At 47.7% G+C, this 286,360-nt stretch overlaps 4 protein-coding genes and 2 long non-coding RNA genes across 10 annotated transcripts; 4 read left to right on the forward strand and 2 right to left on the reverse strand.

Moving 5' to 3' along the window:
- The first annotated feature begins 26,884 nt into the window (after positions 1-26,884).
- Positions 26,885-57,131, forward strand: LOC309633711. Its single transcript, XR_014247678.1, has 2 exons — positions 26,885-38,963; positions 39,376-57,131. It is a non-coding gene; the product is annotated as an uncharacterized lncRNA (long non-coding RNA).
- Positions 57,132-57,874: 743 nt separating this feature from the next.
- On the forward strand, positions 57,875-137,354 carry PINX1 (PIN2 (TERF1) interacting telomerase inhibitor 1). 3 transcript variants are annotated; one of them, XM_082402885.1, is made up of 7 exons: positions 57,875-58,034; positions 62,328-62,437; positions 64,015-64,107; positions 65,849-65,927; positions 76,128-76,220; positions 82,350-82,426; positions 136,653-137,354. In XM_082402885.1, exons 1-7 carry the CDS (start codon positions 58,016-58,018, stop codon positions 137,124-137,126), a joined length of 945 nt encoding a protein of 314 aa, XP_082259011.1. In that variant the 5' UTR covers positions 57,875-58,015; the 3' UTR covers positions 137,127-137,354. The 3 variants fall into 3 exon arrangements, with proteins under 3 accessions (XP_082259011.1, XP_082259012.1, XP_082259013.1); XM_082402887.1 differs by lacking the exon at positions 57,875-58,034 and adding an exon at positions 58,076-58,247; XM_082402886.1 differs by lacking the exon at positions 76,128-76,220.
- A 3,098-nt stretch (positions 137,355-140,452) lies between these two features.
- On the reverse strand, positions 140,453-161,015 carry LOC309633709. The gene is made up of 3 exons (XR_014247676.1): positions 159,352-161,015; positions 159,042-159,221; positions 140,453-157,985 (listed from the first exon to the last, which is right to left on the reverse strand). It is a non-coding gene; the product is annotated as an uncharacterized lncRNA (long non-coding RNA).
- A 1,985-nt stretch (positions 161,016-163,000) lies between these two features.
- SOX7 (SRY-box transcription factor 7) lies at positions 163,001-173,892 on the forward strand. 3 transcript variants are annotated; one of them, XR_014247661.1, is made up of 3 exons: positions 163,001-163,503; positions 166,848-168,183; positions 173,137-173,892. XR_014247661.1 is itself a non-coding variant. In XM_082402856.1 (2 exons), the coding sequence occupies exons 1-2, from the start codon at positions 163,266-163,268 to the stop codon at positions 167,780-167,782; spliced, it is 1,173 nt and encodes a 390-aa protein (XP_082258982.1). In that variant the 5' UTR covers positions 163,002-163,265; the 3' UTR covers positions 167,783-169,652. The 3 variants fall into 3 exon arrangements, 1 of the variants encoding a protein (XP_082258982.1); XR_014247662.1 differs by lacking the exon at positions 173,137-173,892 and adding an exon at positions 168,347-169,652; XM_082402856.1 differs by lacking the exon at positions 173,137-173,892 and having other exon boundaries at positions 163,002-163,503; positions 166,848-169,652.
- A 16,743-nt stretch (positions 173,893-190,635) lies between these two features.
- On the reverse strand, positions 190,636-217,384 carry LOC309633556 (uncharacterized protein C8orf74 homolog). Its single transcript, XM_082402490.1, has 3 exons — positions 215,441-217,384; positions 194,840-195,243; positions 190,636-192,463 (listed from the first exon to the last, which is right to left on the reverse strand). The coding sequence occupies exons 1-3, from the start codon at positions 215,781-215,783 to the stop codon at positions 192,224-192,226; spliced, it is 987 nt and encodes a 328-aa protein (XP_082258616.1). The 5' UTR covers positions 215,784-217,384; the 3' UTR covers positions 190,636-192,223.
- A 49,226-nt stretch (positions 217,385-266,610) lies between these two features.
- RP1L1 (RP1 like 1) lies at positions 266,611-277,084 on the forward strand. The gene is made up of 3 exons (XM_082401710.1): positions 266,611-267,808; positions 269,684-269,825; positions 271,384-277,084. Exons 1-3 carry the CDS (start codon positions 267,203-267,205, stop codon positions 276,540-276,542), a joined length of 5,907 nt encoding a protein of 1,968 aa, XP_082257836.1. The 5' UTR covers positions 266,611-267,202; the 3' UTR covers positions 276,543-277,084.
- Positions 277,085-286,360: the final 9,276 nt, after the last annotated feature.

Below are 286,360 nucleotides of genomic sequence, written 5' to 3' on the forward strand. Positions count from 1 at the left end.
CTGCGCTGGTCCATCCGGGTCATGGCCCTGCTTCTTCTTGCCAGACTGCAGCCTCCCTACCTCACCCTGATGACGGCCCTCCTGCCGCCCTGGTCCCTTCCACGGCATCACACCTTTCCTTCTGGTTCCTCCACTTCATCTGCTCCCCACCCCTCTCTGATTTTAGGGTCCCGACCTTCCCCCAGACACCCTGTCACTCTGCTTCTCACGTGGTGGCACATCCACACTCATTTTTTGCTTTGTTCCCCAACTGGCAACAATTCAACTGACAGTGACCCTTGGATATTGCAGGGACACCACCAAATTGGTGGTGATGGTGACTTCCCAGAGGACTGCCCCTCCTTGGTCAAGGGCCTCCAACTGCAGGCTGTGGCCCCTCATGCTCTGCTCCGTTGGTCATAAGGTGTGGACATCCTGTTTCTGGAAACCTTAGCCCCCGGGTCTGGTGATCAGAGCCCCAAGGCCCCTGTCCCAAGGCTTTCTCAGGGGGTGGCCTCCACGAGGCCCTGGCTTAGTGACTTCCCAGATGGTGGGGCTGAACTTGGGTCACCCATTGGGCCAGCTGCAATCCCCCCTTCCTGGTCTGCAGCAGGAAAAGTGAGCAAGCCGTGAAGGTCACTGCCCAGAACTCGTCACAGCCGAACGTGGAGTGTTTTACAATTTCCAGTCTGATCTTTGCAATGCAGAAAATGATGGAGCTGTAAGTGAGAGGAATCATAAACGTGCCCAGGCCTGTCTGAGAATTTCACTGGGGGCCGCGAGGCTGCTTCCACAGCCAGTTGCTGTGGTCTTGGGGTCTTGGCCAGGATAATGCATTGACTTTTGGGTTGACCTCGGGCCAGACAGAAATCTTCCAAGTGAGCCACTGCAGGAGGAAAACGCTGCCCTTCCTCCCTCTGTAATAATATACGCTGCAGGCCTTTGAAGATTAATCACTTAACAGAGGGAAAGTGATCTCAGTTAATTCTGCTGGAGTCATCTCTTTCTTTGTGGCTTGAATGTTACTTTCCTGAGGAAGGTGGAAGAGAATTCAAATTTGGTTTTTAGCTCCATAATCAGGGGCCTGTCTCAGATACCTGTAGGTACTACACCTCCCGTCCACTCTTGGCAAAAGATTCAAATCCTTTACCCCCAGAGTGCCCAGTCCTTTCTAAGGCCAAATCTGGAGGGTCCATTAGTACAGTGGCCACTTTCAAGGCCATGGAGTCTGAGTTTGAATTCCAGTTCTACTTCTTGATAGAAATACGATTTTTGAAAAATAACTTGTTCATCCAAAAAACGGAATTGGAATGCTGTATTAGTTTGCTAGGGCTGCTGTAATAAAATATCACAGACTAGGTGGCTAAAACAACAGAAATTTATTGTCTCACAGCTCTGGAGGCTGGAAGTCCAAGATCAAGTGTCGGCAGGGTTGATTTCTCCTGAGGCTTCTCTCCTTGACTTGCAAACGGCTGTCTTCTTGCTGTGTCCTCACGTGGTCTTTCCTCTGTGAGCACATCCCAGGCATCTCTGTGGGCCCAAATGATCTGTTCTCGTAAGGACAATAGTCATTAGGGTGGATTAGGGCCACCCTAATGATCTCATGTTACCTTAATTGCCTCTTTAAAGGCCCTATCTCCAAATGCAGTCACATAGTAAGGTCCTGGGGGTTAGGGCTTCAACATAAGAATTTGGGGGTGGGAGAGGTGGGGACATCGCCCGTAACAAGTGCCTACATCACAGAGTTCTTGTAAATAAGGTACATGCTCAGTGAATCATGGTGTATGGTTTCTCTGGGGTAGCCTCTGTTTCCTGTTGGATGAATGGGTTTGAAGTGGGTGGTCTGTGAAGCTCCAGAGGATATAATGTTTGGCGATCTACAACTTCACCATGTCGGGAACAGATGAGGCAGAGAGGTAAGACGGGGGCTGGACATCAGCCAGCCCATAGGCCCCTGGCCGAGTGTCAGCTCTCAGTCCTCCATGTGACTGTCTCCCGAGCCCCCCTTGTAATTTAGCAGTGATGTCTTATGACATTTGGGGAACATTCATACCACATCCTAGAGAGAACTTCCAGAAGCGCTGACCATGGACCGAGGCAGTGTGTGGGTCGGCTCAGAGGGGAGTGATTTCTGCAATACCCTGAAACCACAGGAACGGATCTGAAAGTGGCGTAGGTGACCCAGAAGATAGATTGATGATGAAGGATTGGATTTCGCTTCACCAATGCGGTCAGTGGACGTTTGAATTCCTGTTTGCTCATTTTGGGCATGGATGGGGCTACCATCACAGCACACCGAACAATGAAATCAGGACGGTGACAGCAGAGGGGCTGTCCTGCTTCTGCAGCCCAAGTTTGTTCAAGAGCACACTCAGAGTTAGACTGGATTAGACCACGCTTCAGCAAAAGCTAACTTCTTACTTCACAAGCTTGTGCTTTTCTGCAAACAGGGGAAGTAATACCTTTTGCTTTATTAGAAGAAACAGAAAAACCAAACCTTCTTTCCATTCAGCTGCTGTAGAGCTCCCCCTCATCACTGAGGGTCGGTAGCACCTCTGAGATGTATCACTTTTAGCCTCAGGAAATGGGTTCACCAGGAGAGGGGTAATGTCACAAGGAAGCTTTCCGAGGATGCTCCAGTGTTGGTAATAAGCCTGGCCCAGACGATCAGGATGACTGCACATTCCCTGCCGTCCAGAAACCCATAACCTACACCACGTGACTCCCAAGGGAACCCATGCCCCTCCCTGCCCCAGCCGCAAAAGAACACGAGTACAGGAGGCTCTGAAAGGTTAGCGTAGCCACTGTGACATGGTCGCAAGAGACCACGTGGCTTCAGCAGAGGCTGGTGGAAACGCCCTGTGTGTACAAAGGGCAAAGCAGGACACACGTAAGTATTGTGTTCCGAACTTTCCAGAAAAGTGAGAGGAAAATCATCAGGTGTTTTCAAGATTGGCTTCTATGGAGAAATTGGGATTGTTTCTTCCCTGTTTATTTTCCACATTGGCCGTGATTATTGCAAAAGCAACACATACTCATTGTCAAAGTTAACCTTCCAGGCTTTTTCTGTGCTCTGCCAACACACTGGTTTTTGGCATCAGACTCTGATGTTCTGCAAGCTGCAAACCGGTGCATCTCCCTGAAATGTTGGAAGGGAGGTGCCGCGTGGGATGGGTGGGGAAGGACAAATGCGTGGGGCGGGGAGGAGGGAGTGACAGAGGACTTTGATCCTTCACTGAGATTCAAGTGGAGACGTGAGGAGGGGCTGGGGAAAGACCAACGGAAGGCTGGAGCTCTGGGCCAGCTTCATGGGTCTCTTGATGAATGAGGCTCCTGGATCTGACCTTTGGGCTTAAGAGAGAAAACGACCAGGTCACTTTGATGTCAGCCTGGAAGAACGCCGTAGGGGAATCGTGCTCTGGGGTGAAGGTGGGGAGTTTGATTAGGAGATGGTGGCCCTTGGGGTAATATTCAGGACTCCAGCTGAATTTAGCCACATTTAATTCTGAAATTTTGGGAGAGAAGAAAAACAAAAGAGGCGCTAGATGGACTGAGTGGAGATAATGCTTGAAGGAGCAGAGGGGCAAGGGAGTCTTGCCCCAGAGGAGGTGGTATGACGATGCCTGACTCATGATTGCCTGCTCATGGGTGGATTTGGAGAGACTCCAGCCACTGTTTATTGTGTTTAGATTGACTGAGTTACAAATATCACATAGGCAGCGTCATAAATAAAATTGCTCTACCGTCCCTTGGGATCAGACACATTCACTTGCTCGTTGAGGAGACATGTAGGTAATGACGTGCAGAGGCCTTGGAAAGCTCACCAGGCTAGGGAGGGGAAAGGCATCCCCAAAGCCCAAGTTACACTGCTCATTGCAGGAGAGAAGCAGAGAAGGACAGGGCCTCACCAGTCAAGGCCTCAGGGAACCTTGAACAGTGGCTGATTGGAGAAGGCAACAAGGGCTGTGGGGAGACCACGAGAGACAAGAGTGAATGAGAAGGCAGTCAGAGAAACACAGGCTCTCCCCGGGTCCTTGATCAGGGTGGCCTTAGGGAGTGGATGGGGAAATGCCAGATAGAAGAAGATCCCCTTAAGGGCTCCTTGGCCTTGAGTGAGCTGACGAGAAGGTGAAGGGTGACTCCAAAGCCTTCTCAAAGTAGAACAGTTGTGCAGCTTGGGGCAGTTAGTAAGCTCTCGGTCTTCACAATCGGTGATGCCTTCTACTGGCTGCTCTGAGAGCACAGCCTGGTAGTGACAAGGACACCGACCCCGCCGTGAGCTTATGATCTCTTACAATAGAACACACGGGGTCCCTCCCACAGCAGAGGTGGTGAGCCAGCACAGAGGTCCTGGCTCTCCAGCCCCTTGGCAAAGCACGCCAACCTCAGCTTCACTCTTGAGCCGTGGATGTCCAGAAGTTCTGGACTGGGTCGTTGACACTGAAGCTAGATTTCACAAGCTGTCAGCTTAGGGGGCAGACATGGCCTCCAAGTTCAGGTCCTGATTTTGTGTTTCTTTCTCCCTCCTCCTTTAGATCGTGGTGTGTGTGGGCGTCTCCTCGGCTGGCAGCCCTGCTGTGAGGTCCACGGTTTTGACTGGGTTTGTGTCTTTCTGGCAGGTGTCTCCTCTGTGACTTCCCTGATGTCCCTGGCTTGGGTGCTAGCCTCCTATCACAAGCTGCTGCGGGACTCCAGGGACGACAAGAAGAGTATGAGCTACAGAGGGGCCGTCATCCACCTCTTCTGGCGCCTCTTCACCATCTCATCCAGAGTTCTCTCTTTTGCCCTCTTTGCTTCCATCTTCCAGCTCTACTTCGGGATCTTCGTGGTGGTTCACTGGTGCGCCATGGCCTTCTGGATCATCCATGGCGGAACAGACTTCTGCATGTCCAAGTGGGAGGAGATCCTCTTCAACATGGTGGTAGGGATTGTGTACATTTTCTGCTGGTTTAACGTCAAGGAAGGGCGGACTCGATATCGAATGTTTGCATATTATACGATAGTCTTGACCGAGAATGCTGCCTTGACGTTCCTTTGGTATTTTTACAGAGATCCGGAGACCACTGACTCCTTTGCGGTGCCAGCACTGTGTTGTGTCTTTATTAGCTTTGTGGCTGGGATTGCAGTGATGCTCTTATATTATGGTGTGCTGCATCCCACGGGGCCACGAGCTAAGATCTTGGTCAGCTCCTGTTGTGCCGAGCTGCTCTGGGGCATCCCTTTGCCCCCCGATGTTGAGCCCATGGCGCCTCAGACCCCTGGGTACCGGGGGACCCAGGTCACGCCTACCAGAGCCGTAACGGAACAACAGGAGGATCTCACGGCTGACACTTGCTTGCCCGTTTTCCAAGTGAGACCCATGGGGCCCTCTACCCCGTTGGGGCGTCCTTACCACCCAGAAGGGCCCCTCATTAAGATTGACATGCCAAGAAAGAGATACCCAGCTTGGGATGCTCATTTTGTAGACAGGAGGTTGAGAAGGACTATTAACATTCTGCAGTATGTCACCCCCGCCGCGGTAGGCATTCGGTATCGAGATGGACCGCTCCTTTACGAGTTGCTACAGTATGAGTCTTCACTCTAAGAGCATCTTGACCCAAGTTGAGAAGGGGACCTTAAGTTTGGTTTGCGGTAAACACCGCTTGCAAGAAATATAACTCCTCCCTTCCCCCAATACACAGAACTACCACCACCACTACCACCACCACCAATGCTACAAAAAAAAAAAAAGAAAATAAGTCACAACCCCTTCAGATAAGCTTTCTTTCCAGTCGCTGTATGTATACAAAGATATTCTCTATGTTTTGTAAGTAAAAACAAAAAGAAAACCTTTCTTTTGTTTTTTACACATAAGTAACAGTATTGAAAAAAATCCCACACTATGGTTCATAAGGTGGAGAAGGAGGAGTTCTCTCCACTCCAAAAGAAAAACAAAGTTTTATACCTTACACCAAGTGTAGATCATTTACGGGATTGGTGCTGATTGAAAGAACAAAACAAAACAAACACAAACAAACAAACAAAACCTTCAACTGCCTTATGCCCTTAGGTGCTGAGTTTCATTAAGTACTGTCACGTTTTCTCATGCAAAACTCTCTGGTGAATTTTGCACTGGGAGAGGGAAAATTAAACAATCAAATGAAACCAATCTAGAAACGAAACAAAAACCAACCAACAAATAAAACACAAAGCAATCATTCTTCCTATCTGATTATTTGTATTGAAGAAAACAAATTGACCAAAAGCAAAAGCATAGAAACCCCTCCCTCTTTTTGGTTTCTCTCCCCCTTCTCCTGTCCCTGCCTCCAACTTCTCAGCCCCTTCTTGGAGCCAAAGGGCCATTTGAAATTCAGATGGTTGGAAAAGCTCCTTGAAGGCTGACTAGGTGCCAGTTTAGCGTTCACCTATTAAGAATCACATTTGTTTCCTGGTGAAAAGCAAAACAGAACAAAACAAAAACCACCCTAATAATTGGATAAGAAAAGGAAATTCTAAAGCAAATTAAAGGAGATTTCCATATATGTAATCAAAGAGAATCAGTAATAATAAAACTCAGCATAGTAGCAAAAAGAATGACATCAATTTAAAGGCACAATACTTAATCAGTGACTGGCAAAAATGATTTGTTCTGTCATTTTAAGGCCGTGAAAGGTATACATTTATCCCATGTGATATTGTGTAAGGCCTCTTCTGTTTCCATTTGGTGGGAAGCCTTAAATTGATCTGGAAAGAATTCTTCATTTTTCGTTTGTGCTTTTTAAAAATAGTAACGCAAAGAGGAAAATTAGAACATAAAAAATAAGTTAAATTGTAATAAGTGACCCATTTCAAAGACTGTTTGGTGCTTCTGTCTTTCACCATTGTGGTTGGCTGAAAGTTATTCAGCTCACTTGGTGCATCTGGGTTGAGTGGGAAATTTTGTGTGTGTCGTGTGTGTGTGTGTGTGTGTGTGTGTGCGCGCCCATAGCACACGTGTGTGTGTGTGTGTGTGTGTGTGTGTGTGTGTGTGTCTGCTGCAAGGTCTTGCCAGAAATGTAGAAAAAACAATATAAGACAGACTCTGGGTATCGCTGAGGTGGAGTGTAAGGGGCTGGGAAGTGGGGAGCCGGGGGAGGGCATGTTGCTTTACCTTGAGCCCCTGTATGATGGCAAGAGTCACACCAGCAGCATACTCTGGGTCTTAGGGGCCGTGTCATTTGGGTGAAGATTTGATTCAATTATTTATTTCCTCATTGTACCAAGTTGAATTTCTGGAGGTGTTGCGAGCATGTTCAACCATTTTTTAAATGTTATTTTTCAAAGTATTGCTCTTGTAAGGAATATTCTGTTCTAGGGCATCGTTTCAATCCCATCTTATCTCTACTTGGGCACAAAAAAAAAAAAAAAAAAAGGAAAAGAAAAAAATCACAAAAAGAGAAAAAATCTCCACAAAAAAGATATATACATATAAGTCTCTCTATATATACACACAATATTTTTAAGTAAAAATACTGTTAGTCTTTGTTGTGTGTAGCTGCGATTTTTTTTCTTAATTCCAGATATAACTGTTTAGGGTGCAAGACCTCTAAACTGAACTACTCTTAAGAGAAGTTCAAAAACTGAGGAATTTTTTTTTTCTCTGTTTGTGGGGTTCTTTTAAAAATATATATTATTCAAAGAGGTTTCTCCTCTCCTCCCTTCATTGTTTATCTAAACCTGTAAAAAACAAACAAAGCAAAACAAAAAGCCCCACAAATTTTAAATTTCAGTTGGGTTGTAAAACTGGATTCTCCTTTCTTTGTTCAGACCCCTTTGATTTCCTTGATTATTACTAAATTTGCAGTGCCGTCCTGCCCCCTCCCTCCTCGACGTGGCTGTCCCCTCGGGTTCTCCCTGGCAGCGGGACGGAGGGCAGAGGAGGGGCAGGAGGGCACGTCCAGGAAGCATTCCGCATAGAGCACACCCACGCCTGGTGAGGACCAGCCCTGCCGGCCTGGCCTGTCCCCACCCATCTGAGGGCTGGGGCCCCTCGGCGATTAATTGGGAGTTCCAATCTGGTCAGAGGTGCTTTTCCGTTTTATTCTGCTTCCCTGCCAAGGGCTTAGCTCATGGCGTACTCTGCAGAGGCTGGAGGAGGCGAGGCCGTTAGAGTGGGGCTTGATGCTCTCCATCCTTTGCATCCCATCCTCCCCGCTTGCTGGGGTCCCAGCTCTTGTCTGCCTCAGCCCTTCGGACGTCTGTCGCCAGAGTGGTCCTTGATGCTGTCCCCTGTGCATCCCTCTGGGACCTCGGCCACTTGGACTTGTTTGTTCTTAGATTTAGTTCCTTTCTCTTTTTCATTTCGACGCAGTCACGGACTTTAATTTGCCACCTCTGTTTTACTAATACACATCCAACGTGCACGCGCGTGCGTGCGTGTGTTTACACGCAACTGAGAAAACGGCTGACGTCCATTGACCTGGAGCGCCAAAAGTCGGGGTGACTCAGGGAGGGCTCTCTGGAACCTTAGCCACTGGGAACAGAGTTGAAGACCACAGGATGTTTCAGGAAGCCTTTCTTTCCACCTGCATTGGACTGGGCTCCGCAGGACTCAGGCAGGGGGTGCCCTGCTCCCCTGACATGCTATTCCCCACTCCCTTCACCGTGCCACAGCCTTTCCTAAGGATGAAAGTACGCATCTATGAGCAGCAGCGGGGAAGTCCAGTTCTGCAAAGAGACAGGAAAAGGAACAAAAGTCAGGAAAGAAGTAAAGAACATGGGAGGGTGGGAGGGAGAGGGAAACATAAAGAAAGTTTTCATCTGTCCTCTTACCCCATGAGAGGTGGTGGCCTCAGTCCACCCCAGGAATCGCATGTTAATCAGCATGTGTCTGACGCCTGACAAACCCTTAAGGGCATTGAGGCACCAGCTGCTCCCCAAGGGAATGCTTAAGAGGTTTAAAAAATCTCTGGGCCCACTTCTTGCCCAGAAATTCCTGATGAAAACTAATTAACAAGCTCCAATATTTAGTTCTGGTAGGAGACAAGCACACTGTACCAGGAGCTAGAGAATAAAATAGGAGACTATCTTTCCTTATTGCATCCCCATCAGATATGCCCACAATCCCCCACAGAAAATCTGGCCCTTCTTTTCATTCTCAGAAAAGAATGAAGAATGAAGATGGTGGCATCTCTAAAATCAGGCTGATTTTGTTAGCGTCATTTCTGTAAGCTCTGTTTCTCCCTTGCTCAGTAGGTCTGCCTCTTCTCTGGACCCCTGCCTGAAACCTCAGTCCCCTCAGATAGCATCAAGGCAGTGTCCCCTGAGCTCACTGTCACAGGCCTGTGACATCCCAAATGAGAGCTAAGAGGGTTTAAATTCATCAGATGAGCCCCAATGACCTTACCCACCCCCAGAGTTTCTCATTTCTCCAACACATTCCTCCACTCTGTCTCCAGAAGGTTCCCCTTGTTCTGCGGGGTCAGACTTGTCCCAACAGGCAGGGGGCCGGGAGTGCTGTGGAGGACAGGCTGCATCTCTCTTGGTGGCACATGCTGCCGGCATGTCCCTCTTCAGTCAAGAAAGACAATACTTTCTTACGGCCCAGGGGCCCCTTCATCCCTCCCAGATCCCCCAAACTCCACCTCCCCAGGCACAAAGTCACCCCAGACACCCAGAGGCCTAACCCATCCCCTCAATAGCCACAGCCCCTTTGAGTGCCAGGGTGGCTTAAAAGAGTACAAACACCTGTTTGGACCGTGGTCCTGAGGGTGGACCACAGGCATCCGACCCTGTCCCAGTAGGAGCCTTATTCTCAGGAAGAAAAATCTATGGGTTCTTAAAAAGCACCGAATGACATCATTTTCCCCATTCTCCCTCTACTTTTATCCCCTCCCATACGGTCACAGGGGCCGAAGAAGAGGTTTCCGGTGCTGATCTTGTCCAGAGGCCCTCTGAACGGGCTTGGCCTCACTGTATGCGCCGAGACTCCCCTCACGGCGTTGACAGGCCCTCTGCGGGAGGCATACTTCCTCTTTCCCTTTCTGTTCTGCTCCTTGCTCCTGGGGGCTGGGAGAGCTCTAACGAGCCCCAGGCCCTGATGCCCCCAGACCGTAGCAAAATTTTATTTCTCCATTACCTAGGCTCAGAGGGAAGAAGAGGGCAACACAGTGCAGGCTCAGAGCCTTTGGGCTGGAGGAAAGGGGGTCAGGTCCTACACTGAAGGGGGCTGGGGCGTGTTCTACACACAGCCTCCACACCCTCCTGCCCCTGGCTCTCAGATGGGGGGGGGGTCGGTTCCCTAGCATTCGCTTGGCCCACAGGATGGCATTGTCTTTGCCAAGGAAAGTGGCTTCTCACTCAAAGTGAGCCCTTCTGAGGCCTCTGATGTGTGATGACGGCAGCTCGGGGTGGTGGTCTTCATGAAGGGTACACTCCTTGTGCACATTCATTTGATTTTCTCATCCAAAAACTAAACTCTGTTATTTCTTTACCAAACTGAAAAATATTAAAATAACACTACCAGATTTGGCATGGGGAAGGGGGGTCTATATCTGGAGAGCGGGAAGAGAAGATGGCTTATTGCAGTGACTTTCCCCTGATTCCAGTGATTTTCCCCAGTATAGACCAGAAAATGGCCAGGGAAATCTCGAAGAGCTCAGGGGAGACAGGGACGAGCCTCTGCATGAGGGGAAAGGGGAAGACACAGAGGGCAGACTCATGCCCAGGGCCTGCATCTGCCTTAGACATAGCGGTTCTGCTCATTTCGTTCTCAAACATTGATCGAGTACCAGATTCTGTCTGGCAGCCTTCCTCATGAAGCACACACAGGTGTCCTGTAGGAAGTGAATCTAAATCAACATCAGCCCCTCTTATTAAAGCCCAGACGTGCATGAAATCTCTTCATCCAACACTGGCCACTGTTGTACAAACATTACAGTCACACACACGGCACAGAAACAAACATTCCATCCAGATAAGCCACATTCCGTTCTCATCCACAGCTTGACCTCCTGGACATGGAAATTGCGGTGGTCAGCCTGTCGCAGGCTACAAAACCATAAGGTCGTAAGAGGACTGTCCCAGAGGATCTTAAATCAGTGTGTCCCTGTCCCAGTTGCAAAGCCTGCCCTCTCAGAGATTTTTTTCGAAGCCTCTCCCTGGGGGAGAAAGATGATGCGTAGTCTCATTTCCTGCAGTGGCAACCTAAGCCTCTTTCTCACCTATCCTGAGCTATTTTAAAGGTTTCATTTCTTGCTTGAAACACTGCATCTTACGCTATTGGCCAAATATCAAAAGACAAGGGCACTGCCTTGATCTGCCTGCAGCTTTATTCCTCGGCCTGCCTCACTCTGTCCGCCTTACTTGACTCTCCCGGGTACCATCTGCTTTGCCTCCTCCTGGGAAGGAGCTGTGCCTTCTTATTCCCTGTACCTTTCCGTGTAGTGGCTGGCAGGACAAGGCTGGTATGTGTTGGAGCCAAAGGTCGGGAGTCCTATTCATGGCAGCTCCTGAGGGCAGCAGACGGACGCCGTGGGAGTTCCCCCTGCACACAGCCAACACTTTGTGTCAAGGGCTAAGAATAGACCAAATCGGAAATGAGCAGGCAGGACCTCAGGGGCTCCTGCCCTGGTGTGCCCCATCCCATGCAGAACAGTATGCATGCCCCAATGGGAGCTGCCCGCCCTTGCCAATCCCTAACACAAATCGCTAGACTCCACACCAGAAACTGAAGTCAGTCAGCTCACTCATGCTCGTCCAGGAGGGTCTACTCCTAAAATACATCCTCAGACCAAGGAGAACAAAGGAATAATTTCCTTTGGATATAGTGCCAAGTGGTCACCCAGCAAACATCTCTCTAGAAGCGGCCTTTGGCCATTTGACATGGTGGATACAGACACCTGGTCACCTAGTAGATGAACTCCCTTGGTCGGTTTCTCCATCCTCACCATAGCTCTGGGGTCCTCGGGCTAGAGTGGGGCTGGGAGATTTGTGTCAGCTGTAGGCCTCCTAGAAGCTCGTCTTTAGACCCAGAAAGATCAGGAAATATCACAGGCTGATTCAGGGTCCCCACTGTGATCGTGGATAACTCACTTCACCTCTCGGTGCCTTGGTTTCTCCATCTGTAAAGTGGAGAGAAAGAAGGCCAGCTTCTTTCTCTCCTGCTCAGGGGTGCTGTGAGGATTCAGACATTATTGCCTGTAGCGGAGGCTTCATATAAGGAACAGTGGTGGCCTCGTTACTTGGGAAGTGGAGCCACAGAAAGGTAGCGTGTTTTCTGGGTGCAGGGGCACCTGGAAGCTCCCAGGACAAGCAGCACGGCTGGACGGGGTAAAGTCTCACAGACCCGTACTTCTTAGATACTTCACAGCACTGCGAACCCAGCACAGTGGGACGCCGGTTAGGCAACCGGCAGTCCCCTGGCTCAAGCCGGCCCCTCGTAATTCTGAAACCAAACGTCCTGATGTTAATTTTTCCTAAAGTATTGGAGAATATAGGGACGGATCAATTTGAAAACTGATATTCATCAAGCTTTGGGCAGACAAGAGAATGGGTGAATTTGGAGAGTATTTGGGGATTGTTTTTAAGGTGGTTGAAAGCTCTTTAGGAAATAGCTCTCACTTTTGTTCTTCCTTACAATCTTTTTCAACATTGAGGCTCCTCTCATCAAACGGACTGGCCTTCTCTTTGCCTCTCTGCAGAATACAGAAACAAAACTTTGTTGTTGTTGTTGTTTTAAATCCCTTCAGCCAAAATGTGGGTCCCAATGTTGGGTTTTAATCATTCCCTGGTGTGCTTTGAGTGGAGCCTCCAGGCAAAGATTCAGAGACAAACAGGGGTTGATGGATATATCACTAATGGTTTTTTATCCAAATCCAGGTCTTTTTTCCCTCATCATTTCAATTGGAAACGTTCAGTTGAGTTTTTCTTTCCTTTTTTTCTTTTTTTTTTTTCCTTTTTACTATGGGGTGGCTATTATCAATCCAACTATTAAGATCCCCTTTGAGCAAGAAAACAGACCCATCCTAAGGACCTCCATGTATGATACTTCTTAGGGTCTAAACCAGAGTGAGGGCAGGTGGGAGCAGTGGAGAACGACACCAGCACTCTGGGAGGGCCAGCTGTAACACTGATTTTCTGTTGGCTCTGAGAACCTTCTTGGAGAGGAAAATTCTAGAAGCTTCACCAGTTGTAGCTCAGTCAACCTGGCTCTGGCTCTGGTCCTTTCCTGGGAGTTCAGGTGTATTCTCATGTAAAAATTCTCACCAAAAAAAAAAAAAAAAAAAAAAAAGGCATCTCCTGAGCCTGTCCTAAAGGTCCAGGTACTGCTCCAAATTCTCCTGCTCTCTGTGCAGCTCTGACGAGAGCTCCTTTCCCACCTGCTCTGACTCTGCTCTCTAAAATTAATATTATTGTTTTGACAGCACAAGGGACCAGATCATAGTTTGGAATTCAGTAATGACTTCTGTTTGATTTTGTATCTGATCGTTCTGTGGATAGGCCAAATCGTGCTGGGATTCTTTCTTTCCACAAGTATTTCTGATGGTAACCAGAGGGAAGGAATAAATGAGACGTCCTTTCTCCTCGGCACTCCTCTTTCGACCGGGATGGATGGCGGACGAACTGTATGGCATTTATGAACGAGGACTTCGAAGATGGCCACGTGGAGCCACAGAGAACAAAATGACTCAGTAGATGTGCAGGAAGAGTGATAAAGAAGAGGAGGGTTCCCAGAAGTACGTGGAAAGAAAATAGCGGCCACCATCTAATCGCTACTTCCTGCGCACTCTGGGGCAGAAATATCAAGGCATGTTCTTTTCAAAAGGAGGAAATTGATTTTATGGAGTGACGTATTTAAGCGTTATTGTTTCAGTAAAGGGTCAGAGAAAGCATCTATGGGAAGGAAAGGCATGCTCTCATGAACAGATCATGTCATTGGAAGTAAAAACCCAGGACTCTATCCTTCTGCAGACCTAAGTGAAGTCACTCTTGGGGCCAAATTCTCTTTCTGTAAAATGAGAAGAGTATTACTTACTTACCTCACAGGGGTGTTGTGAGGATAAAGTCATTACTGTCTGGGAAAGCACTCTGAGGATAAAAGTACTACTATTGTCAAGTTTGCTTCCTATTTAAAATCCTTTCAAACATTCATTTGAGCACCTGTTGTGTGCAAGGCGCCATCTGGGTGCCGTGGAGAAAGGGGAAGACGATCTAGCTCCTTTTCTCTTTTTTGATTAACGAATATTTTAAAACAATACAAGAGAACAGAATTAACAGAGTTTTCTCAATGTGGGTCAGGAAAGATGTTCTCTGTCTTTCTGCCCCAAAAAGGCTACTCTCCTTTTTTTCCCAAGTATTTGGGCAAGAAGGGAGAGCTATAAATCTTCCATCAGAGAATGCTCTTCTGAGAAGCAAACAAATGTTGGTTACTCTTCTCCCTTTGGGGGAAAATGAAGGCAAATCTCAGTGAGCGTGTCCTGTGACCAGCAGATGAGGTTCCATTGTTTCTGTCATTCCTCCGGGCTCAGCTTCAGTTTACCATAGCCTTCATCTTCTCTCTCCAGACCCAGAGGACGGTTGCTTACGCTGTGCTGGAATAGCTGGGTGCTTTTTGGTCGGTTTGTGTCCTTGGAGAGTCTGGTACACTGTTGTTTGCTGGAAAGTCTTGGCTTCCAAAGACAAGGGTCTTCGCTAGAAAACAAATCAAAACATGTGACTGCCTTTTTTCTTTGGTGGTGGCAGCAGTGTGGGGGAATTTTGAGTTCCTTAGCTGCCTCTCATAAGATGAAACCTTTTTAAATTTCACATTTGTTTTTCCATGTGCAAAGTTCTTCCCTTCCAAAACACACTCAAGGAATCAAGTCTGGATTCTGAAATAATCTAAAACATAGCACATCTCAATTTATTTCTCCAGTGCTGTGCCCAAGGTTCACTAGTTTCTACAAAGAGCCAAAACCACCGACTGAGCTAAGCAGGTTGGAAATCTAGCCCCAAATCGAAGCTTCTGGAAGTGCCCCCAGTCCCCTATAGTTTTAGGAATGCTCTTTCAATATTACTAGGGCTGTCTCCCTGAATCCTCAGAAATCTTCGTGCCCCAGAAAGAACATTTTCAGAGCTTAGCGGGGCTTCCTCTGTGTCTTAGAACCAGAGTGAAACCACTTGTTATTCTGAAAAGTATGATATGATGCCAGTCTTTAGGGAAAGAAGAGAATGACTTTCTCTGACTTTCAGAGGGAAGAGGGAACAAAGAGAAAGGGAAGGTTATTAGGTTTGAAAAGTGGCTCTTTTGTGGCTGAGAAAAGATGTGGGACTCAGTGGTCCACAGCGGTCCCCTCTACCTTGGATGCGGGAGTGGGGGCGCCCCGTGTGAGTTCCTTCAGGAACCCAAGGTAGTACGGGGGCTCTGGGTCCTTTCCTTCCAGCCCAGGACCTGAGGAAAGGATGTCTTCGGCTTCGGCGCTGCCTGGCCCCAGATCATCTTGCGCTCCTCGGCCGCCTCTCGGCCCTTCTCTAGCCTGTGCTCCTGACAGCTCCCAGCCCCGGCGTTGATTCCAAAAGGGCTTCTTTCCACGAGGCCAGTCCGTACACACACACAGCTTCCGGGTGGGGCCGCTTGTCCAGACTCAGCCCCTTCAGCCTCTCCCTGGCCTGGACGCCCCCACCGATGCGTGCTTCCGCTAACCGCGCAGGACTCCGAGCTGTGGCCCCAGCCTCTCCACTGGTCAGCCTGCCTGAGGTCAAGGACAGCCTCCCTCTCTTCCTTCATTTAAATACATACGCCTTTAAAAGGCACGGCCCTGGGTCCCAGCAGAGACACGAGCTGGAGGGTGGGAGAGAGGGGCTGATTTTGTTACTTGAACAGCCTGGGACACTCTCCAATAACTTAGGAGGCCAACTGGGGCCTCCAAGTGAAAATACAGGTTTTCTCAGTCCCTGAGCTATCTTGGGCATCCTCTCATCAAAATAACAAAAAGCCTTTGTGCCAGTGATTGCTCACAGCTCGGTAGGGTCCCCTCCAACATCACAGGGGCGGCTGTCTTCCTCCTTACCAAGGGCTTCATTTTTATTTGTTTGGAATTATAGTGATTATGAAATGCTTGAGAGAGAGAGAGAGAGTGGACACATAAGCTAGGAGGTGATCTGAGATTTTGAGATTATGGTGAATTGTGCAGAAGTGAGGAGCCTGATTGAAGTCCATGATCATATAACTGCATTGTAAGCGTGTTAATCACATCGAGATACATAAATATGCCAATCTTGGGCATGTATACGTATATATATACACAGACACGTGTGTGTCTGTGTATATATATGCACACACACACATGCACACACACACATATATATTTGTATATGTCATTTTCTTAAAGGGCTTAAAAAGTTGCTCTAACAGAGTATTTTGATATTAGGGCTCTTGCCGGACTTGAAATAGACCTAGCCTAGGAGGGCTCTTCTTTCTCGCTGGCCGGGGCCATGAAGGCTCCCCTGGGCTGGGGCGTGCCTGCCTCTGCGCCACCTGGGACGGGAAGCAGGTCTCCAGAGCAACCCGGAGACTCTGGGCTGCAGCTCACTGAAGAGCTCCCCACTTCTGAGAATTCAGATCACACCTAGGAACTCTGACCGTTAGCACGGTGGTCATCAGAGCGGAAGGAGAGGGAGGCACAGGTGGTCAAGGAAGGTGGGAACTTACTGCTTGGAGCCCGGGCAGCGTTAGATGTCCTTCGGCCACCAGCGTCTCTGGCCACTGAAACTCGCGCCTGACGGGTGTGGTCGTGCAGTATGAGTATCTGCAGATGGTGTGAGGCTGCCTAGTGAAGCCCCCAGCGACTCGGGGAACGTGACCCCCTTTCTGGCGACTCTAACAGAGACATTTCAGAGCAATCGCCCTTAGGAGGCAGAACCGGCTTCAGAACCGGGCCACACCCCTCCCCAACCCAATGCAGTGACAGTCACAAGTCTGGGGACAGACCTGGGAAGAAACAGGTGTACACGGAGTGGAAAAGTCACTCGAATTCCCTTCCTCTCAGGTGACAGGATGCATGTGACCCAAAGTGCCAGGGGATGTGGCGATGCTGGAAGGGTCCTTCCACAGAGGGGAAAAGAGCTTTGGGGGTTAGCGGGAGGGAAAAGGTGCTGAACTTGTGCTTTGCGTCACACGACTCTCTTGACCTGCGTCCTCTTCTGAGGTTTCTCCTCTGACTCGAAGAGTGAGGGAAGCCAGGGGTGGAGCCGTGTCCTAAGAATGTTTGGGGTCCAGACAGGAGCTGCCACCCAAAACACCTGTGTCAGGTGGGAGAAAAACCACAGGGTCTGAACAAGACCCCTGGAAACCTTCTCAAGCCCACTCCAGAGGAGCAGCTTTTGGGGTCCCCTCCCCTGACCTGTCACATGTGCACGTCTGTGCCTCCCGACCCCCAGTGGTGTGGCACGCGGCTAGCTGCTGCAGACCACCACACCAGGAGCGTGCGTGGCACCTCCTCCCCCAGTTTTTTGTCCCTTTATCCCCAGCACCAGTCCCCAGTGTATAATAGTTCCATTATCTTTTTCCCTGCACGGACTCTTGTGACAAGACGTGTTTCCAAGAAGCCTATTTTCTATTGGTGTTACAGGGAGGGAAATGCGGAGGTGGGACCCAGGAACATGGGAGTACCGCCCTGGAGGAACTAATGTGGCTTTTTTCTTTTACTTAAAAAAAAAATGTGCACATTCAAAGAAAATACATGAGCAGGAAAGGAAAGGGAGGGAGGGAGCGAAGGAAGGAGGGAGGGAAGAGAAGGAAGGAAGGAAGGAAGGAGGGAGGGAGAGAGGAGGAGAGAGGGCAAAGACAGAAAGAGAAAAAAGAGGAAGAAAGAGAAATAGACTCGCATCAAGTCCCTGCCATCTCTCAGCATCTGCAGGTCGTCACTGTGGTTTGGCAGCTGTTGGAGCTTCTCAGCGTTCCGATTCCGTGTATGCCTGGGAGACAGGCCACAGAATCGTGGCTCTGGCCTTGCTGAGCTCACCCTGCAGGGATGTTTGGGCACCTCTGGGCTCACCTGGTCACTGGCTCTCCCAACCCATCTGCCTGGTGAGGGGAGGCTGCCTGCAGGGTCAAAAGGCTGGAATCCAATCTCTCTTCCCCAGATAATGGTTAATTTTTAGGACGTTTTCTTACAGTTGCTTAGTTTTTCTTGGATACTTTTCTACCATTCTTCCAATTTTAACCCCAATGAAGCTGATGACTTGCTAACTGACTCTTTATAGAGCAAAGCTATTTGAAATTCTCAGGTAATTCAAAGCTTTGAGTGCATAATATTTGTAATTTTCCCTAAAGGGCTAACAAAATATTCTCTTTGCTACTCTTGAGTGTGAGCTGGGTCTGAGAAACTGGTTTGGATGTGTATTTGAGGGTTTGAAGGAAGCAGAGTCATAAACGCCATTCATTTTGAGATTCCACCTATTGCTGCCCCATCCCCCCACTGAACAAATGATCAGACACGCATCTATAAAAGGAACGTTCTAGAACTTGGCAATTCCGATCAGATGATAAGTGCCCTAGTCTCTTGTTTTGCCGAGGTGGGAGTTTGCTGCAGGAGCTTTAGTCATCCTTCTGAGACTCGCCCTTGCATCCCGCTGGGAATCTTTTCTTCCTCCCTTCTCCTGTATCTCATCTTCATCATGAAGCAGCTGGGTGACTAAATACAGCTTCCACCGCTCAGACTATGCCTTCCTTTACTCTTGAGTTTGCTGGTGTTAAAGATAACTTACAGTGAACTCTAGGCTGAAGATTAAGCCTATCAGCTGAACCTCCCAAATACAGCAGGTTTATGGCCACCTTGCTGTTGATAAAATTCTCAACCTAAGGGAATGTAAATGAGCCTATTTGTAGCCCCTTATCTCCAGAGCAGCTCTAAGTGGAAGTGGCCTAGTCAGAGGTGGGGGAACGGCTAAGGAGGTACCCTTGCCCTTTATCACACCTGACCTGTACAGGTACTGCTTATGGGAAGCCTGTGTTACAGGCCAAGGAGAATACTTATGCCTTTGGCTGATGACCTAGGCTGCCTAATTAATGGACCCCTTTGGATGGAAAAGGAAGCTCTTAAAACTTGATTTAATTTCATTGAACTGAGGACCTGTTGTATGCACGACACAGTCCTGGCCCATGGGTGATGCAGCAAGAGAGGAAAAACAGTGCCTGAAACTGTGGAAGGTGTAAAGGCTAAGAATGGCATTCCACCTGTCTTAACAGGATAATGTAAAAACTCCCAGTAGGAAATCAGTGTGATCTTGGACCAATGATTTAGCCTCTCCAGTCATCAATTTCTTTGTTTCCAGAAAGTTCCTTTTGGCTCTAACACACTCTGGCCACTATGACTCAGCTGGAAACTCAAAGCACTCTACCGGAAGGCAGGCTGATAAATACATAGAGATGCAGAGTGAATGCTGAGCCCCTCTGAGCCCCTCTAGCTGAGGCAGCACTTGACTCTGAGGGTAAGGGGAGACCTCTGAGCTGAGCCCATCAGTATTTCCCTTCTCCGGAGCTACAAACCAACGGATTGCGCCGGCCCTTGGTCTCGTTTAGGGACAGACGTGGGTTTCCCTTCTCTGCCATCTCTGCTGGCCGGCAGCGGCAGGAGGAGCTGGGGTTGCTGGGGGGCCGGTCCTCCCCGTCCTGGCAGCTCAGCACTGCACGTTTCCGTCCGGACTCTACCCGCTGTGGTTGCTGGGACTGAGGTCAGGACGCCAGTGACCTTGAGTCAATGGAGAGGCAGGGGCTTGGAGGTCAGCAGTGCATTTCCTGTCTAGAAGGAAGTTTGAGGAACCCCTGGAAGGAGCAGATGGGCAGAGACCATTCTCCTAAAGCCGTGGGCAGACAGACTCCCGAACACCCAAGTCTGTTGCTGCAGGAGGCATGTGGGTGGAAAATAGCTTGAAAGGAGACTTGGGGGCAGGGGCAGGTGGTGTGTCCAGGTGGCTTCTCTCTGTCCCAGGAAGGTGCTAGAAGAGGCCCTTTGCAAACAGAGGTCTCTTCTGGCAAAAGTCTTTTGGTTGTCCCTTGTTGTCTATGCCCCCAAAGTAGGTTTGGATAAATAATTCAAATTGCTGGAAGGTGGTAGGAATAATTCATTTTTCCTCATACTGAAATGGGAGTATCAATTTCAGTATAGACAAGCATCAGAATTTGAACACCAAATTAGGCAAAAAACCCCCATAAAAAACCCAATTCAAGAAACCAGAAGGAAAAGCAATAATTCAATTTAAGTAAGTATGCCACTGACACTGCTGTGTCAGACTCCCTCTGAGCAGCGTCCTGTGTCGTCACGTTGACTAGGGTTTGGGAAGAAGGGTCCCTGCAAGCCTTTTGATCCTGGTCTCAGGCGCCCCCATCCTGTCACCGTGGGCTTAGACAGCAAGTCCCGGGAGCCTTGCAGGTCACACCAGCATGGCCAGTCGGCTTCCCTTCTTCCAACCCAGACCAGGTGCGAGGGAAGGAAAGGGGCTGGCGAGGACGGCTCTGCCCCCCTCACCCCACGTCCAGACCTTCCTGCAGCAACCCCATGTGGAGTGTGGCCCTCGCCTGGAACGAGAAACATACGAAGCGCTATTTCAAGGCCGGCAAGTCACTAATAAAAATTAAGATGCCATTTACCATGCACTCTGCAGTCTGCCCCCTCTTCTCTTCTGGTTCGTCAGTGGCACACGTCATTCTCGGTGCTCCGAATGGCCAATGACTTCCTGTTTTCTTGGCCAGACTATAAGGATGGAGTAGTTCTAATGTTGATTCTAAGCCAACACTCATGGTTCTCAGCGATGTGGACAGGTGTGGACACCTCTCTGTCCTCATTAATCTAGAGCCGGTGCTATTTGTGGCTAACAGTGCCTACGGATGTAATTCCTTCATTTTCTCTCTTGTTGTTCCTAATGCATTGCCACCAAGGAATCATATTAGAAAGACAGATGTCCATGGAGGACTTTCCTTAGCACAAGATTTTGGTTCTTATTCTCACTTTTTTAGGAGGGCTTAGTTTCTAGTGTCTCAGTAACACCTCCCCCCCCACCACCCCGGCTTCTTTTAAAAAATGGAAATGTTTTCCTTTCCTATTAGCCAAAAAGAGATTTCACTAAAAAGAACCACATCAGGCTCTTTCTTCCCTCTCTCCCTGGTGAGTTGAAATGGACAGTTGTACCTGAGTTGGGATCGTTTCTGAATCACTTGCCCCAGGGTTCTTCTAAAGACGAAAGACTTTTCTGTTCCCCTACCATGGCGAGGTCAGTGCGGTGACAACAAACAATTTAACTTCTCGAAACCTTGTGGTGCCTTTTCTTGTGGTGCTTCTCTCATGTAACTCCAGACAAGGCAGCCACCTGCAGCAAACAGCAATGCCAGTGCTTTTCCTTGGTATCATGTGCCAGTGCAGTAAAAGACTTAATGTATACATATATAAATAGATATATAGCGATATCACTATAGTTATATAATTATATAATTGAGGTTCTGATGCAGCTTTGATGGGAGTTGATCATTCCTCTGCAAAAAAAATCGACACTACTCAACTGGAACTCACAGCTCTGGGGAGAGTTTTGACTTCCGGGAAGGGCACCAACAAATGAGATGGGTTACTCCTGTGACGAGTTTTCTTCTCCTTTCTTGTGAAAGTTGCTGTCTCCATAACATGGAATGTTTGCTAAGGGAGCAAAGAGCAGCTTCTTTTGAACTTCCTTTGGTGCTGATATTTTAAAAATTGTTTGTTTGTTTTGCTTCCTCATCAGTGGCCAAAAAGCTGCTTTTCCAAAATCTCAACTCACCAATCAAAGGTGACAGGGGACAGTCTGGGAATAAGAGGCTAGATGTTGGGGATCCCCGACTCTGTGACTTAATCCAGACGGTTTCCTCTGTGACCTGCATACGTCTCCCAGACTCAGTGCCCTCATCTGAAATAGACATCGTATTTCCTTACCTCATGGGGAAGGGTAACTTCAAAGGATGCATCTGTGGCACTCAAACACGAAAGCATTATTAATTTGGAGACAGCAACTTGACATGTTTTTAAGATTTTGTTTGTATGTTGCTGAGATTTTGATCCTGGGGTTTTGCTTTGTCCCCCTCCGGCTCCTCCATCGCCGCCACATTGCATGCCCTCCCTTTGGCAATACCTATGAAAATCGTGTAACTGATAGACCTCACCTAAAGGGGTGGGTAGTGCTAATTTCTCCCAAGGAAACAACGTCACTAACACTGTATAAGGTGCTAGAATCAAACCTCATTTTATAGACTTTGGTTCTTAGAGAAAAACAAAACATGCAGAATTCTTTCTGTGAAGCCTTACTATAGATTGTTATAGCCAATTGTTTATCCAAAAAGAGAGAGAGAATAGAAGATAAAGATAAGATGCAGTGATTCCGTATAAAATGTAACTAAAAGACCTTTGCTATTTCCTATATTAATGTAAACTATCATATATATATATATATATATATATATATATATATATATATGCTTGAGGCAGATAGAAAGAATGAAAAAGTGTAACGTATGTTCATCTTTATTCTAATTTTCAGTTGGTTCACAACTTTTAGGGCATGAGCAAGAGAGGTTTATGGTAGGATGAGATAAGGGATGCCCAGTATGATATAGGAAATTACTCTTATTTCTGTTCTGTTCTATATGTTATTAGAAGGAGTTTGGCTGCATGAGAGGACAGGGAAATCAATTAAAACACAGACGTGCTTTCTAAATGTTCTGAGAATTGACGTTATACTTTGGTGTTGTTTCCTCCTTATTCTAAGGCTTCTGATAGCACTGTAAAACATGTCTGCCGCCTAAGGTGTTAACAAATAATGTTTACCTCAAGAAAGCTTAAAAAAAGAGGCAGTTGTTTCCCCCCATCTCTTAGAAAGCAGTGAACCCCTAAGCAAAATGTGAGGCATTTCCACAGAAGTTCAATAAGAGAACAGAACCATTTCTGGTGCTTTCCTCAGTGCCCCCATTCTCACCCGCCCCTTCCTTTGCTAAAGAGAGAAATAACCCAAAAGATGAGTTTTGACAGGAAATGGGGTTAGCCTGTAGCAAAAGTGTATCGATGAATACAGACTTTGCCCGGAACAAGTGGTGTGGGGTCCTTTTAAGTACGGCTGTGTAATTCAGGTGTTTAGTGCTAGCATGTGTGTGTGTGTGTACTGTATATATGCTTCAGTGGATGAAATGTTTGATGGACAGAGAAAAATACCATAAACAGACATGAACAGAAAAAAAAAAATAATCAAATGCTATTTTATCAGACGACGCACTTGTTCACCTTGATGAGAAGCCACTGTTTCACAACTATGCAATCCCTCCCGCCTTCACCTCCGCTCTCCACCTCCTGCACAGATTTTCCTTTGTACCAGAACCACAATATTCCAACCCCTGGTTCAAGGTGAGCATGCTACAGTGATTCTTTTCCTAAATTTAAGAGCTCCCGAGAAAAATTTTCCTTTTCTTTCATTTTCAATGATTCAATGTAACCCTGTTTGGTTCTGTAAGTGAACTGATGTGTATTTTTATGTTTTGGTTACATGTTTACAAACTGGTTTCCATCCTCTTCTTGATACAAAATAATTATTTTCTTTATAAAGTCTAACTTTTATAGGAAGTTTGGGGGATGTGTTGACTTAACGTAAGAAAAAAATTTGGCTTAAGTGGAACAATGAGCATGTGACCTCGGGGGTTGGGGGTGGGGCGGGGAAATTTTGTGGACCTGCAGCTAAATTAGCACCTACACCTTGGTCCTGAGTAGAGATCCTGGCGGGGAGCTGGCTACTCTGGGCAGGATTTGACCCCGGGGATTTTTATTTCCTTATGTGTGGTCCTCTATATGGAGTAACCTATCCCAGAGGGTGAACTCATATTTCCTACCCAGCTTTATGCCAGCCTCATCCTTCCTGCCTACCATCCTTCCATACTTTACCCAGTGCCAAATCTCAGTTCCCTGCCTTTGCACTGCTTCCTGCTGACCCTTCTCCTCCTCTGGCAGCCACTGACTGGGGTTACTGCATCTGCTTTCAATGTAAAAGATAGACATAAAGAAAGTCTCCAAGAACCCGACCTCCAAAGCGCTGAGGAAGTCAGTCCTCAGTGGGCATGTCATTTGAGGGTATTTGCAGCACACTCTTAGCTACAGAGAAGAGCGGGTCCAGGTTCATTTACAAACTACCCAGCTTGGCCAAGCCCGTCTTCACGAGGTGTTAAAAAGGAGTCGCTGGGAAGAAGAGAGATCCCGAGGTTAGACAAAGCACAACTTAGGCAGGGGCAACCCTGCGCACAGAAGTCAGGTTCTCTACTTCTCTGGTTGTCTGCACAAGTTTGAGTTTTGCACACGGTTTACAAATCTTGCACAAGGTGGCCGAGCCATCCGAGACAGTTTTCAAAAGATAAATTCAGACACTGCCTAACTGCTCCAGCACAACCTGCTTCCACTCCACGGCTGGTGGGAGCTTGGATGGAGTTCCTCTGGAATGAAAAAGGTCGGTTCTTTGACAAGAGTGCATTTTCTCTGTCAGCCTCATTCCCTGCCTCCTCATCCTACACATACTCTTAGCGACTCAGGGGATCATACTTAAGTGCTGTGCATTTGCTTTCTGTCCTGTTCCATAGGTCACACCTGCTAAGACCCATCCCAGGAAGTTATCACTCACTATTTCTCATTTCCTCCTGAAAAGGAGTTCTCTTACCCTTGGAGGTACCATTCGAGAGACTTTTAGGCCTATCAGACACAGACCCAGGAGCCTTTACCAGAAGCCAGCTTGTCTTTACAGCTCAGAAAACATCAAGGGAATCAGCTCCAGGATACTAGGAGATTTCTCAACACCTGGCCTTGCTTAAAAAGTGGCTGGGGGGCTGGTGGGGCCCTGTCGATGTTGTGACCCCACTCTTCTCCTGCCTGCCCAACCGAGCTCAGTCCCTGGTACCAGCCTAGAGGACCCGGAGGCTCTGGGTCTTCCAAGAAGTTCAGAGTTCAGGGCAAACGAACAAAGGCAAAGGGTGAAGGGGTCTCCATCCCCCACTCCTCAACCAGGGCCGAGTCAGAGCGTCCAGCACCTCTTTTGGAGCTGTGACAACCTGCCTCTCTGGGAAGGGACATGCCCACCTCTGGGGGCTGTGGCATCACTGAGTTTCCACCAGAAATCTAGACCCGGGGATTGTGCCTGTCCGGAGGTGGCAATTCACCTGCAGCACGAACAGAACGTTTGCCGAGGAGAGCCCTCCCCCTCAGAGGGGATGAATCCCGCTGTGGGGTGGGGGCTGACCCCTGTCAGGTGGGCTCTGGCCATCGACTGGCACCTGAGACCCTGAGGGGCCCAGAGGTATAGAGTTCCGGATGCCACAACGCCAGAGAAGTCAGGCGCAGCCCAGAGCCCACCTGGCAGTGGAGGAGGAGTTCTGTCAGAGATGTTGTGTGTCCTCCTCTGGGGGAGGGGAGAGTTGCTTTAGAGGAAAGGAGTATTTAGGGTTCCTGGAGTCTCAGGAACATCGAGGGTGTCAGAGCAAGACCAGCGTGACCTGCACAGGTGACGTCAGCCCTTTGGGAGGATGGGAGAACTCAGATGCAGCTAACATTAACTGAGGCCGATGATAACGAAGGCTTTGTCCCAGTGCCTTCATACAATGTGTGTAGTAGTAGTAGCTACTACTACTCTCTATAGTAGCTCTCTATATTTTAGCTCTCACCTAAATCCTTCTGATACTCTGGCAAGGTGAGAAACCCCACCCATTTTACAAATGAGGAAACTGAGGCTTGGGGAGCTTCTGTGATTGCACAGGGTCCCGTGGTTATCCAGGGGTCCAGCTGGGGGTCAGACCTGGATCTTTGGTCCCACTAGTCTTCCAGGCTCCCCCTCATGCCATTTCCCAACAGTTCACAAAGGCCAGGTAGCTCAGAGTGCCCGGTAGGGACAGCTTGGGAGTAGGGCTGTCTTGACATTTTTGTTTCCTTGCAGATGGCCATAGAAGCTGGAGAAGTGTGGGGTTTTAGGGGATTAAAAGTTTAGTGACAATTTATGAAATAGGGTATCCCCATGGAAAAGGACGCCTGTTTTCCATGTGAGTTCTTGGAGAGCTCCTCCTGCGAATGCTGTGAGATGTCTATTTTGGTGTCCTGAGAACTTTTGTATCTCCTTTTTTAGGGTTTTGTAGTGGTGGTTTTTGTGTGTCTGATCTTGAAAGGTGAGGTGACTTCCGGACAAGTGGATTATTTCTCTAAGGCTCCCGTAGAAGAGTTGAACAGTTGGAATTAGGACAGAATCAGAAAATTAAGCTTCATGGGGTAAATTTTGAGAAGGTTTTTGAAGATACTGGCTATGACATGACAGAGAGAAGGAGAATTCTAGACAGGACACTCCCCATGCAAGGCTGGAGCAAGGAGCAGCCTGGGAACTTACATCGTCTTCCTGTCCCCACTTCCTGGGCCAGTCAGTTGCCTTCTGTGAGCCTTGCATTCCTCATCTCTGAAACACGGATGAGCTTGGTGACCTCCATGATGGGTCCCAACCAGAAAGGTAAGAAAATAGCGCGACAGGCAAATGCATTTGTGAACATCTTGACAACTGAACTGGTCCTGGGATTTGGGATGGTAAGTGTTGGGACCTACTGTAAGTTCTTAAGCCAGGGGATGAAATGACCAACGTGGAACTGCTAGGCTTAAGAAAGTGATTTTCACTGTCATGTGAACTGATTAAGGGAGGAAAACAAGGTAAATGAGAGAGGAAGGGAACCCGGGAGAGGAAAGGGGCAGGAAAGGGCAGAATAGAGAGAGTTGGAGGAGGGGAGAGAAGAACCCTACGTGCTGTTTCCCCACAAACGTAGGTCAGCCTCCTGCTTTATACGTTTGATTACAGTTATGTCAGCTTGATGCCTACTGGGTGCATGCACACACACACACACACACACACACTCACACACACCACACACACACACACACACACACACACACACACACACAAGCTTAATCCTGCTATAGTCACAGCAATTACCCACGAGAAAAATCCCTCAGTCCTCGGGCAGAGCTGGGGCTTCTTCAGAGCACAAAGGAACAATGGAATCTCAGGGTTTGAAGGAGACTCAGACGCCACCTAATTTTTGCTTGTCCACACAGTCATAGACAAAATGATATCAAATTTTTCTCAAGGCCTCCGAGGTAAAAACTCTTTGCCTTCAGTCCTTATTGAATGCCTGTAGTCAGACAGTCCTCCCTTGTAATGACTCCAATGCTGTCTGTTGCTCACCAGACTGATTCCTTTTGCTTTGGGTCTCCGAGGGGACAGGGATGTAGTCTCTGGATTACTGAGCCCTCGGCCTCCCCTTCCCAGGGAAGTCCTGGAGGGCAAGACTGGGAATCAATTGAGAGGGATGGTCATAAGCTCACCTTGTCTTTGCCTCCTGAAATTATGTGAAATTCAGAAAGATTGCACCGCTCCCTCACAACCTACTGGCCCAGCCGGGCTGGAGACAGCTGTCCACTTTGCTGTGACTCAGTTTTCACACATCCTCAGATAGATTGTTTTTAGTTCCTCTCCCACTGGGTCCTGCCACTGTATTATTCCTTCTCAGGATAATGTTTTATGTTCAAAATTCAAATGTGACTCTTGCCTTGAGATGTACCTAGGAAGACAGGAGGAGGCTCCCGGGTGTGGTCTGGGGGGGAAAATGTAAGGTCTTTAAAGTTCTTACAACACTGTGGACACCTTCCCTTCTTCCCCAAACCATTCTCTTGGTGCATTTTCTAAAAATGCAATCCAGCCTGGATGATGCCCTCCACGTGCCAGACGCTGTGCCAGGCGCTGGGGAGGTAGAGGGGAAAGATGGTCTCTTAGGGTATCCACAGCCCAGCAGGGGAGAAAGAAGACCCACAGACAAACGGGACAGTACAGTCAGCACTCTGATTCTGGAGAACAGGGCCTGGCCCTGCCTGGCATGGGTTGACTTCAAGCTTCCCTGGTGTGCACTTGCTCGGGTACCAGACTTCCCACCCAGTCCCCTCCCCCATCCTGCCATTCTCCCAAACTCACCAGGCGTTCCTCTTGGGCCCCTCTGTCTTCCCTCTTGCTTGAGCTGACCTGTTCCCAGCTATTTCCCGGTAGAGCAAATCCCAGCCGAAGCAGGATCACATCCAGAGTCAGAATAACTATTGAACAGTCTGAGGAAGCTTGATTCAATTCCACTTGTAGGCCCATCGGTGTCTCTGAGCCTCACTTCCTCTGCACTTTCTCTAGGGTCTCTGGGGCCTTTGACTCACTGGCAACAAACTCAAGTTTCTCCTTGGCTTGCTGGTTGGAGCCCCTTAGCTCTCCATCTGCACTTGTCTGAGGTGACCCTTCCTTGGTTCGTCATTTCACGGTTCTGTCCTCCCACCGGCTGCCTCAGCCAGCCAGGTGTCCGCTCCTGGTCCCTTTCCCTCACTCCATCCTCCTCCCAGTCAAGACATCAGACAAGGACGGAGGTGGTTTTTTCAGCAGCTACCACTGCCTGACAGTGCATTTTACAGTGAAAATGCATTTATAGTAAAAACTGAGGCTGAAGATGGCCTTCTTCATGGCCTTTTAAGCTCTCCATTGGAAAGGCTGTAAATGGAAATGACAAAGGGAAAGGGACAATCCCAGCAACCCAAACCAGTAGGTGCTTCTGACCTCACCCACTAGGAGAGCAGGTGATCCTAGGAAGGTAAAGTCATGTCAGAGACTTCACGGCTAAATTGATTTCCAGCTATTTCCAGGCATGTGTCAAGGGCCCTCAGAGGCTAGCGGTCCCTGGCACAGTGGCTGCAGAGGTGAGGGTGCCTCTAGAGACCCTTACTGTCATCCCCCAAGCGCTGAGCTCCCAAGGCTGCCGCAACCCCACCCGCAGGGATACAAAGGAGAGCCCTGTGGGACAGGTTACTCCAATTACATAGGTGAAAATTATATATATATATATATAAATATAATTATATATATTTTCCTGGGCACAAAAGCAAAAACAAAAACTTTATTACACCAGGGCTTTTAATTGAACACATCTGATTCCCTGACTTAAAAATAATTTTTTTTCTTTTCATTTTGAAGCAGGTGTTTTTTTAATGGGGCTTATTTTTGGGTTTGAGATCACTGGGCTTCTTGCCCTGTGAATCCATGCTTGCTGCTGTGTTGAAAATGCATACATTGGTGACCGCAGTATTAAGCCAAATTTAAACTCTTTAGTCTCCTCCATCTGTAAGTGTTATGTATCTACCTCATTATGATTTTTTTGGTTTCCTGTGCTTTCGTGTTGTGTACGATGTCAGAGGTGAAATGTAGATAAAAATATATATATAAAAAAATATATATTTTTTGCTTTGCAATAAAGTTCAAAGCTATAACACAGACTATTCATGAAATGTCATAGCCTTTTATTGTGCTCTATCCTCTTAGTTGTGAATTGTCCTGGGAGCCCTTTTGCCTATTCACTAGAGTCAATATTATTGTTTGTCATTTGATGAATCATTCTAATTATTTTAACTGTACTTTTTCGACACATTGAATAAGACACTAGGATTCTTGAACAACTCTTGGTTCCAAAGGTGCTTTATTTCTGTGGACTCATGTGATCAAATGGAAGGGAAGTGTCTCTGCAGACTTGAATCTTCCAGATAGAAGTATTGATCTCAATGCCATTGGGTTTAGAACAAAAGGTTTGTGCGTAGGGGGAAAAAGGAAACATTGGTTTGGCTTCGACTTCTTGACGCTTTCAATGTTGATTTATGTCCAACTTCGGTTTTTTAATTTCAAGCTCTTGGCATGGAATATGGTACCCACTGACTCGCTAGGATCCTCACCTGATTTGGCTGCTTTCAACTTTCTGACTTCGCCGTTCTCTCTAGGTTGATTTTCTGTGTTGTGCTGTTCGGTGGTAAAGTACCCTGTGCCCAGCCCTTACATATTCTCCAAACCTTGTGAAACCCTCTCTTCCATACCATGTGTTCAGAGGGATGGCGATCTGGAAACATTTGTAGTCTGCAAGCCAGCGATGCCATAAAGACCCAAGTTCTTCAGAAGAATCCTGACCAATTACAGTCCAGGGCGAAGGGATCTTGAATAGAAATCGCAAGGTGGATTGTCTGCAATTGATTCCCTTTTCCTGTAATTTGAACAGAATGACCTTCCTTTAACTAAGCAACTTAGGTCGTGAGCCCTAGATACTCTGTATGGTTCAGTTACCCTTGTTTTTCTGCATCTTTTGCCAAAATATGGAAGACATTTCTCAACTTCATTAAATATGTTTTAAACGGGACAAAGAAAGGTCTACACGTTAAAGATCCTTTAAAATGTTACTTGAGTGAACATGTTTTTTTAATCCCCCAGCTCCAGAGAGCTAGGGAAAAGTTGTAATCGAAGCGGGGGAGAATCATTTCTACATGTGCAGTGTTTTCCCTTAAAGTACTTACAATGACTACAAAAAAGAAAAATGCTTACAATTCAATTTCATAGTATGTTCCATTTTCCTCCTGTTTTGTTTTCTTCTGAAGATCATAAAGAATTGCTTGTGTGTATTAAGAAGAGACATTTTCATTTGTATTTGGGGAGGTTTGCTTTTCTCCTTAACAATGCTGAACCGGCATTTAAACAACTCTGGCTAGGTTATACTTTGCCTGTTCTCAGCTATTTCTCTCTTTTAATAGTATAATGGTCTGTGTATCAATCGAAATGCAGATAAAATATGTACTGAAGATGGAACACACTGGTGTTGACCTGAAGGGGGAAAAAATCTAATGATAAATATATATTTATCTATCTATCTATCTATCTATATCTGTACGTAGGTGAGTGGAAATATATGATATATTCACACACCCACACACAAAACACACACATAGGCACAATGACAATATACTTCCAAAGTTGGTTTTTGGTTCTGAGGAATTTGCCACCTCACTGAGCTTCCCAAGATTCCCAAATTTCTTTTGAAATAATTGTTTAAGAAAGGTTTTGCTTTGTTTTTTAGGTACTAGAAAGCACAGTTCTAACTATTCCCTGTTCTTCTGGGGACGTAACTATTGTAGATTCAGAGGAGCCTGATTTAGGTGAGTTTCTCTGGGACCCTCTCTTGTGCCACCACCTTCCTGCCCACCCGGTGCCAGAAGAAAGTTACCTGCAGAGCCGTCCGTACCCTCTATCTTTGCTCTGTCTTTCCACTCATCTCAGGCCCCCAGTTTTCCCACAGGGGAGGCCTTGTTTGCTGGAGACCCTTCTGAAGTTTGGATACCGGGCTGACTTCTCTCTCCATGTAGGTTCTGGGCATTTCCACACTTGGTGTCACCTTTCCTGGATGACCAGACCCGTTGTACCTCCAAATCTCTACAGGACACAGCTAACTAGGAGGTTCCAGGGTGAACAGAAGGAACTTCTTGCTGCAGCTGGGGTAGGTGTGTTTGTAGTCCTAAGCACCAGGTTTCGTCTGTTTCTTACAGAGGAAGGATCCAAATGGACCAGACGCTATAGGTGAGGGCGTGATGCGACTTCTGATCCAGACCAGCCAGTTTGGTCCACGTACTGTCCCACTGCTGGCTCCCAAGCAAAGCTCCCTTGGTTGAGAGGGAATTCCCAACATGACAGAGCGAGCCTGGGAACAGGGGAAAGGGCACTGAGCTTCACCTCATTGTGAAAAGGTATTTTCTTCTCTGCCCTTCGTTTTCTCTCCGGAGACCTTGTGTCTGCATGGCGGGTTGGTCTTTGGTCTTGACGTTGTTGTTGGGTCATTGTGGGAAGTTTCTGTACTGCCGTGAGGATGCTGTCCATTTTCTTTCATTGTGACTAGTCTGGATGCTTCTCCATCCCCGTGAAGGGAGAGGGCGCTGTCCCGGGATGTGATGGTTCTAGGTAGAGAAGCTTGCCGTCCTGCTCACCGTTGTTCGTTGCTCCTGAACCTCTGGGGTAATCTCCAACTTGGAATCCACTTCTGACTCTTTGGCTGCTTTCTAGGTGGCCTGTTGTGAGACAAGGACAACTTCTGTGCCTGAGATACTTTGAAATCACTTTGAAATTAGAGGTGGGAAGTGTATTTCAGTGGGATGTGGCAGATGATTTAAGAATTTCTCTTACCTTGAATTTGAAGTGTGGTACAGCAGTGGTAGAGACTTCTTGACCTTGGACCACTGGGTCTGCCACGCACTGACGCTCCTTGCGAGGACAAGGTGGTGGATGATGAACTGATTTCACCCCACTGGAGCTTTCCTGCCAGACAGCATTCCCACTTCAAATTCAGTCAGTCACCTGGCTCTCAAATATTTCTTAAACACCTACTATACCAAGTGCAGGGCTAGGGCAGAAGGGGCTCTAAAGAGAAAACAAACCTCAAGGGATTAAATATGAGAGGGAAGAAATGTGCATAAGTAAGTATAATACGGTGAAAAACAGAGCCCTAAGAGAGTGCAAGGTGCTAGGGGCATCCAAAGTGGGAAGCAGCGTTTCCAAGTAGTGATATAAGAGGAGACTTTAAAAAGACTGGTATTTGAGTTGGGTTTTGGAGGCTCCATAGGGTGCCTGAAGATGGGTGAGTTGAGTTGACTGTGCCTACAGTCATGTGACATCATTCATTCGAGGTGTTGCCTGCCTTCTGATGAGAAAGCAAGACAATTTCCAGCAATGTCACCGTCTGTTAACATTCACCCAACCTCGTTGAAAGAATAGTCCTTCAAGCTGCAACCGGTTTCTCTGCAATTGGTAATATGATTCAGAGAATGGCTTTCCCTTGTCGCTAAACCCTCTCCCTCCTCGAAGGCTTCACGGAGCTCCCAGAGCCGGGCTTGTGGGTGCTCATGTGTGTTCACGTGCACATCTTGGCTCAAAGTTTAGTTCCCTGCAGCTTTGGTATGTTTAAAACCCGTTCCTCTGGTCCTCCCAGTGCGGTGGAAGCCAGAAGGAATGAGGCCTTCACGTGGTGGTGATGTGCGTATCTCCGCAGGTGAGGGCAAACCAGAGGATTGGAAGGTGTCCATTGACCATTCCAGGTTTGAATTAAGGCCAAAGGGGAGGAAGGCTTGAACGATGAATGGGATTTCTTAAAGCCCAAAGCTGCCCATGAGACACAGAAGAGCCCAGTCTCTGTTTCTTAATGAGGTTTCAGTTCAGTCCTGCTCAGGCCAACCTTCCAGAATATTTGAGACCACTGCCGCCTCCCAGAGGGACTCAGGCCTGCAGACCTCAGCCAGCTCTGGGTGCTCCCTGTAGCAGCTGGTCACTATGGGCACAGCATATCCTAAGGGGGTGTGAGTCTTTGGGATCTGGGGAAGGGCCCAGTTTCTTCTATAATTAATGCAGTGGTTCTGGGCCTTTCCAGATACCATGAAAAGAGTATTGATGAAAAGGAGGCCAAGAAAAATTGGGGTTCATCTGACCCTTTCCCCAGTGGCGCCCAATTCCTTCAGGCTTACACACAGATTACCCCACAGTTTCTTTGGCTTAATTTCATGTTCTGAGAGTAAATAACAAAAGACATTCAGAAACTGGATGAGAGATGCAAGGCACAAAGAAGCAGGGCAAGCACGAGACCCTACCCACCGATGGGTCCCTTCCTGGAATTCATGTTTCCCATTCAGAGTGGCCTGGCCTTTGGTACAGACCTCAGATTCTCAGCATGTCTAAGTGGACATGCAGGGGTGGCTGTTCTGAACATTAGACCCTGTTAATAGAATAAATAGGCTTGGCCCTCTAATTGGAATCCCCTAATTTCCTTGGTCTGGTTCATTATAGTCATTCCCTCTTTAACCTCCATAAAATAAGTCTTTGTTGCCAGTCCATGGCCTGGAATCTTTTTAGAATGAGAGGGATGATGGCCACCTGCATCCCTGAGGCTGACAGACTAAACATATCAGCCTAGCATCCATTCAGAAAAGGTGGGCTGCTATTCTGCACAAGTTATTTTTAAGAATAAGTTAATAGTGACCTTATTATCTGGGGGAATCTAATGTAGAGCTTTATTTTACAGAGGAGGAAAGAGACATAGGGGTTTGAATGATTTGCCTAACTTCCCTTGATTAATGAAAGACAAACCACGATGTGGGCTCAGGTGTCTTGATTGAAAAGGCATGCACCCCCTACTTAAACTGGTGGGGTCATCTTACCTTTCTTTCCTTCTCGCTGCCTAATGGAACTCTGAGGGTCCACCCTACAGTGAGACGTTTATCTAAGCCTGTAACAACCCAAATGGCTTGACTTGTGTATAAACAACTCCTACTGAAATGGGCAAAGAGCAGGGCCCTTGCTACTGTGTCAGGGTACAAGGCCCCCTGATACTCAAGGTATCAGCTTGAGTCGACACATGGGAAAGAGACCCTTTCCCTGATTTCCAGTGATGCTCTGAAAAAAAAAAAAGGGCCTAAACAACATATGAGAAGTTACTTTTTAAGTCAATCGGTGTTCCTCTGATTTCTCCCGAGGGGCTTCTTGAGCAGGATCCACCCGTGTTGTAGAGAAGAAATCAGGGCATTGAGTGTCACCATTATCTTTCGGAGCCCAAACTGCTAAAAAACTAAAACAAAACCAAAAAATGCAGACAGCAAAGCTCTGCATTCAACAAGAGCTCCTGCCTCCAGAAGGACTGCCCCACAGACCCTGGCTCTAACTCTGCTTCAGGAAGCTTGTGAAGACCTGGCTTGGCCTCATCCCAGCTGTCAAAGCTGCAGCAGTCTTTCCTGATGTGAAGGAGAGCCCCTTCTTTGAGAACCAAGGGCTCAGGACTCTTGCCTCATGGCCAGTCTGTTCATTCTCTTCATAATTTAGTCTCCTTATTTACTCACTCATCCTTCAACCAGAAAATATCCCAGGCATTGGACTAGGCCCTGTCCTCAAGTAATTCACAGTCTGGGCAGGGAACTAAAACCTGTACATCAAGGGCTGAAGTGTAAGCCTGAAAGTGATGAGTCCAGATACAGCTCTCTGAGCTCTAAGGGGGAGGAGACGACATGGGTGTTGTCAGCTCTTTGCCGCCACCTGTCTTTCTGAAAGACTGCTGAGCATTCCTCGTGGGTGGCACACTTTGGATTTAGGACCTTAACACAGTGTGTCCCCTACTCTTCCTCTCCTTTCCCTTAAAGGTAACCCCCAGTGTGCACCAATATATTGGTTCCCTTGACCACCATTTTTAGCAGATACCTCTTGTAAGATCACCAGGAGCCCTGCTCAAAAGCAATGCTCTCTTTGGAAAAATGGTTTGACCAGAAAGAGGAGACAGAGAGAGGAGAGTAATGAGAAGATTCCCCTTTCCCGAAGATAGATTGCTCTAGAAAGAAAACAGGTTGCTTCATCCATACTCATGTTAGCCTTGATCTGGAGCTTTAAAAGGAATGCAGATCAGGAATTCAGGAAAGGACTCTGTCTTAGTTTGGGCTTCTATAATAATAAAATAACATAGACTGGGGCTGGGGGGTTGCTTAAACAACGAACATTTATTTCTCACCGTTCTGGGGGCTGGAAAGTCCGAGATCAATGTGTCATACGTTTGGTGTCCGGTGAGAGGTCTCTTCCTAGTTTGCAGATGGCTGCCTTCTTGCTGTGTCCTCACGTGGCAGAAAGAGAGAGCTCTGGTCTCTTCCTCCTCTTATAAGGGCACTAACCTCATCATGGAGGCTCTACCCTCATAACCTCATCTAAACCCAATGATCTCTCAAGGACTCCACCTCCAACTACCATCACATTAAGAATTAGGGCTTCAACATATGGAATTTGGGCAGGGACACAAACATTCAGTCCAGGAAACCTCTTTACTGCCTTGCCTCCAGGAGATGTGAAACTCACCGTTCCTACCCCATTCTAGCTATTGTTCTTAGCCATCATTTCTTCATGTCCATGAACACATACCTCCATCCTGAGTTTATGGGCTTACAAAGTGTAGGTTCAGCAATGTGCTATGAATGTGTACATGGGTTACAGAGAACAAGAGAGAAGGCTGTTCCCTTAGGAAGAGCCAAGAGAGAAATGAGGCGCAATAGCATGACTGTATCAGTCAGCTAACCTTCAAAGGTTCCCTGTGAAATACGAAGCCCTGGGCTGATCCCCACAAAACGCTCACGATGCCCCTTTAGGCCAACAAAGAATTGTCATGAATTCCTCTTAAGAATGCTTCTTTTGGGGGCACTGTTCTGTTCTCATGGTGAATGCTGAGATATGTCTTGAGATCAAGACATATCATGATAATGAGGTCTGCATTATCAAAAGAGTTTTTGAAGTCAAGACATATCAAACTTATTGCATCCATCACTAACCAGGTGCCCATCTCTAAAATATTACATATTAATCTCCAAGTAAGTTCATTTTAAAGCTACAGATTATTCAATAGGTGGTGGGTTTTTTTTAAAAGTCCTCGGTGTTTAACAGTGATGAGAAATAGTGGGCTTTTTAAAGTTATTGTTAATTCCTTAATCCCTAGTTCAGTTCAGCCAACTGGACCACTGTAAGCCTATCAGTAGTTTATCCAGCTGCTCTAATCATGGCTGGGTGAGAGCAGGGTAGAAGGACTTCTGTGGTAGAAACACAGATTGTTTAGGAAGCTGTGCTGTTACATCACAGGGCCAAGGAGAGCTGAGCTCCAGCCCCATCTCCCCTCCGAGCAGGGTCCTGCTTCCCTGCAATCCATATGCAGAAGCAGGGCCACTGGAGTCACCACCAACCCACTGAACCGGCTCAAGGACAGTTTCTCTCCTGCAAAATGAAGACGACACTCCCTAAGGTCCCTTCCGATCCTAAAATTCTCTTATCAATACACCCACTCACTCAACAAATATCTGTGAAGCTCTTAATTGTCTCCAGACTGTGAACTAAAATACCCCAGGGGAAAAAAGGTAGCTTTTCCTTTTAAACTCATCCTCATGTTTATAAGAACCTAGGAGATCTTCCTTAAATGGAACGTAAACATCTCCGAAATCAATTCAACTATATTTCTCTTGCTTTAAAAGAAAAGATGAAACCAACTTCTCACCGTCTTAATAAACATACTCAAAATATGTATCTTGGAGGTAAAAAACATTTTGTTCCCCTCAATCCCTCTTCTGTTGTTGTTGTCAAACAGTTTAAGTGTATTGGGGTAAAGACCAGAGCATCCGCTCGTCACGAGAGGAGAATCAGCCGGATTGGAGGTGCAGAGATTATTGACCACCCCACTTCTCCCACCATTGTCCCCGGGATGATGGTACCTATGCTCTGCAACACCATTCCTGGAAATCTCTTTCAGCCAGGGCAGCTCCACAATTAATGGTAAATAGTACGAAATAGTCCCAGGAACTGAAAACGGGGCATCACGGCCCAGTTCTGTACATTTTCACCAGGCTTCACGTTTGCCCGGGGACCGCAATAGGAGCTCAGCACAGAGGAGTCTTGGAGCATTTCTTTAGCCTTCAAGCCACACTACATATCATTTCATTCCCTGACTTCATCCCGTCCCTTCGCTCGTGTAAATACACCTGTGATCACAAATCCTCAAATGATAGTTCAGTGGCCAACTGCCAGATTAGAAACACACCACTTGGAGAGAGCAGATCTAGCTGGGCAGAGCTTCTGGGATTTATCTCAGGAAGGACGGAGGCGTTTGCTGAGGCCATTCGGGCAAAGCAGCTTGCACCTTTGAAAAGTCCTCCACTGGAGGGGAGACCCATGGTCAGCGGTCCCTGTAGACCTCAGCTGGCTTGGAGGTGACCAGCCCCTTGGTGGCACCCAGAGCTGTGAGCAGAGGGCTTGTTTGGGGTCCCACCACCTCTGTACACCAGGGGACCAGGCTGTGGGCTGTATTTCGAGTCAGAGCTGGGGGACGAGCACAGAGAATGTTTCTAGAGCAACTGCTTTGCTAGAACAGGTCGGGTTGGGTAGTGGACTCTGGGTAGGCTGGGTAAGAAACGGGATCGGGGAGCCTAGGAAGGCGCAGGGTCTCTTATGGCCAAAGGGATGAGGATGTGTGAGCATCTTGTGCTAAAAGCGATGGACACACACGCAGGTTCTGCCTGATTCCACAACCCCTAGGGTCAGAGCAAGCCAGGGAGGTGTGCTGGGGGAAGCCTCGCGCTTCGGCTGAGCATGACGGTCCCCTCCCCGCTGGGGAGCAGAGCCGGAGCGGTGTGGAGGCACTGGGCCTGCAGGGTCTGGCGGAGCTTTCTTTTCTTCTTGAGGAATGTAGCAAAATGTGCAGAGGAAGCCCACATTTCCTCCAGTGACCAGATCACAACCAAACAATTGAGTGCAGCACCTCACACTCTATTTCAAAGGTAGGAAGCTTTTCTACCAGGATGGAGGAATGTGTGTTTCTTCTCTTTCTCGGGGATGTGGGTGTGAGTAAAGGGGTCGCTCACCTACGCAGGTCACTCGTGTGAGGCAGGTAGATTCCGCCACCCGGGCCGCATCCCAGGGGGCTGGGAGACTGGGCTGCCCACCCCTTATGCAGGACTGGCGGATCCCCGGCCCTGAGTGACAGCCTTGGCTGTCGAAAACTGTCCCCTTTTAATTTCAACAAACCTGGCAAGAGTTTGCCCCACTGAGTTAGGAAGAATTCAGAGCGAGTTCTGCGTGGTTCTGGGCTCGAGGAGGAGGCTCGAGAGGGGCTGGGAGGAACAGGGGCTCTGCGTGGCCCCCGCAGGCTTCCGGCCTGACGTCTGTGCCCACGGCTGCCAACATCCGCCCGCTCCTCTTGGAACGGAGAGAAGGGCTCTTTGCGGCTTTCCAGGGTGTCTTGCCTCTCCTGACCCAGGCCGACTGTTGGTTCTAGAGAGGAAAAGCATGATTCCTCACTACCCTTCCTTCTTCTCCCGTCCCACAGCATGAACGTGAAGGCTGTCGCCTTGTCACTTCATTTAGCCAGGTGGCTCTCTTCTGGCCACTTGCCCATCTCCCAAAGGCAGGCTCTGGGGCAACGGTGGCTCTTCCTCTGAGATATGATTTGCAGTTCTTGACTCCTTCCTCCGCATCCTTTCCAGAACTGGCTCTGAGAGTGGCCTTGACAAGGGCCGTCCATTTGCCAGACGAAGGCTCCTCAGTCCCTGCCCACCCCGGCCCCCCAACCCTTGCTTAGCAGTTCCGTTGTCCTTTCCTGGGGGGCGATTCTTTTTTTTTTTTTTTTTTTTTTTATATAAGACCAACCCTCTTTTTTTTTTTTTTTTTTTTAAAGCACTTTTCTTTTTTATAGCTACTTTATTTATTTATTTTATTTTATTTTTGGCTGTGTTGGGTCTTCGGTTCATGCGAGGGCTTTCTCTAGTTGAGGCAAGTGGGGGCCACTCTTCATCGCGGTGCGGGGACCGCTCTTCATCGCGGTGCGCGGGCCTTTCACTATCGCGGCCCCTCCCGTCGCGGGGCACAGGCTCCAGACGCGCAGGCTCAGTAGTTGTGGCTCACGGGCCCAGCTGCTCCGTGGCATGTGGGATCTTCCCAGACCAGGGCTCGAACCCGTGTCCCCTGCATTAGCAGGCGGATTCTCAACCACTGCGCCACCAGGGAAGCCCCTGGGGGGCGATTCTTGATGGCACAAGGCCGTGACCTCCATCACGGTTTCCTTTGACCCCGTGAGGTGGTGCTGCTTCCTTTCCCAGCAGCCTGGGATGGGGGGCGGGGAGCGGGACTGAAGCACAAGGCAGCATTGCCCAAAGAGGCTGATGCTGAAACAATTCTTTTTATTTTCAAGTACAATGGGAAAGCTCAATGACGTGGGAAACTCCCTTCAGATGCTCCGCCCTTCAGCCCCAGATTTCCAGTCCTTTTCTTGTTGGAATTTTAATACCATCCATTTCTTTTTCTTTTTTTCAACGGAGGAAGAAACTCATGCTAATGGATTGTGCAAAGGGCACCACCTTTTGTTACAATTCGAAGGGGTGGAAGCCCTAGTGAAGTGTGTTTCTGTTGAGACATTCATTTCTTGTGCTGGGTTGATTTCAGACTGGTGCATCCTCACTTATCAGGGACCTCTGATTCCAGCAGAGCAAAATCAGCTACTTACTCTAGTTACTGTAAGCAGACACATAACTTTTACTGTAATTTGAAAAACCTTGCACTGTAACGGTTTAAAAACAAACAAACAAACAAAAAGCAAATCTTACCGAAACTGATTTTGTATTTTTGATTACATCTGAATTTTCACATTTTTGTATCTAACCGTGACCATGGTAGTGCTTCCATAGCTTGTGTTCAAGGTCTTGTTTCTTTCCAGGTTGAATTCTTAGGATCGTGTTGACGCCAAATGTTTCAGGGGCAGGACTGGGGCCTGGCTAGCAGGCCTGTCAGTGGGTTGTGTGCTCCCTCCACCAGATCACCGGCTGGCACGGGGAGCTTGGGGACCCAGTGAGCCGACGTCGCATTCCACTGCGTGAATCCCCACAGACAGCTCATATCTCCAACTAATCTAAGGCCAACGGTTTTGGCCAAACCTTTGCCAAGGACTCTCGAAACTCGGCTGCCCCGACCCCTGCACTACCCAGCTTCCTGGGTAAAGGAGGACATTTTTACAACAAAACTTGTGAAATTAATTTGTGATTATGGTTTTTTTTTTTTTCTTCTCGCTGGAAACGTGCTGGGAACCAGACAGCATGATGTTAATCGCTCTTTCTGCTTCTCCAAACCAATACACCTGTTGTGCTCTTTTGCTTCTTAGTGAAGAAAATTCTAGACACAGACCTAACTATGAACTCTTTTCCTCCTGTACTTCTGATTAGCAACTCTCCCTATGTATTCCTAACTTGTTGAAGTGTTTTCCTTCTTAGCATTGCTTCTCATATTTTTACTTTATTTTTTTTACTGAACAGCAACAAACCCACCAAGGAACAAATAATCTCTTTCTCTTTTTCTCTCTTTCTCTCTCTGACGTGTAATGTTGTGTTGTCCAGATTCTGTATAAAAATATGTATATGATGTATCTGATATTCGGCAGCCACTGGCTGTTACTTTAACCGATATAATTAACAAAAAAAAAATGCATATTGTTGGTGTTTGATTTTTTTACAAAAAAAAAAAAACAACCTAGTTAAGATGTTTGTGTATTTTTGCATGGTTAAAATGTACTTAGTGCATTGAGAAATGTCGTGGAGGTACTCAGTGAAAAGGCCGGTTTACTTTTTGATTCTAATGGTGATTGGTTGTTGACCAGACTATTCCCTATGATGTCCGTCTTTAATTTAGCATAATTCTATTTACAACTTGTTTTACGACTTGAGATTCAGCATAGTGTATCTATCTATCTCTATTGTATTTACTGTTCCTTAAAACCAGGTGGTGGAAGTTCACGTCGTCTGGCACAGATGTCTCCATTGCTGATTTCTGATGAGTTGTGTTCCATTTAATTTGCTGTACAGTCCAGATCTGAAGCACCCCCAGCCCAATAGACAAAGACTGTCATCTCTCCTTCCAGAGGTCTGTTCCTCTGAGCAGTACTGTGGTTTTCCCTCACCATGGAACATCTATTTTTTTTTTTTCCAAACCAAGTTATGTAAAGGAAGAGAAAAGGACAGGGAGTTAAGCAGAAATCTACAAATTATTTATATTTTATACCTAAGAGTACATATATTATAGATAAATAGACAGGCAGACAGACCTTAAATGCAAATGAAGCAGAAAGGCAATGGAAGATATCAAAAGAGAGAGAGAGAGAGAGAGAATGAGAGAAGGAGAGAGAGAGGGACCCTGGGTTTTCCTCCCAGGTGTGTCACTCGATCAGTATGAGAGCTGCAGAAAAACTGTTTGTCCTTGCTGTGCCTCAGTTTCCCCAGATGTAAGATGAGGAAGGGCAGTGTTTGGGGTGGGATGAGGGGAGGCAACTACAGTTTCCTGAATCTTTAGTGCACGTAGAGCAAGAGTGGTCTTTAACTGCCTAAGAGATGTGACTGCCGTGTGTCCGGAGACCATGCTGCTAGCGTCCTCTCTCCTCCTCAGGACGTCTAGGCCTGTTCAGGGGAAAGACGTGTCTTAAAAGGCATGAGCCACCCTGGTTTGGCATTACCCTGGCTTCCGAAGTCTTCTCTTCCGTGAGGTGGCGCCTGCCCAGCTTGGAAGGAGGTGGGATTGGTAGGCAATATCTCTGGTGAATGGAATTGACTTTCTGTCCCCTGGAATCCTATCTTTTCTCTAATCGAGTCGAAATCACAGGCTTGCTTTTCCCCGAGCACACAAGGAGATTGCTATTCTGTTTTTTCCCACCAAAAACTGATAGACTCTCCCTACCCTGACTGCTAGGAAACAACATGCACAGTCGGTATTAGAAGCCCCTGTATTTCCAGCATTTGTGGTTTTGCAGACGTTGGTCTTCTGGCAGAAAAAATCAGCTGTCTCCAAATAGGCCTTTCCTTCCACCTCAAATCTAGAGACACAGCCAGTTCTCTGAGGTCTTCAGACTTCTTGGCTTTGCAGTGAAACATCAGTCCTGACAGGCAACCAGGTGGAAACAAGCGCTTACTGCTGTTTTCACTCTTTGGAGTGGAGACCTCAAAGCTCAGTCACTTGTCATGGGCACTTCATCTTGTTGGAACGTACGTGACCATGAGCACCGAGCTCATTACTGACCATTGCCATGGACATCTTTCAGGATATATTGACGTTTTCATTAGGTTGAGTAGCACTTGCTACACACTTCCTCAGAGTCAAGGTTGACCGCATAGTGGCAAGATGAGGAAACTCCAGTCCAGAGAGAGGAAGTAATTTTCCCAAAGGAACACAGTTAGAAATTACATCAGATCCCCATGGTGACGCTCATTTGTCCCTCTCCTGACTTATAACCGGTAGCTCAGAGACCTTTTAATTTGTGAAATTCAGATGATATTTCCCAAACCGTCATGTTTTATATAAGTTTCTGGGGAAGAAAAGCGTCTATTTTCTCAGTTACTGTGGGCAATGTGAACACACACATAGACACACACCCTCTCCAAACCCAGCTCTCTGTAAACCAAGTTAAGAAGCTTAGGGTATTGAATAAGAAATGAGCTGATATCTTATTTAACCTATATTTGGAGGGACGAGGAAGAACAGTGAGAGTAAGAAATAGCAGAATTGGAATCTATAACTTACTAAGTCTCTTGCCAGAACAGATTTTTCTAAATAATCGGAAGGGTGTGTCCATCCACCCAGCCACCCCATCTCTCCTTCAGCCATTACAACTTTCCTGGACATCTTCCACGCCCAAGGCATCTCATCTCTCCACGAGAACATTCCACAGTTTCTTTTAGCTGTTTCGGGAAGCCCACACATTTAAAATCCAGGCTAGTGTTCATAATTCTTACTATAAATTCCTTCTGTATTTTGGGGTTTTTTTTCAATCTCACCTCTCTCTGCTAACTTTCATCTCAGCTGAGCCACCAGAACCCAAAGCGTGGTTTCCTTGTGCAGAATGATGGACCCGGAACTTTCCTGGGTGTCATTCTTCTAAAATTGGTGCAGGCCTTCTGACCTCACCTTCTCCCTGTTGGGAACTTGGAACTGCCTGGCTTTTATGGCCTGATTTCCTTTGGGAATACACCCTTTGAGGTGTGTCCTCATAAGCTTACAAGGATGTATCTGGAACATTTTTAATGTTCAAACTAAAGTCTACAACTTGCTACCGAGGCCCCTTGGTTCCCTACCCGTGTCATCACTGTGAGAAAAGCCCTGTCTCCTGTCTCCCTTTCCCAAGCCTCCAGTTCTTAAAAGTCTTTTTCGTATTAAATGGATTAATGTCTTTGATTCCAATTAGATTACAGTGCTCTTTCTCTAAAGAGATCCAGTAACCTGGGTGGAAGATTTTTAAAGGGATTTATTCCCTTCAATGGCTGCCATACCAGCCCTTTACACCCCTACACCCGTCATAAATGTGACACTCCCCTCCCCCTACCGGGCCCTCAATCAGGCTCCAGAGAAAACTGCACACGGCCAGGGGCTCAGGAAGGACATTCAGTGCCCTTCCTGGTGGTGGTTCCCGTGAGAAGCAGCTACAGTGACTGCTTTGTCCCAGGAAACCTTAGGGGACAGTGTCTCCCTTTGAAATGCTGGGACAAAAGAGCGCCTTCACAGAAAGTGCCACTGGTGGCTTTATGGGAGAAGGGTACTTGCCATTATTATTATGTTCTTAGGGCTAATTGGCAGGATTTAAAACAAAAAACAAAAAACAAAAACCCTGCTTTTCAGCGTGGTAAGAGCAGAGCTGAAGAACCTGACATTGATTTAAGGATGTCAATCCAACCCATCTATCTTAATCCCTGCAGAAAGAACGCTGGGGTCTAGTACCAGTACTGCATGAACTCCCCATGTGATTCTGGGTGCTTAACCACTGAGTTCTGTCTGGAAAATGAGGGATTAAGTTAGAGAACGTCCAAGGGGCCTTGTTTTGTATTGTGGATAATTTCAAAACATATATTTAAACACAAATGAAAATAGAATTGTACAGTGAAGTCCCACAGAACTACCAATAGGCCTCAACAGTGATCAACTCCTGACCAATCTTGTTTCATATGTACCCTCACAGCTTGATGATCACATTGACTTTATTATAGATGTGTTATTATAATCCTTGGATTCCTGGAAGAAATGTTACCCATTTTTCTTAGGACCAAAATAATATGGCTTCCACAAGAGAAAAGTCAGGCAGGGCACTGGCCCCCAGACGGCTGACCATTACAACTGGCATTTCTCCTTCTGCACATCTGGTCCCCGTGAATGCCCCCTTTTGAGGTGGTGCTGAGTAATCAGTAATCAGTGGCACAGCTGCCACTGTGTCCAAGCCATTGCATCCTCGGACCCCAGGCATCTCATGGAGAGCTCTGGCATTAGGCTGTAACCTAGTGCTACAGGATAGAGGGGATATTGCCTTGTTTACTGAGCTCACATTTGCTGGAGTGAGTAGCTGTACCTTTTAGCAACTGCCTGAGAGTCAGTTCTTCAATTCTAGGCCCCAGCAGTCAAATCACCCTGCATTTTGCCAGCAGCCTGCCCAGAATGGAGGCAACTGTTAAGGTTTATCCTTCCCATAGCATGTCAAGGTCTATTTCCTTCACTCCAGAACAAGGGCAAAGGAAAAGTTTCTTCCATCTGTTCTGTTCAGTCTTCTGTACATTTCCCTGTGAGTGGATTCAGGTCAAAGGAGCTTCTTTCACTCCCCTGAGGACCCAGACATGAGCTCACAAACCTTCCCAGGACCTCACATTCCCATGGACTTCGTAGCCATCATTCCATCTGATGTAGGGGGAACATTTCTGAACCCTGAAGGGCTAGTCCTGTTCTCCAGCTGAGCATAGGTCTCACTGGGGCATTTGAACATCAGGCCTTGCTTTCCAGGACACACAGTGTTCAAGGCCACTGGGATGGGCCAGATGGTCTGTGGCAAAGGACTTGCCCTAACTCTGCGTGAACCTTGGTGCTTCCACTTTTCATTCAACAGCTGGGTGACCACAGCTTGCCCTCCTGAGAGGACCTCAGGAAAGAGAGCCTGGAGAAAGGAAACTTGGGTCAAGTTGCCCCAAGCCAGGGATGAGCCTTCTTTTCCATGGAGCCTTCCAAAGGGCAAGCCATCTGCTACCGCATGCTGTAAATTGAGAGCTTTGTGAGCTGAGACCTCCTGTGCTTGGGGCGGGAAGGTAGCTGAGGAGAAAGGGACTCCTTCTCACCTTTTGTTTGCCTTCAATCTGGCTGAATTTAGCTGCCCTTAACGTCTAGTTTGCTAAAGTCCTTATTGCCTTAACAGCCACCTAACGACAGGAACGAGAGGAGGAAGCCCCTTCCGTGGCATTCATGCAAGCCCCACACCTGTCCCCGTCTCCCCCATGCTGCTGTGCCTGAAAAGAGTCCCAGCCCTGTCCCCAGAGCGCTGGGTTAGCCCCTTGCTGAGACGGAAACGTTCCCAGGCTGAGGGCAAACCCAGAACTGCTCAGGTGGGGAGACCACCCCGCCCCACTCTCACTACCAGCCACTGTTTCCATCCTGCCCACTTGCTTTGCTTCAGATCTGGACTCGTCACGCTCTCAGCGCCAACTCTTGCTCCAGAGACCCTCCACACCCCTCATTCTCAGAGGCGTTCCTGAAGACCGTCCAGACTTTCCGTTCTCCTGTACATCCTGCCCTCCTTCAGCTCAGCAAACTCCTTCAGCCTCTCCACCAAGCTCTTTAAAACGAAAGGCAGTTGCTGTCTTCCCGTGGACAATACTGAATGTATCTACTGTTAAGTGCAGACCATGCAGAGAAGTGGCCGGGTTCATCACAAAGAGGGTTTTTGTAAAGCCTGTTTATTTTTTTAAGTCGGTTTTGAGCATTTCTATTTTATCACCCTTCACATGGTTTTGGGGAACCCAAATTGTATCAAGGTCTCATGCCAAAACAAGCCAAAAGTTGTTTTCTTTACCTTTTTCCTCCATGCACCATGATTTAAATGATTGTTTCAGTGTCATTTTAAATGTTTTCTTGTGACATGTACTGACGATAAAAGTCATCTTGACAAAAAAAAAAAAAAAGATTTATACATGAATCAGAAAGTATTTATTTCAATTTTGTACCTTTCCATTTTAATACATTATAATGTATTGACTCAACTGAGATATATAAACAGTTCATTTTAATAACATGTGTGTACGTGTGCCTTTTCCTTTGTTCATGGTGGGGGAGGGACAGATGACTGTGGAGTGGAAAACTCTGGGTGCAGCAGTGTAAGCTGAGGTGGCCTCCAATTGGACCAAAGGCTTCTCGGAAGCAGCTGGCAACCCCCAGGAGAGGAAGAGACCTTACAGGGGGAGGGAGGAGGTAAGTGGGTGGGCCCTCCAGGCACTGGCCACCTCCTGATAGGCTGATACCGCCCCCCTCTCCAGGTAGGAAAAACCCTGGACCCCAAGCTACTGACTCTTGGAGTCTGAATGCAGGCTGGCAATCAAAGGTTAGGATAGGGGGCTATGTAGGGGAAAAAAATCCTTCCTAAAATTGAGTTTACCTGCTTTGCTAAGTGGTTTCATAAAAGGCAATATAGAAGACCCTTTTCAGCTACATGGAGAATATATGAGTCTAGAACGTCAGGGTCTTCCCCTGTGCCATATGGATTTGCATTTGGGGATTTGTGATTCTGGACCCTCTTTTCTGTGTTACTCGTAAAGAGAAGTTCGGCTGTCTTGGTCCCTAGCAGTTGGAGTTGGGTGAGGGGCTAACTGGGTGAACCACTGTCAAGTTCATACTTGCTGACGACACACACACACACACACACACACACACACACACACACACACACACGACACCCTACTGCCAACACACAACCCATCAGCCCCAGGCCCCCTAGCAAGTGCTGCTGAGGCCGGTTAGACTCACTTCTTCAGGCGGAAGTTGAGCCGTCCTCCCTCCGTGCCCTGCCCCGTCCCTCAGCTTTTCCACCTCGCTTTCTTCCTTCCAGCTCCTTCTTTAGCTTCCTCTGTGGTCTGGGCCTGGTCTGATCGCCTCTGTCCCCAGATTTCAGTCCATGCATTTGACTTGTGGTCCCATGAAGACCTTCAGTGCCACAGGAAGGGAGCGCCCAGCCCAGGACTGGGAGTGCCTTTCCTCATCCTCCCTGCCCCAGGCTCGGGGGAGCGGAGCGGAAATTCATCCATGTGGCCTGGGTCTCCCTGCAACACTTTGGCTTCCGGACCTCAGAGAGTAGAGCTGCGGCTGCTTCCTTGGCCCCCAGCACTCTCCATCCTTAGAAGAAGTTTTCTCTCTGGTGCAGAGTGGTGGGAGGGGACTCATTCACTCAAACTCACACTCCTCCCCTAGTGACTTTTTTTTTTTTTTTAAAGATTTTCTTTGATGTGGACCGTTTTTAAAGTCTTTATTGAATTTGTTACAGTATTGCTTCTGTTATATGTTTTGGTTTTTTGGCCGCAAGGCATGTGGTATCTTAGCTCTCAGACCAGGGATCGAACCCACACCCTCTGCATTAGAAGGCGAAGTCTTAACCACTGGACCGCCAGGGAAGTCCCCTCTAGTGACATCCTGAGGGGAACAGAGCCACATACCAGCCCCTTACCTGACATACGCCAAGCCCAGGGAGCACATGCACTGCTGTAGCACCTTCAGGAAAAGAACATCCCTCCCCTGTCCACAGCCCCATACACAGTGATGGCAGAAACGTGAGGCTCGCCTTGGGCATAGGAGAGACACACAGAGAGGAAGGGAGGCCCTAGAATCTTCAGTAAACATCGCCCTCGTCCTTCAAAGCTGCTTCTCAGATCTCCTCAACACCCACACCTCCTCGGATGTGGGACATGGAGCACTGATCTAACTCAGTGTTGAATTTTCAGATCAAGCTGCAGCCCGCAGGGCTAACAGCCAGTGGGAGCTGGTCTCAGGCACAGAGAGGCAAAGCCTTCAGAGGCTCCGTCTAAAGGACACACGATGCAAAGCTTAGGAAAAATGTAGAACACAAAGGAATAGTCAAGAATTTTCATGCATACGTTGAAAATCCCCCAGCTCTATTTGGATTGTACTCATCTTGTTAGGCAAACCCTCCCCATTTATCTGCTGAAGGGGAAGCGCCTTGGGCATTAGGGGAGGAATTTTAGAAGCTGCATTAGGAAGATGGAAAATGTGCTGTGTCTTGCCCTCTACCTGGAAATAACACGTAAACACGAACAGAGAAGGAAAGAAAACGTTTGGAAAATTTTTCACTTTCTGTTTGTTTTCTGGGAATAGCTGATCCTTTATAGACCTTGAACCAAGAGCCTAGAATCATAAAATGATGTTGGATAATATTTCTGCACCTCACTTTTCTCATCTGTAAAATGGGGACAATAGTATCACCCATCTCACACAATTTTGTGAAAATAAATGAGATAGTACCTGTAAAGAATTTAGAACCATGCCTGCTTCTGACAAAGACTCTCTTCTTGACCAAATTCTAGCCAGACCCCTCTGTGCCCTCTCATCTACTAGGCGTCAACACTGGCCTCAAAAACTTGAACAAAGTGTTAATGCAGTTTCTAACAGCTCAAGTCTGCATAGCCTGGGCTGACCCTAACCTCCTTAAAGTGCCTGCCTGAGAACACTCAAGGCTGCTAAAAGAATTTACTGTTTGTTCCAGCCGCCATCTGAAGACAGCGCGCTGTCTCCCAGCTTCTGTGGGAGGGGAGGGGCTTAACTTGAATCAGTCCCAGTTAGAAACCCAGATGGGTTTCACAGGGACCAACCCCCTCCTGCTTTTAGTAATTTTTCACGTCCCTGACTCTACTGAGCCTCCACTCACCCCTCACCCCCTCACTCTCCCATTAAAATGCCCAGTCACCTCCGTACAAAAGGATGCTAAACTCAGTTCGTGCTGGCCTCTTTTCCCCATTGCAATAGTATATTACTGATTAAGACCAGTGCTGACCACTTTAGCATCTGGCTTTGCTTGCCTTTGACACTGCATAGTAATACTCAATAAATGTCAGCCATTTGCTATCATCATTTAGCATTATATAACATAATATTTCCCTCTTTGCATGGCTGCTATAAGCTCAAAACCAAGTGGGCAGCTCACCTTTGACCTTTAGCTCATTTTTATGGTATGCATTTCCATATGCTAACTTTACCCTTGATCTGACTTATTTTTTCTAACCATATTCCCTTTGACCCAATTTCTTCCTATTTTTATAATATTTGTAGTCCAACTATTTTTGTATGTCGCCTCAAGTTTTCTTGATGAAGGAAGTTATACATTTTAAAAATAAAATTCAAATAATAAGAATTAAATAGCTACAATAATCAGGAAGATCAATGGCTCAAAGCTGGGCTTTCGTGGCTTTGAATATTTGCTTGTATTTTCTACAGATATATTATGGAAGTTGAGACCTAAAAAGAAACGTTGACCTTTGTCCCCTCCCCATCTCAGTAAAGAGTCAGAACCAACTAATAAGGATGAGAAGTCATGAGGTCTAACAGCCAGACACCATCTTCAGAGGCTACAAGTTCAAGAGCAATTTATGCATGTTTAGCCTTGGTCCTGCCTGTGAAGTCACTAAGTCATGCAGCAGTCACCACCTAACCTGTGCTCTACTCTTCCTACATCAGGATGTGATTGAGGTAGGTCCCCTGTCCCAAAGGAAACCTACTCAGCGGCACAACTGGAGAGACGTAATGGATGCCATAGAAACCAACCCCTAGATTATTCCGAATAAAGAGAGTTAATCCTTGCTCAATGCAGCACCTACGTCGGCTAGCATAGCTCTCTCTTGTACCGTGATTTCTTTCCCAACCCTCTTCCCTACAATTTAGTCCTCTTCCCTGCATTATTTGAGTGTAAAGATAAGTCAAGTTCAGCATTAGATCTTTGTTTCTACATATATTATCTCAGTTAATAATCCTTTAGCCAACCCCAAAGTAAATATTCTTAACCCCATTTAAGAGATGAGGAAATAGACTCAATAAGGTTAAATAACTGGTGATTTAGAAATACCAAGCCCATCAATTCCACTCCACCTAGGTTTCCTGATACCCCAGCACCCTCCCTGCCCACCCACTGGACATCCCCCCTTAGCCTTGACTCTCAAAAAAGCTGGAGACACTGCACGGGGCCACACCCAAGGCAGTTCTTTTCCAGAGAGAAAATTCCCACACGCCCTCTTGTTGTGAAGCTCAACAGGCATCTGGGCTTTGCTATATAGACAAGTAGCAGAACCATAGGACCTCCTGGCCCAGGGAAAAGGAAAGTTTAAGATGAAAAATACTCGGGTTGTGACCAAGGAGTCCTGGTCGATGACTTGGTTAAACACAGACTCACTATCACAACTATTATGACTGTTACCACTTCTTCATCGTTTATAATTCTCTTTCAAGCATATCATCCCATTTGGCTGGGTATTATTATCTTCTTTTTTTTTAAATTAATTAATTAATTAATTAATTTATGGCTGTGTTGGGTCTTCGTTTCTGTGCGAGGGCTTTCTCTAGTTGCGGCAAGCGGGGGCCACTCTTCATCGCGGTGCGCGGGCCTCTCACTGTCGTGGCCTCTCTTGTTGCAGAGCACAGGCTCCAGACACGCAGGCTCAGTAGTTGTGGCTCACGGGCCCAGTTGCTCCGCGGCATGTGGGATCTTCCCAGACCAGGGCTCGAACCCGTGTCCCCTGCATTGGCAGGCGGATTCTCAACCACTGCGCCACCAGGGAAGCCCTATTATCTTCTTAATTTCATAGACATGGGAACTAAGCCTCTGAGAGGCCAGTTGACCTCCCTGCCCTGGAAGTGGCAGAGCCACGCCTGATTTCTAGGACTGTCTATCCCCAAACCTGTGCTCTGCCCACCACCCTGTCACCATAACACTGCATATACACAAACACTCAATGCTAACAACACCGTCCCCAGCCACGAAGTTAAAAGGGGCTCGTGGACTGCACCAGGGGTCTAAATGGAATGATGTTAGATCTAGTTAACAATGGATTTGCCAGTTCTAGGAACAGGAAACCAGGAAGAACTGCTCCTGGAGCAGAAAGAGCAACGAAGGGCAGTCTTGACGGCAAAGCAAACAGCCGCCGAGGACTCGAAAGTAGCGCAGTCCAGATCCAGAAGTCCAGGAGGGAAGTCCTCTGGGGAGACATCTAAAGGAGGGCTGGTTGAAATCGTGAAAAAGAAGGAGCCCTAGAAAGGAGTGAGACTCTGAGGAGGAGAGGAGACCAAACAAGCAGCTTAGTGATAGCTAAAGTCAGACATCTGGAGGAGGAAGAAATGATAGCAAAGGGGAGAGAATAAAATGTAGGGAAAGCACTTAGTGGGTGTCAGGCAGCGACAGAGTGAGTGATGAGAGCTGCGCAAGGCCCTAGGCTTTGGAAGGAGGCCAGCGGTGACCTTGGAAAGTACCTGTATCACAGCATCCTCACTCTGCAAAGACTATGGAGTTAGGACTTACCCAGCCTACGGGGCAAAAGGGATAAGATTTTGCAAACCTCGGCCCCTATCTGGAGCCAAATCTTGGAGTCAGTAGACCCCCTTTATCACTGGCTTTTGTTTCCCCGTGTTGAGTTTGACTTCAAAGAATCATTAATTCCATGAAAAAGGCAGTGGCCCCAAGCAAGATCCTGATATCAATGAATGAAGCTCTTCTCCTGATTGCACTGCATTATTACCTTAGCACGTGGTGTATACCCAACGCACAGTGTCCGGTAAACTGGATTGGAGCTCACGCCTTAGGATCACAGCCTAAGTGAAGCTTCTTCTCTGCCTTAAGTCAGACTCCTTCCCCAGCTAGCTGAAGATCTCCAGCGCTGCCACGGGTACAGGAAGAGAGGGAGAGCGAGAGAAAGCAAGATGGGCAATCTCACCCTAAAGAGACAACCCTGGCTCAGCCCATTCCTTCTGCCACCAGCGAGAAAGCCACATCCAAGTGTGTGAACACATGGCTTTCACCACACACGGTGACCTTCAGCATTAGAAAATGTGGTCTGATTGGTATCTTGAAACCTGGACCCTGTCAGTTCAGTATATCTTTAACTGTCTTAGGGAGGACTAAGCTGGGGGGAGAGGTGGGCAGGACACAGCATATATTCCTTTTTTTTTTTAATTTTTAAATTTAATTTAATTTAATTTATTTATTTTATTTTTGGCTGCGTTGGGTCTTCGTTGCTGCGCATGGGCTTTCTCTAGTTGCAGCGAGCGGGGGCTACTCTTTGTTGTGGTGCGTGGGCTTCTCATTGTGGTGGCTTCTCCTGTTGCGGAGCACGGGCTCTAGGTGCACGGGCTTCAGTAGTTGTGGCATGTGGGCTCAGTAGTTGTGGTGCACGGGCTTAGTTGCTCCGCAGCATGTGGGATCTTCCCGGACCAGGGCTCGAACCCGTGTCCCCTGTATTGGCAGGCGGATTCTTAACCACTGCGCCACCAGGGAAGCCCCACACAGCATATATTCTTGACCCCGTGCCTAGTCCCCCACAAGCTGCTAACAAGTGTAAAATGGTGCTTCCAATGGCTTTGTAACTCATATGGCTGGATTTTCTACTGATAGAGGATTAACTTTAAAAAAGTGGTTAAATGTGGGCAAAAGACCTAAGCAGACATTTCCCTGAAGAGGATATACAGATGGCAAATACATGAAAAGATGTTCAACATCGTTAGCCATCAGGGAAATGCAAATTAAAACCACATGATATCACTATACAACGAAAACAGTGGCAACACCAAATGCTGGAGAGGCCGCAGAGAAACCAGATCACTCATACACCGTGGATGGGAAAGTGAATCGGGACAGCGACTCTGGAAGACATTCTGCCAGTTTCTGGGAAGTCCCCGGTGTCCAGTGGTTAGGACTCGGCACTTTCATGGCCGGGGCCCCGCGTTCAATCCCCGGTCGGGGAACTAAGATTCTGCAAGCCACGTGGCTGCGTGGCCAAAAAAAAAAAAAAAAAGTTTTGTCAGTTTCTTACAAATCTAAACATGGATTACCCGATGACTCAGCAATTGTACTCTTGCGCATTTATCGCAAGGCAATGGGTATTTATGCTCACACACGGGAATGTCTGTAATAATAGTTCAGAACTGGAAACAGCCCAGATATCCCACAAGAGGTGGATGATGAAACAGTGATACATCCATACCTGGGAATGCTGCTCAGCAATAAAGAAGGTACAGACTGTTACCCATGCGACAAGTTGGATGAATCTACAGAGACCAAGACCATAGATGGCTGGCCTGCCTGCAAATACTGAAGATGTCATTTTAATCAGAAGAGAGTTGCAAAGCCATATGATTGACGTCTTCACATTTGAAGCTTCCCTCTCAGATATCTAGAAATTTCCACAGAGTTGCGTCCCAGGCCAATGCCAGGCAGGGCTGCCCAAATGGAGTCAGACAGGTAGTCGTGGTGTCTGAGCACCTGGGGCAGGAGAGGTCCTCAAGAAATCAGGGACCAGAAAACCAAAGAAAGTCGAGCCAGGATCAAGAAGTGGGAGCCCGGAGGTCAAAGATCCCTCAAAGGGACAGATTCAGAAGTAGAACCTGGAAAGCCACAGAGAATCAAGGTTGAGGGGAGTCTGAAGTAACATGGACTCGTGGCAGAGTCCACGGGCCCACAGGGGCCACTGCTGTACAGCTGGACATCATTCCCAACAGTTCCCTCTTTGTCCATCTCTGCCTCAGGAACACGCTAAAAGTGTCCAGTGGTTTCCAAAATGTTGACAGATTACTGTCACCTGTGCCCGTGACAGGTTTCTAGTGTGCCTTGGATTGAGTGGATAAGATGGAATTAAATTTCCAGGCAAGATATTTATGTTTGTTCCACCAGACAACACTTCTATAGGGAGCATGCATATTAATACATAGAATATATATATTTAAACTATTCTGATATAATAAAGAAGTAACATGTTATTATGATTTAAAAGTTCTGATGATATACCAATATGTATTGCAGAAAATGAAAAGTCTTCTGTAATTCCTTTCCCCACTCCCCTGAAAATGCCAGTATTAACTGTTTGGAATATAGTCTCCCCCAGTTTTTCCATGCATATGCTAACTGTATATGTATGTATATGTAGACTATTATATTTACTTTTTATTTTTAAAAGTGGAATTAAAAAAAAAATGGGGCTCCTACAGTTTTGCGAATGGTATTATTTACTTAATGGTATCTCTCATAACAAAGTTTTTTAAAAGAGACCAAATGTGAACGAACTCTGTGTAAGTAAAAGATGACCCTAAAACACTTACAGAGATTTCCTTAAAATATCCCCTGATGTGAATATTTGTGCGCCACGATCATGGCCTCCTCTTTATAACCTCCTCAGTCAGCAGTGACCCTGGCTAGCGGCTTAACAGGTCTACAGTTCTGAGGGGTTCTATGCCCAAAGGCAAGATTCCACGCCCCCACCCCCGCCGCCAGGAATCTCTCTCATCTGTTACTTTCACTGGAGAGATTAAGATGATGGCCTTGGTGTGCAGTTAAAAAACAAAACTGTGTGCACTCAAATACAGACAGAGCCATTTCCCGACTTACTTCTCCATGCCAGACACTGTCCTCCACTACTTCAGAACTTCGTTTAAGACATTCATTAAATCACTTCATTTAATCAGCATCACAACCCTTTGAGGCAGGTACCAGCATTATCCTTATCAGATAGATGTGGAAAATGATGCACAGGACATTTAGTAAGCTGCCCAAGGTCAACAGCTGGTACTCGGTAGGAGATGAGAGAGGAACGTGAAGAATAAGGATGGGGCAGATTCGGCCCAAGACCTGCCCGTAATTCTCAGGGTAAACAGCCATGGCTGCCTACAGTATTATAGTGCTGTAGCCCACAAGGTGTCCTCATGTGCTTTCTACTTAATCCTCCCAGCAACCCCATGGGATAGCAGATGAGGAATCAGAGAGCAGACATAACTTGCAGGTGTCAGAGCCAGATCTGAACCCTGTAACTTTGGAGCTCATTCTGTTAATTACTGCACCAAGGAAAATCATGGTGGGGAAGACAGACCACGCGGACTTAGCTCCCTGGGCTGTGCACTGCTTACTCAGAGAGCAGCAGAAGCCAGAAGGAAGATGCCAGAGGGGTCAGGGAGAGCCACAGTGAGGCTCGGGGAACCTCCTAGGGGATCCCAGGGTGTCCATCATCACTGCCACGGTGCAGTCCCTGCCTGACATGATGCTTTCCCACACTCAGGACAGGGGTCCTCGGCCAGCAGCTCAGGGCTGGAAACCCTCTCACGTGGTGACCAAGTCAGCCCATCCTCCTACATCATCCAACTCCAACCCTGTGTCTACTCATTCCCTTTGCAGGCATCTCCCTGCCCCCATCCCCATCACCCTCCCCACTACCACCTATAGTCCTAGAACTATCTCAAGACAAAGAGACTAAAGTGTCACCACCTTGCTCCAAAACTAGAGAAGGTTAACCTAAGACAATAAAGAAAACGATCATAAGGCAGTCAGGAGATCAGATTTTTTTTCCCTTTGATGTCATTAGGTGATTTGATCTCTGGACACGATTTTCCATTGTTGAGCTTTACAGATTTTGTGGAGGCTAAAGCTTGAAGTCATAACATTTTGATAGGGAGGATCAACAGAGGAGGAATTGCAGGAAAGAACTGCTGCCGGGGAGCTGGAAGGTGTTTCTGGACCAGGATCAAGAGAGAGTCTTCCCTGCACAAAGCAGTTGGCTAGGGTTTGTCTTCCTAGTTGAGCTTCGACAACAGACAAAGACTGCAAGAGAGGACAAGATAAACTACTCGGGAGGCCTGGAAGATGAGAGTCCTGAGTTGGTATGCACTGGCTTGTCGACTTAAGAGAAACAGTATCACCGACACATTCCCCTACTCAGAGGCATAAGCAACAGAAATGGAGTGGAGTTTAAAGCAGGTGCAGGGGGAACAAACTGGCAAAACCAGACACCCTCCGCCCCCTCCCCCAGGATGGGTAAATAAATCTCAGCAAGACATCAAGCATCCATTTCTAGGGTACTGGATCTCAGGGTGGGTAGGTGCTTCTCAACTTGTGTTCCTCGTGGGGCCTGAGGAAGATTCCGTGAGGACCGCAGGAGAAATCCTCCAGGGAGAGATGAGCCTTCCACTCTCTGAGTACCAGCAACCGGATCGGATTAAAGTAATTCTCTGAAAGTCTTTTAGATTTGGAAATAATCTAAGATCATCTTTTTTTCATAGATTGAAACAGTGATATCAAAAGAGGTGAAATGACTTGGCCAAGGACTCACCCCAAGCTGGTAGCAGAATTTAGGCTCTGTCATGTTCTCTGACAGCTCCTCCCCACCCCACTCCGGCCCTGCATTGTATCACACTGGTGTCTCTTTAGGAATGAGCTAAATTAAACTGGCAAGATTCAGCTTTATTTCTTTTATAGATAAAATGTTAGTGATATATCTGGAATAGAATATAAAGATGTAATGCAACACATAAGAATTCCTTTCTGTGATTGTAAGAATGTGTAGCTAGCTTTTACAATTGTACGCATGTGAACGGTGTGGGGATGGGAGGGATGGACATGAGACTTACCAGAGCTATAGAAAAGAAGGAGGGCTTCCCCAGTGGCCCAGTGGTTAAGAATCCACCTGCTAATGCAGGGGACATGGGTTCGAGCCCTGGTCCGGGAAGATCCCACATACCGCGGAGCAACTAAGCCCGTGCGCCACAACTACTGAGCCTGAGCTCTAGAGCCCGCGAGCCACAACTACTGAAGCCCATGTGCCTAGAGCACGCGCTCCGCAACAGGAGAAGCCACCGCAATGAGAAGCCCGCGCACCGCAACGAAGAGTAGCCCCCGCTCGCCGCAACTAGACAAAGCCGGCCTGCAGCAACGAAGACCCAACGCAGCCAAAAATAAATAAATTTATAAAAAACAAAACAAAACAGCAGCAATCATCGGTCCCTGATATTGGTCTTTACTTGCCTGAAGGCAGGGGACTAGCACAGATGACTTACCTAAATACCTTCTTGGTTCAGTTCTTTGAAATATTTTGAAAGCGTTTATCACCATCACTTTATAAAGTGTTCTTCATAAAGCACTTTTCTTGAACAGGAAAAAAGAAAAGAGTATATTTTAACCTTGAGTTCACTCATACCTTTGGTTGTTTAATGGCCTGCTACACAAAGTAAGCCCATCATCATCCACGTCCTTGGAAGCTTGTTAGAAATGCAGAATCTCTGGCCCCATCCCAGACCTGCTGAACCAGAAACTGCATTTTTAACAAGATCCCCAGGTGATTCACCCAAACATTAAAGTTTGAGAAGTCCTGCTCTATGCGGGTCTGCCATGAGACTGAAGAATAAGACGGAATGTCTTACACTGAATCACCTTATTTTTAAAAGTGCAATATCTACTCCCAGCTGACAATTTTATCAAGATTCTGTAATTCAAGATTCTGTAATTAAAAAAAACCTCCAAACTTAATAACAGTTCTTTTTAGTGGATGATCCTTATAGATGTTTCATAGACACACGGAATGCTGGAGTTGGAACAAACCTTGGAAACCGCTAGTCTACCCAACATCCACCCAAATGCGGAGTCCCAGGCTTCCCGCGCCCCGCCCACTCGCCCGCCGCGCGGTCCAGGAGAGAGTCGCGCCTCACTGACGTCAGCAGCGCGCGCCCTCGCCGCTGCAATTCGCCGGGCGTGCGAGGCTAGTGCTTCTAGCTTCTCCGCGAGTCCGCCGGGCGGTAGCCACCGTTGCTCAGGTCCCGAGGCCCGCGGCGTCACAGGCTTGGCGACATGTCGATGCTGGCTGAGCGTGAGTGTTGGGCTCGGAGGCCCGACCGGGCGCGAGGGTGAAGGTTCCGGGTGACGCGGCGGCCGGACCGAGTGGCGGGGGGCACCAGTCGCCGGCGCACGGTGGGCCGGGGGATGCCGGGTCCCGGGGTCCCGGACGCCCTGCTCGGCTCGCCCTGGCTGCCGCGGAGATTTCCCAGCCCAGCCTTCCCCGAAAGTTAGCTGCGGTCTGCTGGTGAGAGACTGCAAGTGTCCATTTGGGACGCTTGTTCTCACGTTCAGACCCGAGCACGCGAGTGGTGGGTTCGAATGGGGGTTCGGACACCGGTTGTGGGAACCCGGCCTGGCTCTTTCACTTCCCCGGGCCTCAGCTTCCTCTGGTTAAAAAGAGGCGGTTGGGCCAGCAGAATCTCTTCAGTCAGTGAAATCCCGTTCTTGAAGGTGTATTGAATCAAGAAAAAGAAAAGCAAAGGGGTTAGAAGCATCAAACACAAGAAGTTAGCGTTTTTTAGGGGAGGCGGGGCTCATGAGTGATTCTAAGTAAGACAGTGGCGGTTTTGACTTTGGTAGTTGGAATTACTAACACTCTACTATGGAAGGAATGTTGGCCTCAACGCCCCACCCTGCCTCAGTTTACCTTTGACGTTTTCCATCACTTTGTGAAGTTCGTTAATTCCCTCCCTCTGGAGAGGCTGTTTAAACTTCTGAACGATACCTGTAGCTAAGGCTCCCGGCCACCAGATGGCAGTCGTGCCTTGGTCCTGAAAAGCCGGCCGGTATCTTTGAAAGTGTCTGGTGAGCGAGAAGCAGAAACAGCTGCTAAATTTTAACAGACCCAACAGACGCTACACAGGGATTCCATGAAATAAATGCTGTCGGCATCCTCTAATCTAAGAGGGTGGAGGAATGGGAACACAAAACGGAGTGGGTAAGGCACCATTCACATTTTACAGGGGCAGAAATTGAGGTTCAGAGGAAAGTAATTCACCCCAAGGTTACTGAGGTAGAAAGTGACAAAATTGATCTAGTTATCGCTATATCTTTACGTTCTTGTCACTAGGGTCAGCAGATTTCTATTGTTTTTTAAACAGGGACTTACAGAAAGGAGTATGTTTTACAGTGTGACCCTGTAGGCTCTATTTCTTCACCTGTATAACCAGTGTGGCTAAGATTTCTTGTGGTTTTAATATTCTTTGATGTATGCTTAGTTCAGCGTGCACTTGGGAACATTAGCCCTGGCTCTGCTATTCATTTATGTTTCTTTCCCTGATCAGTTTCTGTGGGGCTGTTAAAAACTTCTTTGATTATGTTCATTACTAGGTTGGCTTAAATCAATGAGATGGTGAACGTGAAAATAGTTCAAAGTATGAAATGATATACAGATGTGAAGTGCCATCTGTGGACATCAGCAACTCAAGCTGCATAATTTCATGAGAATATTTTCTGTTCTCTTCCCACCATGACTCCAAATTTTCAAATCTTTGACATTAGTAGTATATAATATTTTGTGTTTTTTAAAACAATTTACTAAATTAATGTCTATGGCATCCCTTATGATTAGATATTTGGGACTGGTGTTCTTATTTTAGAAATGAGAAAATAGAAGCATAGAAAAGTCCCAGTCTGCCATTTCACTACCTAGCAATTATTTTCTCTGATAGTTTATAAAATGGGGATAATTCTGTAGGTACAGTTTTATAACCTACTTTTTTCCCATAATTAACCTTAGTGAACATTTTCACTTCAGTAAGTATGCTAATTTCCTTTGTTTTCTCTTGCCATATGGACTATATTTTGTTTTCTTTCATCTTCTCCACAGTCACTTATCCCATTTTTGAAATCTAGTAGTTTTCTTTGTTTCTCAAAAACATTTTTTATCCTGCATTTCTCTAATTATCAAATATTATTTTATTGGTTCTCCCCTATGTCAGGTAAGGAATCTCGCTTACATAAACGTAAGAGAAGAATTTCATTTATCACTCTCACTTTTCAGTCCTTATTTAATTCAGAGTCTTAGACCCATATTTTATCAAGATACTACTTTTTTTCATAGACTCTTTTCAAGACCAGTTTTTGACAATTGCAGTTATTACATTTTCTAATCAAATGACAACACGATAGTTAATGGATTTCATTGCATTAAGATTTTATGCTGCAGTTTCTGTAACCTTGAATATGTCTTGAATAATATTTTAATAAGAATACATGGGTGATATATTTTTTGAGGTCTTGAATATGTGAAAGTGTCTTTGGGCAAAGAAAAAAAAAAATTTCTGTCCCTGGCTCTTGGAACTCAGCACACTTTCCAGAGTAAGCTGAATCCTGGCGTAAACCTTGTGGTATTAGGCCTGGCAGCTGTTGTGTGCAGGGCTGTTTATTGGGGTTACCCTGAAAGTATCCTATTAGATCTCCATGTAGGAGGAGTCCCTGCTAGAGGATGGTTACCCCCGCCCCCTGCCGTCATCCCAAAGAGTGATCGTGCAGATTCAGGGCACTCTACCCTGAGCGGAGCAGCCGCCCTACTCCGCTGGTTGAGGCTACCTGCCATTTCCCTGGGGAAGAGGAGCTGACCTCGCCGCCTCTCCAGTCTTGTGTCAGCACTAGCGTCCGCTGTATAGACATTTGTGACATAAACTGTATGCCGTCTTTGTTGCAGCGGGGGGGTGCAGTCATTCTCAAAAATGTGTCCTTCATACAAGCCCCAGTCAGAGTCCCTGGCAGACACTACGGTAGAGACATGAGCTCTGACACACACCGGGAAGCAGCCTTACAGAGATCCTTGGTTAACAAGTCCCAGCTCGTATGCTGTTCATTAGCTGAGTACTTACTAGATAAGTAAAGTGGTAACTTAGTCATGTGTAGCATTTTGAGGTCACCTTTTTTCTGCAAAGCACTGTAAATTTGAGCCCAGCTCGCTTTTCTTTGTAAGTAGTCTTTTTCTGCCTGTGTGCTAGTGAAGGTTTACTTATTTTTGCTAGGGGGTGGATAGTTACAGGTCTCTTTACTGATTTTACATGCAGTACACTGAGCCTCTCTGACTGGAGGCTGTGTTATTTTTTTACTTGTTAGGAGACTGCCAAGGCGTGAGCAGCTGTTGACAGTGAGATACTCTGCTTCCATTGGTGCAGTAGGTGAATGATGGTGACACTTGACCTCCAAATTCCCCGCTTGGCCACAGTTTACTTTTGGGTTTCATATGCTTGTTTAATAAACTTTTGGATTTCTTTCTCTCTGCCATAATTGTCCTTAAAACTATAGCGATAAACTTGAGTTTCTAATGGTCATTTATATACATTAAAAAAAAACCTTGTAGGGACTCAAAGCAGTTCCTTCAATTCAGTTATCTTCCTTTTTTTTTTTTCTTTCCCCTTTTCTTGTCTCCTTTCTTCAGCCTTCCCTCCTTTTTCCTTTCTCAATCATTCATACATTCATTCATGTTTTTCCTGAATGCTTGCTATGGGCAAAGTGTTTTTCACTTCTTGCAGTGAAGCATAAGAAAGAATAAGACATGGATGTGAGCCTTAAGGAGATTGTGGCGTAATAGCAAACATAAGAGATGGATATAAACAGCCATAATAACAGAAGAATGTTAATTAAATGCCAAAAAAAGCAGCAGGTAATTTACTGTGTGAGTTCAGAGAAGGGGTCATATGGCTTTAGGGCGTTTCTGTGAGAAGGGATGATTAGTACCTGTAGGTTGTGCAGAGGGTGACTCTCCCCAAGATCATGACTCGTATGCTGTGGATTAAAAATATAAGCTTTGGAGTTGGTAGGACCTTGGTTTGTATAAAGGCTCTGTTTTTTGCTTGGGGGCATTAGGAACATTCTTTCTGTAGGTCTCAGATTTTCTCATCTGAAAAATGCAGATCTCTCCTCATTGGGTTACTGTGAAAATTGAACCTGAGAATATATGGATGGCATTTGGCACTTAACGTATATGTCTGTAATGACTGTTGCTGGTGATAGTGACACTGGTGTCACAGGTGCCTTAGGTTGCTGCCAGTTGCTGAATTGGAAGGCCCAGCTGATGGTACATCATGTATTTCGATTTGTCACATTTGGGGGAATATTTTTATTTTAATCTTATAAGGTCAATTTGTATGTTCAGAATATACAGTTATTGGGGAAACCAGGATAAATGATCCAAGCTGATACTATCTCATTGGATGCCAAATCTGATATCTGTATCTAATAAAACATAATGTTTGCTGTATTTATGCAAGTATCGTGTGTATGCATTAGGTATGTGTGTATTTGTGAGGTATTCTCCAGGTTTGAAAGATAAGCTGCTAATGAGATAATTTGTCATTTACAGGTCGGCGGAAGCAGAAGTGGGCTGTGGATCCAAGAAACACTGCGTGGAGTAATGATGACTCCAAGTTTGGCCAGAGGATGCTAGAGAAGATGGGGTGGTCCAAAGGAAAGGTATCTTGGAGAAGAGCAGAGAAGTTGGAGCCATGCAGAGAGATTTCAGATCAGGAGAATACATCTTCCTTAGGAGACTGGGAGAAATTTATTTTGGATCAATAAGGGATTTTGGAGAAATAATTAAATTATAATGACCTTGTGATGATAGAGTTAGAACTGAACATAAACGTCAGCTGTCTTTGTTTATTGTTTAACCTGTGATTTTTATAAATGGTGCCTTTTAATTAGTTGCATTTGGAATCATACTTAACCATCAGAGTTTTATGTTGCTTAGAGTAAGATTTTATTCACCCTTAAAGCTAGACTACACATTTTCTCCTTTTTCTCACATTCCCTTTATTCCTGACTCAAGTAGGACTTCTGCTGATATCTCTGCACTTAAACGGTTCTTGTCAAGGTCTTTGAAGATCTTGCCAAATCCAATGGATCCTTTTTTGTTCTCACATTACTTTATCCCTTAGCAGCATTGGATGTAATTGACTTGAAGTACCTTGAAATACCACTGTCTTGGCTTCCACAACACTGCCCTCTCTCCCGGTTTTTCGTTCTACCTTACCAGCCACTGCTAAATTTTTGTTGCTGGCTCTTCCTCCTCTAGACTTTTGAGCTTTGGAATTCCTTGGGGTTCAGCCCTAGGCCCTTCTCTGTCCTCATCTCAAGTAGATCATTTTTATTATAAAACTCTTGATCCTCCCCACCCCACAAATCTTTTTCTTCTCAAGTTTTCCCCACTTTTGCAAATAGCACCCTATCAACTTACTCAAACCAGAAACCTGGGAGTCATGCTTGATTCCTTGACCTCTCTCACTTCCCGAATCCCCAGTCATTATTCCTCTCTATCCGGGGCCCCATCCTGGACCAACCACCACCGTTTTTTGCCCTGATCAACGCAGCAGCCTCTCAGCTGCCTCTCTGACTCCCTTCTTTTCCTCCTCTGGGCCATTTGCCATACAGCAGCCATAACGAGCTTTTAAAATACAGAAATTAGATCATGTCATTCCTTTGCTTACAAGTTCGGTGGTTTCCCATTGTTTTAAAAAATAATATCCAAATTCTCCCCATAACTTCCAAGGTCCTTAAGGTCTGGCCCCTTTGTATCATCTTATTTTGTCTCCATCCAGTGTGCTGGAGCCACCTTGGGTGCCATTTAGTACACCAGGTGCTCTGGGACTCTTTACAGATGAGTGTTAATGATGCGGGGGACTTGGAGTCCCCTTCCTCAGTGTTGTTTTGTAAAATTACTTAATGGAAAGCACCACAGACTCTAATGCCTCTGATGGGCTTCCGTTAGTTTGGCAGTAGCACTCCGCTTTTGAGCATCAGAGAAAGGCATGTTCTCCTTAGTGTTTCCGTGGTCCTTGAAGTGGGTCACAGGTTGAAGGATTGGCATTCATTATTGTAAGTGCATCCTTGGTATTACAGAATCTTGTAAGAATCCATTAGACTGTGTCCTCTTTGAGGACAAGGATAATGCCTCCTAGATGTTTAGTGATTAATCAAACAGTTGATGAAGGAAGAGAGGTATTTTTATACCTAATAAAAATGCTAACTCTCTTTGTGTTTAATCTCCACAGGGTTTAGGAGCTCAGGAGCAAGGAGCCACAGATCATATTAAAGTTCAAGTTAAAAATAACCACCTGGGACTAGGAGCTGCGATCAGTAACGAAGTGAGCGACAGCGTCTGCTGGGGGTTTTCCTTGCATAATGGATATTTTTGTCAGTGTACCAAATTTAATCCAGTCAAACTGATTGATCAGTTTTAAGCTGTTCAAGCGTGTATCCTACATGTTTTAGATAACTAAGGAGCCCGTAACTAAGCTGCTGGGCGTCTGTAACGTGTCATCGTTTTGCCTCATTGCCCTACGGGATTCTTTACTTGCTTATGCATAAGAGATCCAAAGTAGCTTTATTGCTGAACTTTGCAAAAAGTTTTTTTTTTTTAAAGAAATATTCATTTCAGGACAGCGAGGAATTTTCATCTTTACCTGTGTTGTAATATTAGCTTCTATTGTTAAAATTGGTGGCATTTCATTTTGGAAATACTGAAAGAAAGTGGTATTCTTTTCCTGTCCCGTTGTCTGTTTCTGACTGTTGGTGTATAGCACTTGAATTTATTCACATTTCCCCTTAAACACTGACACTTTGAAAATATGACCCTGTAATTAAAAGTTCATGGCTTACCCTGCCTTTCATTTTCAGTATCATTGCTCACTGTAGAAAGGATCTAAACCGAAAGCTTTGTTCTTACATTTTTGCAGCCAACAGAATCTGGTAGGAAATCTGGGGAATTACTTTAGGTAAACTGGGTTACATTGCTTAGTTCAATAGCTCAGAGTAGTGGACTGGAGCAGCTAAAATTGTTTGGGCTAACAGCTAAAATCTTAAACTACTAAAGGAAGAGTTTAACATATACATGTTGTCAAATCATCATGTTGTACATCTAAAACTAATATAATGTTTTATGTCAACTATATCTCAATAAACTGGAAAAAAGTGGCGGGGGAATGTTCTATTTCTGAGGACAAAATCCAAGACCAGTACTTCAAAATGTTTGAAATGTCACACAATTACTAGATGGAATGTTTAGCAATATCGTTTATGTTCATCAATTAATAAACACACCTTGGACAATTTTAAAAAAAGAGTTTATGTAAGGTTGATTTTGAAGGTAGTTTTTGAGAGGTGGATATACAGATATACTTAACTTTTTAGGAGAAGCATTGCCCGGTAAACCTATTCAATATACCTTAACCTTAAGCATTCTTTAAAAAGTACGCATGAGGCAAGTTCCCGAATTGAAACCCTGCTCCCCGCAGGCTGATATTGTTTTGGAGACGTTCATTCTCTTTTAAAGCCAGGTCGTCTTTGTTATTGATGAGCTTGTTAACTGAGCCCCTTGTAAATGGGTGCTGACGGATTCAGGGAAGCTGGGGTCCTTCTTGCTCCCGTCCCCACTGCTGTTTTCTGAAATTGGGGTGGAAGCAAGCAAGCAGAATTGGGCAAAAGATTTTCAGGTCAAATGAGCAAAGAAGGGAGCCCTCAAATCTGCTGTTTCCCTTTGACCTGCATAATTTCCCATAGTGAGAAAAAAAATATTTTATTTTGCTTTATTTTAACATTTAGCACACAGGTGGCCTGTTGTTTATTTGACTATAAGTTGACTTGATAAGTCATCTACATTTGAAATCAGGGCTTAAGCTTCCAAGATCCTCATTTTTAATAATGATATAGATAAATTACGTTTCAAATGTATACTATTTCTTTTTCATTCAAATTTATAAAATAATATTTTGGTGAAACATTTAAAAATTCACATTAACTACCAGATTTCCCTGATTCCAATATATATCTTATCTCAGCTTAGGTAAACTCCAGGCTTGTCTCTAATTGATTTTTTGCTGTTTTCAGGACAACTGGATTGCTCATCAAGATGATTTTAACCAGCTTCTGGCTGAACTGAACACTTGCCATGGGCAGGAAACAGCAGGTAAGGAAACTTTGCTTTTTATCCATTAGGCTTATAGAAGACATAATCTCAACCTAAGATATTTTTATCAACTCTTTTTACTGTAAGCATCCTATATCTGAAAGTTAATTGATTGTAGCTATCACAAATAGTCATTTCTGTTTATGTTTTAGGAGTATTCTCATTGAATTAACCTTAGTCATAAGCAAACACTTTTTTCCCCATTAAGAGTTTGAGAATGACAAGATAAAGCTTTTATTCAGTTTACATTTCTCTGTTGCCTTTCCCTTATCCCAGCCTGACAATGTCCAGGGTCTCGTAGTTCCGGCCTTGGCCCTCTCTCATCTTTCCTTGGCCCTGGCTCTCTTCTTACGCCCTCCGGTCTCACGGGGCGATGTGTGGTGACCACTGCCACACTTCCCTCTACTCCTTCACCCTCTCTCCTGAACGCCCTGCTCAGTGTCTTCATTCAGGGTGTCGTCGACTCCTGGCACCTAGCAGGTCCAGACTCCAGTTATGTACCTCCCCCACCTGCACCCTGCAAACTGTTTGACACCCATACCCCACAGCCTGTTTTCTCCACCATCTTCCCCATTTCAGTTGATGTCAACTTCATCTTTCCAGCTGTTCCAGCCAAAGAACAGCTGTGTCCACTAGGAAATTTTGTTGGTTCTACCTTTAAAATATATTCAGACCCTGACTGCTCCATGTCACCTGCACGGTAACCAGCATGGTCTGAGCAGCTGTTATCTCTTGTCTGGATTATTGCAGGTGCCTCTAAAGCCGGTTTTCTCTGCCATGGCACTGCTGACGTTTCGGGCTAGATAACTCTTTGCTGTGAGGCATGTCGTGTGCATTTTAGGATGATTGGCAGCATCCCTGACCTCTACCCCCAAGATGCCACTAGCACCCCCTCCCCCTAGTTGTCGCAACCGGACATATCTCCAGATCGTGCCAAGTGTCCCCTGGGCAGAATTCCCAGACAGGGAGCTGCCGCTCTGACTTGATGTTTCTCCGTCGCGCGTGCACTCCTCCAGTGCGTTCTCAGCCTCACAGCCAGAGGGACGCTTCTAAAGTGCTGCTCCTGCTCGGAGCCCGCTGTTGGCTCCTCCTTTCTGTTCAGAATAAGAGCCGGAGCCCCTGCAGCGGGCTTGCAGCCCCACACAATATGGACCCTCTCCCTTTCTGACTTTGTCTCCTACCCTCCCCCTTCTTACCAGTTCCATCCTGACCACACTGACTCCTGTACTGGGTTCTGAATACACCAAGCGTGCTCCTGCCTTGGGGTTTCGCACTAGCTCCTCCCTCTCTCTAGAACACTCTTCCCCCAGGTAGCTTCTGTGCACCTTCTCAACAAGGTCCATACTCAGTTGCCAATTTAAAACTGCATCCTGTTCCTCAGTTCAGTTTTTGGAAGTCAATTGAAAATTGGTAAGAAATAGCAGCATGAGAATATTATCAAGAAACGTGGAGTAAGGAAAATGAGAAGAACCAGCTGAGAGTGCGGGGTCAGGGGACGGGGCAGGGAGTCACTGCACTTTTTGTTAACAGCTTTGTTGAGGTGTAATTCACATGCCATTACCATTCACCCATTTACAGTGTGCAGTTCAATGGCTTTTAGTATATTCAGAGTTGTCACCAGAGCCAATTATGAAACATTTCATCACCCCCAAAAGAAACTCTGTACCGAGTAGTATTCATTCCCCACTTCCCCCAACCACCCTAGGCAACCATTGATTTACTTTCTGTCTCTAAAGATTTGCCTATTCTGAAATCAAAACTGCAATGAGGTATCACCTCACACAGGTCAGAATGGCCATCATCAAAAACTCTACAAACAGTAAATGCTGGAGAGGGTGTGGAGAAAAGGGAACCCTCTTGCACTGTCGGTGGGAATGTAAATGGATACAGCCACTATGGAGAACAGTATGGAGGTTCCTTAAAAAACTAAAAATGGAACTACCATACGACCCAGCAATCCCACTACTGGGCATATACCCTGAGAAAACCGTAATTCAAAAAGAGTCATGTACCACAATGTTCACTGCAGCTCTATTTACAATAGCCAGGACATGGAACCAACCTAAGTGTCCATTGACAGATGAATGGATAAAGAAGATGTGGCACATATATTCAGTGGAATATTACTCAGCCATAAAAAAGGAACGAAATTGAGTTATTTGTAGTGAGGTGGATGGACCTAGAGTCTGTCATACAGAGTGAAGTAAGTCAGAAAGAGAAAAACAAATACCGTATGCTAACACACGTATATGGAATCTAAAAAAAAAAAAAAAGTTTCTGAAGAAACTAGGGGCAGGACAGGAATAAAGATGCAGACATAGAGAATGGACTTGAGGACACGGGTAGGGGGAAGGGGAAGCTGGGACGAAGTGAGAGAGTGGCATGGACTTATATATACTACCAAATGTAAAATAGATAGCTAGTGGGAAGCAGCCGCATAGCACAGGGAGACCAGCTCTGTGCTTTGTGACCACCTAGAGGGGTGGGATAGGGAGGGTGGGAGGGAGATGCAAGAGGGAGGAGATATGGGGATATATGTATACGTATAGCTGATTCACTTTGTTATAAAGCAGAAACTAACACACCATTGTAAAGCAATTATACTCCAATAAAGATGTTAAAAAAAAAAGATTTGCCTATTCTGGGCATTTCATATAAATGGAATCATGCAACATGGGTCTTTCGTGACTGGTTTCTTTCACTTAGCGTAGCGTTTTCAAGGTTCATCCTTGTTATAGTATGTATCAGTACTTCACTCCTTTTTATTGCCACATAAGAGTCCACTGTATGGATATTCTACGGTTTATCGTTCATCAGTTGAAGGACATTGGGTTTTTTCCACTTTTTGTCTATCTTGAATAATGCAGCTTTGAACATTAGCATACAAGTTTTTGTGTGGACATATATTTTAATTTCTCTTGGGTTTATACTTAGAATGGAGTTGCTGGGTGATACCAGCAGTGTATGAGGGCTTTAATTTTTCTGTATCTCAGCCAACACTTTCTATTATCTGTCTTTTTGATTATAGCCATGCTAGTTGGTGGGAGTGGTATCTAAGTTTGGTTTTGATTTGCATTTCTATAATGGCTAATGATGCTGAACATCTTTTCACATGATTATTGACCATTTGTGTGTCTTCTTTGAAGAAGTATCTATTCAGATTTTTTGCCCATTTTTAAACTGTGCTATGTGTCTTTATGGTTGACTTGTAAGGATTTTTAATATATTCCAGGTACAAGTCTTTTATCAGACATATGATTTGCAAATATTTTCTCCAGTTCTGTGGGTTGTCTTTTCACTTTCTTGAGGGTGTCATTTGAAGACTAAGGATACAGAAATAGATAAAAAGACTCATTCCCCCTGTGAAGAAACTTCAAATCTAGTGTGAGAGAAAGAAATGAAGTAAATACCAAAATAACTAGATTCCCCAATTTTTCTCAGTTCCTGAGTAGTTGAGAGACAGTAGCAAAGATACGAGGGATTTATTTGAAAATTTATCCAAATCTCTTTGTTTCCTAAGCTTTTTCTTTCCCATCAGGTATTCATAAGTTTGCATTATTGATGACTTTAGGTGGCTTCTAATACACAGGTTTGGATACTGAATGTGCTGTTGGGTTTAATAAAGTAGACACGGCTGAAGAAAGTGTAGACCATAGATTAGAAGATAGTATCCATAATGCAGGTGTGAAAGACGAAACGATGGAAATATGGAATAGAAGTTTAGGTGGAGGATAAAGTGAGAAAATCTAATATCTAATAAAAGTTCAGCAGCACAAGAAGAGAGAGAATGGAACAGAGGCAAAATTTAAGGAGATAAGGGCTGAAGACTGCCTAGAACTGGTGATAAAGCAAATCCACAGATTCAGAAAATTGAGAGAATCCATGCAGATTACATTAAAAGTCTCTACTCGCAAATGTAATAACAGATGTGACAACATAGCATCATGGCAGAACAGCATACACACACACACAAAAGAGAAGATTCTTAATGCAGCCAGAGACAATATGCTTATTATCTTCAAAGAAGCAACAGTTATATATGAAAGCAGAGTTCTTAACAATGGGAGCCAAAGACATTGGAGTAATATATTGAGGGAAATATAACTGGCAACCTAGACCTTTACATTCAGCAAATATGTCTTTCAAGAATAAATTTTCAGACAAAAAGTTTACCACCAGTAGGCCGTAAATAAAGGAAATTTTCAAGGATGTACATCCTTCAGTCAGAAGGAAAGAATACTTAAAACACTATCTGTAGTATCCCCAAACTGGCAATAACCCAGATATCCGCCAACAATAGAATGGAAAAGTAGACTGCCACATTTGTAAATACAAAGAAATGAAGAATAAAGTACAGTTACATGTGAGAGTATAGAGCAGGGTTTGGCAGACTTTCCACAAAGGGCCGGATAGAGATATTCTGCAGACCGAAGCGTCTCTGTCACAACTACTTGGCTGTTGGAGTATGAAAGCAGCAAGAGATGATATATAAACAAATGGATGTGGCCATGTTCCCATAGAACTTTATTTACAAAAGTAGGTGGTGGGCCGGATTTGGTCCACAGGCTGTAGTTTGCTTCTGGTGTCGAAGACTCATTAACTCAATGTTGACTGAAAGAAGTGGGACACATAACATGCAGTGTGATTCCACTTACATAGAACTTCAAATGGAATGCAGAAATCTGATATTTAGGTACTAGACTTGGGTGGTAAAGTTATTTTGTTACTTTGTTATAACAAAGTTATTTTGTTATAACTTTGTTGTAAAGTTACTCGTGGTAGAAATGAGTACTCTACTATGAAAGTCACAATAGTGATTACCTTTGGGGAGGGGGAGGGGTTTGGGATTGAGAAGGGGCTCATGGGGAACTCCTGGGCTAATATTCTTGTTCTGTTTCTTGACCCAGTTGGTAGTTACACAGGTATGTGAGTACATTGTGCTTTATGCACTTTCTATGGCTATTACCCCCTCTCCCCCCAGAATGGTTAAAACCAGAACGAAAAGCAAGGGGAAGGGTGGTTATCCCAAAAATCATGGTAATGGTTACTGTTAGGACAGTGGTTCTCAACTGGGGATGATTTTGCCTCCCATGGGATATTTCACAATATCTGTGGACATTTTTGGTGATCACAACTCGGGGGATGTTCCTGACATCTGGTCGGGAGAGGCCAGAGATGCAGCTAAACATCCTATTGATACAATGCACAGCACAGCTGTGTCTCTCCTTCTTGCCCTGAACAAATAATCATTCAGCCCCAAATGCAGTAGTTCCGAGGCTGAGAACCCCTGTTATAGAAGGAAGAGGCACAGGGGTGCAGGATGCTTCTAGATGCAGGTAGTGTTCTGTTTCTAACCCTGGAGGTGGTTACGAGGGATTTGCTTTATAACTAATTGTACAGACTTCAAGTACTCCTATGTATGGTGATGTTTGTGGCGATGAGAGATTACTGAAAATTGCATGGGCCCTTTTCTGGAGGTAAAACATGGCAAGTGTAATTTATGTCATGTTAAACCTGTAATGAAGGTTAACTAAAGAGTACAGATGCAACAATTTGAACATCAGGAATCAACGTCTACCTTAATGAAAATCTGGTGTTGTATAAATGGCCATCACTTTTCGTAAACAGGTTCAATGACATGATTAAGGTGTCAGACTTGAGGTGGCCTTTACTGTGACATCGTCATGGAGGCAGAAGCTCTTGAGTCTGGGTTCTTTTACCTAGAGGCATTCACAGGTTCGTTCTTTTTTTTTTATAAATTTATTTTATTTTTATTTATTTATTATTTTTGGCTGTGTTGGGTCTTCGTTGCTGCACGCAGGCTTTCTCTAGTTGCGGCGAGCGGGGTCTCTTCGTTGCGGTGCACGGGCTTCTTAATGTGGTGGCTTCGCTTGTTGCGGAGCACAGGTTCTAGGCGCGCAGGCTTCAGTAGATGCAGCACGTGGGCTCAGTAGTTGTGGCTCACGGGCTCTAGAGCGCAGGCTCAGTAGTTGTGGTGCACGGGTTTAGTTGCTCTGCGGCATGTGGGATCTTCCCGGACCAGGGCTAGAACCTGTGTCCCCTGCATTGGCAGGTGGATTCTTAACCACTGTGCCACCAGGGAAGCCCCACATGTTCATTCTTGAACAGGGAAAATTCTCACCTTGTTTGGTATTATAACTTTCTCCTTTGATGTACTGAGTTAGAGAATACTTTGTAACTTTTCAGGTGATAGGGATGCCAGAAGTTGTCACACCAGGGTTCCATAAAGGAAGGAGCTACGAGATTCATTTTGGAGCTGTGGAAAAGAGAAAGCAGAGTTTTGAGCAGTTTGCTTTTGAGATTTGACAGTGATAGCTGGAAAGTTACTTTTTTCCAATTTGATAGTATCGTGATTACTGTTTGCTAACTGAGAAATGCCCTTGTGATAGCCATGAAAACCCTGGTTTGGGACAGGTCCCTTGGTGCTGATTGCCCAGGCTGAGCACAGTCACCGCAGCCGGGCCTTCCTGATGGATTCCCGCAAGGGCGGTCAGAGAAGTGTTGGAGTGCCTCGGCGAAGCCTGTGTTACTCGTCAGGAAGGTGGCGAGGGCACATCAGACCCCAGGTGGCGGTGCCTGTCCTGCAGCCCCATCCACAGGCTCACCTGTGCAGGCTGAGTCTTTTTCTGCGTGAGGCATAGAAGTATAGTAAATCATTAACTGAGTTATTCATCTATAGGTTAACTTCCACCTCAAGACCACTAGAGGGTGCTGCACCCCTGCGGTAGGGACAGTGCTGTTCGCTCTGCCTCCGTCTGGCTCAGTACAGTCCAGCCTTTAGAATAGTCCTTTAACGGAAAAGCTGGCCAGGGAATGGATCTGGAGAGCTGAGATTATCTTTCTGCCAAGTCATCTTTGGTAAATACAGTATCTTCATCCAAATGAATTTTTGGTCTTATTACTTAAATTAAAGCTGACAAGCAGATGACACGATAACCTAGTAACATATTTTTCTGGTATAATAATATTTTTAGTTCCTTAAGATTGCTTACCGAATCAACACAGTTTGCCTTTCAACTAAACAGAAATTCTATACTATCCTTTTCATAGAATCTTGCAAAGGTTCTAGAAATAACCCTTATTCCTTTGTGGAACACAAAAATCTCTATATTCTTTAAAATTTCATTTTTAAAAATTATCCTATCTCAATTAGTTACTCCCAGACTCAACTGAGCTTTTTGGTAGACTTATCTCATGGTTTTGAGAAATGCTTCTTACTTCTGTCAGGTATTTTGTCCCTTGTGATTTTAAATATTTTGGAAGTAACCTGGGATGCTGATAACCTGTCACCCACAGAGGTGTGGTTCAGGACAGGCGTCTTCAAGTAGCTTTGCTCCCAGGGCTCCTGAGGGGGTTTCGAGAAACAGTATAGCCTATCTCACAGTTTCAGATAACGTTTTTAATCACAGCTCTAAATAGTTACAAAGAATATAATATCTGGCCTATTGGGAAAAGTGGCATTTTAAAATAAAAGCATTCCATGAGTCCCAAATGTATCCAGTCGATGTTCAATACCAGAGCAATTTGATATCCATGGTCACCTCTTTAGAAATAGATAAGTAAGTCCTTTAATATTCAGAGATATTATGTTTCCTAGTTTCTTTTCCTCTGAAATATTTCCCTTGTATATATCCCATAATATGTTAATATATTTTTTTGCTTGAACTTTGAAAAATTCATTACCCTGTCATGTTTCTCTGCTACAAAACAAATACATATAAATTTTGGGTTTATGTCTAATAGCCCCAAGGCCTAAGGGTAAATACTTTCCCTTTGGATTAGGTTGTCTTTATTAATTAGTAGATTATAATGAACAAAACCAGGAAATATAAATTTTGATAATTATTAGAACAGTAAAACCTTTTTGGAAGTGCTGGGTTTGCGGCTTTCATTAAAAGACGCCTCCACGACGCCAGTACTGTGGCTCGTTCCTTATTGATCCTGGTGAGAGGAGAGCTGTGCTCCCCTTGTGTAAAGTGGGAGGAGGACGCAGGGGAGAAGCAAAGAAGAGGACCAGATGGATGCATCCACACGGAACAGAGCAGCTTTAGGAAAGCGTGTGTGTGGACAGCCAGGTAGAAACTGTCCCCCTAGGACGTGTCCGGTCTCGGGTTTGCTCTGGAAAGGCTGTGTGCTCGGAAGGTGGCAAAGCTCCCAGGGGGTTCTCACGTCCCCAGAAGTGTGAGCGCAGCTGCGCTGGCACACAGTGTGGAGGTTAAGGATGTGTGCTCTCATGCAAATCTGCCTGGGTTCCACTCCCGTCATAGCCACCGCCTTGATGGGCCTTATTTTACCCCTCTTGCTTCAGTGTCCTATGAAGTCGGTTTATTAATCATAGCAGCTACCTTCCAGGGTGGTTGCCAAGATGAAATACAGGATTGCATAGAAAGCTTATAGCCCAGCGCCTAGTACTTAGTAAGCCTTCAGTTGGTAAAAGCTACTTCAAGCTGATACTGTGCTTGGTAGTTTGTGTTTGGAACATCAAAATTGAGAATGCTATGTGCTATGTAAAGTGTTTGGCCACAAAAAAGAGCAGAAAGTTTCCTGGTGGGATGTTTTTGAAAAAGTCCTAAGCTGATCTTGGGAAGTGACCGTGGAGGAGAACGTTTCAGGCTGTTGATGTGATTAAGCTGCGCTAGGCATTGTCTGAAAGCTGAAAACATCTGCCTTTACATTGTTCAGAGCCTTGCTTGTAATTTACACTTTGCTTTCAAAATGACTAATTTCCTGGGAGGGATTACAGTTAGCTAATGTGTTTAATGGACATGTGCTTGTTTTGCTTCACTACTAAGGTGAAAATTTCCTTTTTTCTCCTTTCTCTAACCTCGTATTTGTATTTCCTTATGACATAACCATAGGAAAATTCAGTCTCTTTTCTACCTATGATGTGCTCTTTCTGCTACTTAAACGTGACAAATAGATAAAGATGAGGGAACACAGGCAGCTACTGAGAATCCTGCCCCTGACTCTCACCCCGGATCTAGGTGCTCTGACATTTCAGGCAAAGGACTAAGACTGCTTCCTGGCTCATGTTTTCCTGTTTTGTCAAAGGAGTAACCACCTGAGTTTATTCCTCAATGATTTGTTTTTGTTGTTGTTTTTGTCCTGAAAGGCGAGCCTCCAGTGAAATCTGGTGTTTGAGGCGGTGGCTCAGTGCCAGCTCTGCTCCTTCACGCTCTACCTGATTATCTTCTCTGATCTGTTTTTGATGATCATTAATCTGTCTTACCTTTATTCACTTTTTAAAAGAACTTTTTATTTGGAAACAATTGTAGACTTACAGGAAATTGCAAAAATAGTAGTAGAAAGAATCCTGAATACCATTCACCCAGTTTCCCCCAACGGTGACATCTAAGATAGCTGTAGCATAACATCAAAACTAGGAAATTGACACTCATGTCGACTATTAGCTAGAACGCAGACCTTATTCAGTTTTCACTATTTGTTTTTAGCCTTCATTCATTTGTGTGTGTGTATGTGTGTGTGTGTAGTTCTGTACAATTTTATCACATGTATAATTTCATGTAGCCACCACCACAATCAAGATATAGAATTGCTTCATCACCACAAAAGAGCTGCTTCATGATGCCTTTTTGTATTTACACCCACCTTCCACCCCTCCAACCTCCAAACTCCACTTTCATCTTTGTCCCTAGAAACCTTTCATCTGTTCTCCATCTCTGTAGTTTTGTCGTTTCAAGAATGTTATAGTCTAAGTGGATCACATAGTATGTAGATTGACCTTTTCATTTAAGCATAATGCCCTTGAAGTCCATCTAGATTGTTGCACAGTATCAACAGCTCCTTCCCCTTTATTGTGGAGTAGTGTTCCCATATAAGGGAGTATCAGAATTTGCTCAGCCATTCACCCATTGAAGGAATTTTGGGTTAATTCCAGTATTTTACTATCACAGATAAAGCTATCATGAACATTCGTGTGGAGGTCTTTTGTGTGAACACAAGTTTTCATTTCTCTTCCTCCAGGATGTTATAAACTTCTGGAGAATAGCCCTGCCAGATCCATAGTACACAGTTTAAGAATATTTCTAATCATTTTTAGAGTTCAGTGATAAATAATAGGGCTCGTAGGATTTTATTTAAATAAGACTGTGTCACTGTAAGAGAATGAGAATGGAATGCAGAGAGTTTAATGTAATGCTTTTCATGCTTTTTTAAAAGACTCCTCAGACAACAAGGAAAAGAAATCTTTCAGCCTTGAAGAGAAGTCCAAAATCTCCAAAAACCGTGTTCATTATATGAAATTCACAAAAGGTAAAATTAAGCGTTTCTTTACTTGTTTGAAATCTCTGTGTTCACACTGGATTTCTTAAAGCAGTTTTAGCTCTTCACCAGCATCACTTGTTTTACTTACAAGATTGGGGAAGGAGGGCCGCGCTGACTGGATTGATCTAAAGCAGCGCTGACGTTTCAGCTCTTGCTGTGAGTCACCGGGGGTCTTGTTAGGATGCAGATGCAGACTCATTCGTTCTGAGGTGGGCCCCAGATTCGGCTTTAGCCTATGTACAAGTCCTTTGGTAAAAAGCTGAGTGTGGAAGCTAACATGCTGTTTAGAGGAGAAAAGGGATTTTATGTGGCTAGATCAGAAAATTTTAATTTATCGCTCAACATTTTTAGTTACATTTTCCTGTTTTTCAAAGCTTAATGTTGGTGTTGAACAGCTCCTAAAATGTGCAAATTTAGAGAATTATGTGCCATGTTGAGATCTCCAGTATGAGAAATCTCACTCCCGAGTTGACTCCTCTATTATTCCACACCGTTTCTGTGTTTCATGTAGTGTTAACTTAGGTGTTCCATGGTCATTGCAAAAATAGTGTTAGAAAACATGTCTTCCTTCATCACCACCTCCCCACTCCCTTCCCAGTGCTGTACCTACACGGTCAGTCGTGGGTGCAGGTGTCCTCTTTAACCACTAGGTGGCAGTCTTGTATTGGAAAGAAACCATTTAACTTGAACTCATCAACTCTCCAGATGTTTTCCCATGGAACAGTGTTGTGTGCTGTGTACTTTTCAGGCACAAAACGTTATTTATTACATTAATATACTTAAAGTGTAAGTATGATAACTGTGTTATCTAGTCACCATTTGATGGTTCGTCTGTGGGAGAGTGGACGTATGTTTCTACCTCTGCATGCCAGGAAAAGCACGTGTCTTTGCTTTAGTCTCGTTGGCATGATTGGGAATTCCCTGACCCCTAGAACCCCGCTGCAGCAGTGGGCACTGGAATTCCCACTACTCTAAACTGTTGTTGGTGGCTCTCCTGTGGAGCCAGGACCCCAAAAGGTAGACTGGGTTCGGTTTGAGGGAGGGCTCATGGCAGAGCTGAAGGGAGGAGAGAGCCGATTAGCTTCGGGGACGCGTGCAGGGAGAGACTGGGCCCCCCTTCCCTGGCCCGGCAGGTGTGGCTTGTCTGGCTCATCGTGTTAGCCTCTCTTCTTTCTGTCAGGGTAGAACCTTCTTTGTCGTTCTCCTGTATGGCTTTTGAGCAGGGTTCCTATCCACCCCTGACCTGCTGCACAACAGAAAACAATCCTTGTTGGCCCCTCTGTCCTTGTCGGGAGAGGCTAAATGGTCACTTCATGCCCAACCCCTTAAATATCCCTCCTTCTCATTAGACCCTATAGGAAAAAAAAAAAAAAATAGATACAGCGGGGGGTTGCTGAGCAAACATGAAATTAAAAGTGCGCTGTGACTTTTGGGTAGTACGGCAGCCTTTTAAGCTTTGACTTTTGGGAATAGAATCTTCTCATTTTCCTTTAGTACCTGACTGCATGCATGATTTCATCTGAAGCATTTGCTGAAGCCGGGATAAACCTCTTTAATCTACTTTAATCTAATGGATGCTGGGAGTATCTCCTTTCTGTTTCTAGTTAAGCCACCCCCTTGCCAGGTGACCCTATCAACCTGCTTGGTGTGTTGTGCTTTCCTTTTCTCTCTTTTAAAATGAGGTTTGCTTATTTATTAGCCTTGTTTGGGGAGCAGGAGGCATTGGTATGCAGGGAAGGTAATTCAACATATATTGTCACAAAGGTAGCAGAGAAGATTGAGTGGAAAATAGAGGAATTGCAGATTGGGAATAAATAGAAAGGATAGAGGGAGGCAGAAATCCAGGTAGTGAGGAAAATAATCATTTACCGCCCATCTCAGCAATCCACAATGAAAGTTTATTTTTATTTACTTATTTATTTTTAATTTTATTTATTTATTTATTTGGCCATGCCGCTCGGCATGTGGGATCTTAGTTCCCTGACCAGGGATCGAACCCATGCCGCCTGCAGTGGAAGCGCCTCCGTGCTGGACCACTGGACCGCCAGGGAAGTCCCCCAAACGTTTATTTTAAAGTTCTTTAACTTACTGAAAGAAATCTTTCCTTGTAGAGCAGCTGTTGTCACTGGATGTGAATGATAAACTCTCAGTTTCCTCCAAGGAGGACTATCTTAGGCCACAGGAAACTGGATTCTGGCCATGACTGTCTCATACAAATCACTTAACCTCTTCCCTTCTTTTAGCCTCAGTTTCCATTTTTGTGAAGTGAAAGATTTTTAAGTCATTGTTGGGTTCTAAAATAGGTTGTGCTTTAGAACTTACCAGAAATGATGCCGTTGTGTGGACATTTTGATTGTTCAGCATAGTGGATGATAAGGATTTTTGCCCATGGGTATGCTCATAGTTACAGTAACTAACTCACTTATTTAATGAGGGTGATTCATACTGTAACTCCATCTATGGTCCAGGAAACTAAAACATGGAAAGACGGCATTTTATTTAGCTTGGTGTGAAGAGTGAAGATAAAAATTTCACTTCAGAGAGATGACAGTAGCAAATAGCATTGTAAAATTTGTTACTGCCTAAATATTGGCTGTAGCATTTTAGTTCTGATACGTAATTATTCCTTTCTCTAGTCCTAAGTTTATAATTTAAATTTGACATCATTTATTACATAATTTCAAAATGTTAATTTCATCCATATTTGTTTAAAAGCCTAACTTCAACAGTGGTTTGTTTTAATTTGAAAATGTTTGGCAAGGCCATATCTGCAGAGGAAAAAAAAATAGGGAAAATATACATTTCTCCAAAGCCGTTTTCGAGGTTTTTAATATTATACAGTGAGAAGTTGTCCAGAGAGCATTGCTTGTTGCTCCCAGTCATGCAGCGGGTGGGTGGACGGTTGTGTACCCTGTACTTGTGTGGCTTCACTGAGGTAATTTATCCAGGCTTCTTATTCCTGTGGCAATTTGTGATACTTCACTTCTTAGACAAGGGAACTACACTCGTAGCGCGTGTCCCCGCGGTCGGCGTCTGGCCTGGGCGCGGACTGTGGTGTCCTGGCCAGGCTGGCCCCCCGCCGTCAGGCTCGGGGATGTGTGTTCCCCTTCCTCTTCTGCCTCTGGCTCTTTTGACATTTACCTGTGAAGTAGCACCATTGCAGGCTTTTAAAAAGTTCCGGCTGTCTTATTATTGGTTGTGAGGGTCTCACTTATTTCACCCCCTGCTCTGATTCTCTCAGGTTTCCTGATTTTCTCACATTATTACCCTTTCAGTGAAGTTTCCTTAATCTCCTGTCCTAGGCTTATTATCAGTCCTATGTGTTTTCATTAAAAAACAAAAACAAAATATAATATCGTTTGTTTTATCCTTCTTGATTGGGGAATGCAAATACATTTTCTAAGCAAGTGAAGCTACCTACGTAACCCTTCAGTGTTTTTTATTTAACAAACATATTTCTCAAACCTGCATTTCCTTACCCTTGCCCCTTTACTCTGAGTAGAAAAACTCCGTTTTTTGAGTCCTGGATATAATACAGTGCTATAATACAGTTTTCGCCTTAGCACTTGTTGGGCTCTATGTGACTTTTGTCCTTAAACTAAGAGGTTCCAAATTTCCATGATTACTAAGTTCTTACGTTTATGTTTTATCATTTTATTTGCTTCCCATGTGGACTTCTTGGTGTTGTAAGGGTGTCTGGCTGCGGTCATGTTCCTCTCTTCCAATTTGCTGCACTGATAGACAGGAACACCTGATAATCCTCATGATTAGAAAAACAGCTAAAATGATCATAAATAAAGTGCTGTTCTCTGAAAGTATCAGATCATCCTTTCATGGACTTTGTTACATCAGCTTGGCTACTAGAACCTTTTTTCCTTGGTTCTTGAAATGTTACGGCCACCTGAAGACTGGTAGATAAATAAACCAAATCCAGGCAGATAACATATACTTCCTATTCTGTTCAATTTTTTGATTGTCATTTTCTCTAAGAGACAAGTTTATCAACAGTATTTGCTGTGATTTGACCGTCATTCAGAACTGAGGCCAGTAACTTTCAAACTCATTTTTAATATGTATATTTTATTCAAAACTGGCCATAATTTTATAACATTTATAAACTATTCAGCCAGGACCATTAACTAATAACTATTTCAACATCACTTCCATCTTCACAGTTTTATCAACCTTTAAGTTCCTTTCCATTGGTCTCTGTTAATTCTTCTCTGTGTTTTGTTTTCCAGATCAAATCCAGAGCAAGGCCTGTAACAGTCCTGGTTTCTACATTTACTTAAGTGAACTTTGCTAAAGGATAGACATTTCTGATATGAGAACCCATCACCAAAACTTTAGAAACACTTGCGCCTTCATTGGTACATTCTCTACTAGCTTGACAGCTTTCCCTTTGATTCTAGATTTGTTTTTCATCACTGCGTGTTCATGTTTTGACATCCTGTTTTAGAATTGTCATCTTGCATGTACCCTCCCTTCCTTAATCCCTCCAGCATTCCTTTTAGTTCAGTTGCTGTAAAAGAGATTGTCATTTGCATTTCTTTTAGGGTATCTGTTCCATTTCAGGAGCTAGCTTAGGGATGGGTGGCTGTGCCACGTATTTTGAACTCAGTACAACTCCTTTTTCTGAACTAGAAACTGCCACCCGAATGTGCTCTGCTGTGCAGAATGGGTTCTGCTGAGGGCAAAGCTTGGAATAGATCTCAGACCTCATGAACGTTGCCCACTTCTCCCCACCAGTTTTATTCCCCACTTTTCTGGTTCGTTTTCTGAGTTCCCATCTGGGATAGGCTTCATTTTGCTCTTGAGTAGCTTTCCTTTGGGGTCTTCTGTCTGGGTTCTACGTAATAACCAGGTAGAACCAGGAAGCTTCATTTATTTCCAGCTCAGGAAGAGAGGCGAGAGCAGCACAGAGCCACGCACGAGCCTGTCCTCCTGGCAGGAACAGGTTGCACTGACCGGACCCATGAGTCTGGTACTGCAGCCTAGGAAACTGGTTTTGGCGCCTGGTTTTGCATTAAATCGAAGGGTGTTTCTTTTTTTAATTTCATGGAGTCACTGAGCAATATCATATTTGAATGCCCCAGTGATAGTCAGTGAACTAGAACCCTTCTGGGTCATGACGGTACTTTGCCAAGTCAGTTTGCTGCAGGAAACCAAGAAGATAAGTGGGTCTGTGACAGTGGAACTCTCAGAACAAAGACTCTGGTGTCTAACCCAGAGCCTCACTCCCCCAGAGCCTCAAGACTTTATATGTAGTAGTTACATTTTAGAATACATTTACCATGAAGTTGACAAATGGGACTAGATTTGGTCCGCTGCTCACAGGGTATTATTGGTAGAAGTGGAAATTCCGTAGAAGTGAATTTTAAATTAGTTGGTTTGTGGGTTTGAAATTAAGTTAAAGAGTTTAGGGTTTTTAATAAGAATCAAGGATCCTTTGGGCGCTGTTTTTGCCAGAAGCCATTTAATTTCCGACTCCTATTATGTATCCTTTTATTTTAAAATGATATAGCTATTACAGTAAAAAAATTTAAAGAGAAAAATCTGAAACCCTTTCACCCCAATGCAACGAATTTTATTTGCATTTATTAAAAAGAATTTCATTCATTCAATTAATTATTGAGCTTCTATGTGTCAAATGCAGTATGTTCTCATTCCTGTGCTCATATGGGGTTTTGGAGCTATGTTTCTTAGCAGCATTTTTTTTATCCTGCATTTCATAATCCTAAGTATGTAGCTCATGTCTCCTTGAAGTAAACGGGATCTATTTTCTAAGTGGGGAGCCCAGAGGCCCAGAAATCATACCTTGAAGGCATACCAGTAGTAGAGCTGCTTTAGAATTGAGCTTTCCTCTCGATCTCCATGCTCAGGGCTGTTTCTAACATTAAGAGAAAGTCAAGGGTTCTGGTTCACTTATTTGATTTTTAAGTGATTTTTAAATTTATTTAATTGCAGTAATCTGTGAAGGGGAAACAGAAGGTCAGTAGTTTACAAAATTGTTTATTTCTTTTCCAAAACCCATCTTGCTTTCAGGAGTTTCATAGTTTATATTTGTATTCCTTATTTTAGAAAGAATGTATTACTGAAGGCATCATGTTTTTCTAGGGAAGGATCTCTCATCTCGGAGCCAAACAGATCTTGACTGCATTTTTGGGAAAAGACAGAATAAGAAGACTCCCGAGGTATTAAACCACATACGATTGATTTTTCAACGGTGTAGAGAACTATGTATATTTATTACTGATAGTACTTTCCAGACAAAGTTACCAAAAAAAACTTCTAGAGGCTTCATACAAAGGCTAAATGGTATCCTCTTAATAGTAATACTTGATAGATGATATGTATTATAAGGAACTTTAAAAAGAATGTGTGTTATCTGGGGTTTTTTCCTTCCTGGTGTGAGGACTAGACTACCTCCGGGAAGAATGCCTGTTGCTGATAGATTCCAAGGGGCCAGCGTCTCTCCCGTCTGCACGAGAGAGGGAGGCGTTGCAGGCAGCGATTTTGCCCGCTTTGCTCAGACTGCGTAGCTCTCTGGAGTATTGGCTGTGGGGAAGACTGTCAGACTCACGCTCAGTCCTGGGCTCTTCCACTTGAAAAGCATTTTGAGACAGTGTTGGATCGGAATGGAGAATCTGGAAGGGATTTAGATGTGGTATTTCCTCCATTGTACAATATTGTTTGTTTCAAAACTAGAAGACAAGAATCGAGTGACTAAACTGTACCCTGAATGGGGTGCATCCAGAATTCATGATTCTAACTATTAAATTGGGCTCTGTAATACAGCACAAAGTTCTTTGTGCCATTTCCAACTGTAAGAGACAGCCCTGGATGTCGTTTGGATATCAGAATATTAGGATTCTTAGAATATGCGTTTCTGGAGATAATGGGATAAAAATATTTAAAATTGATCTTACTGATATCTATGAAAATCTGAAATATATGGTTGCTCTCACTAGCTACGGTAACTATCACTCAACCAATCTGATGTGTCATACTCACGTTCCTTTATTGGTTCCTAGTCAAGGCCCTGATGACTACAGAGCAAAAAAGACGTGTTTCATTTATTTCTGACATTTCTCCAGACTGTCAGAAAATTTTCCAGGATGATAGCTATTTGTTACTTAATATAATTTTCAAAGACTTCAGAATTACCAGTTATTGGAAATTTTGTTTGGTGACTTCCTTTGTAGGTTAGGACCAAACTCCTAGTCTTTCAGCACTTTTCTGCCCCCGCATGTGTAGCCGTGAGGACAGAGGAGGCAGGCCTGGGCCCCGGGGCCTGCTGAGCGGCAGTGCCTGCAGCTCTGCTGAGTTACGTCCAGGCAGGTGGGTCATGAGGGAGGGGGCGTCCCGACTTGAGGCCGCGCTGGATGCTTCATTCACAGGAGGCTGTTCAGGGTCATCAGACAACCCAGCTTCTGGTCACAGCTCTGCTCCGCCCCTCCCTGGTTCCTGTGGGATGTGGGTTAGGCCCTCTGCCTGGCTCACAAGGACTTCACCCCTGGCTTATCTCAGTCTTCCCCTCCGTCCAGCGTCCTCAGTACCCTCAGGGATGCTCTCTGAGCCTCTGCTCTGCCCTAACAGCCCCACCTGGCCACACCCTGCTCCTTGACCTCAGCCCCACGCCCCTCCCTGGGCCCCCAGCGACTGTCTTTCTGTCCCAGCTCTCCCGGTCGTGTATTCCCACTGCACCTGCTTTCCCGAATCCTTGCCTTCTTGGATTACTTGATTCTCCCTGCTGCCAGCCTTCGTTGCCCCCCGCCCGCGTCCTCTCTCTCCAGCATCCTCTTTGAAATTGTACAGTTGAACAGATCGGGGAAGGAAATATTATTTATGGGCTTCTGGTAGAACTTTAAAAGAATTTATGTGGTAAGCACAGGAAAGCTTTTCGTTATAGGAGATGAGAGGTTTCTCATCCTCTGATCGCCATCTATTTGAGGGCTTACTGATGTTGGGTGCTATAAGGTTTTTCAACACTGCGCGGTACTTGACTTTTTGGTGGTATAGTCGTTTATGATCTTGTTAAAGTGAGCCGTTCGCCTGTATTTGAGGAGTTCCAGAAACAGCTCCCTAGTACTAGCCCAGGGAAAATCTATTTTGGTGCACTTGGTATGCGAAGACAAGCCTTGGTATAATTCTGTGTTTTGTGCAACAATGATATCCAGGCACATCTTAATCTCTCATTCTGCTCGTGCGTTTAAGATCCTGCTTGGTGGAGAGGCTGTGTTCTATCAAGGTGCAGCTCCTGCTCTAGAGCAGCGCTTCTCCACCACGGTTGCACGAGAATGGGCTGAGGAGCTTTAAAAAAACTGCTCTTGTCAGGGTCCCACCCCAGATCAATGAAATCCAAAGTCTGGGTTAGGGTTTGGGCATCAGCACGTAAAAAAAAGAGAGAGCCCTTTTGTTTTTGTTTTTGTTTTTTTTAATTAAAAGAAAAAATATCCTACCCAGATGATTCAGGTGTTTATTCTACCGTGTAATGAGGAGTAAGGATTGAGAACCACTAGTAGAGGCCCTGACGGGTAACTCTGCAGGTGGAGCCTCTGGCTGGAGTGTCAGGACTATTGCCTAGAGCAGGGCTTCTCAATCCTCATGTGTACACAAATCCTCTGGGACTTTTGTTAAGCTGTGGGTTCTGTTTCACAAGGGCTGGGTGGGACCTGAGATTCTGCATTTCTGAGGAGCTCCCGGGTGATGCCGCTGCCGCTGGTCGCACTGCCGCATGTGCCGCAGGGAGCGCGTGGGGCCTCTGCAGTGTTTTGTTTTGTTTTTTTAACATCTTTATTGGAGTGTAATTTCCTTACAATGGTGTGTTAGTTTCTGCTGTATAACAAAGTGAATCAGCTATATGTATACATATATCCCCATATCTCTTCCCTCTTGCGTCTCCCTCCCTCCCACCCTATCCCACCCGTCTAGGTGGTCGCAAAGCACCGAGCTGAGCTGATCTCCCTGTGCTATGCGGCTGCTTCCCACTAGCTATCTGTTTTACGTTTGGTAGTGTATATATGTCCATGCCACTTTCTCACTTTGTCCCAGCTTACTCTTCCCCCTCCCTGTGTCCTCAAGTCCATTCTCTAGTAGGTCTGTGTCTTTATTCCCGTCCTGCCCCTAGGTTCTTCGTGACCTTTTTTTTTTAGATTCCATATATATGTGTTAGCATACAGTATTTGTTTTTTCTTTCTGACTTACTTCACTCTGTATGACAGACTCTAGGTCCATCCACCTCACTACAAATAACTCAGTTTCGTTTCTTTTATCTCTGCAGTATTTTACATTTGACATACACATGCATGTGTATATGTACTTAAATCTAATCACATTTTTTAGGCACCAAATAAAACGCCTGTCTGTAAAGCAGTCACTTTTAAGTTTGTCTTTTACACACATATAGATTTTCATATATTGAGTTCGCTTTTATCGAGGCATACCTGTACCTTCCTTGTTGCTAAGTAAACCATTGCTAAGAAACCTTACCATGATAATTACAACAGCCCTTCTAGCTGAGGGCTGGAGTCCTTTGATCAGATCTGTTTGAAAACACAACCTCTTTTGGCTCCTGTGTTCAGCTGGAAGGAATATTGCTTTGTTTTACTCCCTTGACCCCCATAGCAACATTGGCCTCAAGTTAATCTTTGGCATTGCCAAGGCCAAGGCGCTGCTGGAGGTCAGATTCTGGAGTCTCAGAAACCATGGTGGTATGAAATGTTAAAGCGGTAGTACCTCTCTGGGTGCTTTGGATAAGGTGCTGGTATTGATCCTGTCTTTGCATCTAGGTTTAAAGAACCTTGGGCGTTGTCCACATCAGGCTTGGGGAGCATCATACCTCTCACGTTAAGCCCAGCCCGCTGATTTCTACAACCCCGGGCTGTTACGATAATAGAAGTTACAGCTTTATTAAGCATCTGTGTGCCAGGCACTGTACTAGACACTTATTTCTCTACTTAATCCTCATAACTATCTTATGAAGTAGGCATCATTATCGACCTTCTTGCAGAGAGGCTCAGAAAGGTTTGTTACCAAGCTCCGAAGTGGCACAGATGGGATTGAAATCCAGGTCCCTCTGACACCAAAGTCAGTGTTCTTTCCCCTATACCACACTACTACCAATGTTAATTAACTTTTGTTGTGTTTAAAAAAAAAAAAAAAAAAATCTGCATTTTTAATGATCTAGTTATGATGTAGCAATTTTATTTGAGATTTTGCCAGAGACATAAATAGTTAATACTTTATCAGAACTTTGTGGAAAAATGATTCTCATTTTGCTGAAAATAATAGTTTAAGTTTCAAAACGTCACTACCTTGCCTTCAATCAGAGTTGAACTGTTAGGGGTTCGGAAGCATATTACCAAATGCCTGGGCCAGCTTTGGGAACATTTTACTTTGTCATTGGAGCTGTAGGCAGGCTGAATTAAGAACAAGCCAGCTTGAGTTCCTGGAGCATAGATACCATGTTACTTGTGTGTTTTCTGGTCTCTCAAATGAACTGAATGATCTAAATACACACAGACACACACACACACACACACACATACATATCCCCAAAACATTAGCAGCCCTTAATTAATACCAGTCATGAGGTTTTTTTGGCTTTTTGTTTTTTTAAAACTTTTAATTTTGAAATAATTATAGATTCACAGGAAGTTGCAAAGATAGTACAGAGGGGTTGCATCTTATTAACTATCATACAAGATGAAAACTAGGAAACTGATGCTGGTGCGGTCTGTGTGTAGTTCTGTGCCATGTCATCATGTTTGTGGATCCTGTAACCACTGTCGAATTCAGACACAGAACTGTTCCCTCACCACGAACGTCTCCCTCACGCTGGCCCCACTTACAGCCACACTCCCTCCACCACAGTCCCTCCCCCCAGCAATCACTGCTGCCAATTGAATTGTCTGATCTGAAATAGAATGTCACGTATAGGGATCATTGGATCTCTCACAGTCTGATGCTCAGTCCGCTCATATCAGTAATGATCAATACCCAGGTTTTTAAGGGCTGATTGTAGTTTCAGTGACCTGCCTCCTGCACTTTTCCATGCTAGATTTTATGTCTTCTATCTCATGGGTCTTTCGAGAACGCCTTGTAGAATCAGGTCATTTGATGTCTCTAAAATCAATCCTGTTTGCCAGAAATTGGTTTTCCAACATTGCATTTCACTCTGGAATAGTTTTTCACAGGCTTGACTGTTTTTCACTGTGGTAGAAGTTAAAGCCTTCCTGTCTCTTCAGGGACTACACTCTGACTATATTCATGGGAAGACGGTAACTCTGGGTTGGAGTACGCCTAAACTGGAGATGTATGCACTTCCTACGGAGACAAAGAGATGATTGAATATGTTGAATTGAAATTACTAGGGCCCCATGAGACCCGCCGCGGGTACTTGTGCTGGCCAGTGCCTGCTGGGAGTTAGAGGCACAAGTATGTGTGTGTGTCTTTTCTCACTTGGTTGCAAGTTGAAGTTGGAGATACTGAAAAACAAATTCTGTTAGTTCCTATCTCGTTGAACTTCCTGATACTCCTTTTTTTTTTCCCTTCTCTCATTTTTTCCCTCCCCCACCTTCCCAGTTTCCTTCCTCTATCCAGCTTGTTTCCTGATTCAGCCTTATCACTAGAGAAAATACTCCTAAACCATAGCGAGGACTGAGAGTGTGTTACCAGCACTTGTACTTTGTTTCTCTAAACAACACGCTACTGGCATAGGCTTTGGGCCAAATAATTGTCATTTTCTTCACCCTTATAACCTGATTGAATTAGAAACCATGTATTTCTTATGTTCTCTCAGGATACCCAGCTAATAATGATCACTTGCCGTGCATTCCTCTGATAGCTTTTGCTTTTTGAACCAAAGCATGACTTCACTGTGGTTTGTGTCCCTTTCTCATTAATCATCACCAATCCCCTTTCCCATTTCTTGCTGATTGTCAAATCTGAAAACTAACTTCCAAGCAGACTCTTCTCTTTTGGGTGGTTGAATTCATGGGGTATTTTAGACCAGTCTTTCTTCTAGTTCTGTAGACTACCCTAAATAACTCAGAGGGAAGATCACTGGGGAAAGAAGTCTCTCTCTCTCTCTTTCTTTTTTTTTTTTTTTTTTTAATTTTTTACTTGAAACACCTTTGAAATGAAGGCTGTTTCTCACTAGTTCTGAATTTTCATGTTCATAATCCATATTTGTGAACTGGGTTGAGTTTTGTAAATGGCTCACCAGATGTGGGCTCTTAACTTTGAATGTCCCCACTTCCTGCAAACCTCTCTCACTCTGCCTCCTGCCTCACCCAGATCTGCATCACCATTCAAAAGGTGAGCAGCTTTCCAGCCTAGTGCTTGCTTAAGGTAATCTTATGATGAAGAACCTTTTAGTCAGAGATAAATTTAAACTAAACCCACAAACAAGCTAAATAATACATTTATATATACTACTATATAAATAGTACTAATAAATAACATTATTTTTAATAATGTAATTGTTATAATAATATAATGTATTTATTAACACTAATAAATGATATTAATACTATATAAATAATACATTTATATAGTTTGTTTTTTGCCAGCAATGATGACGTCAGTAATTCTTGTCAGCATGTGTTTTTTTTTGTTTTTTTTGTTTTTGGCTGCGCCGCATGGCACGCGGGATCTGATCGAACCCGTGCCCCCTGCAGTGGAAGCACGGGGTCTTAACCACTGGGAAGTCCCAAGTGTTTTGACCATTGATAACAGAATCAAGATTCAAAATAATCTCTCTAAGCTGGGACATTTGGCCGAAACTAAATAGATGAAATTTTGTGAAGATATGTAAAGTCTCATTTAATCCTTGGAAAAAATTAATCTGGTAGCAGTTGAATGAGAATTAACTTAGAGCCTGGGACATGTAACCTCACCACAAGTTTAACCTAAGCCAAAATATGCAGTGTGACAACTGTCCTGAATGCAGGCTTGGGCTGCTTTAGAAGCAGCTGAAAGCAGCAGGTGTTTGGGGTGTTTTCTGCACTGGTGACTGTATTTGAACTGTTCTGTTCAGGCCTGGGCCCCGTATTTTATAAGAATGTGTTCAGAGCATGGCAGTAGGGATAGAGGTGTCTGGAAAGCATGCTATACACAGGAACAATCAGATGAGCACTTAGGAAATTCTGCCTGGACTACAGAGAGATCCCGACTTCGAACTTTCAAACTTTTGAATGGTTTCAGTGGTCCCCTAGGAAAGGAACAGATTTGTTTGGTAAACTTCAGAGGAGGAACTAGTACTGATGGATGAAATTCACAGAAAGATTTCTACTCAGAGAAGGGAAGCAGCATGGGCCGTCAGAGCTGGCCAGCTGGATAGGATGTACCTCGTGGTTAATTTCCTGGAGGGATTCCTGTAATAGGTGAGAGTCTGAACTACGTGCATGTGAGCTCTTCCAAGTCTAAGGTTCTTTGATTCTGGAGGAAGGAGAACACATGAAATACTCACATTTGAAATGGTACTTGACTTGAAGTTTTACATTTTCCTAGACTACAAAGGAAAGAACATTACTTGATTCCTCTTCCTTATTCTCATGTACTTGGGCAGTTTTGACTTTATCTACTTATGGTCTTTATCCAGGAGATGAATGTGAAAAGTGTTTGATGTGTTCAAATACGAAATTAAATAATAGTGAGGTGAAATAGCAAGTTGTCCTAGAGATTCAAGACTTAAAAGAGTTATTAGGAATGGTGAGTGTCAAGGTGAAGGTATCCTGTCAAGATAGTTGTTGTGGATATCCCTATTTTATCTGTAAACTTCATGTTCTTATTTATAAAATGAGAGTGTTGAATTGTATGTTCTTGTAGTAGATTCTGTTTTCCAAAGATGGCCTCAGTGATGCCTCGCATTCCACATGCTCTTCTAGATTGACCCCTGCCGGTTTCTCGTCAGAAGATGGAGCCCAGTGCCCTCCGCTTCCAGGTGGGCGGGCTTGTGACTTGCGTGTAGCGGTGGGGATCTGTGTGACCTCTGAGGCTTCGTCAGCTAAAATTCTTGCTCTTGAAGCCTTCAGCCTTCATGTAAGCAGCCCAGCTGCCATGAGCCCCCAGATTGTCAGAAAGCCCAGAGCCCAAAGTAGCCTGCACGGAGAGACCGTGACACAGAGAATGACGCGGGTACCCAAGTCTACGCAAAGAGCAAGAAGTGCCTGGCCAGCCCCCTGCTATGCCAGCTCTAATCCCTTTTTGACAGTAGCCACGTTAGAGACCCCAGGCAGACCCAGCCAGCCAGGCTTTTCCTTGAATTCCTGGCCCAAAGAAATAGTGTGCTAATGAAATGGTTGTTCTTGTTTTAAGCCGTTCCTTTGGTGGGGGCAGGGCGTGGGGTTATCTAGATAACTGAAATGGCTCTTCTAGGACCTGTCATTCTACGGTTCTGTGATTATCCATTGATGGTAAGCCTGGTAGAATTATCTTAACCAAGAGACGGAGGAAGTGATGTCATCTAATGAAATGTTCTCTTTTCTCTGGTTTCTTCTAAAGGGAGGCTCATTAAGTGAAATATAGTATTGAGAATAGACACTTCAGAGTTTCATAAACCTGTATTTGAGCCCATGAGTAGTTTGAAGACTGTGTGGTTTGGGGTAAGTTATTTAACCTCTCTGAGTCTCAGCTTCTTCCTTCATAAAATGGGGATGATAACATATCCAGCAAGGATGAAATAACAAGCCATGTGGAGCTCTTAGCAGAGTCCCTCGCGTACGGTAAGTGCCCAGTGCATCTGAGCTGCCGCTGCTAAGCGCACTGTCATCACTGGAATTAACACTCACACAGTTACGATGGTGATTAGTAACTCCCACTGGACGTTTAGAAATGTGAACATTTTAATCCAGTGTACACAGTCACGTGCTGACTGACATTTAATATAAGTGTACTGACTAAACCCACTCATTGCCAATGAGTCCTCCCTTAAATTTCTCTAGCAGAGAGGCTTTTGTTGTCATTTTGCCATTACAGCCATTAGAGAGGACTTCTTAGCACATCAATTCTGTTTTAATTAACATTTAAGATAGGTAATGACTGAGGTGGTAATCTTCCTTCTAATATGATGTCCTGTACAATTTGGGGGAGAGGTATAGGCATTTGTTTAGAGTGTAAAGAACTCATTGCTTTAAAAAAATGAAAGAAAACTGAAATGGAAGCGTTTTATTGTCATCGTTTATTGAGTATCCATGGAGATGATGGTAGTGAAGTTAACAAAATGTTCAAAATGGATTTCGTGCTGTTGCTAGTCCCAAAAGATTTATAGTGTTTTAGTACCTTTAGAGTCTGTTTGTTCATATAAGGATAATGGATCCCAAGGACAGAAAGACCCTTAGGATCATCTAGTTTATGCCCCTGTACCCAGCAGGACTATTTCTGTCATCATCCTGGAAATCAGTCTGATTCCATTAGCACTAGAAAGGGAAAACATTTTTAATGTGAATTTCAGAGATTAAGTGAGATATAAAAAAATGTTCCCATTTAAAGAGGGTGTGGACAGTACAGATTATCTAGAGAGGTCCTAGAAAATTTAACTTTTGCAGACATTTACCAGTAGAATCAAATGCCTAAGAGAATTGAGGGACAGTCTATTTAAGAGGTATCAGGACGCCATTATCCTACCCCTTCTTTTCACTGAAATCCATCTAAGCAACATAACACCCTTGGAGAAATGAAAACTAAGACAGAATAGTAAATAGTTTACCAGGGATATTAAGTTTTGAACCAAGATGATTCTTTGTACCTAGTGTGACCTTTACTTCTAATGACACTCCGGAGGCCAGACACAAAAGGTACTCTCTTACAGCTTATGTATAGTTCTGTGTTCTTCTCTTCCGCAGAAAGTATAGTGTCTTGGTGCTTATCAATGGAAAAGCAGGAAAAACTTCAAAGTTATAAACATTTAACCGTTCTGTAATTGTTTGTTGAGTGCCTAGTGTGTCCCAGTCATTGCTCTAATTGCTGAAGCTACAGGGCAGTAGGACTCGGCTCCGTCCCAGAATGCATGGTCCTCTGCTGGAGGAGATGGCCATAAAAACACCTTGACCATGATGTAAAAAGTTATCTGTGAGAATCTAATGCGTAGAATCTTTTCTACAGAGTAATTTTCCCAGAGCAGCTTGAGTGAGCTTTTGAAAATGGGATTGAGATCATGTCGCTACTTTGTTCAGAACCCTCCGAAGTTTCCCTGTCACACTCAGAGTAAAAGGCCAGTCCTTACAGTGGCCTGGAGTCCCGCGTGACCACACCCACGCCTGCCCGGCTCTCACACGCGCTCTCACTGTCACTGCCATGCTCACCTCTGGTTCTCCCTGCCTGCTCTGCTCTTGTCACTCTGGCTTCCTTGCCGTTCCTCCAGTAGTTCAGGAGTGTTCCTGCCTTAAGTTTCAGTACTTGGCGGCTCCTCTGCGTGGAATGTTTGCCCCCTACCTCCTTCACGTTTTTGTGCAAATGTCATCTCACTTGGCCTTCCTTGATTTACCCTGTTTATAGCTGAAAACACAAACAATAACAACAAAAAACCCTGACACTCCTGTACCTTCTCCTTTGCTTTATTTTTCTCCATAGCAGGAATCCAAGATTCACAAAATAGTAACAGTGATGGCGGAGGTGGTAAATCCTCTTCAGGACAAATGAGACGTGTTTGTGATCTCATCTGACACAGACTGCTAGTTTGTGATCAAGTGGAATTGCACAGCAAAGACTGGCTGCTTGGACCTGTCTTGCTGAGTGTGCTCAGCGGTGTAGTAAGCATGGTTAAGATGTGCTTCCCGTCTCCTGCATATGTGAATACTCACATCTGTCCTCTGTCGGGGCTCATATTCCGCTGGTATTTGAACGTCTGCTTCTCCGTGCTTTGGTGCCTGTCAGGGGCGTGGAGAAGGGTGAGAAGCTTAGAGAACTTGGAGCACAGTGGGCAGCTGCCTGACTGTGGTGAGGTCGGTGTGTAAATAGTGCCTTCGATCAGGTTCCTTGCTAGCCTCGTCTAATGCAGAGTGCAGGCGAGATCGTTCCAAGTGAGGAAGAAGCATTGCAGAGCTAAGTTTTCTATTGAGCACAGCTTTTGATAAAAGCAAGAGGAGCTAGATATTGACTTTTTGGTGCCTGTTCTATCAGTGGTCTGTTAATCAACAGAGAATAAATTATTGCTCTTCAGAAACAGGAAAGGATCCCCCTTGGCTTGAACGCGTTTCCACCTTTCTTTTCTTTGTTTTTTTCTCTTTATTGGTAGAGGATCTTTCCTGCAGCCATTTGCTCCTTGGGGGTTTTGTTAAGGACTGAAGGGAAACTGAAGGGAGCTCTTTTGATTTATCTTCTATCCTTTCCTTTTGGTCACTCCACAGGGTAAAATAGCCGAGTTGGCTTTAATGTGTCGCCATTAGAGACCAAACATTAGCTGGAATAAACCATCATGCCTCACAATGAAAAATGTCCCCTGATTGGCTAATTAATCAGTCAAAGGGGAATGACATGGCTCTTGGCTTGAGGGACTCTGCTGGAGAGAAACAGGCTGTTGATAAATGGTTTTCCAACAAATTCATATATCAAGGAAACTTAGTCATTTTTTAACTATAGTTTGTGTGACTGCAATTTTTTCCAACTTTCCCTTTTCTGCTGCTCTTGCTGTTTAGGCTGCGATTTTTGTTGTTGTTGATAGAAAAATATAGGATTTTAGGTATGAGAAAATAAATGCTTTCTCCTTACTCATGTCTGTTAGTCTGATTGGTTTTGATTGTCTAGGTTTATCAGTAAGTGAAAGAAAATCAGATAGCTTTTTCCAAAATTATGGATTATAAATTTTCCTGGCTTACTTCAAAGTTAAGATCTTCAGATTTTAGTCCACACTGTCTAAATTTGAATCCTGGTTCCGTCAGTTGCTAGCGGTGAGACACTGGGCAGATTACTTAACCTCTCTGTGCTTTAATTTCCTCATCTTTAAAACGGGGATAATAATAGTATCACCTAATAGAATTGTGAAAATTAAGTGATATCATCTACAAAGCATTTGGAACAGTTCCAGCACAGAGTGATTACTCATTAAATATTTATTGTTATTTTTTAATCAAAGTAATATATGTACATAGATTTAAAAAATTAAGCTGCCCTAAACATCACGAAAAGCAGCATTCCTCATTCGTACCCCTCGCCTCCTTATCTCCTAAGCCTGCTTCCTACAGCACTTCATTTCTTACATGGTATCTTGTATGGTATTTATAGGGCGATTATCTTATGGTATTTATCTTCATATTTAAGGCACATATCTTGCATTGATTTTCTTGATGTGTTAGTCTAACATTACCTGGACTTTTATTTTGGTAGGTTAGGATTTAGGCCTTTTACCACTCAAAATACTGATGTATTATACTTATTAGTTATTTTAGTGTTTGGTGTTTATATTTTTATGACTATGTAAATATTGTTCCCTGCTAAGCCAAGTAGTGTACTGTAACTATATTTCCTTTTACAATTTTGTGCTGTTTTCTGGTGGGGAACGAAAGGTGTAACCATGTAATTTTCCCCGTACCCTCTACTAGCCACGTCATATAAAACTTTCTGCAGTGTCACACATGTCTGATAATCTGTCAGCTCAGTCTTTTCCCCGGGAGACCGCCCTCCTCGGACCCTTTCTGCGCGCTCACTCTGGACTGGTCGTTGGGTCTGCTCTGCGCTGTCTTGCTAGACATTCCCCTCCACTCTGCTCCTGTTACCTCCTCTGTCCTGCGTCCTGCGTCTGTCTCCTCACTCATCTTCCAGCAGCTTTCTGGGAAGGCATGCAGTTCTGAACATCTCTATCATAATGCCATGGCACATTGTGTGGGTATACAATTCTGGACTGAAAATCATTTTCTTTCAGAATTTTCAAGGCATTGCTCTAGTGTCTTCTGATATCCGTTGGCGCTGTTCTTATTTCTATCCATGACATATATCTGTTTTCTCTGTCTTGTCTTCAGGAGTTTTTAGGATCCTCTTATCCTGGGATTTATAAAAGCTTGTGGAAATGTGAGTTGTTGGATATTTTTATTCACCAGACACACTTGATAGGCCTCCCAATGTGCAGTTTCATGTTCTATCAGTTCTAGAAAATTACCTTTTATTGATTCTTTGATAATTTTTTCCCCTTTGTTTTTTCTGGAATCATTATTTGTGTGGTGGACATCTTGGATTATTCCTCAGATTTTTCTCATCTTTTGTCTCCTGTTTTTCTATATTTTTGTTCTACTTTTGGGGAGATTTTCTTAATTTTATCTTCCAACATTTCTATTAAAATTTTAAGTTTTGTGCTCATATTTTTAATTTCCCAGAGCTATTTTTCATCATCTGACTGTCCCTTTATTTTTAAATAGCATCTTGTTCTCGTTTCATGGATACAATATATTCCCTGGTCTCTGAATGCATTATGTTATGAGATTTACAGGTGGTTTTTCTTTTTCCCCCCGAGCTCCTCTTCTCTTTTGGTTTTGGTTTGTTTCTTTCGTGCTGGAGCATTTCCCCACGGCCTGATGTTCCTTTGCCGTCTGCGCTGATTTCAGAGTCAGTCAGCAGATGCTGAGAGCTGCTCAGGCAGCACCGCTCAGCTGGTGCGTTGCACTGTGGAGTGGTCACGGCAACTTGGCTTTTTCCTTGGGGAGCCCCCAGATGTCAGAATTTTTGCAGGTCTTTTCTTCAGTGGATTCAGTTTCTCTAGAAAGGCACTCTTGCTTGGGGAACACGGGGTGGAGGTCATTGCATATGTGCTCTGGCCTCCCTCTTCTTGGGCGGCCGTCTCACCCTGCCATCCAGCTGCAACCTAGCAGACCTTCTGTAGCAGAGCCTCTCAAGTTGAGTCTTACCAAAGATTAAACCTTTTGTCTCCTCACACATTTTTATTTTAGAGGGAAAAATCTCTATTCCCCATTCCGTAAGAGGATAGGGATATTCAGCTAATAGTTACTAAAGGAAAGAAGGTTAGAAACACTAAGATCCAAGCCTTTCACAACAAAAGGAAAATTTGTTCAAAATTTAACAACGTTTTTTCTCATCCATCAGTTCCAAATTATAAACTGTTCTGTCTCAAAAGACTTGGGCAGGGGTGTTGTTTTCAAATCCTGACCCTAGTTTTATTCCAATTTTAATACAAAAAACAAAAGCTTACCCTATTTGCTATTCAGATTTACTTCCTTATATGAGGTGTCTGGAAATAATCTAAATTTTAAATTGTCCCGGGCCTCTCCTGTGGACTTCCTCTCCCTCCTTCTCTTTCTCCACTTCCTCACCCTCATCCTCATCCTCATCCTCATCCTCATCCTCATCCGAGTGTCTCCTACTCAAACCTTTAGAACATGAGCCTGATGAGACTGCAGAAGCCCCCGCTTTGAAGTGAAGGAGGTTGTGTATTTGTCGTTACCCTCCTTTCCTTAAGCTCTAATATTCGTTCTTCCTGTGAATTTAAGTGCAAGTCATTCGCTGCATGCCTCAGTTGTCTACAGTGTGTCATGGAAGCATGCAGTTCCTAATTCAGCCCATAGAAATGTGTGAGTGGATTGCAGAAAGTACTCTGAGCCTCCAGAAGTGCACTGTTGTTGCTACAACCCGGCGTGGAAGCCATTTGGGCTGATTCCTGTAGGCAGCAGGAAGCCATAGGTCACGTGTCTGCCCCTGGCTCCCATTTTCCTCTCCCACAGAAAGAATGCAAGGTGTTCTACCAGGAGAGATGGGCCTCACCTGCTGCAGGTGTGCCTTTCTTAGAATTACAATTGCTTTATTGGGAAAGATGAGTAGAAACTAGTGTGATGTTGAAGTGGAAAGAGGCATGAACTGAGTGACAGGAGTATCTCCTCTGTAGTCTTAGATCTCTCTTGGCAGTCACACTTGCGACTCCGAGCCAAGCCTTTAACTTCTCTGGTCCTGAGTTTTAGATTGAGGCATCAGCGGGGTCACTCCAGGTGAGAATGACGATGAGTGAATGAAACACATACCCGAAGTTGCAGGGAAAAACGTAAGAGCGCGAAGCATCTTTTTCATCATTGTGTATCTTATTTACCCTGCATAGTTGAATAGTGGACTTGAGTATGATATTTGATTTCTTTCTTTCCTTTTACCTTCATATCCCTTCAGACCATCACCAACTCCTGTTGATTTTGTATGTTGAACATACCTACCGCATTCATCCTGCTTTTCCATGTTTGCCGATGTCCTGATCGTTATTACCCCTGAATTTCTCTCGGAACTGGTCTCCCTGACCCCAACTTTTCCTTTTTTCAGCGTGTCCTATTATCATCAGTTTCCTCAGAATCTCTCTCGTAGTGTTACTGTCCTGCTCAGTCATCGCCAACATCACACACACACACACACACACACACACACACACACACACACACACACACGCCCTTAAACACCCGCACCCCAGACCCTCCACCGCGTCGCCCTGCTCTGCCTTCCCAGTGCTAACGCCTGTTGCCCCGCGCTGCAGATCTCCCCCAGGACGGTCCCAGCCAGCCCCAGCAGCCTTTGTCCTACATCTGTGTTTCCCCACATCACTGCCTCTTCTTGCATTGCCCTCGCCGGGTCCGCTCTGCCTTCCGAGCCCTTCCAGCGCGGCTCAGGTCCTGCTTCCCACCGCTGCGGAAGGACGAGGCGGCGCACGCACTTGTTCTGCTGAGCAACCGCTGCAGTTCAGGTCCTGGCTCGTTGACGGCTTCGGCAGATTTTTACTAAATGCCTCTGTGCCAGGCACTGTTCTTGGCTCTAGGGATGCAGCAGTAACGAAGCAGACAGGAGTCCCTGCCCCCGGGGGGCCAGCGTCGTAGTTATACCTTCATGAAGGGGTTCCTCTCCGCAGCCTCTTGCTTCACCCACCTCTGCACTCGTCTGAATTTGCTCTCCGTGTGTGCTGCCTCAGTGTGCTACCTCTTCATTACCCTTCTAACGGTGTCTGTCTGACCCTTCTACCCATTAGATGGCGGCCGTGACTTGTGTCCATTCACAGGCCCTGGCCCAGTGTCTTTAATAGTTGCTCACTAAGAAACTAGGTAACTGTGAGTTAGATAGATCGAACTTTTTTAATACTCATGGGAATCCAAATGTATTGTTTTAATTGCAAGTTAATTTTCCCGCTTCTTAATTGAAAAGTACATATAAGCATTGTTAAGTTTCTGGTTACTGCTTTAAAATTACATTAGCAAAGAACCAAGGGATGATGTAATGATGTGGCAGAACCTTGTTAACTGTTGATAGGAATATTGAGAGTTCACCAATTTTGTATAGATCTGAAAGTTTTCGTAATACAAAATTTGTTGAGGAACCTACTAATTATAATATTCTTTAACATTTATTTAGCTCTGCTCAAAGAATGGTTCAGTTATTTCATGTGATACGTTCAGAATGTCATGGTCATTCTTCAAGTGCAAAGTTGTTAGTTCCTAGTTTTTGTCATAATGTGTCCTAGTTTGCTCCTCCCTTAAATCCTTTCAGTAAGTCTTCTTGTCATCTATGTTAATAGAAATCAAGGATGGAAGCTGGAGGTGAGAGGGAATAAAGGTGGATGAAAGATGCCTGCCACAAGAGAATAGATATTTTGATTCTTTTGTAGAATGTAATTCCCCTGTTCTGTGAGCACTTCCTCCCCCCCATACCTAGAGGGCTGCCATGTTCCTTACTTATGGTTCATCTTCTTGATTGTGTGGGACAGAGTTGAGGCGTGGAAACAGTAGAGTCCTTGGTTCCTCCTGGGCCCACTGTCCTGTGTCTACTCGTGCCTGCTTGGGAAATCTAGATCTGGGAGTAGCAAGCAGGAAGGAAGATTTAGGAATGTAGGGTAACTCATAGGTTTTTGTCATCATTTGGGTTCTGGCAAAGGGACTGCAGTCCCAGAATGGGAGCAAGTTCAAAAAATGGTGGTTTTATCATCGGACTTAGGAGTGGAATGCAAAGCTCTTCCAAGCCTGGAATATCCAAATTAGATTGGTGTTCCACGAGTGAAAGTTGTTTTCATAGTGAAGTTTACCCTTGTACGTGGAGCGAGAAGTTGTGAGGGAATTGTCTTTGGTGCATGAGGAACACGCTGCGTGAAGTCTCAGAGGTTTGTTTCACCAGCCCAGGTGACCCAGGCATTGTCAACTCCCTGAGCTTCTTCCTGAAGTGGTTCCTGTGTGCGCCTGGGGAGGGAGTTCCTTGGACCGTATGTGATGGGATTTATGACTTGTATGTCCTTTACTTCCCTTTCACGCTGGAGGGCCAGTGCTATAAGTCAGCTACGTTTCAGTGGCTCCCTGGCATGACACGATGTCTTCTTTACCACTTTCAGTCTGTGACCAGCAGGGTCTCTCCTGGGGCAATGGTGAAGTCCATGGTCAGTGATAGAAGTGCTTTTGTTTGGCTGGTAGTTAGGATTCTTGAGACACTGATCACAAGCTCAAAGCATCCAGGATTGGGTTGGAATGATAACAGTTGTTCTATTTATTAGAAGGGGCTTGGCACAGTTCAGTGAGTATTGACTGTTTTAAAAGCCGGAAATCTTAGGTGCAAGTCCCAGTTCTGTCACTTAACCCTCAGTGCGACTTTGAGCAAGTTGTAGGGTTTTAGAACTGAAAGGGACCGTCTAGGTCCTCCCTTGACTTGAGGTCCATAGAGGTTGATTGCAATCACAGGCGGGGTGAAAGGATTCCATTCTTCACTTCTGGTTGTGAAGAGGAACCATACTGCTATCTGGCCACTTACCTGCTCTGTGCTTCTGCTTCCTCACCTGGACAGTATGGATGAAATAGTGTGTGTGTGAACGCATTTTTGAGACTCATTAAGACGTAAAGCAAATGTAAAGAGTGTCATTATCTTTGAAATGGTAGGAAGTAAGTACAGGAAAATAACCTGGATCGTGTTTATTTTCTCCTGCTTTAGTATATGAGAAATTGAGTTTGAGGTGCAGTTTTGTAAGTCTTCAGTGGAAATCCATCCCGTTTCTTTATTTATCCCCACCTTCTCTCTCTGCAGGATGAGGCAGGATTAATCTGTGATATTAGGAAGAATTCGCCTAAGTTTTTATATGTTCTAGCATTCCATTTTTAGTAGCAGTATACATACATGAAACGTATTTGTCTCTGTCTTGCTGAGCTCGTGATAATAAAATGTAGAGCTGAAAAGACCTATGACAAGGATCCAGCAAGGTGGCGACTACCTAAACTTAGGGTCTGCTGTGCAGAAAGGAGAGTGGGGTGGATTTATTGTCCTGCTAAGCGAGCGCCTCAGTAAGTGCTGTGATGGGAGGCCGTGGGGAGGCGAGGCGAGAGAGTGGTGTAACCTTAGGAATTTGTACTTTATTCTCAACCAGCTTGTGTAGATAAACTCCATTCTATTGTTTTAGTTAACCGTGACTAAGAGAAACCCAATTTACTCGTAACAGCACTTGCAGTAAAAGAACCACAAAATAATTATTGTTGACATTGTGTAGAACCCTGTGGTGACATCCAAATGCATCAAGGTAGTTTAGCAACAGGGTCACCCTTAAATTGGCTGGTTCGTTCACACGTTTGCAGTGTCAAAGCAGTCATGAAACCCCAAGGCTCGTACCAAATAACAGATTCTTCCTAGGTAGTGTCCCTGTACCCAAGGTCTCACTTTGTGGAAGTGACCAGTGTAGATAGAAAAATGTAATTTAAACTAAAACTAAGAAGAACAAAAGTCTTAAAGAACAGAAGTAACGAATGGTAAACGGTGTAGGATAGTGGGCAGAGTGCAGGCTTGCTGCAGACCTGGGTCTCAGTCTTGACTCGGCCCTGTGAGTTCTACCACCTTAGACAGGAGTTTTACTAGCTTTCCAGGAGTCAGGTAGTGACAAATAGCCCAGCAAAGTTTTCCTAGACCCTAGTTGGGAGCAAGTTCCCTGTTCAGCTTTGTTGGAGGTCACCCTAACTTGGAAAAAACCTGCTTTTCCCGATAAAATTTCTAAGATCCGTGTTCCAGTCCGTAGGCCTTGAACATTGTACTCTGACCCCCTGTCCGCTGACTTCTTATCTCGTGGACCCTGGCTGCTTGCTCAGATGCCAGGCCCCTTCACTCAGACGCATGCAGGGACGCATGTTTTGTCCACTGCACCCAAACTGAGAGTGGCAGTGGGTGATATTAGACAGCTGTGGGCTTGTTTTGCCCACTTGGCTTTGGCCCAAGTATCTGTGCTTTTCCCTGCATACTTCCTCTAGGTTAGGCCCCTCACCTGTGCATTTCAGCCCCTATCAAAGACGGACTTTCATAAGCCAGGCAGATGCAGTGGGAATGAACTGGGATCTTTTATGGCAGCTACAGAACACAGAGTAAGGTGAATAACAGAGCCAGACTGGAGAAAAATGAAACAAGAGCAGACAGGTCCGTTCGTCTCCCCAGCAACTGTCAGGCCTCTGGGGCCCGAAGGGGACTGTTCATCCTGTAATGTAAAAGCAACAACACCGAAGTGCTTCAGGCATGAATACACATTTTGAAGTCTTGTCAGTTTTACTGAAACTGTCTTACATTGATAACGTAGTCAAATATAGTTAATAGTATAAAACATAAGTGCAGGTCTATCAGACATGTAACTGGGCCTACCATTTTCTGTAGTTTTTTCCTTCTGTCCAAATAGAATAGATTCCAACTGCACTGAAATTAAAAAGTGGACAAAAATAGAAAACCTTTCTCTAAATATTCTAGTCTATTCAAATACATTTTAAATATCATGCTGCACTTATCATTTTTCTAAGAAAATAGGAAGAGCCCTCATCTCTAATTTTCTGTAAAAGTGTGTTTAGGTGCGAGCTCTCACTTTCTTACAATTCATATGACGGAAGGAGCGAGTTTTCTTACAGAGAGAGAGCAGAAAGTGATGTGCTGGCAAAACATGTACCTCAGGCATCATAGATAATCCCTAACCAAATTAACAGGCAAGGAGAGGGGAGGGATTTTCCCCATTAGGGCAAGCCTTTTTTCTGACCACTGGTACTGAAGATTTGGGTGATGATTGTTCTCATATCAAATAATTGCTTCTCGTGCACAATTTGGGAAAACCGAGTATTTTCTGAAAAGCTGACACTAGGAGGCGCTACTAAGCAGTGATTTAGTCACTGCTTCCCATTCTCAACTCCAGGTCTTAACAGGCAGAAGAGTCACCTAGTGAGCTTGTTAAAAATGCATATTGTAGATTGGCTGGCCTCTAGAAATAGTTATTTTTTAACAGGCCCCTAGATAACTGCAATTTCAGAAACACTGACTAGGTCATTAGACTTCAAAGAATTCACCTTTCTGAAGTTAGGGTGGTCTTCCCCCTTTGAGAGAGTTGCAAAAGCAATTGATGAGGATATGGAAGGATTTCAGTTTCCAGCAGCTTGCTGCCAAAGGAGTTTTCCTGAATACCCACCAGTACAGCTTTTGAATCGCCTGGTTGACTTGTCATAATCAGGAGTCCTAGCTGCAAGCTTGAGTGATTCCAAGAAGTTGTATTTTTTCTCTTTTTTAGTAATTTCCATTTTATGTTTTCTTTTATGTATATATCAATTGAAAGTATACCTTCATATTGACTTTTCCTTTTTTAACCATGTGCTAGTTAAAAACTGATAAAAATAGTATGTAGCCACAATACCTCGTTCACCAGTTATGTTTAGGGCAAATGGATGTGGAGGGTATGGACGTCAACTTTCAGTAACTCCTTGGGGCTGACCATCGTGCTTCTCTCAGTATTTGAGCCGCACACACATGCACATACTTTAGTGGGCATTAAAACCTTTACCCAGATCACATGTACTCTGGGAGAAGTTAAGTTTTCCAAAAATTTGGCTGACCAATTTATTCAAAAAAAGCCTACCTACCTGTGTCTTATAGTCATCTCAGAAGCACATCCATTGCTAGGATAAATCCAGAGTGGACTCTGTCTCACCATCTATTCTTCATTTTTAGTATAGCTTTTACTCATGAGAAATCAAGGTAACTACTTCATATTTCCTCAGCTTAAAAATACTTGCTTTGGGTTCTGAATCAAGATGGCAAGTAGGAAGATCCTGAGCTCACCTCCTGCCATGGACACACCAATACTACAACTACATATAGAACAACTATCTCTGAGAACGACCTGAAGACTAGCAGAGCAGATTTCCTGCAACTAAAGATATAAAGAAAAGGCCACATTGAGATGGGTAGGAGGGACAGAGATGTGGTCTAGTGAGAATCCGCCCGCCTGACTTGTGGGTGTGATGACCCGTAAGCTGAAGGGATATCACAGCCGTGCAGGCCCCCACGAGGAGCAAGTGGTCCGAGCCCCACGGAGGGCTCCCCAGCCTGGGGAACCTGACATTGGGAAGACAAACCCCCGTAACATATGGCTTTGAAAATCAGTGGGGCTAATGTCCAGGAGAGCTGGAGGGCTGTAGGAAACCGAGACTCTGCTCTTAAAGGGCTCATGTATGATTCACTCACTCTGAATCCCAGCACAGAGGCAGTAGATTGAAAAGTGCCTGGCTCGTTGAAAAGTGCTCATACAGGAGGGAGATTCATTGATAATTTTAGGGCTCTGCTGGAGGGGCAGGGATCTGGTTGAATTTCCTCCAGGGACAGAAGTGCTAGTGCCTTTTTTTTTTTTTTTTTTTTTTTTTTTAATTCTTCTTCCACCCATCTGAGCTAGCACTGATGGGTGCCATTTCTGTCACTATCCATCAACCTAGCTAACACAGTATGCCCCACCCCGGCATTCCCTTGAATGCTGCCTGCCCCACCCCAGCCAGCCCCTCCAAAGCAGTTCCCGCCCTGCCTCACTTGGCAGGTCACCTCGGCTAGCACTGGCACCCCTCCAAAGCAGCTCCCACTTCGCAGGGCCAGCCTTGCACACCAGTACACCCACAGCAGTCCGCAGCCGGGCTTCGCAGACAGCCAGGCTGGGGGCCAGCCCCACCAATCGGTATGCCCATAGCAATTGTGGCCCAACTATGGCAGGAAGATTGCAGCCCACGTGGGATACACCCCTGGAGCACCTAGCTTTAGTGACCAGGGGCATTGCGCCACTGGGCCCCACAGGACACCTACACAAAGCCACTCTTTCAAGACCAGGAGACATGGCTGATATACCTAATACATAGAAACAGCACAGAGAGGTAAAATGAGGAGACTAAACAAAACAACAAGACAAAACCCCACAAAAAGAACAAAACGCAACAGAGATACAAAATTTACCAGATAGAGTTTAGGGTAATAGTCATAAAGATGCACTCTGAACTCAGGAGAAGAATGGATGAACTCAGTGAGAACTGCAACAAAGAGGTAAAAAATATAAAAAAGAACCAATTGGATCTGAAGACTATAACAACTGAAATGAAAAACACACTGGCAGGAATCAACAGCAGATTAGAGGATGCAGACGAATGGATCAGCAATCTGGAAGACAGGGTAGTAGAAGTCACCTGATAGGAACAGCAGAAAGAAAAGAGAATTTTAAAAACTGAGGATAGTTTAAGGGAACCCTGGGACAACATCAAGCACACTAGCATTTGCTCTACAGGAATCCCAGAAGGAGAAGAGAGAGAGGAAGGGACAGAAAACCTGTATGAAGAGATAATGGTTGAAAACTCTCCTCACCTGGCTAAGGAAATAGACATCCAAGTCCAGGAAGCACAGAGTTCCCAAAATTAGGTGAGCTCAAAGAGACCCACTGTCAGACACATTGTAATTAAAATGTCAAAAGTTAATGACAAAGAGAGACTCTTAAAAGCAGCAAGAGAAAAACAACTAGATAACATACAAGGGAACCCATATAAGACTGTCATCTGGTTTTACAGCCAAAACTTGACAGGCCAGAAGGGACTGGCATGGTATATTCAAAGTGCTGAAGGAAGAATACTTGCAACCAAGAATACTCTACCCAGCAAGGTTATCATTCAGAATTGAAGGGGAGATAAAGTTTCCCAGACAAACAAAAGCTGAACTTTAACTTTTAACTCCTTTAGTTCATCACCAATAAACTGGTCTTGCAAGAAATGTTAGAAGGATTTCTTTAAATGAAAAAGAAAAAGTCATAACTAGAAACAAGAAAATTATGAAAGAAAAAAAATCTCACTAGTAAAGGCAAACATATAGTAAAGGTAGCAGATCAACCACCTATAAGGCTAGTATGAAGGTTAAAAGACAGCAAAATCATCTATATCTAAAGTAAATGGTTAAGTTTTACACAAAATAAAAAGATGTAAAATATGACATGAAAAACATAAAATGTGGGGCAGGGGAGTAAAAATATAGTGCTTTTAGAATGTGCTCAAAATTAAGCAACCATCAACTTAAAATAGACTGCTGTATACATAGGTTGTTATGTATGAACATCATGGTAACCCCAAATCAAAAACCTGTAACACATACACAGAAAAATAAAGAGAAAGGAATACAAACATAACACTAAAAATAATCGTCAAAGCACAAGGAAAGAAGAGAAGAAAGGAATAAAAACTCCAAAAACAGAAAACAATGAACAAAATAGCAATAACTACATACCTATCCATAACTACTTTAAATGTAAATGGACTAAATGCTCCAATCAAAAGATATAGAGTGGCTGAATGGGTAAAACAAACAAACAAACAAAACACCAAGACCCATATATATGCTGCCTACAACAGACTCACTTTAGATCTAAAGACACACACAGGCTGAAAGTGAGGGGATGGAAAAAAGATACACCATGCAAATGGAATATATCACACAAAACAGATTTTAAAACAAAGACTGTAATGAGAGACAAAAGCATTACATAATGATAAAAGGATCAATCCAACAGAGGATATAACACTTTTAAAATATATACACACACCCAACATAGGAGCAGTTAAATACATAAAGCAAATATTTACAGACATAAAGGGAGAAATTGACAATAACACAATAATAGTATGGATTTTAACACTCTACTTACATCAGTGGATAGATCATCCAGACAAAATTAATGGAACACTGGCCTTAAACAAAACATTAGACCAGATGGACTTAATATATATATATATAATAATATATATACATACATATATATGTATGTATATATGTGTGTGTGTGTGTATACATATATATATATATATGAGAGGGAGAGAGAGAACATTCCATCTGAAAGCAGCAGAATACACATTCTTTTCAAGTGTATATGGAATATTCTTCAGAATAGATCACATGTTAGGTCACAAAACAAGTCTCAGTTAATTTAAGAAGATTGAAATAATATCAGGTATCTTTTTCAACCACAGTGATATGAAACTAGAAACCAATTACAGGGGAAAAAAAAACTGGAAAAAACACAAACACATGTAGTCTAAACAACATGCTTCTGAACAACCAATGAGTCAATGAAGACATTAAAGAGCAGATAAAAAAAACACCTTGAGACAAATAAAAATGGAAATACAACATTCCAAAATCTATGGGGTGCAGCAAAAGCAGCCCTAAGTGGGACGTTTCAAGTGATATAGGCGTGCCTCAGGGAACAAGAAAAATCTCAAATAAACCACCTAACCTTGCACCTAAAGGAACTAGAAATAGAAAAACAAGCAAAGCCCAAAGTTAGTAGAAGGAAGGAAATAATAAAGATCAGAGTGGACATAAATGAAATAGAGACTTAAAAAACAATAGAGGGCTTTCCTGGTGGTGCAGTGGTTGAGAATCTGCCTGCCAGTGCAGGGGACATGGGTTCGAGCCCTGGTCTGGGAAGATCCCACATGCCCAGAGCAACTAAGCCTGTGCACCACAACTACTGAGCCTGTGCTGTAGAGCCCGTGAGCCACAACTACTGAGCCCACGTGCTGCAACTACTGAAGCCTGCGCACCTAGAGCCCGTGCTCCGCAGCAAGAGAAGCCACCGCAATGAGAAGCCTGCGCACCGCAACCAAGAGTAGCCCCCACTCTCCACAACTAGAGAAAGCCTGCACGCAGCAACAAAGACCCTACACAGCCAAAAATAAATAAATAAAATAAATAAATTTTAAAAAACCAATAGAAAAGATCAATGAAACTAAAAAATTGAATCAATATTCAAAAGACTCCCAACAGACAAAAGTCTAGGACCAGACAGCTTCACAGGTGAATTCTACCAAACATTTAAAGAAGAGTTAATACCTATTCTGCCCAAAAAATTGAAGAGAAAGAAACGCTTCCAGACTCACTCTATGAGGCCAGCATTATCCTGATATCAACACGAGATAAAAGACATTACAAAAAAACATAATGATGAACATAGATGCAAAAATCCTCAACAAAATATTAGCAAACCAAATTCAATAGTACATTAAAGAATCCATACACCACGATCAAGTGAGATTTATCTCACGGATGCAAGGATGATTCAGTATCTGCAAATCAATCAATGTGATATACCACATTAACGCAATGAAGGATAAAAGCATATGATCATCTCACTGATGCAGAAAAATTATTTGATAAAATTCAACATCCTTTATGATACAACTTCAACAAAGTAGGTATAGAGGGAACATACCTCAACACAAAAAAGGCCATGTGTGACATACCCACAGCTAATGTAATACTCAGTGGTGAAAAGCTAAAAACTTTTCCTCTAAGATCAGGAATAAGACAAGGATACCCACTATCACCACTTTTATTCAACATAGTACTAGAAGTCCTAGCCACAGCACTTAGGCAAGAAAAAGGAATAAAAGGCATCCAGATTGGAAAGGAAGAAGTAAAACTGTCACTATTGCAGATGACGTGGTACTATATGTAGAACACCCTAATGACTCCACCAAAAGCTATTAGAAGTAATAAATTCAGTGAAGTTGCAGGATATAAAATCAATATACAGGAACCTGTTGCATTTCTTTTTTAAAAAATAATTAATTTATTTTTGGCTGCATTGGGTCTTCATTGCCGCACGCAGCCTTTCTCTAGCTCTGGTGAGTGGGGGCTACTCTCTGTTGAGGTGCACAGGCTTCTCATTGTCGTGGCTTCTCTTGTTGTGGAGCATGGGCTCTAGGCGCGTGGGCTTCAGTAGTTGTGGCACCCTGGCTTAGTTGCTCTGCGGCATGTGGGAATCTTCCCAGACTAGGGCTTGAACCCATGTCCCCTGCCTTGGCAAGCGGATTCTTAACCACTGCGCCACCAGGGAAGCCCACCTGTTGCATTTCTGTACACTAACAATGAACTATGAGGAAGAGAAATTAAGAAAACAGTCCTATTTATAATTGCACCAATAAGAATAAAATACCTAGGAATAAATTTAACCAAGGCGGCGAAAGATCTATAGATCTTTCCCAGTCTGCAGTAATATACATGACTCAGACTTTGTTTGTCTTTAGAAGGTTTTTGTTGTTGTTGTTGATTTTGGATAACAACTATATTGCCTCCTGTAACCATGTGTTCAAAACTTTCATAGAGGACAGTAGAACCACTGTTTACCAGTTCAAGCTCTCCCTGGAAGGTTTGAGCTAAATGCAGAAGGTCCATGCTGTTAAACTGGAGCCTATTTTTTTTTTTAATTAATTAATTTATTTATTTTAGCTGTGTTGGGTCTTCATTTCTGTGCGAGGGCTTTCTCTAGTTGCGGCAAGCGGGGGTCACTCTTCATCGCGGTGTGCGGGCCTCTCTTGTTGCGGAGCACAGGCTCCAGACGTGCAGGCTCAGTAGTTGTGGCTCACGGGCCCAGTTGCTCCGCGGCTTGTGGGATCTTCCCAGCCCAGGGCTCGAACCCGTGTCCCCTGCATTGGCAGGCAGATTCTCAACCACTGCGCCACCAGGGAAGCCCTGGAGCCTTTTTATTAGACAGGGAGTCGTTCAACAACAACAATAATAACAATGCCATACTTTTTATGGAGCTTTTGGTTTAGAGAGTACAGTCTCAACATAGTCTGATTCTACATCATTAGATACCAACCCTGAGAGGGAGGCAAGGCAGGTGTTCAATATGAGGAAGATTCAGAGGTTCAGTGACCTGGTTGAGGGTGCGCGCCAGCGTCAGGGCCTGTGCTGTACAGCAGGTGTCTTGATTTCAGCCCAGCAGCACCCTTGCTGCAGTTCTGCCGTCCTGTGCCATAGACTGACGCAGGGGAGCTGTGCTGAAGTCGGGTGCAGACACTGGATCGGCTTCAGTGCCAGCCTTGGTACTGGTTCTTCTCGTTGGTTCTTACTGTCAGCATTGCTGTAGGGCAGGGTTTCCCAAAAGGTATTCCCTGCAACACTAGATGCTGTTAATAGATGTTGAGGAGGGGAGGGAGGGCCGGGGGTTGATGATTGTCATGTCACATGTTTGAATACATTTGGGAAACACCCGATGAAACATATAATTATAAAGCACGTTTTTTTTTTTTTTTTTTTTTTTTTTTTACTGCATCCTTCTTAGAGTTTTTTTATGTGGTAACGGACATGGTATATCTTCAAAGCTTCTCTGACTTATTTGACTGTGGACGCCTCTTTTTGAAAAACCACCTATTTATGCCTCTTAAAACAAGCTGAGGAGCACTGCTCTAGTAGGCAGAGTAACAGATTTTTATAATCTATCTGAAGTTAACAAGTTAGTTTTCTAGGTCTTCCTATGTCCTAAACATTTTATGTTTTAAGGAAAATATATTACCAGAATAAAACTAAACGAATAGAACAGCAGTGTCCAAGCCATGCCTCACCAGCTGGGTCTTCAGTATAACAGAGAATTATTGTCATTTCTTTTCCCATTCTGTTCTCTGGAATGTGATTTGACGGGCAAGTGAATATTAGGATGGAGGCTAGAATATAAGGTAGAAAAGTTCTGACTCATCAGATTCTTACAGATTATCTCCACTCTGGTTGAAATTAACCAAATCAAAATTCCTGTCAGCTCCACTTGGCCCAGCTGACACCAGTGTCCCTCACCTGGCTAGGGTCTTTGACTTCAGATGGGCGCCCTCCTCCCCAGGCTGCCCTCTACCTGGTTTTTGTGCATAGTTTCGTAGAAGCCTTTCTTACCAGAGCCAACAAGCTGCTTCATGCATTCAGCAGTTATTGGATATGCTTTTCTCACCATTATTACCTGCAGCCCTAGACACCTTCCATCTCATTCTTACTTGAGCCCACTGTTTCTCCAAATCTCTGAGCTCTTTCACTACTTGGCATCCAAATTCATCAGCAAGTTCTCTTCATGAAATACCTTTACCTTTCTTCTGTGGGGATAATAGTTTTGCTTAAACCACGCCAGGCAGTTGAAGGAGGCACTTCATTTTATTCACCCTTACAAATTCTGTGTTCAGGGACTTCCCTGGTAGCGCAGTGGTGAAGAATCCACCTGCCAGTGCAGGGGACACAGGTTTGAGCCGTGCTCCGGGAAGATCCCACATGCCGCAGAGCAACTAAGCCACAACTTAGTAGCGCCACAACTACTGAGCCTGCGCTCTAGAGCCCGCGAGCCACAACAACTGAGCCTGCGCTCTAGAGCCCACGAGCCACAACTACTGAGCCTGCGCTCTAGAGCCTGTGAGCCACAACTACTGAGCCTGCATTCCTAGAGCCCGTGCTCCACAACAAGAGAAGCCACTGCAGTGAGAAGCCCGCACACCACAACAAAAAGTAGCCCCCGCTCACCGCAACTAGAGAAAGCGCAAGTGCAGCAACAAAGACCCAACGCAGCCAAAAATTCATTAATTAATTAAAAAAAAAAAAGCTGTCACAAGAATTAAAAATAGAAAATTATGTGTTCAGTTGAAAGGGAAGGACGCTAAGGCAGCATGAAAAGGATTCAAATGATTTTTGTGGGTAGGGGCCTTTTGGTTGTTTTTTTGTGACTATCATAATATTTGGAATTCCCTATCGTAGATTTTAATTTTTAAAAATGTGAGATCACTTTAACTTTACCTATTTAGGTAATATAGTATGCTTTGAGAGTCTTGGATTTTTTTTTTTATAAGTAGTGACTAAAGTATGTCATGAAGTTACAAGGTAAAGACTTTCTTTTACTTAAGGTGACATTGATTGTTGAAAATTTTTGTTGGCACCTTTAGAAAGGACCCTTTCTGACTCATTGATTATAGCAGCTAAGAAAGACTACATGGGAGTGAGCCAAGTCCTTTGTCTGTAACCAGGTCAGAGGAATTCTATGAACTTACTTGGCTGAGGTGGAGGTTTGATAACCCTTAGCCATGTAGGTCTGGTGATTTTTCTTTCTTTGATATTAGCACTTTACCCCGGTCCAGGTGATTTTCGCTGTTGTTGTTGTTGAGTGAATTAATCTTAGAATTTTTCACTTTTAAAATCAAGAAACTTCTGAATTTTCTGATTCTCTAAGTGAATACCCACTTTCTAAGTGGGCATAACATTGACCCTCTTTAAATATTTGGAAATGCGTGATGTGTTTATTTCTGACTTCCACCTCCTTTATCACTGTTTCGCTCCTTCAGTAATGTTAAATTTCGCATTCTGACATGGACAAGGAAGTTTGCCCTGAATAAATACAGTAAATAAATGGTCTTTCTCTTCCTGGCAAGAATTCAGAGCACTTTGTTTTTGATGTCACACACACAAAAAATGCCATCTTAAAAATATTGGTGCACTTGGATTTTAGTTTTAAATTCTAAAAGTCTAATTTGAATGCATATATTATTTTCCCACTCATTTAAAAGTAATAATAGGCAAAAGGTTTGATGCCTTTTACTTTGCAATATTGTTTCAGCCTTAAGCAAATATATAACAAAGCTACTTCTTGTGAGAAAACAAAAGTTCCTTTTCTTCTTGGTTAAAGGAGGTGCTTGTGTGAATGTTTACAGAATCTCTGTATTTTTAAATATATTTGTAATTGCACATTTTAATTGGTGATAAATTACCAATCAGTGAGCATTGGTAACTTTGGTTCTTATGAGTCCATTCCTAGAAATACCCCCTCATTGCCCTTCCATAGCATTCTCATTTTTGAAGAGAAAAGTCAATGAAGAGAGGTATTATATTACTTGACAAACAACTGCTAGGCAACGAGCAAATCCATTTTTTAACAGTTTACATTTGTTCAGATTCCTAAATATTTGAATGTAGTTTTCTTATATAAAAGCTATGCGGACAGCGTAGCTTTCCACACACCCGTTTGAATTATTTTGCTTCTTGTTTGAATCTGTTAATAGATATCCATTACAATGATGTTTGTTTTAAGTTTATCTTAAGTTAAATCTCCACAGGTAATAAGGAGTATACTAAAATGCTCTTAAGTGACTCATGTTACCATGATTTGTTATAACAACGTTCATTAACTATATTCATGTTGCTGCTTTGACAGAGATCCCTGAGGCTAAATGACTTGTAAACTCACGCTGCTTTTATTTTTGAAAATAGACTCCTTTTTGTTTGGTTATTGAGACTAATGACCTTTCGTAATAAAAATTAAAACAGGTGCCTACGTTCCACTGGACCCGTGTGTTCTTCTTTTAGCATTAGCCCATTAGAAGCTTTTGAGTGGGAAAATAGCGCAAGACATTTGAACAAACCGGGCTCAGGAACATAACTCTTGGCTCAGAAAACTCTTGTGTCATAAATAATAATTTGGTTTGAAACTTTTTGTAGACCAGCTAATAGAGGATTATATAGACAATATGCTCATTAAAATAGTTTAGGGAATGCAGACACTAGTAGATACGTATTTGAGGGCAGGAACTACCCAAGCTTATGCTTCTAGAAACTCCTCAAGGCAGATCTCTACCCCTAGCGAAGTCCTAGCACATAGTAGGCACTCAACGGATGTGACAAGGGTTGGAAGAGTGAGTGCACTAAGAGCCACAGCCAGGGGAGCATGATCTGGGAAGAAGGCAGTGTGGAATGGGGCTGAGAGTCCAAGGGGAGAGTCACCATCCACGTGGGCGTGGGAGGTGCCTACCTGGGGAGGAGGTTGAGTTGTGATGTATAATTACAACTAGAAGTAATACATGTTATGATGTAAGTCATATCACAGGTTATAACTATATCATATATATGTGTGATGTGTATACACACATGCACACACAACATAGAATGCCGTTTGTTGCTAACCAGAGTCATGTACACTATAGGCCATATGTCTCACATTAAAGCAATCCTATCCTGTCCCTTAATTCAGCAGTCCCCAACCTTTTTGGCACCAGGGACCGGTTTCGTGGAAGACAATTTTTCCATTGGTGGGGGGCACGGTTCAGGCGGTAATGTGAGCGATGGGGAGCGGCAGATGAAGCCTCGCTCACTTGCCCACTGCTCACCTCCTGCTGTGTGGCCTGGACCGCTACTGGTCCGCAGCCTGGGGGTTGGGGGCCCCTGCCTTAATTAGTGCCTTTTTTTCTACTACATTCACCTGTTGATAAACCATTAGTCTGAAGATCCTAAAATTATCATTAAACCTGCAAGAGTCCCTTGTCTGCATGTGGTGCGCCATTTGCAAATCTCTCATAAATTCAATCACTAAGATTATTTTACTGTGAATATGCTTTACTTCCTTCATTAATCATGAACAGTTCTTGAGTGTGTGCTCTGTGTCAGGCGCTCTTCAGTACAGTGGGCTGGAAGACAAGGCTTCCCAGACAGCCCTGTGCAGACACGTGCCAGGAACTTAGACCGTAGTGTCTGCGTGCATTTGGAAGCAACTGAGGGATTTGAGGCATAGAAGGGGCATGATTATTTTTGCAATTTAGAAAGATCCTTTGGCTGCAGGAAATATGGAAATAAGAATGAAGGCCGGAGGAGGAGGCAATAGGCAATTCAGTGAAGAGGCTGTTGTTCCAGAGAGGCATGGAAAGCCCGAGCCAAGGTTGTGGCAGAGAGCTGGAGCGACAGGAACAGATCTGAGTGATACCAGGGGGTGGGGTGGATGCCCCAGGACTCAGGGTCTGACTCGGCTTAGGCAGCTGCACGAGTGGATGGTAGCGTGGTCCCCTGGGCTGAGGAAAGCCGAGGGAGCAGCAGACCTGTGCGTACTGATCAGTTCAGCAGTGAAGTACCAGCTTGCAAAGTGTGCGTGTCGTCCTGGGCCCTTCCCTGCACTCACACTTTTTAACTTTGTTCCCACTCACTGTATATTCACTTGCCTCTCATTTCATTGCTGTTTCTATTAATTGGTCTTTTTCACGCTTCACCTGATGCTCTGAGGTCCTCTTTTTGTGGACCTATCCACATCTGCCAAAGCCTTTCTTCCCTGCCTTCCTGATAAGCCTCCTTCGTTGTAATTTGGCTACTTTCTCCTGTCCCTGCGTGTGATTGAAGGCTTTTTCCCTTGGGTCTCATTAGAATCCCTGTAGACACGAGCTGGTGGGTTTGGCGGGGAGGAAGCTTGAGAGAGGCATAGGGACCATCTGGAGGTGAAAGGGATGAAGGAAGGAGCTGGGCGAGTGGCAGAGGGAACTCAGAAAATGCCTCCTGGGATTGGTTCAGAGGCAAGGGCCACACCTGCCACTTGGAACCACGGCAGTCTGCCCTAAGTGCAATTATCCTGGAGGAAAGAGCACTCTGCCCTAAGCTTGTGGGGTTTTTTCTGTTTGTGTGTGTGTGTAAATTTCAAATGATTTTTTTATTATATAAGCAGTAAATATTCGCTGTAGAAAAACTATTGCCTATAGATATGCATTAAGAAGAAAAAAGCCATGATCCAAACACCCAGCGGTAACCGTAATTAAACCTTGGAGTGTGGAGGGCCGTGCGTGTGCTGGAGACGGTGTCCACCACTTCCTGGCCATCGCAAAAGCAGGATCACAGTGTACAGACTGTGGTGCACCGTTTTAAAGCTTCGCACATGGTGTCTCTTTAGGAGCTTGCGTGTTTAGCTCTGCCACTGAGCCCAAGGAGCGCGCTGCTCACGGCCCCAAGCTCCCTGGCGGCGTTCTGAAGGCGCCTCGCTGGACCACTGCTCTCTGGACAGCGGAGGGAGCGCCTCCGGCCTGCCCCCCACCTTGTTGGCCCTCTGTCCTTCTCTTTACCTAGCATCCCCTCCGGCCTGCTTGTCAGCTGTGGAGAAGATAGGCTTTTTCACTCCCCCAGCATGTTTTGATGCCCTAAAAGTTGCCTGGTGATCGAGGGAAAGAAGGAGCTGGCTGGAAGGGGTGAGGCTGGCAGGAAGCCGTCCTGGGCTGGGCCCCTTTAACGAGCCCACGAGCAGTTTCCATTCCCCGCCTCCACCTTCATCCTGTGCTCTTCTCTACCCCTCATCCTGCTTTTCCCAGTCTCCTCAGTTCCCTGGTATTACATAATATTCCTGTTAGGCTCAGTTCCTGTTTTGCTAGCAAGAGGAATTGTGACTCTTTCAGGGAAAAACCCTGTTCTAACATTAGCAGTGGCTCTTGGTGGCCAATCCATGATCTCATATGGGAAACACACCGCTTTGCTGGCTTCTGTGTTCCCGTCCGAGTCAGTGCACAGATGGGATTACCTTTCTGCCTCGGTTGGGTTCCCCTCTGCCTTGTCCCTTCTGTGGGAGTCCGAGGTGGTATCTCTTAGGATAATGGAACTGCCAGCTTCAGTCCGGCCAGTTAGTGATCACTTTCACTCACGAGTAGGTGCCTTGGGTTACTCACTACACTCCGGAGACAGTTCTCCTAATATACTGGCAGACAAGACGTACATTCACTTTTTAAAACATTTTATTATGGAAAACTTAAAATGCAAGAAAACTAGAGAGAACAGTAAGGGTCCCCACCTACCTGTTCCCAGCTCAACAATGATCAGTTCAAGGGCCAATATTATGTCAGCTGTACTCCACCCACTTTCTCTCCAATTATTGAAGCAATTCCTAGACATCATATCACACTTATCTTGTTATCTGATTTTAGCATTTCATTATACATCTCTAAAAGGTAAGGACTCTTAAACACACCATCCCAGTGCCATTATCGTACCTAAAGAATGAACCACAGTTCCTGAATGTCATCAAATCCAGGCAGTGTTCAAGTTTTCCCAGTTGCCTCATACTTTTTCAGTTTGTGTGTGTGTGTTTGAATCAGGATCCTAAGAAGATTTGTATAGTGCAATTAATTGATAATGTCTTTTAGACTCTTTTAACCTATAAGTTCCAATTACTCCTCTCTTTTTTCCTTGCAGTTTATTGTTGAAGAAACCTTGAATTCCTTGTCTTATAGGATTTTCCATACTCTGGATTTTGTTGATTTCATCTTCATACATCCTTTAATACATGTAATACATTCACTTTTTAAGCCCTACAATGAATCCTTTTATAACATAAATTACCATCCCTGCTGAGACCCCTCTTTTATCATTTAGGAACCCCTTGCCTGGCTCTTTACCAGGTAAATGGTTCCTGCTTTCATGTAACTCACAATGTATTCTGAAAGACAGTAGTTAATACTGTAAGCTCTTCCAAAGTATTAATGTCCAGTTACAAATATTATACAGCATAATGTCAAATACAGGCATCTCTGTTATAACACAATATATGTGTTCTTGAAAAATGTTACATTTTTCAAAATTCCATGTTAAAAATAATAGAGCTTGTGGGGAAAATCAGATAAGAGGTAAACTGCTAAAACCTATGCAGTTTTGTAACCAAGACCACACACGTTGCCTGCCTCGCCACACCACCTCTTTCTCTCTCTCTCTCTCTCTCTCTCTCTCTCACACACACACACAGACACACACACACACACACACACACACACACACACACACACACAAAGTTGCCTCATGAGATAATTCACTCGAACCAGGAAGACTCATTAGGGGGATCTTTAAAATGCTCAAAAACAGCAGAATGAACACATTGGCTTATAGGTGGTGAGTTACTAAGGATGGAAGTGGAGCTCTGAGCTGTGGGGATGCCATTAAGGTTGGTTCCCTGGGAAGCAGACTCTCAAATGGACATTAATTAGCATGAAGGAATTGTGTTGGGAGGTGCTTCTGGAGTCTTAGCTGGGAGGGGTGCCTGGGAGAGGGGAGGAATCAGGATCGGGCACGGGGAGAAGTTGGGCTGCCATGATGTAGTCACGAGTCTTCTGCTGACTCCACAGGGACCTCTTCAGAATCGCCCCAAATCTTTGCAGGATGCTGGGCCTTCATGGCCCTGCATTGACCACTAGTCACTAGGGCCAGGCCCCTGCCCGCCAGGAATGGGAGTGTGACCTTACGCCAGGTGGCTGCTCCCAGAGAGGACTGACCCAGGAGCAAACCCTTCAGTCCTGAAGGGCGGGTCTGGGGATACAGCACAGCAGTTGCTGCCAGAGCTAGTTTTAATTTTCTGAAAATAGAGCCGAAAGGGTCCTGCCTGAGCAACAGCCAAACTGACAGGTGTGGGCTTTTCTTCCTTTCCTTCAGGCAGTATGTTTCTACACACACTGCCCTGGCTCCCCTGGCCCAGGAAAAATCACACGACTCTCAGGTTTTCCTGTGACTTTTCCCCTGTTTACCTGTGGCAGATGAACCTCTTGGTGTTACAGAGAGAGATGCTGTCACACTACCAGCTATGCGAAAGAAGAGTAAAGGAATAATATCAGGGCCTCTTCACTTCTTCATTGACCTCAGAAAGTGTCGCCATTCACAGACGTGGCCTTGGCAGTTAATTGTCAGGCTTAATGGCCCTGAGAAATTCACCTAAAGTGTAAGACTCTTGCCATGGTGGCACATGATAAATTGTACCTAACTTAGGCATCCTCCCCCACCAGATGTCACATCACAGACTTACAATGGTTAGTTACTACAGAACAGCAGAGGAACTGAGAAAGTAGTCATTTCTCTGGCCATCAAAACACTCTGCTAATTCCTTTCAGTGACTCTTCAAATACATTGACAAGGAAACAAGTGATGAAGGATAGTTCTAAAGCATTACAAGGCATTTTGGGTTAATGAAAATGTGAAAAAATGACTAGGATCATGAACTCCAAATAGTTTTCTAACAAGTGCTCAGACTTATTTTATGTCTTTGACTGCAGTAACCTAGATTCGGTGAGGTTTCTGTTTCTATAAACAGGGAAGCTACTTTACTTAAGTATAATCTGAACATTTCAGGTCCTGTGGAATCTGTGCACCTTCAGTGATAAAATGGGTGGCCTCATCTTGCTGCTCACCGTGCCCTAGTTCTGACACGTTAACCATACAAAATCCCTTCATCTCCTAGCAGTAGACCCAGCCCAGAAGTTTTAGGCAACCAGTCCTACCATCTTCAATTTGATTTCCCTGGCAACAAATTGGAACACTTGTCTAGCTAAGGAGGAAAGAGCTATTCACAGTACATTGCTTGTTCTTCTTAGGATGCATTACTCCATCCTCACATGGCAAGTGTGTACCCACATATATAGAGAGATGTAGAGAGACATATACCACAACATGCACTCATAAATTGGGTACTTAAAAATTGATCTTCCAACACTGGTTTGTTCAGTGTTGTGAAGAGTATTTGCATTTAAGATTTTCTTTCATTTCTTATTTATGTGTGGGGTTTAAGAACCTTTGTTCCATAGGAAAAAAAAACAGCTTCAACCCCAGCTTATTGTTTAAACTGTTCCAGTGGGATTGCTTTGATAAGAACTAATTATAATTAGTACAGCAAATATTTATAAATGAGCATTCCTAAATTTCTTGAAGCCACCTGAAAGCGTTTCTTTTAAGAAATTTAAATAGGTATTTCTCTTAGCCTTAGGAGTTCTTTGTAATTTAGACTATTTTGTAATTAAGTCATCTGGTTAATTGATCACTGAAACACTACTGGATAGAGCTTAAGAATCTTGTCTTTTGTAGACTTTGGTTGTAAAGTAAAGTATTAAGGAGGATTCTGATTTGTTTATTTGCTAGGCCATAGAGATAATGTGAGAAGCTTAAATCCAGCCCTAAATTAGTAAGATTTCACTAGTAGCTCTAGGTGTAGTTTAATATAGTTCTCAATGTTTATCAGTCATTAAATTGTAATCCTAAGTAATTCCACTGGATCCACTTTATAACAGCCAAAAATTTCTGTTTAAAATTCAATCTTTAACCTAAAGGTTTACAGGAATTTTCCAGGTAATTTTTTTCCTCCATAAGATGTAAATGATAAATAAGTTCTCTGTGTTTATTGGGAGTCAGCGTGCTTGTAGGTCTTTCTGTTAGTCAGGGTTCTGTTCCTTCTTATCTGAAGCCCAGTGAGCCGCTAGTAGGAAGTTCACTCGGAGTTTGATTTCTTTGAATAGCACTCAGTCTCTGCAAACAGCACAAGGCCAAAGTGTTTGGGTTTTGTTTTGTCATCTGGTGTCCTTTGACAAGTTTATCTTTTCTGCATCAGAAGGAGTCGTTTTAAGCAACATAGTAGCAGTAGTGACAGCCAGCCTGCAGTCACCTGTGTCCCCTGACCTTTGTTTGTCCAGGACTCCTTTTATAATTCTCATCCCAACTCTTAAAATCATATGGAGGATCTCAGTTTTACTTGACTGGTTTTGAAGCATTTTGTGGGCCTGAACTTTAAATAGCTTTTTAAAAAATATATATATAAATTTATTTATTTTATTTTTGGCTGCTTTGGGTCTTCGTTGCTGCGGGCAGGCTTTCTCTATAGTGGCGGTGAGCCAGGGGCTGCTCTTCCGTTGCGGTGCGCGGGCTTTTCATTGCAGTGGCTTCTCTTGTTGCGGAGCACGGGCGCTAGGCGCGCAGGCTTTAGTAGTTGCAGTGCGTGGGCTCAGTAGTTGTGGCTCACAGGCTCTAGAGCATAGGCTCAGTAGTTGTGGCCCATGGGCTTAGTTGCTCCGCAGCATGTGGGATCTTCCCGGACCAGGGATCGAACCTGTGTCCCCTACATTGACAGGCAGATTCTTAACCACTGTGCCACCAGGGAAGTCCCTTACATAGCTTTTAACAAGTACTTAAATTTATTTTATGTCTTGATTTTAGACCTAGATTTGGTGGGGTTTCTATTTCTCAAACAGAAAAGCTGACCTGGGGAAGGTACTTTACCTAAGAACAATCTGAACAGTCATGTTAGTGCCCTTTCTAAAAGGAAGGTAGCCTTTTTTTTTTTTTTTTTCTTAACCCCACATTTGTTTATTTTATTTATTTTTGGCTGTGTTGGGTCTTCGTTTCTGTGCGAGGGCTCTCTCTAGTTGCGGCAAGCGGGGGCCACTCTTCATCGCGGTGCGCGGGCCTCTCACTATCGCGGCCTCTCTTGTTGCGGAGCACAGGCTCCAGACGCGCAGGCTCAGTAACTGTGGCTCACGGGCCCAGTTGCTCCGCGGCATGTGGGATCTTCCCAGACCAGGACTCGAACCCGTGTTCCCTGCATTAGCAGGCAGATTCTCAACCACTGCGCCACCAGGGAAGCCCCAGGAAGGTAGCTTTTATAGGAAATTGTTGAGTAGACTTTGGAAATCAGTACAGTTAATTTATTCCTATGTATCACTGAAACCTGTAAATAGAGTATCAGCTTTAGGTATTCATCTAATTCTTATTCCAAAGTTGTTAAAGTTTCAGATTGGAAATTGTTTACCTGCTTACTTTGTGATCCTAAGAAAATCTTTTTAAAAAATGTATGATGTACCTTTTAAACAGTGACGTTATTCATTTAGTTAAAGCAATTATTTAATTTTAAATTATCACCCTCATGCCCATCCCATCCCTTCCTCCCTGTTAAGATGATAATTACATTTTTAGGGAGGCGAAAGCATAGCATTTGTATTATTCTGTTTTTTAATGGACCCCAATTACTCGGAATTGGATTAATCATGATGCATGACACATTATCATTGGTCACAGTTTCTTTTAGACTCCCTTTTAGGGATCCTAATAAGGATCTAGAACTATTAGGCTGATACCTTGTGGGCACCTTCTTGAAATTAACGGATCAAATCAGCTGTCTTTGAGCTGAAGTTAAAAGTGAACTTCAGAACCTGCTCTCTAGTCATCTAGGCTCAGCCTAGATCCTGTAGTTTAGGCTGTAGAACAGGCTATATAACTATATAACAGGCTATAGATAAAGAGGTTCGGGGCTTGGTCACGACTCCCTGCAGTGTAGTCTATCATTATTTCATCATTCTTCTTCTGAGTAATATTATTTTAATTGCTTTCTTTGTTTCTAGTTCCCCTGATCCAGACCCTTCCAATTCCTTTCTCTTCTTAACTCAGATGTTTCTCCTTGCCATCCAAGAGCATTGTTGAATGACAAATGATTAAACGAATAAGACACAACCCATTTTCACAGTCTAGTTGGGAAGTCAGAGATGTGCAAAATCAACTGGAGCAAAGGCCTCGAGTGCTGTGCCAGAGGTCTGGGGACATACATGATGTAGTGATCAATTCAGCTTGCAGAGATTAAAGCAGGTAACATATGTGTGTCGTCTTAAAGGAGTAACAGTTGCCAGGTTGAAAGGCCTTGCAAGGAGAAAAGAAAACCATACCCACAAAGACACAGATCCTTGAAAATGCAAAGGGTCTTTGGGGAGCAACAAGCACATTTATAGGGCTAGACTGTAAAGGTGGGTAGAGACGGGCAAGCACCATACACTTATACACTTCTCCCCACCGTGTTACTATAAATAAATCCCAGAAATCATAACATTTCACCCACGAACACTTCAGTATTTCAGAACATATCTCTAAAAGGTACTTCAGGACATATCCCTAAAAGGTAAAGGACTTTTTAAAAATGTGTAACTCTAAGACAATTATTATACTCTGTAAAAATTGGTAAAAATTGCATACTATCATCAGTAAGTGTTCAGAGTTTCAATTTTCATAAATGTCATCAATTTTAGTTTTCTTTACAGCTTCTTTGTTTGAGTCAGGCTCTAAGTAAGGTTCACATATAATGATTGGTTGATGTATCTCTTTCAATTTCTTTCCATCTGTAGATTCCCTCTCCATATCTCTTTCTTTTCCTCTCTAATTTTTAGAATGAAATTTAGAATAAAGATTTTCACATATCTACTATTTGATTACCTAGGGGTAATAAATAAGTAATAAATATTTTGTTTATTTCCTCTATTTACCAGTTTTCAAATGGAAGAGCTTCTCTAGCATTCTCTGAAAGGGACCAGTGAGTTTTCCTTTTCTGTATCACTCATGGATTGAAATATATTTATGTTTCAATGTGTTGCATTTGTCATCTTTATTTTTTATGATGAAATTTTCCATCTGCCCAGTGAGAACCTCTTCAAGTTGGTTCCTAAATTCTTTTGACGTTACCCTAGATGGTATTTGATCACTCCTCCTACCTGGTACAAGATTTTCCAGACCCGCCTTGTGCATTTGCTGCCCCAGATTTGGAGTCATCCATTTCTCCCTGGTTCCTTTTTGTGGTAAATGATATTTAGAGACCAAATCTAGGCAGTAGGGTTGCTCACTGCTACTAAGTTGGTCTTTGTTCCTGGGCCTTAGAACACTGATAGAACTGTAATTTTTTTTAATGGTAAAGTATATTATGAGCCTATATTTGTATTGCTTATTCAAATTCAGGACCATAAGACTTAGCCTCATTAATCTTTTATCTTTATTTATCCACAGTAAGATTCTTGGAATCTATCAATTCTAGAAATAAAAAGCATTAAAATATCACATTACTCATTTGCTTATTTTCCATTGTATATATAGTAGTCACAGAATAACATCTATAATTTGATTATCAAAAAAAAAAAAAAGTACATTGAGGGGTTTTTAAAAAAAGGTTTTTTGGCCAATTCTTCTTGTCCTTAGGGTATATCCCATTAGGTTATGTACAGTCAAATTACAGTGTTTTAAAGTCATTTGGAATTTTGTTCTGTGAAAGGATTCAACCAACTGGTTGCAAAGTCAGGTTCATTTTTTTTTTTAAGAAATTGCCCTCTTAAATTTTAATTGTGCTATATGTCCATTGATTCCTGATTATGTTCTCCATTTTTATTCTCTTGATTATTCTGTAAATTATTCACTGCTGTAATTTGAACTTTGCACAGACTTTTACACGGAACCCGATTTCCAGATCTTTCTTCTTTACTTGGTTATCCCACTGGTCAGACCGTGCGGCTCTTACTGCTTGCACATAATCCCAAGAAGAAAATATGGTTATATTGTAGGCAGTCTTTAACCTTGTTACATACATACTTGGCATGATTTAGGACATATTATTTCTCTGCCACCGTCTATCCCAAGATGGAAGAATGATTTTTCTGACTAAGCCTGGGAACAGATATTCCCATTTCAATAATGGGATGGCTAGGGAAGAGCTAGCCTTTTCTCCCAAAGTCACCTAGCAGACTGGTTGTTCATAACGGGATGCTTGCCTGGTCCTCTTTTCACCTCCCTACCAGGTATCTGCCATTTTTGGTAAAAGCTCACCCCCTTAGACAGGCCAAGGTAGATCAAAGATTTAGGAGAACTACTCATTTTATCCAGATCGTGGCACTATCTGCGTGAGCAGACCGTCTCAAAGTAGGTTCAGCATAACTATGCTAATTCCATGGGATGGCCGTGATGTTATACCGCAAAGCGTTCCAGAGTGAAATAAGTCTGGGAAATTCTGAAATTTAACAACTGCCGATCTCTCAGATGATGGTGTGCATTATGAGCTGAAGGGAGCAATAGCACACGTTTGTTTCTCAGGCTCACTTAACTATGAATCCATCCCAGCGTGTCATCAGGTGACATGCTGTGCTGGAAAATAAGCCTCCTTCTAGATTTCCCTTTACAGGACATAGGCGGGACAGAGGAACATGTTAACTAACGCCTGTCACAGGGATCCACTCAGCAGAATTCAGGTTCTGAGAGAATTCTCTGGGACACACGGCTTGGTTCCATCAGCAAGAACTTGAAAAAACAAAAAAGACAAGCGGTGGGAACCTATAGTCTGAAAGAGACAGGAGACATATCAACCAATCACAATATATGAACCTTATTAGGAAACAGATTCAAATAAATTGTAATAAGAAATAACTTAAAAGACAATAAAGGCAATGTGAACACAGACTAGATATTTAGTGATGTTAAAGGATTTTTGTTAAGTTTTTTATGTGATAATAGTAATATAGTTGTGGATTTTTCTTAGAGCTGTTATCTTTTAGAGATACATACTGAAATACTTATAAAGTATATGATACTTTTGATTTGCTTTGAATTAATATGAGTAGAGATGGTTATAATGGTGATAGTTGGTTATTGTGGTGATAAATTTTGAAGCTGGGTAATGGGTATGTTGTGTTCATTATACTAGATTATCTGCTTTTCTGTATATTTGAAAATTTACATGATAAAAACATTTTAAAAAGAAGACTGCCAGGACTTCCCTGGTGGTCCTGTGGTTAAGAATCCACCTTCCAATGCAGGGGACGTGGGTTCGATCCCTGGTTGGGGAACTAAAATCCTGCGCACCACAACCTGCATGCCACAACAAAGATCCCACAGCTGCAACTAAGACCCAACACAGCCAAATAAATAAAATTTAAATACATTACTTAAAAAAAAAAAAAAAAAAAAGAAGACTGCCAAATCTGTATCACTTTCACATGAGTTCCTTAGAAATCACTGAGGCCATAACTGATTTAAATTTCCTTGCTTAGTTTAGCCCAGTTTAGCTGCTCCAGCAGCTTTGTTCCCCAAAGAGGTCATCAGTGACATCCTCCTATATTTGGAAGAGTATCTCAAAGCCTTGCTTGTTTCTTTGCGATGTGGAAATGGAGTGGTGAGTGGCCCCAGAAGACACTGGTTGTCTAAATGGAGGCACGTGTGCCTGTAGGAAGCATTCTCTCTGCAGCCTCTGGTTTATAGGCCCCTGGTTGGAACATAGACAAGCAGATCGGACTTGTGCTACGTGCCCGGGAGCCAGTAGCACAAAGCAGTTAGGGGCAGGGCTCAAAGCAAGGAAGGTGGTGGTGCATTCCAACCAGAAAGGAAGTTCTTGTAAAAACTTCTGTCCCTGTTGCTGCAGTTTTAGCAAAATAAGATGTAAAATTTGTGGTTTTTTTAAAAGACAGTTTTATTTGAGCCAAACCATTTTAAGGTACGTTAAAAACCTCACCTCTTTTCTTCATTCTACACCCCTTCCTACCTCACTCCCTCCGATCCCCAAGCTGCTCACCACCCAGCCCCCCTTAGGCTAGTTTGTTGCCAGTCATGGTGCTGTCCACTCTGGAAAGTAGCAGGAAGAGCTGATAAGGTGCTGAGGACAGAAATCTCTGGTCTTATCTGTCTCCAGCACGCGGTGCCGAGAGTGCATCCTTTTCCTGTCCTCGGACAGGAGACATAAACCGACCATCTCCTGGCAGCAGGGACTTCAAACAGGGCTTGGGGGCCTGCCTCTACTTTCTGTAAGGCCAGAAAGGAGAAAGTGGCTCATTGCTTTTTTGAAGGTTGTTTTACTACCAGTAAAAATGTATGTTGTCTTCTAGATCAACAAACATAACTTCATAATAAGACACGAATTAAAAGAGCAGAAGAAAAGAAAAAGAAGCAAGGGCTGAGGGCAAGGGCTACCAAAACGACCAGAGCTGTTAAGTCACTGGGCTGTTTTGTTTGGTTAGACTTTTTGTAGGTTTGGCCCGAAGGATTAGATTTGGCTTTTTGTTTGTTGACAGATCAAGCAAATGGTTTTAAGAGCTTTTGTGATAATAAAAAATTGATACCCAGATGGCCCAGTGTTGGAGGAGAAGAGTGAAATATTGGTTCATTTTTCCTTCTGTCCCTCTGTTGTGGCAGGAAAGCAGAAATAACATTCTCTCCCAGATTTTCATCCTGTGATGTAATGAAAATAAGATGAAGAGGAACCTTCCTTTGGGTTTTAGTGCAGCTGGTGGCTGGTGAGGTACTTTGCTTCTTATGCTATAGTCTGGAGTGACCATGATAGGGACACAGGTGACATGGGTGTAGGCGTTACCATCTCCCCTCTGGGTCCTCCTTGGAGCCTCACCAGGTAGACCCAGAAGAGTCAGTCAACCTCACTTCATCCTCAGTCATCTGGATCCTCCAGTTTGCAATGCAAAACTTTACAGTATAGAAGAGACCAGGCTTGATACTTTGTTACCATTTTTGGAAGACATTGGTCACTGGCCAATACTCACAAACAGCCAATTGTTGGAATTCCAAAAGTTAATGACACCTTAAGAATTGTGCTTATTATATAATAGTAAAGGTCCAGTTTTATTCTTGCAAGTTTCTTAGTCTCCTGTTACTGAGTGCTGTGAAATTATCTAGGCTACAATGAATGTTAGAATTATAATGGACCTTAACAACATAGCTGTTGCTTTTCAAACTGTATTCCGTAAAGCCCCGAGCGTTCGTCAAAGATGCCTCGGGGGCCTTACAAAGGGAGAGGAGGGTCAGGACATGAGCTTTGGGTTCCCCCAACGCCACCTCAACCACTGTTCCCCTGGTGTGTTACACATTGGCCTTCTGTTTAAGATTTCGTCTGGAGAAAGGCACGCACTGCTAAAACCATGTTTGAAAAAAGGCACTGAGTAGCCCTCCTTCCTTGTTTTGCAAACGATTTGCTTCGAGGCCCAGAAAGTACAGTGACTTGTCCAAGATCACACATTCTGTCAGATGTGAGTCAGATTTCTTGACACCCAGGTCATGGCCACTTCTACTACACTGAACTTAGCACCTTTCTTTCTTTCCTTTGAGTATTTTATACCAGTGCCACTCAAAGTATCGTCCACAGGCCGGCCCGTGACAGGACAGAAATTGAGAGTAAGCATTTAGAAACTTTTATAGTAGTGTGATTAATTTTTAGAAATTGGATCTTGTGTTTTATATGTCTTTTTGAAATTTTGTTTTCTAATTTTTTTTTTTTTTTAACAAAAATCTTGGCCCACAATAGATCGGAGATTTTAAAAAGAAAAATAATTGGCCCTTCACCCCTGGTAGTTTGGGAAGCACTGTGATGCAGGGCATTGAATCTCCACAGAGGTTGAGCCAGTTATGGGCTGCAAACAAGAGGCAGGTCTTGCTTTAAGGAACTTTTTTGGATTCTGAGCAGGTAAGGAGGCAATATTACTTGTTCTTTTTCCTTAATATGTTTCTTGCTTATAAAATAAAATTACAGCTTGCATGAAACTAAGAGATGATATATTTAAATATATATGATAATATATGAGAAGAATTATGTATTTAATAGCAGTAGTAATGTTTAATTTTTATGAACTGTTTGGAATTGTAATCTCAGTTTAATTGGTTAGCGGTTTTGTTGAATGGAGTTGTATTGTAGTTGGTTTTCTTGTTTAGTTTCTGTCTATTCTAAAAAATAAATTCTCCTGATGTATTTTTCTTTTTAATTTTATTGTGGCCAGAACACTTACATGAGATCTACCCAGACCTTTTTATAATTTTTTTTTTTTTTAAACTGTGTGTTTCCCCCAGATGGGTGCTCCTGTCTGGGCCCCGGCCCTGGTCAAGTAAACAGTAGCTGCTGTAGCTGCTCAGTGGATGTTTATGAAGGACTGGATGGCCACAGCTTTGGACCTCAGCCTCCTCAAGATCTTATTTTTTTTGTATAATTTACTTTTATTACACGACTCAGTGATTTCAGGATTTTATCTAATTACTCTTACTAACTTAAATATCCTTTAAACATAGAATTATTTTGCCCTACCAAATTTACTCCTAGAAGTATTTTTAAAGTATTTGTTACTTTAGTTTCTGGTCAATTAAAAAGAGGTCTATATAACGATTAATCCCATATAGTATACAGGAGCTGAGGGAGAGGACTTTATTAATAACTTCATTCACCTGAATTAATTTACCTTTCTCTTCTTAGTAATCTTGACTATTCCAAATAACTATTCATACTCTATTCCTTGTTTCAGAATAGTAGGTTCTCTAAAATCTTCAAAAGATGCTATGCTTTCTATAATAAGGAGCCTAAATTTGAGTTGTTAATGATTCCTAAGCGATTTTCAAGTCAGTGGAGTAAAGGTGGAAGAGACAGGCCCTTCGTCAGCCTCTGCTTCTGCTTTTGGAGGCTCAGGCATTAGCCTTCAACTACTTATAAAAGCTTTTTGTCCTGTCTCCAGAGAGCAGGGAACAGAACCAGTTGACCTAGAATCATAAACGATAGCCAGTTTGGATTATTTTTAGGCTTCAATCAAAGAAATTGGTACCTGTGTCACATTGATCATTTCTAGCTTTGGAGGAGGCTCGTTTATCTTGTAACGGCCAATGTGTTGTGAAATGTTGTCACATGGATCACTGCAACTTTCCAGGCCTTAAGACTGTTGAGGGAGGCAGGAAACCTGCTCCTTTTTTCTTTTCCCTCTCTTTCCGCAGAGGCTGTATGACTCTTGTCAGTAGCTCTGATGTCAGTTGCTTGAGAGAGGTTGTTGCCATGGAGAACCATCCTTTTAAAACATGTTTATGTTGGCTTTTCGTAATGAGTGGTAATTTGAGCAGCTGATGAGGCAAGTGGAAAAAAGAAAATGAACGGCTTTGTTAGCATTGGCCTTCCCACGAGGAATTTGGCATTATTTGTATTTCTTTGCTGTTGTCCAGGGAAAAACAAGCTATTCTGTCCCTTCCAGTTCCCCATTATCTTCTCTGAGATGTCCAGTTCATTTATCTGAGTCTGTAAATCCAGGCAGGGTTCTAACGCCTAACGTTAGGGAGGTATCTGCCTGCTTGCAGTGGGTTGGGAGTTCTCTTTGATGTCAGATCACTTCGTAAGCAAACTTCGTCCTTGTCTGCCAGAAGTCAAACGGCAGATGGCAGCCCTCTCTACCCCTCACTAGCATAATTCAGTAAATTAACAAGAGACTGAGATTGAGAACTTCATCAAAACCCAGAGCCCTCCAACCAACTCGGTGTGTGTGTGTGTGTGTGTGTGTGTGTGTGTGTGTGTGTGTGTGTGTGTACTTCACATGCATCTAACATTTCCAAAAAGCAGATTATATTTCATAATAAATTTATTCATTCAGCAAATATTTACATAGCATCTGTTTACTTATATACTAGAGAGAAAACAAATTGTTTTTACTGATGAAATTCAAAACTTTATTTATGGACACTGATATGTGAAATTCACATAGTTTTCATATGTCATGAAATAGTCTTCCTTTGATTCTCCCTCCCCTCCCTCCCCCCATTTAAAATGTAAAAACCATTCTTAGCTTGTGAGGTATACGAAGATTGGCAGCAGCCAGATTTGGCCCTTGGGGCATACTTTGCCAGCCATGTTCTAGAGAGAGCCCTCCTGGAACCCCTGCACAGGTCCTGGGTTCCTAGAACCTGTTTGCATGAGCATTCACACACTGTACACATGTACACACTCACATAAAGTTAAGAGTTGCCGTGTAATTCTAGTTCTGTTGTTGTATTTTTTATTTTTAACCCCTCTTCAAATCAAAACGTCCCGTCAGTCAGTGGAGTCTTGTATTTGTTTTTAACTCTTGTGATGCTTGCTAATCCTGCAAGTGATTGTGTTTCCCAGGCAGATTCCATGAGGCTGGTTATTTCTGAGACTTTGTGTGTTTATCCTAACTCCAGATGTGAGTGAGTGAATGATATCTTGAAAAAAACACCAGATTTTACCCCTGAGTAAACTTGTGAGTGCAAAAATAGCTCATTGTCAGTGAAACAGTGTTTTCAATCATGTGGAAACCAAAAAGGTGCCATAGAAAGCAAGAGAAGAAATGCTGACCTAGTCGCACCATCCCTGGTTTATGACCAGCATGTTGGTCACTCCTTGCTCAACCTCTGCAGGCAAACCATTCCGATGACTCCCGGGAAGGCACAGCTCCCCAGGTTGTGTGATCAGCTCGAGATAACACGTAGGCTGCACCCTAACAACCTGCTGCCGGGGGCTTCTCGTGGAACTGGATCCACCTGCTTTTCTTCTCAGAATGATCTCCTGACTTTGCCTCAGATGTACTCTAGAACTCTCTTGCTTTCCAGCCTCTTCTTTTGATGGCAAGAACAGTCAACCCATGCATGTTATTTTATTGCTGATGTTCAGCCCGCCCCACATCATGCATGTGATAGTTCCATAAAACACAGCACCTCATTTTTCCGACTTACCTAATCTTCCAGAAGGTGACATGGTAACGTGTGGAATAACAGACCAGAAGAGACATGTATGGATCGTTTGCTGAGCTGTGCATCGCTCAGGGCCACAGGGAGTGATGGGCTGGTCACACTAAAAGTCACTGGGGTGCACCTGCAGCAGTTAGCAAAGCGATTTGCACTGTGAGGCAAGGCGGCATCTGATTAGAAGGGAGTGGCTCCATCTGGGTGGGACGACTGTCCGCTGCAGAATGCTGCTTCTCTCTTCGCTTGCCACCCTTCCAAGCCCCTTCTAGTCATGAGCCCCGCCTGGCACGCCGGGGAACCTGTGCTGGCAAATACAAAGCTTCTGGTCCAGCGGGGAGGGCAGTGCTTCCCAGCCTGGGTCTGCCCGGCTTGCTGTCTTTGGTGCTTTCCTGGGGCGCTCACCGGGGGTTGGTTCTTCATGAGAGGCTGTGCTGAACACAAATGAAATAGGAATGATTTCTGCCCTCAAGGAACTTAAAAATTCCTGGGGAAGATGCTTAGAAAGCAAATTATACAAAACCAGAAAGTAGAAGTAACCAATTGCTAGTCGCAGTAGTAAACAAGAGTGGTTGTTCACGGGGGACCAGCTTCTTGAAGGAGGCAGCTCTGCACTTGATCTTTAAGGGAGTGACGCACACAGCTGTGTATGAAGGATCTGGAAGAGCGTCGCGGGTGACCGCGGCAGCGCCTTCGGCTCCCTCTGTTGGCGAAGGGTTTCGTGCTCACGTGTCCGGGCACCCCCTCACCTCAGCACTGCCCCCATCTTGACGGGTCATGAAATGGCTTCATACCTGAACTCATCACTGTCCTAAGTGGACGGGCGCAATTTCTGCCTCCCAGGAGACGTCAAGACATAACTTGTGTTTGTCAGAGCTGTCCTGCCGGAAAGTTTAGGAAAGATGCAAGTGTTCTTTCAAGCTACTCACTTGCCAAGCTTTCTTAACTCTTCACAGACTAATCCAGCACAAGCTGACGACACGGGCTGGGGTGGAAGCGTGCGTTTGTTCATCACAAGCAGTAGTTCTCAGAGCTAGTGACCCCGTTGCTAAGTCCATTACCCTTGAGCTCTGGGTGTCTGCTTTTTCTTTCCATGAGAAAGTTCATTGAAGGATTACTATTGCAGCCTGTATCTCAACGTGGAACTCAAAAGGCTTCAGTCATCTTGTCACTTAAGATCGGCAGTGACGTGAGAAAGGCTGGTGAGCTAAAGTGTGTGCCTTTGAAACCTCATCCTGGACTGTATGCTTATCATAACTGGTAGATTTTATGCTTATGGTGCACCTGCCCCAAACATCTCTCTAAATTCTCTGTCCAAGCTGCTGTGTTTCCCTGCCCCAAGAGTTACTAACAACATTCTTCTGAGAATAGTAAAGAGAATCCTCTGTATTTGGGCAGTTCACTGTTAATCCATCTCAGTAGACATGTTTGAATGACACCGAGGACTGGGAACCCAGAAGGGCTTGAGCAGCTAGCTCACTGAGCTGCAAAGCCTCTAGGCAGAGTACCTAAAAGAAGCGAAGAACAAACTCATGACATTCTGTAGCCATTTGAGAAAAGGCGACATGCATCTTTCAGGCACCTGAGATGACTGTTGTATATGATAGCTAATTTCTTAAGTGTCTCTCTCTGCAAGGTCTTGTGTCCTTTGCATCCAACTCTTCCCGCCCCCCGCCCCTACCCCATTTGTAATTCAGAATCGCCAGAGATAGGTTTAGGCCTTAAGATTTTCCAGCTCTAATTATAAAACTCTTAAGCCTGGTTTCAGGCTATTTTTTTTATTTATATGAATTGCAAACTAGATAATAGAGTATTTTTCTATTTGGAAAGTAGTATCTATTTCTTGTGGCCTTTTTTTCGACCTGAAGTTTTAGCATCAGTTAACTTCTACCTCATCAAGTTGAGCATGGACCAATTGATATATACTTCAGTGTTGGGATGATTTCTGAAGAGAGAAACGGTGACAGGTGGGTCTGTGTGATGCAGGCCGGAAGTCGGGATGCCGTCGTGGAGGGAGGATGGGCCCTGCGCCTGGCAACCTTGGGCCAAATCCTACTTCTGCCAGCTCCCACCGTCAGGCCTTCTGAATATTAGGTGCTTTGAGCTTCGGTTTCTACCCCTGTCAAGGTGGGGTGACATACGATAATAAGTGATTGCCACACTGAAGGCATCCAAGAAATGATAGCCGCTTTCTTCAGTGCACCGGGCTGCGGGCACTCTGGGTCAAGTCTCCACACATGATGGAGGGAGTAGTCCCGCCGGGCTCTTCTGGCTTTAAACCACTGACGTTCTGTGAGCTGGGGAACAGTCCTCCTGGGTTCTGACCCTCAGAGTGTTTATTGGTTGGGGTAGAAATTAAGGCCCTTGCTATCGCTTGGGAAAATCCATCGTCAAATGTTCTTTTAAACACATGCTGTACACTCATAGGTTCTGAAAGAAACGAGAACACTGCGGGGTTTTCTGAGACAGACAAGATTAACCCACGAAACAATGTTTTAGAACAACACAGACTATTTCATTTTATATTTTTAAAAGGGTGGCTTTTAAAATATATGGAAAATAATTCAAGATTCTCAATGTAGCTTTGGATCTTTCTTTTTAATTAACAAAAAGGGAGGTAGGGTAGTGGATATATTACAAATTTAGGGAGAAACCTTTTAAACTGTTTTGTTGATTCCCTTACCGTTTCCCCTCATTGACTGAACTGTGTCTTTGGAAAGCTTCTTCGTCTTAGTTGCACTGCATGCCCTCGGATATGCACAGCTACAGGCGACATGTCCCTTCCCCAGCTGAGTGAGGAGACCGGTGAACTGACGGGACGTCACGGCCAACAGAAAGGCTGGAGGTTCCACAGAGAGACCCCTACCTAGCTCCTACTATAGAGACTCTGTCCCTCCCTGTCCCCGGGGGAAAGCCTGACTTTGTCCTTGTGTATGCTGTGACTGGACAGCTATTTTATCTCTTGGCATTCAAGCAGGACTTAAGGAATCTTAGACTGTAGAGGCATGAAGCTGAGGGAGAGATTGCCAGGTCATTCGTTCCAGAAACCCATCACATTTCTGCTTCCATCCGGATAGCTTCATTGGTATTTTCCTGACTCTCTGCCTCTTGAGAACACAAATTTAGGGTATGTAAAGGATCAGTGGAGACTTTCAAGCCAAGGTATATAAAAAGAGAACCTTCAAAACCTTAAGCACAAAATGGGAATTTATTATCATTTTAAAAGTTCCAACTTCTTACTACCTTTCTTAGAAATATTGGGATGATTTCCAGGACTTAGGTTTAAAATAGATTCATATTCCAGTTAGTAGTCACCCCAGTTTTTTGCTTTTATTGATTTTAGCTTCTAATATATAGTGTCAATTCTTTTAAATGAATGCTTGCCAATTATTCGTTGCAAAATAGTGTTTGGCCCTTCCTGTTCTCCTAAGTGGTATTACTAGATCTGCTGCCCAGCTGTGTGCTCTCTTACAGGTGCTGTAAAATATTCTCCGTGGATGGGCTTGTAGGTGCATTGCCATCACTCCTGCATCTTGGCCTGACAGTTGGGGTGATAGTCGTCTGCGAGCCGAGCTCATCTGCTACCCGCTTATACAGCCTCACTATCCCTCCTCTGCTGTCTGGTGTCACAGAGGAATGGTCAGCCCAAATGTCATTTCAGAGTTCAGTAAATTTTAGACTTTAAAGTCTAATTTAATCTATTATTTGACTTGATTAGTAACTGAGACCCAGAGAGGTTATGGGATTTATCTAAGGCCCTCCATTAGTTAATAGCAGGAATTAGAATTTTAAAAGAAAAGGTTTCCTAAATCCCTAAGCTTAAATCAAATGTTCGGTAAGATCATTAGTTAACCATACCTCCCTTGCTGGTATTTTGTATGGAACAGGAAGTTTTCAAGTTATTTGTAAATTTATTTTACTAGTTTTTAGAACACTGTTAGCAAATTGGGATTCTCAAAGTTTATGAAGCAGTGAAAGTCACATTTGGTATTACAGATTTTTTTGTGTGTGTGTGGTTGCATTATACGTTTAGTGGAAATGTGGGAAGAAGCGAGTTTGTTGCTATTTCAGAGTACTAAAAAGTTGCCGGTGCTTTTCGCAGTACTTGTTCACTTTGAAGAAGAGACCAGATATGAAAAGTATTCGTTTTCTTAAAAAGGTGTACATTGTTCACATTCATGCATTCATGGCTGAGAATATAGAAACAGGAATTGTGATCACTGTAGTAAAACTGGGTTTATGATTTATAAAGTCATGAAATATGAGACCTGGGCTTTGCTTCTACAGCAGTCACGTCTGCAACCTATTCCTCCTTTGTTTCCATGGTTTTCAAAACAGGTACATTCCTGGAGTGTGGGAGGCTGTCCGCCACTCTCCCCTGCAAGGCATTGTTTTGCCTCCACTTCCCTTGGGTGCCGGCACCTCTCTGGCTTGTCTCCACGCCCCGCTGAGCTTGATGTGCAGTGGCCCATGATTATTAAAACCCTTATCACCAGAGGACCTGATTACGAGCAGAGTTATCTTCTAGGATTAGAAAGGCCCGCAGAGTTCAACAAGTGACTCAAAAATGATCTTGTATTTTCTAGTAATTAAAAGTGTGATTAATACCAGTAATTAGTTCCTGTGATTTAACTGTTAAAAGCAGGAATTCAGAAGGTAATAAACAGGTGAACGAGGTAAGGAGCCATAGAATATGACTCGGATTTGAGTTCCTAAGACACAGATACGCTCCAGAGGAGTTGGCCCATATAAGACAAACTCCTTTCATACTGTGAAGCTAAGTGAGACCTATTTTATGTAAACAGGCCTCCTTCATGGAGACTTGCCGTGTGTGGCCGTGCGCCGTTACTAAATGGAAGGCAAGACCTTTCTTGTCCATCAGGCGGGGATTGGCTGGGATCAGGAGAGCCTTGAGAAGATTTTTCATCCTGCTGTGCAAAATTTCAGCTCTTTTTCAACATTTGAGGAACAAAAAGACAAAGTGACCTTGTTTTTTTGGCTCCTGTGGCAGCTATTTTTAAATTTTTCTCAAAATTACCTCATGGGATTCCAGCCAAAATTGAATATTGATAGATAACATTTAAAAAGCTCATTTGGTTTATTCCACATGTTCTGCATTTTACCTTTTGAAATTTAAGAAACTGACTACGTGATTTTGTGTTTTTAGCCCTGAGTAAAATAAGGTTTGTGCTGATTGGATAAGCTGTGATGTTGTTGGTGAGGTACCCTTTGGGGAGAGCTCTCTGGGTCAGCGGCCATTCAGAGCCCAATTGCCCACTGATATAATATTGATTCACCCGAAATTTCAGACGGGAGGCTACTTTGATCCCACTGAGCTGGGTTTCGAGTGCTGCAGTAACAAGAAAATACATGGTCCAGTTATATGTGTGGTTGTAATAAAGCTAGCTGCACAAGCAGAGCTTTGCCCACCCAGTTCAGAATAATTTTCAGACTCCTAATTTGGAAACTGATTTATTCAGAAAACTGTTTTCCCACCCCATGAAAGGGTCGGACCACCCATCTCGTCCTGTGCGAGTAAGTGAATGTGAAGGGGGAAGCCAGGTAATTATGAAAACCTAAGTTTTAGTGTACTTGTTTAAGGGCTTGATTATTTTAAAAGACTGTGGGCAGAATTATTCCAGACACTGACCTTACTTAAAGCACAGTCCTTACATGTTTCCATTTGAAGGTGCTTCCTTTTTCACGCACACGTTTTCATCTCCTTACTGCCAGCCTGCCACAACCTATACGGTGTGATACCAGCATTTGATTTTTTATCCCAGCCTGTTAAGTTAGGATTCTTTTTCTCTTCTCAAGCCTTACAACTGAGTGTATTTATGTAAAATTAAAATGTAAACCACACTTAATCCCGGTGGTTATGAGTGAGTAATTCCTCCATTTAGAAGCAGACGGACACAGCCATGGATGTCTAGTTCACGGCAGTGTAGGGGGGGGGGCGTCTCATGTCTCCCACCCCCAGCTGAGGGCAGAGGGCACCCCAGCTCTCCTGTTCCTTCCGGGAGGAGGGGGGCACACGGGCCCTTCCAGCCCTGGTGCCTCCTCTCTCGAGCGGCTGCCAGAGGGCCACGCTCTGGACACACCAGGGTCGAGGCTGGCACGTGGCTCCTGGTTTAGCAGGGGCTCCCATATACGCATGGCGTCTGAGCTTGTGGGTCAGGGCGCAAAGGTCTGTGTATCCACAGCGAGACCAAGTAGGTGTCTGACGACACCCCAGAGCTCCGGGCTTTTAGGGTCCTTGTTTCTGATGGTGACTCTAGGAACTTCGTTGCCATGTATAAGGTTGTTGCCAAGGAGCCGTTCTGTCAGAATGGCGTCCAGGTGACTCACCATCTACCTTGTGAAGTTAGCCTCCGACTCCCTGGCCTCCCACCCCATACGGCCCTCAGCTGGTGCGCGTGGCCATCTCATTCCACACCTTGCAGCTCAGCTCTACCCGACGGCCGGCGAGGAGTCCAGGAGAAGCCCGGCCCCCCAGCCACGTGGTCTCCGGGCTGCCGAGGGCGCGGGGCTCCGGGTGGTGGTGAGTAATTAGCTGATGCATAACCGGTGTTACTCTTTTCCCCACCTCAGGACCACCCCAGTCCTGACGCTGCAGAGGGGACTGACATCTCCCCCATGACCACCAGTGCCTTCACCATCCGCGAGTACTTTGCCAGGCGCATGGCGGAGCGCAAGAGTAAGGCGCAGGGCACGGCCGTGGGGCCAGAGGCTTCAGAGACCCCAGTGGAAAGGAAAGCAGGGAAGAAAAGAAAGAAAGAGTCGAAAGATAAAAATGTGGAAAATTGCACCCACCCCAAGGCCAAGAAGAAGGGAGACCAAGTTGAGTGGCAGCTGGGAGACCCCCGTTGGGATGAGAATTCTGGTGCTGCTTCTGAGGCTGGAGAGGGTTGCGTGGGGCCACTCGATGACCGGGACTCTCCCTCGAAGCCCAGAAAAAGGAAAGAAAAGAAAAGGGGACAGAAGCAAGCTGAGACAGCAGAGGATGGTACGCTAGATGAAACACCAGTGAAAAAGAGGAGGAAGAAGAAGAAAGGTTCCAAATAAATTCTCTGGAGCCAGGGCCTCCCGGCTCCTCAGCTGTCAGGGCGCTGCTGGGGCAAACTCCCTGGCCCGAAGTCGGAGCCGGTTCACCCCGGGAGCCGTGCACAGCCTCTGACACGCCCGGCCCTGCTGCGTCTCGCCCTCGCGCCTTCCCAAATCAGATTCCCAGAACTTCTTAGTGTCCCAAATCATGGCTCTCAGAAACAAATAAATTTCTTTTTTAGACTCTGAGTCCACCGTATTTATTCCCCTTCATGTGACTACATCATTATGTGCACGCGCATGTGTGTGTAGGTCTCTCACAGTCTGTATTTGCTCTTGGTTTCTTTCAGTAACAGTGAACTGTGCTTCCTTCTGAAGGAGTCAGTCTAATTAAAGGATTAAGAGGCAATAGTTTGCATTCAGATAGCTCTTTTTGTTCTATAGCCAACCATATGTTTCTGCCAAGTTGGTTTTATATCATTACATTCCCAAATCAGAGAGTTGTTTTGGTCTGGTTTGGTTTGCTTTTGATGGGGAAATTGTTTTAATGCCGTCCTTTCCACTAAGCAGTGGCAGCCGTGTATTTTGAGGAGTTTAAGAGGTGAGCTGACGGTGGGGGCAGTTTAACTTCCCAGCTCTCACAGGAGCCCTCTTGCGGTTCCTCAGCGAGAGTCGGTGGTCGGATATGTTTCCATTAGGTGTCCTCAAGGACAGCTGCCCTAGAGTGGACTCCTCCTTAACGGTAACCATCAGGAGATCCTCAGGAAGTTAAAAAAAACCCGAGACTCTAAGGTTATGAAATTCATTTCATCTAGATTGGGACTGCCTTGTGAAAGTTCCTAAAAGTATAAATATCACATAAAGAGTAAAAGATACCTTCAGTCCTGCTCACGGCAAATGGTGCCACCTCCTGTGTTGATACTGCCTCTGCCACACCCCGGCGTGTCTCCCTGTGTGCAGGTTAAACTCTCCCCGTGCGGGTTTCCCCGGAAAACTGCAGACACCTTCACACCCTCTTTGGGACACAGAATGCAGAAGAGAGCGCATGTTTAAGATTTAGAGGTCCGGCACTGTGGTTTCCTCTCTTCTGCTGTCTTTGTTCTCTTGACCTCTCCCTTCTTTTCTTTTTCATCCTTTCCCCCTTTTACCCCCTCTTCCTTGCTCCCCCTGCAAATTTTCAGTTCCCAGTTTTCTCTTACCCCTTGCTGGCTGCCTGCTCCCGGTCCTGCAGACCTTTCGGGAACTCGGAGGATGTGGTACAAGGGCGGGTCGTGTGCTGCCTTCCACCTGATTTATAGATGCTCCTGGGTAACAGTAACGAAAACTCACTACAACCTGATGAGCTTTTGCCCTGGATTTTAACCCTTGTAGTCACACATTAGATATGAAGCATGGCCCCAAGTTTCTTAAAACTGAGAAAATATATGAAGAATGTTTGATTTTAGTCTCCTAAGAATTCTGAATGGTGCTAATTGTTTACAAGGATACACACGCACACACCTCACAGAGAAAATTCTTATGAATTCAGAGCCTGAGTTCTAGTTTCTGAGTTTATTGTGGCCCTCAGAGTTTAGAATCCCAGGCAAGGTCCAGTCTAATAAAGCACCAAAGATTTTTAAAGTCACTTTTCTTCACAGAGGGCACATGCCCAAGTTATCTGTGCTTGTTCTATCTTGTATATGAAACTAGAGTTCCAAAAGAACTAGAGTTCCAGAAGGGAGTTCCGGAAAGAAACTAGAGTTCCAGAAGGAAGTGGGTATGTATGAAACCTAAAGAGAATTATCTCTCTCTCTCTCTCTCTCTCTCTCTCTCTATATATATATATATATATGGATATATATTAGACTTGGGTAGGTTTTTTTGCCTTTTCATTTACTTTTAACTTCATTTGCCAATAAAAATGAGAGCCAGGAGGATATGCTGAATTGTATGCAGGAGGAGGAAACAAATGGGCATTTAGGGAGCAGGGAGCTGCATCTCGGCCAGGTGGGGTGAAGTGGGTGGCGGGAAGACCAGAGGAGGGAGGTGCTCAGGGGTGCTCTCGGAGTTGGGAACCCAAGGCAGTTGCATCGCGAGACTGTTGAAGTGCGACTCTCATGGAAAGCACCTGTAGACTGTGGCAATTATTATTTTAAAGGGCCGCAGAAAGAACTGAATGATTTTAATAATCGAGTGGGTAGCCTGAGAAAAAGGTACACGCTCAGCAAAGAGCAGGCATCGTGACCATTTGCTTTGAATAACACAGAGTATTTTCTCTAGAAATGCTCAGCTTTCATTTTTCCCAAGTGTCTCCTTTTCAGGCCACTTAGTTTTCTGAATCAAAGTGGAATTTAGAACAATGAAACGTATGCTCTCTGGACACTTGCATTTCATAGGCATGATATTTTAAAAATTGTTAACATATGAGCCCTATTTTTTGCCTTAATTTATTCCACTCGGTGAAAATGTATTAATTCTGTAGTCATCAGTGCTTTTCTTGGCATCCTTCAGTTTTAAGAGGGAAAGTAGCTTCCCAGGAAGAGATTTGTCCCATGAAGAGGTTCTTAAATGTTGTCTTGTAGTGCCCTTCTTTTGTTTTCTGTTAATTGTAATAGAAAATAATTATTACTATATGCTGTTTTATGTGCCCGGCCCTGTTCCAAGCACTTTAAATAAATCAACTCGTTTAGTCTTCAGACAACCCAGTAAGATAACCATTATTGTTTATCCCCTTTTACAGATAAACTCTGCTTTATAAAAGGACCTCTTTGGATTTTTATCACTAGGTTTATGCTGCTCCCAGGGAACCAGCAATGCTCTCGTCTCCTCTCTGCCCTGGCCACACACCCGCACTTTTTTATTTAGTTCTCACCCTTGTGACATTACCTGTCTTTAGCAAGATTTTCTATGGCTGATGCTCTTCACATGCCACTGTTACTTTTAAATGAGAATATATTTGAAAGCAGCTGGCCAACTGTGAAGAGTTTTACAGTTAACTTGAGTTAGTATTGTTGATACGAACTGTCGAAAATGCTTTCTAACACCGCATGTTAGAAATTCTTGATGAGTTTTCCCTTCCAATGTGGTCAGGAGGTTGGTGGGAAATTGTTTAAGTAACTCAGCTTCATAAGGCCTGTTTGCCAGTCTACAAAACAAAGACAGAATTTCTTCCAATTTGTAGAAAATACTGATCCTTCTGAAAGATGAAAGCAAAACGAGCATTTGTTCTATACCACAATGCCTATCTCTGCTTCTCTCCTCACCTGCTGGCTGACCCTGGCAGGAGCAAGCCGGGACCTGTTTTGTTTTTTTCTTTAGGAACACCATCAAAGAAATGTTTCAGCACCGTCTACCTGAGCGATCTCAGCCTCTGGACCAGCAAGCAGCGCCGTACTTAGATTTGAGTAAGAACTTCCCCACTGTCACCCTGTGTGTCTTTCGGGTTCTGCAGCCACTGCAGTTTGGAGCCTGCTGCGCTGGCTTGTGAGGCTGGGGAGGTCAGATTGGTGCTCTGATATCTGACTTTATAGTGCTCAGTTATTAGTGAGCAAATTAGTATGTCCTAATAAAGGGGATGACTAGACTCCTTGCATGAAAGTATGCTCTCCAGTTAGGAGACACTGAACACACTCAAATGACATGCACAAAGCCCATGGGAACAGGGCAGGGGATGCGGAGAGAGGTGCTTGCAGGGAAGGGTAGCTGGGAGCGGGGGCGCGGTCCGGTTGCTGAGGCCCTGTGGCTGTCTGCAGGGCGTGGGCTAATGCACACACGCCCACCGGGTGCTTTCCTCCCACCTGTGCTGAACTTATTTATATAAGCATTAGCAGTCAACTTTTAAGGAAAACTACAGTGAATTATTTGACCAAAGGAAGAATTTTGTAATTAGTTACATCTCAGATTTTCTGTTGGTATTTCCTATATTGTGTTTCCTTAAAACAAAGTACATGGTTGCTGAGAGACATTTATTTGTTCTAAAAACATTTACTGAGCTGCAACTTCAGGCTGAGCCCAGGCCAATTCAAGATGGGGAAACAGATCCACTACAGGGTCTACCCACCCTCAAGACCTACCAACTTGTGCCATTGAGAATGGGCCGCTGTGCCCTGGGACGCTCTCTGTGGGACATACCCGGACTTGGCTGCATCTACAAGGGCTAGATGGTGTTGCATCTCCTTCAGCTTTTGTGCGGGTGTTAAGTTGGGTGGTTAGCTGTGAGACATTCTGTGCTCACTCATTTGACCTGAACCTGAGGAATGACTTTCTACTAAGATCTCCCTTATTAACAGGATTTCTAAGTCTGTGATAAATAAGCAGATTATGTGCATATTCCTCCATATAGAGGAAACTAAAAATGTGTTTTGCGTAAGTGGGGAGTGTGAGAAAGATAGACCCCAGCTTCTCTCTCTCATCCTCCCGTCCCCCCTCATCCCTCCTGCTACCAGCACATCGGCTGAGGGAACCAGGTGTGGAAGTTCTAGGAGGGGTGGCCTTCAGGTAGCCTCACATCACCTAGCAACCAGGACACCCTTTGAACGTAGATGGAACAAACAGCTATTGACAGGCATTTGTTAAGGAAATAGAAAACGGCTGAAGGCAAACCCCAACTCCAGCCTTCAGAACTTGGGGAAATGAGGGTGTGAGAACTCCAGGGGCGATGTCCAGCACCTTATCTGGTGGAAGCATCCCCTTCTCTCTCGTCCTCGTGGCTTCCCCCCACGAGGGGCTTCATTCCAGGCTGTCCCCATCTTCCGCCTTCTCCTAGACTCCCTAGAACTCCCTGAGCGTCCTTTCACGAATACCCCTCGGCCCTTCCTCCTACTACTGTCAACTAAGCATGAGAAGGAGGCAGGAGGTCTTTGAAGGTTTCGGCCGCACTCTGTTCTCTCTCTCTCTCCATTCCCTGTACATATGTATTCATGGCTGACATTTCTGCTCATTTCTGGACGAGTCTTAGCGCTGTGTCTCTGTCCCTCACCAGTCAGTCTCAAGCCAGGTGATGTTTTCATCCGGCATCTCCAGCCAGCCATCCCGAGGGCCCCTCAAATTCAGTGGGTCTGGAAGGAACTCTGGTTCACCCTTCCCAGGCCACCTTCCGTACCCTGTTACTGCTGCGTGTACCCCATGCTCTCAACCCTCTGGCTTTAGCATCTGTGGTTGTTTGTAATAATTCAACCTGATTAAGTGACCACCGTCAGTGTCCTAGGTGAGTCACCACCCCACGGGGCTCACAGCTTAGCGCTCCCTCCTTCCTGCCCCCTCGGCCTGGCTCGTGGCCTGGCTCTCCTTTCCATTCTTCCAGTTCACTCTGTAATACACCCTCCCGGACCCTTGCATCCAGTGCCTCGAGGGTCCCCCACCCGGCCTGCAGTCTCTTGCTATTGCCCATGACGGGCTCTTCTCTATCACCGCCCCCTCTCTCCTGCTGGCCTGTCTTCTTCACCTACTGGCCTTCCAGGCCTGCCTTCAATGCCGTCAACAGCTTCTCCAGCCTTTTCTCGTCAGCCCCCAGAAGCAATCTCTCCTTCTTCCGAATTTTCGTAGCGCTTTCTGACTCAGAGTCTACCCTGTAATAGAACTTTGGGATGTATCATTTTCCCCATGCAGGTCGAGGGCCTCTGGAGGTGAAGTTACTCTTTGTATCCCTAGAGCACCCAGGACAGTGCCTTGCACACAGCAGGTGCAGGAGGACCCTTAAATGAAGGAGCAAATGAACCGAAGGCCTGAAGTGTATCCCAAGACCAAAATGCCTAATCAGGGCTGCACGGCCGTGGCCCCAGCCCCACTTGGAGATCCTTCTGATTCTCAACACGAGAGCCCGTACGTGTGAGACCTCCTCGCCCAGCCTGAGGGCTCAGTCGTGAATTCCTCCCCACTCCGCCTGTAGGCCTTCCTTGTGACTGTCACCCTGCCACTGGGAGCTCAGATGACCCCCTCCCAGGGCCCCATTTTCAAGACTCCTTTCCTCAAGTGGTGGCGGTAGGATTAAATGGAAAAAGGACCCGGCGAAACACCTGACAGAAAACCCTCGATGCATTTCCTCTCCTCCTCCAAGCACAAGAGGAGAAATGAGAGTAAGTGCTGCCTACACAAAGTGGAGACCCCAGATGTGGGAAGGCGCTGGCGTCCCCGCCCTCGCAGTGCTCCCTGTCACCGGGGCTCCCGAACCACTTCTTCCGTGCTCGTGGCCGACCAGCTCCAGGGTGCAGCACAGGAAGGTGTGGCCAGGTCATCCTGAAGACACCGGAGTCCCAGGAGGGCTTAGGGCTCCCCACTGGGAGGTGAGCTGCGAGCTGGGCCCTGGGGCAGGTCAGGTGTGGTCACATTGACTCAGACTTCTCAGGTGACAGGCTCTGGGACCCTGCCCTCCCTGGGTCTCCTTGGTGGCCCAAGTCAAGCAAGTTGTTGGAATTTGGCCTGGAGGGATTACAAAATCCTGCTGTGATGGGGCGAGGCGCTGCCAATCTGAGATAAACAAACTATGTTAGCTGCTCCGGCAGAGGGGGGACGAACGTACTCAGGCTTCCAAACCCGAGGATCCCTCCAGACGTTCATCCCTGAGCCCAGCGATCCTGCTCACCTCAACCTCAGCCTGTAAGAGCTGCAGTATTACATTCCTTGTTTTGTAGATGAAGAAATAGGCTCAGAGTTTCTAAGCACCTTGACCAAGGTCACCAGTTCGTAGAGTAGCAGGTGGAATGGTGTCTCCCCAGCCCTAACCCTTTTTTGATCCTGGAAAGGTTATGGATACTACATTTGATTTTTGTTTTGAATAGTTGAATTTATTCTGCTCAAGGTGTGATTTAGTCCATTTGGGGATGGAAGGTGCCTCCCTAGCCACTTCAGGGTGATTCACCAGTAAGGGGAGAGTTGTACTTACTCTGAGGCAGAGTACTGTCACATGTGCCCACTTCATCTTCCCACAGACCTGAAGCAGCAGGGGCCAGGAATGCAGATATGACAGAGACACGGTCCCAGCCCTCAGGAAGCTCATCGTTTAGTGAACTGTGTCATGAAAGTTGGAAAAACTAAGCCATATGATTCCTTTGGATAGTCACAATTTTATGTATCCAAATGCAGAAGGAAGTTGTCAAAAGATTTTGCAGGCCGAGGAAGGCTCATTTGCTGTGCATGGGCAGCAAGACCCCTGTGTATGAAGGCGTGAGTGTGGCAGTTCAAAGTTAAAGGAGCTAGTTAGTGCCAGAGTACTTTATCAGAGGGGTGATATCCTTGAAGTCCCTTTGCTGGGATTTTGTGTTTTGAATTTTGCTTCGTGGATCATGGAGTTTTAGAACCAGAAGGAACTTTAGAAATGTCACTGGAAAGATGGAAGTCAGAGCAGCGATGTGGTGCAGAGCCCCCCCCAGGCAGAAGGGAAGCCGCTGGGTGCCTTCGTGGCTCCTCTGCCGGTCTCTGGGCCAGGGCCACCTCCTGGCGGGCTCCTGCGAGGACACTCCACCCCGGCTCCGGTGCTCATGACACTGTGTGAATCTTGACTCTCAGGGGTCCCAGTCACCTCTCTCCTTATCCTCGTGTCTGACCAGGATGGTAGAAAGAGTTTTATCATAAATGGCTGAGAATGGCTGATACGTGTACCTCATTATCAGTTATTAACGACATCCTTCATTAAGCTGGATGCTTTGTGATTATTTTAACATGTATTTTCCGAACAACCTACAGATAATTATGATTACCCTGATTCTGGGTGTGGAAAATATGAGATTCTGCTTGATTGACATTTTTGCAAGGTCCGACAGCTAGTCAGCACCCAGAGCAGCACTGGGGCCCACATCTGCCCGACTAGAAAGCCCCCGCTGTCTCCTGTGCGTTACAGAGCCTCCTAGCTCTCCCTGAGGATCGTCACGTGAACATGTTAGGGAAGGAGCACAACATACTCATGATTCAGGATTTCTCTCAGCAGCCACCTGCGTCCCTGACCACTCTCGGTCCGGGCCACGCGTCCCTCTCCTGTGCTCCTTTGGAGCCTTTTCCTAAACTCATCACAGAATAAGCTTTGTCCCTCTGTATCCCCAACGCCTAATCCTGTGCCTATCCCCTAACACGTATTTAAGAAATATTTTTTAATAAATAAATAATGGAATCAATGAGTAAATGAAAATTGTTTCCTCTTATTCCACATTTCTGTGTATCTTGGGGCAGTGGGCACCTGTAGCCCAAAGAAATCTGTGCCTAGCACTCAATTTTGTACTTTTAAAGTCAGACTGATTCAAGTGTAATTTACAAACAGTAAATTCACCAATTTTAAGTGTGCAATTTGATGAGCTTTGAGAAGTGGATACAGTGTGTAATCATGACAACTATCGTGATTAGAACATTTCCATCAACCAGTAAGTTTCCTTGTGCTCTTTTGTAGTCAGTTCCCTCCCCCCATGCCCTGGCCCCCTGGCAACCACTGATCTGCTTTCTATCATTATAGCTTTATTTCTTCTAGAATTTCATGTAAGTGGAATCATTTCAACTTAGCATAATGCTCTTGAGATTCAACAGTGTTATTGTATTTGTCAGGGGTTCATTTTTATTGCTAAATAAATTACATTTTGTGGAGAGACCACCGTTTATCTATTTATCACATGAACATTTGGGTTTTTTGCAGTCATGTACTCTTGTACGTAAAACTGCTGTGAACCTCTCAAATACAAATTCTTATTTGGATATATACTTTCATTTCTCATAGAGAAATACCTAGGATTGGAATGGCCAGGGCATATGATAAAAGGTTGCTTAACTTAGAAACTGCCAAACAGTTTTCCAAAGGCTACCACGTTACATTCTCACTAGCTGTTTATGAGGCTTCCGTGTGCCCCACATCCTCACGAACACTTAGTATTCTCATATCTTTTAAATTTTAGTCATTCTAATAGATGTATAAGATTATCTCATTGTGGTTTTAATTTGCACAGTCCCCTGATAACTAATAATGTTGAGCATCTTTTCATGTGCTTATTGGCATTCTCATACCTTCTTTTGTAAAGTGTCCAAATTCTTTGCCTACCCCTTCATTGCATTTTACTCAATACTGAGTTGTAAAATGATCGTCTACATAGAAAACCTCTAGGAATCTACCCCCCAAATCTCCTTGAACTGATAAGTGAGTTTAACAAGCTCACAGGATACAAGGGCCACACGCAATTATATTTTTTATACTTTAATGAACAATTGGAAATAGAAATTAAAAACACAGTAGTATGTTCAGTCACTCAGAAGAATTAAATACTGGGGACGTCAGCAAGGTGGCAGGCTAGGAAGATCCAGGCCCTAGTTCTCCCACAGAAACATCAAATAAACAACTATATGCTAACCAAAATAACATTTAGAAGCTCTGGAAACCGGCTGAGATCTACAGAAACCAAGTGAACACTCAGTCAAGAAAAAGCTTCACTCAGAATGGTAGAAGATTTTGTGATGCTTTTACTTGCCCTCGTTCCACCCCCCACCATGAAGTCAGGAGGAAGTGGCCCGATCTTCATTTGTGTCCCTTGGGCCAGAAAGAGTGGAGTGGAAATTGTTAACATTCTAGGCTATCTGTGGGCTGCCCAAGGGACTGGTATCTTTCTTCCTGACTCAGAACTCAGGGAATAGCATCAGAGTTTGGATCTTAGTCTGGAAGCCATGGAAGGAACTGGTGGGCACCTTGGCATGTGAAACTGCAGGGGAACCACAGGTCCACAGGTGCCTGGGGGCAAAAGATTGTGGGCAGAGGAATACACAGAACATCTAAGACCCTGAGAAAAAGCTGGAGTGAGACTCTTTGGGAAATAAATACATTTATTATTATTTTTTAATTAGATTTTATTTTTTTATACAGCAGGTTCGTATTAGTTATTTTATACACATTAGTGTGTGTATGTCAATCCCAATCTCCCAGTTCATCCCACCACCACCCCACCCCCCGCCACTTTCCCCCCTTGGTGTCCATACGTTTGTTCTCTACATCTGTGTCTCTATTTCTGCCCTGCAAACAGGTTCACCTGTACCATTTTTCTAGATTCCACATATGTGTGTTAATATACGGTATTTGTTTTTCTCTTTCTGACTTACTTCACTCTGTCTGACAGTCTCTAGGTCCACCCACATCTCTACAAATGACCCAATTTCGTTCCCTTTTAAGGCTGAGTAATATTCCACTGTATATATGTACCACATCTTCTTTATCCATTCATCTGTCGATGGGCATTTAGGTTGCTTCCATGACCTGGCTATTGTAAATAGTGCTGCAGTGAACATTGGGGTGCATGTGTCCTTTTGAATTATGGTTTTCTCAGGGTATATGTCCAGTAGTGGGATTGCTGGGTCATATGGTAGCTCTATTTTTAGTTTTTTAAGGAACCTCCATACTGTTCTCCATAGTGGCTGTATCAGTTTACATTCCCACCAACAGTGCAAGAGGGTTCCCTTTTCTCCACACCCTCTCCAGCATTTGTTGTTTGTAGATTTTCTGATGATGCCCATTCTAACTGGTGTGAGGTGATACCTCATTGTAGTTTTGATTTGCATTTCTCTAATAATTAGTGATGTTGAGCAGCTTTTCTTGTGCCTCTTGGCCATCGGTATGTCTTCTTTGAAGAAATGTCTATTTAGGTCTTCTGCCCATTATTTGATTGGGTTGTTTGTTTTTTTAATATTGAGCTGCATGAGCTGTTTATATATTTTGGAGATTAATCCTTTGTCCATTGCTTCATTTGCAAATATTCTCTCCCATTCTGAGGGTTGTCTTTTCGTCTTGTTTATAGTTTCCTTTGCTGTGCAAAAGCTTTTAAGTTTCATTAGGTCTGAGAAATAAATACATTTAGAAGCAGCCAGGGGAAGGGGGTGGGCGGGGGCAGGGGTGGTTGAGAGCATATACACACAGGCCCAGACAGGATATATTCCCAGAAAAGACCTTAGAAGCTCTTAAGCCTTCACCTTGTGCTGATCTCCAGGCTCAGGGACCTGCTAATTAGTAAATGTCTCCCATGGCAGTCTGCAAAGAGTGGTAGAGTGGCTGTTTTTTCAAATGCCTGGTTTTCAATAAAAGATCACAAGGCATGCAAAGAAACAGGGAAACATGGCCCATTCAAAGGAACAAAATAAATCTCCAGAAACAATCTCTGAAGAAACACACACAGTGGACATGAGAGACAAAAAGCTATAAGCATACAGACAAATACGTTACAACAACTGTCTTACATATGCTCAAAGAACTAAAGGAAATTAGGAAAACTACATATGAACAAGGCAACGATATAAAATGAGCAAAACAGAAAATTCCAGGATGAAAAATACAATAATGAAATTTTCACAAGAGGGATTCAACAGCACATTCAAATAGGCAAAAGAGGGCTTCCCTGGTGGCACAGTGATTAAGAATCCTCCTGCTAATGCAGGGGACACGGGTTCGAGCCCTGGTCCAGGAAGATCCCACATGCCATGGAGCAACTAAGCCCATGCACCACAACTACTAAGCCTGAGCTCTAGAACCTGCGAGCCACAACTACTGAACCCACGTGCCACAACTACTGAGGCCCACGCACCGAGAGCCCATGCTCCACAACAAGAGAAGCCACTGCAATGAGAAGCCTGTGCACCTCAACGAAGAGTAGCCCCTGCTTACCGCAACTAGAGAACGCCCACACGCAGCAACGAAGACCCAACACAGCCAAAAATAAATAAATAAATATTTTTTTTAAAAAAAATTGAAAAAAAACAAATAGGCGGAAGAAAGAATCAGTGAACTTGAAGACTGGACATTTGAAATTATCAAGTCTGAGAAGAAAAAAAGAAAAAAAAAGGAAGAAAAATGAGCAGAGCCTAAGAGACTTGTGGGACAGAACAAGCACACCAGTATAAGAATTATGGGAGTTCCAGAAGGAGAAGAAAGAAGAGGGGCACAGAATATTTGAAGAAATAATTCCTGAAAACATGTCAAATTTAGGGAAATACACGGATATAAATTCAATAAGCTTAACAAACTCCAAGTGGGATAAAGCCAAGAGGCTCACACCAAGACACATTATCATCAAAGTGTTGAAAGCCAAAGACAGAGAATCTTGAAAGCAGCGAGAGAAAAATGACATCACATTGATCATCACAAATGATCCCCAATAAGACTATCAGTAGATTTCTCAGCAGAAAACTTGCAGGCCAGAAAGCAATAAGGTGATGTATTTTAAATGCTGGGGGAAAAGGCCTTCAAGTTGAAATACAAGGACACTAGAGAATATGTCTGTGCTCTCATATGAAAATAAATGGTTTTCTAGTAAATACATAGACAAATAGAAAAAATAGTATAGTGATTTTGGTTTGTAACTCCAATTTTTGTTTTCTACAGTCTTTTAAGACAAATTAATTAAAAATATAAATCTCTGTTAATGGATATTCAATATATAATGATGTAAGTTGTGACATCAGTAACATAGAGTGAGGGGAGTGGAGCTGTAAAGGAATAGAGGTTTTGTATGTGGTTGAAATTAAGTTGGTATCAATTTAAGGTAGATTGTCATGACTTTAGGATGGTGTATCTAATTCCCATGATAACCACAAAGAAAACGTCTATAGAATATACAAAAAGAAAATGAGAAGAGAATAAAAATGTGTCACTACAAAAAGTCCGCTGAACACAAAGGAAAGCAGTAATGGAGGAAATGGACAAAAAAGCTATAAGCATACAGAAAATAAATGGCAAAAGTGTTCTCATATCAGTAACTAGTTGAAAGGTAAATGGGTTAAACTTCTCAATCAAAAGACATAGAATGGGAGAATGGACAAAAAAAAAAAAATAGTATCCAACTATAAGAGACACTAGATCTTTTAGATCTAAGGATCATAGGTTGAAAGTGAAAGGATGGAAATGTATACTAGAAAGAAACTATTTCAACATACTAAAGGCTACATATGAAAAACCCATAGCCAACATGATACTCAGTGGAGGAAGACTGAAAGCTTTTCCTCCAAGATCAGGAACAATTCAGTGATGCCCACTCTCACCATTTCTATTCAACATAAGACTGGAAGTTATAGCCAGAGAATTTTAGAAAAAAAAATTAATAAAAGGTATACAAATTCCAAAGGAAGAAGTAAAACTACCTCTGTTCACAGATGATATTATCTTATATACAGAAAACCATAAGATTACACACATACCAAAAAAAAAAAAAAAGAAAAACTGTTAGAACTAATAAATTCAGCAAAGTTGAAAAATCAACACACAAAAATCAGTTGCATTTCTATACACTAACAATGAACAATCCAAAGAGGAAATTAAGGAAAAATTCTCATTTAAAATAGCATCAAAGAGAATAAAATAGGAATAAACTTAACCCAGCAGGCTAAAGACTTGTACACTGAAAGCTACAAAATATTGCTAAAAGAAATTAAAGAAGACAAATAACTGGAAAGACAGCCTATGTTTATGAATTGGAAGACTCAGTATTGTTAAGATGTTAATAACTACCCCAAACGATCTACAGATTCAATGAAATCTTGGTCATAATCGCAATGAGAGATTTTTGCAGAAATAGAAAAATACATCCTACAATTCATATGGAACCTTAAGGGACTTCAAATAGTCAAAACAATCCTGAAAAGAACAAATCTGAAAGTCTCACATTTCCTGATTTCAAAACTTACTACCAAGTTATGGTAACCAAAATTGTGCGGTGTTGGCATAAAGACAGGCATATAAACCAATGGAAGAAATATAGAGCCTGGAAATAAGCCTTCAGGTATATGGGCAAATGATTTTCAACAAGGTGCCAAGACCATTAAATGGGGAAAGGACAGTCTTTTCAACAAATGGTGTTGGAAAAACTGGATGTCCACATGCAAAACAATAAAGTTGGACCATTGCCTTATACCACATACAGAAATTAACAAAAGGGGTCAAAGACCTAAATGTAGTGACTAAAACTATAAAACTCTCAGAAGGAAACACAGGGGCAAAATTGGATTTGACACTAGATTTGACAATGATTTCTTGGATTGACGTCATAAGCACAGGCAACAAAGGAGAAAATAGATTAAGTTGCACTTCATCAAAATTAAAAATTTTCGTGTGACAAGGAACATTATAAACAGAGTGAAATGCAACCCACAGAATGGGAGAAAGTATTTGCAAGTCATATAGCTAATAAAAGATTGATATCCAGAATATATAAAGAATTACAACTCAATAGCAAAACACAAGTCTATTAACAAATGCTCAAAGGACTTGAATATACATTTCTCCAAGGAAGATATACAGATGGCCAATAACCACAGGAAAAGATGCTCAACATCACTAGTCATTAGGGAAATTCAAATTATATGCAAGATATCATTTCACACCTACTAGGATGGCTGTTATAAAAAAGAAAGGAAAAACAAACCACCACCACCAACAATAGCAACAACCATAAAGTTACAAGTGTTGCAAGTGTGCAGCAATCAGACCGTTCACTCCAGTCTCTCCTCGTTTGGATAATTTCTGAAGAGAAGCCCCGCGTAAGTCTTATTCTTGCTGCTCTGCTGGTAGGACAGTTTTTCCTCTGGCTTCTAGCAGGATTTTTTCTTTGTCTGATTTTCTGCAGTTTGAATATGATGTGCCTAGGTGTAGTTTTTTTGGCATTTTCCTATCTAGTGTTCTCTGAATTTCCTCAAAATGTGGTTTGGGGATTATTATTATTGCTTTAAATATTTCTTCTGTTCTTTTCTGTCTTCTCCTTCTGGTACATGGGAACGTGCATAGTTTCCATTACATATATGCTACACCTTTTGTAATTGTCCCACCATCCTTGAATATACTGTTTCAATTTTTTTGTCTTCTTTCTCTTTGCTTTTCAGTTTCGGACGTTTCTATTGACATATCCTCAGGCTCACTGACTCTTTGCTCAGCTGTGTGCAGTCTACCAATGAACCCATAAAGGCATTCACTTCTGTGACAGTGCTTTTGATTCTGAGCATTTCTTTTTTATACTTTCTTAGAATTCCCATCTCTCTGTTTACATTACCCATCTGTTCTTGCATGTTGTCTAGTTTTTCCACTAGAGCCCTTAGCATATTAATCATAGATTTTTTTTTTTTTTTTTGGCCTCACCACGTGGCTTGCGGGGACATTCGTTCCCCAGCCAGGGATCCAACCCACGCCCCCTGCAGTGGAAGCACGGAGTCCTAACCACTGGACCACCAGGGAAGTCCCAATCATAGTTATTTTAAATCCCCAGTCTGATAATTTCAACATCCCTGTCATATCTGAATTTGGTTCTGATGCTTGCTCTTTCTTTTCAAACTGTGTTTTTGCCTTTTAGTATAATTTGTAAATTTTTTGTTGAAAGCCAGACATGATGTACTGGGTAAAAGGAACCTGGTGCTGCTTCCTGCGGAAGATTCTCCTCATGGGTTTCCGCTCTGGTAGATTGTGATTCTCTGTATCCATCTATTTGTCTCTCCAACCTCGGGAGCAGCAGCTCGCCCTATGTTTTGACAAAACCTCAGTTTTCCTCCTTCTGAAGAGGGGAAAAGCCCAGTCCTTCCCTCCTGTGTGTTTCTTCCCTGTGAGTCTCCTTTACGACTCACACAGAACACTTCATTTCTGGTCACCAAATGTGTGTGGGGTTTTCACTCAGCAATTTTCTGCAGTACCACCTGGGTGTCCTACAGTTTAACTCAGTTCTGACACTACGTGGAGATAGTATCAGATCCCACAGGTTAAGGACTCAGTCCCACAAAACTGCCCCGCACGAGACACAGACACTCCAGACAGCAGTTGCAAGCCCAGGTTATCACCTGTGCTTCTGACCAACAAATTACAGATCAGAGTTTCCAACAACCCTCTCCTTGGGTCTGATTAAATTGCTAGAGTGTTCACAGAACTCAGGGAAACTCTTACTTATGTTTACCAGGTTATTAAAGCATATGATAAAGGATGCATATGAGTAGCCAGATGAAGAGATACATAGGTGAGGTCTGGGAGGGTCCCCAGTGCAGGAACTTTTGTCCCCATGAAGCTGGAGTGCACCCCCCTCCTGGTGTGGATGTGTTCACCCACATGCAGGCTCTCTGAACACTGAGCTTTGGGGATTTTATGGAGGCTTCCTCGTGTGGGCATGAACAATTAATAACTCTATTTTCAGCCCTTTTCCCTTCTCTAGAGGATGGAGGGTGGGGCTGAAAATTCCAAGCTTCTAATTATGGGTTAGTCTTTCTGGTGACCGGCCCCCATCCCAACGCCCACCCAGAGTCACCTCAACAGAACAAAAGACGCCCCTAGTGCTCTTATCACTTAGGAATTTACAAGGGCCTGAGGAGCTCTGTGCCGGGAACCAGGGGCAGAGGGCAATATATATTTTCTATTATCTCACATCCTGTGGCCTAATTCTCTGATGGATCTAACAAGAGTTGTTGCTTCTCAGTTTGTTCATCTCTTTGCTTGTTGTTAGAATGTGACTGATAACTTCTAAACCCCTTCCATGACAAACTGCAAACCAGAATTCCCATTCTTTTACTTTGAATTTATCTGTGTCTTTGTGTTTAAAGTGGACTTCTTATAGTCACCATATAGTTGAGTCTTGCTTTTTTTATCCAATCTGACAATCTCTGCCTTTTAAATGGAGTATTTAGACCACAAATGCTTAACGTGATCATTGACATGGTTGGGTTTTAATCTAACATCTTACTCTTTGTTTTCTATTTGTCCCATCTGTTTTTTGTTTCTTTTTTCCTCTTTTCCTGTCTTGTATAAACTGGATTAATTGATTTTTTATGATACAATACTATCTACATTAATAGTCTACTAATTCATTTTTAAAAAATTGGTTGCTTTAGGGTTTACAATATTTACCCTCAATTGATCAAAGTCTACCATTAGATAATGTAATACCACTTCACATATGGAACAAGAACCTTACAAGTGTATTTTCATTTCCCTCCTCATGGTCTTTGTGCTATTTTATCGTAACATTTTACCTCTACATATGTTATAAATTCCATAATATATTGGTTTTTTTTTTTTTTGCTTGAAACAGTTATCTTTCAAAGAGGTTTTTAAAAATAGAGGGAAAAAAAGTCTTTTCTATTTACCCGTGTGTTACCATTTCTTTATGTGGATCCAAATTTCCATTTGGTTTCACCTTCCTTTGTGATAGGACTTCCTTCAGCATTTTTCATAGTGCTACTCTACTGATAATGACTTCACTCAGCTTCTGCATGTTTGAAAAGTTTTTATTTTACCTTCATTTTAAAAGATATTCTGGCTGGGTACAGAAATCTAGGTTCAGAGTTTTAAATTTTTTCTTCCAGTGTTTCTAAAAATGTTATTCTGGATTGCATGGTTTCAAGCACAAAGTCTACTGTAATTCTTATCTTTGTTCCTCTGTATGTAATGTGTCCATTTTCCTCTGGCTGATTTTTAGATTTTCAGAAATTTGATTATCATGTGCCTTAATGTGGTTTTCTCATGTTTCGTCTGGTTAGAGATTGTTGAGATTTTTGAGTCAGTGGGTTTATAGTTTCCATTAACTTTGGGAAATTTTCAGCCATTATAGGTTCAAACGTATATTCTGATCCCTCCTTTTCTTCTGGAACTTCAGTTACTTTTATGATAGGCCACTTAATACTGTCTCACAGTTGTTGCTTCTCTATTTTCTGTCTTTTTTCTCTCTGCTTTTCATTGTGAATATTTGTCTCATGTTCACTAACATTTTCTTCTGTAATGTCTAGTCTGATGTTAATCTTAGCTAGTGTATTTTACATTCCAAATATTGTACGTTTCACCTTTAAAATTTTTATTTTGGTCTTTTTAAGATCTTTTCATCCTTTCCCCATCATGTTCTTGTTTTTCTCTACCTTCTTGAACATATGGAGTGTATTTAAAACAGCTCTTTTAACATCCTTATCTGCTAGTTCCATTATCATTTCTGGTTCTATTTCTGTTGACTGTTTTTTTCATTCTGGTTATGGATTGTATTTTTCTGTGATTTTTTTCCCCCCAAAAGCCAATACTCTTCTGAGGACACTACCTGATGCACCATGTATTAGGACATTTTTCCACCCTGGCTGGTAGTAAGGGAAACTCTTCCTTTGAAAGAAAACTCTTTCAAAAACTTTTTTTCCAGTGTTTTTTCCACAGTCTTGTTTTTGTTTTTTTTTTTCACACATGTGCATATGAGTACTCAGCCAAAGATTCAAGGAGACCCTTCTGCAAATCTCTGAGGCTCTCCCTCTCTGCAGGCCCCTCTTCTTTGCTTTGTCCTCCCTGAATTCAGAACACTGTCTCCTCAACACAGCAAGACCACTGGTCTCTGTTTCAGTTTCTCTTCCCTGTGCTGTGACCTGGAAACTTTGTCCAGACAGGGAGCCGGAGAACTTGTTGGGTTCACCTTGTTTGTTTCTCTTTTCCAGGATTATTGTTCTACATTGTGTACAATGTCTGAAAACTTCTGTTTCATATACTTTATCTAGTTTTGTGTTGGTTTAAGGTAGGAAGAGAAATCTGATCCCTTTTTCTCCATCATGGGCAGAAGTGGAAGTTTCTGTAATTTAAAAGGTGACTTTCATAAGTGCTATTGTTTGTTTGGATCCAGCCTCATTTCATTCAAGCCCTACATCTTGTGGAGAATTAAGCGATGAATGGGTGTCCTTGAGAGAGCCTTGGAATGAGTACTGTTTTGCCACTCACTAGCTGTCATTTCATTTCTGTGGGCCTTAGTTCCTCATCTACAAAACTAGGGTAAGAATGAAATTACTATTCCCCTATTTCTACTATTTTCTTTGGGGGAGCTTTGAAAAACCTTTTGAAGGAAGGGCATTGTGTAATGTATGTGGGAGGAAGGCATGAAGAAGAAGGTGACACACTTCTTTGCCTTGACATTGGCCTTGGGGAGGGAAGGAGTATTGTTATGAGTTACTTAGTTTCTTATCAGTTTTAAACCTCTGACGTTCTCACCACCACCCTCTCACACATACACACACGTCATGGTAGTTTGAAGACATGGCCACAATTCTTTGATACTCCCCATATTGAGAATTGGGGATCTATGTTCTTTCCCCTTAAATCTGGCCAGGCTTCTGACTGCTTTGACCAATAGAGTATTGGTGATGACAGAGTAGAGGTGATGCCATGTGATCTCTGAGCCTAAGTCATAAAATACCATGAAGCTTTTGCTTTGTTTGTGGAACACTCATTCTTGGAGCTGAGCTGACATGTAAGAAATAAACCTCCTCTAAGGCCACCATGCTAAGAGGAAGGCAAAATAATATGGAAAAGCCATGGATAGACACTCCGGCTAATAGTCCCAGCTTAGCCCAGCCTTTGAGTCATCCCAGCCTTGGTGTCAGACATATGGGTGAAGACGCTTCCAGATGGTTCCAGCTTCTGACCATTCAAGTTACTCTGAGCCATTCATGTCTTTCCAGCTGACACCTCAGACATCATGAAGCAGACACCCTTGCTGTACACTGTCAAATTCCTGCCCATAGAGTCACTGAACATAGTAACAGTGGTTGCTTGCACTGCTGCGTTTGGGGTGGTTTGTCACACAGCCATAGATAACTAGAGCACATCTCTTCCCTGATCCCTGTCAGATACTAGCAGAAGTGCAGGGTGAATGGTTCAAGGACCAATTTAAACAGGTAGTGTAAGTGATGTTGAATGAGGGGCGTGTTTCCCAGTGAAGGCTTCATAAAGGGACATCTAACACTGCTGAGACATCCCAACTTTCTGAATGTAAATCCAGGAGCTCTTGGATGGGGTCCCCCCATGAGCTGCTGTGGGCAACTCCCTTTGACACTCGTGGGGAGCGAGGCTATTGAAGTCAGCCCTCGTGTTGCCCAACTAGCCAGCCCACTGTGCGCCGTGCCCTTCTGTCCTCCCTCACTCCCTCCCTTCTCCCTCCATCTTTCCTCTTTTATTGAGTGCCCATTACATGCCACACATTATTTTAGGTGCCGGGGTGTCAGCGCTGAGTGTATATTAACCATGTCTCTTATTGTCTGCGTGCTGATGATTTGACACCTGGGGCCTTGCTGACTCTGGAGGGGCCGCCCCTCCCAGGGCCAGCTCCTTCCCAGAGCAGTAAACAACTTGCTGGCTAGTGCACTTCTCAAGTCTAAACCCACACCCTAACCACCTCCTTTAAGGAGCGCTCGCACTCTGGGCCACTATCCACCTGCCCTAATCACCCCAAGGCCGGTTACCAGACAACCAGGAACAGCCCCTATACCCCAGAGACCACCCAAATTATTCAGCCTAGCCAATCCTAAGCCTGATTTGCCTCCCTCACTCGTTCCTTCCTGAGGAAACCGTAATAAAATCTCTTGCCCGGTCTCCCTGCTCCCAGTGCTTCCCCACGTGGCCCCCATAGTGTGGTGCGCCCTGCTTGGGAGCTGAGTAACTAGCCTTTCAATGGCAATTGACTCCTTGTCTATTGGCCTTACTATACCTCAAATTTTCTCTTCATATACTACATTTTAAGACAGAATGACACCCAGTGCCTGCCCTAAAGGAACTTAAAAGTTAGTGGTAGTGGGAGCTTTAGCCCAGTAGGACCAGCAGCCTTCTGTTTCGTGCTGTGTGCACTGCTTATGCAGGTGTGGTCACCTGTGAAATCTCCGCCATCACGCACGTCTGTGCGCTTCTCTGTGGGCACACTGTACTTCAATGAACATCTGATTAAAAAAACAAAACGTAAAATAATGGTAGCTTGAAATCTGCCCATTAAAGCGGTCTCATAAGCCAAACAAGTGTCCTTGGTTTCTCACAGCAGAATTGTTGGCTGATGACAGACTGCTCCTGATGAGATCGCCATCAGTCCTGCCTCACGTCACTCAGTATCCTGACGTGTGTGCACCTAGGCTCAGAAAAGACTTACTTTCCATTTTGTATTATTTACAGGCGGTTTCTAGTCAATTTCTCTTCTTCCTCTTAGGCATCTGGAAAGAAGAGGCAATAGGATTAAAGAGATCGAACATAAGTCCTTAAACCAACTCTTAGTTTTTCTTGTCATCTGTTGGTTTTTCCATTTAAATTTGTCAGAATTTAACTTCTGACCAATTAAATAAAGATCATTTCAGTGCAGTAATCCTGCACACGTGCTCCCTTACAGAAGGAAATCTGATCATTGTTCAGAGTGGAGCGGGAGAAAATGAATGTAGCAAAGGTTTGTTCTTGGCTTGGAACTCTCCTGGCCCTCAGGGCTAGGAGGAAGCAAACACAAATCCCAGGATGAGCAGAGCTTACCGCGGTGCTGTCCTCGGTGTGCACACAGCACAGGCAAGCCCGTCATTGGTTCCCTGGGCCTCCGAGGCTCTCCACCCTGTGCACTGGCTAAGAGACTTGCTCAGATGTGCTCAGCCAGTAGTGGCAGATGGGACTGGACTTATGTCTTCTGGCTCTAAGTCAGGATCTATCCACCATTCACTGGGAGACATGACTGATCAGAGACGAGCACACACATGTAGAGAGGGCATTGTATAGTAACCAGAAAGTCTGATCTGGGGAACTTGGGTTTCTCTATCCCAGTGTTTTGTTACTATAAAGTCCCTCTTACAAAAGAGTTTTGATGTTGCCAGGGGGTCTACACTACCCATGCTCAGAAGAAATGTCATCTGAAAATCCTATTCCTTTCCCCCTAGTCCACTGTAGAAAAGCTGTTAAACCTAAGACACTGTGAAACTCTGTCCAGGTGTCCTTGTGTCCACTCAGGTAAACCCCCAGATATATCTTAAATCTCTGCTGTGTGGTTTAATCCCCCCAAATTATTCTAAATCTGAGACCTTGACGAATTTCTCCTAAATGACTATGAAGAGATTTCTGTGGGTTGAAAGAGAGGAACTCTGCTTCTTGGAGGGAAGCCAGGCACGGGGCCGGGCTGGGTGCGTGGAGGGAAGAGGAGAGGGCAGTCAGCAGGCCTGGACGAGGTCTCCTGGCTCTCCAGCATGCACCTTACCCGTGGCCAACAGGGTTTACCCATTTGCTTTTCACCTTACCTTGAACTTCCAGTGCCCTTTGGATGAGGAAAGGTCCAGTGGAACTTGAGCGATGGATCTGGAAGGGCACACAAGCAGGGGGAGACGCAGCAGCTGGTTAGAAGCCCTTCTCTCTGGTGTGGGGCTCTGCTTTGAGCTGGAAGCTGACCCGGGGTAGCCCCGGAATGGGGAAGCAGAGACCTGAGGACGAGAGATTGTATTCAGGTCTCTGCTGTGCCACCTGCCTCATCTGGGAATTGGCTTACTACTACAGCCTGGGCCGCCCAATCCACAGAGGGTTGTACAGAGGCAAGGATGAGCTGGGAATGACCTTTGCAAAGACTGTCAGTCGAGTACAGATAAATCAGTGTGAGCAAAGATGATCGCGGTGATGATGATTTCAGCCACCAGCCAGATGCGAGGGACAAAAAGCACCAGCAGGCCACGTGCACAAAACCGTTGCAGAGAGGAGGGCTGGGGGCCACCGCACCTCCAGCCTGGCACAGCTGCCAGCACGTGGTCCTGCGCAGGGCTCCAGCGCCAGGGGCCAGGGCTGGAGTCGGGTCGAGGCAGGAATGTGTGCCCTACTCCCTTCTTTCTCCTTCCCCGAGAATCACCGAAACTCTTCAGTTTGGAATAGAATAAGGAAACCTCCTCACGGGGAAAGTTTTGTGGGCTCGACCCTATTAATTTTATATTTAGAATTCCATCCATTCATTACTTTACCATATTTCACAGTTATTTAAGTGTACGAGGTTCTTTCACAAACACCACATCAGTAATCCTGTATTATCCCCATTTTACTGGTGAAGAAACCGAGGCTGAGATCAGCTGAATGAATGATCATCACACTGCTAGAAACTTGAGGCAACCGGTTTCTGACTTCAAGTCCTGTGTTCCTGTAAACCCTGTTCAGTGAACTAGACCTAAATGAAGGTGGGAGGGAGGGGAGAGATGGGGGAAGGGAGGAGAGAGGGGGGAGATTAGAAAGGGAAAGGGGGAGGGAGGGAAGGAGGGGAGAAGAGAAGTACAGAAGAAGGAAAGGGAAAAAGCAAAGGAAAGAAAAAAGTCATTTGAGAAAGAGAGCAGCGTTCACACAATACGCACCGCAAGAGTAAGACTCAAGTCTGTGGGCAGGCAGGCCCACTGTGCCCCCGAATCGTCACACGCGGACCCGCCGCTCTACTCTCCATGTCTGCGGGAACCCCCATCCCATCCCGCTGCGGGTCCAAGCACCCGCAGGACTGGGCACCGCAGCCCCACAAGTTTCGACCCTTCTTGGCACGGTTGCTCTCGAATTCACCGCGCAGAGTCTCCATTGATGAGCCTCTGCCGGCAACTGGCCGCGGTCCAGGGCCCAGCGCTGGCCAGGCAGGTGTTGGGGGTGCCTCGGAGGACGCCAGCACTGACCCTCTCGCTCAGGCCTCCGAGCCCCGGGCTTTGGGGACACTTGAGGTCTATGCGGAGCTCGGCGGACTGAAGGTCGCAGTGACCCAGCATCCCTGAGCGCCGCCCGCGGCAGGGCGCGCTTGCATGAAGTTGCCCAGGTGAATCAATGCAAGTGAGTGAAGAAATAAAGGAATGGAGCGAGAGAGCGCGCCCGGTTCCCTTGTGCACACAGCTCACATGCTCGGGGCGAAGCCCGTGCTGGCGATGTGGAGTTTAACACCCAGGTCCTGCACAGCCCAGGCTCGCGCGCGCTCTCCGGACGAAATGCAAGACATTATTATTGGAGACAACAATCACAACACGTATTCTCTTTGTCCCCGCCCCCGCTGTTTTCTCCATCTTTGCGGTCGGACTCTGGAATCCAACTGGACCGCTCTGCGCTCCCCGGCGCCCGCGCAGCTTCCTAACCTGGCGCCTGGGGGCGGCCCCACCGCGCGCACGCTCTGTTCCGGAACCGCGCACGGAGGGCGCCGGGGGCTGCGAGCCGGCAAGGGGGCGCTGTCCCCAGAGGCCTCTGACCCTGCGGAGCATCGTCCCGCCCTGGAGCGACGGTGAGGTTAGAAAGGGCAGCAGTCGGTTCCTTCCAGGGGCCCTGGGCTGCCGCGCAAGTACCCCTGCGGGGATCCCTTCTCTCCCCCAGCAACGAGCTGCACCCCCGGCCGGGCGCGGCCCTAGTTCCCCGCGGTTCCCGGAGCATTCTGGTCTGGGGATTTTTCTTAAGGAATGTTTGGCAGAGGGGTTCAACACGGGAAACGGCCTAGGCTTGCCAAAGTAGGGAAGTCAGCCTAGACCGCGGACACATTCTCTCCGCAAATCACCCCCTTCCCGCCGGATCCCCGGTGCCAGCCAGCCCCGCCCGCTCCACCTCGGGTTCCAAGATGCTTTCCCGGCTCCCGACACCCACTTTCCAGCCAGCGCTGCTTCGCGCCCCGCGCCCCTCGCTGGTCACCCTCGGCCCGCGAGAGCGGCGGGTGGAGGGCCCAGGCCTAGGGTGCTGCTACTAGGTCCTGGCTGTAAGGGAGAGGGAAACTACTCAGTCTATTCTCTGTGAAGTCCGGGGCTCTAGAGGTTGAAAGTGGGACTTAAAAACGGAGAAGTTGCACTTCTCCACCCACTTGCCCGGTCTTAGCCGTGGGGCCCGGTCCGGTAGGGCATGTTCCACACGAGGCACCTGTGAACTCAGTCACTGAACGGGGGACCCTGAAATCCAGGGTTAGAAGTTACGGGATGCACGTGAACAGTTATATTAACATCAACCATCATGTATGTGTGGAGTTTGAGCTTCCACACACAGCCCTGTGAGGTCAGTCTTACCATCCTCCTCCTTTTAGGATTGGGAGAGGAGGCCTGGGTCACGCATGGAGTAACCCACCACTGAAGACAGGTCCTGACTGCAGACCCCACGGTCCTCTCCCAGTGCCACCTCCTTTCAGGGTCGCCTCTGCGGATCCCTGCACGGGGTGGGGGTGGGGGGCACTCAGTAAATATTTGTGGATGGGATTCCAGGATCTCGCCAAGCCTTATGACTGCCCTGTTTTATACAGTAGGATGTGTCTAAGCCGTATCTTCGCACTCATTTATTCATTCACTTATTCTACATTTCCTGAGCGCCTCCTGTGTGCCCGCACTGAAGTGAGAGCCAGGGGAAGAGCCCTACTCACACGAAGCAGCGGGACGCGGAGCTGTCCTCTGAGCAGGGGGTTCGCGTCCGCGAGGGATGGCCCTGAGCTCCCAGCCCGCAGCCCTTCGAGTTGAGCGCAGGCCCAGAACCCGCAGCCCCGTCTACCCTGGGATGTCAGGAGGAGGGGAACTCGGGAGCTCCCGGGTCGTGCCAAAGCCTAGGGGGCGCGGGAGGGGAGGGCCGGGCTGACTCTGCTCGGAGGAGAAGAGAGAAAATACGAGAAGGGAATTCCGCGAGAGAAGGGCTAGAGGCGAGGGAGCGGGAGACCGGGACACCGGAGACCGGGGTGGGATGGGGGTAGAGGTGTGAGAAGAGAGAAATCAGACCAGACGGCAGGGCGAATAAGGGAGAACTGAGGACGCAGACGTGCTCTCCGAGAGCCAGGGAGCCGCGGGGCGTCGAGGGGGCCCTCGGGTGGGCACCGCGGCGAGCCCGACGCGGGATCCAGCCCTTGCCAGCCTCTCTGGCCGCCCACATTGGCTGGGGGCGAGGTTGTCGCCCCTTAGGTCATTTTAGAAAAGCAGTAGGTGTGTTCTATCACAGGCTGGGATTCACGGTCAAAGTCACTCGTGCCCGGCCACCCCCAGCGAAACCTGTTTGGCTTCTATTCTCCGTAGGATTCCACACGCGGGAGGAGCTGGCGGAGCCTGGCCCGGGGAGGCCGCGGCCAGTCGGGACAGGGGGCTGGAGTCCGGCTCCCGCTCCCGGGCCCGGTGACCGCGGGCGGCGCCCGCCTCCCGGACAGCGGCACCTGAGAGGGGAGCGGGCGGGCCGAGGGGCGGTCCCGGGGCGGCGGGGCGCGGGTCCCCGGGAGGGACCTGGGAGGCGGAGGGGCGGGCCGGGGGCGGGCGCGGGGGGAGGCGGCCCTCCCTCCCGCCTCCCCTCCCGGCAGGTCGGAGCCGGGACGCGGCGGCCCGGGACGCAGGGAGGGGGACCGCGTCGAGAAGGAGGGAGGGGCCGCGCCGCCTTCGAGAGTCATTGGAGGACGCGGCCGCCCGAAGCTGATAAATAAGGGGCCGGGCGGCGGCTGCCGGCCAAGCTGGACGCCCCGAGCGGTGCGAGGGCCAGGTCAGCGCCGGCCCGTCGACGCGAAGCGAGGCGACCCCCGCGCGGCCATGGCCTCGCTGCTGGGAGCTTACCCGTGGCCCGAGGGGCTCGAGTGCCCGGCCCTGGAAGCCGAGCTGTCGGACGGGCTGTCGCCGCCGGCCGCCCCCCGCCCGCCGGGGGACAAGGGCTCGGAGAGCCGTATCCGGCGGCCCATGAACGCCTTCATGGTGTGGGCCAAGGACGAGAGGAAACGTCTGGCGGTGCAGAACCCGGACCTGCACAACGCGGAGCTCAGCAAGATGCTGGGTGAGTGAGCGCGCGGGGCGCGGCCCGAGGTCGGCGGGCGGGGGGCTGGCGGCTGGGGGCCGGGCGGGGTGGGCCAGACCCGGCGTGGGGCGCGCGCCGTGCCCGCGAGGTTGGGCATCGGGGCGAGCGTGGGTGTGCGCTCGGGGACGGGGATTCCGAGCAGGGATGCCCGGACAAGGCCCAAAGTGAACCCGCGCGGCCCTCCGGGGTGGCCGGAGAGGCGCACTCGCGGGGACGGGAGCCGAGTTGGGGCCCCGCGCGCACAGACGGGCCGGGTCGGAGAGGCCGCGGCCGGGTGCACCGGGCGTTCGCTAGGCGTTCCGGAGCGGGAAAAACCCTCATTCCCTGCACTCCACCGCGGGCACAATCGCAGAGGGTGGTCGTAACTCTCCTTAACGAATATTCGTGAAGAGAGACCTTGCGGGAACGCATTCCTGCTTTACCTTAATTATTAAACCGACAGCAAAGGGGACTTGACTCGAGCCTCTGTTTCTCAGTCTCAGGAGTGTAGAAAATTTGATTCGGAGGCTTAGCGCGGCCAGTGCGGGTCTGTCCTGGAGACCGGCCGCTTCTCGCGGGCTGCTGTGCGGTCCCAGCCCCGGCGGCGGGACTGGGGCCAGGGACAAGCCAGGCCCGGGAGCCTAGAGAGAAGATGTTCCCGGGGGTTTCTTCTCTCTCCCTTGTCAGGAGCTGAGCATGTATCACCTCCGCCCAACTCCTAACCTCTTTGCCCTTCAACGTGGTTTTTATTCATTTCGACGGATGGGAACTTTTCAAAGCACTTTGTGTGCCCAGCGGGCGCCAGGCCCTGTGAGAAGGGACAGTGTGTGGTCACCCGAGGCTGGCCCTGCCCTCTGCAACCCCACCCGGCCCAGACTGCAGCCTTTTTCCTTTTTCCGTTGGACCTCGGGGCACCTTCCCCAGATCCGTGGAGTGAGGGCTGACACCCACCTTTGTGCGGGCTAAAGCCACAGGCCCTCCGGCGGAAAGGGTCCCCCTGCAGTTAGGCGCCCTTTCAAAGCAGCTGATGGAGTGCTGGTCTCAAAGAGCCTCCTACCCCCGCCCCCGGCCCAGCCCCCTGGCTAGCTGTGCCCAGGATGAATTAGTGGGCCAGTGTCTTAGTGAGCCCCTTCCCCCATAAAAAATATTTTAAGTCATACTTTATACTGTGTTGGCATAAAGAAACATATATTAATATATACAATAGTAAAACATTTCTTCAAGCAAAAAGTTTACATTTTTCTTCAGATTTCCAAAGAAATGAAAACACCTTTTTTGTTTGTGGGCCCCTAAAGGTTTTTTTTTTTTTTTTTTGGAGTGCCCAGGTGCCATGCCTTTTGCCCAAGCACAGCTCTTGTGACCAGGATAGAGCAGGCCCAGGCCAGGGATGGGAGAACTCAAGCTGGGGAGCCTTGCAGGATTAGGGCTGCCTGCTCTCAGGGAGAGGACAGGCAAAGGGACTTGGGTGACAAACGCTTCCTGTGAGCTGATCCTTGTTGGCAGTTGGCACTTAGGCTTCCAGAGGTTACAGTGCATTTTGCAGGAAAGACACGGATTCCTTCCTGCTTAACCACACGCCCCTGGCACCAGGCAAAGGAAACCAACATGGTGTTGCTTTGAAAAATGTGGAGTTTCTACACCTGCTAGTAGGGGGGCAGCAGGATGATCTATTTCCACCCCAAGCCCATGATCTCGCCCAGCCCTTTCCTTTCTGACTTAGGAAAGGGAAGGGGCTGAATGTGAGAGCCCAGACTTTTTTGACTATTAGCTCTGCAATCTTTAACATTAAAAACTTCACCCAGGAGCGCTGGTATTTTTTATGTTATGGGTGAGAAAGCAGGTAAAGACAGTTACACATTTAGTGGTTTTAAAAATGAACCCATATTTTATGAATACTACACTATCCAGGTGCACCTAGAAACTAGAGTCACATTTTGTATTCAGTCCATAGTCAGGGTGTGGGTGTATCTGGGTCTTAGGCCTCTTGCCACGACTGTGGCCTCAGCCACACTCTGGAAACTAATCGCCAACCCCAAATCTGGAGTTCCTGACACTTTTCAAGTTGCCTTTTTAAGTGAGAGCTAATTGTATTAATTGACAAGTGTGTCGGAATAGTTGGCACACATGGCCAGCCAGTACACAGCTCTGGACTCGGCCCTGTGCAGAGTGCTCTGGGTGGGAAGTGTGGCCCCTTTCCTTCCAGGGCTTGGAGGCGGGAACTGCCCTCTGGGCTAGTTTGTCTCAGACTTCAGAATACAGTAGAGTCATGGGAGAACTTGTCTAGTTATAGAATCCCAAGCCCACCCTAGGAGGTAACAATCTAAGGGGTCCAGAAGCAGCCTTTAGAAAATCTGCAGCAGGAGGGATGTGCAATGTACTTTGAGAGAGAAAGAGATACTAAAGTGATTCACAAAACAACACGTAAGTGAATAAGGATGAATAGAAAATACATGTAAAACCAGCATTTTCGCACCAGTGGGATACACGTGTGCGATGCTTCTTCAGGAGAGAGTTTTGAGTTGCGTAACATCGCAATATATTTTTTATAGTGAGGAAAACAGAGACCAGGGGAAGGTAAGGGATTTGCTTCTGTACAGGGAGTCAGTGGCTGAGCAGGTGCCCCCTGCCGTGGTCAGAGGGTCCTAAGTAGACAACCGGAAGCCATAGCTTGTGTGCGTGTGCGTGCGTGTTGCATGCAGTAGGGTCCTATTTGACCTTCGGATGTAAGGGATAATCCTCTGATGCCCTAAGTGAGATCCTGTAATTTATGTCCATCTGTAAAACTATTGACTGAGCCTGAGTTCCCTGACAAGAAGGCCTGTGAGATTTATGCCACAAATAAATATTATAGTCTCACTTCCTGATGGGGCAGCGATAATCGAGGAAGACAGAGTTTTCACTAAAATGCACAAATGATTAGCACTGACCCTCAAAGGGTAAAGGCAGCCCAAATCAATGTTGTAGTCGTGACATGTTTTTGTCCTGTCGGCGACGTTGGGTCAGGTGGGCGTTTCACCGCGAATCCCGCACTGTTGATACGTTCGCGTTATCTGGTGGCTTTGACAGGAGAGGTGCCAGTGACTGTGCCTAGTCGGTACGAGCGCCTCGGGGCGTGCAAGCGGGAGAGGTTGGTTTGGCCTCACTGTGCGCGCGGGACGTGGGCTGGGAGGAGGATGCGAGGAGTGCGGTGCGTCCTGTGCGGAGGGGGGACCGCGGGGGGGCGGGGGACCGAGGCGGCCGGCGCGTGCATGTGCGATGCTCCGAGGCTGAGCCGGAGACAGGTGCACGGGCCGCCCCGAGCCGCGCAGAGGCTGAACGCGGCCTTCTCTGACTTGTGTGAGCAGGAAAGTCGTGGAAGGCGCTGACGCTGTCCCAGAAGAGGCCCTACGTGGACGAGGCCGAGCGGCTGCGCCTGCAGCACATGCAGGACTATCCCAACTACAAGTACCGGCCGCGCAGGAAGAAGCAGGCCAAGCGCCTGTGCAAGCGCGTGGACCCCGGCTTCCTGCTCAGCTCGCTCTCCCGCGACCAGAACGCCCTGCCCGAGAAGCGGGGCGGCGGCCGGGGGGCGCCGGGGGAGAAGGAGGACAGGGGTGAGTACTCCCCGGGCTCCGCGCTGCCCGGCCTGCGGGGCTGCTTCCACGAGGGTCCGGCCGGCGGCGGCGGCGGCGGCGGCGGCACCCCGGGCAGCGTGGACGCCTATCCCTACGGGCTGCCCACCCCGCCAGAGATGTCGCCCCTGGACGTGCTGGAGCCGGAGCAGAGCTTCTTCTCCTCCCCCTGCCAGGAGGAGCATGCGCACTCCCGCCGCATCCCCCACCTGCCCGGGCCCCCCTACTCTCCGGAGTACGCCCCCAGCCCTCTCCACTGCGGCCATCCCCTGGGCTCCCTGGCCCTCGGCCAGTCCTCGGGCGTCTCTATGATGCCCACCGTGCCCGGCTGCCCCCCGTCTCCTGCCTATTACTCCCCAGCCGCCTACCCTCCTCTCCACTCCAACCTCCACGCCCACCTGGGCCAGCTCTCCCCGCCTCCCGAGCACCCCGGCTTCGACGCCCTGGATCAGCTGAGCCAGGTGGAACTCCTGGGGGACATGGATCGCAATGAGTTCGACCAGTACTTGAACACTCCTGGCCACCCAGACTCTGCCGCCGGGGCCGGGGCCCTCAGCGGGCAGGGCCCGGTCTCGCAGGTGCCGCCGACGGGCCCCACGGAGACCAGCCTCATCTCCGTGCTGGCTGATGCCACGGCCACGTATTACAACAGCTACAGCGTGTCATAGAGCCCGGGGCAGCCCGGCCGGCCCGGCCTGGTCGCAGCCTCTCCTTCCCGCGCGGAGCGGAGCTGATGCGCAGCGCCCCGGGGTGGGCGGGTCTGCGCTGCCGACCGGCTCTGCGGATCCAGGGCCCCTCCGCCCGCCCCCTTCCCCGCCCGCCCCGCCCCGCCCCGCCCCGCCCCCTGCAGCCTGCGTTTTGAGTATATTCCTTCAAACGAGTTTTCATTGGCCACACCCTGGGAATCAGGCCCGGTCGTGGCTGAAAGACGCTGTTTCCCGGGAGAATTTTCACTGACCTCTCCTCCCAGTCCCGGAAACAAATTCGGGAAAAGCCCAGAAGCATTCGCATCTCTCCTGCTTCTGACACAGCCGCAGGGGTACAGCCGTCCTGACCTTTGGTCGTCCAGGTGAGGAGAGCCCTGGGCTAAGATTCAGGGGACCCGGGATCCAATCCCAATTCTGCCTCAGGGGGCTGGTGAAACCCGACTCCCCTCCCCTCCCCTTCCAGCCCATCCCCCCCATCTGTAGAGTGAGGGACGGACTCCGAATCTCAGGTCCCCTCTGCTCCAGGGTTTTCTGATTTAGGATTCTCTCGAGGCTAACACAGGAAGATGAAGTTGGCCTCAGTGAGCTCATTCACGTGCAACCTGGTGACGATTCCATGTACAGCCCAAGGACACCAGGCTGCTGCACTTGGTCACAGTCTTCCAATATGATCATAGTCTTCCAAAAGGACGCTTTGAGAAAGAACACTCACCTTGATTTGGGAAATTAACCCCTGGGGTTAACTGCATCACTGAAAATGAGATTGAATTCAAGATTTTAAAAAAAAAACAAAAAAACATATTTTTTTAGACAAGTTCTTTTTATATTACACACACATTTCAAGAGAATATACACAGCCTGAATATATACAGTGTGTGTGAGACACACACAGCACACACATCTCCACGCACAGCCTGAATCAGACACTCTTTGCTGTCCTTGGCAGCTTCTCGTCAACCCTCTGTTCCTAACAACCCAAAGAGCAGGGAACTGGAAAAGAATTTCAGCACAGTACCATCACTTTCTTCCAATCTGAATGTGTTGATTTCTTGAGCAAAATTTCATCACTCTCTCCCTTCTGCAGATGCAAAAGGATCTTCCTTCCTGCTGTCTCCATCTCCCTTTCCCGGAATTTCTTTTTTCTCTTCTTTTCTGCTCATTCTCCACCCCTGAATTGGCCACTAGTTCAAAGATCCCTTGACTTAAAATTGCAGGCATGATTCCTATGGCAGAAATGGGAATTTGTTCTCCTCACCAGCCAGCTGGTTCTTTGGGTAACATCTTCAGCCCACACATCAAAGGAGCTTCCCTTTATTATACTTACTTCCCAAAGAACAGAAATGCACTGTGATTCAGAAAATATTTCTGAGCCCTGACCCCATCCCCAAAGCATTTCCATCCTTCCCCCAAGCCTCCTTTGAAGGAACATACCTATCAGTGTGCTAAAAGACAGTTGTTTGTCTTTTGATTTCAGCATATTATTGCCTGTATGAAATATGTAAGTGTTTTATATATTCTCCTATTAGTTTCACCTTACATTTCATATTGTTGAAAGATCCTTTTTTTTTTCCTTCCAAGGAGTCCTCTTGTAAAATCTCTTATGTGATTAATCTTTATGCTATTACTGTATATGACATTTGGTAATAAATAGTAAATCATGGACAATATGATTGGTGCAGTCCAGAATGTATGTTAATAATCTTATAAAACATTATCACAGACATTAAGCTAAACTGTTCCATTTTCTGTAAGAACTACACATGCTTTGGAATGGTTGTAGATATTGATTTGTCTAAAATATTTAATTTAAATAAACGTTTTTGTACCGTGACCATTCTATCATTTGAAATACAGTTTTGCAAAAAGAAAAAGTTTTCGAGGGAGGCGTAGGTATTATGCCCAGTGCGCCTTCCAGCATTGGTCAAAATGTTTTCTCCCTCAACTTTTTTATTTTAAAAAGTTATCTTGTAGGAGTGGTTGGTTTTATTTTATGAGTTATGGTAAAGAGATAAAGCCTAATTTTACACCTTAGAAACACTGTTGTTGGCATTGATATTGAAAGAAAAGATGGGTTCATAGCCTACTTGCAAAACAGTTTTCTCCTCGGGAGGGATGACTTCACACTTGTAAAGTGGAATGAGGTGGCCGTCAGGCTGTCTCAGGATGGGAAGTAATGCCCAGTTATTTGCTTCCTTAAGGCTACCACATTTCCCCCTTCTTTTTGAAATCATCTTTTGAAGAATATTTAGATTGCCCTCTTTACTATGCACTTATAGATGTGGTATTACAAGAATCGTGTGCTCTCAAAGCTCCGTGGAGTGTTGTGGAGAAGACAGGGGAGCACAAGTTTGGGTAATTTAATTAAAGGATATAGCATCTTGTGAGGTTTAGGATGAAAATCCCAGCCAAAAAGTGCCCGGAAAAAACCTGATGATCCCTCAGTCCCCAGGCAGGTCACCACGTCTGGTTCTTCTCTGCAGGGAAGCCGTTGTAACTTGTTTATGTCAGTAGTAGCCTTGTGTTCTTCCAGGGCCTCTGGGCCAAGGAGTAGGTCTTGGGAGGGTCCGCACAGGCAGACGTTCATCCTGCAAATTTGATCGTAATCTCTCGTCATTACTTTAATAGCACTTTATAGATGTAGGGAGTTTTACAGCAAGTTTTATGGTCTGTTTCTCATCCCCAGCCCCAGGTGGGGCCCGTCATCACTCCACCCCATCGCACAGTCAGGAACACTGAGGCCCAGGGTGGGAGGTAACACCCTGGAGTCACCCTACTGGCGGAGGCTGAGGTTTCAGCACTTCGTCAGAAGCATCTGCTGGCGGTGGAACAGTCTCCCAGCTCCTTTTATAGAGATTCACCAGGCATGGGATTACATACGGCCCATTCGTACCTCTTACAGCCCAGGGAACGAGGATGGACAAAGAGGAAACGGCAGGGCCGGTGTTAGATGACCCCCGAATTCCTTGCTGCTCAGGCCCACCAGCATGGCCGCTGACAATGGCCGTCTGCGGGGTCATCAGCTGGCGGGAGGGCTTGTCATGCGGCGTCTGCTGGCCTTGTCTGTGTGTCAGCGTCCGGCCCTGGACGCTGCCAGATGGGCGTGTTTCATTCCAGGCCACACTGTGCGGGGTGGGGGCGTTGTCCCTGCCTCTGGGAGGGCAGGAAACTGGCAGGCGGCAGGGTGCTCTCTCACTTTTGCTCAGCTATGAGTGAAACAGTCATGCCCGGAAGCCCGGGGTATTTCAGAGTTTTAGCTGCCCATCCCGGGGACCCAACTCCCACCCCCCTCCACCCCCCCCCGCCCCCGGTGACAAAAGCACTTTTGGCTTTGGCTGATGGGAATTGATGGGTGTGCACAGTTATGAGTTGTTTTTCTAAAACATAGATGTTACCACGTCACGCTTTTCCTTAAGACCCTTCAGTGCCTGTGCGTCGCCCATGGCACACAGGGTGAGTGCAGTGGTGGGTCCACAGGGAGCCAGCGAGGTTCCTGGGTGCTGGGAGGGTGCTGTGTTCACATGGCCAGCCCCCCGTCCCTCCCCCACAGTGTAGCTACTGCACGGAAGGCCTATTGTTCTCTGAAAATGCTCTCTTTTCCCATGCTTCCATGCTTTTCCCAGAGCTACTCCCCGACCAGGGAGACCCTCACTCCCATCACCTGTCTGATGACATCCCACCCACATTCCAGATCCAGATCAGACGCCCCTACCTGTGCAGGCAGAGGGGCGGGTCACTCTCCTCCCTGAGCTCCCGCAGGACTTGAGCAGACCTGGCACTTAGAGCTGGCGTTGGTGTCATCCACCCATGCGCATCTTCCCCAGCAGGGCAGGCACGTAGTAGCTGCTCAACAAATAAGTGAATGAATAAATGAATAAGGTAAACATCTGAGAGGTCCTGTAGGTGTTCCAGTTAGTCCTGGTGCTAAAGACCTGAAACCTTCTGGGTTCCTAATCTTCTCACTCATCTCTCTGGGAACTCAGACACTGGAGCCCTTGTGTGTGCAGTTCTCAGGGCTCTGAGACTGGAGGTGATGCAGCCATGGCTATTCACCCTCCCCTGCTACAATGTAGCCTGGAGTAAACAGGTTAGGAGGTGGGCATAGGAGACCAGAGCATCTCCTCTCCCGTCCCATCCTAGGGCAGCAGAATAGAGCTGAGGGCGGATGATTTGCAGCATTTGTAACTGCCTACCTTTCCTTTAGAAAAAGCTGTGCTGTTGATTTCATCCCAAGTGAAAGGAATTTGGAAGGAAGGAAGGAAGGAAGAAAAGAGGACAGGAAGGGAGAGAAGGAAAGAGACATTATCTATCTATCTATCATCTATCCATCCATCCATCTATCCATCCATCCATTCACCCATCCACCCACTTCACCTACCCATCTCTCTATCATCTTTCCATCCATCCACCCACCCACTTATCCATCTATCTGTCACTTATCTATCTATATCATCTATTGATATTTTAATTCTCAAAAGAGACACAGTCTTTGTAGAAAGTTTAGGAAAAAAAAAATAAATCATCTATTGTCAACAACCTAGAGAGACATTACTGGTAATTTTTTTACACATATCCACCAAGTCTTTTTTGTTTGTCTGTCTACAGCTCTACATATACACATGTCTTTGATAATAGACATTTTTATTCATTAATATTAAATAAACATTTTTCTATGTTCTTAAACTTTTTCTGCAAAAGGTGTTTTCTTTGCGGTTGAAAAATCAATAAGAAAAAATTTCAGAAAAAGAGAAAAATTACCCACTCCATGACCTTGACATAACTATTTTCTTTTTTTAAAATTAAAAAGAATTTTTTTTTGGCTGTGCTGTGTGGCTTGCAGGATCTTAGTTCCCCAACAAGGGATCAAACCCATGTCCTTGGCAGTTAAATGGCGGAGTCCTAACCACTGGACCACCAGGTAATTCCCAACATAACTATTTACAACATACTCATTTTTGTATACTGAACTCCCCAGTCCTGTATTCATGTGTTCAAGACACAGATACCATTGGTTTTTGGCTTTATCCTTTCATCATCCTATTATAGAAGTTTTGCCACATTGATATCTGTCTTCATATTTATCATTTTTGATGAAAGCACAGTACTTCAGTGCATGAATGTGGTTTAATTTACTTGGCCATCCCCTTGCTATTAGATAACTAAGTTGTTGCATTTTCATTTTTGCCATTATAAATAGCACTGCAGTGAACATTTACTTGTTTCTGTCCTTGGCTAGATTCCCAGTGGGGTATCACAGGTCTAAGCTATGAACAAGTTTACAGTTTTTGATCAGACTGCTTGTTTGTTGGCCCTCCCAGCACATCTCAGCTGGCTGTCGAGGCACAAGATGACTCCATGCAATTTCCAGAATGAATTCATTCCTACCAGGAAGAAGGAAAACTCCTGAAGACTGTTTATAACTAACTCCAATCTGACTATGCTCAGTGGGCTTCCCCTGTCATGGTGGCTTGTCTTCCTGAGGACCAGTTATGGGCTTGCTGCTGGCTTCATTGGCACATTGGAGGTGTTCCTGTCCTCAAGTGCCATGGTAGATGGCACACCCTTCCATCTACATCAGCTTACTATATGGGGGAAAGGCTTCCTCTGTCAGTCAGCACGGGAACTGGGTTGGTCCCAGAGTCCCCTGGAGTGCAGAGCAGCTGTCTGCATTCACAGGGCGCTCGGAGCTCCAGGTAGTGGGAGAGCATCTGGAAAGAGCCGGAACTCAGGGCAGGGGTGTGACCTCACCCCATCACTGGACTTTGATTGGACTGGGGGTAAATCTCTGGACCTGTTCTCTCATCCAGGACAGGTAGTTTGTGAATTTGTGGGCACTTGAGAAATTGTAAGGCTTTATACACATGTACAGAATAGCTATTGTCTATTTCAGATCTCTTTAAACAATTTAGATTTCTTTTAGGCCTGGAGGCTGGTACTAGTTTAAAAAACCCAGAGTCACGTGTTCAGCAGTTTCCACGCTGAGACTGATCGTGCAGGAGAAGTAAGGGAACGGACCTCATGAGAGGGGCTTGTAGAGGATCCATCCGTTTCCTTGTTTGGCACTGAGCTGGGGTTGACAGAGACCGTTTGGGTCATTGAGTCCACTCCCCTGTCTCTATTGAGGACTGCGTCTTAGCCATTCTCAGCAGACGGGTTTCTATTTGATTGGAGTCCTCTAGAGAAATGAGTTTTCTCTCTGTAAGTTCGTCTAACGAGTTCCATCATCAAAAAGTTCTTTCTTGTACCTCACCTAAATCCCTCCTGCTCAGTCTAAATCCACATCTGCTTGATGTCATATGAGGAGATTTACAGGATTTGTCCCCAGGTGGTCCTCCCCCTGAAGGCTGGTGGTCACACTCCTTTCCTCCTTGTTATGGGACCATGTTGAGGCCCCGGTGTGGGTTGAGTTTTCTTCCAGATCAGGGCTGTTTTCCCCTGAGCCGGAGGCTGAAGGTTGTAGGGAAGTGGGAGGGGGAGGGATGAGGAAGGTTCCATTATACAAACCGTGATTGAGGAAAGCGGGGGATCACCCGGGACTGGGAGAGGGGTCTCTGTGGGCACTTCTGGAATGTTCTGCCTGTAGGCATGGGGTGTAGACATCTCTCAGAGGGCCACACCTGGGCCAAAAGGCAGGTCCCCTAGCTCTGCTGACTGTTCTTTCGCTGGTCACTCACCTTCCTTCCATCTGAGGGGCGAGGAGGAGGCACAGGTCTGGGACAAGTGGGGGGACCTTAAAACAAGAAAAATATTCCACTGGATTCTGGAAAATATCAGTGGATTCTGACGACTGAAATGTCTTTGCAGCCTCCAGGGGCCTCAGGGAGCTGGCTATTGTACCTTAGAGGTTCTGATGACAGGACCTGAGAGGTGTGGTCGACTTCCACGGGTGGGGTCCTGTCACCAGGGCAGGGGCCCAAAGGCTTCCACGTGCTCCACTTGTGTCTCTGCATGCCGGTTTGTCCTTCTCATGTCAGAGAATCCAAGAGAGCTTTGTAGCTCCTCCACTCCAATTCCGACAAGTGTCAAAACTTTCTTTTTCTTTATTCCCTTCCCTGAAAAATAGGAGCACCAGCTCCCACGTCTCAGGGTGCTGTGAAGGTCCAGGAAAGTGCGTAACATCCTTTAAAATCTGCAAGACAGGGTATAATAAGATAAAGCGATTTGTTCCGATGAGGACCATCAATCGATCGAGGTGTCCTCATGTAAACAGAGCAGTTACATTTTTACTGGAAAGAATTCTCCTCCCAGCTCTGTGACCTTGAAAAAAAATCACGGATGTCAGAGCTGGAAGGAATTGTTATCGTGTTGTCAATCCCCAGATTTGATGAAAAAGGAACTGGAGGCCTAGAGAGGTCAGGGGATTCGCCTGAGAGGGAGCAGCTCAGAGCAGAAGCTGGTGAAGGGCCTTGAGTGCAGAGCTGCAGGGGGGAGGGGCCACGTGAGACCCCCTCCCCTCGGGCCCGGAGGGTCAGTCACCCTCAGCAGCGCTGGCCAAGGAGGGCGGCTGAGACGGGGCTGAGGGAGATCCCCACCACCACCCCGGGGGCTAGTGGCACGAGTGCAGGGACGCGGGTGATGGGAAGAAGGGTTCCTGGGAATGCAGATGGGAGGGGACGCAGGAGCCTGTGGGTGGGCATGCCTCCAGGAGACTTCCCTAGAAGTTTCTTCCTGGATTCTTGCAGCCTGGCTGGTCTGGGTGGTGCTGGCCCGGGAGAGGGAGGCTGGGGATGAGTGTCCCGGGGATGGAGAGCCCCGGTACGCTCTGGTGGGGGCAGGCCCATGGCCCTAGGGTCCCAGACACTTCTGGGAACAGGGGGTGGCCCAGAGGGAGCCGGACGTCTCTGGGAGCCAGTGCCCCTTGGTCGTGTTCCTGCCACAGTCGTCTGCCCTCTCTGTGACCAGGCTGTCCAGAAGGGCAGCAGGTGGCCCGGGGGCAGCAGAGGGGCAGGGCGCCGGGCAGAGCTCCGAGGTGGCCGCCACGGCCCGCCATACGCGGCTTCCCCGGCCGCCGGGGACGGAGGGCGGCAGGAGGGGCCTGGAGAGGGTGGAGGCGCAGGCTGGCCGCGGAGCATTTTCCTGCCCATGGGAGCTGCTGTGACCAGGAGCAGGAGGATGTGGCCGGAGCCCAGTGTTTCCTGCCTGATAAGCCGGCCCCTCCCTGGGAGCCCTGGCCGGGCTACCTTCGGGCCCAGAGCCCTGCCCGGGAGGGGCTGGCTGAGGAGGAAAATCACTTCTCCAGATTAGCTCGCCCAGGCCAAGCGTTCCTCCCCCGCCCCGTTCTGCAGCCACAGGAAACGGGCCGGGGCCCAGCACGCCCAGAGGTCCCCACCTTCAGAGCACTCAGGCTCCAGGCCCAGGGACTCCGGCCTGCCTTGGGGCCTCAGCGGCCAAGTCCCCTGAGAGCGGAAGCCTTCCTGCTCCAAAGTCAACCACGTCCAAGGAGGGCAGTGACTGCAAACCTTTTTATGTGTTTGTCAGATCTCACGCCTGGAGCTCGGGCCTGAAAGCTGGTCAGTTTCTTCGCGGTCAGTCCACGCACCAGCCCCCTCTCACCTGGCCACTGTCCGAGGGCAGAGGGCGGAGAGCGGTGGGCTTGGGAAGTGAGACGCCAGGCTGGCCCAGAGGGAGGGGCAGGGGCTGGCCCAGGACCCAGCTGCTGCCCTGTTCTGCCCTGACGGGCTGTGTGGCCAGGGTGAGTCCCTGACCCTTTCTGAATTCAGGGCGGGGGAGCCACGGGGGAGCCACAGGGGGGCCACGGGGGAGCTGAGGGCCTCCCTCCCGGGAGTCGTGGTCGATGGAGGACTCGGGGAGCAGCTGGGGCGGTGGCCGCCCGCGGGGAAGCCAGGCTCGCCGAGCGCAGCCCGTCCGCACCGAGGGAGGGAGGGGGGGCCTGGAGGGACAGCACCCACTCATGAGTGCCACCAGGAGCTGCCCCTGCCCCTGCTCAGCTCTCCCCTCCCGTAGAGAACGTCCGTCCTCTCTGGTTTCCCCCCCACCATCCTGCCCCTGGGGCCGGGCTCCTCCCAGGCCGGGGGCAAGGATTATGCGTAGGTCTGGGAGAGGGGCTTCTCAGAGAACTAAGTCCTGGAGAGGGCAGAGGGGCTGCTCAGACACACGGTCATCAACGGGGGCCCCAGCAGGACCGCCGGCCACCGCCATCCAGGCGCATCCCCACCCCGCATGATAGCCGGCTCTCCCACAGGCCCCCTGCCCCGGGCACTCCGGCCCCAAACTGGGGATGCACCTCCTTACTCACGCCCAGACCTGCTTCCCAGGCCCCTGGTAAAGGCGCCCCCTCCACCCTCATCGGGAAGCCGGTTCTCAGTGAATAAAAGCGCCCAAAGGGAGCATCTCAGGCCCAGCACAGGCGAACGTGTGCTCACCTTGGAGAAAACGTGTGCGTAGGTGTTGACAGATCCCAGAGTGGGCACACAGGACGTGCGGGCAGCACTCCATCCTTCACATTTGGGGGCACCGTTATTTACAAAGCCCTTCTGCATTTGGTGTTTCGCGTGACCATTGCAGCCATCGGGATGTAGGCATGATTATGCCCTTTCACAGGTGGAGCTGATGCTCAGGTGGGGCAAAGAGGGGCTAAGGTCCCGTCGCTGGAAAGCAGAGATGGGGGTCCCGCCAATGGAGCAGGAGACAAACTTGACCCCTGCAGTTCCTGCCCAGGAGGATGGGCTGTCTCTCGGCTGCGCCTGGCGTGAGCAACCACCCACCACAGCTGAGCCTGAACAGCTGGTGGGCGACGGAGAGGAAGGTGGGGGGATTCCCTGGGCAGCGAGACTGCTCGCAGCCTGGCTGATGACACAGGGCCGCCCGAGCTGCCTGGGCTGTGCCGTCCTCTGATCTGGGGTCGCCTGGTCATGGGAGGCCTGCAGATAGGAGAAGTGGGTGAAGGAAGGAAGATTGGGGTCTAGGCCTTTCCGTTTTATGCTCTGCAGGGCTGGCCCGGCCACTTGTCTGCTGTGTGACCTCGGGCAAGTCACTTTCCCTCTCTGGGCCTCTGTAAGTTAGGAGTCCAGACTTGAGAGTTTCTAGGGGCTAGAATACCCTGGCTCTCTGAGCCTCTGAAAAGGAGCAAGGAAAAGAGGAGAGTCCCCCTCCTCTCTGCTCCTGGCCTCAGCATGGGAGTGGTCTCTAGGGAGGTGGCAGTGGTGGGGGTCCCAGGGTGGGGTTCCCCTGAGCTGCACACATCTGTGCTGGGGGTGTGGCTCCCACACCCAGGCCCTGAGCACGTCCCTCCTCATCATCCCTTCTAGCTTCAGCTGCCCTGGGCTGTTGCCCAGCCTTGTCACCAGGCTGCGGCATAAGGCCCCCAGACATCTGGCCCGGCCCCATTTCCATGTGTCACCAGGCCCTGGCCCCGCCCCCTTGGAACTCTGCGTCACCTTGCCCACATCACCTGATCTCTCTACCTCTCCACACAGGCTGCTGGGCCGCACAGGGTGAGGCAAGAGGCCTCTGTTGTCTGAGCGCAGCCTGGCAGGTCCTCACGTAACCCTGACACCCAGGAGCACCCCTCCCGTCAGGCAGGACCAGGTGTGCAGACTGCAGCTGGTCTCCCAAGGGAGGCTGGGCCCTCTGTGGCCAAGGGGGACTCCCAGACTCCATCCTCCCCGCCCCACAGCGACTGTCCGCTCCCGGGCCACACCACGGTCACTTGGCTCTCGCCCTGAGCCTCTCCCCCTCCAGTCCAGCTGGAGGGCCCATGAGGTCTGCAAATGTCACTCTTTGGGGCCAGCTTCTGCCTGCCTGGTAACGCCAGCAAAGCGAAGCTCGAACCTCTCAGAGGGACATTCAGGCCCCAATCCAGCTGGCAGCCACCTGTCCCCTGACTCATTCCCCACAGCACACCCTGTGTTCTGGGGCACAGCAGATTTCCAAATAGGATTTGTTTCCTCATCCCCCAGTGCCTTTGCATAGGCTGTTCCCTCGGGCTGGAATGCCCTTCCCAGCATCTTCACTCTGTGGACTGCTACTCATGTCTCAAGACCCAGCTTGAATGTTCCCCCTCTCAGATAGCCTCCTCCACACATCCTCACCCATCGACCCACCTTCCCCCGGCCCTCAGCCCCAGCGGGTGTGTGAATATTGCCACAGCCCTCTCACACAGTACCGAGGGTGTGACGATGCAATCTCTGCCTTCGAGCCTCTATCCTCCCGCTAGTCTGGGAACGAATTTATCTTGGAAAGGCATCTTATTTATCTTTGATTCCATGGGGCCTGCTTCGTGCCAGGCACACGGTAGGTGCCCCGTCAGTATCTGCTAGATGACGGAATCTACTCAGGCCTCGAACACTGCCTGGCCCACCCTCTGCTCAGTGTTTGATCTTAGGCAAGTCGCTTCATTTCTGTGGGACTCAGTTTCTCTACCTGTAAATTGGTACTAGCGTATGTCAAGAGCTTTCAGATTACGGTAATAAATAGAAGCTCCGGAGATGATCAATGGTGAGGGATAAATTCCTAATGCAGTCACCTTTTGATGATTGCTGGAAAAATTTAATTCTCCACTGGCTGTCTGCCACCTTTTAGCCTGTGTCCATACCCCACCCTTGGCCATCTATCAGGAATGAAAACTATTTGTGATATTGTCCCCACCAGAGCAGATCAGGAAGAAAATTGGTGCTGAATGTGGGGAGCTGATTGATAACACATACACACACACACATATGTATTACATACATATATTACACATGTATATATTACACACACATATACACACGTATATATTACAAGTACAAATATATTACACCTACATATATATTACATACACATAATATTACACACATATATTGCACACACTCATATATACAGGAATACATATTACACACATATACACACACGTCATGACTTTCCAAGGCCTGATATAAAAGACTTTGGGATAGCTTCTTCTCTCGCCCCAAGGGGACAGATCTAGGGGGCTGACACTAATGATCAGTGTTAGGCTTTATCAAAGTAAGGAGCTGGCAGCTAATTCTATTGCAATAAGGATGCTAAGTTCTCTTTGGAAGTAAATTTAGCCCTTTGGTAAGTTATCTTTTCCAGGTCTAATTTAAAAACCTTTTATTATTTTTTGTTCTATTCCTTCTAGGCTTTTCTTTTTTTTCCCTAGGTTTTTGTGTGTGCTCACACACACGTTTTTAAACTGTATTTTAGAATATCGGGATTACATCATTTTGTAAACTCGCTTTTTTAAAAAGTGAACATTGTAACCTGAATACATTTCCGCAGCAGTGCACGCCTCTGAACGGGTGATGAACTCTGTTGTGGGCGCTTCTAGAAGCCACGTTTCTGTGCCCCGTGTTACCAGACCCCACGGATGTCCCGCAGTTTGCTGAGCAAGCCTGAGGTGCCCTAAATGAGGACCCCCCCTCCTCGACTGGAGAGCAGTTCACGGGCTCCTTACACTGAGGAGTGAGGTGTACAACCTCCACCTTTGGGGTGTCTTGGCTCTCAGCTGTGCCCGTTTTCAGAAGCCTCGTCACCCCAGGACTCTCTCCCGGGCATGTTCCCATCGCCCAAGGGTGTGTGGGGCTTTTTTGCCACGAAGATCAGGAGCCACATGTTTACTTTCTACATGTGGGTTCTACTTGCCACTGAACGTCAGTTCTCAAACGACATGTTCCCTGCTCCCCTGTGTCATTCAACCCCTCCCCACTGGACCAGCTGCCAGCTGGCTCTGGTGGGAAGGCCCCTGGGACCCAGGTGCAGGCCACCAGGATTCCCACTTGCAATGCCCGGCCGGGTGCCCGGGGCAGGGGGGAAGTGACTTGTCCGAGGCCGTGCCGTGACTCAGCAGCTTTGCCCAGCCTCCCCGACTGCTGGGAACCGGCCCGGGCCCGGGGCTGCCGCCCGGCCTCTAACATGCACCGTCCTGCTCAGGGTGGAAACCTCTCTTCCTGCGAGGGAGGGCAGAGACCCAGGGGTGCCCCAGTCCTGGGTCGCCTGCTCTGCCAGAAAAGGTCCAGCGGCTTTGGGGTGGCCTTTTCCTGTGTGTGTCCCTCGGCCCAGCCTTACTGTGACTGTGCAGGACACGGTCTTCCTGTCCCTTGCTGCCTGGGGGGAGAAAGTGTGCGCAGAGGGCAGGGCCTCGGGCCAGCTCTCGGCTCCCCTACTTGCTGCCTGTGAGGCCCAGGGTGAGTCACTCCACTTCCTTGAGCCTCAGTTTCCTCAGCTGGAAGAACGGGAATCCTGAGAGCCCCCCAACACACGGGGTGGATGGGTGGGTCAAAATTCCAGGCTGTCATCAAATGACTCAAAGGCGGCACTTAATAAATGTGCACTTTTCTTTTGGCTTCATCCTGTCACTGCCCATCTGAGAATCACGGTGGTTCCCTCCTGGGAACACGGCTCAAAAGTCCCAGCCTCACACCGAGGGCCCGTTTCCATATTCCCCTCCCAACCCTGGTCTGCACCAGGCTGGCTTATTGGAGGGCGCCCTGGTGCACAAGCAATTAAAAAACAGTAGGGTCGCTGTGCAAACACAGCTTCAACACAGGCTCCCTCATTCCCCTTTGAACCTGGAGTCCAGGAGCACCCCCAGGCGTCTCCCCCAACATACACAGACGTTCCAAGCCCCGGATTCCACCAGCCAGCCTACCCTCCAACACCGCTGCCCACGCTAACCGTCACCCTCCTCCCAGCAGGAGCCCTGGCTCAGGTGCCTCCTGTCCCTGAGGCCTGCCCTCCTGTGCCTCCTGTCTCTGAGGCCTGCCCTCCTGTGCCTCCTGTCCCTGAGGCCTGCCCTCCTGTGCCCTCCAGGGTCCCGAGGGCCCTCCTGCCCGAATCCTGCCTCTTCCATGACCTGCATGCCTGTGGGCCATTGCCCTTGGTCACGCAGTGCCCTACAGACTGGGTACCAGCTGTTTCGGGCTTACCTCTAGATGCAGCCTCCTAGAGGGGAGGGGTCACCTCAGTGTGATGGCTGATTCAGGGAGAAAGATAGACGTTTAGGTTTAGGTGTGAGGGGCCTGGGTTTGAACCCCAGCAGGCCACTTACTGGCTCGGGAACAACAGGTAAGTTCTCCGACTCCTCTGAACCTGTGTTCTCCTCTGTAAAATGAGGACAATGCAGTAAGGTGCTTGGCACCTGGTAGGTACTCGGTATTAAGTTAGAGATGACCTTCATGTTGCTATTTTTGCAGTCTCCTCTGTGTCTCGCACATTCCAGGGGTTCCACAAACGCTCCTGAAATGGGGCAGTAGCCAGCGTGCTTGGCTGGGCCATGTGGCCGTGATGGGCGCAAGTGTAGAGCAGGCCAAGCTGTACCCGGAGGTCTTATTGGTTCCAGTCTGAGCTCCTCCTCCGTGTTGACACCTCAGCCCTTTCACAGGCTCAGTAGCTGCTCACAGTAGATTGGAGTGTGGCATTTCCCGGGACAAAGACTCAAAGGCAGGGAGAAGGCAGCCCTTCCTGCACCCTTCCACCCAGCATTCCGGTGTGGTGGGAAGGTCTGGGCTGGAAATTTGAGCCCTGGGTTGGTATCATCACCAATGACCATGATGGTGACCTTGGGCAAATCCCTTTCTCTCCCTGGGACTTATTTTCCTCAGTTGTACTGTGAGGTGGCTGAAGTCGGTACGCCTAGGATCCCTTCAGCTCTGCTGTCCTGTGGCTCTGAGGTCAAAAAGCCTCCTGGTCTCAAATAAATAAAGGTGATGTTTTATTCTCAAATTTCAGATAGAGTGACAGTGGCTATATGGGTGGGTGGGGGGGAATAGTAATTGTTGAATAATGGCTGGTAGCATTAATTAATGAATTTGCTTCTGTAATTAACCATTTATTTAACTCTTCATTTATCTAGTGTTCTGTGCCAATGTGGCAGATCAAAGTTGGCTAAGAATGCTTTGTCACTCCTTTCCCTGAAAGGCATGTCTATTTTCCCACTCCCTTGATTCTGAGCTGGATCGAACACTGCTTTAACCCATAGAATATGGTAGAAGTGATGCTCTGCTTTAAGACGACTGTCACCTTCCACTTCCTCCTTCTTGGAACCCAGCTTGTGAGGAAGCCCAAGCAGCCACATGGAGAGGCCCATGTGGAGGAGGATTAGGGCTCTGAGTCAATAGTCTCAGCTGAGCTCCCAGCCAACAACCAGCACCAACCTGCCAGCCATGGAGGTGCAGCATCTTGGAAGTGGCTCCTTCAGCCCCAGTTGAACTGTTCTAGCTGATGCCACGTGGGACAGAGACAAGTAAGCAGTCTACGTGAACCCTGCCCCAGTAGCCAAATCCGGATGGTTGTTATTTTAAGCCACTAAGTCTGGGGATAGTTTGTTGCACAGCAATCATCACTGCAACTTCAGAGCTAGTGCTGGTCTATGGGAACCCAAAGATAAAGACGTGTCTTAGCCTATGTTCCTCTCAAAAACAGAACCTAAGACAAAGGTTTGCCTGCAATATACAGTTTCTTTGAGAAGTGACCTCAGAGAGCAGAAATGAAGACCAAAGGGGGAAGACAGAGGAAGGAAAGCCAACATTTAGGTGTGTCCCTGAGTTGTCCACCACAATGGGTGACTAGTACTTGATCCCACTGGGACAATCTGAGGAGCCGCAAAGATTGTGTCTCAGAATCGTCTGCTTGAGGGTTGAAAGGGAGAAGCATTTAGCCATGGGATTCCCCCCTCCTATTGGCTGGAGGGTTCCATGGGATGTTCAGTCCCCCCACACTTCCAGGACGTGGGTGTTCCTGACAATGCCTCAGGCTGTGACACGAGGGAAGTCCCGGGGCAGGAAGCAGGGGACATCGGCCTATGTTGGAGTTAGGTGCTGTCAGCACGAGGTGGACAAAATCGGCGTGGAACCATTGCCGTAGCCTCGGCTGGAATCAGAGGTGAGGCCGTGAGAATGGGAGGTGGCCCACAAGAGATGTCCAGAATGACACGGCCCTTTGAGAAGCTGACCGTCTAGTGCCCTTCTCAGCACGTGGGCAGTGGCTACTCCATGAAGCTGTCAGGCTCTCTCAGCTGCACCTGCAGGCTGCTGTGAATTCTGGGCTTTGAGTCCCAATCACCAGCAATCTCCTGGTTCAGAGTTTGAAAGTGAGTCTCCTCTGGATGCTAAGATTTCCAACTGGCATTGTCCTGGAGACGGTAGCCACTGGGCCAGGTGAGTGCTTCTTGCAAAGAATCTTGAGCAGCGCTGCCCACATTTCACCAACAGCTCTACCCTTTTGCTAGAAAAGTTCCAAAGCCTTTGTCCACCTGTCTGGCCTAAATTATTCACAAAAACTTTAGAGGTACTTGGAGTCCTCCAGAAGAAAACACCTAAGGCCGGTTTACATGAGAGGCTCTTTCTAGCTGTGCCACTTCCTCTGCTCAGAGGTCATGGAAGTGGCACTTCCAGATTCTGCTGGAAATCTGAAACCCACAGGAAGGACAGCCTCCTAAGAAATTCTTCTGGGATGATGGGGCCTGGAGAATACAGTCTTATCGTAGCAGGTTCAGAAAAGTATGTTCCTGCTCTCACTCAGGCCCAGGTGCCTTGGAACCTAGGCTGGGAATCACGTTGCCATGTTCTCAGAAGGTTGGAGTAGGCAGGGGGCTCAGAAAGGTTACAAGGGTTACCTTGCCCCTTATTTCAAAAATGTGGGCACTGGGAATGGCCTCTGGTTTCTGAAGCTTTGGAGTAGGTGTAAAAGAACTTTACAGAAAATGTCAGAAAGCCCTTTGGGTTCTTTGGAGGACATTTTCAAAGTACCACTGTAAAGAGTTATAATAACAAAACATGAATGGTTGACGGAAGTTTGGACTTAATGCATTTTATGGCCGAGACCCTGTTGAACAAGTAGGGTATGATGGCATTGCTGTTGGGGTGGATGTTTCCTGAAGAGAGAATAATAACGATGGGTAAATTCAGTTCATTGCTGCTCAAATCCTCCACTGGACTTTGAGGGTCCAAGTTCCCATAGAAGAGGTTCCATCCCGTGGGCCCTGAATAGTCTTACATCTAAGAGTAGATACTGTGTTCTGGCTCAAGAGTCCAGAGCAAAAAGTGTGACTTATACCCAAGAGCCATTAAACATGTGGGCAGGGCAGTGGTCTTGGCTACAGGGACCGTGCCTTTTGAGGCAGTAGATGAGACAAAAACTCTCATCTCGAGGTTGGAGTTCTGGCTGCATCTGTCGTGGCTTCGCCCCCTGTTAGTCAAGTGACCTTGAGTAATCGTTTCACCTGTGTGAGCCTCAGTTTCCTTATCTGTCATGGGAGAAGCGCTCCCTGCCTTGCCTGCTTGCTGACCTCAGTCAGATAATGGGTGTGTGCACATTGGCTCAAACCACTGACAGGGCGGAGCTGCCTCCAGGTGATCGGATTAAGGAGCAATCTCTCAATCAATCTCTCCTCTTTCTTTTCTGCTTCCCTTTGCATGGTGTCTTCCTTCTCTCAGCCAGGAATCTCAGCTACGAGAATATCAGCCTCCTAGAATCCTTACAGCCTCACACCTAGAGGAAGGGAACCCTGCCAGCTCTAGGTAGAAAAACACCTGAATCAATCACCATGGCTGGGGGTGTGGTGGGTGGGGTGACTACGGCGTATTTTGATTGGTCTAGCTTGGGTCATGTGCCCATGCCTGGCCCAATCACTGTGGCCAAGGGCAATGGAGTACTAGGATTGGTCCACTGGGGAACATGCTCATCCTTTGGCCGGGGAGGGAGACACTATGGCTGGGAGCCTCCATCAGAACCACCTGGTTGGTGCAGGAGGTGGAGGACAGGTTTTCAGAGAAGGAGCTGTTGATCTGGGCAGTCGAAACTGTAAATGTCCACTGAAGCGGAGGGCTACTTTGTGAGCCTATAGGCGCCAGGTGCCTGTAAGGTGACGTCAATGTCTCTGTTGTTAGCCCTGTACCTGAGTTTCTGTGAGGAGGACCAGGGGCTGGGAGCCCGCTCCACTCTGAGTATCCTGGCCAAGAAGGTTGGGGACTTGATTTCTCACCTGTTATTGAAAATTCCAATGTCTTATCGATAAAACAGTTCTCCCCTTTGAAACAGAGAACACATGGGACTTCCCTGGTGGCGCAGTGGTTAAGAATCCGCCCGCCAGTGCAGGGGACATGGGTCCGAGCCCTGGTCCGAGAAGATCCCACATGCCGCGGAGCAACTAAGCCCGTGTGCCACACTACTGAAGCCCGCACGCCTAGAGCCCGTGCTCCGCAACAAGAGAAACCACCGCAGTGAGAAGCCCGCGCACCCCAACGAAGAGTAGCCCCTGCTTGCCACGTCTAGAGAAAGCCCATGTGCAGCAATGAAGACCCCAAAAAAACCAAAGAACACGGCGTGCACAGCATGAGCGCCCTTAAAGTGCTTCTCCCATCATGGTTCTCCTTTTCTACTCCATCCACGCAGCCACTCTTTGCTGAACAGGTGGTCTTTGGCAGTGCTCTCTGGTCTACACGCATACAATGTGCCTGACACCATGTGAAAGTCTAAGAAGACACAAGAGAGGTACCATGGCTCCTGGCTCTCAAAGGAGTTGCAGGCTGGCAGGGGGACAGCTGGCAAAAAGGGTTGAATGTTCAGGAGCTGTCAGCGTAGAGGAGAGAGGGGGGAGGCTGAGGGGCTCAGAATGCCTGGTCTGGGGAGAGGATGGCCCCTGCTTGTGGACTTCTCCCCACTCCCTGCCATTGCCAGGCCACCAATACTTGAAAGGCAGTAACATGAGGAGGCGAAGAGTATGAGCTCTGTCGGGACTGCCTGGTGTTATCCAGCCCCTGCCCATCAGTTTTCTCATCTATAAAATGGTGATGATAATAATAGTACACACTTCACAGGGTTGTCATGAAAATAACATGTTACTACATATCAAGTGCTTACAAGTGTAAGCACACAGCATGTGTCCAACTCATATAACTTGTTGCCATGTGTCACATCAAATATTTGCTTGCTACCTCATTGACTTTCTCTCTCCCCACCAGATTATAAATTTCATGAGCAGGGATTTTTTGCAGCTGGGTGCAGTATTCTCAAGGCTCTGAATAGTTGCTAGCACACAGTAGTACTAAATATTTGTGTACTGCATACCTGACAGTTAATCTTATACTTGGCTTGAATTATTTTAAGAGCCTCCTTCCTGGTTTCCCTTCTTCCAGCCTCTATATCCCTCCAATCCTTTTTACTCTTACTCAAAAGTTCAGGGTTTTGTTGTATTAAAGCCTTCAACTGATGGGACGAGGCCACATGCTGTGGAGATGAGGGAAGGCAGCCTACTTTACTCAGTCTACAGATTCAAATATTAACCTCATGCAAAACACCCTCACAGAAACACACAGCATAAGGTTTGACCAGGATTTTAGACAGTCTTTTTAAAGTTAATGCTGACCTTTGAGTTAGACGCTGATGATTCTGGAGTGGATTCATGTCTTGTTTGCTGTATAGTCAGTAACACCACTATAGTTCTCAGGGTGGAAGGTAAATGCGGAGAAGCATTTGCGCATGTTACCATTTCATCATTAACTTTCTTGAAAAAGAGAAAGTCAAGATCTTTACATTTTCATTACTTACGCACTTTCCTTTTTTGTCAGACTCATTGCTTCTAAGGGTTATTGAAAAGTGACAACGCAATTGCAAACACTAAGATAAATAACTGTCGGTTTACACCATCCAGTAAGTGGCAAAGTTGCTGCAGCAAAGCTGCTCTGACTACTACCTATGAGCCCTTCAGCAAGACTCCTGCCTTTGAGGTCCTGCATGTCGCGAATGTGCCCTTCGCCTGTCACTCCCACTCCCCCACTGGCTCTCCAGTGGCCTTGTGGCCTTATGCCTCTTGCAGGCCACACATCACCGACTGGAGCAGACACTGAGTCCGTCCCTGCACCGCCCCAGCGGGGGGAGTCAGCGCTCCTGAGTTGCTTGTGTCCGCGAGCATTCCAGCATCTCCGGGAGAGCCGCAAACCCTGTCCTTGAGAGGGTTACCCTGAGACAGGAAAGGCCTGGGAAGGAGAGGCAGGTCAGCCCTCGTCATCTTCTGGATTTAGCCTCAAGTTTACTGAAAACTTGCTCACTGCACGCGTGACTCACACACCAAGAAGCTGGCAGGGGAATGTAAACGGATACAGCCACTATGGAGAACAGTATGGAGGTTCCTTAAAAAACTAAAAATAAAACTATCATATGACCCAGCAATCCCACTACTGGGCATATACCCTGAGAAAAGCATAATTCAAAAAGAGTCATGTACCACAATGGTCATTGCAGCTCTATTTACAGTAGCCAGGACCTGGAAGCAACCTAAGTGTCCATCGACAGATGAATGGATAAAGAAGATGTGGCACATATATACAATGGAATATTACTCAGCCATAAAAAGGAACGAAATGGGGTCATTTGTAGAAACGTGGATGGACCTAGAGACTGTCATACAGAGTGAAGTAAGTCAGAAAGAGAAAAACAAATATTATATATTAATGCATATATGTGGAATCTAAAAAATAAATGGTTCTGATGAACCTAGGGGCAGGACAGGAATAAAGATGCAGACGTAGAGAATGGACTTGAAGACATGGGGAGGGGGAACGGTAAGCTGGGATGAAGTGAGAGAGTGGCATGGACATATATACACTACCAAATGTAAAATAGATAGCTAGTGGGAAGCAGCCGCATAGCACAGGGAGATCAGCTCGGTGCTTTGTGACCACCTAGAGAGGTGGGATAGGGAGGGTGTGAGGAAGAAGCAAGAGGGAGGAGATATGGGGATATATGTATACATATAGCTGATTCACTTTGTTATACAGCAGCAACTAACGCAACAATGTAAAGCAATTATACTCCAATAAAGATGTTAAAAAAAATAAAAGATGCTGGCAGGAGCTGGAAGTCCAAGTGGAGGAGTACCAGTCGTATCCTGGCTTCTTTTAGAGCAATTCTTATTAACACTCCATTAAACAATGACTAGTCAGGCAGGACTCCAGGACAAAAGAGGTCCACCAGGACTGTCCCGGACAAACCAGAGCGTGTGGTCGCCTCACTTATGGGGCGCTTCATCCTCGGGCTCTAGGGGATGTTCCAGCCTCAGGCCGGAGTTAGGGGTGGTGTGCGCGTCCAGGCCTTGCACGAGCGTGCGGCACGGGTGGGAACAGCAGACTTGGGGTCCTCCACGAGTTCCTGCAAGAGGCTGCTCGCTCCTGCTTCCTCAGGGGAGTGACAGGGAGGGTTTTCCCAGTGGGACCACCCATTCTGTGGCCTTACCTTGATGTGGAAATCCCGGCTCTAGCTCCCGAGGTCTCCACTCCCGTCCCCGAGGAGGCCTTGGAATCCACTCACCGCTGTGACTTTCCTCCTCATCTCTGGCCCCTTGTGACCTCTCTGTCCTGCCCTCCTTCACTAATGTAACTCAGCTACACATGAAATAGATATTTAACAAGTACTGTAGCCAGGACGTTTACGTGTTTGAGAAGGAGCTGGAGGAGGGCGGCTTCCTAGGCCTGCTCGGGCCCCGTGCCTGAAAGCCAGCATTTCCAAAGGCACGTAGTCTGCCCTTGGGTTGGAAGGGCCTTGGGGTTCTGTGGGGTGTGTTTCTCTCAGATGCCCGGCCCCCAGCCTCCTCTGCTTGTCCTTGAGCAGATGACACCAAACGACTGTGGCAGTCAGCCGGGTATGCGGGGCGTTTGTCTCTCTTGCTAGGCGGGGCAATCTTCTCCAAGGCAGAGGCTTCCAGCGCAGGGCCGGGCCGAGCCCCTGGAGGGTTCCACGGGGAAGGGCAGGGCGGGAGGGTCTCCCTCTTCCATCACACGGTAGAGCCTGCAATTCTGCTCTAGGCCCTGGCACGAGGGAGGGTGCTTTACACCTGAGAAGTTTGATAAGCTTCCCAACACCCCTGTGGACAGAGGAGCGAGGCTCAGGGTTTTCTTAAATTTTTTATTCATTCACTCTTCCTCCCTCCCTCCCTCTCTCTCTTTCTTTCCTCCCTCCTTCCTTCCTTCCCTCCCTCCTTCCTTCCTTCCTTCCTTCCTTCCTTCCTTCCTTTCTTTTTCTTTTCTTTCTTTCTTTCTCTCTTTCTCTCTCTCTCTCTCTTTCTTTCTTTCTTTCCTCCCCCAAACACTTTGTAACCTCTGCACGTACTATGAGGCTGAAACCCTCACTCTGACCCCACCCAACCCTTCCAGGGGGCGGGGCAGCGCTGTCCCTGAGGGTGAAGGCAGGGTCCGGGGTGCAAGCAGCGTGGGCACGAGGCTGCAGGAGCCCCCTTCCTCCTCTCAGCCCCCGCAGCGCCCACCCCACCGCTGGCAGCTGGGCCGGTCTTAGGAGGAGGATCCTGGCCAGGCCGGCGGTCCACCATGGGGTAGCGACCCGGGGCTCCCATGGCAGGAGTCCTCCCGGGGAAGGTCCAGGTCCAGTGGGGAGGACGGCGCCCCTGGTCCACGGCCCACAGCTCAGGCTCCTAATGGCCTGAGTCTGAAAGTGCCCAGAGCCTCAGGGTTCTCTCTGGGCACCGGCAGGGCAAGGCTGGGACCCAGGTGTGGACGAGGCTGCAGACAGGATAGTTGAGCCTCCCGCAACCTGGGGGAAGGACAGGGCAGGAGGGAGCTATCGACCCCTTTGCATGTCAGTGACCCAGTCCAGCGTCAGCCAGGACTTTCAGTGGCTTCTGGGCACTAAACCTGGTTCCCAGGCTGGCCAGGGCGCCCAAGTCTCTCCTGCTCTAGATGGGGGTCCTCCAGCACATGGCCTGGGCTGGAGGGGTACCCACCCCACTTTCCCCCTCCACCTCCTGCACACACACACACACACACACACACACACACACACACACACACACACACACACACACACACACACACACACACACACACACACACACACACACACACCACCACCCACACAGGCTGGGATCCTGGTCAGGCCTGGACCGGATAGGATGGCAGCTCTCACACTTCCATCGGGGCTGTAGTGGTTTCAGCCACACAGTAGACATGGATGTTGAAAAATGTTTGTGGAGTGAAGGATGAATCCATGAATGAATGAATGAATGAATGAATGAATAAAAACATTTAAGGAAAACCTGGGTCCTCCTTCCTCTGTCCAAAGAGACATGGGGAAGCCTAGCCACTTCTCAGGTACGGAACACACTCTGTGCAGCAGCAAGGTAAGGTGGGCAGAAGAGTCTGGATTAGCCCTCCCAGAGGGGTCCCCTTCCCAGCCGGGGGTCCCCTGTCTCCTGGACTTCTTTCGGAGGCTCCAGGGCTGCTGACATGCCCGCTCCAGGGCTCCCTCGACCTAAATCCAGCCTGGCCTCCGAAAGCAGACCAACTCTGCCTGGAAACGTGTAAACCCAGGCACACCTTAGGGGCAAGACCCAGGGAGCAGCGGTGGCCCTGGGGAGCTGGGTGTGAGGGATGGGAGTCCTGCACAGTGGCCTGGCCCGGCGTGAGCAAGGACCACGCGCAGCAGACAGCCGGGGAGACAGAGCGGGTCTCTGGCCCGGCGAGAGGCAGCGAGTGGTACCGTCCTTTCTGCCCTGACCTCGGGGGCCACAGTCACCTGTCAGCTATATAGCTGCATTACTAAGCCAACAACCACAGGGTTTGTGAGGCTCTTTGCACGAGGCCCAGTGCTGCAGGGGAAGAAGCACAGATAAGGGTCCCACGGCCTGCGCTCCAGTCCTGATGCTTTCACTGCCTCACTCTACAGCTTTGAGGAGGTACTCAGCTCCCTCCAACCTTGAACCCCTTGAAAACCGAGAAGAGCCGACCGTGCTTCGTCTCTCCCTTAGGATGTTAACGTGGGAGAGGGGCCTTCCACACTAGCCAGCAGGCCTCCCACTTGGCAGGAGAGAGACCTGGGCTCAGAGATGAAGGGACACGAGCAAGGTCACGCAGCCGACCAGCGGCAGAGCTGGGGTCAACGCCAGGTCTCTGACATCTAGGATGGCACCTGTTCCTCTGCTTCCGGCTAAACGCTGTGGATTCACACAGAAGGAAGAGGATTGCAGAGGCGTGGGCTCTGCGTCCTCCGGCAGGAGACCCGGCAGGCAGGGCAGGCCGCACGCGATGGATCGCCTCGTGCGAACCTCGGAGAGGAAGGCGTCCCAGCACCTGTTTCCCCCCACTGTGCTGGCCGCAGGGCCTCCCTGGCACCCGGTGTTGCCCTCCCTCTTACCTGCTGAAACCCTCTGGGGGCGGTTCTGTCGTCCGTGTCCGAGCTCAGGCTTAGTCAGTGATGTTTGCCTGGGCTTACAGGAACAGCCCTCTCCTCCACGCAAGGAAAATCCATTTGGGTTGGACTTTCAGGTGGTATAAGATGGTTTCCAGCGAGAAGACAGAGAAAATACGATGAGTGTTGTTTTGCTTCTTTTAATTGCTAGAAACCTCTGATCTATTGGGCGCTGAGCACATCACATAATCCTTTTCTATCTGTCAGTGGCTCTTCCTCAATCAGTCTTCAGACCGCGGTCCCCGGGGCCTTCTACTTCTTCTTTGCTTTGGCTTTCCTTCCTTTGTTTGCTTTGTACAACTTAAGAGCTTCATCTTGGCCTGACTGGCCCGTGATGGGGAGCGGGGAAGGGGTGGGAGCACTGAGGTTTAGAGTCTTCTTCTGTAGTTTCAGGTCCAAAATATCAAAGGTTATCTGTATCTCATACTGCAGCAGCTCCTTCAGGCATTCAATGTGGATGTGAATGGCCTCGTTGATGAGATTTTCTAGCTCCTGAAAGAAAAGGAATGTGGCTGGTGAACAGGGCCTGGGGAAGGCTCAGGCTGTCTGCAGACAGAGTCCCACCGCAGTTGCCACTTCTCAACACAGCCGCCTCCTTTCTCAGTGTGCTGAGACCTTCCATTCCCCCCCAGACCCACTCTCCATCTGTCTCCACCCCACTCTGTGCCCTGGGAGGCTGACTTTTAAGGTCTGCATCAACCAGCTCTCCTTGACCTGTGGCTGCTGGCTGAGTTCAGCCAATGGGAGACCCTGGCAGGAGATCTGAGGGTGGGGAGAGGATGAAGTCTCTCATCTTCCTGCCAGCCAGCTGGGGTTGGACGTGGCCATGGTCCTCTACCTGCAGCTGCAGTTCCCTCCCTGTGGCCCTCTCCTACAGCTCTCTTTTTGCTTCTTCCCTCTATCCTTCAGGCGTACTGTGGCAATCACCCCATTGGAGTGTGTCATTTACTGTTCACACTGTTCTGGGCTCGGAGGCCAGCCCCATATCCCCTACTTTCTGGTTAAGTTCCAGTTTTTATTTTCTTTGGACCCTGCAGCATGGCATGCGGGATCTTAGGTCCCCGACCGGGGATCCAAACGGCACCCCCTGCAGTGGAAGCTCAGAGTCATAACTACTGGACCGCCAGGGAAGTCCCTGGTTAAGCTCCATGTGGATGCCAGCCCCCTTCCTTCCTCTTCTGCCCTCATCTCATTCTCACATCTCAAAGCTCCAGTTGCAGGCTTCATCGGAGGGATCAGGGGAAATTGCTCAGAGAGTGGGTGTGTCCCCCAACTAGCCAGACTGGGGAAGAATGAAAACTCAGCCACCACGCGCCAGGTTAAACAGGAGACCCTGTCTGTCATCGCAATCAGGATCATGGCATCATAAAATCCTGGCGACAGGGACCGTGTAACTGTGTTTCTCCAAGTTCCCTGCCCAAGCAACCAATCAGTGGCGGAGAGGTCACGCTTGTCCTGGGAGTGTCAGGGGACATACCTTGAGTATCTGGTTACCTACAAGTCATTGTTTTGAGATTTCATATTTTAACTTAGAATCCCACGCAAAATCTCACATTTGCCCTAGAAAAATAGTGTTCTTCCCCTAGGGCGTCGGGGACGATTGCGCTCCAAGAAGATGCACTATGTTTATCCTGCGGTGCTGAGTGTCCCCAGCTCAGGGGCACAGAGCGGAGGGGACCCTGGCCTACAAGCTCCACCTGGCAGGTACCAGCAGCCACGCAATGGAGGCCTGCAGGGGGGCTGGGGCGCAGGGGCAGGAGGGGAGGCGGGCCCTTCCACCTGCGGCCTCGCCCACGCCCACGTATCTTGGAAGGTCCCTGGAAGGAGGTGGAGACAAGCCGTTGCTTGTGTTCTGTCGGTCCCCGCTCACTGCGTGAAGGGCAGCGGATGCGCTATTTACCGGGAAGACTTAAACTTAGAAGAGTATCATTCGTTCCATTGTATTCATGGTTGTTTAGAGATTTCCCCAGTGTTTTATGCATCTTTAAAGGAACGCTTCCCAAAGCCACCCACTCTTTGGCTGACAATTCAGAACCAGAACGCTTTTGGAACGCAGAGTCCCTGAGACTCCCCGTCCCCACCCCAGCTCAAACCTCCCCAACACACGCACACATATATACACACACGCACATACTTGTCTCTGTGTTCAAAAACAAGCAACAGTGATGTTATCAGTGCCTACATATAGTTAAAAAATGAATTTAGACTCGGCCAGGCCCTCAAGGAGTTGGCTGCGCTGGGACCAAGCTCGTCGCCATTTATTGAAGAGCTGGTCGTCAGGGACTCTGGCTCCTGGAGCCCCAGTGGTCCTTAAGACCTGCCAAGAGGGCAGCCAGTTTCCTAGCTCCACACACACCCCTGGGCCACTGGCTCCACCCCTCCCCCACCTCATCACATCACCGCCCTGAGCTGTCTGTCCCCTACGGCCCTTCCTTCATCCCCCCTGCCCGGCCCAGGCGTCATCCATGGATGCTGGCTCTGCAGCAGACGAAGGGCACTGAGGAAATCTATGGTGGTTCGCAGCCTGGGGGGCTCTTTTGGCAGAATCTGCAGTGGAAAGGACTTGGACTTTGGGGTCAGCCAGACCTCAGTCCAAATGTAAACTCTACCACAGGCCAGCTCGGGGACCTTGGGCCAGGCGATTAAAGTCTCCGAGCCTCAGTGGTCGCATCACTAAAATGGGGCCATGAATTATACATCTCAGGGATGTTTCATGAAACATGCACGCAAAGCCTGTCCCCTTCTGCCCCCTCCTGGGTGTGTGGACCTCTTGCGGACCTCAGGGTCCAGCCCGGACGTCCTCTTTGTGGGAAGGGACGCTGGTGCGGGACAGGCGAGCCTCCTCCCCCCCCGAGGGCCCCACCTCACCTCTCTCTTCAGGGCCTGGCGCTGCCACCCGGGCAGCTCCGGGAGCATCTCCTGCAACAGATGCTGCTGCTGTAGTTGCAGGGCCTCCTTCAGCTGCAGCACGTAGGCCCGCGTCTGCACCTCGGCCGCGCTGAGCCCCACCACCTGCTGCCGGTGCTTCCAGACGGCCTGGTCCTTGCCCGCAGCCAGCGGGAGGGGCTGGGGCGGCACGCACACCTCCAGGTGAGTGACGGTCAGGTTGACGTCCTGGTCCTGGCCCAGGACGTACTGGTAGAGTTTGTAGTGGCGGATGAACGTGTTGTGGAAGTAGTCGCACTGGGCCAGCAGGTGGGTGGTGTTCAACTGCCCCCGGTAATCTCTGAGCTTGTTCCCCAGGATCGTCACAGCCTCAGTGATGGAGCAGCCTGTGGGCGCAGAGGGGCCGGGCATCGAGTGTGAGTGGGGCTGAAGCTGCACTGACGGCTGATTGATACGGACTTGGACCCCAGCGTCCACGTCCTACCGCTATCCTATGTCACCCTTTAGGAGGTCTTGAAAGCCATGGAGCGCATCATGTTTCCCCTTTACCTGGGCTTCTGGGACGCTCAGAGGCAATTTTATGCAGTAGCTTACATTTATCCCATTTTCTCTGATACGGTTATCTCACGCCTTACCTATATTTTGACACATAACTCTTGTTTTAAAGACTTATTTCAGCTGTGCTTTATGTTGTTTCCACTTCAGACCCTTTGGGAAGGAGATGAGGGTATAAAAAAGGATTCTGAACCGAGTGGAGCATGAGAGACATTGTATTGGCGACTGGGTCACAGAGTTAGGCCAGTGTTGTCTAGACCGCGCAAAGATCAGTCAGCTCCGAGGGTAGCACTGGGCAACACTCCTTGGAGGGTAAACCGCCTTCTCCCATGTCCTCCCTTTCACGCCTCTTCCTCACAAGCCCGTCGGAAGCCCGGGGTAGGGGTGTGGTTGGAGCTGGGGCAGGACTCTCTCCAGCATGTGATTGCGTCTTAAGACAGGGATGGTTCATTAAAGGGTCGCGGCTAAATGAGGTGCGTGTCCTGTGAACGGACCTCCGGCAGGGAGAGGGCAGGACAAGGGACAGAGAACGACCCTGGCCGCAGCACGAGGAGACCTGAGTCCTCACACGGATGCCATCCCCGGGGCGCACTGGGAACTCGGCCAAGTCCCTCCCGCCCCCTGACTCAGTGTCAGCTCTTCCGATCAGGAGCTTGGGCACAGGCTTTCGGGGAGCCCACAACCCCGGCTACTGAAGGCAGAGCCCAGGCGTTGCACGCGGGGAGCCTGGCTTTCCTCCCGGGGTGGAGGCCAGCCCGCCCGCAGGTCCCCGTCCTCATCCCCCCCGGGGGAGCACCCCACGGGGCCCTGGTGGAGCCTCCCCGCCCCAGCCAGGGTGCCCCCTGCGCCTTCAGGAGGGGCTGTGTCCGCCTGGCCCACACCGTTTGTTTCTCAAACCCTCCTCACCCGCCGCCGATTCTGTGTTCACTCTGTCCTCACTCTTGGCTCTGCCTGGGCCTGTTTACCTTAACTCTCCCCTGAGTCCCGAGAGGGTAGAGGTATCAGGGTCTTAGAGAAATGTTAGTACATGGAGCGCTGCTCCGCCTTGAGCCTCGTTGGCAAGCGCTGGGAAGTGTCACTGGCATTTAGGCGTCAGTCTCCTGGGGGAGGGAAGGAGGGAGGCCTCTCCACCGCGCAGAACTAAAGGTTAGTGGGCTGTGCTTTCCCTTCCTTTCAAGGCAAATCAGCAGGCTCCGAGGCCCGAGACGGTGCTCTGTCTCAGGGTGGTGGAGGGGAGGGCGCTGGGCCCGGACGGCTGACACAGCTCTGTCCCTTCCCAGCTGTGACTCTTGGGCCTCCATTCCCTCACATGTAAAATGGGGGGATAGTCATGTTTACTTTATAGGATTGTTAGGGGGACCAAATGGGATGACATATCCAAGTGCCTTGCACAGAACCCACTACAAGGCAGTAATCAACGAATGCTATAGGAAAAGAGGCATTTGTTTCTGTGCTGTGAGAAAAGTCTCTCCCGGCCACTTCTTTCCTTCTATCTTTTCATCTCTCCATTGGTCTGTTCATTCATCCATCCATCTCTCTATCCACCCATCCATTCACTCATCATCCATTCATCCATTTCTCCACCCAACCATCTCTCTATCCATCCATCCATCCATTACCATCTATCCACCCAATCATCCATCCACCCATCCATCTATCATCCATCCATCCATCCATTACCATCTATCCACCCAATCATCCAACCATCCATCCATCATCCACCCATTCATCTATCCACACATCCATCCATTATCCATCTACCCATCCATCTTTCCATCCATCCATCTTTCCATCCATCACCATCTATCCATCCATTATCCATCTACCCATCTATCTCTCCATTCATCCATCTTTCCATCCATCCATCAATCCATCCATCCATCCATCCAGTCACTCATCATCCATTCATCCATCTCTCCATCCATCAACAATTAATTTGTCAAACTGTTACTGAGGGCCTATTAATTACTAGGCACTATGCTAGGTTCTAGCAATATTATCATGTGTCTTATCAGACGCAACTCTTGCCCTCAAAGTTCTCTCAGGAGAGATGCACAAGCAAATGTTAATATACGTGTAAAGAGGAACAGAATCAGGTGACGAGGAGTGCTCAGTCGAGGATGGGGGTCTCCTGGAGAAGATGAGGCATGAGCGACATCGCAGAGGCTGAGTAGGACTGAGCCAGCAAAGACGGTGGGGGAGGCATGGCCTGGGTACAGCACGAGAGATCAGAGGGGCAAGCAACCACATGGCACGGGTGGGGAACAAGACCGAGTTTGTCGTTGTTGGCACCTAAATGTAGAGGCAGAAAACGGCAAGCGTTGAGTGGAGAGGTGGGAGGAGAGCACACGGGAGGGCCTTGAGCGCTGTGTTCAGAAGCCAGGGCTTTGTACTGCAGGCAGCGCAGGGCTTGCCCAGGGAGACTCCGGTTACGTGGTGGCCTGTGGGCAGACCGCGGCCCAGTCCGGACTGGAGTGCCAGGCCAGCAGGCGTGGGCAGAAGGGGCAGATTTGAGTGGCAGGACTGATGGCCGGATGTGGAGGGGGATAGAGGCCTGCCCGACTCCCAGGCTCTTCCTGGGGACCCTTGGGGAGCAGGGGCGGGGGACACCAAGAGAATATGATAAGCGTGGGACATTTACCTCTGTCGTGACCCCTGTCCTCAGAGACCTTCCAGTCTGTGGAAGAGGAGACTGTTGAACAGATGACATCCCCTCTTTGTTCTCAGCCCCCAGCTCAGGGCTCTGCGCTCAGTAGGGGCCGATAGGTATCCAGTGAGTAAATGAACAAATTCTGACATGTGAAGTGTGGTGAAGGAGCTGTTCATTTATCCCTTCAACAAATATTCATTAGGGGCCTTCCTTCCATGTGTCAAGAACTCATTTATGGTCCAGGAAGGTGGTGAAAGGCTGAGGGGAAACACACAGATAGTATAACCCTGCTCAGGGCTACGTAGGGCTGGGAAGGTGCACAGTAGAAAGAAGTGACTTTCTCAGGGAAATCGGGGAGCAGTTCCCTGAGGAAGTGGTGAAGGAGCTGAGATGTGGAGTGTCAGAGGAGTTACTGGGCAAAGAGAGGTGGAAAAGAATGAAAGCAGGCAGGGGAAATAGCCTGTGCAAAGGCCCTGTGGTTGGATAAAGCATGGCCCATTGGAGGAAATGAAAGGCTGGAGGTTGGGAGGTTGGCAGGCTAGAGAGCATTCGGTGGGTCCCACTGGTTCTCACAGGGGCCTCCCAGACCACTCCACCCCACACCACACCCTTATCAACTGGTTACCTTGCTGTATTAAGCAAAAGTTGAAAGTTAAATTTACTGAAAATAGTTTTTAAGAAATTAATTTTGTCCATTGTTTTGCCAGAAAAATAACAGTTTTGAATGACATTTTAAGATTTGATTGCATTGCTCTCATCGTTATATATTTGTATAAATTCTTCTTTGCATATGTAATTTGACAATTTACGTACGTAAATAAGTCACATTAAAGTTTACTCAGAAAGTATAGTTAAGTTCAACGTTGACAGCTTTGCAGTTTTTAATCTAACTTTAAAATGTTATTTAGTCATCTTTAACCTTGCATCGAATACAAAGAGTAAACTTTATATGTATAAAGCAGATATACATATAGTATATAATCAGACATACAAAATACCTAGGATATTAAAATTTGATAGCAGTGGGCAGTTAGGGAAAAACATCTAAAATGGCTTCTCAAAAGGATCCAGCACTCCCACTTCTAAGTATATACCCAAATAAATGAAATCAGGATCTTGAAGAGGTATCTGCACCCCCATGTTCATGGCATTATTTACAAGAACCAAGATATGGAAACAGCCTAAGTGTCTGCCATGTTTGTAGACGAATGAATGGTTAAAGAAACTATGATACACACACACACACACACACACACACACACACACACACACACACACACACACTGGAATACTATGCAGCCTTAAAAAAAGAAGGAAATCCTGTCATTGGCAACAACATGGATGGACCTGAAGGAGATTATGCTGATTGAAATAAGCAAGACACAGAAAGATAAATACTGTGTGATTCTGCTTGTATGTGGAATCTGAAAAAGTGGAACTCGTAGAAGCAGAGGGGCAGGGGCAGGAAGCCACACCTGGTTCCGAGTTTCTGGGAGGTAAGGCTGAAGTCTGGGGGACTGGCCTGGGGGACAGACGGCTTGAGGTCTTCAGTCTGCAGAGGGCAAGCTGTGTAGGTCGCATGAGAGAGCTGGACTTCATCACAGAAGCTGGGCTCTTGAACCGGAATTCACAAAACGCAAGGACATCCAAGGAAGGGCTTCAGGGCTGACCGGGACCCTGGAATTGCATCTAGAATTTTGCATGCACATTTTTTCTGGGGAGAGTGCACATTAGAGAAAATCATCAAATTCCTAAAGGAAAGGTTAAGAATCTCAGCTCAGAGCTGCGGACCACTCAGAGGCATTAAGCTGAGAAGCGAGATGTCAGGCAGGTATTTCCGCGGGATAGTATGTGGAGGACGGTGGGGACAGCCAGTGAAGGTGTCCCAGAGGGCAGGCAGCAGTGTGAGGTCATCGGTTTCTGATAATCAAAGCTGGACTTGAGGCCTGTATGGAGGCATCTTTGTGTGAACTTGGTGAGGTGAATCATGGAAACTTCTCTGGGCTATGAGGAACTGAATTTGCGGGAAGGCACCCTGCTCCTCTTCCCACCTGGCCAGGCAGCACGTGGGGCTGGGGTCACCTGCACCCTCCAGATATGGGCAGCCCCGGCTGCCTCGTTCGGCTAGGCCAGCCCTGGTCTTCTCCACTCGGCCCTGGCAGCCAGGCACGGAGTCCAGGTTTGAATCAAGAAGTGCGCGAGCCCCGTCGCGCTAACACCCACAGGTATCCCAGCTGCCTGTCATCCTAGAACACAAGTGTGGGCCTTGTCCCTGGTCAACAGGGAAGGACCCCTGGGCTGAAATCTAACTTTCAGCCCCAAGACACTCTTTGGACCAGTTCTGGTTTTCAGCAAAAATTGTCCCAAGCTGGCTCGCGAGACACACTTGGCCCCCAGACCACCCTCTATTTGTCACGGGTGAAGCCCCTGATGACTCAGAAAGCCAAGGATTAAGTCTCAGGGAGAAGCCTCTGGCTTCGGGAGGACAGATCTGTCCTTGCAAGTTGCTCTTCAATTACAGGGAGTGGCCTTCATTTGCATTGGCTGCTAGGAACTTCCTGAAGACGGTCCCCAAGGGCCTGGAGGCCAGCACCTGCACCGAGCACAGCGGAGGGGAGGAGGAGAGCGCGGGGCCAGAGCGTGGGTGGAATAGCCCAGTTGCTCCAGAATCAGGGCAAAAAGGCACTGGGCCTGGACCGGGCGCTCTGGGCTCCCTCCCTCCCATCCCTCACGGGCTGGGTCTGGGGCTGGGCGAGGGCGAGCACAGGGGCGCATCCTGGGGGGTTGGGAAAGGAGATGAGGGGCTGTTCCTTCGGGGTGGGTGAAGGGGAGGATCCAGCTGCCACTGGTGCCCCGTGACAAACCAGTTTGTTTGCCCCTGCCTTGGTTGTGAGGGGAGGAACCCAGTGAGGCTGCAGTCTGGCCCGGCTTACCCTTCCCAATACCCAAACACCTATCAGGGCAGCCCGGGATGGTGGGAAAGGAAAGCCCACCACTTCACCCTCCACTTCACCCCCATCCGGGGTCCTGAATGCTGCTCCCTGCCCCCCTTTCTGCTCTTGAAAACGTTCTGCCAAACTCATCCGCCCTTCGGCGCCGGTGCCAGCTCAGCAGAAAGGGTGTGTTTTCTTTGGGGGGGAGAGAACTCTTGTTCAGGGAGCTCCCTCTGTGGCCCGCATGCCCTGGGTCATCTCAGGCTCCGCCCAACTCCTCCCAGCAAGGTGAGCAGATGTAGCCACCATCCCCGCTTTACCTGTGAGAGAAACTGAGGCTCCAAGAGGTCAAGGGATTTGCTGCAGGGCATACAGCTGGTGAGTGGCAGAGCCAGAATTCCAACCCCAGCCTGACCGGGCAAGGCCCCTTTCCGCAGACAGATCCAAGAGGCTTGGGCTTGCTTTGTAGACTCTGGAGATGGACACTGGAAGGGCCCCCCAACCCTCCCGGTGACAGTTTTCCAAAGGTTGTTTTGCAACAGGTGTTACGTAAAAATGCATGGCCTTGAACACATGTTGGATCCAGGGAAATTAATGTCCTTAATATGCTAATGAGCTCAGCAAAATATGCTAATAGGCTCAGCAAACGGCCAAAAAGGGTTGAGCCTATGCAATGTTTCTTAGATTTAGTTGAGGCAAATACAGACAGACCTTGGAGATATTTCGGGTTCAGTTGCAGACCACTGCAATGAAGCGAATATTGCAATAAAGCGAGTCACCCGAATTTTTTGGTTTCCCAGTGCGTATGAAAGTTATATTTACACTATACTGTAGTCTCTTACGTGTGCAATAGCCCTATGTCTAAAAAACAATGTGCATACCTTAATTAGCAAATATTTTATTTCTAAAAAATGCTAACCATCATCTGAACCTTCAGCGAGTTGTAATCTTTTTGCTGGTGGAGGGTCTTGCCTGGATGTTGATGGCTGCTGACTGATCAGCCGTCTGACCACAGTACCAAGGATCTGGTCGTACTGCACCTTGCCAGCCACGGGCTCTGTTTTCAGGCACCATTCACAGTCACGGGGAGGCCCCCACTGAGCCCAGGGCAGCCCCTGGCCTGAAGATGGCCTTGACGCTGGGGCCGTCCCTTAGAGCTTGGTGTGGTTTTAAGAGCACAGCCTGGGGATTCAGACAGCTGTGGGCTCACAGCTTGCTTCTGCTTCTTAACCACTTGTGCGAGTTATTTTGGATCTCTGGGCATCAGTGTTCTCATCTGTGAAATGGAGGCAATAAAAGCATCTACCTCGTAGGGTTAGATGTGGGCATGTGTGACAGAGCTTTCCGAAGCGCCAGGTACACAGGGGCACTCAGTACATCACGTGGTTGTCATCACCGTCATCGTGAAGATTCTAGGCGTGGCGTCCAGCTCCCCGGGGACTGTGAGGTATTCTGGGATATATCTGGCTTTCCAGAGGATCCCGCATGCTCCGAGGGCAATGCGTTCCTAGAGCTTGGTTTTCCCTCAATCCACTCCCTCCTACGTCCTCACCTGGAAGCTCTCTCTACCTTGCTGGGGGTGGGTCATGGCATGCTGATGTGCTTTTTCTCCTGGCCACACTGGCTGCTGAGGTCAAAGGATGGCTGGGAGTTGGCTGTCCCCAGTTAGGGGGTTCAGAGGGTAGAGGAAGGGGCAATTCTTCTGGTGAGACCATTTACTGAGTGACCCAATAGTTCATAGCTCTCCCCAACAACTCTGGAGCATTCTCTTCTCTCTCTCCCTGCTACTGTGAGCTCCTCGGTGGCAGGAACCTGCTCGAATGGACCAGATTTCCCAATTCCAGAGGATCTTTCCAAAAAACTCTGGACGTGTAGTTGTTGCCCAGTGTTCAGCTCTCAGTAAATAATAATACAACCAGCCTACCCTGGCATGCTACTTTACAGTTTTAAAGCATTTAATTATCCATCAATTTATTTAATTGGTCATAATCAACTTATAATAGAGGTAATTGCTGCCATTTAACAGATGAGTAAACTGACGCTTAGTGGACCTATGCAAAATCAGGACTCAAACCCAGATTCCCCAACTCCAAGGCGAGTATACCTCAGCTACTGAAGTATTTTTGAGGAGTGAACAGAAGGTATGGAATATACAGAACTACAGTACTTCCACTAGGGCTTTTTAATTTTAATTTTATTTTTATTGTGGTAAAATATACATGACATAAAATTTACCATTTTAACCATTTTTAAGTGCACAGTTCAGTGGCATTAAGTCCATTTGCATTGTTGTGCAGCCAACACCACCATCCATCTCCAGGACTTTTTTCATCTTGCAAAACTGAAACTCTCTCCCCATTAAACACTAACTCCCCATTTACCTTCTCCTTCCAGCCCCTAACAACACTTGTTCTACTTTGTCTGTACAAATTTGATCACCCTAGGTACCTCATATAAATGGAATCACGCAGTATTTATCTTTTTGTGACTGGCTTCTCTCCTTCAGCAGAATGTCCTCAAGGTTCATCCATGTTGTAGCATGTGTCAGAATTTCCTTCCTTTTGAAGGCTGAATAATATTCCATTGTATGGACAGACCATGTTTTGGTTATCCATTCATCTGTTGATGGGTTGCTTCTACTGTTTGGCTATTGTGAGTAATGCTGCCATGGACAAGGGTGTACAAATATCTGTTCCAGTCCCCGCTTTCACTTTTTTCAGGTATATGCCCAGAAGTGGAATTGCTGGATCATAGGGTAAGTGTATGTTTAATTTTTTGAGCAAGTACCCTGCTGTTTTCCCATTCACTAGGTTTTTTGTGTTTGTTTTAAAGATAAACCAATAGTCACATTAAAGGAAAAATCTACCCACACATTAAGATTTAGAAAGACTTTGTTGTCCTTTTAGAGATTTCCTCCCTGTTCACTTTCCTGGGACTCAAAGGGCAAACACAGGGTCAGGTATTTTAAGGACTGTCATGGGCTTTTGCCCAAGTTCTTCTCTTTGTCCATAGTGGTCCCCTGCCTTGTCTGCTTAGCAAATGCACCCTTCACCCCCATTCCTCAAGAAGTTGGCTAATGCTAAAGAGCTTTGGCAAGAAAGACTGCCAAAACTCTGGGGCCAGATGATCTCAAGGTTAATGCTGGTTTTGTTTTTTTACTGTGTGACGATTTGCAAGTTACCTAACCTCTCTGAACCTCAGTTGCATCATCCTGAAATAGGGACAGTAGTACCCACCCAACAGAGCTTGGTGTGAACATTAAATGAGATGATCCCCATGGAGGGCTTGTACGTCAGGACTGCTGAGTGGATGTCCGCTCTTCTCCACGCCCTGGCGTGGTGCTCTGGCAATGCTTGCTGGAGAATGGCTGAGTGAGTGGAGCAGGATTAAGCTGATTTGGGAGGGTTCGGAGGTCAGAACAGGAGCCATCAGGCGGAAGGCTCAAAGAGACAGATTTCAGTTCAGAAGCAGGAAGAAATTTCTAGAAACAAGAGCTTTATCAGCGGAGGAGTGAGGAGGCATTTAGCTGGGGAGAGAAATCCTGAATAATGTGTGTGTGTGTGTGGTGGGAGGGGCCTTGGATCAGGTGACCTCTCGGGTCCTTTTGACTCTAAGAAGCCATGGTGATTTCCACTGAGCTGACAGTCCCCTGTAGCCACACCTAGGGCATCGTGGGTGCCCTCTGCGGCCATCTCACGTTTGGTGAGGGGCCTCTGACTTTGGATTTCATCCTCATCCTCATCGTCATCATCCCCGAGATGACAATGACCACGTAATCCCACCGTCTCAGGGACAGGGCACTGTTCTGAGACTAAAATTTGGCAACTTCTTACCCGTCCCTTGTCCCCTCTGCTGCTGGGGAACTCAGAGACCGACCAACACGTCCAGCCGACCGAGGAAGAACGTGGGAAGTTACAGGGAGGACAGGGAGTCATCCCAAGGGGCCAGAGGTCTGGTCCCCAGGGCACCAGTACCATCTACCCACACTCGGGCACATCCACGCAAGAACACATTAGCCGACGGGCACAGCTCCCTCTCTGGGCTGGGCCTACGCCACCCGCCGCAGCGGAGCCGTCCTGCTGGGCGCCAGGACCCCAGGCTCGTGCTGGGAGTGGCTCCGGGTGACCAAGTTAGGAACTCAGTCCCCAGGTGTGCCGCCTGCCTTTCCAGGTGCTCAGCTCCCCCGCCTGCCAGCAGCCTCGTTCCACTCACCGCAGGGCTGGGGGCTCCTCAGGGTCTTATGTGCCCTGTGCACAGATCCCTCAGGTTAAGATGGAAGGTCGCGTGGCCAGGGCTGGAGGCGGGAGGGCGGCGTACGGGGTGTGCTCTGCTGTCAGACAGACCTGGGTTCAAATCCTGACTCCACTTTGATCTGGGGCAAGCTAGTTAAACTCTCTGGGCCTCAGTTCCTTCATCTTTAAAATAATGCCCATGATGCAAGGTCGCAGTGGGGCTTACAGATGCTACATAGGGAAATGCCAGGATCTCTGTGCCCCCCTACGCAGCAGGGATAGCCCCTCGGGGAAGGCTGGGGAAGGTTCCACGGCACGGTTTTGATTTCTGGCCGATTGACGGGCTCATTCTCACCTGGTGGGCTGTGACCCCACTCGGTGTCAGGGGCTGTGTTAACACAGGGCCCCCCACTCCCCCTCGCCTCCGCCCAATTCATATGCTGAAATCCTAAGCCCCAGCCCCTCAGCATGTGACTGAACTTGGAGATAGCGTCTTTACGGAGGGGATTAAGGTTAAATGAGGTCATGTGGGTGGCCCTAATCCAATATGACTGACGCGTTTATAAGAAGAGATTAGGACGAGACACACAGAAGAAAGGCCATGTGACGTACAGAATGAGGAGACAGCCATCCACAAGCCAAGGAGAGAGGCCTTGGAAGAAAGCAACCTTGCTCACACCTTAATCTTGGACTTCCAACCTCCAGAACGATGAGAAAACACATTTCTGTAGTTGAAACCGCTCAGTCTGGGGAACTTGGTTATGGTAGCCTGAGCAAACGAATACGCTCAGGGAGGGATCTCTGGAATGAGAGCTGTACCTTTGCCCCAAGAGATGCTCTAAGATCTCAGTCAGCGGCTTCTGTGGAAACGTCCACTCTCCATCAGCAAAGTTGCCCCCAAAGGCCCCTCCTCCAGGTTTGGTCTGAGAGGCGTGGGGTTCGGGCTGCCCAGGAGAAAGCCGCTGGACACGCAGACTTTCCGGAAGATAGAAGGGCCCCTGCTCTCTGCGGGGCCGCTCCTGAATGGCTGGAAGCTCGCCAACGTGGGCAGATGCTTGGGGGCTGGCGGGGTGGCCCCGGGCATGGCCGGGAGCGCGCTGGCAGGGAGCCTGGGGGAGTCACTGTCTCCCTTCAGCCCCGGGCTGTCGGGGTCAGCTGGGGTAGCTGCCTTCCATCCTACAGCTGCCTGGAAGACATTTCCGGGAGAATCAGGAGTGGCCGTGGGTAGGAACTGCAGATGCCAGTGCCGTGACGCACTTCACCGGACACTCGCCTGGCCGCCTCGTGCCTCCACCGGCCGGCCACTGAGGCCCACTTCCTCCCAGACTCAGGATTTGGGGGCCAGGCCAGCAGGAAAGGGGTTCTTCCTAGCCCAGGTGTCCAGGTGCAGGACCAGAGAGAAGCCAGTGCCTGCCAGATGTCGAGGACGAGAAGCAGAAGCTGCCAAGTGGCTGAAGTGATGCTGGGCAGGTGGTCACAGGCGCCGGGCGAGCATCTGCGCTGGCTCGGGTGCCTCCGGCCTTGAGTGAAGCCTGGGCCGGGGGGAGGCTGCTCCCCACCCCTTTCCCCTGCTGCAATGTGCCCGTCGGAGATAAGAATCGTGGGGCTTCCCCGGGCGCCCTGAATCCCTGCAGCTCCCCGAGGGCCCCAGATGCCCCAGCATCTCTCTCCTCTCCTCCCCGGGACCTGAGGCAGGGTATGCAAGATCTGCCGCTTCCTGTGATTTCCTCCCACCGGGATGGAGCTGGCAGCCTTCTGTCCCTCTGTGTCCAGACTGGTGACTTCACCCTGGGCCCCAAGGACGCAGCAGGATGGCATCTGCCCGGGGCTTCCCGGAGGCTGGCAGAGGAGGTGCCAACTAAAGCACTGAGACCAGAACGTTCTGGTGAGCCATTTGCCAGCACGGAATCAGCTTATGCTTTTGAATAATGGGCCACGCTTTCCCTCCCGGTTCTGAGACTCGATTGGGCCGGGAGATAAGATGAGCTGGCGGCCGTCCTGGCAGAGCTCTGAATCATTGTTGTGCAAACATGACCCTCCTTAAAGGCTGTCTGCCAACTTTGTTACCTAGTATGCAAACAGAACTCAACCATCACTAGCCCTAGATTAACCCCCCCCCCAAAAAAAATTCATCCCTGGAGAAGCTACCTTCCAAGAAGAGGGACAGCCCACTGTGGACTTTAGCCGAAACAGAAGCTGGAAGGTGAGCTGGCCAGCCAGTGTGACCCCCGGCTGTCTGCATCCCACGGCCCACGACCTGTGATGGGTGGGATGTGCCTGGGGGAAGGGGCAGGCGGGACACGAGATGAGAAGGACCAGAGCTTCTCTGGGATCTGACCTTCCTGCCCCTGACGGCCAGGGTCCCCTAACAGGGGGAATGAAGAGACACCATCTCCTCATGCTGGTGGGCACTGGGCCCTTCTCACCAGTGTGCCTGAGGGCGGGGCAGCTGCATTAGGGGCCAGTCTGGACCTCCATTCTGCAGGCTCATGACTTGAACCCATCTGCAGTCCTGCCTGCAGGGGGAGGGAGAGACAAGAAATGGCCCAGACAGCAAGACCCCGGGGCGGGGGCCAGCGTGCAGCAACCTCTGGTGCTGGACCACCAGCCTCTGCTGTGTGGCCTGCCTCACCTCCACGCCTGGTGGGAGCTAACCTTTGCCGAGCATTTCCTACATGCTTCCCACTCTATTATACTCTGCAGACCCTGTCTCTTTAGTTTTTCCAACCGCCTTATGAGTGGGAACTATTATGGCCCTATTTTAGAGGTAAGGAACGGAAGGCACAGAGAGGTAAAGTACTGCTCTCAAGGTTGCACAGTAATGTGTTTGAGGCAGACTTGAATCCAGGTCTACTGACTGCAGAGTTTGGTGCCTGATTGCTCGGCTATGCGGCCTTTAGCCTGGCCCAGCCTGGGCCTGGAGCTGATGCACGGTGAGGAGGAGCGTCTGGGGGAGAAAGGAGGTGCCCGCTGAAATTCCACCCCCGCCTCTGAGGAGTGATGCGCTTGTTCACGCTCTTGTGAGTGGGAGGCAGTGTGGGCGTGGCTCTGCGGGGCGACGTCGGGCCAGTCTGGCCGCTTCCTACAGCAGCAGGCGTCATCCTGATGGCACCGTGGCGGGGCCTGAGGTGCGTGGGCCTAGCCCAGGAGGCCGGGTTCTCGGGGGCTCTCCCCTGCTGCACCCACACTCTGCACCCTCCAAGCCCAGAGTCAGCTGGAGTCGGCACTCACAGCGGGTCCGTTAGCCGGGGGTGGAGCCGGGACCGTCTTATCTGCCTGTTTTCTTGCAGCCCCACTTCGGGGACGAGTCTGCAGTTTGCTTTGCCTCCAGGCCCCCTGCTCCCTGCCCGTTGTCCTGCCCCGCTCCCTGCGACACATCTGAGGAGAAAGGGCCTCGGGACCATCTCTGCTGCTCTTGAGAAGGGGCTGGGGTGACTCCTGGACGTTTGCAGGCTGATGTGAAGCGGGATCTGCATAAAGCACGGCCGGCCAGCCACACCTGATCGATCAGGCCACCTCGGAATCACATCACCCCCCCTCGCATCTCTGGGTCTTTGTCCCTGTGGTCCCTCCTGAAACTAAAGGCCGGTCCTCACTGAGCGCTGACCAGGCACCAAGCGCTGTGCTGTGGGCTTCATCGTCATAACCTCAGTCCTGTGAAGTGGGCGCTCTTGTTTTTCTCCTTCTCTCGATGTGTAATTAGAGGCTCAGAGGCGGTGTAGCTGCCCAGGACCTCATGCCCTGCGAGGGACTGAACTAGAATTTGAGTCTTCTCTCCAGGTTTGGAGCCTCCAGATGGATGCTATCTTCAGCAAGTCCAATTTCAGGCACTGGGAGCCCACCCAAGAGCTTCTTCCTACTTGATGTTTGTACCAGCCATGTTTCACAAATTTGGAGCTGGTTTAAAAGTAACGGGAAAATCTTGTAAGCTGGATGTCCCAGGATCAAGAGTTAAAAGACGCCAGAAGGGGAATTCCCTGGTGGCCCGCTGGTTAAGATTCTGTGCTCTCACTGCCAAGGGCTCGGGTTCAATCCCTGGCTGGGGAACTAAGATCTCACAAGCCAACAACGGGCCAACACTGACAAGACGGAATCAGTGGGGATGATTGTAAAGTCCTGCATGTGCATCCAACATTGCCATGTGCAAGGGCAGGATTGGGAAAATGGCTAGGAATGGTGCACTGCCTGCCCAATATGATTGTGACGTTGATGCTGATGAAGAAAATATACCCATGGGCTATATGAATAGGAGCATGTCACCAGGACAAGGGTGACGGTAAAATCCCGGATCACTTCATTGATCAAATCGCAGGTGGTATTGTGTTGGATCTGGATGCCATAGTTTAAGAAGGATGTTGACAAACACAAGGATGCCCGGGGAAGGGCAGAAAGAGAGGGGGGACGGGGTGGGGAGGAGGGGTCTATGGAAATGATGCAGTGTTAAGAATGACAAAGACAGGAAATAGTCCAGGGGAAGATTCTGAGCAAGGGAGGTTGCCCAGTGTCTTCAGTCAAAAGCTAATGTGCTTTGGGCCTTCTCTCACCTTCCGAGATGGCCCGCACTCTGTCTCTGGAGTGTGTTTCTCTGTGAATAAACCTTCTTTCTCTTTAAAAAAAAAAAATGATAAAAGGCACTTGGGGATGTCCAGTCGACATGTGAAGATATAATGGTCAGAGTATATGAAGCCCATTCAGTATCTGCAGGGCCAGCCCCCTGCTTCTAGAGGACAGACTTTGGGCGTGTGCGTAGAAGGTGCGGAAGACGGGTGTAACTAGATATAAGGAGGAATTCCTAATAATGAGAGTGGTTGTATAAAGGAATGAACTGCCTCAGAAGGAGGGAGCTCCCCATCGCTTGGAGTGCCAGCAAAGGCTGGGGAAACCTCGCTGGCTGGTTGAGAGGTGTCCCTGCAGTAAAGGGAATTAAGTTTTCTAATCACCAAGTCTCCTAGCAACTCTAAGGTCTAAGTCTACCAGGCATAGATAGACTGCACTGGTAAGGTATGTGATGGCCAGAAATACTGAAAGCGCCAGTGCAATCTAATCTCCTCAGTTTGAAGTTGGGTTTGCATCATCATCAACTGTTTTTCAAGGGCTCAGCCTGTGGAAGGCTCTGATGGAAACTTGAAAGAGTCCGAGTTCCCACCTGCTTGGGGCTGACATTCTTCTCCTGCTCGTCAGTGTTTGTTCTGGCCACGAGCCACTGCAGAGCTCAAACAACAGGGCTGAACTCTGGTACCCAGGCGTTGCTGTGAGCAGTGGGGAGCGGGACCCGGAGGGATGCCAAGAAGGCCCCGAGGGGGCAGGGGGTGTCTCGGGTGGGATGAAATTTCCCAAGGATCCCTGAAACCAGCCCATGAGCATTGCCATGTCTTGCTTAAGCCTTCAGGCTGGGACCACTGGGTTGGAACGCTGGCCTGGAGGAGAGACATGGAAGGGCACCCGGGCAGCTCAAGAAATAAAAAAAGGCTGATGCAAGTGCACATAATATGTGTGGTAGGAACACTGAGTGGCTTGAAGCAGAGGAGTGATGGGATTTTATTTGTGTCTGAAAAAAATCATGGTGCAGTTTGGCGAATGGGTGCAGAAATACAAGATGTGAAAGCAGTGGACTGGTTAAGAGATGGTGGTGGGTTAGGAAGGGTGGTGGATGAGGAGGTGGTGAAAAGTGGTGAGACTGGACGTTCGGGTGCTGCTGATAGGACAGGTGGGTGAGCTCTGGGTGCATCTGGGACAAGGCATTGTGAGTCCTGTTTGCTTGGCAGCTGTTTACGATCTTGGTCAGAAGGCCAGTGGAGGACCTCAAATTACAGATTACAAAACTTTCATACTAAAAAAATTTTTCAAAATAGAAAAGTTTCCCCAAAAGTACATAAGGCAGTGTGATATTGGCAAAACAATAGACAAATAGACCAATGGAGCAGAATAGAGCCCAGAAATAGGCCCATGCAAATATAGGTGACTGATCTTTGACAAAGGAGTGAAGGCAGTACAGTGGCGTAAAGACAATCTTCAACAAGTGGTGCTGGAGCAAGTGGACATCCACATGTAAACAAACAACAACAAAAGAATTGACACAGACCTTACACCCTTCATAATCATTAACTCAAAACGGATCACAGATCTAAATGTAAAATACAAAACTATTAAACTTCTAGAAGATAACAGGAGGAAATCTAGATGACCTTGGGTTTGGCAATGACTTTTCATATACAACACCCAAAGCATGATACATGAAAGAAGAACTGATAATCTGGACTTCATGAAAATTAAGAAGTTCCACTCTGCAAAAGACAGTGTCAAGAGAATGAGAAGACAAGCCACAGACTGGGAGAAAATACTTGCAAAAGACACAACTAATGAAGGACTCTTATGCAAAATATACAAAGAACACTTAAAATTCGACAATAAGAAAAAAACCTGACTGAAAAGAAGGGTAAAAGTCTTAACAGACATCTCACAGAAGAAGATATACAGATGGCAAATAAGCTTATGAAAAGATGCTTCACATCATATGTCACCAGGGAAACGTAAGTTAAAACAATGAGAGACCACAACATGCCTATTGGAATGGCCAGAATCCAGTTCCGTGGCCAGTTCCATAGAGCCACAGGAACCCTCAGTCATGGCTGGTGGGGGTGCAAAATGGTGCAGCCACTTGGGAAGACAGTTTGGTGCTTTCTTACAAAACTAAACATACTCTTACCATATGATCCAGCAATTACCCTCCTTGCTATTTACCTAAGGAGTTGAAAACTGACGTCCACACAAAAACTTACAGATATTTCTTGCAGCTTTATTCATAAGTGCCAAAAGTTGGAAGTAACCAAGATATCCTTCAGTAGATGAATGGATACATAAACTGTGATATATCTAGACAGTGGAAAATTATTCAGCCCTTATATCTAGACATTGGAATATTATTCAGCCCTTAAAAGAAAGTAGCTATCAAGCCTTGTAAAGACATGTAGGAAACTAAAATGCATATTACTTGTGAAAGAAGTCAGTCTGAAAAGGCTACAGACTGTATGATTCCAACTATATGACATCCTGGAAAGGCAATACTACAGAGACAGTAGAAAGATCTACTTTCTGCTCATTGAGGGGGAGGGAAGGCTGAAGAGGTGGAGCACAGAGAATTTCCAGGGTAGTGAAACCATTCTGTATATTTTAATGGTGGATACACACCATGATACATTTGTCAAAACCCTTAGAATGCATGACACCAAGCAGGAACCTTAATGCAGACTATGGACTTTGCGTGATATTCGTGTATCAGCGTAGGTTCACGGACTGTAACAGATGCACCCGCTCTGTGGAGGGGGATATTGGCGACGGGGGAGGCTGCGAGTGTGTGGAGACAGGGTTTCTGTGAGAAATCTCTGTACTTTCTGCTGTATTTTGCTGTGAACTTAAAACTGCCCTAAAAAATAAAGTCTATTTAAAAAAAAACAGTACAGCCTGAAACCATAAAACTCCTAGAAGAAAACAGTGAAATCTCCTTGACGTTGATCTTAACAATGATTTTTGGGGGGGTATGACACCAAAAGTAAAGGCAACAAAAGCAAAAATCAACAGGTGGGACTACATCACATTAAAGCTTCTGCACAGCAAAAGAAATGATCAACAAAATTAAAAGGCATCCTGCAGAATGTGAAGAAATATCTGCGAACTATTCGTCCAATAAGGGGTTAGTATCCAAAATATGTCAAGAACTCATACAACTCAGCAGCAAACACCCGAATAGTAAAATATTAAAAATAAAATAACAAAAATGGGGAAAGTATCTGAATACGCATTTTCCCATAGAAGACATACAGATGGCCAGCAGGTACCTGAAAAGGTGCTCAACATCACTAATCGTAAGGGAATGCAAATCAAAACCACAATGAGATCTCACTTCATACCTATTAGAATAGGTATCCTCAAAAAAACAAGAGATAACAAGTCCTGGAGAGGATGTGGGAAAAAGGGCATCCTTGTGCACTGTTGGCGGGAATGTAAATTGATACAGCCACTATGGAGAACAGTATGGAGGTTCCTTAAAAAACTAAAAGTAGAACTACCACATGATACAGCAAACCCACTTCTGGGTATATATTCAAAGGAAATGAAATCATTCTTGAAGAGATATCTGACCCCCATGTTCACTGCAGCATTATTCACAATAGCCAAGGTGTGGAAACAACCCATGGATCCATTGACAGACGAATGGCTAAAGAAAACGTGAATATATACTATATATGTGTGTGTATATATACATGTATATGTGTGTGTACACACACACACACACAGGAATATTATTCAGCCATAAAGGAAGGAAATCCTACCATTTGTGACCACATGATGAACTTTGAGGGCATTATGGTATGGGAGAAAAGTCAGAGAAAGACAACTATTGTATGATCTCACTTATATGTGGAATCTAAAAAAACTGAACTCATGGAAATAGAGAAGAGTTAGGTGGTTGCCAGAAGCATGGGTTGGGATGTGGGCAAAATGGGTGAAGGTGGCCCAAGGTACAAACTTCCAGTTATAAGATAATTAAGTCCTGGGGACATGATGTACAGCATGGTGATTATAGTTAACAATTCCGTATTGTATATTTGAAAGTTGCCAAGAGAGTAGGCCTTAAAAGTTCTCATCACAAGAAAAAAAATTGTAAGTAGGTGAGGCGATGCTCGTTAAACTTATTGTGGTAATTATTTCGCAATATATTCATGTATCAAGTCATGTTGCATACCTTAAACTTATACAGTATTGTGTGTCAAGTGTCTCTCAATGAAGCTAGAAAAAAATAGTACAAAGAAAAATTTCCCAAACTACTTAAAGAATAAGTGATTCACCTAAGGCCCCACCCTCCAGGATCCTTTCGTGTGCATTTCCTCACACGAGCACACTCATAACCACAACCGCCAGAATCCGGAGTGCACCCTCAACACATCACTACTGCCCAATCCCCAGACCCGACCCAAGTTTCTCCAGCTGCCCCAATAACATTCTTTACAGCAAAAGGACCCAAACTGGGACCACCTGCTGTGTTTAGTGGCCACGTCGCCTCAGTGTCTTTCAGTTTGGAACAGTTCCTCTATCTTTCCTTGGTTCTCAAGACCTTAATGCTTTGAAGCTTACAGGAGAGGGACTTTGTGCAGTGCCCCTAATTGGGAGTGTTCTTTTTTTTATGACATCATGTTCTGAGTCTTTGCTAGAACCATCACAGAAGGAGGCTGGCTAATTCTTTTGCATCCCGTCAAGCGGCAGAGTATTCTGTGTCCTCTTACGGATGGATCATTTGATTAAGGAGGTGTCTGCCAGGCTACCTCACTGTAAAAGCATTCTTTTCCCCTTTGCAATCAGTGAGGTTGTTGTGGGGAGGTTCTTGGGAAGTGAGTAAATAGCCCATTTCCCATCAAGCATTCACCCACTGGTTTTAGCACCTACTGATGATTCTTGGCTGAGTATTACTACGATGGTGGCCATGGATTTGTTTAATGGATGAATCGGCATCTCAGAGCCTAAGGGGTGGACAGAGGTGGCCACATCCCCTTGTGCCATGGATCACGGGGAGAGATGTTTACCCTCCTCTCCTGAAGCCCAACACAGGGTAGGGGTGGGAGAGATGCTCCCTCCATAACTTGACTGTGGTTCCCCCATCCCTGCCAGCAAGCTGACGCCTGTAGAGGATTCCCTCAAGACACTCAGCAGAGCAAAAACTGATGCTGGGAACAATTTGCAGTCTCTCAGGAGTACAGTGAAAAGTCAATGAAGGGCTTTAAGCAGAATAGTGACACATTTATGTTAAGCAAAAACAAAACAAAAATTCTAAATTATGGTCCCTCCTTCTCTCTTTTCTAAAACAAAAATTAACTTCCCTCTGAGCCTGCTCTCAACTAGCTGCCCCAGAGGTATGGGTCTAATGATGAAGTTTATACTAAAGTGTAAATGACTGACTGAAAAGCAAACACCCCTGGTTGCTTTGTGAACAGCTTGGCGTGGTGCGAGAGTTTCCACCAGGGAGATCAGGGATAAGACTCAGCAAGGACATTCTGTTTGCTCCACTTTCCAGAAAATCTGGACAGGGACCCTCTTTGTGAGCATACGAGGAGGCTAAATGCCAGGGAAAGAAAGGAAGGGGCTCCAGGCTTCTCGGAGAGCTCCTGGGGTTGTGTGCCCTCCCCAAGCCTCACTGACTCCTGCCCTGGATGCCCCGTACCTTTGGTTTCCTTGAGCAGCTCTTCTGTGAACTTGACCACCTGGGCCACCTCTACCCAGGGGAAGCCTTTGCCCACAGCGAAGATGATACTTTCGTAGAGGGTGTCCAGCAGGATGCTTCTGCGGGAGTCTCTGAGCTCGTCAAACTCTTCCCAGTTGAGCAGTCTCCGTAGGTGCTCCCGACCTTCTGGTTTCTGCAGGGCATGATATACGAGGGGTGGAGGATGAGACTGAGGAATCAAGATGCCAACGTCACTGGGCAAAACACTACTGGGGGCCCAGCATATGCTCTCCAGCATCCTGAAGAGTGACCCAGAATGGGGGTATGCTTGGGCAGAGTTCATCTTTCATTTCTGGTCAGGTTTCCCTCACCTTTCTAGCACTGCTCCTTCCTCTGGGCGTTCTCATGCTAGCTGCTGCAGTTCCAGGTTTCTACACCTCCAGCAGGCCTCAAGTCCTGAATTATGATGATCCTTGCTTCCCCTTCCCTCAAACAAAATTTGACATTCCTCTGAGACGACTCCCAACTAACTGCTCCAGAGATGGCGATCCGATCATGAAATTCATACTAAAGTGTAAATGACTGGCCAAGAAGAGGTTTGGAGATGCAATGCTTTAGCAGAGAAATGTGTCTTGCTTGGTGAAGCTAGGCGATAGAGACTGGTCAGGGTACATCTTATTCCCCTCTATAGGTTAGGATTCATTTTACTTGAGAGTTCGCCTGGCCCTTCCAGAAAGGTTCTTAGAGATCACCAACACATGTAGGAGAATCAAGTGCCTTTCAAGGAGGGGGTAAGAAAAGGTGTGGCATGAAGTGGGCAACCACCAAACATAGGAGCTCCCCTGGGGTGAGGGGAGGGGGAACTGATGGAAGACGGTGCCCGAGTAAGGCCCAGAGCCTTGTCTCAGCCCCTGGTCACTCCTCTCTCCTCCCCTGCAGCCCTTTTAGATCCCTAGGTTGGCACCTGATGGGACAGCTGGCTGGAAGATCCAGGGAAGGTGGTGAAATCACAGGTCCTGGGGAGGGGCCTTCCCCAGCAGCTTGAGGCTGCCGGTCAGAGGCTGACCTGTGCACATAGCTGGCCTGGGGTCTTCTTGCCTGAGGTCTGCAGCAGAGCCCTGACACCCCTCTGTGGACAGCTAAGAGACCTGAGCCCTGCAGGCTGGATTCTCTTCACTCCGCAGGTGCCCACCTTGCTCATGTCTTCCGGCCTCAGAAATGGTTCTGAGAAACCGTCAAAATCTGCCCCCTTCTTTGCCCTAGAGACACAGACCCCACCCTCTACCACACACACAATCACACACACACTCCCTCCACACGTTGGTGTACAATCCCAGAGGGCTCACAGGGCCCTGGGGCTCCTGGTGAAGGTGGCACCCCTATGACCAGCCCCTGGGGCCTCCCGGGCCCTCCTTGGAGTGAAGGTGGGCACAGTGCCTCCATGCCCACCTCCTCTGTCCCTCCACGCGGGCTCCGCTGCATCAGGGACTGTCACTGCAGGCCCGGAAAATAGCCCCAAGCTCCAAGGGCTGGGAAGACTTTGGCCTGGCATCCCCCGGGCACACACCCGTGGCGGGCGGGCCTCAGAGCTGGCGTGCTGGGACAAGAGAGCTGTCCAGGGGTCCCTCAGAGGACACACCTCACTCTTAGATCAATCTGAGCACACTTCCTTCGAAAAGTCACGTGTTCTCTTCACCTGAAATTGGAAGACTTTTTTCACTCCCTGGGGTGTCAGGAGTACCATGGCCTCTACACCCAGTTGCTAGGAGACTTAGCCAGGACTGACTCAGAGCTTCAGGAACGCTGGGCTGAGGGTGCCTGCTTTGTGAGGTCACGAAGACCCACTTCGAGGTGCCTCTCCCAGGCTCCTTCCTCCCGCCCCTGCTCTCCAGCTGGCTCTGGGTCTCAGCTCCCCACACCTGCTCAGCGACCTGGAACCCTTTCCTGTCTCCAGCCTCCCCCTCACAAACTGTTCTCCTTCAGGCAGTGAGCCTTCTCAGGCTTTGCCGTACACACACACACACACACACACACACACACACACACACACGGTCCCCCATGCTCCACACCTTCCCACCCCTCTCCTTCTAACCCAAGCCCCGCTCCTCTGCTTCCTCCCACAGTAGGGATCTGTCTCTGTGGAAAGGCTGGCCTCCTTTTGCCAGCCTCACCTCCTCCCCGACTCCTCATCCCACCAGGATCTGGCTTCCCCCACTTCTGCACTGGCCAGTGGCATCACGACTTCCTGCTGCATGCATCCCTGTTTTGTGCTGGGTGCAGAAAACAGCTCTGGGAGGTGTCCCCGTGCAGTGGCCAAACACCCGCATGCCAAGATCTGTGGGGAGCTGGTCTCGCTGTCCTGCTTAGCCTTGCCCTTCTCTGTCCCAGAAGCCCAGCTGGGGACCTGAGGGGCGGGCCCTGCTCCCCCCCCCCGCCTCCCTGCCCATAAGCCCCGACTCCGTGCCCAGGAGCCTCAGGGGGGAAAGCCCGGGACTCTGGGGGAGTCGGTGGCTGAGCTGTCTGGTCCTGGGGTTGCCTCCGCTGGTACCTGCCCAGGCTCTTCGGTGTCGGGCCTGGCCCGGGGGGTCCTGGCCATGCGTGAGAGCTCACGAAGGTCCCAGCATCTGCCACCTCAACCACTCAGAGCCATCGTTCCCGTCGGCCACGTGACTCCACCTTCCTTGTCCTCGTGGTCATATTACTTCAGGGCCCTCGCTGCCTCTCCTGCCACTGGGAGGACCTGGGTTAGGGTCACTTTGTTCCACTCCCGCAGATTACTAGGGACAAGGGGAAGGGGAGGGGGTCCCTAGGGCTCCTCGTGAAAACTCACCCGTTCCCTCTTCAGCAACAGTCACACTCCTGTTTATCTCATGGAGGGGATGAATGGACCAAGTGCGCCCCTTTGCAATGTGTAGTTGCTATGCCACTGTCCCTTTCTGTCCTTGCCATCCTTGGCTGATGCTTCTGTTGAACAATTGTTTATTTCTTGGCTTCTAACGAGCCACTCTCTCCTGAATGATCTTATGTCTCTCCACACATTCCTTCTCTGCCTTCTGTGAAGACTTCCCTGCCTCCGTTGGTCCCTTACATGTTGCCATGATCCAGGGCTCTGTCCACAACCTCCTGTCTTTCTAGGCTACGTATCCTTTTTAAAAATTCTAATGGTGAGAACACAACACGAGATTTACCCTCAAAACATTTTAAGTGTACAATAGAGCTGCAGGCAGTCTACTATACAGCAGATTTCTAGAACTTATTCATCCTGCACACCTGATACTTTATGCCCATTGATCAGCAACTTCCCATCCTCCTCTCCCCCATCAGCCCCTAACAACCACCGTCGTATGCTCTGATTCTATGATTTGACTATTTCAGATCTCTCATACAAATAGAATCATGCAGTGTTTGTGCTCTATGACTGGCTTATTTTGCTTAGCATAACGTCTTCAAGAGTCATCCCATGTACTCTCTTTTTATTTTTAAAATTTAATTCTTTTATTGGGGTAAAATATACATAACATAAAATTTACTTTTTTTTTAAACCATTTTTAAGTGTAAGTTCAGTGACATTAAGTACGTTGACATTTCTGTGCAACCATCACCCCCATCCATCTCCAGAAGTTTCCCAACTCCCCAAACTGAAACTCTGTCACCATTAAACACTACGTTTCCCTTTCCTCTCCCCCAGCCCCTGACAATCCCATTCTGCTTCCCGTCTCTATGAATCTGAGTCCTCTAAGACCTCATGTAAGTGGAACATACAGTGTTTGCCCTTGTGTGACCAGCTTCTTTCACTTAACATAATGTCCTCAAGGTTCACAGGCCACATATTCTTGACAGACTTTATACAGTGCATGACATCGATGTTCGTCCATAGAAACGACGTATTTCTTCCAGATTTAGCTAATGGAGGTGTTCACTATCCTCTGTCTCAGCTTGGGGTATGCTGATGTCTTTCCCCAGAAATGGATGATTGAGAAGCTATGCTGCTTGATAGGTTTTCAGGGGTCCCCGGGGCTGATGTGTGTTGGGGTGTGTTGCCAGAGGGAATCTTCATGCAGTGGTCCAAGGAGGTGAGTCTCCAAGGCCAGGCTTGCCCAGCAGGAGCTGTCACAGCCTGCAATGCTGGGGTAGGGCCTACAGGATGGCCGCCATGCCTGGACTCTCAGGTGATGCCCCTTACTTGAGTTCTCTCCTAAGTCTGGGGTCCCAGAGCTGGGATGGGGCTTGATGTCCCAGACCTAGAGCCCCATCTCATTTCCTTTCCCATCCCTTTCAATGTTCTCCTTGTGGTCTGTAAGTCACAATTCTCTTTGTTGCATCAGAAACTCAAACTGGCTTAGACCAAGTGAGAATCTATTGTTTCACAGAACAAAAGTGTCTCAGCGTGTGCTTCAGGCGAGGCTAGATCCAGGTGCTCAAAATTTGTGTTCATTCCCAGGATTGTCCCTGAGCTTTTCCTTTACCAGCCCCCTTCCTGAAATGCACTTCTAACCCCCGATCACCTAGTTAACTCTTACTGATTCTGCAAAGCTCCACTTGTGTGTCAGCCCTTCTAGAAAGTCTTCTGGACCCTCTTCTCCCCCAGGCTGATTCAGTGTTCCTCCAGCTGCCCAAACCAACAACCTGAGAGTCACCTTACCTGCTCCTCCCCCTCCTCCTCCTTCCCAGTCACTCCAAGTTCTACCGACTTTACCTCCTAAATATTTTCGGGTCCCTTCTCTTCTCTCCACCCCCATCACTATGACCCAAGGATAGTCCTCCATCATTTCTTGCCTAGGTACTATTATACCCAGGCCTCAAACAACTATTCTCCACACTGTCACCAGAGAACACAAAAACAAAAACAAACAAAACTCTGCTTATGGACTGGAAATTGGCAAGGGGGAACTTGCTAGGTTGATCATAATGTTCTGCCTCTTGTTTTGGGGGGTTGGTTATTCTGGTATAACCGACTTGCTTAAGATCTCTGAATTTTATTGTATATAGGTTATATTGTTCCCTCTCTCTGCACACACAGATACATAGATACTTAAAAATGGACTATGTCAATTTCTTGCTTCAAAACCCTCAGTGGTTGCTTGTAGAGTAGCCCCCGAAGACTTCATGGGGCTTACAAGGCCCTCTGTGATCGGGGTCTTTCTTTCTTCTCCAGCCCTTTCTTCTCCTCCTTCCGGAACTTTGCATATGCTGCTTCTCTTCCTGGAAGCTCCTCTACCCTGTCTCTGCCTACATCCTTCTGGTGCCTCGGGTATCAGCTTAATCGTCTCTTTCCCAGGGAAACCTTTTCCGGGTCCCTGTGACAAGTCTGGTAGCCCTGAACGCGTTACCGGCAGCACTTTGCACGTTGTAAGTGTTCACTTAACCATTTTGATGATCTGTTTTGGTGCCTGTTTCCTCTAGGTTGTAAGATATGAGGGCATTTCCTCTTATTGACGACTTTTGCTCACCACTCTGTGCGCCACGGTATGCCCCACGGCCTGCTGAATGGCTGTGACTATCTTTGTCATGACCCTATGATGTGACCTTTCACCTTTCTACTGAACAGTTGCCTCCTGGTCCAGCCTGCTTATCACATGAAGGCGTGGGCAATGTCTTTTGCTCCCCTGGGGCCCCGGGGGTTGGTGTATGGCCTGCATGGTGGCCGGCACTCAGTAGATGTTTGCCAGTTGCATGATTGGAAACATCACGAAGTGATACTGACAGAATGGAAACAGGCTATGGACAGAACTTTCCTAGGCACTTGACTCATTTTGGCCACACCCAATGTTCTTTCATTAAAAGGGACATTCTCAAATCTCCCTTGAGATCCATATAAAAGCCACATAGTTTGGCTTTGAACTTGATGACCTTTCCTATTTACCATTTGTGGAATGAATATGTGTATCTCAGCTTACCTATCTTAAAGGCCTGTTTAGTTATAGCAACAAAACAAAACAAAAACCTCATAGAATTACCGAACAATGCTAAAGAGTGTTCTTAGTTAGTAAATAATGGGAGTTATATTCCAGGAGCTTTAAATATATTATCTCTTTTAATGCTTGCAAGAATTCCATGAGATCAGTATAATGATAATCATTCCCAGTTGACGTATGAGGAGACTGAGGCCTAGAGTGATTATGTATCTTGCACAAGATCACAAAACTAGTGCTGAAACCCGGTCTTAACAATTGGCCATACTAATTGCTACTGCAGAATTCAAGAGTTTTCTAGATAAGTCCAGGACATTCAGGCTTCAGAGACTCTAGTTAACACCCAAGTAGAGCTGACTTAACTGCTTGCTTCAGGCTACAATATACACGATAACCTAGAGATTTTGTATATCCTTGAATGATTCAGGGCAGATTTGGCCATTATATTTTCTTTTTGTCCTTTATCATCATCATCATCGACATTGGTTTTTTTTTTTTATAGTCACCATTAGATTCTCAGACCTTACTCATCCTTTTTTTTTTTTGACTGCACCGCGCAGCATGTGGGATCTTAGTTCCCCAACCAGGGGTCGAACCCATGCCCCCCTGCCTTGGAAGCACGGAGCCTTAACCACTGGACCACCAGGGAAGTCCCCTTGCTCATCATTTAGCTGAAAGTTTCTACCCTTTTACCAACCTCTCCCTGTTTCTCCCACTCCCCAGTCCCTGGCAACTACTTTTCTACTCTCTATGAGTTTGACTTTCTTTTTAGATTCCACATATAAGTAAATACTATGCAGTAGTTGTCTTTCTCTGGCTGCCTTGTCTCACTCAGCACAACGTCCTCAAGGTCTATCCGTGTTGTCAAATGGCAGGATTTTCTTCTTCCTAATGGCTGAATAATATTCTATTGTATCAATATATACATACCATTGATGGACACTTAGTTTGTTTCCGTATCTAGGCTGTCGTGAATAATGCTGCAATGAACATAGCGGTGCAGATATCTCTTCAAGATCCTGTTTTCATTTCCTCTGGATACAGACCCAGAAGTGAGATTGCTGGATCATACGGTAGTTTTATTTTTAATTTTTGGAGGAATCTCCATACCCCATGATGTTGATTCTCATCGTCAACATTTTTTATCATCTTCATCATCAGAATTGAACCCCTATTAAGACATGAGTTTCGATGCTAGAAATATACGAAGGTACATGGTAAGGTCACATTATCTAAAAATACTCCATCTGGAAGGGAACACAGAGGTGTTTTTGTCCAAACCCTAAACTTTCCAGATAATGGAATGAGACCTTGAGCAAAGGGGGCATCACTAGTTAGATACCAGAGTCTGGGCTGGAACTCAAGCCTCTGACCACATATTAGTGCCGTTTCATCTACATCATGTTACCTGCCTGTGATGGTGAGCTTTAGGTATTGACTTGGCTGGGCTGCAGTACCCAGTTCTTTAATCAAACGTTAATCTAAGTGTTGTTGAAGGTCTTAAGAGAAAAACCAAAGTTTGCTGAAAATGAAGAAATTGTGCCTTAAGACTGCATCATCCACTCCTGCCTGAGTTTCTAGGCTGCCAGCCTGTCCTATAGATTTTGGACTTACTAGCCCTGGTAATCACATAAGCCGATTCCTAAAAACAAATCTCTTCATATCTATCTGTCTGTCTGTCTATCTATCTATCTACTTACTTATCTATTTAGCTATTATCTGTCAATCATTTATCAATTTATCTATCAATCATCTATCAATCTATTATCTATCCACCTACCTATCATCTATCTACCTATTGCTTTATCCATCTATCGCTCATCTATCATCTATCTATCTATCTATCTATCTATCTATCTATCTATCGATCATCTTCTTGGTTCTGTTTCTCTGGAGACCCCTGACTGATAATACTGCCCTATAGGGACTTACATGACACACATAGCTTTTTGTTCACATATATACAGCATATATATTTAGAGTAAATACACAAAATAACAAAACTACCTAAAAAACCCACTTTATACCTACTAAGAATGCCCAAGGAAAAGGTGAAAGCAGTCTAATAGAACAGTTGACAGATTGGCTGGGAGATGGTGCCTTGTGGTATTGAGAGAACTTGAGTTTCTTCAGTAGAGTTTCCGAGATGCTGATCATTAGCCAATATTTATTCTTCCCCTTTGCCTTGTTATCAGAACCCTTGTGTTTCAGGGGAAGGGGCAACAATGCATTCAGCTGAAAGCTACATTTCTCAGCTTCTGATTCAGCTAGGACTGGACATATGATGAAGTTTTTCCCAATAAGGTATAAGCAGAAGTTTCTAGATGGAACATCAGAGAAGGGTTTTAGGAGGAGCTGGGTACCCAGCTGGAACACACATTATCTGCCTGTTTTTTCTCCTTCTTTCTTCCTACTTGGAGGTCATGGCTGAGACCTCAGAAGCATCTTGGACCATGACTAAAAGGCCAATTGAATCAGAGAGGTCTTGACCTTGACACACTGAACCGACATCATCGGTTACCTACTTCTGGACTATTCATTAGATAACAAAATTAAGCCCTTTATGTTTAAGCCACCATAACTGGGTCTCTGGTACTCACAGCTGTCACAATTCCTAACTGCAGACTATGGTACCAGGAGTGCAGTACTATAAGTAACAGAACCTAATATTTGAACAAGACTGAATGAATAAAGTAGGTGGGGAGATATTAATATATCAGACCTTACAGACTAAAAGCTGGGGATCTTGTGATGCATTTGAAACCATTTGTGAACACTGTCTCCTGTTATACCTTGGAATGTGTACCACCCGCCATCCAAGCTGTAGCATCAGGGAATTTGGGAAGAAGAATTCAGATGCTGGCAGCAAAGTTCAGGGAGAGAGGTGAATTCAGATTAGAGCGAGACAGTCTGCAAGCAGAGATGGATGGAAATACTGCTTTCCTAAGAAATATACCTGCTGCCTGTGATCTATAATCTGTGTTAGCTGTGAGCACTGCACATTTTTGTTCATGTATTTATTTAAGATGATTTTGTTTAAATTGTGGCAAAATACATACAGCATAAATTTTACCATTTTAACCATGTTTAAGTGTACAGTTCAGTGGCGTGAAGTACATTCACATTTCTCTACAACCATCACCACCATCCATCTCCAGAACTTTTCATTTTCCCCAAATGAAGCTATGTACCCGTTAAACAATAACTTCCCATTCTCACCTCTCCTCTCCCCAGCCCCTGGAAACGCCCATTTTACTTTCTGTCTCTATGATTTTGACTACTCTAGGTACCTCATAAATCATTGGAATCCTATAGTATCTGTCCTTTTGTGACTGGCTTATTTCATTTAGCATAATGTCCTCAAGGTTCATCCATGTTGTGGCCTGTGTCAGAATTTCATTCCTTTTTAAGACAGAATAATATTCCAGTGTATGTATATACCATATTTGGCATTCATCTATCAATGGACACGGCTTGCTTCCACCTTTTAGCTTTTGAGGCTAATGCTGCTATGAACATGAGTGTACAAATGAGAGCACTGCAATTTAGAGTCTTGCAGGATCAAAAAAAGAAATACCCAACTGCTTCTATACTTCAAACCGAACAATTCATAAGTGGTGAATTCAAAATGGCAGCCACAGTGGGATAAGACTATTATCCTGTCAGGCAAAGGCAGTGATCTCGTAGTAAAGATAGGATTAAACCTTCCAGCTGGAATGTATTGTTAGAAATTACCTCAAGTCAGTAGCCATATTTTAAGGGCTAAGGGATTACACAGCAGCCAATTAAAAAAAGGCAAGCAGCTTTAGCCCTAAAAATTATGTTTTGATAGGATTTTTGGTTCCATGTGGTTACTTGCACATGGAATCGACTGGAAGCAATTAAAACCAAAGTCAACTACGTTTTGAGAGAGACGTTTGCCATCGGAAGCCCAACCTGACCTGCAACATCCTATGATTCTTAAATCCCTAAAACTATCCTGAGCATCCAAACCCAAACAAGAGGTGGGATTTAAGGGCTGTGAATTTCTATGGAAAGCTATCCTCCCAAGCACTGTTCTGAGATGCAGCTGGGGGGAAAAATGGATGAGGAAGAGCCTTCCAGAGGGGAGAACAATGGGGAAAATGTTTAAGGGAGATTCTCCCAGAGGGAGAGGGTGAAGCAACTGACCAGGCTAGTTAACCAAGGACAAAAGACCATGGCCAAGGCCAAGAGACCTCACTGGTTCTGTCCCAGAGTTTCCCATAATTGCCATGGACCAATGACTGCTGTGGGCTTCCCATTATTCTCTGTACTTGATGGGAGCTTTTACGACAGTTACCTTCTGTGCTAGGGCAGACTCTGACTTTTAGTTCTTAGAACTTTGGGCCACAGGGACCACATCTATACATGATGGAAAGGAGGGCATTGCCCTTAGTGGACATGAATGTGAATGTGAAGAAGGGTATTTATGGTTGATGGGTAGCTCAAGAGGTGGATCCTGGCAGATAATCTTTGTGGTCTGTCTGATATTTATTCTCCCCTAGCCTTACCAATAGGGGCCCAATTTTCCCAGGGGCAGCAATGTACACAGCTGAAAAACATTTCCCTGCCTACCTTGCAAATTGGAGTGGCCATGTGACACAGCTCCTGCATATGTTTTCCAGGCTTTGAAAAGCCCTTTTGCCCTTTGCCCCTTTCTTTCTTCCAGTTGGGAATGCAGAGATGATTGCTGGAGCACCAGCAGTCGTGTTGCAAGCATATGAATGGGAATCCCATCCCGGGGGCCCTGATGATAGCCAAGGTCGGCTGCACCAGCCGCTGAATACTGACCTCAGGACTTTTTGTGATGTGAAATGAAAAACCACCCCCATCTTGTTTAAGCCACTGTTATTTGGGCTTAGAGTTACATGTAGCTACACTCAATCTCTCAGTGTATGGAGACTAATTTCTGAACCTCTAGTTGGGTCAAATCAGGTCATGAGATGGACCAGGCAGTGAAGCGTTCTTGTTCACAGAAGTAAAGCGATTTGCCAGAACCAGGAAGTGGAGGCGTTTAGGTTGCAGGATATGTCCCCTGGTCACCAGTGTGAGCTGCACGTCCGACTTCCTGGCAGGGCCCTGAGAAAGGGACAGTCAGGCAGTCATCTTGGGAGATTTTTCCAGGGTTGGGGAGGACGGGAAGTCTGCTCATTAACATAAAAGGAGCCCCACTGAGGACAAATGATCCTGATGAAACAAGAGTCTACCCTACTGTGGACACTTCTCGGAAGGCAGATTTAGCCTTTGTGAGTGTGCAGCCCTTTGACAGGTGGGAACCTTTTGTTTCCCTGGGGAAGGACCCCTAGAGGGATGGGCAGATACACAGTGGACAAAGGTCATTTTTAGGACATCTCAGCATGTTAGTAAACCTCAGCATGATTCTAAGTGTTCGTTCATTCATTCGCTCAAAGAATGTTAATGGAGCACGGGAGAGTAGCCATCCTGCTAAAAGTGTGAAATGATGCAGAGACAGCCTCCAACCTCTGCTCTGACACGGGCCCTGACTCCCTCAGCCAGCCCATTGCACTCACTCTCCTTTGCTTTATCCGCACTGCTGGACCTTCTAAGCCTCGGGGCACGCTCGTTCTCAGGGCTTTTAGACTTCTTCTTGCCTCTGTCCCGGAGGCTCTCCTCCAGGTGCCTGCTTGGCCAGCTCACTTCACTCCAGCCTTGACCACAGGTCACATCCTCAGAGATGCTTCCCCCACCCTGCCTCTCCAAGGGCTGCCCCTCCTTCTCTCTCTAGCCTCTGGTTCTGCTCAGCACTTAATGACCTCCTGGCACATATCAGTTCCTACGTGCTTGTCTTCTCCCACAAGAACGTAATCTCCATGACAGCAGGGTCTTTGCTCTGCTCACCATGGGGACCCTGTGCCTAGAACAGTGTCTGGCGTGCGGCAGACACTCCAGATGTATTTGTTGAACGGACGGACACACGCCTTGCCCTCAGATGCTCCCAGTCTCAGGCAGCAGCAGACCAAGTCACAAGCAGTGCCATCTCAATGGGATGACAGGGCACTCAGGGGGCTGTGAGGGAAGAGAGGAGGGGACCCCAGTCCAGATGGGAACAGATTCCTGGAGGATATGGCTCTGCCAGAGACAGAGTGGGAGTAACAGGGAACAGCAGCTCGGTGCAGAGAGAGGAGGGGTCTGGTAGGTTAGCTGGGCAGGGGAGGTTGGGAGAGCCCTTCTTCTCCTAAGCCTGGGGAAGTGGGGGGATGATGAGATAGAAAATGGTGAGGTGCGGGTGTGGGGTCCTGACGGAAGGCTGAGACCCTAATTTCACACCACATCACACCACACAGCCCTAATTTCAACGTGGGAAAGAGAAATGTGGAAGTTAGCCTTAGAGCCAGGGGTAACCTCTTGGGGAGGGATTTTTTTAATAGCTTTTAATGAGCCTCTTTGGTTGTGGGAAGACGGCCCTGGGGAACACTGGAGCTGAGGACAGAGGCCACATGATTGCTAGATGGCTCTGCATGGAGACTGGCTGGACTCTCAATATTCAATCCCAAAGAGTGGGGTTCTGTTGGCAAGGAAGAGAGTGGGCAATCAACCCCTCCTGCCATAGCAACAAAACCTTTCTGCCTGGGATGTGGGCACACTGGCTGGAAAATAAAGGAGTGGCAAGACCTCAGAGGCAGGAGAGGTGTGGGATCTGGTGGGGGGGCGGTCCAGGAGGTTGGGGCAGAGGACACGATGGAGGAAGCTGGGGTCTGGGGAGAGGTCATCAAGGAAGGTCCTCAGTGGTGGGGGGCAGTGAGGACCAAGGGGTGTGTCAGAGCCACTTCAGAATGGCCTCCCTCGCTGGGCTGCGAGGAACCCGACTGCCTTTCCTTACCTTTCCCAAGGCCACAGACATCTATTACGCATGACGAGCTGGCTGTGGAAAAATCAAGATCAACCTGGGATAGAGACAGGTAGCAACTCAAAAGCCACTCAGCAATACTGGGAATTTAGCCACAGTAAATGAGACTCAGGCACAACGAGATGAAAGATCTAGCCCCCAAATCCCTCCAGAGATGTGGGGAGAGGCGCTGAGTTTCCCATCTACGTGAGATGGGCTTGGAGCTTGTTTAACGTCTTCTCTGAGAAGAGAGCGACCCCAGTCTGGTTTTCACGTTACAGTAACGGGGCGCAGATGATGTCCTCACTGAGGGGGAGGGGGCAGGGAGGGGGTTCGGCTGGTGGGATAAGCAGAAGTCTGGGAGAACGGCTGTAGAGAGCAGGAGAGTGATGGAGGCGAGGGTAACCCTGCGTCCCTGGAGCCCACACTGAGGAAAATGTAATTCAGTCAAAGCCTTTACCACTCCGGGTGCATGCGCCTAGGCGGGGTCTGAAGCTTCCCTGAGGGCCTCTTTTGGAGAGGAGACTGTGGCGGGGGGGGGGGGTGGGGGGTGGGGGGGGGTGGGGGGGGTGGGGGCAGAGGCTGAGATGCTGGTGGGAGGGGCAGGCAGCAAGAGGAGTGACGTTAACCCTGTGAACGAAGAGCCCAGATCCTGTTGCTCTGGTCAGAGGTCAGTGGAGACAGTGACTTGGGTCTGGAGTCATCCATAGGAAAGAGTGAATTCTTCCAGAAGCTTCCAGCCCCTGGAGGTGGAAAAAAAGAGGAAGGAGGTGGCTGGGCTGATCAGCAAGAGAGTGACTGGAGCCGTGCCCCGTGGACGCTGGGCGCGTGCAAAGCGATCTGGAGCTGGGAAGGGGTGACCGGATCGGGGAGGGTGGCTAAGGTCTGCTGAGGGTGGAGAAGAGCAGAGGCGGTGGGAGGGAGAGAGGGAGAGCCAGAGCCAGGTGGCCGGGGCCAAGCCTCACCCCACGGCACGGAGTCTTCCGGAGCTGAGCCCGGAACGAGGGACGAGGCCTGGGCAGTGAGCTGGTGAGGTGGGGTGTAGACACAGGGGATCGAGCCAAGGGGATGTGAGGCCAGGTTGTGGGCTGGGTGCCACACAGACATCCCAGTCTCTGGGCATGGTGGCTAGACTGGAACGGAAGGGAGAGTCTCCACCAAAGGTGCCTAAGGGGACTGAGGAAGACAGGGCACGAGGCCAGACAGGACAGGTGGTGAGCCCCGCAAAGGGACAAGGGACTTTGCACCATGGTGAGAAATGTGGTCTGGAGGCCACAGTTTTGTGGAAGACCAGCCCCGTCCCTGGGAGGGCAAGGGGGGTGACGCGGCGTCCCTCGAGGATGTTAGGAGAGCAGGGCTATAGTGGCAGCGAGGAAGTGGAGGGTTCACGCCTGAAAAGGTGGGTGAGGCAGAGCTGTTGATCCCAGAGAACACCATGCATGGGGCAGGGCAGCGTCCTCTGTGCAAAGAAGAATGAGCTCAAGGGCCACGTGAGGCAGCGTGTGCAATGCCCATGAGGGAAGGAGGGTGGCCCAGAGAGCCCCGAGCTTGGTCTGGTGCTGGCATGACGGGGACGGGCACACAGGAGGAATGGCAGTCAGGAGGCTGCAGCAGTCCCAGTTCTGGGGACACAGAAACCCGCGGAGGTGTCTCCCGCGTGTCTGAATGGTCTGTAGCGGAATTCACATGCCGGTCCCAGGTCCCACTGGCGAGCGGTGACCCCTCCTCTCACTGTCCCCTCCCGCCTGCATCCTCGGTCTTTCCCCTTCATTGGCTGGTGCCTTCTGCCTTCAGGCTGTCCCCTCTGGCCACCATCTCCTTTCCTGCCTTTCACTGGCAAACTCCCTAATAGAAACTCTCTGTAGCCCCAGCCTCTATTTTCCCACCTCGATCTCACCCGCGGTGTCGCTCGTGAGGTTCGCCGAGGCTTTCTGTGCTGCCTGCCCGCAACCAGGGCTGCTCGTCCCCCCACCTTTCTTCTCCTTGACGTCTCGACTGCCTTCACTGGATTACTGTTCCTTCACATCTGAAACGTGCTTTTCTTGGTTCTCATAATGCTGGACTCTGCTGCTTCTCACTCCTCCCTCCTTGTTCCCTTTAGACACTTCACTCTCTTTCCTGCTCCTGTAAGAAGATCATTCCTTCCTTGGGCATATGCTGCTCTCTCTACGGAAACCAGAGCACAGGGGTGAGACCCAGGGAGGTTGATGCCAAACTGCCTGGATCCAAATTCTGGCTCTGCCGCATACCAGCCAAATGACCTTGGCAAAGTTAGTTAACTTTTCAGGATCAGTGGCTGCTATACAGTAATTACAAAGCCTGTCTTCTCTGGAGCTCTCTCATCAACTGCTTTAGCTCCAGATAATGCCTATTTTTTTAAAGCTTTTGTTTTTTTAAATTTGTTTATTTTATTTATTTTTGGCTGCGTTGGGTCTTTGTTGCTGCACATGGGCTTTCTCTAGTTGCGGCGAGTAGGGGCTACTCTTCGTTGTGGTGCGTGGGCTTCTCATTGCGGTGGTTTCTCTTGTTGCAGAGCACGGGCTGTAGGCGCATGGACTTCAGTAGTTGTGGCACACGGGCTTCAGTAGCTGTGGCATGCCGGCTCTAGAGCGCAGGCTCAGCAGTTGTGGTGCACAGGCTTAGTTGCTCCGCGGCATGTGGGATCTTCCCGGACCTAAGGCTAGAACCCGTGTCCCCTGCACTGGCAGGCGGATTCTTAAGCACTGCACCACCCGGGAAGCCCAGATAATGTCTATTTTAAAGTTTTTGTCAGACTGTCTCATGGAATTAGTTTCATCTGGAGTGAATTCATGTCCTAATTGCTGATTTTGTCATCTGTGTCTTTCTTTACACTGTATTTGTCTTATGCTTTTAAATTTTGGTTTGCAGGTTTACCTTGGGTGGGAGGTTTCTTTTTGCTTTGTTTTCTCTCCCTCTCTCACTGCTGCCCCTCCCTGTGTAGTAGTTTTATGGCTGTCTTCATGTGCTTCTTGGTCTCCAGTCGGAACCAGTCATGACATTTTTAGAGTTGTTCTACAATGATATTGGGGATATCCCAGACCCAGTCACCAGTGAGGAGGCCCCTCCCCTCTCCACTTATTAGGCCAATCACTTCTCAACTCCAGCACTACTGGCATTTTGGGCTGGGTAATTCTTTGTCATGGGGGACTATTCTGTACATTGTAGGATGTTTGGCAGCACCCTGGCCTAACCCACCAGATGCCAGTGGCTACCTCCCCTCCAGTTGTGCCAGCAAAAATGTCTCTAACCATTGCCACATGCCCCCTGGGGGCAGCCCCTGCTTTACGAGTTGAGATCCACTGTCATAAAGTCATACCCTGACCTTGGGGCTCAGCATTACCTTTCATAGCTTTGTTTTCCTAGGAAGAGTGGGTGAGCCCAGCCAACCTATGGTTTCAGGCATAATCACTGCTTCATGCTTTTCTTCTAATTTGGGGCAAAAGAAATGTTTGTCTTTTTTTTTTTCTGTAGCCTAGCTATACCTTTTTGGTTTTCCTTTTTTTTCGTTTTATCTCTCATGGCTATGAACTTGGAGGGGAGCATGTGAATTCATGCATGCATATACTGCTTTATCTAGATCAGAATTTCCTCTCTTTTGTATGTTTCAAGAATGGCATCCTCCTTTGTGAAACCTTTCCAATCACGGTAGTCTTTCTAGCACTTTCTGTGTCTAATACTCACTTGGCATGCTCTGCTTTGGGCCAGTCAAATGGTTGTCAAACGCTGGGATTGATAGTTAGCTTTTGCTTGCTTATCTCTTGTCTCTACAATTTGATGTGAGCTTCTCTAAGATTTCTTTGCCCCTTAAATAGTGGCTAAAGAGGCAGTAGGAATATAGTAAGTATCTTAGAAACCTATATAGTCGTGAATCCCTTACGACTATATCAAGCCTTTGATTGATACAAAGGCTTCTGTGGGTCAGGCACAAAAGTTCTAGTTACCTTTTTACAGCTTTGAGTAATTTAAATCGGTTCTCTGTAGGACAAAATCTATTTGACCACACAACTCATGGAATCATAGATATTTACACAACGTTGTTCTTTTAGGTAGAGTAGCCCTAGGTCCAAATTGCCTGGGACAGTCCTTGTTTACTCCTGTTGTCCCAAAGTAATTGATAATTTCCTCTTTCCATCCCCAAAGTGTCTTGGTTTGGCTGATAAACTATATGGTCACTCCACTTAGAGGTCACTTGGTTCACGTATGTGAACCAAATGTGGACATTGAACAGATTATATTTTCCTTTTACCTGCAATGATTTCCCACATTCCTCTGGGGGGGGGGGGGAAGCCAGTGAATGGTTTGATTATCCTTATGTGCTTATTCATATGTTCAGATGAATTGGCAGTTGTTGAATATCAATGAATGTTGTACACTTCTCAGGTGCTCAATAAACGTGAGCCAACACACACCACCTGAAATTTCTTTGTGCCACCCATATTCTGCACTTTGCATGAAGAATCTGGAACTCAGCCAATGACTCTTGTGTTTGTTTTAACTTATTAAAATTACTTGGGAAAGTGCAGTGTGTTGGCTAATTTTATGTGTCACCTTGACTGGGTAAGAGATGCCCAGATAGCTGGTAAAACATCATTTCTGGGTGTGTCTGTGAGGGTGTTTCTGGAAAAGATTAGCATTTGAATCGGTACACTGAGGACAGCAGATTGACCTCACCAATGCAGTGTGCACCATCCAGTCTGCTGAGGGCCCCAACAGACCGGCGGAGGAAAGGTGAATATGTTCTCTCTGTTTGAGCTGAGACATCCATCTTGGACATTGGTACTTCCGGTTCTTGGGTCTTCAGTCTCAGACCAAGACTTACTCTGTCAGCTCTCCTCGTTCTCAGGTCTTCAGGCTTAGACTGAAACTACACCACCAGTTCTCCTGCTGGCAGACAGCAGATTATGGGACTTCTCAACCTCCACAGGTGCATGAGCCAACCCTTCCTTATAACCCTCTTTCTGCGTGTCTTTCTGCATGTCTATATGTATCTTGTTGGTTCTGTTTCTCAGGGAGTGATCGCCATCATCCTGTAACCCACATCCACTCATATGTGGTTGTTTGGACTGAATTGCTGTATCCATCAGCCAGAAGCAAGCCTTGAATGATTCTGTTTGCAGAATTTGTCAGGCATATTGATGTTGATCGTACAGTGGCTAAGTCTTTGCCTCTTGGTGGCCCAGGACTCTCAGGCCCAATAGTTTCCACAGGTGGCTCATTAACCTGATTAATTTCCAGTGAGGAAACTTCCAGGCTTCAGATCACATAGTTCATCCCTGCCTATAGGCAACCCTGCACCACCTAAACACGATATCCTAGGAAAGAATCATTTTCTGGCCTCAGAGAGAATGGATTTGAAAATTCCAGGCTTCCCCCAAAGCGTTGCCAACATAAAGCCAAAATGATCAATTTAGTCTAAATTAGTAAGGACGGTCCTCCCAGGGGAAACTGGTTACTCAGCATTGGTAGAGAAGACAGCTGACGGATGGGTTTAATTGTCAGCTGGTTCTTTCAGGCCTCCATGCACCTAATTCCTGTCTCACGTGACAGCGTCATATTTCCTTTTCTGCTTTTTTCAGGGTTATGGCAACCAGCCAGTTATCTTTGTCCCCTAGTGTCCTCTACTCAGAACTGGTGTTTCCATGGGGTACCCCAGTGCCCCCTGCCAGCACAGGCTGCCTGTGGCCCACGCGGGCAGCTGGAATCAGGCAGGGGGAAGACCCTGGTACACCCTGGTGCGTGGAGGGCTCCTCTGCAAACCCACGGGCTGCGTTTAACTGTCTTGAAGAGTGTGGCCCCCTTGGGCAGAGGGCCAGGAAAAATCTGTGTAGCCCACTAAGCTAATTATTCTCTCTGCAGATGGCTTCCCCCTAATCCTCTCGGGGTTTGTCATAATCCAGCTCTCTTCTGGGGAGAGCTGCCGGGTGTCTGGACTCAGAGTAGGCAGGACGCCTGCTCTGTGGGGTTGGGGCTCTGGGCTCTCGGGTCAAGGAGAGCAGCCGTGAGGATGGTCCAGAGGAGGGCCACCAGCCCCGTGGCCCCAGGAGGCTGAACCACGGCCGGGAGAGGGGAGGCACCCACACTGGCCTGACTTCCCTCCGCTGGACGTTTGCCCGGGGCTCAGAGGACTCAGGGGAGCCGGCCGTGCCCTTGTGCCCCCCGGAGGATGGTGAGTAGGTAGCCGTTGGTGTCCCATAGGGTCGGTCACCCGAGGGGCAGAGTATCTGGGGTCTGGGAAGTCACAGGCAATAGGGAGGCGCTTCTGCCTGAGTCTCCGGGACAGACTTCCTGAGTGGGCTGCTCGTGTGACGCAAGGCTGGGTCTCTTCCCCCTCCTGCTGGGCTGTGTGCTGGCAGGTCATGTTGAAACACGGCGCTGCTGAGATGCAGGTTCCTGCACGTTGATTTACGGGATGTTAGTATCATAGCCTGTCTGGTTCTCCCACCTGGACCTGGAGGGGGAACAGTGCAGTCGCTGGAGCCAGAGAGGGAGAAATCCCTCCCGAGGACCCTCCTCGGGCTCCTGGAGAAGCGGGGCCGCCCCTCAACCCCTGCAGGGGGAGAACCCCCATGTGGGAGTCAGGGCACGTTTGCTTCTCAGAGGATCAGGAGCCCGGGCGACAGAGAGAGTGGAAGGAGCGGGTCAGGGTGCCCAGGCATTGCTTCTTTGAATTTTCTGACCTCAAGGCTAGCATGACTGTGCCCACTTCCACAGAAGAAGGTAGGGAGGCGCAGACAGCTCAAGTTATGTAAAGGCCGCAAAGCCAAACCCGGGTCTGCCTCTGCCCTCTTTCCTCCTCGTTGCTCTTTCCACGGTCATCCCTGGGCGAGACAAGTGCCATCCTCCTGTCCTGGGTGTGCCGACAAAGAGACCAAGGCCAGAGGAGTAGGGTGATGGGCAGAGGGCTCTCGACCAGTGAGGGCCAAGCCCAGCGTGACTGCCACGAACTGTCCCTGTGCCTCGGGTCTGCACCTTCCCCATGCCCCTGCTGACGGCTCCCTCCAGAGAGCAGGAATCCGCTCCGTGGCGACGGGGAAGGGCAAAAGCCACTGCCTCTCTGCGGTGTGACCGTGGAGGGGGCCCTGGGAGGGCATCAGGTCCTTCCTTCATCCAGAAGGGCCCCTCAGACAGTGCAAACACCCCCGCTTGGGGCAGCCTCCAGAGAAGTGCCACCCATGTTGTCCTCTGTGTGCCCTCTTAGACGTGTCGACATCATCCCGAATTCCTCTTATCACTTACGGAGACCTGGGACGGGCCTGCTTGCCTTGGCCAGCCTTGGGGGGAAAGAAGAGCTTGTTGCTATTTTCAGCACCTCGGTGCTTAAATGCATGTCTGTGTGTGTGTGTGGCGGGGGGGGGGGGGTATGTGAGCCTGGACGTGCGTGTATGTGCACGGGAGTCCTTGTGTTTGTGCATGTGTGTGTGTGCTGCTGGGGGGACCTGGCGTCGGGGAGAGATCGTTGCTACCAGCAACGACGAAGCCCAGCCCTGCTCTGGCTGGCCGCGTGGTACCCCTGATCTCTGGGCCCTGGTTCCCAGGTGGGAAAAGACTTGGTTAGACGTGACCAGCCGTCGCTTCTTTCCAGCAAGATGGTGTGTGTGCGCAGCGCTCAGCAGCTTCTCAGCTCCAAGTTAAACAACCCCAGTCCCTGTAACCTTTCCCTGTGAAGCACATTTTCCAATCCTTTAATCATATTGGTTATTTTCCTCTGAACTCCCTCCAAGATCCCTATGTCATTGGATAAATATGTCGTATAAATTAGTCAGTAAATCAATCTGTCAACAATATCTCTTGAGCAACCACCCTGTGGCTTACAGGAGGTGCTTGGCTGATACAAGCCAACCACACAGGAACTCAAAGAATGTTCACTCTGGCTCAGATCATGGGTTCATTTGTCCGGCAGTGGCCAGAGGCACGGGGGTCACGCTGGGAGGACATTGTTCCTTTTAATGCCAGCATCCCCCAAGGAGCAGGGCCTTCCCCCAATATCAGTGTCTAAAAGTACTTTAAGGAATCATTGAAGGAATCACTGTGAGGGTTACAGAAACGGTCATGATGCAGTCCCTGACCCCTGGGACGGGAGGCAGGGGCACAAGGTGGAGAGTTGTGGGAGTGGCACGTGGAAGCAAAGAGGGCTTAGAAGATCCTCAGTGGGGACCTAGCCAACCTCAAGTTTGCAGACGAGACATTGGTGTTGGGTGTGAGCTGCTTTGAAAGGTTTTCTCCCAGATGTAGCACAATCAATAATAAAGCGAAGCAGCCAAAAGAATTCCGAATTTGGAGAAAACCAGACCTTTATTTGAATAGTGATTTCACCACTCATTAACCGAGTGAATCTCGGGCGAGTTATTTAAGCTTTCTGAGCCCCAGGTTCTTTAAAGATAACGTGGCAGGATTATACCTACCAGGAAGGATTGTTTGAGCTTAGATGACATCACATTTGTAAATGGCTGGTGCATAGCAAGTTATCCGTATTTATTATCTCTTCTCCGCACCAAATTATGGATCTGTTTCTGAAGAATGTTCAACTCTTTTGGGTGGGTATATATTGTTGGCCGTTCCACTAGTTGGGATTCTTAAGTTCTGTTAGTCTACTATGTGAGGTGCATAATAATACTGCCTCTGCCTATTGATACTAAGATATTTTCTTCAGGGTTGAAGGACAATCTTCTCTCAATAGTACAGTGTATGCGTCATGATTATATAGTCTTAGGACAACAGTTGTGATCTTCGCTTTTATCTTTATGGTTCGGGGTCCATATTCTCTTTTTTTTGGTTTAGTCTCAGTTTTCTGTATTAGAAAGAGCCCTTGGCTCTTGATGGAGACCCCTGGCTCACTGGGCAGGGCGACTTTGGACCATTCACCATAGAGACAGTTGTGGTGCAAAGCAAACGTTTCTCAAACGTGAGTGTGCATCAGAATCACCTGGAGGTCTTAGTAAAAGAGATGGCTGGGCTCCACCCTGGAGATTCTGATTCAGTGAGTCTGGGTGGAGCCCCATAATTTGCATTTGTAACAAGTTGTCTGCTGACGCTCAGGCTGCTGGTCTGGGGCCTGCTCCGTGAGAACCACTGATGTAGGAAGAACATCCCTGGAGCTTAGTGGAGCTTGCCCAAGTGAGCTGACCCTCTGAGCCTGCTTCTTCATCTATAAACTTCCACCTTACAGATTGGATTTAAAGGTAATAGTTCGACAAAGTATGATGTGCAAAGCACTTTATAAACTGTAGAACACAACATAATTATTAATAGTTTAATATTCCCCATCAGCTTTAGCTTACTCACCTGTAAAATGGGGATAATAATTTTTGTAAAGATTAAGTGCGATGATCTATATAAAAGCAATCTGTGAAATATAGAGAACTGTGGAGTCTTGTTCTTATAACTTCCCTAACCCTCAATTTCCTCATCCATCATATGACAGGATGGCCACCAGGTTCATCTTGTGCGCCAGCGCTGATCATATGGCAGTTCACTGTTCTAGATGTGGATAATGCCAGTTTGTGATTGATATCCTGGCTGCTGCTACCCTGTGTCCCTGGGCCCTTTCACTCAAAGCTGCATGTTGGGCCACTGTTGCAAGGTAGGATGCTTCTGCCCACAAGAAACAGAATTTCCTGCTAAAAGTAGCTTTCAGACATGGGGTTTGTTGTCTCATCTGACAAGAAGTCCAGAAGGAGGGTGGTTTCAAAGTTGATTAATTCAATGACCTGACCAAGTTAAGACTCTGGAATTCTTTGGGCTTTTTCCTCATGGTCACATGGTGGCTGCAGTGGTGTCAAGCATCACATCCACATTTGGCAACAATCAAAAGCAGGAGGAGATGAATCCCTGACTTGTATTCCTTTTAATGGATAAAAACTTTCTCAGAAGACTCTTGTTGGCCAAGGTTGTATCACATGCCCTATGACAAGGAAATGGAATTGCATGATTGGCTTAGACAAGTCAATATTCAACCCCTGTGTCTGGGAAGAGGCCTATAAAACATGTGGTCACCCAATCAGTGTCTGCTGCACTCCGTGTCTTTTTCCAACAAAAACCATATTCATAAGGGCTTGACTTGCACATCTACCACGCAACGTGGGGAGAACTTCCTGTAGCTGGGGACACAGCTAGGAAAGGGCCCCAGTGGAATCTCAAAAAGCTGTTTAAATAGGTATTCGTGAGCCTTTACAAGAGGGACTGAGCTCTCTGGAGGCAGAGGCAACGATGCAGCCCTCTGTCCTCCCAGTCTAGAGGGCCAGGGCAAGACCACAGCCTGTGGACCCAGCGGCCACAGGGTCTTTCCCAGGCAATGTGCTTGACCCCGGGGATTTACAAATCAACATCACAGCATTACTATTGCATGTGGTGCTTCCTCCTGAATCCAGCATAGGCCTAGTACCGGAGCAGGAGCCTGACAGACACCTAAGTGCTTAAGAAAAATGCTCAAGGGACTTCCCTGGCAGTCCAGTGGTTAAGACTTTGCCTTCCAATGCAGGGAGTACGGGTTCGATCCCTGGTCGGGGAGCTAGGATCCCACATGCCTTGCGGCCAAAAAAAACCAAAACCTAAAACAGAAGCAATATTGTAACGAATTCAATAAAGACTTTAAAAATGGTCCACATTAAAAAAAAAAAATCTTTAAAAAAACAAAAGATTCTCGAACTGCCACAATTGAAGCGGTCTGGTCAGCAAGAGGGGGTGGGGAGAGTGAAGAAGGCTTGTATGTGGAATAGGGGTTGCTGGCTCTGAGACAGGCGTGTCTGCGGGTGGTTCCCATCTCAGTCTTCCTTCTCCGTAAGAGCTTTGTGGACCCATCAGAGTGGCGGATCCAGGAGTTCTCCATAGGAGGGGGAGACCCCACCGGCTTTTATTCTAAGGAGAGACTCCCGTCTGGGCTCGGGAATGGCTATGCCCCGAAAGGAGGCAGGGCCGGGAGGGGAGGGGACGTCGCAGCCTCACTGCCCTGAGCCCCCAGGCCTGCGGGATGGGTGTCCTTGGGCCTGGAGCCCCCTCCTAGCTTCAGTGAAGTGTGGTGGGAAAGCCGTGTGGTGGAGACCCTCGCGGGGGCGGTCCCTAGGGGAGGTACATGCAGGATTGAGGAGGATAGACGCCAAGAAGGAGGAAGACTGCGTCCGATCCCCCTGTGTGGTGTGGTGTCTGTCTGTCTGTGCTCAGTAGAAACGATCTCTCCCAACGAGGTCCTAGCTGAGTCTCATACCCAGTACAAGAGTTGGAGCCAACGGCAAAGTCAAACAGATCTTATTGCTCTGCTGGTTCGAAGCTCCCGTTTTATTGGCAAAGACCACTTTGAAGGCCACTTCAAAGGAGACGGAGGACACAGGGCTCTGGACATTAGGGTCCCAGGCCTGTTGCACCATTTCTTGTGATGTTTGTTTTGAAAGCTTGGAAATGTGTATCCGATCCGTGCAGGAGCGGGTTGCTGTGATTACTGGATTTCAGAGCTGTGCTTCTCAAACCTGTTTGTGTGTCAGACCTGCCTGGGACACCTAAGAAACACAGCACATCTAACAGGGGCCTGGGAACCTATATTGAACCAACAGCCATTAGGATGGCTACTAGCAGAAAAACCTCAGAAAACGACGCGTGTTTGTGAGGATGTGGAGCGGTTGGAACCCTTGTGTGCTGTTGGTGGAAACGCAAAATGGTGCAGCGGCTACGGAAAACAGTAAAGCAGTTCCTAAGAAAATTAAACGTAGGATTACCATACGATCTGGGTTGCCATTGAGTCTTGATGGAGACTCAGCTCATTTTCACAGGGAGTCTGAAGGTGGGACTGCAGCCCCAACTTGGGACAAGAGGACAGGCCTTCAGATCTGGGAGTGGATGTGTCATTGGATACGCGCTGCCTTGCGAGGCCTATGGCCTTGGGCAAGGCCGTCTTCCACTGAAGCAAGCTCTAAGGCGGGGGTGACAGCTGAGAGCTGTCAATTGAAAAAAATGGATGCAAAGTGTCAATACCCATCCTTCTGTGTTCACTGTAGCACTCTGAGGCAAGCAGTATCTCCTTGCTTTGTATGTAAGGCACCACACAGTTAAGTCATTATCTGGGAGCTAGGGAGTAGCTGAGTGGGTTCAGAACTCCAGCCTTTGTGTCTGAGTCCAGGGCTCTGTCCACACCTCCCACCCTTAGGTGATGGCAACGGAGGCTTTGTCGTGGGTCCTGGACATTTGAGGGGCTGGCTCTGGCCTTCTTCCTTCTATACCCCTCCCTAGGGGATGAGGAGTCCAGAGGGACAAGGAGATGCGCCCCACCCAGAGGTCATATCCTTCCCTCCCTTCCTACCACGCACAGAGGACCTGGAATTCCCCAGAAATTTCTAAGGCTTGCATCACTTCTTCTCTGGGTCCATCCTCCCAAGGGTCCTGGTAAGGTAAGCAAAATCCTTCGATTGCTCGTGAATAAAAGACAAGGTCTTAACAGAACACAGAGAGCACCTAGCCATTCAGAAAACCAGCACTGGTGTCCTTGCTTCTGGGCTCCAATCCCAGCTTCACTCCTCAGCTGTCGCCTGCCTCTAGGTAGTTTAAACCTCTGAGCCTCCGTTTCCACCACCATCAAGTGGAGATGACAACAGTGGGTCCTGAGGACACGCTGGCAGGGTGAGCCGTCCACCAACGGATACTGAGGCTGTGAGGTCCCCATCACGGCAGACCCTCAGCAACGCTGCTGGGCCTGATGCCCGTCGGTGGCTGCTCCCGTGGTACCGTCTGCTTTTCCTGACACAGCCCAGCCCTTGCCTGTTTCCCAGACGAGACCCTAAGCTCCAAGGTGCCGGGGAGGCTTCTGTCGTGTTCTCCGTGGTGGCCCAGGGCCGAGCCTGGGGCTCAGTCTGTGTCTGCTGAGGGAAGGGATGAAGATGGGGCAGGACGGCCTGCCGGGTGCTGAGGGAATCAGGCTTTCTGAGTGAGATGAGGGGCGGGAGGGAGGCGGGAGCCAGCAACAGCGTGAATCTGAGTTCGCTGGTGTCCTCCGCCTGGCTCTGTGGTGACAGGGGCCATGGTCCCTCACATGACAGCAAACTGTCTGTGGGCTAAGGCTCCAAGCATCACCAGAGCCCATCATTTACGGGGTCCCATTTCACAGTTGGAAACACAAAGGCCCAGTAAGCAGAACCCAAAGGCTCAAGGTCGCACCGCCTCTTCCTTCCAGGAGGCCCTCTGTCCTGGTAGGATGTGCCCATCCTGGAGGACATTGGCAGGAATTCTCCAACCTGGCCGTGCTTCAGAACCACCTGGAACGGTGGTTCATACCCTTTCCCCACTTAGAAGTTTGCACTCACTCTATGGAGTGGAGTTTGGAAAATTTGTAACTTCCACCAAAACCTCTGGTGGTCTGGACATATTTGGTCTTGAAGACTGCTGATTGGAAACCACTGGTTTGGAGATCCTTACAGAGATTAATTTAAGATTTTATTTTTTCTATTTGTTTATTTCCTCATTTCCACAAGAATCTGAAGTGTTATAGAAATCCAAGCAAGCACTGTATCCGGTCACTCAATGTTATGTAGAACAATGTTAACATAAACAGCCATTAGTACAGAAATGGGTCAAACCGGTTGTTAGTTTTGTATAAGCTAAATAATTCCTTGACTGAAATTTTTATCTCTATTGGCAGTAATGGCCCCCATATTTATGCAGAGCTGGAGAGAAGTGTTTCTATCCCTGGCTGTACACTGGAATCCCGCAGGGAACGTTAGAAAAGTGCCAGCTCAGTAGGGGTCTCTGAAGGGGGCTCTGGGTGGGTTCTAAGAGACAGCCAAGTGTGAGAACTTCTGCCCTGGCATCCACAGAGCTCCCACCATCACCAGCTTCGTGGCATCCTCATGGAAAGCCTGTGAAACAGGCAGGCACTTGTTTTTTGTTTTATTGATGAAAAAGCTAAGGTCCAGAGAGGTGAATGGACCAGCCAGAAGCTAGACAGGGAAAGGGCTGGTTCCGTGTCTCTCTTCGCGGATGTGGTAACCTCACCTTGACCTGGTCAGCTCTGAGTCATCACAGCTCTCTGCGTCGTTGAGAGCAGGGGTGAATCAGACCCGTGTGGCCTGGTGTGCACCTTCTAAGGGCAGGCGGGAGGCAGGGATGGACTCCCATAGGCTTCCCTACAGTTCAGGAGAGCAGCTGGCTTCCTGCAGAATCACAGACTTTGAAGATGGGCAGACTCTTTCGGGACCACCTTGTCCAACCTTGTCACTTTTTGGAGAAGAAATAAGAAGTCCAGAGATGTGAGGTCCCTGAGTCCTCACCGCCCCAGGGAGACAGCATCCGGGTCACCCAGCCCCGGTCCTGAGCACTCTCTCTATGGCGCCAGTTGCCGAGTCCTTGAGTGGAGCTTCGGTCCCCCTGGAGAAGAGAGCCAGGAGGAGCCACGCTTCCCCAGCGGGCAGAAGTGGGCTGGATGCTCTCCGAACGCAATAGGGCCTCCTCACACCCCAAACCAGTCCCTGGCGACACACGCCCTTGTTGACAGATGCTGGAACATTCTGCTACTTTCCCTGACCACCTCCCCACCTCCTTCCACCCACCCCTGGCCGTGTTTGCCAGAATGACACACAAGTGTATCCAGTTTTATTCCTCTGGTCTTGTAAATCAGTTTTTTGTAACATCCCAGTTGCTTCCATTCTCTGAATTTCCATGGATCTGTCAACACACTCCTGGGACTGGAGGCTTTGCCTCGTACCACCACCTGCCCAGGTGAGAGGTAGTCAGCAAGCCCCGGGCGAGAAAGGAGTGTTTTTGCAGCACCCACATTAGGTTGTTGGCTGAACCAGGATCTTCTCTTTCCTGATGCAAGGATTGGTTTTCCTCTCCCAGGCAGGAGAGACCACATTCCAGGCTTTTCCAGACTCTTTGTTACCTGGCAAGAGAAACATATGGGAAGGCAGTGCTTCGCCCCCCACCCCACCCCCCAAGACATCAGTATAAATGCTTTCTCCTCCTTTCTGAGAAGCTAAGAATGTGTCTCTCATCCCTGATCCTCAAGTCTTTCAGGTAGCTCGCAGCAGATTGGTCATGCTATGGAAGAAGTTGGATTAGGAACGGTTAGAAGAGGGACAGAATTGGCATGAGTACCTACTGTGTGCTGGCATTTTCAAATACATGCTCTCATGTAGAACTAGGGGTCATTTTTATTTTCTTTTTCAGATGAGCAAACTGAGGCTTGGGGTACTGGCTAATTTACCCAAAATTACATAACTAGTAAGTGGGGAGAAAAAACAAAATTTTATTGCACCTGTGTAGCTCTAAGCTTCATTGTACCTTGACTGAAGGTCAGGTCTGCATGAAAAAAAGGAGAAAAAGAACCTCCCTGACTTTCCTCTTAAAAATTACCTTTTGTACTTTTAAAAAGTTGATCATAGTTTTGCTAGAACAGATGTTCTTCTGCCTGTGCCTCCTAAAATCACCTGCTTTCTTCTTATCTTTCACTTACATTACTGAGCATCAGTATGGTACAGCTCAGGACACCCTGGGCGTGTAGGCCATTTGGGTGTAACCCAGATACACTTGGGCTGCCTGGTTGCACCTCTCAGCATGCTGTCACACTCAGGGAAACACTGTTCTGATATTTTAAAAATATTTTTTTAAAAGCCAAGTCTTTACTAAAACTTCCCTAAAGGTCCCAAGGAGGTTATTTCACAACAAAACATCCAACAGATCTTCATTGATCACTTCCCCCAAGACTTTCCTAGAAGCTTCTCAAAAATTTTCTCTCTGGATCTTAGCCAGTACAATTCAGTATTCTCTCTTCTTCTCCCTCACTCTCTAATTCCCAATTATTTTTGTTCTTCTTAAGTGAGAAACTCAGAGGCAGTCCTGGGCTGGTATGGTGTCTTAGATACAGCCATTGGTATCCAAGCTCCTTCTGTCCTTTATCCTTAGTCCTGGATTTCATTGTGGTGGTAAAATGGTGTCTGTAGCTCCAGCCATCTTGTACATGTTCCTGGAATCTGGAAAGAGAAAGGAGTGAGGGAAAAGAGTTTTAGCAACCTTGAAAGAAGTTTCCTAGAAGCTCCTCCAAATGACTTCTGGTTAAAACTCATTGGGCCTTCCCATCTGAAAAAAGAATCTGGGAAATGTAGTTTTATTAACTGGATATATCGCAGCTCCAATATATAGGACTTCAGTGACTAGGAAAAAGGGGAGAATAGATCTTTAACCCTGCCACACGTGGTAATAATTTTTATCTCTGTCGTTCTTTAAAAAAATTAAACCTTTTATTTTGAATTAACTGTAGATCTATACGCAGGTGTAAGAAATAATACAGAGAGCTCTCCCGTACCCTTTACCCAGTTTCCCCCAAAGGTAGCATCTCATAGAACTATAGTACAATGTCACAGCCAAGATATTGACACTGGTGCAGTCGAGGCACAGAACTTATCATCACCACAAGGATCCCTCATTTTACTCCATTATGGCCACACTCTCTTCTCTCCTTAACCCCACCAAGCATTCACCTCTTCTCCATTTCTATGATTTTGTCATTTCAAGATTGTTCTATGAATGTCATCATAGAGTGTGTAATACTTTACATCACAATGTGCTGTGTGCATCAATAGTTTGGTCCTTCTTATTGCTGAGTAGTGCTCCACAGTATAGATGTACCACAGTTTATTTAAGCATTCACTCACTGAAGAATATCTGGGTTGTTTCCAGGCTGGCTATTATGAATAAAGCTGCTATGAACGCTTGTATAGAGGTTTTTGTGTGACCCTGTTTTCATTTCTCTGGGATAAGTGCACAAGAGTGCAATTGCTGGGTCGTATGGTAGTTGCTTGTTTAGTTTATAAGAAACTGCCAAACTGTTTTCCGAAGTGGCTGAATCATTTTACATTCCTACCACATCCTTACCAGCATTTGATAGGGTCATTATTTTTTATTTTAGCCATTCTGATAGGTAGGTAAAGATATCTCATTGTGATTTTAATTTGCATTTCCCAATGGCTAATGATGTTGAATACCTTTTCATGTGCTTATTTGCTATTCACATCTCCTCTTTGATGGAGCGTCTGCCCATGTCTTTTGCCTATTTTCTAATTGGATCCTTTGTGCCCTGTTTGTCTTGAGATTTCTTTATATATTCTAGATACTACTTCTTTGTTGGATATGTGGTTTGTAAGTATTTCTCCCACTCTGTGGCTTGTCTTTTCATCTGCTAAATGGGGTCTTTTGCAGAACAAAAGTTTTAGATCTTGATAAGGTCCAATTTAATCAGTTTTCTTTTTCTGGATCATGTGTCTAAGAACTTTATTCTAGTGTTAGATTCTGACAATTTTCTCCTATATTTTTCTAAAAGTTTTATTGTTTTATGTTTTACATTGAAGTCTGTGATTCATTTTGAGTTAATTTTTGTATAAGATATGATGTTTAAGTGGAAGTTAATTAATTTTGTTTTTCCACGGATGTCCGATTACTCCAGCACATTTGTTGAAAAGCTATTCTTTATCATTTTGCATCTTTGTCAAAAATCAGTTGGACATATTTCTGTGGGTCTAATTTTGAGATCTCTATTCTGTTCCATTCATCCATCTGTCTATGCCTCCAACAATAACTTTTGGGGCTTTTAAAAGAAAATTATTTTTTCCACTTAAAATAATATATTACATTATAGAATATTGAAAATATACCAAAAAAAATTTTTTTTAATTACCTGTAAGTACCATAATCTAAAAACAGATTTATAAACATTTTGGAGTGTTTTCTCCATGCATTTTTAAAAAATGTGTATTTTTACTTTTGTTGTTCTCATGATTATATTATGTATTAGTATGGATAGGCTAGGTTATGCTGCAGTAACAAATCTCAGTGGTTTAATCCAATGACGTTTCTTTCTTATTTACACAGGATTGTTGTCAATCCAGACAACCTTCTGGGGCTATTATCTTATAAGTGGTGACTCAGGGATCAAAGCTGCTCTAATTGGCTCTTCTGTCCCAACCTGAGGCCTCCATATTCACTGCCTCAGCATAGTGATGACACGCGTCATGTTTGTCCACATTTCATTGGTGAGAACTGGTCACGTGGCCCACCTACCTGCAAGGGGACAGAAAGTGTGGTCATACATAGGAAGAAGGAATATGATACAGGATTTGGTGAGCCGTGGCATTGCATCTGCTACATATTGTATGAAAAATGTTGATTTTATTTTATAGGTTAATATTATGGCACAACCTCTTTCCTACTTACAAATTCTTCCAAAAAATTTTAGAATGACTTATAGCATAGAAAAAAAAAAGTCTTAGTGCTTTACAAAGTAAACTTTTGTTATCTGCAAAGTTGACTTCTGTAAAATGGCTCCTTCTCCAACTATGTGAGATAGATGAGGCCTCACTGTCAGAACAGTATCATTGTTAAGACGAAAGGGACAGAGTGAAGCATTTGGGTCATGCAGGTTTACATCCTGGACCTGTCCAAGGCCCCCGTCAACTTCACTCTAGAACCTTCCACTTTCAGTACTTTCTTTCCTATGACCAGATCATTCCAAAGTAGCTTTATTTTTTGTTTTGTTTTTAACTAGAATAGAGTAGAACCAAAAGACAAACAAAAAAACCCTAACTATTTAGAAGCCTACAATAAATACATCCCATGCAACATTCTGCCAATACCATCCCCTAAAAGGAGGGGAATGCCCCAGGGCCTTTGCCCATGCCATTCCTTCTACTTGAAATGCTTTTCGTTTTGTCTTTGCCAAGTTAAATGCCCTTCATCTTTTGGATTTGTTGTCTGGAGATATTTTGATGCTTTGGTACTGTAAATAGTGTTCAGTCAAGTTTTCCCAGGGGTCATGAAATAGGCTCACAATGAGATGCTCAAATAGCATGGTTTACTAAATAAATTAAAAACATTGGCAAGAAGCAAAAGGAAAGAGATGGGACAGGTTGACACACCTAGGATAGGGCTGCATTACATGAATCCTGGATTACAAAGTATCTGTAGGTCCTGTCAATGTCTCTCTCTCTCTCCCTCTCTCTCTCTCTGCTGCATCACCTTTCCTGCTGGTAATGGGGCTACAAGGACCAGAACGAAGTGTGATCAAAGAGCCTCAGCAGAAATAACACGTGCCTGCTCCATCAGAGAGCAGAGGTGAGAATGCCTGGCCCCAGCTCCCCATGTGTAGTTCCTCCATCAATCTGTTGAGCAGCTAATGGGTTTTATCTGCATCCCTCTATCTGGTGAACTCCCTTATTTGTCCTCAGCTCTGGTCCCCCAAATTCCAAACCTCGAACAGTTTGAGAAGTTTTTATCTAATTTTGTGAGAAAAAAATCAAGGCAATGAGTTATTGCAGTTCTTCCTTCAATTTTTTTCCCACATGAAACAGTCTCAAATTCCTGTTTAAGTCCCCAGCATCCATGGAAAGCCCCTACTTCATCCCTCCACTTATACTTTTATCATCAAGGCTAACCACACTGCTTTACTCTTAGGTTAGGCCTCGGTGAGGATCGCAAGTGCCTGTGGATAAATGGAAATGTGTTTGAATGCGTGTTTACTTTGCACAGGCGAGCTGAGCCAATATTTTTGCGTTCACACTTGTCATCGACATAAGCCATACCTGAAACAAAGCAGGTGTTTCCTAGTTGTTCTTTCTTGTCATGGATTTAGGGCTTTTTCCCGGGTCTGGGTCTGTGGGGTCTAAGCTGCTCACCAGCTCCAGGAGTGAGTGCATCGCCTGCTCTCACTGCAGAGGGGACCCGGGCCTGGGGCTGTAGACAGGAGGGCGGGGCTATCCCAAGAACTAGTTCCTTATCAAGAGGATACAGAGTCCTGAAAATCCCCCCACCCCCGGAGCTTGTATTTCCTTTTGGATCTCTGAGCATCTTTTGATCTTGAAACTAATCCATTTTTCCTCTCTCTCTTCCTATTTCCCCCCTTCTCTTTCCTCTCCTGTCTCAACCAATTTAGGGAAATAAGAGCTTATGTGGGAGATAAGTGACCACAAATAACAGCTCCATTAACTCTTTCCCTGCCGGAAAGCTCAGCTGAGCTGTAATTAACTAGAGCAACTAGTACACATCAAGTGGGTTGGCTGACTAAAGGGGGAGTTCTTTTGAGTATATCTGTTATTGATATGTTTATTCCTCCATTTAATGCCTCCATTTAATGCCAGAGGAGTCTTCTGGTCCCCACATAACATCACACACAGTAAGTGTTCTTTAAATGTATCACCTAATTGGCTTGCTTTCAGTGCATTAGAGAAATACTGAAGCAGATTGTGGGCTCGCTCCACACAGGGGCAAGAGGGTCCTGTCACCCAACAGATTCTGTGACAAGCCTGGGAGGCTGATGTCTCCGACTGTCTGGGTCCAGAAACCTGAGCCAGGGGTTCTGCTCTCTCTTTCCCTGCTCTGTGGGCCCTCAGCAGGCCCGTCTCTTCTCTGGGCCCAGGTTCTTTTCTTCTAAACGCTCTGCCTGTCTATCTCCCTCACAAGGTGGCTGCAAGGATCAGCTGAGATGGGTGAAAGTGCTTCGTATATTGCAAAGGACCTCCCCAAGCAGGGCCTTTGGTCATGGCCTCAGGTCCTGAGGCTGGGCTGGCTTGGGAGCTGTCTCAGGGAGCCCTGTGGACAGGCTGACCCTTGCCCCAGTCACTCCTGCTCTGTCTGGGCATCTGGCATCTTCCCAAGGGGCATCTGTGCCCAGACAGCCTTGGTGTCATCAAGGATGGGTTGGTTCCAACCTGCTGCAGGCATCAAGCCCAGCTCTGAATTACCTAATCCCGGCTAAGAGCATTTCTGATTGCTTGACCGCTGACCTCCTGCAGCTGGATTATCAGATGTGGCTTTGGGGAATAGGCTTGTTTATAATGCTGGAGACAAAGGGAGGAAACGCAGAGCAGTTAAAACAACAGTCCTTCCTGTTGCCCCAGCGCCTTTCATCCAAAGAGGTCATTACGAAGCAGGCTCCTTGGGGCTGGCAGGGCCCTGAGATGCGATTTGAGGGGGAAGGGGAAGAGGGAAGGCACTGAGCGGCGCAGGGAGGGCTCAGGGAATCCCCAACACAACCCTGAGGGCACGTGTTGATGTCACCACTTCATACAGGAGAGGTGACCAGGTGCAGACAGGTTCATTCATTAGTCCAAGTTCAAGGTTTACAGATGCTAAAGGGTAGCCCTGGAACATCGAGGGGGTCTGGCTGACTCCAAACCTGCTTCTCTTCCCTTCGCCTTCTGTATGCTGGATAAAGCAAGTGTTAACCTACCCCGAAAGCCCCCAGCACCCCTTTTCAAGGTCCAGACATGAGATGGCCCAGAGCCTTTCTTATGGACTCAGAAAGGGTGAGCATTAGGAGGACCCATAAGCACCACTGAGTCCAAATAACTCGTTTTAGAGTTTAGGAAACCAAGGCCCAGAGAGGGGAAGCAATTCATCCACACCCACACAGCATTCCACACCGTACCTGGTAGAAGGCGGGTCATCCACAGAGAGCTGTTGAATAAATGACAGAATTAGTGGTGAAGCCGGACACAAGCCCAAGGCCCTCCCCCAGCCTGGTTCTCTCAGCCTGTGCCGGCCGCTGCAATGGGAATGGTTTTTTCCACAGGTCAGTGCGGTGGCCTGACCGGGGTGGGGGGGTAGGGTCTTCTCATGCCTACTACCCCTAAGCATTCCACCCACTGGTCTCCACCCGACCCCGAGCCTCCACTATTCGTGCTCTTTAAGTAAGTAAGATTTATTTTGAAGTAGTTTCAAAGCTATTGAAAAGTTGCAAGAACAGTACAAAGAGCTCCCACATCCTCCACCTTCTCCACAAATACCCCATCACCCTCCCCAACCATCTCCTTGACCAACAGCTCTGTGCCAGGAGGCGAAGGGAAGAGAAGAGCGAAGGAGATGGGATGCCATTTGTGCTGCTTAAATCAAAGGGTTTCCCCTGTCTCAGTTTCACAGTTGCTGGGAGTAAAGACCCTTAAAGAACCCCTCTGTCCTGAGAAGTTACCTAGTCTTCCTTCTTGACAAGGCCCAGAACTTAGTAGGTCTTCAATAAGTCATTGCCCAATGAAGGAATGAATTGGTCTCATACAAGAACATTGGGTCTCTAGGGTAGGTATTGATGGACAGGTGTGTAAGGTGAGGAGGGCCCAGAGATCAGCTTTGGTGGGGTGCAGGGTGCCAGAAGGGTCTCCTCACAGGAGAGGTAACGGAGCCGTGGCTACTGAGGCTCAAGGATTACTTGGAAAACGCCAAACGGGTGCTCCAAGTAGGGGCCTCCATCTTCTCCCCGACTTTCCCAGAGAGGTAAAGTGACTTCCTCAAGCACAAGGATTGGTCCGTGGCAGAATTAGGATGAAGACCCAGCCTTCTGACTCTCAAGCCTTTGCTTGTTTCCCCCACTCAATTTAATTGTTCTGTGCATGGATTATTGGCCCATGTTAATGTTGCAAAGAGGAGACAAAAAGCTCACAATCACCCTACACACTTTCACAAGATGCATTTCAGGAAAAAAAGTGACTGAGAAGGCTCAACAGTACCCCAGGTACTGCATTTCTGAGGGAGGTGGGCCCCTAATTCCTGGTGAAAAGGGTCCCAAGGAGACTGGGGAGGTCACGTCTAATAGTCTCCCTTGAGGAGGGGGAATCCCCATTGAGGTTGGGTGGGCTGATACCAGGTGGAAGAGCCATAATGCCCGGAGGTGGATTTGCTCTGCCCACAGGTGGGGTGGGGTCCCCAGACCTGGTGGGTTCAACTACAGCAACTGCCACCATGCCTGTACACTTGATTCCTGTTGGGATGTCCCACAGCCTCTTGGATGGTGTCCAAATCCAGCAAGAGCCCAGGGACTTGGTACTCTTCTGCCAGCTGCCCTGCCAAACCCGGAGCCCCCTTCAGCTCCAGCAAGTGGTACCCAAGAAGTGCCAGTGACTTTGGGTGTGGCCCTGGATAGTCATGGAAACCAAGTTCTCCCCATGCAGCAACACCGGACCCAACACCCACCTTCTACGCTCTGGCTGTTTCACGCTCTTTGATTTGACCTTCCTAAGTTTGTCACAGTCACAGAGGGTCAGCTCATGGGTTTGCAGAAGCCTCGCGGATGCCAGTTGAAGACGAGGTTGGCCTGTAGGGCGCACCTTGTTCTGGGGTCCATGTGCTGAGCATCATCCTGCTCTTGCCCCCGGCCCTGGTCGCTGCTCCTGCTTGGATCCTGGGAGAGCATGTTTTCTGAACTGTTTCCAGAAGAGAGGAGTAGACACGTGGTTCAGCTCACATAGGAGGTGAGCGATTGGGGTGGTGTCAGAGAGGAGCCAAGAGAAGCTTCTCTCCCAGCGGGTGCTGCGTGGCATGAGGACTCTACCCTGTTCCATGCATCCATCACCTCTCTTTCTGTTCAGACAGCTGTGCTGTGGTCCAGCCTGACCCTCTGAACCCTGTCTACTCTGCCTCAGGAGGCTGAGGCCACCTCAGGACTAGTTGGGGAGCAGGGTGAATTTGGGAGCCTGGTCTGGCCCTCAGACACCCTGGTTCATGGGAGAAGAGAGAGGGCAGGGTTTCTAGGGTCAGAAAGCCTGGGTTCCCCTCTCATCTGTCAATCGATTTTCCCATCTGAAAAAATGTGGGGAGGGTGGAAAGAGATATTAGTTCTTGCACCCCTCATGGGACTATGTGGGGATTATATACAATAATATGAAAAAGCCTGGTAGATAGTGACCCACCCCGAATTCATGGTCACTGAAGTTCATATGATCTTGATGTAGCTGTAGATCGTGATGTAGGTCTGGAGAACTTTCCAGGGTAACTCGGGTCACAACCGTCTGGAGCTTTGGAGCCCCACCTGTTGCTCTAGGTTGATAACAGTCTCAAGAAGGATAAAAAAAGAGGTCATTTTGCTTCTTTCCCAGGACTGTGAATTCCTCTGGGCAGGCTTATGATTCTCCAGAGTTACTGCAGTGCCTGGCATGTAGAAGGGCTGTGGAGAGAATTTATGCAGCCAAAATGTACTCAAAGTCTCCAGGATGTTACTGGTGACCCTGCCCAGGGTTTCCTTTGGCTGGAAGCTGATCTCCTTTGAGGTGTTTGTCTTGTTAAATCTCCATCTGCCCTTCCTGGTCTATTCTTAGTCCTTTGACCTAGGAGTCTGACCTCTCTGGATTACCTCTCAGGCTCCCTGGCCCTCTGGCTTCTGGTTGGATTTGGCCAATGAGAGGCACCAGCAGGAGATCAGAGGGAAAGGGAAGAGAGGGGTTGGAATATTTGGTTGCCCCTTCCCCGTCAGGTCATAGCTTTGACAATGTCTGCGTTCTTCTACTCAAGGCCACTGGGGGGCCGCTGTGGAGCTTCAGCTGTCACTGGACCAGCAGGTCTATCTCTTCCCGGTGCCCCTGCAGACATAGGCGCAGCGTCGGCCTCCCACTGGTACTGTCTCCTAGGCACATTTCTGTCCCTTGGTGGACACAGAGTGTTGGACACGCTACCCATGTGTTTTCCCTAAACTCCCTTCAACTAACCCTTTGACTGCATCCTGTGTTTCCCACGGGGACCCTGACTGACACAGATGGGTACATCAGATGCTGGCCCTCCCTCTCAGATTGGCACCCGGGGTCCAGTGGCTCCAGGCCCTGAGCTTCTCGGGGGGGCCCAGTCCAACATAATAGATAAGCAAGGGCAGTGGCTGGGGTACTGCTCTTGTATCACAGTCTCAGCCCAAGGAGGAGTGAGTAGAAACTGATGACTCTGATGGATGGACCGAGCAGTCTCAAAGGTCATTCTCGGCTCCAAATAGTGTCAGAACCATCAAAGGTCCCTCAAGTGCTTTTAAATCCTAACATTGACCTCACGGACCCTATATCAACCTTAGATGGAGAATCATAGGTCATTCTGCCCAATGAACGTTCATGCATTTATTCATTCAGGCACTCAACACACATTTCCTGAGCACCTCAAGGTGCTGCAGCGTGCCACGCACTGGGGACCCCAAAATAAATGGCCTAGTTCTCACCCCCAACCATCTCCTAGTATAGCAGGAGAAATAAGCTGTGCACACACATAACAATTATACAGTCAGCATGAGAATGAGACAGGAAGAGATAAAGTGCTGAAGGAGTTCAGGGCAGAAAAAGGAAATGGGGTTGAGATAGGGCATTCCCTCCCCTGAATCTTGGGTGGAGATAATCACATACATCAATAAGTTGGATCGTGTGGCCAAGAGCTGTTTACCAATAAGCTAAACCGAAAGGGAGACCTAATCTTTACTGATGTCCTACTATGTGCCAGGTGCTTCATAACATCATCTCAGACTTCCTGGTAAACACGGTTATCCCCCCTGCGCAGGGAGGAAACAGCTCAGCTTTGAAGGTTGGACGGTTTCCCAGCAAGCTCCAGATTCAAGGTCTGTCTCTTCTGCTTCCAGACATCGCACACAGACTGCTTCCCTCCAGTTTCCAGAAGAGAAAAGGCGGAAGTAGAAGGTTCGGCCTCCATCCCCGTGAAGGGTCATGAGTGGAGTGCTGGCCAGTTGCACCTAAACCTAATCAGGGGACTTCGTTCTTGCACCCTATGGCTTCCCCAGGTTATTCTGTGTCACTTGTTAGAACCGGTGTGGGATGGTGAACTTTGTGTGTCAACTTGATAAGGCTCAGGTAGCGGGTAAAATTTTATTTCTGAGTCTGTGTCTGTGAGGGTGTTTCTGGAAGAGATTAGCATTTGAATCGTCAACTGAGTAAAGAAGACAGTCTTCACGGATGGGGGTAGGAACCTTCCAATCCGTCGAGAGCCTGGATAGAATAAAAAAGAGGAAGGAGAATTCTCTCTCTGCTTGCGCTGGGACAGCCGTCTTCGCCTGCCCTTGGACACCTGTGCTCCTGGTTCTTGGGCCTTCAGCCTCTACTAGGGCTTGTAACTTGTTCTCAGGCCTTTGGACTCAGTTTGATGACCTCCCTGTTTCTCCTGGGCCTCCAGCTTGCAGACGGCAGACCGTGGGACTTCTCAGCCTCCGTGATCACGTGCTCCAATCCTTCGTGATGAATCTCTTTCTGTGAATCTGTATGTGTCCCATTGGTTCTGTTTCTCTAGAGAACCCTGACTAACACAGTGACAGGACTGTGAAATCAGAGCCCCCCAGCCTGCACCCCTGGGCCTCCTCCCAGGGCTGGGTCTGCCCCATCTTCTCTCCCTTTCCTTCCTCAGCAGGACCCGGCCTCTGGTGGCCCCTCCCACGCCCCTCCCCCATCGCCCCCCACTGTGAGAGGCACGATGACAAAATGACAAAAACATTCTCGAGGAAGCAAGCTGCCCGGCTCACGGAGGCCACCGTGAGTGCCAGAGAAAGCAGGATTTGGAGTTATTCATTCCACTTCCATGGAACGATTCCAGATCTGCCCTGTGCTGGTTTCCCCCTTCCTGTTTTTGAAACCAGACACTTGCGGTCACAGTATCTTCCCTTCGGTGGGTACAGAACCTTTAAGGGCCGGCCGGCCTTGGTTTCCCTTTCGTCAAGGATGGGCTGCTCCTCTTTTGCTTTCAACCAGCCCTCATCAACGTCTGGAGGCCGCACTGGGGACGAGAAGGCAGAGTCTGCAGCCCGAGGGCCGAGGAAGGCTTCCTAGGGCACCCACATCCACGACCCGGGGCCGAGGGACTGACAAACCCTGGAACTCTGCCCACTCACGACTTCTCTGTTGTTCAGTGGGGTTTCCTGGCCTCTCCTCTCCTTGTAGGTCACTGTAGGAGCAGTGAGATAACACTTATGTATATATATTTATATTATTTAAAGGCTACTATATTTATATATTATTTTAAAATAGTTCTATAAATAAATATTAATTTACATGTATATATTTATATAATATTTATACATATAATCACTTTGTAAGCTGAAAAGAGCTTTACACATGTGGGCTTTAAGAGTTCTTTTAAAAAAATTTTTGTGTTTACAAGGGCATTTATTGCAGTGTTGTATATAATAACCTCAGTGGAAAATGCCCACCCATAGGGTGTTGGTTACATATGTGTGGTAAAGCTCTTAATGGGATATCATGAAGCTTGCTTTAAATTTAACTTCATTTTTATTGAACTATAATGTACGAGGTACAAAAAAGCGTATAAATCAGGGGTAGGGAGCTGGATGAGGTCATCAGTGAGTGAGCCAACACAACCACCCTGCAGATCAAGAGTCAGAACACCACCAACACAGCACTGCCATTCACCTATACCTCAATACAAAAATAAAATGCAAACCAAAATTAAAAAAAAAAAAAAGAGAAGCAGAACACCATCAGTGTTCCAGAGCCATCCTCGGTGAGCTCCCGATCTTTAATCCCGCCCTCTGCCTCACACAGAACCTCTGTCCTCTCCTGTAACAGCATAGATGCATTATTCCTGTTTTGAACTGCATAAAGGATTGCATACTCTATGACTTCTTATGTCCAGTTAAGAATTCTTTAGGCTTTGTGAACTCTTGCTGAGCTGTGGTTGCATATTCACTATGTGTTCTGAGGAAGCGCCCCTCCCCTCATGGGGTGTGTGTGTGTGTGTGTGTAGGTACTGTTGCCATGACAATATCCCCGCCTGGGCGTTACTGCCCACAGGCCCTCTAATCTGTCCTGCTGGTTGATCTTGGGCGATCACCATGTTTACAACATCGTGCTCCTGCTCAGAAGCCCACCATGGCTCCCGATTGTGGTGGCTGCTTTATTTACAGCCCCTTCTCCCTCAAACCAGGCAACGCCACCCCTCCTGAGAGGCAGGCGTTCACTACATCAAGCAAGGCCCCACTTGCAAAGCTGCTGGAGGCCTCGCCCTGCTCTGTCAATGTACATCTTCCTATCCCTTCCACCCACTGGGAAGTCTCTGTCAAATCCTCTGGCCGTGACGGCCAGACACTCCTCTGTTGTACTTAGACTTCACGTCATCACATGGGTTGGCACGCAATTGGCATCCAATCGTGTCCGGCTGTTACTTTAGCTCAGTGGTATTCAACGCTGGCTGAGAATCAGCTGGGGAGCTTTAAAAAAGAAAGAAACTGAAAATATTTTTAAATACTAAAAAATAGTTTGGGCTTCAGGCCAAACCCAAGTCTCCCAGTCTCTGAAGGTGGAGTCTGGATGTCAGTACTTTCAAACGCTTTCCAGGAGGTATGGGCTGAACTGTATACTCCCCGCTATACTCATATGCTGAAGCCCTAACCCCCAGTGCATTCTGAAGAATGTGACTGTATTTGGACACAGGGCTTTTAATGAGGTAATTAATTAAGGTGGGCACTAATCCAGTATGACTGTGTCCGGATAAGAAGAGGAGATTAAGACACAGAACCACAGAGGGAAGACCATGTAAAGACACAGGGAGAAGACGGCCGTCTACAAGCCAAGGAGAGAGGCCTCAGGAGAAACCAACCTCCTAACTCTTTGATCTTGGATTTCCAGCCTCAAGAACTGTGAGAATATAAGTTTCTGTTATTGAAGCCACTCAGCCTGTGGGATTTGCATGGCAGCCCGAGCTGACTAATACACCCGGTGACTCCTTTGCACGTCCAGGGTGCAGCTCTGAGGCAGAAACCAGCCACGTGGATCCCCCCATCCTCACCTCCCAGTTAGATGGTAACCTCCCTGAGGCCAGGGATTGGGCTGTACCTTTGATTCCCTTGGTATAAAACTGGCTACTGACGTATCGGTAAGTAGTGGCTCATTGTGCCATAGGACATGGCACCCATGCACTTGTATTCATGGTCCTTTACTTCTTATGCCTCCATCATACTTGGAGATGCTTTGGACATTTTTTTTTACAGTGTTTTTCTGCTTATCATCTTGGCCAGTTTTACATCATAAACAGCTTCTATCATTTTCTGTTAAAGGCTTTTTTTCTATCCCAAGGATCCTGACTTTTGTTGGCACGTTTAATATTTTCTCATATGTCGGGTAAACATCTGACTCTTCTGACCCTCTGTGTGGCCTGCTTGGCCCACTGGCATTAGATAACTGCCACTTCCATCGACGACATGCCATTTCTGGGAGAATACTAATCTTTTCTTTTTCCTTCTTTTTCTTGGGCCGCATCACGCGGCATGTGGGATCTTAGTTCCCCAACCAGGGATCAAATCCATGCCCGCTGCAGTGGGAGCACGGATGGAGTCTTAACCGCTGGACCGCCAGGGAAGTTCCAGGATTTTTATCTTTTTCGGAGATGCCACTAGCCTTGCCAGCTCCCGACTCTCTGGGGCCATTGTCCTGTCACTTTTCCCGTTGTACGTGCAGGAGAAAACCTTGCTGAAGGCTCACCCGCCTCCACATGCCTTGTATGGCTTCAGACCATCACGCCCAGGAGAGATCCTCTTTTAAGAAAATGGACTGTTTAAGAAACAGTGGATTTGGGGTTTGGAAGTAAACTTAGAGGTCATTTTACTGACGGGAAACTGAAGCCCAGAGGTGGAAGGCGATTTGCCCACCGTGGTAGAGCGAGGCAGCGGCCACACCCGTGCTGGAGGCTGCCTGCCTGGTAGCTCAGAGCTCTGCTCTCTGAGTCACTCTGCTACCCCGTCAAGGGGAATTTCTTCTCCTGGGAAATAACGTCGGCAGAGAGCAAAAGCAAAGCTCTCCGTTCTCCAGGATTCGTCTTGAAGTTTTCTCTCTATCCTTCATGGCCCTCAGATTTTATACCACTTTCCCTTTTCTGCACTTGAATGCCAACCACGGCCCAGAGGGGCCATCACTGCCGGCCCTCATTTTGCTGTCTGGTGCTGCCGCGGCCACTTCCAACTCCCTGTACAGGTAGCGATGGCCATGTAAGCAGGTGCTGCCGAGGGATGTGGGCAGAAGTTGTTGGAGGAAAGTTTCGGGTCAACTTTCCAAGTGACTAACTCAGTAAGTGTCTGGCCTTTCCCCCTCCCTCCTGCCTGGAATGTGGGTAGGTAGCAAAGAGAAGAAGGGCACAGAGCTGGACAAAGCAAGACAGGGCTCTGGTTCCCAGCTCTTTACTCTCCACTCCCAGCTTGGGGTCAAGTGGAGGAGTACTGGGCAGGGGGGTGGGGGGAGAGATCTAGAGAAGGTGAGAGAGACACTCCAACAGCAGAGGGCTTCAGTCCAGCCAAGACCCATACATAAGCTCTAAAGGAGACCTCCTTTTAGACTCCTCATCGCCCTCCCACTCAGGGCAGGGCCTCATCAAGGTATATTTGGAGGATGGATTGGAGAAGGCTCTGATGCTCAGCTTTCCTGAGCCACCTGCATTCTATGGGGTGTGGACAGAACCAGGCAGGAACTCAGGAGCTGACTGTGAAGCTATAGGTGGTCTTGCTCAACACAGAGACTGAGGAGGTAGACCACTAGTGTCAGGCTGAATGGATCCCAGTCAAACTGCAGGGCCCACAGCAGCCATCTTGTGACTGTGAGGAAATTTGAAGAGGGAAGTCAGCAGTAAGGCGATCAGGGCAGAAATAAAGAAGGTGCCAGGAACATTGTTGACATTTTGGAGAATCTGTACCAGCTCAAGAGTGTCTATCTCTAGACTTCTTTTATGTGAGAGACAAATTAACTTCTACCTGGTTTAAGTCATGTTGTGGGAGGGCTTCTGTTACTTGCAGCCAAAGGCACTTTCTGACAGAGCAGTCATCTTAGGATCACTCCACTTGTTTAAAAGTTGTTTCCCAAGTTGAACTGAGATCAGCCTCTGTGTCCTAGGAAAGTCCTGGCCATTCCTAACTCCCGGTTCTGCCTTCTAGGGTCACCCCGGAGAAATCTAGTTTCTTTCTTGTCTCCAACATCTTCCCAGTTCCTTCCCACTGGCTTTTTCATGTGATTGGTTTTCATTCCATCTCTTACACCTGCGATTGTTTGTTTGTTGGACCTCAGGCTCCCTTAGTTACTTTCTCAGCTGCTCAGGGCCCTGGACAGCCTGAGGGTGTGTGTCCTGTTTGTCACTTCTCAGACCCTCCCAGCCCACAGCAGCTGTTGGATTTGCACTTCCCTTGGTTGTTTATTTGTTTCCTCCATGCCCTGACCCATGGCTGGTCAAGAAAGCTTTCTTCCCTTGGGCTATCCTGCCCCCATTTTATTATTATCATAGTCTTTGCTGACTGTACTCCTCACCCCACCCTTACCACTGCATGGCCTCCCAAGCCTCATTTATTCTGCAAACATTTGTCAAGCACTTACAATGTGCCAAGCATTGCCTGGGACAGCAGGGCCACAACCAGAACACTTCCTGCCTTCAAGGAGCTCAGCCATTCCACTTTGCCCATTCCACTTTGCAGTTTAAGCTCTGTAAATCTGAGCCATCTCATTAGCCTACTTCCCTTGTTGATAAGCTGTCTAGAGAATATTAGCAAGTGTGGGGTGGGGGAGAGGCAGGACAGGAAGATACTCTAATGCTGGTGGTTTTTTTTAAAGACAGTTTCCAAGGATTTTCCTTCCTGTGTCAATATCAGATATCAGGGTTCTTCCAGTGCTAAGTCTCCTTTCCTGAGTTGCCATGAATATGTTGTCGTGTGTGTCTTTCCATTATCACCAGAAAGAAAGAGAACTATCTTTGGCAAAACTTTCCTCAGGACCTATAGGTTGAACAAGAGGGTTTATATTCACAAACACGATCTCTTTCTATTTAAGTCACACCATCTGCATATACTGGTCAGCCCAGAGTTCCGTGTTTTTTCTCGCTACTGTTCTCCCTCTCCTTGGTTTCCTCATCTTCAAGGACTACATCAAAGTTTCCTTTTCATTTTGTTGTTGCAAGCATTTAAGTTCTATTCTCTTAGCAAGTTTCAATTATGCAATACAGTGTCATCAACTGCAGTCACCATGTTATGCATTAAATCCTCAGACTTCGATCAAAGGTTTATAACTTGGGCTTTGTGATCTCTGGGGGGTATTTTGCGCATATGGGAATGTGCTCATTTTTTAGAAGAGGGTTTTACCATAATGTTGAAAGGGTAAGGTATTACCTAGAAATTTTAAAAAACTAATGCCTTTGATATTTTCTCAAGACGTCATCCAGATTAAAGGGTAATCATTTATAACACAGCATCATGCGCTATCTTTTCCTGCAAAACTCCTAGTGTAACCTCAGCAGCCTTTTTGTTTAGCACCTTCATTTTAGGATTAAAGTAACTGAAACTCCAAGAAGTCGAGTAGCTTGCCCACAGCCATCAGCTAGTTACTGGCAGAGCCAAGGTGGGCTCATGAGCCTGAGGTCCCCTGGAAGCAGCAGGGAAACTCATGGGCCAAAGGGTGAGGACCCAGGTGCAGAGCTTCTGTCTTCTTTCCTGGATTTTAAGTTCTGTGAGGCATGAGCCCGTCTCACCATGCTAAGCCTCATTCTCTGTGTCTAACCATATTTCTAGCACATTGTAGATCTGAATATTGGCTGCTAGATTGCTTTGCATCTGTTAATTAAAAGTACTACTCTTGGGACTTCCCTGGTGGCACAGTGGTCAAGACTTTGAGCTCCCAATGCAGGGGACCCGGGTTCCATCCCTGGTCAGGGAACTAGATCCCACATGCATGCTGCAACTAAGAGTTCACATGCCACAACTAAGGAGCCCGCCGGCCACAACTAAGGAGCACATGAGCCACAACCAAGACCCGGTCCAACCAAAAAAAAAGACCTGATGCAGCTAAAAAAAAAAAGTACTACTCTTGTTAGACCCAATTTCCCTCACATTCCGTTTATTTTCTTCCTGAATCCACCACTCAGAACCTCAAGCATAGGGCGTTCTGCTGTGTGGAGCTGTTTCCCTTGCCCCTCACCACCTCAACCCCAGCTTTGGGAAGTCTCCATCCATCAAGTCGTCTTTCTTAAAGGGCAATTCACCCCACTTCCTCCTTTCTTACACTTACCCGCCTGGTCATCGTGACCTGGCCATCAGGTTACAGCACAGTGGCGCCCTGATGCTGTCATCACTCGAAATCAATCAAACCCAACCTTGAATAAGTACTGGGTCTTCATCATGAATCTGCGTACAGCCTATGCTTGACTCCTGTTGTATTTCACTGACTTTAATACACCCAGGTTTCCTGCACCCCTCCCCCCGCCATGTTTTAATATCTCTGAAATCAGGATGCAATCTTGCAATTAAGAGCATGTCTTTGTCTTAGTCTGTCACCATTTTTTTCTTTCTTTCTTCTTGGCTCGTAAAATAATGACAAATTCGAGTCACTGAAAGGTGGTGTTGAAAGTGGCTCTAGATCCCACCCAGCCTGGGGCACTGGAAGACCCTGCGCAGGCCTGAGTTGCCTCTGATCGGTGGCAGTTCTCCCTGGAGGCTACGTGCTGCCAGCGTTTTTCTCCAGGGACATTGGCTGTTCACACCATCCTTCCTCCTTCCAGCTGTTCGTTTGTAACGTCAATCAATCAACCTTCAAGGTTTCGACCACAGCGTCCTCCGCCCCACCCCTTCCTGCTTACTCCTTCTTAGGTCGGCTTTGGTGTCTTTGCCACTGGAAGTTTTCCTCCTGCAAAGCCCAGCCTCTATCCAGCCTGCAGACTTCTCTCACCCTATTTATTCTCTTCCTGAATCCATCACTCTTGCTGCCTGCTCCGCCCCCAGCCCCTGGCCTAGCCCACTTGCAGGCCTGCCAACAAAACTGTTTCCTCGCCTGCAGGCCCATCCTGCCCAACTCCTCCGCCAGGACTGCCACCTTTTCGAGCATTTCCTGAGAATTCTATTTTTTTCTCCTTTTGCCCCTTAATCTGTTTTTCTCCGCTTCCCTCCCCTACCCACACACAGCTGGGGTGACTCCTATGATTTCTTCCTCCTGAAATCCCCTGGCACCCTCCCCCATCCTTTGCTGCCCTAAACCGGTCCCACCATTGCTAGGATTTGGTGCTGCGGGCCTGGCTTTGGCTGGAACCCATTTCACACTAGTGATTCGCCCCCCAGTCTGTATGCTGACTGAGATCACCCAACACCACTTGACAGCCAGACCCTGCTCTCCTGCCTGGCCCTGTCCACCCCCCATTAGAACCCAGGTGGCTTAGGAAACCTGGACATCGGAGCCTCCTGCTGTCTGCTCTGCCCAACACACCTTGAGGCCCTGCCCCGTGTGGGAGTGGGGTGTGGGTCCCGAAAGGAGGTCTCCTTTAGAGTTTAGTCACGGCGCAGCTGGGCAGACGCTGTCTGCTGCTGGAATGTCTCTCGCTTTATCTAGATATTTCCACCTCCAGTCTCCCCACCGTGACCCAAAGCTGGGAGGCAGACCCTATGTGCTGTCTCCCAGCTCTGCCCCCTGCTTCTCTTTGCCCTTCTCCCCAGCACTTCCTTGCACCTGGAAGGGCCAGGCTCCCCACTTCCTCCAGAACCTTCTCTTGCTGTCCACCCCCTCCCCCACAGAGAGTGTTACTGGGGGAAGGGTTGTCTTCTCTCTCCTGTGAAGTGGGTCCCTCATCACGTGCTCACCTCGTTCACAAGTGGTAAAGAAGAGCTGCACGCACCCTCCCCGTGGGCCAGGCCTGGTATCCTACCTATCTCGTCTTGTTAAAGAGATCAAGTCTCCCCACTCCTGCTTAGGGAGAGAAACCTCATGATTTTGAAAGGAGGGATGCAACGAGGGAAAAACCCGGTATACGTGACTTTGCATATCAGCTGAGCAGTAACCCTCTGTCCCACCTCTGAGGGTCTATGTTATACTCCCCCCTCCCCCATCAGGGCTTGTAGGAAAGGGGTAGTTGACCCCATCCCCAGGGACAAGGTGAGAGGATCTGGGAGGGGCCTCAGAGCTCCACCCTCCCACCCCCAGGGGCTTCCCTAAGTGAATCTGGGACAGACAGGGCACTCACTGGCGCTGTGCCTTGGGGGATCCGTGTCCCTTTCTGTTTCGGGTGACAGAAACTCCAACTCAAATCCATTAAGCTAAGTTGAGAATTGTCGGCTCGTGTATCTGAAGAGTCCAGTTGTCCAGTCTGGGTGCTGGTTTCAGGCCTTAGTACGTCCAGGGGTGCGGCCAGGTCCTTAGGACTTGGTTTCCCATTCTTGGTGGTGACGTCTTTATCCAGCTCCATGAGGCAGCCAGCTTATCCCAGCCTCGCTGCCAGCAGGGCCAGTGCCAGGAAGAGGCCCATCTGATCCTGGGAACTTACCAGGGGATGGGAGGTGGAGGGGAGGGCGGGGTCCCAGCACGGGGCCCTTCAGTGCTGCAACTGGGGCAGTCCAGGTAAACTTAGCCTGCAGTGACGCCTGCTTCTTACTTCTCCTCTGTTTTTGCCAGACTCAGTTACCATCCCCCTCTTCCTTACTTACCTGTTCTTGGATCTAAGGTAGGAACCCCCTGAGTTTGCTTTTGCCAGCATCTCAGACTTCAGTGGGGAAGGGTTCTGGGCTCTGCCATTGCAGTTCCTGGGGTCAAAGCTGATCTTACTGTCTGTGCTGTGCCATCCTCGAGGGGCATTCATCAGCCCCCTTAACAGAACCTGTCAGATGCACGGTGTGCATCAGTCGAAGGCCCTTCCAGAATACCCAAGCTTTCTTTTTCCACCACACTTTTGCACATATACCCTCACCTCGAATGCCAGGAGCAGAGCAAGGATGGGAAGGTCAGGCACCGTGTGGCCCTTCTCTGTCCTGACGCTGTGGCAGCTCTGCCATATGACGCGGCACAAAGGAAGCCTCAGCACCTCCTCTGCCTATCCTTCCAGCCCACCCCGCAGGTCAGAGTTGGCACCACGGCAGTATCTATTTGCCATGCCGGTCCTAACTTCCTCCTTCTCTGGTAAACCCCAAGTTGTCCTTTAGGTCTCTGCTCAGGAGGCTGCAAGTCACCTCCTTCAGGAAGTCTTCCCTGATTTGCATTCCCCTGAACCTGCTTTCAGTCACACCCTGTGTATATATATCTCTATCTCTATCATCTCAGAACATGTTTTATGCTGCATTTTAATAATGTACCTACTTGCCACACTAGAATACGACGTTTTTGAAGATGGGTGCTATGGCTCAGTCATCTTTGTATTTCCAGGACCCAGCATAGAGCCTGGCACACAATAGAAGCTCAGAAATCTTTGTTGGGTACGTGAATGCGTGAATGAAGGAGTGGTTAAATGAACGAATACCCTGGTCTGGGAGCCAGGTCATTTTGAAGGTGAAAGGATCAAAAGTTCATTAAGCCTCTTTGAAAAAAGAAAATCGATTTTCTTCTCCCTTCCCTGTGGCTGCAGGAGGAGGTGGCAGATGAAGCAGAGCCTGTTTGTTTCTGCTGATGAGGCTGGAGGTCAAGTGGTGTCCTCATCTTCCTGCGAGAAGCCGCGTGACGCGTGGGGCCCTGTGTGCCCTCCCCTTGCACAGTCCTCACAGCAGGCTACCCTCCTGCTTCAGCTCCTTCTCCTGGGTCCTAAGTGTTTTCTAATTTGTCTGTGTGTGTGCACGTGTGTGTATATCTGTGTATATGCAAGTAAGCAAGTGTGTGCATGTGTGTATGCGTGTCTGTACATGTGTATGTGTGTCTGTGTCTCTGCATAAGTGTGTGTGTGTGTGTGTGCGTGTCAGCAAGCCACCTGAAGCGACATGCGGGATCTTGTCTGTCACCTGAGTGCAGGTGCGTTAGCAGCAGGGGGTGGTCCGTGGCTTCCCTCACTTCTCTGGGGTCGTGTGCTTGGTCTCACACCGGGAAGGAGCCTTCGGGCTGGAGCCCGGCTGCTCTCAGCCTGATCTTTTGGACTTAAGATCCCTTGGGTCACATTTCTCTTTTTATTTCAAAAATCCACTTGGAGATTGAGAATTCCAGTTCAGAAAGAAGTTATTTGCTAAGGAACGTCAGAGGAAAGGGGCCGTCAGCACTTGAGGGTACTGAACGCGTCGTTGCCACGAGACGCTTTGGCCAGGGTCCCGGGGGAGCCCAGACGGGCTTTGCCTTCACTGTCTCTCCCCTCCCTGCAGAACATGGTCACACTGGGGACGTGGTGATGTTGGGGGCACCATTATGCTTGTGGAACTATAAGGACATAGTGACAACAAAGAACACGGTGACATTGGGGGACACGGTGACACTGGGAGTCACAGAGACATTGGAGGACACAGTGATGCTGGGACATGGTGACACAGGGGGACACGGTGACATTGGGGACATAGTGATGCTGGGGGACATGGTGGTGACTCCAGGGGACACTGTGACTTTCCTTCCCCTCTCAGTCCCTCAGTTAGGGCCAAGAAGGATGCTCATGGTCAAAAGTGAAACTGCAAATCAAGTGGGAAGAAAGGGCGCCCTGGGGGAAGGCACGCCGGAGGAAGAGTGCGCAGCTGCGGGGACGTGCACCGGTGCTGGGGTGGCTAAGGAAGCAGCTTAGAGGGATTAGCTGGGGGGGACGAGGCTGAGGAAGCTAATTATAAAGTTTGTGCAGAGATGAGAGAAGGTTATAAGCCCTCTTGTGCACCAAGATTTTAAAAATGAGAGCAGAGTTCCTTCCCCGAAGACGAATGGGGATAAATGGTGAGTAAAGGTAAAAAAGGAGATGTGGGCGCTGGCTGGGCTGTGAGCGGGAGAGGTGGCTGCGGCCGGGGAGACCACGGTCACCTGCAGTGTGCACAGCAACGAGGGCCCTGCTAAGTCTGAACCCCGTGTAATCAGGGGAGACCCCTCATCTGATCCTGACTGCGTGCGTGGCAGCCGCTTGGCAGGCCTGGGCTCTGCTGGGCGGCTCTGTGAAGCACGGGTGTCATCAGTCAGCGGCACTTCTTGGGCCCCTGCTCTGTGTCAAGCAGGGGGCTGGGTGCCCCGGGGGGTACAGGTTCTGTGCCCCACGCCTTGGGGTAGTTGGCCAGGAAGGGTATAGGGTGTGGGAAACATTGGGGAGCCGTGCTGAAAATGGGGCTTGCCCCGGACTGGGGGGCTGGAGAAGCCTCCACAGAGCAGGACAGCCGAGGCAGGGCGCAGAGAACGCGGCCGTCCTGCAGGCCGGGCCTCCTAGTCAGGCGGCCTGGTCAGAATGGAGGATTCCTGCAGGAAAAGGCAGGAGCAGGGACTCAGGGCGGAGAGGGCCTTGAATCGTGCAGTAAAGGCCTGGGCTTTTTCTGAGGACACTGCAAACCACCCGAGGGGCTTGGTGCACTGGAAATGTCCCGAGAGGAGAGGGTTTCGGGACAACTTGGCCGGCCGGTGCACAGAACAGAGCGCCATGTGGTGACCTGGGCAGGAATAGCCTGCAGCTGGCTTTTGCAAGAGTCCCAGATGAGGCAATGGGGCTCCACCATGGCGGGAATAGAAGCGAACAGTTGGACGAATGGCCTTGACCCCGCACAGCTGGCCTGCAGCCCTATCGCCCACGTTGGTGGCGGCAGGCTGTGGCACTCACCCGCACGGTTCATCTTCCAAAGACTTTGGAGGGATGCAGGGGGAGCAGCCTTCTATTAAAGCAAACCTCCCTGTATAATGGAGAAAAAAGCACGGCATCAAGTGGCGGCATCCTCTTTGAGTTACGAGTCTCCTTGTCTGCACTCCACCCTAAGGGTTTGGGACGAGGGACTCTGCTCCGGCCCTCCCACCTGGCTGCTGGAGGATGTGAGTGCAGAGAGCCTGGACTCCCCCATGTTCACACATGACTCTTTGCTCTGAGAGAGAGGGCAGGGCGCCTGGGTCTCCTGACCACTGGTTCGGTATTCTTATGTCCCCTTATTCACCAGCCTCCTTAGGAGATAAACTCTGCCCTATCCAAAGGAGTTCAAGGTGGTAGAAGAGGGTAAGAGAAACAGCAAGAGAAAGGAGAGGAATAAAGGTGTATTGATGCTTGCTCTGTACGCATAAATTCATTGAATCCTTATGACCACTGCGCAGATCTATATGGCTGCATGTTACCAAAACACAGACTATGTCATCAGCCTCCTGGGTCACACAGTCAATAATTGGGGGGTGAGGGATGGGATTTGAATTCAGATCTTCCCATGCCAAATCTTTGGCCTTCCTTCTACTCATCAAAATGGATTAACCTGCCTCTCTACAAGGTTGAGAGGAGCAGATTTGGGGTGGGCAGGGAGCACCTCTGTAACGAGGGGGAGGAAATGCACAGACCCCCTTCTCTGACTTTCCTCTTCCTTTGATCCATTTCAGCTGCCTGGTCCTCCACACCATGAACAGCACCCCGAGGGATGCCCAGGCCCCTGGACACCGCGAGCGCCTCCTGCCTTCTGTGGCCCGGACCCCCTCTGTCACCCAGGTCATGCCAGCCAAGAAGATAACTTTCCTCAAGCGAGGGGATCCCCAGTTTGCTGGGGTTCGCCTGGCCGTTGACCGACGCGCCTTCAGGAGCTTCGGGGCCCTGATGGATGAGCTGTCTCAGCGCGTGCCGCTCTCCTTTGGGGTGCGCTCCGTCACCACGCCCCGGGGCCTGCACGGCCTCAGCACCCTGGAGCAGCTGCAAGACGGCGGCTGCTACCTCTGTTCCGATAAGAAGCCCCCCAAGACCCCCAGCGGGCCGGGCCGGCCACGGGCGGGAAGCCCTTCTCAGCAGTCACGGGATTTTGAAGGCTGCTGCGAGGCACCTGGAACAGCTTCTTCCTGCAAGAGTCTCAGAGCCCCGAGGAGGGTCATGCTGGTTAAGAACGGCGACCCTCGATACCAGCAGGCGGTGGTGCTCAGTCACAGAAACACCAGGAACCTGACGGCCTTTCTCAGCAAAGCCTCGGATCTGCTGCGCTTCCCCGTGAAGCAGGTGTACACAACCGGTGGGAAAAAGGTAGGCTGTCGGGTATGACATTTCCTTAAAAGGTTCTCTGGACCTCAGCTCAAAACACTTAGGTGGAACTGGGAAGTTATTCCTTTAAAAGAGGCACTGATTGCCCTGCTACTAATTAAAGGTGAATTGAGTGGAGACATTCAGTCAGTTAATCAAACGAGCAATTGTTCTTCATATTTTTAGCTACCATTCAGCAAGCGCTTAGTACCTGTTCCTTGATCACTTTGATTGTTTTCTTATCCAATCCTCTTAACCTATTTTGGTGAGAGTTCAGTGTAGGAAACAGAAAAGACTCCAAGTGCTTTAAGCAGAAAGCAATTTCACACAGGGCATCGGGGGGACTTTCAAATCTTTGGAAAGCTGTGGGAGTGAACTCCAAGTTGGGTGCGCAGGATTGGCTCCCAGCGTCCTGCAGAAAGCTGCTAAGTCTGCTCCAAGCCGCTGTGATTGAGCTCAGGAGGACTCCTCTGTAGTGGAACCGAAGCTTAGAAAGCTGAGTCAGCAACCTGCCCCAGCTGCATCTTGATGCCCAGGGACACCAGCCACTGCTGCCTGAGCGCCATCGCCTCCCGATGCCCACAGACTTGCTTTGTAGTCACACAACAGCCAGAAGCAAGAAGAGACAGTGTCTACCTCGCTTGCCTTCCCAGGCTTGACCTACCTGATGGAACCCGATCGGCATCCAGCCTAACTGGCAAGAAGGCTGGTGAATGTAATTTTTGCCTTTCTGGGTTTTGCTGAACATGAAGGTAACCCAAGATGGGCAGGCTGGAGGATGGAGGTTGACTGATCTAATCCACATAAACTCTCACGGTCTAGTCCTATAGCTACTGACACCTGTATACACCATGCTGCCAATACTTGAATTTATAACAGCAGCTACAACAGCGTGTCCCCACCTAACAATGGAACCATCCCTCCTACCATCAAGATATATTCCCCTGCTCCCCAAAGTCGCATCAGTGCTGTACCATTCTCTTCCAGCTCAGTCACGATCCCACCTTTATACCTTCTATCTTAAGAGCCCTTTCTTTCATTTCCTTGTTAATAAGCATACCCTTCTAATTGGAGAAAACGAAAAAGAACAGATTCTGTACTTTAAAGATGGAACGAAATCCCCCAACATCGCTAATTATGGTGTAATGCTATAAATGGTGCAAATCATCAGATAGGCAGGATCCTTGGGGCCAGGTGAGATTTTTCTAAAAGCAGGGACCTGCTTCCTGGAATGCAGTCCAGCATGGGTGTTGCCTGCACGACCCAGCCCGGGATGTCATGATGGTGGGGGGTAGGGGTAGGTGGGGCAGGAGCCTAGAGAACCATCGGAGGAGTCTGGGAGAGAAAGGCCATCTGTGCCTTGTCCTTCTCTGCTCCACTAGGGGCAGAAGCAGAGGCCCTGGGCTCAGATTAGACTGGAAAGCCCAGATCAGACCCAAGAGAGGACTCTGCCTGGAAAAAGTGTGAGATAGTGAATCAGGTCTCCATATGGGAGCCCTGGACCTTCCGTTATGGTTGCTCTAAAAAATACACATTCCGGAGGGAGGAAGTGTGGGCGGGGAAGCAAGTCAAAGTCTTCTTGAAGTCTTTTCCACCTGAGTATCCAGAATAACCTCTAAACCACAGGCCTCGTACCAGGTGGAGGGAGGGATGTAGGTAGAGAAGAAGATCATGGTGGGAGGACCTCAGCCCCCAGCCAGTCATGGAGGTGTAATGAGGAGTGAATGGGATCCTTCCCTCAGATCAGAAATCTGGGGTGAGATGTGCAAATATCAGGAAAGGGACCAGCGACAGTGGAGTCTCCCTCTACCCATGTCTCGCTGGACAGAAGCGGGTCCTGCAGACGACGCCTCCTGACTCTACACTCTGCTTCCCCAGGTGGACTCTCTGAAGGGTCTGCTACACAGCCCCTCGGTGCTGGTATGTGCCGGTCACGAGCCCTTCAGACCTCTGGCAATGGAAGATGTCGGAAGAAATGGAAGTGAACCTTTATCTGGGCAGACTTCAAGGAGCAAAAGTGGTGAGTTGGTTCCGCAGGATCCCCAGTCTTATTTGCACTGGATGGTGGTTTGGTAGGGCTGGGCAGATATCCTTTCTAGATAATTAAAAAACCCTGCCTTTGGCTCCAGGTCTTGGGCATCCCATTTGTTTGGGGGTCTCTCTTGCCTCTTCCTCCTTCTCATCACCATCAGCCTTAACTAGGTTGAACACTTGGCTGGGATAAGAGAGATGGGAGTCTGCTATTTAAACAGGGATTAAGAGATCTTGAACTTTAAGCTTCTAGGATCTAAAATAAACTTTGTTAAGAACCACAGTGGGCATGACATTATGGAGGCAGTGGACCATGGATATGTGGCCTTTGCATCTTTCAAGAGTCATGACTCTCTTAGGCAACAGTGAGGACCAAACAGACCAAAACAAATGATAACCATTGATCATCTATCCATCCATCAATCTATACAGCCAAACATACATCCATCCAGGTGCCAGAGGTAGCCTTCATTATTAAAAAACAACAACAACAACAAAAACCCAAAAAGCAAAATTATTGGAATGACAATGGGCAAATGTTGGCGAGTAAACAAAATAATATCCTTTGTGAAAAGCTATTAAGAGAAAGACAACAATGGTTTCGGTGATTGCCTCATGCTGGGTGTTGGCTGCACAAAGGCCCATCAGCCACAGCCCCTCCTCTGGAGGAGCCCCCAAGTCTCATTTGGTGCTTATGGAGGAGCAGGAGGGGCAAAACCTTCTCCTGCCCAGATGGACTCAGGAGGTCTGCTCTTCTGCCGGCCATAGGCTCAGCCTCTGCCAGCCCCTCCCTCTTGCCAAGCATTAGCTCAGGAGATGAAATGAGAAAGTACCACGGGCTACATTATCTCTCGGGATCATGTCTTTCTATCCCCAGTGACCCCCTCTTCTTCTCTTTTGCATGACTAAGGGGCAGGCTTAGCTACCAGGACCTGCTATCGTGTGTCCAGGTCCTTCCTTGCAACCATTTATCAACCCCAAAGCTTGACGAGTGTTAAGATGATAAATCATCACTAATAATTGCAAAGCATTTTACGGTTACAACCAGGTGTGTCCGCAGCAGCTTATTGATTTTTGCTTCCTGTGCCGTGGGTGGGTGTGAGCGGAGCTAGGATTTAGCTCTGGGCACTGATGCTCTGCAATCAACTCTACTGCCTGTCGAGAACCTACCTCGTGCCGGCAACTCTGCAGGAAGCTTTACATGCATTGCCTTGCATCCTCAAAACAAACCTACCCGTTAGATACCGTTACTCTTATTTTACAGCTCAGGAGAGAGGCTCTGCCAAAGACTACACAGCTAGGAAGTGGCAGGGTTGAGACTGAATTCGGACTCCAGGTTCATCTCGCTGGGCTCTGCTGGTTCACACCCTGGCAGCTCCGTGAATATTCGTTCTAGAATGGCTTCTGTCCTTACTGCTGGTTTTGGAGGTGGCAGGGGTATACAGACCGTGGAAGGCTCGTGACTGGCCTTGACTCTTCTGTCCCGAAGCTCTCCCCGGCAGCTCACTGTCTTTCCTTCTTTTCTCTTGCTTGTCATCATGCACCAGGGAGCTGGGGGCCAAAAGCCAAGCAGAGCGTGATCCACGCGCGGTCCAGGCCAGGCAGCAGGCCACGGCAGTTTTCCTTGCTGTCGGAGAGGTCTGGGCTCAGTGACCCCTCGGTGCCTCTGCATCGTGCCTGCATGTGCCCTGCTCCTGACAGGCACCCTCAGGACACAGCTGCCCAGCTCAGCCCGTTGGTAGCCGGTGAAGACATTGAGAAGAATGTGCGCGTGAACGAGGACGGCAGCTTGTCCGTGGAGATGAAAGTCCGCTTCCACCTACTGGGGGAGGACCTGCTCCTGTGGTCCAGGAGGGTCAGGAGGGCCAGCAGTCTCACAGCGGCCAGTGGGGAGGGTCCCGTCCTGGGGGAGGCAGATCCCCTCGGCTGTGTGTGGAGGGGCCCCCCTAGGGACCCCTCAGAGCCTGGGGCACAGGGACTGGGGCCCTGCGAGGCAGGAGGTGTGGGAGCCTTTGACCGAGGCCAGTGGCAGCCGGGGTCTAGATATGAGATCTGGATGAACCCCCTTTATGCCCCCCAGGGAGAGCAGACAGCCTCTCAGAGGAGGTCTGGGCTGACCCAGAAGTCCCACTCCAGGACCCCCAGGAGCCAAGGGGTCGCCAGCAGGAAAAGAAGTAGCAAGGACAGTGCCAGCCCTTCCTCCAGTGACAGACCCCCTGAAGGTTCTGAGACCAACTCTTCCTGCTGTTCCAGGTCCCTGGAGGATGGTGTGGGCAGCTGTGGCCCACATCTGGCCTCGGGGGCTGATGAGGGCACAGGCGAGGGAGCAATGCCGGGCCTCAGGGAGCACCCTGGTTGCCTGAAACCCGGGACCCGAGGCCCGGCAGACGCTTCTCCTGACTCCTCGGCAAGTGGCGGGTCTCACGAGGAGTCCAGTGAGAGGGGTGAGCTGCACCAGGGCCGCCCCAGCAAGAAGAGCAGGGCCGTGACTTCCTGGGGGGCCGCCCAGGGGGGAGGCCCCACTTCCCCCACTGTGAGCCCCTCGTCTGTAAGGAAAGAGGGCCCACGGGCAGAGGAGAGTGGACAGGGCGCCGGGTACCCGCAGGCCAGGAGTGGGTCTGGGGTGAGGCTGCCCTTGGCTCGGGGCGGCCGGGCTGGCTCTGGGGAGGACGCAGGAGGCCACTCTCCGCCTTCTGCCTGTGCCTCGGCCCCAGGCGGGAGCAGAAAGCAGGAGAGCAGAGCCAGCGCCCTGTCCTTACCCAGCGTTTCTGTCCTCAGCCGAGGGTCCCAGAGGGGCCGCCCCAGGCAGCGCCACACCCCAAAGGGCACCCACTGCCCACTCGGCTTGCCTGTGTCCAGGCCAGTGCCGGGGCCTCCCAGCACGGGCAGGACCTGCCCAGACAGCCCAGCGCCTGGCCCTTCTGAAAGCCCACGCAGCCCCAGGAGCCGGGCCTCCCGGGACCCGGGGCCACCCTTCTCCGCCTCTCTTCATTCCCGGGACACGCGAGGGCTCAGCAGCGTTCCCGTCACCCCTGTGAGCAATTCTGACTGTGTTCCCAATTTCCACCCCTCAAATTCCCCCGCTGCTGAGACCGAAGGGGACCCTGAGTTCAGGGCGTGTTCACCAGCTCCCACGCCTTCAAACACATCTGGCTCTTTCAACTCCCAAGCTGATGGCCTGGCTGAAAAGGCGGGGGGTGACAGTCCCAAGCCTTCCTGGCCCTTGGTCCTGCCAGTCGGGTGGCCCGAGGGAGGGAGGCCGGGAGCGCACGGGGACAGCTGCTGCTCCCACCTGGCCGCATCCCCGGCCCTCGGGTCCCCCGGTGGGAAGACGCAGTCGCTGCCAGCCTCCCAGTCTTGGGGCGGCCAGGGGTCCTTCTCTGAGCCCTGCTTGGTGTGCAGCAGGTACTGTCCCATGCCCCGCAAGCCACGGCCCTCGGGCAAGAAGCATGCTTTGTGGACCCTCAGCCACAGCGAGGGCACCCACAGTGCTGACGGGGAGCCGGGGGGGGCCGAGGCGGGGGAGGGAAAGCTGGACGTGTGGCGCCCTCGGCCCCCTGGCTCTCCGGGAGGGGCCGTGGGGAGCGCAGTCAGAGCCGCGAGAAGGGGCGGCTCCCACCGCGGTCCCAAGCTCGGGAGAACGTTCCAGGAGAAGGTCTCGGGTGGAGGAGACGGCCTGGAGGAGCGAGAGGAAGGTGGCTGCGGGACGCTGGGCGCCCTGCCCCGAGCCTCCCCGGAAGCCGTGGTCCGTGCGTGGCTGAGCAACATCCCGGAGGAGCCCGTGAGGTACGAGATGCTGGGCGAGGGCGAAGCCGCGGCTGGGCACGGCCCGGAAGGCCCCAAGGAGGACCCTGCCGACAAATATCCCCCGGATGGCCTGGAAGGGTCAGCGCCGGCCAGACAACTGCCCCTGGAAGGGGCGGCCAGTGAGAAAGCAGAACCAGATGCAGCCCTTCCAGTGACTGGCAGTGCCGGTCCCAAGTCAGGAGAGGGCCTGCCTTGCAGTGGGGTTTCAGAAGCCCCTGCGGAGGCTGGTGAAGGCAAAGCAGCGGCTGTGGACCGTGCGATGGGCCAGTGCGAGCTTCCCAGCAGGGTCTCTTCCACCGTACACATCATGAAGGCGCTGATGGGATCCAGGCCAGGCCGGCCCAGCAGCGTGCCCGAAGTGTCCAGCTCAGTGGGCAGGAGGCTCGGCCGCTCGGCCCAGGCCCTCATCACCTGTCTCGCCAGGCTCCGCTTCTTTGACGATGACCTTGGGTCTCCCGCTGGCAAAGCGAGGTTCACAGACTCTCCTCGGTACCAGGAGCTCCTGAGCACCTTCCAGGCCCTGTGGCCGGGGAGCGGCCGTGGGCACAGAGAGCTGGACTCAGGCCTCCGGGAGCTAGGCTGGGGCCAGGCCCTGCCGGCCCTTGGATCCCACGCTGCAACTGAGGACTTCACGCCGACATCCTCCTCTGGTGTGGATGTCGGCAGTGGTTCCGGAGGCTCGGGGGAGGGCCACGGGCCCTGCACCGTGGACTGCGCCCTGGTCCCTGAGAGGATGGAGCTGCCCTCAAGCATCCCCTGCCAGAGGCCTGATTCCAGAATCTCAGGCAACCCAGAGGATCCGGGAAACCAACAGCCGAGTGGTTCCGAGGCTGGTGGTGCCTCCAGTGACGACAGGGCAGAAAGAAACAGCGGGGAACAGATGTTGGGCAGTGACCTGGACCAAGGTGTTAAAAACACGATGCAAGAAGAGGGGGTACAATTAGAGGAAATAAAAGAGGACAAAGAAAGAGCAGAACTGCAAGAAGAGGGTGTTAAAGGGTTTCCCGAAGAGGAAGGAACCACAGGACGAGAATTGTCAGGGGCGGGCTCTCAGGACGGGGCGGGCGCCGGGGAAGACAAGAGCCTGCAGGAAGAGGAGGGAGACCCCACCTCGGCCGCGCTGAGCCCTCCAGGGAAGACAGAGAGCCCGACAGAGCGCCCTAGGAGCCTCAGGGAGAGCGACCCAGACGCCAGCGGGAGTCAAAGTGGCCCCAACGCTGAGCCTTCTTTGGAGAAGTTGTCCACAGCAGCTGAGAGAGGCTGTGGGCAAACCCAGGCCAAGCTCACCCAGGGGGCAGGGGAGAGGGGCACTTCCACAGCCCGCAGAAGGCCTCTGGACCCTGACCCCCTCTGGGTGTCCAAGTTGCTGAAGAAGATAGAGAAGGCCTTCATGGCCCACCTCGCCACTGCCACGGCTGAGCTCCAAGCCCGCTGGGGCCTGGAGAGCAACGACCTGCTGGACCAGATGGTGGCCGAGCTACAGCAGGACGTGGGCCGGCGGCTCCAGGACGACATCGAGAAGGAGCTCCGCAAGGTGCAGAGCCGGGCGGGGGGCACGGCGCCGGGGCCACCCAGGGAAGCCCTCTGCTGCAAGACGCCCCTGCAGACCAAGAAGTGCAGGCCGCACCTCCGGGACCTGAGCGTCCTCTCAGCTTTCTCCGAGCACACGCGGGGCTGGGGGCCCCCCTCCTTCTCCCTGGAGGACGTGCCAACCTTCAGAGGAGCCCTGGGGACCCGGCCGGGGGAGGAGGCTGAGGAGGAGGAGTTCTGTCCCTGCGAGACCTGCGTGAGGAAGAAAGTGGTCCCTGCATCCCCGAGGGACGCAGTGCGGGCAGCCAGTGCGTCCGTCAGAGAGGCCTTTGACCTGCAGCAAATTCTGCAGAAGAAGAAAGGAAGACGTGCGGACGGGGAGACAGCAGAGGCGGCCCCTGCGAAGAGGGGGATGGAGCCCCTTGAGAGGGCCCCCTCGGGGACGGACCCTGTCCGGGAAGCTGACGGAGGCCCTGAGCTGGGATCAGGCCAGGGCCCCGGGGAGGAGGAGGGGGACGAGACCCTCAGCAGAGATGAAGCCCCCTGGGGGGCAGAGGAGGGGGCAACTGCTGGGAAGAGAGAAAGGAAAACAGACCCCTTTGTAGGCAGCTACCCGGACGGGGTGGGGCGGGGGGAGCAGGGTGTGGGCAGGGAGGAAGGAGACCCGGAGGTGGGCTCTGGGGCTGAGGACACTGGGGCGGGTGAAGCCCCGGGAGGAGGTGACCCAAGTCCAGGAGGACAGAACGCTGGTACCGAAAGTGCAGAGGCCCAGGGAGCTGAAGGGGAGCAACAGCCAGAGTCAGGAGGAGGAAATCAGTGTAAGAGAGAAGCGGGCCCTCAGCTTGGCCCCGGACACCGCCAGTCACGCGAGGCTTCTAGAAACAGCAGCCCAGACCAGGAGGGCAGGCCCACGCCAACCCTGGCCCCAGGTGCAGACTCCCCCCACCAGAGGTCAGGCCTGAAGTCAGGCCTCTCGTCCTCCAGCACATCATCTCTGGGAAACTGCTCTCAGCTCTCTCAGAAAAGCTCCGAAGATGAGCCTTCAGACAGACACACGAGGAGCATTGAAGACGAGGCCAAGGGCGTCCCTGATCCAGAGACCAAAGTCACAGGCACGTGTCCAGAAAGCTCCCCTTCTGAGCAAGAAGGGGCCCCCTCAGGCTCGAGGATGCCAGAGCGAGGAACAGATGAAGGTCTGACTCCAGAGCAGGGGGAAGAGGGAGGCCCGGCTTCAGAGCAGGGGACAGAGGGAGGCTCTGACTTAGAAGCTGAGAAGGTAGTGAAAAGTCTCGCTTCCACAGAAGTGATGCTTAAAAACCTCCCCATCGACAGGACAGATGGCTTTGGCCAAGACGACTTAGATTTCTAAGGATCCAGCTGCAAGACAGTCCTGAGTCTGGAGCTCAGCCTACTGGAGATGCATAAGGGACATGGGCAAAGATCAAGGACTTGCCAAGGACATGGCCACCCCACACTGCCCCAGTTCTAAATTCTGGGGTTTCCAAGGCCCCATCGGTCTATCCACCCACTGCGTGAAGGAGGGCCATCTCAGATCTTCCCCATCATAGGAGGTCAGCTGCCCCAGCATTTGCCTGCTGGGCCCAGGAGGACGGAACTGCCTGGCAACGGTCCAGGAGAGGTTTTGTTTTTGTGTTTGTTTTTTGCTAGTGAGTGTTTCCCTCGTTCTTTGCCTATTGATCTCCAGTTATTTCTCTCCTTGGCCTCTCCTGGGCACTGATGTCTCTTGACTTTGAAGTGCTTTTTTCTAGTCTTGACTCTATTTGGTGACTCTGCAGATGTGAAAATTTGGGAGAAGAGGATAAATTCAGGATCACTGGACAAAGTTTGTTCTCAGCCCCAAAGTCCAAGTGTCTTTCCTTAATTCTTTTTTTTTTTTGGAATGCAAAAAAGCAGAAAGAAGGAAAAGTAGTCACTCATCATCCCACCCCTCAGGGATGACTCGTGGTAGCAGTTGGATGTATTTCTTTCCCATCATTTTTCTAATTATTTGATACTTGTGCTCATCCTTTTAAACTTCTTTTTTTAACATAATATGAGAATTTCCTCCATTAATCTCAAAATCTTCATAAACCTATTTTTAATACCTGAATAATGTTTTTAATGCCCAAATAATATGAGACTATAAAGTACTTTTTCACCATCTCCCTTTTGTTGACCATTTGGATGGTTTCCATTATTTTTTCCATATATATATATGTGTGTGTGTGTATATATATATATATATATTTTTTTTTTTTTTTTTTCCCCCTGAACAGCAGATGATTTCCTTAGGATAGATTCCCAGGCATGGAATTACTGGGTCTAAAGATATCGACTTTTTTAAGGCTCTTGATATCTTCTGTCAAATTGTTTTTCTAAAGGTCTACTAAGTTGTACTAAGTTACATCACCTGGTCTGCCACATTCTCAACCGTGTTTGGTAGAGTCATTAAAAATGAGAAATCTTTTGCTAATTTTATAGGCAAAAATAGTACCTCATTTTAATGTGGAACTATTTTAGCCATATTTGATTGCTAATGAGATTAAAGAGTTTTCTAGGTTTTTTTTTAAAGCCATTTGCATATAAATTATACGTGTATGCTTTTTACCCATTTTCAGCTGGAATTCTAGCTTTTTTTAAACGAATTGATTTACATGTGTCCTTTACAATTTTCAAAAAACATTCTGTTTATCATTTTTTGAGATTGAAAAAATGCCCTTTCTCGGCTGGCTTCTCCAGCAAGGCTTGGACTAGGGCTGTCTGGATTGGGGGGTCCTTGATAGGGCAGAATTTCCTTCAAGGGTTCTCACCAGCATACAGGACCACTTTGTGTATTCAGAATGATTAAAATGGAGGTCTGTGCTACAAGAACAGGTATTGTTCACTGGTTGTTTAAATGTAAAAGTTCATGTAAAAAATAAAGAAAATAAATATGTTAGTAATAGAAAATAAAGCAAATGTTGGGTGTAGGCTGTGTCCTCGTGCCCAAAGTCATCTGTTCTGCTCTGTTTCTTTTCTTTTTTTTTTTTTAAATTTGTTTATTTATTTGTGGCTGCGTTGGGTCTTTGTTGCTGCGTGCGGGCTTTCTCTAATTGCGTTGGGTGGGGAGGGCTACTCTTCTTTGCGGTGCGCGGGCTTCTTATTGCGGTGGCTTCTCTTGTTGTGGAGCACGGGCTCTAGGCGCGTGGGCTTCAGTAGTTGTGGTACGTGGGCTCAGTAGTTGTGGCTCGTGGGCTCTAGAGAGCGGAGACTCAGTAGTTGTGGTGCACGGGCTTAGCTGCTCTGCGGCATGTGGGATCTTCCTGGACCAGGGCTCGAACCCATGTCCCCTGCATTGGCAGGCGGATTCTTAACCACTGCACCACCAGGGAAGTCCCTGTTCTGCTCTGCTTCTGAATGCTGGAGATGTTCTTAATAAAATTTGACATGTTTTTAAAATTTCTTGTGGAGGTGAGTCTTTAAAGTTTTTACATTGAAAGTATATATGAAAAAGAATATATATATGTATCTGTATAACTGGATCACTTTGCTGTACACCAGAAACTAACACAACATATATATATACACACACACATATGTATGTATGAACTGGTATCTTAGCCAGAAGCCGCCAGTGAAACAGATTGCATCGCGAGCTTGGATTAGATATGGTGATATGCAGGATTGTCTAGAACTTATTATTGTTAGTTGACGTGGAGCATCCACTGTGCACCTCTTCTGTGACTTGAGGTCCTCAGTCATTTCCTAAGAGATGTTCCAACCTCTTTGTTTCATAATCTGCTGTGTCCCCAAATGACAGAGACAGCCACCACTGGCACCTACTGACCCGGCACTTCACTAAAATGGCATGTCCACCTCTGGTCAAGAGAAGGCAATGGAAAGAGTGTGGGACTTGGAGTTGCATGACCAGGCTCACGTTCCAATGATGGCACCTCACTTGCAACCTCTGTGAAATGGACCAAGTAATGTTTTGCTCACTGCATGGTTGAGAAGTAGATGAGATAACATATGAAACTTCATTACATGTGCATTGGGAAAATATCAATATTTTAATTAGAACTGCTAAGTTTTCAATGCCTGTGATGTATCAGGTACCACATGAACATGAATGATCTCATTTAGTCTTCTCAACGTGTCTGTGAAGTAAGCAAGTCGACAGTTACCCTCATTTCAAAAATGAAGTAACCGAGGCGGAGGAGTCTTACGTAAACCTGTCCAAGTTCACGCAGTTAGTTAGGGGCAAAGCCACGATTTAATCTCAGATATTTCAGACTCTGAAGTCCACGTCCTTTTCCACTGTATCATATTTTTTTCATTTTGATTTGGGTTCCCTAAATAAATCATTTAACTAAAGGTGATCAAAGCTTTGTTGAATGAATTTACTGCAAAAGAGTTAAGACTCAAGAAAGTAGATTAGATGGGATTTTTTTGTTCAACCAATTGCATTACATCCTTAGTAATGTTCTAATTACGTACAGACATTGGGAGCTTGAGATAACCTGGTTTTTTAAAGCTAAGAGTTGAACTCAAAAGTTTTCTATCCACAGAATTCTCCTTTTAGTTACAAACTCATCTTCTTGAAGCCCCCAGATACTGGGCTGGCCAAAAAGTTTGTTCGATGTTATGGAAAAACCCGAACGAACTTTTCGGCCAACCCAATATTTCTGCTTTTATATTAAACAACTTGCTGTTAATGGAAAACTGTGTCTTCTTCTGACTTGGAGATAAAGTATTTCAGGGCCATCAGCCAAGGTGGGGATTTCGGCATCTCCTCCGCACCCCTCTTCTCTACAGCAACCATACCGCACAGCATTGCACAGGCCTCTGAAATTTAGCACCTCTTGAAAATGTTGGGCTTCCTGTAGCCCATCCCCGAATCAAAACTTGGTGCATCTGCAACTCAAAGAGTTGCCAGAGTACTTTTAGTATCAGTGGTAATGCAAGCATTTTTAGCCAGTGGAGTCTCACCTTGAAGTAAGTGGGAGACGGAAGTGAGTGAATAGAAACCAAGCTCTTCTCCCCCCTCCTCTGTCCTTCTGCTGGGGATGAGAGATTTCAGATCAAAGGAACTGTTTTTCAGTGGCTGGGAACTAAAGCCTCTTGTCCAGGTCCCATGTCAGAGATTCTGAATTTATTGGCCCGGAATCGGGCTCCAGCACAGCTGCTTTGTCCAGCTCCCAGATGTAGGTAGCATTCAGTCCAGGTGGCCCGTCACTGATTTAGCCCAGCTTCCTTTTTCCAGGTGAGAGGACACCCATCTTGAATAAGTGAATTGCCTAAACCATGAAGCTGGATAAGTGGCTATGCTGAGAGCAGACCCCAGGTCTTTCTCTGGAGCTCACTTCATATTCTCCTGTCCCCGAGCTGAGCGAGGCCCTGCCAAGGAACGCAAGGAGCAGCCGACCTTGTCACCCAGACCCCTGCACCCCTCCCCTGCTTGCCCCCCCAGCTCCCCGCCTCTGAGTCTGACCCGGCGACCCAGGTGCTGTCTCCAGGAGGGCCCTTCTAAGGTGGCCAGGGGAGAAGTAACCTGTCCTTTGTCTGCACAGTCCTTAGTACAAGTACAGCTGGGAAGGGGACGTGTCCTGAGAGACTTCCACATAAATCAGAGGCCGGGGTGGAGGCTTCCTTCACTTGAGTGAACATGTAAACCACCTAGCGAGCACCATTAAAATGGACAGTTCCACCCAGGAAATTCTGATTCCACGTGTCTGAGGGGGTCCAGGAATGCGCGTTTCAACAAGCCCCTGGAAACCCATGCACACACGGTCCTCCCCAAAAAGTTGCCTGCATTCTATGGCGGGACCGTCCCACCAGGACCGGGGGTCCTCCCAGACACACACATACACGGACGCATGTGCGCGCACACACACACACACCCCGCACACACACCCGCCAGACACACACACACACACACACCCCAGACACACACACACACACCAGACACACACACCCCCCAGACATACACACAGCCCCCCAGACACACACACAGCCCCCCAGACACACACACACCCCCAGACACACACACAGCCCCCCAGACACACACACACACCACAGACACACACACACACCCCAGACACACACCCCCCCCACAGACACACACACACCCCAGACACACACACAGACCCAGACACACACACACACCCCAGACACACACACATACCCCCAGACACACACACACCCCACAGACACACACACACACACACACACACACACCCCACACACACACAGCGGGAGGGCGGCTGCCTCGTGATGCCCCTCCCCTGGGCCAGCTCTCTGCCTTCCCGTTGCCTCCACACCCTCCCTCTGGGGACGCCTCCAGACCCCACCTGTGCCTTCTTTCCTAGTGGCATTTACAGAGCCCCATGCTTGTCCTCTTGGGTTAAATGTTTAGACCTGGCTGGGGGGTGGACAGTCATAGCGCAAGGCACCCAGTTTGTTGATGAGGAGACCAGTCGAAGGTCCCACAGGTCGGGAGAATGCCCTGCCCTCACCTCTTCTGCCTTCCTTGCTCCCCTTTCATGTAACCCCCCTCCCATATCAGCTCACCGTCCCCCACCTCACCCCAGACCCTAAAATCACTGCTGGTTGTGAGTTTTCCAAACACTGGGGCCTGGCTTGGTCATCATCTCTCGAGATGGTGGTGACCCACAGTCCTAATGACGCCCCCTGCCTCAGTGACACACCTCCTCTTCATGCCCCCGTCAGCTGGCTCTGGCTCCGCGTCCTCGGCCTGCACTTTCCCCCCAAAACGCCAGGGTCTCCTCATTCTCAGCCCGTTGGTCTTCTCTCTCCTTCGTCTCCCCGGAGGACCTCACCCTCTCTTGCTCTTTCTTTGCTCCTACTTTGGTCTGAGGACTCCCAGCGAAAGCCTGCGATCCCTTATTGCACCCCTCATGTGTATCAGGAAGTTGCTTTTATGGACATGGTCACCTATCGCAGCTTCCTGGCTCAAGAAACGGGTTCAGAGGTAAGTTTCCCAAGGATGCTTGGCTGGTAGATGCCGAAGCCGTGATTTGAACCCAGACTTGACTCTCCCGGGCCTGGGTTCCCTCTTCCACGCAGCCAGGGCCTGAGCCCCAGGCCCGGAGAGACCTCTTACCTTGTACCCCTTGGGCTGGGCTTCAAGCCCTGCCTCCTGCCCTGGGACCCGCATTGCCCGAGGCTGGCTGGGGAGGCTGAGCTCCGGCGTGCTGCCTCTCTGGCCACCTCAGCGTCCTGCCCTTGGCCTGTGGGGCTGAACCTTCCAGGTTCACACCTTGTCCTGGCCAGCGCCTCCCCACCCCAGGGCCCGTCCTCCTCCGCGGCACCCCTGACAGCCCCACTGGCCTGTTGCTGATAAAGAACAAGGAACTTGTGGTTTTCCAACTGTGGGCAGCCTGGGAAAAGTATGGAATGTTTTTGTCCATCACAACGATTGGCAGCACCGGTGACGTGGTGTGCAGGGCCCAGTATGCTGAACGCCCGGCCACACTGGGGCCAGTCCCTCACAAGGATGGGTGGTTCTACCCCAGAGGCCACGGGTATTACTATTGCTTCACTTCACAGCCGACCAGACTGAAGATCGGGAGCATAGCAGCTTCCCCGGAGGCACAGGGCCAGGCGTAGACGAGCATCCCACTTCTGAGTTATGACTCTCCCATCATATCCGAGAAGGAATGACATGGCCTTCTAACATTCCAGGCTGGCTTGGGATCACCTGCCTCAAGGCAAAGGGATGAACTGGGTGACCTCTTGAAGCTTCATCACCACAGCAGTTCCGGGAAAAGACAGACCTTATGATCAGATGCCCGCTGGGTGCGATGGATAAAAGGTGGGATGGGTGAGAGTTGGAAGTGACTCATTTTTCTTGGAAAAGGCTGAGCCCTACATCTTATTTTGTTCTGCTTCAGCTTGGCGAGCTCTTCCTTGCCCTTGAGAGACAGGCCCCGACAGGGCAGGCAGCTCCAGAAAATGTTGGGGACCCAGGGATCAATGGAATGCTTTGCAGGTCTTTTGTTCTGACATCAAGGAGCAATGATCTCTCTTGCCCTCTTTGATCTCAGCCTTCCAAGCACGCCTGACCCTCCCAAATACATATCAGGATCAGACCCACAAAAACTTCTGAATTTAAGGGACGAGGGTGAGGAGAGAAAACATCTACAGGAAAAACTGAGTCTATTCCCTCCTGGGTCCAGGGCTCTTCACCCCTACTATGAAGCTGCTCTTACAGATGGAGATAATGACGGCTACGGATGGATTCACTGCAATCACATGTCACAACAGCAAAGGCTCACTGTGATACGGTTTCCCCGCATTACCTGGACCTGCATTTCAGGGCACGCTACACACCAGGACCATTGACATTTGTTAGTTCTTTTATCCAACCTATGATGAGCAGCTGCTCCGTGCCAGGCTCCGTGCCAGCTGCTGAGGATGCAGAGATGAAAGTGCCGCCCCCATGTGTCCCACTCCCTAGACCTGCTGTGGCCCCTCCCTGGGGCTCACCAGTCAGCAGTGCTGCCCTCCTGATGGACGAGTGAAATAACAGAGCCGTGTTCCTGCTCTGTGTGCCCAGGGGTGGGGCGACAGCAGGAAACCCAGACGGTGGCTGAGAAAATTGGGGGATGCCGCGGAAGTGGTCCCAACAGCAACCGTAGCAGCGGAAAGGCCAGTTTTCATGGGCGATTTTGACTGGGGGCGGCGGTGGTCTGGGTATTCTCCAGGCAGAAAGGACGGGAGCCAAGATGGGGTAAGTTTGTCATGAGCTGAGGCTGGGGGTCGGGGGCTGTAGGATGGGGGTGACAGCAATTAGAAGAAACCACAAGGAGTCATGTGGTCTGTTGGGGGGTGTCTGTGGGCAGTAGATGTAGGGCAGGAAGGAAACTGAGAGTCGCAGAAATGCTGCCTGGTTGAGAAGGGGGCCCTGATGACCCGAGAGACACCTCTTCTGGAAGGTAGAAGAGTTTTTTCAGAATGGAGGAGGGTGAGAGTGGGAATCTTGGGACCACCTGAGGAACTTCCAAAGACATAGGCTGGAGCTTTGGCCATTGTGAGGGCAGGTGTCTTCCTGTGCTCAAGGAGGACCAGGCCTCAGGTTGGCCCTGGCTCAAAGCCCCACCAGGTCCCCAAAACACAGGGAGGGGTAACAGAGAATCTAAGAGAGGGGAGGGCTGCTGTCGGGCTGGGGAGCCGCTGGACGAGGCAGAGAGAAGCCGGGACTACCAGGACCCCTGGGTTCCCGGGGGGAGGGGGTCCAGGCCAGCACGAGGGGTGTGGTCTTCTCTAGTCCGGTGTTTCTGCCTGAGGCCCTGTACTCCGGCAGTCAAGGCGGCTTTCCTTGCTGCGATCGGCTTCAAGTCCTGGCTGTGTCCCTAACCAGCAGCTGCAGGAGGACCTGGGGCATCGGAGGGTCATTCTTGGAGGTCCTTGCAGGGTCCAGACATCCCCTCCCCGTGGAGCCACAGCAGATGAGCCGGAATGAGAAAGGCTGACTTCCCATCTTACCCAGAGACTCTTGGCTTCTGGGACTGGTGACAGTGAACCACTGAAAGAGCACTGCTGCTTTCCCATTCTCTGTGTCCTAGAAGCAAGAGACTTTCGGACCAGGATGACCATATACCCGCTCCATCTTGGCTCTGCCATTTATAGCTCCGTGTCACTTGAGAGATAAGAGCACAGAGGTCCAGAGACATCCTGCCCTGGCCCGAGGTTACACAGCAAGTCAATGCAGAGTCAGGCCTGGAAACTGCGCTTCCTGATCTGTAGGCCTGAGTTGGCTCTGCAGCTGGAGAGCCTCAGAGGCGGGGCTGCCCCTCGGGGAGGGCGGCTTCACAGCCTAATTAGAAGCTGTAGGGAGCGGGGACGTGGGGGGCCGTGCTCGCAGATGAGCGCCCCTCCATAGATCATAGGCATGCCAAGGACATAATAAATAATCTGCCCAAAGGTTTTAAAGGTAAAAATCAGCAAACCATTAATAACATCCCCGGCACCATATATCACGCTGAAATCTTCCCATTACACTGCTCCCTGAGCCGATCTGCATCTTCTAGGCTGTTTTTTTGTTTGTTTGTTTTCGTTCCCTTTCCGATATGTCCTGCTGCGCCTCTGAAGCCCCTCGCTTGCAGCCTGTGGGCCGGGAAGGATAGGAGTGTGGAACCTTTTCGGATTTACCACCCGGGTTCTATTCAGGAGCGTGGAGGAATGCGCATCCCTTCCTTGGGACCCCGTGTTTCTGCATCCACGTTTCCTTTTAATGGATGGGGCGGAGCTGGCCTACCTTCCCCCACCCCCAGCTCTAAGTAGGAATAGCTCTCTGCCCTCTCTCTCTGAAAAGCCACAGAGGCTTAATTAATTAATACAACAGGGTCACTTTAAATAAGAAAAGCGCTGATGGCTGCACTCTCCAACCCCTGGTGTCCCCTGCAGGGAGCTGGGGCGAGCTCGAAGATTTGGGTGCGTTGGATGTGTTTTATAATTTGGGAGTCACCCGTGGTATCAAGAGCTGGAATGAGGAAAATCAGGCAGAGAGAAGCCGGGCCAGCAGCCTGATGGCCTGTGACACGGGGCAGTGCAGGGCTGTGTGACCACATGGTGGAGGGTCCAGGAATGCCTCCGGCATGGGCCGTGTCGCCCCCGTTTGGCCTCAGCTTCCTGCCCCATGCTGCCCTCCGTGAGTTCTTCAAAGGGCGTGTGGGTTGAGTGGATCCCGAACTGCCACAGTGAAACGGCCTCTTGGATGCAGGACGCGTACACTGAAAACAGAGGAGGAACTCTGTGCTGGTTACTTGTTGCCTCCTGGAAGGCCCCCCTGATGGGGACAGGGACGCTCGGGCAGCGTGGGGAACGGGCTCCTGTCTTGGTTCTTTCGTTGTGAGCTGAGCTGGGTGACTTTAGAACAGCCCCTTCCCTCCTCTGGGCCTATGTCCTCACCTGCAGCAGTCTGAGAGTCCCTTCCAGCTCTGAGGCTGGACTGAGCTACCTCCCCGAACTTCCCATCTGAGAGCCAGGGCCACGTACCGGTCATTCTGCAAAACCTCTTGAGCAGTCCTGGGCTAGGGCCTGCGAGCGGCCGGCCTCAGCCGTTTTTGACCTTGGCTAAGACATACACCTCTCCACGGCTTGGAGTTCTGTCCCTGTCCACCCCCAATCCCTCAAAGTAGACAGTAGGAATCCACCAGACCACCCCTCACACGTGAGGGGCACATT

Source organism: Balaenoptera borealis, assembly GCF_965194805.1.
Source record: "Balaenoptera borealis genome assembly, chromosome: 8".
NCBI classification, from domain to species: Eukaryota; Metazoa; Chordata; class Mammalia; order Artiodactyla; family Balaenopteridae; genus Balaenoptera; species Balaenoptera borealis.

What these genes read in the sequence shown, in the direction of transcription:
- RP1L1 (XM_082401710.1), top strand. Translation starts at nt 267,203, where the DNA reads ATGAACAGCACCCCGAGGGATGCCCAGGCCCCTGGACACCGCGAGCGC. An exon ending in ACACAACCGGTGGGAAAAAG is followed by an intron (nt 267,809 to 269,683) that starts GTAGGCTGTCGG and finishes CTGCTTCCCCAG; the next exon opens with GTGGACTCTCTGAAGGGTCT. An exon ending in GACTTCAAGGAGCAAAAGTG is followed by an intron (nt 269,826 to 271,383) that starts GTGAGTTGGTTC and finishes ATCATGCACCAG; the next exon opens with GGAGCTGGGGGCCAAAAGCC.
- SOX7 (XM_082402856.1), top strand. Translation starts at nt 163,266, where the DNA reads ATGGCCTCGCTGCTGGGAGCTTACCCGTGGCCCGAGGGGCTCGAGTGC. An exon ending in GGAGCTCAGCAAGATGCTGG is followed by an intron (nt 163,504 to 166,847) that starts GTGAGTGAGCGC and finishes TTGTGTGAGCAG; the next exon opens with GAAAGTCGTGGAAGGCGCTG.
- LOC309633556 (XM_082402490.1), bottom strand. Translation starts at nt 215,783, where the DNA reads ATGAACTCTGCCCAAGCATACCCCCATTCTGGGTCACTCTTCAGGATG. An exon ending in GCTGCTCAAGGAAACCAAAG is followed by an intron (nt 195,244 to 215,440) that starts GTACGGGGCATC and finishes CTGCGCCCACAG; the next exon opens with GCTGCTCCATCACTGAGGCT. An exon ending in GCCAGGCCCTGAAGAGAGAG is followed by an intron (nt 192,464 to 194,839) that starts GTGAGGTGGGGC and finishes CTTTTCTTTCAG; the next exon opens with GAGCTAGAAAATCTCATCAA.
- PINX1 (XM_082402885.1), top strand. An exon ending in CCATGGGCAGGAAACAGCAG is followed by an intron (nt 65,928 to 76,127) that starts GTAAGGAAACTT and finishes CTTTTTTAAAAG; the next exon opens with ACTCCTCAGACAACAAGGAA. An exon ending in TTATATGAAATTCACAAAAG is followed by an intron (nt 76,221 to 82,349) that starts GTAAAATTAAGC and finishes ATGTTTTTCTAG; the next exon opens with GGAAGGATCTCTCATCTCGG.